This window comes from Ascaphus truei, chromosome 6 (genome assembly GCF_040206685.1).
Source record: "Ascaphus truei isolate aAscTru1 chromosome 6, aAscTru1.hap1, whole genome shotgun sequence".
Classification (NCBI taxonomy): Eukaryota; Metazoa; Chordata; class Amphibia; order Anura; family Ascaphidae; genus Ascaphus; species Ascaphus truei.
The window spans coordinates 41,649,685-41,938,042 of record NC_134488.1 but is presented as its reverse complement, the minus strand read 5'-3'; the positions used below and the strand labels follow the sequence as shown (position 1 = coordinate 41,938,042).

Genomic DNA, 288,358 nt, shown 5'->3' with positions numbered 1-288,358 from the left:
GCTCACCTCTGGTCACAACGCTCTGTCCGGCTCACCTCTGGTCACAACGCTCTGTCCGGCTCACCTCTGGTCACAACGCTCTGTCTGGCTCACCTCTGGTCACAACGCTCTGTCCGGCTCACCTCTGGTCACAACGCTCTGTCCGGCTCACCTCTGGTCACAACACTCTGTCCGGCTCACCTCTGGTCACAACACTCTGTCTGGCTCACCTCTGGTCACAACTCTCTGTCCGGCTCACCTCTGGTCACAACACTCTGTCTGGCTCACCTATGGTCACAACTCTCTGTCTGGCTCACCTCTGGTCACAACGCTCTGTCCGGCTCACCTCTGGTCACAACGCTCTGTCCGTCTCACCTCTGGTCACAACGCTCTGTCTGGCTCACCTCTGGTCACAACGCTCTGTCCGGCTCACCTCTGGTCACAACGCTCTGTCCGGCTCACCTCTGGTCACAACGCTCTGTCCGGCTCACCTCTGGTCACAACGCTCTGTCCGGCTCACCTCTGGTCACAACTCTCTGTCCGACTCACCTCTGGTCACAATGCTTTGTCCGGCTCACCTCTGGTCACAAAGCTCTGTCCGGCTCACCTCTGGTCACAACGCTCTGTCCATGCCGCAGGAAGCAGCCTGTAGCACTGAGAAACATGTTGGGTGGATCGAGCTGAGATTTGGGACCAGAGGAGAAGCCGGACGGAGACATTACAGCTCTGACGCAAGAGCCCAATACGTCCCCAAATGGTCAGAGCTCAGACGAGATGGCGGGGAGACACCAAGCCCCTCCCAGAACTATCTGAGTCTCCCGGTGTCACTTCACATTCTATTAATACTCCCAATCTTTCCTTGTTTGTGACAATCTCCTTTTATTATCTTCTTAGAATAAAGGAACCCCTGACCAAATTAGGGGAAGGGAGCATGACCCTTGACCCATGTGACCAAGCATTGATGCCCTATGGGGAGGAGGGGAAGAAGATTATGGAGGGCTAGGTTATCTAAGTCAGTGACCTTGTAATCTGCCCCTCTCGACCTCTGAATGAGCCACTGATTAAGGATATCCCTGCTTCAGCACAGCTGCCTCAAACGGGACCTGCGGTGGCCCTCGAGGACTGGTGTTGGTCACCCCTGCAACACAACGCCTGATACTTGCGCCCCAAAGCGTCACAGAGCATAGAACTTGTGTACTCCATGCTTTTACATACATGAGAACGCGCTATGCCATTTATTCCTTCTGCGCCTTGCGAGAGTCGCCTTTACTATCTTATGTCACATGGACACCTTTTAAAAAGAGCAGAATCATGTTACTGTGTAGGTTTTCTCACAGCCACATGATCTGCTTTGTATCGGCCGGATGTAACGTGTGTTCGGAGCAGAAAAAGATCTCATTATGATACACCGTGCTTCATCTGGACGAGAAGCTGCTATTTCCACATACTGACGTTTAGCCAATTGAGCACAATGATAAATACAGTTTGCATTGTCCATCTCTCTGACAGGCCTGACCCTGCAACTATATGAATGCTTAAAAATCTCCCAGGGTAATCAAAAGCCAAATAATCAATAATGGGATGCTGGTTTTGTGGTCCCGGCATGTGGTTAATTTATTGGCTAATGATTTTATAGAAAGATATTATTCTTTCGGTTCCTGGTAAGAGGGGAGATCACAGGAATATATTAGGGGGATATGTAGGCGGAAATATCACGTTTGGGTATTTCAGCGGCTGAATAAAAATGCTATCACTTCTGAGAAGTCCTTTGTGAATAGATCATTTGGGAGATGTTTAATGGCTTTACCAGTGGTAGGCCCCAAAGCCTAACTCTGAGAAACACGACGGCTATCACATTCTGCGTCTCTTATGTAATCTGTTCTTTGTGCAGTGATATTACCGCTCCTGCAGACCTCTCCCAGGTTACAGATTATCTGCGTCTCGCCGATTTGGAGTCGATCAAACTGTTTTTTTTTTTTTTTGTTTTGTTTTTTTGTTTGTTTGTTTTTTATCAGCCTCATTAAGAAAAACTGATTAAAATGATATTTTGAGTCAAAATACTCAAATCTCACTGAATTCGGCGGTGAAGATTGATATCTGTCTTCTGTTACCCTGTAGATGAACCCTGTTCTAAAGGAAATATTGCTCTGTGCATATTGACACAAACCTTATTTAGAAGAAGGGAAGATGGTAGACAGGAAATGAGTTGGTTTTGGGCACCCAATTGTAACGGGTTTCCCCCCCCCCAATCGCAGATTATACTGTGGGTGCGGAGAACAATCAGTGTTACCATAGGTGTGGTGCATTACCTGTTGGCTCACAGGAGGGCTGAGCTTCCGCCACGGGAAACTTGGGGCAATATGCTAGCATATACAATTACAATGATACAGCGCCTCCACCTGCGATGGCTTCCACCAGAGGGGGAGTGGTTCCTCGCAGGACAATACCCAATAACCACATACAACTGATTGGATAAGAACGAATACCTTTTACTACTGTGCCTAGAAACATGCAATTACAACAGGTAACAACAGGTGTCCCTCTCTAAAGGCAACCTGACTCAACGTCTCCCTGATGTTAACGCTAACGGACACCACGGAGGGTGTCCGCACTTTATGCGTCACGGCGGACGCTACTGTCCCAACACAATGATCCCACCCCCAAGTCCAGTGAATCCCACCCAGAGTCTCGCACTCCCAACTCATAGACCAGCGTGTGTGTATATGTGTGTGACTGCGCAGCCACTATGTCTGATGATAGGCCTTGTTGGTGCACGTGAGTTGGTGAGTTACCTGCCCGGGCTCCAGCCACGGGTACTGCTATACCACGGGGGAATCGCTGGGGTGTCCTCCGAAGTTGGGGTGAATTCCGGCGTGGATAATATCACCGCTTCTTCCCGCCGTCTGTACCTTGACGAGAACCGGGCTGAGATCCACAGGCCGCAGTTAATCCGTACTGGGCCTCCGCAAAGATAGTCTAGTAGTCTCTTAGAGGCCAAGCTTAAGCCCAAGCCTCGCGGCGGAAAGCACAGCGTCCGCTGGATTCCTAACTAGCGTATAGCTAATGGGGCAGGGTCCCTAACCTAGGGCCTGTCCTTATCACACTCCGCTAGGGTGACTCAGGGCTATCTGGGGCCTAGGGGAGTACTGGCCTAGTGCCGGAAGTCACTGACTCCAGCACCCTACCTCCTTCCCCTAGCTGCTCCTGTCACCAACTGCTAACGTGGTCCCTGCGCGCGAAATGTATCTCTATGTTGCAAACAGAGCTACTCCAGCCCTATTGGCTCCCTGGCGTCATGGGGCCGTTCTAGAGGCTCATGGGACTTGAAGTCCTCTTACAGGGCCCTCCTCTCATAGGCTAGGGCTTCGCGGGCTTCCTGGGCCTTAACGACGGCCCGATCGCGTCCCTGGCAACCGGCCGCAACTCTTAGTAACGCGCGGCTCGCGCACCAGCAGGAGGGGGGTTAATACGGCAAGGGGGCCTGGCTACACAATAATCACCATTTTTTTCATACAAATATGAATACTAAACATTTTTAAAGACGAGAGAAAATATCCCACCTGCTCCCACATCATTTTTATAAAAACTTTTTTCCTCTCCTGCGTTGTGAGAACATCCCCACGCAAAAGGCTAACCAACAACTCTAAAATGAAGTCCGCCATGTTTAAAGTATTCCATGGAAAATGCATACTGCTTACAAGGAGGTGGGTGAATTTTGGGCGGATCGTTCATTTAGTCTGCGAATTTCAGCGGATCAATCTCAAAAAGAACGATTCGCGTTTTGCGGATTTTCTATTAATATTACCCGGACACTCCGCGGATTCCCCAGCCCGGTGGAATGATTTGGAGAATCTAATCCAAGGATTCGGCAATACGCAGGCGGATCCGCAACGGGTTGATGAATCCACGGATTGGATTCTTCAAATCCGCCCACGGGTTGCAGGGTGCATGGGTAATATTAATAAAAAATCCACAAAAACGCTAATCGTTCTTTTTGAGATAGATCCGCTGAAATCCACGGACCACAGGAACCGGCCACTCTGGCGAGGGTCCAAACCAGACCCAAAAAATTCGCGGTTTTTGATGAATACAAGCAGATTGAAACCAACGATCTGATGCCGATTTTTACACCGCAAAATGGGTTTTGTTTGGGGGTGGGGGGGGGGGGACTGCGAAAATCTGGGAGCCGGATTTAGGCTGATCCATCCATCTCTATTTACAGTACAAGTGCAAAGATTCAACAGTCAATCCAGCTTCAAATACACCTTGCAAACCCTTTCTGTTTTTACAACCTCCATTTAGCATAAACCATCCAAAAGTGATATTTAAGGACCTTTGCCAATTGTGTGAAACTAAAGGCTTGCACTCTCAGAACAATCCCAGTACCACTATGTTTATTGCATTTCTGCCCCCAGACAATAGTCTTTGAATATCTGTTTGCATATGAATATTGTACAATAAACACGGCTAAATGCATTGTTAAACCGCCATTGCCGGAGTTCAGCTTTCTCCCTCAAAATCTGACATCAATATTATGGCTGCATTTCTAGATAGCCCTTGAAATACTTCACACAGACATTAATCTCGGCCGCTGCAACCGCACACATGAGAAATCCCCGGGTAAAGCCTCGCCTCAGCACTGCACGGCTTACAGCTTTCATACCACCACACTTGATTCACGGCCCATCCGGCTGACGGATTACCAAGGCGTCAGTTTGATTTACGCTCCCCTTCACGGGCCTCACCTTCTGACAATATTTACAGGGCCTCCTAGCCCGATGCTGCCTAACAGAACCGAGCAACATGAGGCTCCCAGAAGCCGTTAGAGGGGAAACGCGCTGGATTCACGTAGCGCCGTTCGCGGTTTTAACGTAGCATTCGTCAACGGAACGCGTGTGATGATTAACACTGTATTCGCCAAAGCAAGTGATACAGTTTCATTCAGTGCCGATACGGGTTAGTGCCCATCGGGTCACGGGGAGTTAAATGTGAGATCACCCGTACCCATCCCGCCACTTAGCGACTCTGACCCGATAGTGTTAAATGGTTCTTGCTCAGAAAACGGTCGGCGTAGACAGGGGTGCAAATGAGCTTGCTAAGGTCGAAATGATATTCATCCCAGTTTCACGAAGCAGTGCTCTGGTTAATTACAGGGATATAACGCTGTGTTATTGAAAGAGGTGACACTCTTTGGGGGGTTTATTAGGTTTGTAGCATGGGAGCCCCAGAGATGAACCGTGTTGATTTCAGCTCCAGAGACCCCTTGCTTCCTGAGATAATTAAACCCATAGGTGTTGCCAGTAGGGGCCCCCGGATACGTTTACAATATGGCGGTTTAAAAGTGCCACATTGTGCGGGTCGATAGGAAGCCATGATGTAGTAGTATGTCTTTATTTATATAGCGCCATAAATATACATAGCGCTTCACAGTAGTGATACATGTTGTAATCATATAAATAACAAATAATTTAAATAACAGGTCATGGGAATAAGTGTTTCAGACATAAGAGTGACATTAAGGAAGAGGAGTCCCTGCCCCGAGGAGCTTACAATCTAATTGTCATCCCTTGTGTCTTCTTATTGGCTCACGTGACGCGGGAGCTTTAAACTGTTCAGTGATACTGGCAACCCCCTACAGAGGTTGGGAAGCAGGAGGTTACCAGAGCTGAAATCAACACGGTTCAGCTTAAGGGACCCTCTGTTTCAAACCTATTTCAAAAAACACGAAAAAAGCAATTTTTTTTCTGCTTTAAAGCTGCAGACCAAGCAATATCCTACATGAGTGGTATATATATATACACACACACACACACACACACACACACACACACACACACACACACACACACACACACACACACACACACACACATTAGTTCTGTACTATGAGAAATGTTTTAGCTTTTTTAAATTAAACAACTCTGAATTACATTTTTAATATATTATAACAATGTTGTAACAAGCATTTTTTGTTTCTATAGCAACCATTTACAAAGTCACATCCCCTTCCTCTTCTGAAACAGGCTCTGGCACACCCCTTTTTGAGCCACTCTCTCTAGCAGTGCACCAATTGAATCTAGTGGCTGCCTGGCCACATGATCTTCCCCACAGAACTTTGCATCTTTGGTCCTCTTCTGCAGCACCGACAGCCATTTAGTGAACCCCCGAATCTTTCCCGTCCGATCACAGGAGAACGGCAACTTAGCTAATTACTTATCATTGTGTGGATTGTATTGATGCACATATTAAAGAAGAAAATAAATAAATGAAAAGGCAGCTTGGTCTGCTGTTTTAAGTCCTTTGTGAGGTTGGCGTTGCTGAAGAATTTGTACCGATCCTGCAGTTACAGTATTTGGTTCCTGGGGAAATGTCGACTTATTGGAAGTTGGACCATTACATTTACAAAATGATCAATACCGCATCAAAAGCAATTACCCCCGAAGTCAGGCAAATTCTAAATGTTATTCATTATGGCTTAACCTTTTCAGTGCCATATTGACGAACCTGTCATGCCAGGGGGCCTTATGGACAAATGCTCATTTATTATGGGCAGATCAGGCTGACAGTTCTGACTCCAGTCCTCAATGGCCACCAACTGGCCACATTTTCAGGATATTCCAGCTTCAGCACAGGTGGCTCAATCAGTGGCTCAGGATTAGAGTTGCCCACCCCTGGTATAATATGTGGCAACGACCTAAAAAACCACCAAAGGGGAATGGAAAATAAAGTTTGACTTTCTATAAACGTATTTTGTCAGCTTCAGCACAGGTGGCTCAATCAGTCCCTGCTTCAGCACAGGTGGCTCAATCAGTGGCTCGGTCTTCGACAGGGACATCCTGAAAACCTGAGTTGTTGGTGTCCCTATAGGACTGGAGTTGGCCGGCCCTGGCTCTACACTTACAGACCCACCAACAGGAAAAAAAGGTTTTCATTTCTATAAACGTATTTTGTCTGCTGCATTATGCCGCAGATAACATGCCCAATCCGAATCCCACCTGCCCCATTACTGAGGAAATACACATTCAGTGTAACTTACGGGAGCAGGCGCTCTGTCCTCTCCGCGGGGTGGAGCATTCGGTCACTTGGACGTCAATCTCGCAGCCAAACAAAAATGGGATTTTAATAAGCCACGGGTGGGGCGTGGGGCGAGGAGCGCAGAAGTAAGTTGGGTGGGACTTCCCGCCTTTCCACATTTCAAAGGTCCGTTCACTTTCACTCATTATAAATAAACGACCTTTCAGATAAATATTGCACGTAAATATGCCGTTTCAGGCGCAGCAGGAGCGACAAGCAATGGCAGAGCCCTTTATGTACATTATTAGATTACAAGCTCTTTGGGGGAATTGATTGCACCTTTATTCTGTTAAGTAGAGTGGTGACAGTAATTTATAACAGTAAGTAGTAATAATTGTGCATTAGTGTGCATTTAATGCATTAGAGATTTATAAACACCATCTGTCTTTGTATACCGCAAACTCCCCCAACAACACAGCACATGCTGGGGGGGGAAAACAGCCTCCCTATTAATTTGTATTGTGATAGAGCACGGTAGTGTGTGTAGCACTGTATATACTGTAGCAGGGATGCTCAAGTCCCCCCAACAGGTCAGGTTTTTAGGATATCCCAGCTTCAGCACTGGTGGCTCAATCAGATGCTGACTGAGCCTCTGATTGAGCCATCTGTGCTGAAGCTGGGAGTGATTGAGCCATGTGTGCTGAAGCAGGGACTGATTGAGCCACCTGTGCTGAAGCAGGGATATCCTGAAAACCTGACCTGTTGGGGGGGGGTTGAGGGCTGGAGACTGTAGTTGAGCACCCCCGGTATATAACAACTTACACGAGAACCTGTTCAAAAGGTCTATAAATCCAATGTTGTACATATCAGGGAGATAAGGACTTTCTCAGTCACAAGGAGAGGAGACTCAAACCAGGATCAAAGACATTGACAACGTTACCACTAAGATTCTCCTTCTGAATACATGTTATGCTGGGTACGTAGCGGGATGGTATGAACGCTGCCTTTAAAGTGGGTGAACTTCGTTTAATTCCCACTACTGGCGGCTCTCCTTGTGACCTTGAGTCATTTTATGTCCCTGTACCACAAAAAGGAGATTGCAAGACACAGAGTTGTATGTACAGAGCAGTGCTCACTGTCAGCGCTATGTACTGCAAGACACAGAGTTGTATGTGCAGAGCAGTGCTCACTGTCAGCGCTATGTACTGCAAGACACAGAGTTGTATGTGCAGAGCAGTGCTCACTGTCAGCGCTATGTACTGTAAGACACAGAGTTGTATGTACAGAGCCGTGCTCACTGTCAGCGCTATGTACTGTAAGACAGAGATGTATGTACAGAGCCGTGCTCACTGTCAGCGCTATGTACTGTAAGACACAGAGTTGTATGTACAGAGCAGTGCTCACTGTCAGCGCTATGTACTGTAAGACACAGAGTTGTATGTACAGAGCAGTGCTCACTGTCAGCGCTATGTACTGTAAGACACAGAGTTGTATGTACAGAGCAGTGCTCACTGTCAGCGCTAAGTACTGTAAGACAGAGATGTATGTACAGAGCCGTGCTCACTGTCAGCGCTATGTACTGTAAGACACAGAGTTGTATGTGCAGAGCAGTGCTCACTGTCAGCGCTATGTACTGTAAGACACAGAGTTGTATGTGCAGAGCAGTGCTCACTGTCAGCGCTATGTACTGTAAGACACAGAGTTGTATGTGCAGAGCAGTGCTCACTGTCAGCGCTATGTACTGTAAGACACAGAGTTGTATGTACAGAGCCGTGCTCACTGTCAGCGCTATGCACTGTAAGACACAGAGTTGTATGTGCAGAGCAGTGCTCACTGTCAGCGCTATGTACTGTAAGACACAGAGTTGTATGTGCAGAGCAGTGCTCACTGTCAGCGCTATGTACTGTAAGACACAGAGTTTAATGTACAGAGCAGTGCTCACTGTCAGCGCTATGTACTGAAAGACACAGAGTTGTATGTACAGAGCAGTGCTCACTGTCAGCGCTATGTACTGTAAGACACAGAGTTGTATGTACAGAGCAGTGCTCACTGTCAGCGCTATGTACTGTAAGACACAGAGTTGTATGTGCAGAGCAGTGCTCACTGTCAGCGCTATGTACTGTAAGACACAGAGTTGAATGTGCAGAGCAGTGCTCACTGTCAGCGCTATGTACTGTAAGACACAGAGTTGTATGTACAGAGCAGTGCTCACTGTCAGCGCTAATTACTGTAAGACACAGAGTTGTATGTACAGAGCAGTGCTCACTGTCAGCGCTAAGTACTGTAAGACAGAGATGTATGTACAGAGCCGTGCTCACTGTCAGCGCTATGTACTGTAAGACACAGAGTTGTATGTGCAGAGCAGTGCTCACTGTCAGCGCTATGTACTGTAAGACACAGAGTTGTATGTACAGAGCAGTGCTCACTGTCAGCGCTATGTACTGTAAGACACAGAGTTGTATGTACAGAGCCGTGCTCACTGTCAGCGCTATGCACTGTAAGACACAGAGTTGTATGTGCAGAGCAGTGCTGACTGTCAGCGCTATGTACTGTAAGACACAGAGTTGTATGTGCAGAGCAGTGCTCACTGTCAGCGCTATGTACTGTAAGACACAGAGTTGTATGTACAGAGCAGTGCTCACTGTCAGCGCTATGTACTGTAAGACACAGAGTTTAATGTACAGAGCAGTGCTCACTGTCAGCGCTATGTACTGAAAGACACAGAGTTGTATGTACAGAGCAGTGCTCACTGTCAGCGCTATGTACTGTAAGACACAGAGTTGTATGTACAGAGCAGTGCTCACTGTCAGCGCTATGTACTGTAAGACACAGAGTTGTATGTACAGAGCAGTGCTCACTGTCAGCGCTATGTACTGTAAGACACAGAGTTGTATGTACAGAGCAGTGCTCACTGTCAGCGCTAATTACTGTAAGACACAGAGTTGTATGTACAGAGCAGTGCTCACTGTCAGCGCTAAGTACTGTAAGACAGAGATGTATGTACAGAGCCGTGCTCACTGTCAGCGCTATGTACTGTAAGACACAGAGTTGTATGTGCAGAGCAGTGCTCACTGTCAGCGCTATGTACTGTAAGACACAGAGTTGTATGTACAGAGCCGTGCTCACTGTCAGCGCTATGCACTGTAAGACACAGAGTTGTATGTACAGAGCAGTGCTCACTGTCAGCGCTATGTACTGTAAGACACAGAGTTGTATGTACAGAGCCGTGCTCACTGTCAGCGCTATGTACTGTAAGACACAGAGATGTATGTACAGAGCAGTGCTCACTGTCAGCGCTATGTACTGTAAGACACAGAGTTGTATGTGCAGAGCAGTGCTCACTGTCAGCGCTATGTACTGTAAGACACAGAGTTGTATGTGCAGAGCAGTGCTCACTGTCAGCGCTATGTACTGTAAGACACAGAGATGTATGTACAGAGCAGTGCTCACTGTCAGCGCTATGTACTGTAAGACACAGAGTTGTATGTGCAGAGCAGTGCTCACTGTCAGCGCTATGTACTGTAAGACACAGAGTTGTATGTACAGAGCAGTGCTCACTGTCAGCGCTATGTACTGTAAGACACAGAGTTGTATGTACAGAGCAGTGCTCACTGTCAGCGCTATGTACTGTAAGACACAGAGTTGTATGTACAGGGCAGTGCTCACTTTCAGCGCTATGTACTGTAAGACACAGAGTTGTATGTACAGGGCAGTGCTCACTGTCAGCGCTATGTACTGTAAGACAAATATATTGCTTTCGTATATTAAACGATGGGGAAGATTATACATTTACAGGCCATTTCTCTTGTGTATTCTGACATTTATAAGCCACTTTTATGCTGAAGGCAGTTAATTTTAAGTGATATTTTCTCACAATGAGGAGAGGAAGTTGACAGGGAGACACTTAGTGTTAATTAGCAGTAACACACTGTATAACTGTATACACAGCAGCTAATTCTTTCCCTAAGTCCCCTACTACTCAAAATCCACATTGCATAATTTGCTGATGGGAAGTGAATCCATAGAAGATATGTCAACCTTCAAGGTCCAAACCTTTGGGAATTTTGGACCAAAATAAAATAGCTTTTTAATGGAAAAGTGCTGATGCTAAAACAGAGACTCCCAGACAGTAAGTGAGAAGTGTTCAAACAGACAAACTCATCCATAACGCCGTATATTGTACACAGCTACTTATAGAATGTGCTTGAAGACGTGTTGAATTGTTGCAATTTATTGCAGGTGCCTCTGGGACTGAAGGGGTTACAGAAATTTGGGAAATGGCCACGGTAGCAACTGGGGGCCTGTGACTGCAAAATAAGCAAACAAACTATACAGCAAAACATAACATGAAAGGCTGACTGGCCTTGTAAGAAAAGGCAAAACGCGTCAGTCATTTGGGGCGAAGAAACAAGGGAACAGGAAATTGCCAGAAGAAGAGGTGATTACTGAGGATGGGGAGGAATGCACGAGAAAATATGTATGCACAGTATACATATACACTACAGTAAAAGGAAAGTGGATGAAGGGAGCAAAGCCCCAGCAGAGGTGCAGGAAGCAAGTACCATTGGATTATGCTGCGGCCCCGCTGCCTGGCCTGGGCAGGGGGCGCGTGCAGCCGAAATCCCCGGTCTGCAGTGAGCTGCAAGGGAAAGACGGAGGGTGTGACGGGGGCGCGGCCGTGACGTCACCCGGCAGGTTCGCCCTCATTGGCTGAACCACCGGGGGGGCGTAGCCTAACGCACCGTCGCGACTCCTGATCTAAAGAGAAATTGTCGGCGCAGCGCCCCCCCCCTCGCAGCGGGCCCGGCCCCATTGTGGGGTGTCTCTTGTCCCTGCAGCGTCCGCCACAGCGGGCGCTGCAGTAGCCAGCGGAGACCTGGCCTTAGAGTGCTTGGAAATGGAAGAGACAGAAAGAGAGCAGTTTATGAAAACAGCGCCATTATTATTAAAGGAGAGGAGTCCCGCGGGCAGCAACTTGCACTTTGCCTGTGATAAATCGGATGCAATTCTTTTTCACTGGTTTTGCCCCAGTTTTACAGCCGGGAGACTTTAGTGAATATCCCCCAAATGGGGTTCCCATTCAAACCAGTGGGATCTTGTTGTTTCTTTGAAACAATGGCTGCAGTGTTTTTGCCCCTGTTTTGCAGCCAAGAGACCTTAATGAATGACCCCAAAATGAACCATGCGTTCTACATATCCCTGCAAATGTTATACAACTCTGGGGCTAACGCGGATCAGCAGATCCCAAACAAATCGCAAGGATTTTTTCTTTGACGCAAATTTGTTTTTGCCCCAGAAATACACCCCCTTTGCCTTGATATATTGACCCACAGATATACCGTAAGAACGAAGGCTAAAGTTACATAGGGTGTGAGATTTTACAATAACAAGGGGACATTAGAAGTGTGGTCCATCACTTTTACACACTAAAGTGTGATATCTAGCACTTGTTTGTTTTATTGAGGAAGGGGAATGAAAGATTGATAAATGATGACTCTCCCAGCACAGTCATTTTTACATTTTTGATGATGTTTTGTAACTTGCAGTTCTGGCTGCCTCTGTCCCAGAAGGATGCGGAAACTTTTACAGCGAGTACAAATTCACACATGCCAAATAATTCATTCGAACAACCCATAAAATAAGAACCACCGGGGTGTCTTACCCAAGGCCGTGCAAAGTTTAACGCTTGACTTTGTTTGAAGTTGGTGGACTGTGAGGAGAAGGAAAGCTTTTAAAATCACTTTCTGTGAATGTCACTTGGTTTCGGGGACAAACACAGTCTTGTAGATTCTCATACTAGAGCAGAATTGGGCTGTATGTGCAGTGAGTCTTCTTGCTAGAGGCATGCTTGTTGTTTCTGGTGTTACCATTTTATACCAATGTAGATCCAGTAGGATGAGCAGAGATTCCAAACCATGAGACGAATACCATTCCCAATGAGAGATGTATAGGATTTCCAATGAGAGGTGTATATGAGATGTATAGGATTTCCAATGAGAGGTGTATATGAGATGTATAGGATTCCCAAAGAGAGGTGTATATGAGATGTATAGGATTCCCAATGAGAGGTGTATATGAGATGTATAGGATTCCCAAAGAGAGGTGTATATGAGATGTATAGGATTCCCAATGAGAGGTGTATATGAGATGTATAGGATTCCCAATGAGAGGTGTATATGAGATGTATAGGATTCCCAATGAGAGGTGTATATGAGATGTATAGGATTCCCAATGAGAGGTGTATATGAAATGTATAGGATTACCAATGGGAGGTGTATATGAGATGTATAGGATTCCCAATGAGAGGTGTATATGAGATGTATAGGATTCCCAATGAGAGGTGTATATGAAATGTATAGGATTACCAATGAGAGGTGTATATGAGATGTATAGGATTCCCAACGAGAGGTGTATATGAGATGTATATGATTCCCAATGAGAAGTTATTCCATGACACCTTAAAGCACAGCTAAGTAAATATAACCCCTTACGGAGTATTCACTTGCATGGACCCGGAGTATTCACTTGCATGGACCATTCGGTGTAGCACTGCTTAGTAAATATCTCCCGCAATGCATTACAGGCCACTGCCACGTATAATGGGATTGATAGGGAACAAAACGTTCAAGTTGATTACATTCAGTACTAATGCTATGGTTTTGTGGGGCAACAGGTTACTGCCTTTCTGGCATTGATTGACTGAAAATCCATCCTTTCAACACTGCTGATAATTAACTTATGCCATCCCTGCTGCTGGTAACCTGTACGCAGCCTTAACAGTGACACATATCACTATTATACTCCGCGTCAGAAACATAAGCGTATGTCTGTTTCAGTTCTTTCTATTCTTCATCGGACCCGCGTGTATGAAGCATTTGTGCAGCTGTAGAAGGGGCATTTAAAAAATAGCAGTACTGTGTTAATAAGGAGGCACACATTCCTTAGGGAAGTACTGTATTTATCAGCGCAGGAGAGGAGCGGGCAGTACTGTATTTATCAGCGCAGGAAAGGAGCGGGCAGTACTGTATTTATGAGTACAGGAGAGGAGCAGGCAGTACTGTATTTATCAGCGCAGGAGAGGAGCGGGCAGTACTGTATATATCAGCGCAGGAGAGGAGCGGGCAGTACTGTATGTATCAGCGCAGGAGAGGAGCAGGCAGTACTGTATTTATCAGCGTAGGAGAGGAGCGGGCAGTACTGTATTTATCAGCGCAGGAGAGGAGCGGGCAATACTGTATTTATCAGCGCAGGAGAGGAGCGGGCAGTACTGTATTTATCAGCGTAGGAGAGGAGCGGGCAGTACTGTATTTATCAGCGCAGGAGAGGAGCAGGCAGTACTGTATTTATCAGCGTAGGAGAGGAGCGGGCAGTACTGTATTTATCAGCGCAGGAGAGGAGCGGGCAATACTGTATTTATCAGCGCAGGAGAGGAGCGGGCAGTACTGTATTTATCAGCGCAGGAGAGGAGCGGGCAGTACTGTATATATCAGCGCAGGAGAGGAGCGGGCAATACTGTATTTATCAGCGCAGGAGAGGAGCGGGCAGTACTGTATTTATCAGCGCAGGAGAGGAGCGGGCAATACTGTATTTATCAGCGCAGGAGAGGAGCGGGCAGTACTGTATTTATCAGCGCAGGAGAGGAGCGGGCAATACTGTATTTATCAGCGCAAGAGAGGAGCGGGCAGTACTGTATTTATCAGCGCAGGAGAGGAGCGGGCAGTACTGTATTTATCAGCGCAGGAGAGGAGCAGGCAGTACTGTATTTATCAGCGCAGGAGAGGAGCGGGCAGTACTGTATTTATCAGCGCAGGAGAGGAGCGGGCAGTACTGTATTTTCAGCGCAGGAGAGGAGCGGGCAGTACTGTATTTATCAGCGCAGGAGAGGAGCGGGCAGTACTGTATTTATCAGCGCAGGAGAGGAGCGGGCAATACTGTATTTATCAGCGCAAGAGAGGAGCGGGCAGTACTGTATTTATGAGTACAGGAGAGGAGCGGGCAGTACTGTATATATCAGCGCAAGAGAGGAGCGGGCAGTACTGTATTTATGAGTACAGGAGAGGAGCGGGCAGTACTGTATATATCAGCGCAGGAGAGGAGCGGGCAGTACTGTATTTATGAGTACAGGAGAGGAGCGGGCAGTACTGTATATATCAGCGCAAGAGAGGAGCGGGCAGTACTGTATTTATGAGTACAGGAGAGGAGCGGGCAGTACTGTATATATCAGCGCAGGAGAGGAGCAGGCAGTACTGTATTTATCAGCGCAGGAGAGGAGCGGGCAGTACTGTATGTGTAATGGGTATTCCCCCACCCAATCGCAGATATAGTGTGGGTGCGGAGAACATACAGTGTTACCAGGTGTGGTGCTTTACCTATTAGGCTCACAGGAGGGCTGAGCTTCCGCCACGGGGAACCTGGGGCAATTATATTAAGAGTAATCCTGTACTCGGTGCAGCGCCTCCACCTGCGATGGTTCCTAGCAGAGCAGGAATTGTTCCTCGCAGGACACATACAAATACTCACACACCATAGGTATGATAACTAACACCTTTACTTGGAAACATAACACACCATTAACATGCACAGAATGACGGGTGTCCCTCTCTGGAGGAGACACTAGCTACTGCGCCTCGCAGGACGCTTCCCTCAACACCGGGTGATCCCACCCGCGTGTCCAGTGATTCCCCACCCAATGTCCCGCACTCTTGCAGAGAGAGGATATGGGTGACTGCGCAGTCACTAAGGAAACTAATGGGCCCGTTGGTGCACTTGTAGATCTAAAATACCTGCCCGAGCTCGGATCTCCAACTGGCTTCGCAAAGGATCCGGCGACCGAAGAACACCGGAACCACCTCCAAGACGATCCCACCCGGAGGACTGCTGCAGCCGCAACAAAGAACTGTGCCCACTCTTCGGAAGCACATTTTTGATTGAATGTATCACATTTTTATTAACACACAACTATTTCACGTTTGATTCACAATTTTATTTACAACTTAAGGGCACTGCTATGGGGACTTCATTTGCACCATCTTATGCTAATTTGTTTATGGGTTTCTGGGAATCTATTTTTATTTTTAGTGATCATAACCCTTTTAGAGAACACATTATTTTTTACAGGCGTTATATTGACGATCTGTTCTTCATTTGGGATGGTGATTTTCTTTCTTTTGAAGCTTTCTTTAAAACTCTTAATATTAACCAATACAATCTCACATTCACTTATGATTTTGATATTCAACACATTGCATATTTGGACATAATGTTGTATATAGATGTCAACAAAATCATTCAAATGGACGTCCATAGGAAACCCAATTCACGTAATGCGTTTTTGATGGCAAGTAGCAATCATTCTAGGCCTCTTAAGAAGGGGATTTTGAAGGGGCAATTTTTGCGACTTAGAAGACTTTGTTCTACTGAGGAATCCTTTGATATTCAGTCTGAGGATCTGGTTCAAAGATTTCTCAAAAGAGGTTATAATAAAGTTCATATTTTGGAATCTCTTGATGCAGTCAAGACTCTTGAACGTGCTGATCTCTTTATTAGTAGAAAGAATTATAAAAATAAGGGGAATAGAACCACGATGACCAAAAAAATGGAGAAGAGGGCCCCCTTTTTTATAACGCAACAGTGTAAGCAGGCAGACTCCATTAGAGGTATCATTTACAAACATTGGGATACCCTAAAATTGGATAAGGATTTACAAAATGTAGTTAAAGATGGACCAAAATTTGTTTTCAAAAAAGCAAAATCATTGGCAGGTTTTTTGTCACCAAGTTTGTTTCGTTCAAATCATCCACAACATATTTCTAATATACCAAAAGGCTTCTATAAATGTGCTCACTGTGTGGTCTGTCAATATGCCATTCCACTGAAAAGTATCCATACTCTTAAACCTAAAAGAATTATAAAAGTATCTACATTCATTAATTGTAATTCTAGCTTCATTGTGTACATACTAAATTGTGGGTGTGGCAAGCACTACATCGGACACACCATTAAACCTTTGAAAACTAGGATAATGGAGCATGTTAGAGCTATAAAAAAATCGCACTACTACGCATCCGGTGTCACGTCATTTTGCCCATTGTTCGCAGGGGGGTATCCAGAACTTCTCTTTTTCGGCTATTGAGCATGTTCCTCCACCCATCCGGGGTGGTGACAGATTGAACATGCTCAATAGACTCGAGATGTTCTGGATCTTCAGCATGGATTCCCTACACCCAAATGGGATTAATCAAGATTGGGAACTGATACATTTTTTATAAAATTATTTCATTTTCTAATATTAGTCTTTTTTTCACAAATAATGTTTTTTCATTTATATTTATGTTTATTATTATGTACATTAAATATTAGTATTATATACACTTTAATTAATATATCTTTATAGAATTAATATTATATATTTATATACTTTGACTTTAGGTTCGTTTAGATATCCATTAGTTTGATATTGTTGAGCTAATTATGTGGTTTATTATTAGTTTAGAATTATTTTTTATATAAATATACTTTTCAAATTTTCTGTGTAAATATTATAATTATACACAGTGGTTGGCAAATCACCAAAAAATCTACTCGCCACACAAAAAAATCTACTCGCCACCTAGTACCAAACGTGTGCTGCTTGGGCCAATATTTACTCACCCGGGGGTTAAATCCACTCGCCCGGGGCGAGCAAATGTATAGGTTTGTCGAACACTGATTATACATATGTATCTCTTTAACTTTATTGTTATTGCAATTATTCTTACTTTTAGTTTGACATTAGTCTATTTTTTCTTTTTTGACTTAGTTTTATATTTATTTATACCATTATTATCATGTATAGTGATATAAGACATAAAAATATTCTAAAGAGTGATGGGTTTATTGATGGGTATATTTCTTCATGTTCCCATTTATCTATTAAGAGTTCGATTTAGTTATACTAAGTTCTGATTCTATATTTCCTTATATGTATTTTTTCTTTTTTAATATGCTTCTTATTTATCTCTTTATTCAGTATGTTACAGTTCTTTTGTAATTTTTTATATCATATGTTATTTATGTCATATGTTGTTACCAAGGTTTATCAACTTGGCTCTGTACTCAGATTCCTGTACTTCCGCCTTTGCCTACTCGGCACGGAGGTGTTTCTACCCTATGAGGCCACCGTAGTTCTTACGGGGACTCAGCTTCAGTCAGATTTTTTGACTGATTTTTGGCGCGAAATCACTTCCGCGGTGACTGGTATATAAGGCGGATCAGTGGGGACATGGGTCACTCTTTGATAAAGCGCTACTAAAGCGCGAAACGCGTTAGAGGCCCTTTTAATGTAGCTTCTGCTACCATGCATTTCCATTAAAGCATGTTTATTTTTCACTGATCTGCCTCCAGCCCTATTTTTTGCAGTGCTCCACCATCTTTCTACGCATATTCCACTCTTCGGAACGCTGCTCAATATGTTCTGAGTCCGTAACTGACCCTTAGGAACTCCGGTGACACTCGCTGTACTATAGGCCGTCCCTACAGCCCATCAACCTCTGCCTCACTCCTGTCTAACTATTCCCAGCGCCTGCAGCAACGCACTGCAACCTGTTGGGTGCTTGCAGCAAACGTGCTGCACAAACACTGTGCCTTCTTGTCAGACCTCACAGCACTGACAGCCGTGACTCTGACAAGACAGCACACACATGCAACTAAGGGCAGAGTCCCTAACCTGGGGCCGTCCCTTATCACTTACCCACTAGCCTGGTGGGGAGTTGGGGCCTACCTGGGATATGGGGGACCTTACTCGGTGCAGGAGCTTCACTCGCTCCCTGCACCCTTCCTTCCCCGACCTGCTCCCAGCTCCAACTGACGTAAGTGACAGGGTCCCTAACCTGAGGGCTATCCCTGGCAACACTCACTTTACTGGGTGAGTCAGGGCTATCTCGGGCCTTGGGGGTTGCTGGCCTAGTACAGGGAGTCACTGATTCCTGTACCCTACCTCCTTCCCTTGGCTGCTCCTGGCTCTGACTCACTAGCGTGGGCTCAGCGCGTGAAATGTATCCTTTCTGCAGAGAGATCCTAAGCCCTATTGGCTCCCTGGCATCACGTGGGGCGTACAGAGGCTCATGGGACTCGTAGTCCCCTCCTAGAGCCTTCCCTGGTAGGCTAGGGTTTCGCGGGCTCCTTTTTCGCTGTCCTGCGCATGTGCGATCTCTCTGGGGCCGTCGAGACTTCCTCACTGCTTCCCTACTCTGACCCTGTACCCGCGCGACTCGTCTTGGCTCTGGGGAACCTTCTGCGCATGCGCGATCACTGCGCATGCACGAGTATCTGCAATGGCGGCCCCCGCTAACCGGGTGCGCCGCCGAGATTCCCAGCGCTCCCTGCACTAGCCCCCACCCTCGTGCTGTGCCGACGGGTCCGCCACTGCCTTTGGCGGCACCCACAACCACTCGGCACGGGGTGAGGAGGGTCTCAGGGGCATGGAGGGCAGTACTGTATTTATCAGCGCAGGAGAGGAGCGGGAAGTACTGTATTTATCAGCGCAGGAGAGGAGCGGGCAGTACTGTATTTATCAGCGCAGGAGAGGAGCGGGCAGTACTGTATTTATCAGCGCAGGAGAGGAGCGGGCAGTACTGTATTTATCAGCACAGGAGAGGAGCGGGCAGTACTGTATTTATCAGCGCAGGAGAGGAGCGGGCAGTACTGTATGTATCAGCGCAGGAGAGGAGCGGGCAGTACAGTATTTATCAGCGCAGGAGAGGAGCGGGCAGTACAGTATTTATCAGCGCAGGAGAGGAGCGGGCAGTACAGTATTTATGAGTACAGGAGAGGAGCGGGCAGTACTGTATTTATCAGCGCAGGAGGGGAGCGGGCAGTACAGTATTTATCAGCGCAGGAGAGGAGCGGGCAGTACTGTATTTATCAGCGCAGGAGAGGAGCGGGCAGTACTGTATGTATCAGCGCAGGAGAGGAGCGGGCAGTACAGTATTTATCAGCGCAGGAGAGGATTGGGCAGTACTGTATTTATCAGCACAGGAGAGGAGCGAGCAGTACTGTATGTATCAGCACAGGAGAGGAGCGGGCAGTACTGTATGTATCACCGCAGGAGAGGAGCGGGCAGTACTGTATTTATCAGCGCAGAAGAGGAGCGGGCAGTACTGTATTTATCAGCGCAGGAGAGGAGCGGGCAGTACAATATTTATCAGCGCAGGAGAGGAGCGGGCAGTACTGTATTTATCAGCACAGGAGAGGAGCGGGCAGTACTGTATTTATCAGCGCAGGAGAGGAGCGGACAGTACTGTATTTATTAGCACAGGAGAGGAGCGGACAGTACTGTATTAATCAGCGCAGGAGAGGAGCGGGCAGTACTGTATTTATCAGCGCAGAAGAGGAGCGGGCAGTACTGTATTTATCAGCGCAGGAGAGGAGCGGGCAGTACTGTATTTATCAGCGCAGGAGAGGAGCGGGCAGTACTGTATTTATCAGCGCAGAAGAGGAGCGGGCAGTACTGTATTTATCAGCGCAGGAGAGGAGCGGGCAGTACTGTATTTATCAGCGCAGGAGAGGAGCAGGCAGTACTGTATTTATGAGTACAGGAGAGGAGTGGGCAGTACTGTATTTATCAGCGCAGGAGAGAAGCGGGCAGTACTGTATTTATCAGCACAGAAGGGGAGCGGGCAGTACTGTATTTATGAGTACAGGAGAGGAGTGGGCAGTACTGTATTTATCAGCGCAGGAGAGGAGCGGGCAGTACTGTAGTTATCAGCACAGGAGGGGAGCGGGCAGTACTGTATTTATCAGCGCAGGAGAGGAGCAGGCAGTACTGTATATATCAGCGCAGGAGAGGGGCGGGCAGTACTGTATTTATCAGCGCAGGAGAGGAGCGGGCAGTACTGTATTTATCAGTGCAGGAGAGGAGCAGGCAGTACTGTATATATCAGCGCAGGAGAGGGGCGGGCAGTACTGTATTTATCAGCACAGGAGAGGAGTGGGCAGTACTGTATTTATCAGCGCAGGAGAGAAGCGAGCAGTACTGTATTTATCAGCACAGGAGGGGAGCGGGCAGTACTGTATTTATGAGTACAGGAGAGGAGCGGGCAGTACTGTATTTATCAGCGCAGGAGAGGAGCGGGCAGTACTGTATTTATCAGCACAGGAGGGGAGCAGGCAGTACTGTATTTATCAGCGCAGGAGAGGAGCGGGCAGTACTGTATTTATCAGCGCAGGAGAGGAGCGGGCAGTACTGTATTTATTAGCGCAGGAGAGGAGCGGGCAGTACTGTATTTATCAGCGCAGGAGAGGAGCGGGCAGTACTGTATTTATCAGCGCAGGAGAGGAGCGGGCAGTACTGTATTTATCAGCACAGGAGAGGAGCGGGCAGTACTGTATTTATGAGTATAGGAGCGGGCAGTACAGTATTTATCAGCGCAGGAGAGGAGCGGGCAGTACTGTATTTATCAGCGCAGGAGAGGATCGGGCAGTACTGTGTGTATCAGCGCAGGAGAGGAGCGGGCAGTACTGTATTTATCAGCGCAGGAGAGGAGCAGGCAGTACTGTATTTATCAGCGCAGGAGAGGAGCGGGCAGTACTGTATTTATCAGCGCAGGAGAGGAGCAGGCAGTACTGTATTTATCAGCGCAGGAGAGGAGCGGGCAGTACTGTATTTATCAGCGCAGGAGAGGAGCGGGCAGTACTGTATGTATCAGCGCAGGAGAGGAGCGGGCAGTACTGTATGTATCAGCGCAGGAGAGGAGCGGGCAATACTGTATTTATGAGTACAGGAGAGGAGCGGGCAGTACTGTATTTATCAGTACAGGAGAGGATCGGGCAGTACTGTATTTATCAGCGCAGGAGAGGAGCGGGCAGTACTGTATTTATCAGCACAGGAGAGGAGCGGGCAGTACTGTATTTATCAGCGCAGGATAGGAGCGGGCAGTACTGTATTTATCAGCGCAGGAGAGGAGCGGGCAGTACTGTATTTATCAGCGCAGGAGAGGAGCGGGCAGTACTGTATTTATCAGCGCAGGAGAGGAGCGGGCAGTACAGTATTTATCAGCGCAGGAGAGGAGCGGGCAGTACTTTTTTTATCAGCGCAGGAGAGGAGCGGGCAGTACTTTTTTTATCAGCGCAGGAGAGGAGTGGGCAGTATTGTATTTATCAGTACAGGAGAGGAGCGGGCAGTACTGTATTTATCAGCGCAGGAGAGGAGCGGGCAGTACTGTATTTATCAGCGCAGGAGAGGAAAGGGCAGTACAGTATTTATCAGTGCAGGAGAGGAGCGGGCAATACTGTATTTATCAGCGCAGGAGAGGAGCGGGCAGTACTGTATTTATCAGCGCAGGACAGGAACGGGCAGTACTGTATTTATCAGCGCAGGAGAGGAGCGGGCAGTACTGTATATATCAGTGCAGGAGAGGAGCGGGCAGTACTGTATTTATCAGCGCAGGAGAGGAAAGGGCAGTACAGTATTTATCAGTGCAGGAGAGGAGCGGGCAATACTGTATTTATCAGCGCAGGAGAGGAGCGGGCAGTACTGTATTTATCAGCGCAGGAGAGGAGCAGGCAGTACTGTATTTATCAGCGCAGGACAGGAACGGGCAGTACTGTATTTATCAGCGCAGGAGAGGAGCGGGCAGTACTGTATGTATCAGCACAGGAGTGGAGCGGGCAGTACTGTATTTATCAGTGCAGGAGAGGAGCGGGCAATACTGTATATATCAGCGCAGGAGAGGAGCGGGCAGTACTGTATTTATCAGCGCAGGAGAGGATCGGGCAGTACTGTATTTATCAGCGCAGGAGAGGAGCGGGCAGTACTGTATGTATCAGCGCAGGAGAGGAGCGGGCAGTACTGTATTTATCAGCGCAGGAGAGGAGCGGGCAGTACTGTATTTATCAGTACAGGAGAGGATCGGGCAGTACTGTATGTATCAGCGCAGGAGAGGAGCGGGCAGTGACCCAGCCAGAGAGGAGAGACCCAGCCGGAGAGGAGAGGGGTGACCCAGCCGGAGAGCAGAGACCCAGCTGGAGAGGACTGACCCAGCCGGAGAGGGGTGACCCAGCCGAAGAGGGCTGACCCAACCGGAGAGGAGAGGGGTGACCCAGTCGGAGAGGGCTGACCCAGCCAGAAAGGAGAGGGCTGACCCAGCCGGAGAGCAGAGGGGTGACCAAGCCGGAGAGGAGAGGGCTGACCCAGCCGGAGAGCAGAGGGCTGACCCAGCCGGAGAGCAGGGGGCTGACCCAGCCGGAGAGCAGAGGGGTGACCCAGACGGAGAGGGCTGACCCAGCCGGAGAGCAGGGGGCTGACCCAGCCAGAGAGGGGTGACCCAGCCAGAAAGGAGAGGGCTGACCAGCCGGAGAGCAGAGGGCTGACCCAGCGAGATAGGAGAGGGCTGACCCAGTCGGCGAGAAGAGGGCTGACCCAGCCAGAGAGAAGAGGGCTGACCCAACCGGAGAGCAGAGGGCTGACCCAGCCGGAGAGGAGAGGTCTGACCCAGCCGGAGAGAAGAGGGCTGACCCAGCCGGAGAGGAGAGGGCGGACCCAGCCGGAGAGAAGAGGGCTGACCCAGCCGGAGAGCAGAGGGCTGACCCAGCCGGAGAGCAGAGGGCTGACCCAGCCGGAGAGCAGAGGGCTGACCCAGCCGGAGAGAAGAGGGCTGACCCAGCCGGAGAGAAGAGGGCTGGCCCAGCCGGAGAGAAGAGGGCTGACCCAGCCGGAGAGAAGAGGGCTGACCCAGCCGGAGAGCAGAGGGCTGACCCAGCCGGAGAGCAGAGGGCTGACCCAGCCGGAGAGCAGAGGGCTGACCCAGCCGGAGAGAAGAGGGCTGACCCAGCCGGAGAGCAGAGGGCTGACCCAGCCGGAGAGCAGAGGGCTGACCCAGCCGGAGAGCAGAGGGCTGACCCAGCCGGAGAGCAGAGGGCTGACCCAGCCGGAGAGCAGAGGGCTGACCCAGCCGGAGAGAAGAGGGCTTTTAACCCATTAACCCCGTAACCACTTAACAAAAATATACCGGCGCCTAATAACAAAAAGAAATCAAAAAAAGGCCTGACCATAACATAAAAAGTCCAGTCCTGTTTGAACTAGGAGTTCTCTGTAGTCTTGATCGTTGTCTCATATATGTGGAAAGAAAATCAGAGACCAATCATAGTGTATAACTGTAGGGAACTTAGAAGTTCTAAAATGTGTGTGTGTGTGTGTGTGTGTGTGTGTGTATACAGTATATATATATATATATATATATATATATATATATAAAAAGATAGAAACTGCTGATGAACACAAACAAATTGAACAAACCAAAAAACATGAAAACTCTCTTGACACCAGTGTATGTTACATATTTTATTACACAGTGTAGTTTGTTAAATCGGTCACATTTTTTTGATCTATCATTAAGTGTTGTGTCGTCTGAGTTAGTTTAAGATATTTGTTTCATGTTTCATGTTTTTTGGTTTGTTCAATTTGTTTGTGTTCATCAGCAGTTTATATATACACACACACACAAACACACACACACACACACACACACACACACACACACACACACACACACACACACACACACACATTAGAACTTCTAAGCTCCCTACAGTTATACACTATGATTGGTCTCTGATTTTCTTTCCACATATATGAGACAACGATCAAGACTCGACAGAGGACTCCTAGTTCCAACAGGACTGGACTTTTTATGTTTTGGTCAGGCATTTTTTTCACTGATTTCTTTTTGTTATTAGTCGTCGGTATATTTTTGTTATCTGTATATGTGATATGTAACCAGGCAGCCTTGCTGTATTTTTGGCACTTATTTGATATTAGTAGTAGTGTTATAGTTCACTATATAATTGTAAAACATTTTCTTTTTTTGCCCGTTAACCCCCTAACTTTAACTCCTTAAATATTAACCCCTTACCCTTAGCCCCCAACCTTAACCACTTACCCTAAAAACCTTACCCTCGCCCTAAGACCCCTAATGATAAACACTTACCTTAGGGGCAAAACGTCCGTTGGCTGAATGCCAGCGAAAGGTCCCATTCAGGGTCAAAGTGGTGGCAGGACAAACACTATGGTTGGCACCCGCGTGGAAAAACCTTGTGTGTTACATCGGCGTATTGGATCATATTTACTAAGCGCTGATATTTATTCCACACGGTGCTTTCCAATGTCAGAAGACACTGTGTGGCCCGTTTACATGGTGTGGGACGGCAAATGTTGAGGAAATAAGACCCATTGTCATATCTATCTATATATTTCTCAAAGTGTTCTATGTGTCTTTGTCTGTATGTGTCTCCCTGTGTCCCTAGCGGCAATCACATTGGACCTTTGGCCTGTCACTCCGCCTCAGGCCAATGAGATGGCTCCCTTGGCCCGCCCGCCACCGCACACCTCTCATTGGCCTGAGGCGGAGTGACGGGCCAAAGGTCACACACACACACTCACACACTCACACACTCACACACCGGCACTATCACATCCCCACGGCTCTCTTTGCCCCCTGTCCTCCCCCCCCCCCACACACACACAGAGCACGCACTGTGCGGCTCTCCCCTCACATAGGCCGCTCCCTGTCCCCGAGGGCGCTCCTCCGGCTCTCCCCGCGAAAGGCACAGCACCTCCTCACCGGACCGTCTCAGCCTCTCCGCTGAGGAGCCCGAGGTGGAGGAGGAGGGCGGCCGGTACCCGTAGGAAGAGGAGCGCGGCCGTGTGCAAGGTGAGGAAACGCAGGGGAATGGGTTATTTAACGCGTCCAAGACTCACCCTGCCCTTTGCCCCCCCCTACCCCCCCTGCCGTTTGCCCCCCCTACCCCCCCTGCCCTTTGCCCCCTGCCTTCCCTCCCCCTGCCCTTTGCCCCCTGCCCTTTGCCCCCCGCCCTTTGCCCCCTGCCCTCCCTCCCCCTGCCCTTTGCCCCCTGCCCTCCCTCCCCCTGCAATTTTTCCCCTTCCCTCCCTCCCCCTACCATGCCCCCTGCCCTTCCACGCCCGGGCAACGCCGGGTATATCAGCTAGTATGTTATAAACATGTTACATATGTTTTTGCGCTTGACATTCATGTTTTATGTGTAGTTCTACGTGTTCAGGTAACAGAGGTGGGCGGGGTTTTTGGGGGAGCATATATTTGCGACGCTGGAACTGTCCCTGTGTGATATTAAGGGTTCAAAATGAAACCCCGCCATTCTGTGTTGGCTAACGTTGGCCAAGCTCTTAATACAATATGGAAACGCGGAACACTAGCACCCCCAGGTGGCGGTAATATGGTAATCCAATGATTATCAGACAAACGACTGTGTATTTCAGCGTGATTTGTAACAAATCTTCCTGAAGAAGGGACCTTTGTGGTGCTGAAAGCTTGCACTCATTATAACCAAGAGTTGGCTATAAAGGTATCACTTCTACCCTTTCTTTCTTTGTCTACCTTGAGTAGAAATAAAGAAGATAATGAGAGGAGTATGTAAGTTACAATCCTTCTTTTGTGTTCTCTTTTCTGCTATATTTGAATTATTCCTGTCGATTTATTTGCCCATATAAACATTTCACTGATTGTGTAACCTTCTCTTGCATATGGAAACCATTCCTGCAAATGAGGAACTGGAAACTAAACTTACATCCAGTCCCAAGACACGGGGTGGTCACTCTGGTACTTCACACTGTATGACCCTCCATTGCCTTAAAACTAACATGTCTAACACAGAGCTCATCTGACACCGGATGACGTCGGACGCTGTGGAGGGGGGCCGCCCCCCGATTCCACAGGCAGCAGAAAGGTAAGTCCGCCACTGATCACGACCCCACCTAAACCAGGCCAATCTCTCAACTTTCTGTCACAGTCAATAACACCACAATTCATGCAGTCCCCCAAGCACACTGCCCTGGTGTAATATTTGACTCCTGACTCTCCTTGTCGCCTCACATTCACGCACCTGCTACATTTTGCCTCTTACTTTGCCAAAATGCGACTTGCATGAGTCGACTTGCAAAATGCGTGAGTAAAACTCACGCACACCCTCGCCCTCTCCCGTTTTGACTATTACAACCTTCTCCTCTCTGGCCTTCCCAGCTCCACACTCTACGATCTATCCAATATGCTACTGCGACAGTTATCTCATGCTCTTCTAGGTGTGTCCCCTACTCCTGAAATCCCTTCAATTCAGCCCAATAAACTCTAACATTCTACTTCTCTTCTTCAAGGCTCTACATTCTTCCACCCCTCTTCCATCTCCGCTCTCATTTCTGGCGATACCCCTTCTTATCCCTTATGCTCTGTGGTTTTTTTATTTTACAAACATTTTTATTGGTTTTTATGGAGGGTTACAGGCAACATTCCGAAACGTTTGCAGGGGGTATGTTTATAACACATTGTACATACAGTAAGGCAGTCAATCTTTCGAGACATATACAGGGAAGCTTGCATAAAACATACCGGGGCAATAACTCCTTTTATTTGAAATGTGAAGATAGTGAAGGACAGGTAGAGAGAGAAAAAAAAAGGGGGGGGGGGGAAGGAGGGGAGGGGGTGGGAAGGCGCAACAATCTGGTGATTCGGGTGTTTTAATCTTAATTGTAGGGCCATAAATCCCAGACCATGTTGAACCGGTCCAGGCTCTGGTTCAGGAGGGCCGACAAGTACTCCATCAATTTAACCTCATTTGTTCTACGGAGGACTGTAACAGGGGAGTTATCCCTGTTCAGGTAATGTGCCTCTAATCCAGCAGTGTGGTGGTTAACTCCTGGTAGTCAATTATCCAAGACCACCTGCCTGATTAGCTTTTAAGAAAAGCCTGTCTTTTGAGACAGGAAGGGAGATTGTCCTTGACTCTCACAACTTGTGAGACTGACATGGGGACACTTGTCTTAAGCCCTGCCAGAAGAAACAGCAGAGCTGCTTTCAAGACACAGGGGAAACTTCTAAACCTGAATGCTGACAAAACCTGAGGAAAGGTAGCAACGCAGGAACTGAGAAGATTTTCCCTCTAACCACAAAGAATAGATAAGACTTTCATGTATGAGACTTTTTATATCTGCTTATTTCATGATATATGTTTGGGGCTGGGAGACATGCTTATCTAAAGGGAGTTGTGGACTGAATAGTATTTCACTAGAAGTACTCCCAAGTGAATAGAAGCTTTGTTTACCCCTTGTTTGGATGGTTTCCTGATATTAAGGAAACAGGCGCAATAAAAGCCTTATTTAATTTCACCATAACCAGTCTTCCTTGCATACCTCTGTGAGCGTCCGCCTACATATGGTGTGAGAAGTGGGATGAGAGGTGGTCTTTGAAGTTGAAGGTACCAGAGATAGATTGGATATGAATTTTTTTTGTGCTTTTTTCCTACAAACAGCCTAAACAAAAATATCTCATGCAGCAGAGACCAGAGTTAAAGTGATACACACCCATGCAGAAAATTTACACTGATCTGAAACTTACAAAACCACAGATGGACTCTTTTCCCCAATCCCAAGAGGAGAGACTGCTGAAGCAGGATAACCTTATTTGCCTATCACAATAAAGTGTAATATGGTCATTGACATAGGGGGTTTGCCTTCCAGCCATAGTCAGGGTTCAAGAAGTGAGTTAGCCCTTAAAAGGGATAGGCGTTTGTTGTTTTCAAATGTTTAGCTGAAGCAGTGAATACAGATGGTGACCCACATGCGGTACTGATTCTGCAAGAAAAAGCTGCCACACCGCATAGGACTACCAGTTGTGAATGGAGTATATGCAGAAAAATGTGAAAATTGATGCAAGACTGTGCTGAAGCAGGGGAATTTTCAGTCAACAAGTGCTGAGGGTAAAATTGCCTACTAGAAAAAAGGAATTGCTGAGCTGTGTAAAAGGTATCCCAAAGTGTGAAGAGTGAATGTCATAATACCCAAAGTTGAGACTGAACTCAAGCAGAAAATCACATTATTTGGCTGAAGCAGAGAGATTGCACCTAGCAAGTAAATGGTGTAAAGCAAATAGACGTTTTTACCTAGCAACTGCACATCCTGTATACCTGATGAGAGAAAATGCGTGCACAGGACTGCTGATATTGTAAAACTTATCCAAGAAAGAAAAGTCTACAGAGATGCCTGTGAGAGCTACGACCTCTACAAGCAAAATATGCCCACCTGTAGGACTACCACAATTGGGGCTTCTAGCAAATACAGTGGCAACAGCTGCAATAGCACCTCCTGAGGTCAGGAAGAAAATTACACCTGAGAGCCCCAAAATGGAGGACAAGATGCAGCGTTCCTGTAATGAACCCTACCCCACAGAAGAGTGGCCCTTCCAGTCCAATAAAGAGGAAGGAATCTCTTTTACGGGGAACCCGAACCGAGTCACACCCACAAAACACCCCAAGAATGGTGGGGGTGCCTGAACTCGGCACGAACAGAAAAGACCGCTCTCTATGATGACGAATATGGTCGACAAGAGAAAGAGCGGGAGCAGCAGATCAACCAATATTTCTGTCAGCTAAAGCAACTGCAAGAAAAGCCTGGCTTATATAATGAAGCTGCTGAAGTATCAAACAAAGAAGGAGACCCCAGTATTCCTGATGAGACGGAGTCATCCAAAACAAAAAGGCGGATAAAGAAAAGTGGTTCTTCACTTACCGTGGAAGGAACAGACACGTCCGCAGATCCTGTGGAGGAAAAGGGGGACCGAGTTGCCCTGCAGCCTAGAGAAAATGGAGAATTCGTCCCGCGGTTAACTGAATATCCAGAGGGCCCAAGGCAGAAGTCGTGTACCCCAAAGAAGTGTCTGTCCGGTGCCAACAGTGAGGAACCCTCAACCAACCATCCCAGGGAAGTGGAGCCGGAACCAGTGAGTGACGATCCCTTGACCAGCCCTGAAGATGCCCTAAAAAATGCCAGGCATGACTGTGATATGCTCTGTGAACAATTGAAACAAAAGAAAGATGGTTACACAAAGCTACAGAAAAATAACGTGAAGCTACAGGAATATGTGCTCGCAATTTACTCTTTGGCCAGGACAGAATTGGACGATCTCAAGACTGAGCTAGATACTGCAAACGCTACTATTTCCGCCATGGATGAAAAGCAGAGCCAATCTGATAAAATGATGGCTAAACTGAAGCGGAAATATGAGGAGGCACTAAAGCAGATGACAGTCTTTCAGCAAGATGTTCACACTCTTCCCGTAGAGCTGAATGCCTCACAACAGGAGGTCAACAGTGTCCGGACAGAGGTGGACATATCTCAGAAAGAGGTTCAGACACTCCGCAGAGCACTGGATGTCTCACATCATGAGACCAACAGCTGCCGCACAGACCTGGAAGTTTCCAGAAAGGAACTACACAGTCTCACTGAGGAGCTGGACATTTCTAAAGAAACGATTGTCAGTCTTAATACAGATCTCAAAGTCTCTCAGAAGGAGCTTCAGACCCTCAACCTAGAGAAGAAAGTCTCAGCCAGGAGACTGTCATTCTCAAAGCAGATGTGTGTAAATGGAAGGAGGACTGCAAGGAGGCCCTAAATAGTACAGAGACTGAAAAAGGAGAAAATTTAAGATTAAAAAGAGAAAACTTAAAACTGGAAGAAGAAATTTTTCATTTGACAGACGAAGTCAAGGGAAAGAATGAAAAGCTGCACGAGCTTAAGGAAATAAATAGACTTTTGGAAGGTGAGAAGTTTGAAGCAGAGCTCCGACTGCAGAACCAACTGCAAGGTCTGCGTACGCACCTCGAGAAGGCCGAGGAGAAGCAGCGAACTCTGCAGGAGGACAATCTGCAGGCTGTTGAAGAAATTCAAGTGCTTCAGGAATGTCTGATTACCCAGTATGTCCCCGCAAAGCAGCATGAGAAACTGAAGGCTACCCTGAGCGTCACCAAAGCATCGCTAGAGGCCAAGCTTAGAACTCGGGTGACCCGGCACAAAAGGGAGCACAAGAAGGTCCAGAAACTAAAACAAGTAACTGTGGCCCGAGCAAAGAAATTCATAGTGCTTCACAATGCAATAAAAATGTGGAAGCAAGCTCAGAGAAAGCAAAGTGTGCAGATAAAGTCCCTGAGAAGAGACTTGCAAGACGCACTCAAAAAACAGGGATCTCTCGCGGATAAGATGACAGTTCTACAAGGACAATTATTGACCCTGACTAAGCGTCAGTATCCCACAGCCACAAAAACTCATGAAGACAAGGGTACAGTGAGAGCTGGGAATACCGCTCGTCTGAAAGACAAGGTTGCAAAATTTGAACCACCTAAACAAGCACTAGCAAAACCTTCAGCCACCCAACGGGCAATAAAAGAAGGTACACGTGCTGAATCAAAACCAGAAGAATCCGTAGCTGATGAAGCTGAAAAGATGGGACATTCTCTGGAAGTGGGTGTGGAATTGCAACTTAACCGCAAAGAGGCTGAACTAGCAACCCCATTGAGTGGGAAAAGGGCAGAGAGACAGCTTCAAGAGCGGAAAACTCAAAGGGCTGTTTTTAAACGCTCTGCAACTGCTGCCATACAGTATGCCTACAATAAGACAAGCACCCGATGTGAGGGAAATCTCATGACCGCGCACGTAGCAAAAAGACTATACTTAGAAAAAGTCCTCCTCGAGCAACTGAGGAGTGCTGATCTCAAGCACCTTCGGGAGGAGACACGAATAAAATGGAGAAAGGGCTCCAATCCCAGCGGGACAGAGGGTTCTCTTCCTCCAAACCCTCTCATTCAAGTCACAGAAATATCTAGAATGAGAGTGGAAGGATGGGCTTTGGCCGTGGCTAGCCCGAGCTTCCCACAAACAGGAGAGGTATGTAACAGGGGAGTTATCCCTGTTCAGGTAATGTGCCTCTAATCCAGCATTGTGGTGGTTAACTCCTGGTAGTCAATTATCCAACACCACCTGCCTGATTAGCTTTTAAGAAAAGCCTGTCTTTTGAGACAGGAAGGGAAATTGTCCTTGACTCTCACAACTTGTGAGACTGACATGGGAACACTTGTCTTGAGCCCTGCCAGAAGAAACAGCAGAGCTGCTTTCAAGACACAGGGGAAACTTCTAAACCTGAATGCTGACAAAACCTGAGGAAAGGTAGCAACGCAGGAACAGAGAAGATTTTCCCTCTAACCACAAGGAACAGATAAGACTTTCATTTATGAGACTTTTTATATCTGCTTATTTTATGATATATGTTTGGGGCTGGGAGACATGCTTATCTAAAGGGAGTTGTGGACTGAATAGTATTTCACTAGAAGTACTCCCAAGTGAATAGAAGCTTTGTTTACCCCTTGTTTGGGTGGTTTCCTGATATTAAGGAAACAGGCGCAATAAAAGCCTTATTTAATTTCACCATAACCAGTCTCCCTTGCATACCTCTGTGAGCGTCTGCCTACAAGGACCATCTGTTTGGATTTTTTTCCAGTTGGCTGTTAGCGAGCAGGTGTGAGAATAGTTTTCTCGTGGAAGCCGAGACTGAGTCCATTGGTTTCGCTAGAAGGAACACCAGGGGGTCTAGAGGGATCTCTTCTCCTGTTATTTCCTCAGCTATACAGCGGATCATATTTCAGAACCTTATGCTCTTTTAATGACTGTCTCCTCTCTGCTCCATTCGTCTCGCGATGCTTGGCGAGACAAATATTTGGGTATTTGTCGCTCTTGCCCTGGTCACGACCGCGGTTCAGCCAATGAGGGCGAAACGCTCACGTGACATCACCGGCAAGCCCCCCCCCCCGTACCCCCCTATGCATGCAAGTAGCTGGTCAGGAATTGCCCGATCAACATGAGCGCCTGACGTCACAGCGCACGAGCGCCAATGCGCACGCTTCAACCCTGGATGAGGCCTTGCACAGCTGTATCAGAAGAGCCTGGATTAAAGAAGTGCAGTGCCGGTAACCCTACTCACAGACAGCTGTTTCATGAGTGCGAGGATGGTTGTGGACCTTGCATTGTAAATTCGGTTGTGGTTACAAACCAGGTACGCTATTGTTGCGTTTCATCAAAATCCGCCATTGGATACAATCTGGTGATGGATTTCTGGAATCCAACGGTAAAGACTCCGTCCGCGGGCTGCGGAATCCACGGCGTGATTTGGAAATAATAATAAAAAAATCCGCAGAACGCGAATCGCCCTTTTTGAGATTGATCCGCTGCAATCCACGCACCAAAGGAACCGGGTAATCCACGGCGGATCCAAAACTGCCCCCAAAAATATGTGCCCATCTCTATACAGGAGCACAAACCACTAAGTCCAGGCAGCCGGCCACAGCCCAGGAGTGGACACTGGACACGCACAGAGAGAGGGGTCAGTTCAGTCACTCACAGGTTAATGCTTAAACTACAGGTTTCATGAGGTAAATAATGTATACGTGTTAGAGCTATAATACTGCAGCAGGGACAGACACCTACACCCTGCAGTGCCTACAGCACCATAGCTTCCGCCATTGAGATGGAGGAGAGAGAGAGAGAGGAGAGAGGGGGGGAGAGACAGAGAGAGAGAGGAGAGTGGGGGATTGGGCGGAGGGCGGAGGCAAGAGAGAGGGGGCAGGAGAGAGGGGGGAGAGGGTGAGGAGAGTGGTGGGAGGGGAAGCAGGAGAGGAGGGGGAGGGGGAAAGTGGTGGGAGGGGGAGCAGGAGAGGAGGGGAAAGGGGAGAGTGGTGGGAGGGGGAGAGGGTGAGGAGAGAGATAAGAGAAGGGGAGTTAGAGGGGGAGTGTGTGAGGGGGCAAGAGAGAGGGAGGAAGAGAGTGAGGGGGAGAGTGTGGGGGAGGAGAGTAGAGGGGGAGGAGAGTGAGGGAGGGGGAGGAGAGTAGGGTAGGGGGAGGAGTGTGGGGAGGGGGAGGAGGGAGAGGGGGTTGGAGGAGAGAGAGAGGGAGGAGTGGGGGAGGGACAGAGGGCAGACAAGGGGGAGAGAGGAGTGGAACAGGGAAGAGAGAGAAGAGAGGGGATAGAGCAGAGAGGGGAGAGAGAAATAGAGTGGGCAGAGAGGGGGTGAGAGGGGAGGGAGGGAGAAGAGCCTACCTGCTGCCCTGGAGGAGGGAGGGGGCCTGTGGGGAGGGTGCCTGCAGAGCTGCCTGCTGGAAGGTGCCCACGGAGGTGCCTGTTTGGGGAGCCTCCCTTCCACCAGCATGCTGCCTCACACAGGCACCTCCGCAGACACCCTCCAGCAGGCCCCCTCTGGGAATCAGGACTCATGTTAAGTTTGCAGGCAGGGTTCCCGGGGCCCCTATACTCACCGGGCCCCTATACTCACCAGGCCCAGGACCGAGGGCCCCAGCTGTCACACCCTGACAGTGACCGTGGCTTCAGCTTGAGACTGCGCCACTATTTATGCGCCTCCCCCTAATATACTCCTGTTATTTGGATTCAGTTTTCAGATCCTAATTACTAATCCGATTGTCGGATTTTCCGGGCGAGGAAAGAAACCGGCGGAATTTCCGGGCGAGGAAAGAAACCGGCGGATTTTCCGGGCGAGAAAAGAAACCTGCGGGTTTTCCTGGCGAGGAAAAAAACCGGCAGATTTTTCAAGGGGGCGAGGAAAGAAACCGGCGGGTTTTCCGGGGCGAGGAAAGAAACAGGTGGATTTGACTTTTTGGGACTACAAACTTTCCCTCTGCACTCTTGGCAAACTAAAGTCTTACAGGGGCACCAATAACTCCCCACAAACAGAATGATACCGTAGCAATCACGAGAAAAAAGATTATTTAATGAACACATCATAGATCAAAGATATACAATCAATGACGGGGAAAGTACAACACGCCCAGTTTAAGATATAAAGTGCAAATCGGAAAGTGTAATATGACACCAACGCTCAAATTAGCATAATCATATAGTGCGGGGAGGGCGGGGGGCTCAAACCCAGTTCTCAAGTCCCCCCCAACAGGTCAGGTCTTCAGAATATCCCAGCTTCAGTACAGGTTGCTTAATCGTAAGCTCAGTCAAAGACTGAGCCTCTGATTGAACCACCTGTGCTGAAGCAGGGACTGATTGAGCCGCCTGTGCTGAAGCAGGGACTGATTGAGCCACAGGGTAACAATGCCCTTTCCCAAGTGACCCTAACGGTCAGTGGTACTTCCCTGAATTACCCTATACCAGGGATTAGGGTAAGGAACGTCCTGTAGTGCCGCCCTCTCTACAATTCAGCCTCCTGTTGCCGCGCACATCCCTGTAATGACTTTTTGAGACCGATCCGCAGAATTTCACAGCACAAAGGAATTGGACAATCCGCGTAGGAAGTCAAATTCGCAGAACAAATTGCGCCTATCTCTAATGGCGAGTACAAAAATGATCAAACGTCTGTACAGGTATCCTCACTATCCACAGTTTCATTTTACAACGAATGGCATATCCAACGCTTTCAAATGCAACCCTATCGGACGTTTTTCGAGGCTGGAATACATTATCCGACGGCTGAATGCGTTACCCAACGCTCACCGCCACTGATTAACATGGGGCTCACTTTACAACGGTTTCACTATCCAACGCTACTCCCAGAACGGATTCCGTTGGATAACCGAGGACTGCCTGTATAATAAAGGGTGTCATGATCATTTGTTGGCAAATGGTGCCACCTTGTGGACAAATAACATGTTTACATCTATTTCTATTCTCACACTAGGTCAAAAAGATTGTCTGTTTGTTTTGTCCGGCTATACAAATCCACACGCTTAATCCTAGAGCCACCAGACGTGGCATACTAATAGGAAGAAAAGGAAGAGCGTAGGCAGGTTTTGGTATGTTTCGCTCATAACATCGGGTAGCCTCCATACAAATGTTCGTGAAAACTTTAGGGTTTTGACTCGAGCTCCTCAGGGAATTGTTCAATTAACTTCACATTTGGAAAGTGGGTACATATTTGGAGGAAACATAATCGGTTCACAAAGTATCGGTTCAATACTTCCGGTTTCTGTTATAGACCAGTTTTCTTGATTTAAGCTAAATGCCGGACGTTTTGTACTTACGTTCCACTGCGAAAATTGGGAAACAAAAGCATGTGAATAAAGGGATTTTATTTAGAAATGTTAGCTTTAGTGTAATCTTTCTGCGGGTTTTCTTGCCATTCTCAATTTTATTCTTGACTTGATAGTATGCAATTGGTTAGGAAAATCAAATCGTCCCAATGCCGGGAAGCATTCGGGGGCACACACGGGACTCTTGCCCTCAGCTCTTTGCCAGCACTGTGGACCCACATCCGACGCCGGGCGCGGACTTCCCCGCGGCGTCGCTGGAGCGCCCCTAGGTTATCCGATTCACGTCCGGACTGGACATGACGGAGGTTGTCCTTGCCTGGGGTTGTGGCGGTGCGGTGTCTCGTCTGATCTCCTGCATCACCGCCCAGCAGCCAGTCCCGCCTGCGTCAGATTCTATCACACTGCGATTTTATCACGAATGTCTGTGAGCGCATGTTTAAGGTTACCCCAATGTAGTTAATGTATTGAACGGTAATACACTGGGGCATGCGCTTCTGTTGTTTGTCGTTTAGATTGGTTCGTTCCACAGAAGCTGCTCAGACCCCAAGATTCACTCCGACCTCCACCCTATATATCCTTTTCAAAATACTTGGACTTGGGTTGTGTTGATTTACATTTGTGATTGTAAGGAATAAAGGGATATCTGGCGCTTGCTGATACTTAGCCCATGACTAGGATAATCTATGACGAATACCCCTCTAGGAAGTCCAAGTATGACGATAGAAGACGGAGGATGAAGCCTGAAAGTTCTCTTTTTCTGGCACACTTCCTGATGTTTTCTTCGGAAATATAATAAACGGCGCACAATTGCGCAGTACCTCAGGAGAACAGCCTCTTAATAATCACTGTGCAATTCCTACTTACAGGATAGATCTTGTTCTAGTGCAGTTGAGAGAATCTGTACTTTGTCCCCTTCTTTGCTGTTAACACGAATCCCACGTGTAGTTCCTCAATCTCAGGGGGACCGGCTGCTTTCAGATGTTTCAATCACACGTAGCCCCAATGGAGAGAGTGTAAGCAAAAGATTGTGCAGGCAATAGAACAATTTATTAAAACAACTAAAACAGCCAATAGCACACTCACTTTACAGAATGAGTATAAATGTGATCATAGAAAAAAAGAGAACTTTCAGGCTTCATCCTCCGTCTTCTATCATCATACTTGGACTTCCTAGAGGGGTATTCGTAATAGACTATCCTAGTCATGGACTAAGTACCAGCGAGCGCCAGGTATCCCTTTATCACTTACAAGCTGTTTTGTATGCGAGTTGATGGGATAACTTGCATTGTGGGAAACCTAGGCAGCTTCTCTCCTTTTGTCATTACAATTGGTTTTGCATTATATCACTGCGTATATTTTTGTATATTTGTATAATCACATTTATTCACGTTGTGTAAAGTTATAGGTTAAGCGCTGTTTAGTTTAGGGTGTTTTAGTTAGTTTGTTGTGTTTATTATGCTATATATTGCAATATGCAGTGTTCGACAATTATATATATTTACACGCCCGGGGCGGGTAGATTTAACCCCCGGGCGAGTAAATATTGGCCCAAGCAGCACACGTGTGTTTTTTAAATTTCCCCCGCTCGCGCTGCTGTTTTTCCCGCGCTCGCGATGGAGAAAAAAAGGGGCGGGGTTGGGGGCGGTACTAGGTGGCGAGTAGATTTTTTGGTTGGGCGAGTAGATTTTTGGGTGATTTGTCGAACACTGGCTATATGCAATACGGTGGAAGTTTCTTGTTGCCTTTTTCACCCACCATAACTTAAAAAGTGATGGTAAACCCGACAGTCTTAAAAATTGCAAATCCAGCAGTACAAACAACTTCACACTGATGATACCCATTAAGGTTGAAACATGTCTGTGAATGGTTTCTCTGGCTTTGCATCTGATTCCCATGCTGTGCTTTAAAGCTGTGTTAACAGTGAGCATGAGCTTATATGGGCTCCATGTAACAATGGTTTTTCAGGCAAAAGGTGACACGGTGTGCTCATTTGCATGTCATTTCCCAGAATCCCTTGCTGCAGTGGAAACACTATGCTGGGTGATAATGGCAAAAGGCAGGTTTGCAGACATGCCTAAGACATGTGAATGTGCTCACAAGTGATCATTTTATTTTATATATATATATATATATATATATATATATATATATATATATATAAAATAAAATGATGCAAAAACATGCCCTGGCATATGCAACAATGTAACACAGTCTCTACATACAACAATAAAGTCATTTTGTTTATCTGTCAGTCCTTTGGAGTAGACGTCCCTGCTTCAGCCCGGCCTTGTCCTTTCTTCCTAGGGAAACTCAGTCCCATGTTGAGCCCAGAGAAACTCCTATGTAGGTCCTCTGTAAGCAGCTTCCGCAGCTGGGGAGCACTTCTATCTCTCCCCCCCCCCCTTTTCCTCTGGGGAAAACAGTCTCTCAGCATAGCAGCTTTCAGTCTGTCTTTTAAACCACTTCCTTGTTCACCCTGACCAGGCTGATTAACTCCATTAGTTAGCAGCTACTGCTGGCTTCTCTTTGAGGAATTAACTCTCTGTGGACTGGAAAGCACACTTACTGCACTGTTCCAGCCCCTAGAGGACAGTGATGGTATCAATATATATATGTGTGTGTATGTATATATATATATATATATATATATATGTGTGTGTGTGTGTGTGTATAAATATCTATCTATCTACTGTATCTATCTATCTATATCTATCTATCTATATATATATACATACACAGTTAGGTCCAGAAATAATTGGACACTGATACAAGTTTTGTTATTCTGTCTGTGTACCAAAATAAATTCAAGTTACAGTTAAATAATGAATATGGGAGCACGCGCCGGGACTGAGAGCAGTGTAGTCACGGGTCAGTTGAGCTCCGTGAGGAAAGGTAGAAAAATACCCTAAATACCCCCAAAAAACAATACAAACAAACAAAATACAATATACAAATAAACAAACTAGTAAAAGGTCTTACCCGGAACTTCAATTAGAAGATTAGATAATATATATATGTAGCGGTCATGTAAAATGGCTACAGTCATCTCTCCTGCTGACAGTAAGGCCTGGTAAGTTGTGGGCATGCCAGCAGTAATTATGGAGGTTTGCCCTCACACCCTGGTGGGGTGCCCTGTGTATGGGTGGGAGTGGTCACAGGCTCTGACTCCATGGTTAGTGATGTCAGAGGTGTGTCAGCTTCCAGAGTGTACATAAGGCACAGCACTGTTTCTAAAACTAGTTCTAGTACAAGTTCAGCTAAGTGGAGGAGGAGTTCTGGCAGGAGTTCAAGTTCTAGTTCTAGCCTGAGTTACTGAGAGTTCGAGTTATGTTATAGTAACTGAAGAGGAGACTGTGTCAAGGGACCTGGCACAGGGCAGTGATCCCTGCGGGGATAGGGAATCCCTATCTAAGGAGAGATACACTTTTTAAAGGGAGGCACTGACTGGACATGAGTGGCTAGATATCTACTGCGAGGGGCAGCTAGCCCACTCAGACAATAAAGATGTTCTCAATCACAAACCCTCTCGTGTACATGTGTGGAGTGAATGTACAGAGAGGAGCACCACGGAGGAGTTCCTCAACAGGACCATCCCCATGCGGACGCAGGGACCCTGATGAGGTGGAGGCGCTGCACTGGAACTAGGTGAGACTCAGCACACTACCTCAGCTGCCTGTCTGGACGGGTCCTCCCCACACACCATCATGCGGGAGACTCAGGAGTCCTGTTGCCAACAGGTGCACCACCAGACACTACCACACTGTAATGGGGGCCGGTTAGACCACAGGGGCCAATGTGAGATTGGGTGGGTCAGGCCGGTTCAGAAATACCGTTACATTTGGAGGCGAGCTGCTGAGAGCAGATCTGTCATCAGGACAGGCTCTAGCTAGGCACACTGGGAAACAGGGAGAGAGTCTGCTGCCACTCTGTGCTGCGTAGGGACGGACCTAGGGGCGGTCAGGGGGCTGACGGGATATTGTCAGTTCGCAGGGACGACCTAGGGGCCTGAAAGGAGTGAGGGGTCTGGAGCCGGGCTATAGCTGACCGAGTCACTTTGAGGCAGTGCTAGTTGGTAGGACGCCAGAAGGGATAGCCTGTTAACGTGGTCAGGAATCCTGGAGAGGGTCTGCGCTAGGCTGACCAAGAGAGGTAGACGCCCCAAGTACTGCATGGCAGAGCCAGAGTACTCTAGCCCATTCCAGACACTTACCATAGGGAGCACAGACTGGGAGGAAGGAGTCACAGCAGACACTGAGAGAGTGAGCCTAGCCTGAGGTAGTGCAACATGAGTCCAGCCTAGATCAGGTACACATGTGGTGGTGCATATGAGCAATCTTTATTGTACTGGTGTGGAGGCTGCCCCGCAGAGCGGAGCCCCATGTACGATAACTGTTACGAGAGAATGGAGGATCCGCGTGGTGCGGAGAACACAAAATGGCGACCAGAGGCTGATGGGGAGGGCACCCGTGGCGTGCGCCCCACTGAAGAGCAAACTGTCGCCGAGTTATCATTAACTAATCTGCTCTGGAGTGGAGCCAAGGCCGTGGCTGCCCCATTTTTATCCTGTCTGGGACACCGAGGGGCCACCCTTGAAGAGTGTGAGGAAATTGTGATAATTGGGGGAGAACCCCGCGAGGAGAGCAAACAAACTGACTTTTTGGGCTTAAAAGCCAACCAAAATGGCGGTTCCCGCTTGCTAGGGAAACCGCATGGGACAGTCACAGAGAAAATGGCTGATGCAGAACTTGCAAAAAGCTGGCCGGGAATGGCGCGAACAGCAGAGCCCCGCCCTGATGGGGGGCATGGCGCGAAAGCTATGGCTGCGCCTTCATGGACAGTGACTCACTCAGCCCCTGTGCTGAGTCAACCGCTTAGTCTATGGGTCCCTGATTTCCACCAGGTGGAGTGACTTTCAACTATGGCCTGTGGGAATGCACCCACTGGGCCCAGGGACTGATATCCAGACGGCGCCACTACAAAAAGTAGTTCCGGCCGCGGAAATGATTTGCAAGAAAGAGGGATATTTTGCACGCAAAGCCGCTGCAAGGAGAAGGCGGGAACTAGCCGCGGGAAAATAATCCAGCTCTGAGGAGGAAACTGGCGCGAAAACGCAGACCGCGCCCACCAGGACTGAGAGAGGCGCGGCCTTAATTAAGGGGCATGATATTCCCCTGTGGGACCCGCCCATAATTGCAACCCCTGGGGGCGGATTCCAGCTATGTCAGCGGAAGGAGGAGCCGAAGCAGGAAGTGGCTGGCCCAGAAGCTTCTACCGGTCAGTCACGAAGAACCACTGACCTGGAGAGACCCACACTGAAAGTGGTCCCCACAAAGAGAATGGCCTGCCCCTCCGCTGTGGGAACTATGGTCTCCACCCAGCCCTACTCAGTACCCGGCGGGCTACTAGTAGTAAGGGTGGCTAACACCGAGACGGTGGTCGGGCTCTGCCTACAATGCGGGCTGCCCGGAGGCACTGTCAACACAGCGGCACGTTGCCCCCATTGCGGGACATTATATCTGTGGCCCATGCCCACATTTATACCCATTCAACCTGCTGACCCCCCGGGGGATACGGCTAAACGCTCCGCCGAGTCCCCTGGCGCACTGTGGCTCAACCGTGCGAGTCCCGGAGAAAGGGGACTGGAGTCGACCAAGTCGGCTGGGTCAGTATCGACCGAGGCGGTCGGGTCGCTCCCCGACCGCGCAGAGAAAAGACTTTCGCCACGCTCGGTGACCCCGAGATCCGGGAAGGGAGATTACTCAGATGAGGACCTCCGTGAACTAGCGGTGGCGAAATCGGGATCCAAGAGGGACCCAGGACGGACGACACCCCGTGGGGTGAGTGGCAGCTGTCAGAAAGACAGAACGTCCCCCGCAGATCGGCGAGCCGAGAGACGGAGTCCCTCCGCCTCAGAATGTGGCGGCGGCGGACGAGAGACGCCGGCACCCCTGCGGACGGGTAAGAGGAGTCCCTTCACTTACCTTGCCCCAGCAGACGGTGTAGGAGCAGAAGGGCCGTGCCAGGCCCGAGGCGCACGTGGAGAGACGGCATCACTTCCGGTGAAGACGACGGCGGAGCTTCCGGATGTCGTCATCGAAGAAGAGATCCCGAATGGGGGTCCAACCCGCGATGACGGTGTTTCCGGTTCCGGGGAGGACATCACTTCCGGTGGCGACAGCGGAACCGCTGGGAACAGAGCAGCGACGCTTCGGCGATCGGGGGAAGGTCCCCGATCACCTCCAAGGCCCAGAAGTTGGATGGGCGATCCGAGGACTGAGGAGGGTGAGATATCCTCATTGGACCAGTCTACGGACAGCCAGGAACGGGTCGTAACCCCGTGGGGTCCTATCACTCGCCCCTATGCCCCATCTCCTGGCCTAGATAAAGCCCCTGCCCCTGTCACCTGTTCCACGGGATCCCCGCCTAGCCTGGAACTCATGGACATACCTTCGGGGGGGGAGGAGAGACGGACTGGGGAAAGGCAGCGCAGTGGCGCTACGGAGGGCGATTCTCGGGGAGGGGGAGAGTTGAGAGTGGCCGCGGTAGGCCGGTGGTTGCCCCCTGCAGTTCCTGCCACGGTGAAAAAGGACCCGGGATCTTATAAGTGGTCTGTACCGAGATCTGAATGGTCGTCGGGGGTATTTTCCCTGGAAGATGATAGGGAGACAGGGGGGTCACATAAATTTAGAGAGAACCATTGGTGGGCCCCACTATTCGAAGGGTACTCCGCATGGATGACCGCACTCGGTTCCTCATCCGGCGAGAAGATGTAGTGGATTACTTGTGGGCTGTGGGAGAGTTCACACCTGAGCAAAGGGACAGAGAGTTGCAAGAGCGGTGGCTGCAGATTGAGCATAGGGAGATAGAACCCATGGGTCCTAGTATCCTATCAGACCCCGTGGACCCTGATGAGCCCCTATCATGGGTGTTACCTGGGAGGGCAGGTAAGGCTGACCTGACCAGGATAAGTAGGGCCGAGCGGACCATAATGGCTCGGTATAAATCATCCCACGGGTTGGAGTACCCGTATGTCCCTGAGCCTCTTATGGACGAAATAGAGGAAAACAGAGAGAGGTGGCTTAGGGAGGCCATTGAAATGCATTTAGTAGGAAGAGGAAGTGCAGTGGTAGGGAAGAAGGCCGAGGAGCGGATACAGCACTTAGTGCGTGTATGGGGCATTGGCAGAAACATTTACAAACACAGGGTGACATATAGGCCCGAGAGGGGACTGCCTAGGCACTATCACGTCACGGTCCTGGACATGGGCGGTAGAGAGGTCAAGAAACCTGACCCGAGTCACTATTTTTAGGGGGTACTAATACATTACGCGGGTTCGTGGCTGCTGGTCGGGGCGGGCTTGGCGGGATGTACTGTAGACATTTTGTTATGTACCATGGAAATTTGTATGTGAAGTTAACCTAATTATGTGTTGTATTTCAGTGCTTCCTGGAAAAGGGTATACAAATTTAGGTCCCAGCGAGGGATGGGATTCACCAGGGGGAGAATGTAGCGGTCATGTAAAATGGCTACAGTCATCTCTCCTGCTGACAGTAAGGCCTGGTAAGTTGTGGGCATGCCAGCAGTAATTATGGAGGTTTGCCCTCACACCCTGGTGGGGTGCCCTGTGTATGGATGGGAGTAGTCACATGCTCTGACTCCATGGTTAGTGATGTCAGAGGTGTGTCAGCTTCCAGAGTGTACATAAGGCACAGCACTGTTTCTAAAACTAGTTCTAGTACAAGTTCAGCTAAGTGGAGGAGGAGTTCTGGCAGGAGTTCAAGTTCTAGTTCTAGCCTGAGTTACTGAGAGTTCGAGTTATGTTATAGTAACTGAAGAGGAGACTGTGTCCAGGGACCTGGCACAGGGCAGTGATCCCTGCGGGGATAGGGAATCCCTATCTAAGGAGAGATACACCTTTTAAAGGGAGGCACTGACTGGACATGAGTGGCTAGATATCTACTGCGAGGGGCAGCTAGCCCACTCAGACAATAAAGATGTTCTCAATCACAAACCCTCTCGTGTACATGTGTGGAGTGAATGTACAGAGAGGAGCACCACGGAGGAGTTCCTCAACAGGACCATCCCCATGCGGACGCAGGGACCCTGATGAGGTGGAGGCGCTGCACTGGAACTAGGTGAGACTCAGCACACTACCTCAGCTGCCTGTCTGGACGGGTCCTCCCCACACACCATCATGCGGGAGACTCAGGAGTCCTGTTGCCAACAGGTGCACCACCAGACACTATCACACTGTAATGGGGGCCGGTTAGACCACAGGGGCCAATGTGAGATTGGGTGGGTCAGGCCGGTTCAGAAATACCGTTACATATATATATATAATTCAAAACCGTCCTACAGGAAAACACAATCTGGCCTTTGGTCCTGTGAAATCTCCCTGACCTGGACGAGAGCTAGGCATACCAGCTTACCAGAGGTGAGTGAGCCGGACCAGGATCAGGCAACAGAGTTAAGACATTTTTCTCTCACACAAGAGTTCTTCAAGGGGAAGCACTACATTGTGAATGAATGAACTGTGTCAGTCGGGCTCCCAAGATGGCGGCCGGACGAAGCTGAGGGACTTCTCCTGATGATAGAGTTAGCAGGAGAGGAGAAGTGCCCTTAGCAGCAAGCCTTCAAAACAAAAGTGCATTTACCAAAACAAAAGAGCAAAAAAACAATTTGATGATAGAGAAAGTCTGCCACCCGGTGGAGAAAAAAATCTTGCACTTCTTCCTCCCCCTAGCCCAATGCAGAGCTGATAAATCAGACCTACCACAAAGTGTACACAATCAACACTCTGTTATACAAAACAAAATATAAAATACATAAGGAAAAAGTAAAAGGAACCAACAATGACTAGTGTGTAAAAGATGGACTCAGCCGTGGCAGGGACACATAAAACATAACAGCTCTGACCAAAGATAAAATCCAACAAAAATAAAAATTCTTTTTGACTCTCATTACTATGAGACTACCCAAACATGGCCCCAAAACTCAAAAAGATAAAATCAAGCGACCTAGTATCATATCTAGCTAAAGATAGAGGATCCCCTAGACCTCTGTCCTCCAATACACAAGAAGAAACGGAAGGTCGAGACTCAGTGGAGGAGGGCACGAGCCGGCAATCAACACAACAGGACATTATTGACCTATATGAGAGCTTTAAAGCACTGCTTCAAGTAGAAATTCGCGAGGTAAAAAGGGACATAACCTTCTTAGGAGAAAGGACGGTCACTCTAGAAACAAAATTAGATGAGACTATTCGCCATCAACACTCTCTCACCAAAAACACAGAACATTTACAGTCTAGGATGGTTGAATTAGAGGATCGACAAGAAGACTCCGAAAACAGGGAGAGGAGGAAGAATTTAAGATTCAGAGGAATACCAGAATCAATCTTGGAGCCTGATACATTCATACTAAAGTGGCTTTCTGAAACACTCCCCGACCAAGCCGAATCTCTTCTGCTGGACAGATGCCACAGAGCCCTCCGTCCAAAACCCCGCCCTGGGGACCCCCCAAGAGATGTGATTGCCAGATTCCATTACTTCAAGGTGAAAGAGGCTTTTTTTGCGGCAATCAGGGGTACAAATAACCTTTCGTTTGAAAATATCAACCTACAAGTCTTCCAGGACCTTTCTCCCACTCTAGACGCAGAGGCTTGCAACATATCACTTCAGCCCTGAGGGGAAGGGGAATTCAATACCGATGGGGGTTCCCGTTCCGATTGATGGTGGTGAAGGAGGGCACAACGCACTGCCTGAGAAGTCCGGAAGGCAGACCAGCATTCATGAGGGTCCTGGGTTTGATGCACAAACCACCCGAGGAGGCTCAACTAAATCGAAATAGCCAAGAACAGAGAAGGAGCAAAATAGGCACTTCTGGAGTCCGCAGAGACCGGTGGTGCCTTTGGAGGACTTGGCTGAGATCTAGAAATTAATCCTCTAGAATTCCACTCAATGTTTCCCTCCATCGTCCCAAAAGAGAAATAGGCCACATAAAAGTCCCCTGACTGAAGTCTCCTGTTGAGGCAGATACATCTGAAGGATGTAATCGTTGGTTCAAGGTCGTGTCATGGGGGGGCCTCATTGGGGGGTCTAAGGACCAGACGCTTTTGAGAGTATCGTTTTGTTGTATTGTTGTTATTCATAGTGGTTTTAAATAAGGAAAAGGTGTTAAAAGAAAAAGATGGATCAAAATTTTTTTTTTTATATATATATATATATATATATATATATATAAGATAAGTTATTGTTAAAATATTTGGTTATAAGCTGTTAAATTACTTGTTGTGCATTAATTCTGTAGTCCTCTGCCACGGCCGGGTTGTTCCGACCCTCCCAGATATCCGGCCGTGCTCCCCTGAGAGGTTGATGCACCCAAGTGCAAGCTCCTCTATTCAATCCTTGGTATTCCATTCATCCGCTTTATGAAGGGCAATCGAGCTACAGGACACAATTGTCCCTAAAAGCTCTGCATTCCCCCCCCCCGCCCGTTTTTTTTTTCTCCTTCCCACCCCCCCTTTCTTCTATATAATAGGGTACTACCCTATCACATTCAGAACATTCAAAACAGAGTGAATTCCTCTTCACTAATCATCCAATTTACTAATAACCACACTGAGAAATAAGTTAGATTTGCTCTTTCCGTATAAATGGCAATAGTAATTATATCACATAATGTCAAGGGTCTTAACGAACCCTGTAAGAGGAAAATGGCCATGACAGAATATAAGAGATATAAGAGCGATGTAATCCTCCTACAAGAGACGCACTTTAAGAAGAACAATATCCGTTCATTCATTGATAAACAATACAAACAGGTTTTTCCTTCGAAATGCACCAGCAAAAAAAAGAGGAGTTACGATTCTATTTAATAACAAAATTCCTTTTAAAGTTACCCAATCTAAATCAGATGGAGATGGAAGATATCTAATCCTAGCAGGATCTCTATACGGTCAAGACCTGACCTTCGCCAGTGTTTATGCCCCTAATGAAACCAGCGCTAAATTCTTCACTAAATTCTTCTGTACCCTAAAAAATGTAGCTAGAGGTAGGATTGTAATTGGAGGTGATTTTAACTTAACCATGGACCCAAACACTGATAGGACTGGGCCTGTAACCATTCGAAGAAAGGTAGATCGTAGGGCTCTGATCAAAGGTCTGGAGGAACTCCATTTGGCAGATGGATGGAGAGAACTTAACCCAACAAAGAGGGAATTTACTTTCTACTCTCCTCCTCATGGTTCACACTCCCGTATAGACTATATTTTTATTTCCTCTAGAGCAATACCATACTGTGCATATTCAAAAATACGTGCTGTGGCCTGGTCGGATCATGCCCAGGTGGAGATGAGAATCTCACATCTTAACATGCCCCCACACTCAGCCCAATGGAAAATAAATGAGTCCTTACTCAAAATACCTGAGATTAAAAAAATACTGGATGAAGAACTAGAGTTCTTTTTCAAAACCAATACAGGCTCTGTATCATCCCCCTTTGTTCTCTGGGAGGCCCATAAGGTCACCCTTAGAGGAAAGCTAATCAGTATTGCAGGAAATAGAAAGAAAGAAAGGGAAGCCAATATAAAGAGGGCCCAAACAAAAGTGGAAGAATTAACAAAATTACACCAAAGAGGGAATCAACATGTAGATCTAGAAAAAGTAAAGGAGGCCAAAACTGAACTGAATCTCCTTCTCATGGCTAAGGCAGAACAATCCCTCACCTTTAGTAAAGCTAAATTTTTTGAGAAATCAAATAAACCTGATAAAATGCTGGCCGCTAGACTTAGATCAGTTCCAACAAACCGTAATATCCACGCAATCAGACAAAAATCAGGTATTCTCTCAACAAATCCGACACTTATAATTAAGGAATTCCAGGCCTTCTATTCCAAATTATATGATGGTAATAAAACTAAACAAAGCAAACAATTAACAACCAAAATGGAAAACTTCCTAGATTCAGCTAATCTCCCCATAATTACTCCAGACGATAAAGACAAATTAGCCCAAATTTTCACACTCGAAGAAGTTCTCAGGGTTATTAAAGATCTCAAATCAGCTAAGGCTCCGGGGCCCGATGGCTTCTCGAACTTATACTATAAAAAATTCTCTAATATCCTCGCCCCAGTACTATTAAATATGTTAAACTCTATACTAATAGACTCCCTATTTCCCAACAGTATGCTCCAGGCAACCATAACACTAATCCATAAAGATGGAAAAGACCCTACAGACTGTAAGAACTACAGACCAATTTCTTTAATAAACTCAGACTTAAAAATATTCTCCAAAATATTAGCTAATAGGTTAAATAAAGTTCTCCCATCTCTGATTCATCCAGACCAGGTGGGATTTATTCCTGGAAGACAAGCTGCGGACAATACCAGACGCATTATTGAGTTGGTGTCATTAGCTACCAAAAATAAAATACCATCGATGGTCCTGAGCCTTGACGCCGAAAAGGCGTTTGACCGAATCGATTGGAAATACATGTCAAAAACATTGCAGGCATTTGGAGTGGAAGGCCGTTTCCTTAGAGCCATCGAGTCTTTATACACTACACCATCAGCAAAAATATACTCCCAAGGTTTCTCCTCTGAGACCTTTCCTATAAAAAATGGAACCAGACAGGGATGTCCCTTATCTCCACTGCTATTCGCCCTCTGTATGGAGCCACTAGCTGCAAACATAAGAAACAACCCAAATATAGCCGGAGTTCAGGTGAAGAGTCAGATATACAAAATCGCACTTTATGCAGATGATGTGATCCTTACAATAACCAAACCTCAAACTTCACTTCCAAATGTATACTCCACTCTGTCGTCTTTTAAGGATATCTCAGGTTTCAAAATCAATAGTAACAAATCTGAGGCACTAAATATAAATCTGCCTAAAGATCAAATTAAATTGATTGCTTTAAACTTTGATTTTAAATGGCAACCGAATACGATCAAATACCTACGGATATTTATCACAAAAAACTATAGTTCTCTGTATAGGGAGAATTATCCAAAGGTCCTAAGAGCTCTTAAGTCTGATATTGAGAAGTGGTCCGGCCACACTATATCATGGATAGGCAGAGTACACAGTATAAAAATGAACATATTGCCCCGTCTTCTGTATCTTTTCCAAACTCTACCCATTCCATTGGTATTGGAGGAAATTAAAACTCTACAGTCTATAATAAACAAATTTATATGGAAAAATAAAACACCAAGAATTGGTAAGAAAATCTTAAATATACCAAACAAGACAGGAGGGCTGGGACTACCATGCCTTATGTCCTATTACAAAGCAGCCCAAACAAGCCAACTAATACTATGGCACTCTAATCCAGTCCACAGACGCTGGGTATCATTGGAAATAGATTTAGTTGCCCCAGTCGAATTAAGTAATCTTCTATGGTCCCCAGTGAGAAAAAGTCCCGAAATACTCAAATCCAGCCAAATTATAGCCCATTCACTCAAATTATGGAACTTAGTTGCAAATCGACACTTTCTTACAACACGGAATACACTTATGACACCACTATATGATAACCCAGAATTTGGTCCAGGAATAGGCCGTAATAGGTTTGTAGACTGGAAAATAGCAGGTATCACAAGATTAAAAGATGTAGGTTCAGAAGGATTTCCCAGAACATTTGAATATTTCCACAAAGAAAAGGCTATCCCAAACAATCAGTTCCTCCAATACCTTCAATTGAAAGCCTTTTATAACAAAATCCGACCCCCCGAATTGCTAACTAGATTTGAGTCACTTTGTCTAGCAGATAGTAACACACCTGGACTGATATCTAAATTGTATGGATATTTTGTTAGCCCCCCTCCACAAATGAATCAAAAACTGAAATATATGTTACAATGGGAGGATGACCTGGGGGAGGTATTAGACATGGAAGACTGGAATGATATTTTTCAAAAAGTTGCCACATCATCAATGTGTATCACAATCAGAGAAAATGCCTATAAAGTTATGATGAGGTGGTACTTAACCCCCATGAGACTAGCTAAATTAATCCCAGAGTACCCAACTACATGTCCGAAAGGATGTGGAGTACAAGCCACATTTATACATATGTGGTGGGGGTGCCCATTCATAGCAGCTTATTGGCTGGAAATCAAAATGTGGTCACAAAGGTTTTTCTGTTTGTATCTACCAATGGATCCCTGGTTATTTCTTTTAAACAAACCATATTACCCCCTCACAAGACATGAAAATAAATTACTGTGCCATATATCTTCAGCCGCAAGAAGCGAATTAGCGGCAGTATGGAAACAAACAATTATTCCCTCAATTTCCAAAGTTAAAAATAAAGTCTGGCAGATTTGCTACATGGAAAAAATGGTTAGTCTTATTAACGACACCTACACAGATTTTCAGAAGGTGTGGTTACCTTAGATTCTGAGTGAAAATCAACAAGAAATTAATACCCACTTAATTTTGTTGTAACAAAAAAAAAGGGGAAAAAAAAAAGGATATTTATATTAACTGTGTGATAGAATATTTTATGAAATCTTGTTAGGTAAAATTGTAAATGAATGTGAACTTTCTCCCATCTCTATTTTCTGTACCCTTCCCTCCCCTCCCCCCCCCCCATTTTTTATTTTCTTCATTCCTCCCCTCTCCCTAAATTTTTTTTTATAAAAATTAAGTTTAAATAGTGTTAAAAAAATTAATATTGGCTTAAAGTGCAGTCTATCAGCTTTCATTTGAGGGTATTCACATCCAAATTGGAGAAATGGTTTAGGAATTACATCTCTTTAATATGTAGCCCCCTCTTTTTCAAGGGACCAAAAGTAATTGGACAATTGACGCAAAAACTGTTTCATGGACAGGTGTGGGCTATTCCTTTGTTATTTCATCATCAATTTAGCAGGTAAAAGGTCTGGAGTTGATTCCAGTTGTTGCATTCACATTTGGAGGCTGTTGCTGTGAACCCACAACATGCGGTCAAAGGAGCTCTCAATGCAAGTGAAACAGGGCATCCTTAAGCTGCAAAAAAAAAAGAAACCCATCAGAGAGATAGCAGGAACATTAGGAGTGGCCAAATCAACAGTTTGGTACATTGAAAAGAAAAAAAAAGAACGCACTGGTGAGCTCTGCAACACAAAAAGGCCTGGACGTCCACGGAAGACAACAGTGGTGGATGATCGTAGGATCCTTTCCATGGTAAAGAAAAACCCCTTCACAACATCCAGCCAAGTGAAGAACACTCTCCAGGAGGTAGGCATATCATTATCCAAGCCTACCATAAAGAGAAGACTTCACAAGAGCAAATAAAGAGGGTTCACCACAAGATGCAAACCATTCTTAAGCCTCAAGAATAGAAAGGCCAGATTAGACTTTGCCAAACAATATCTAAAAAAGCCAGGCCAGTTCTGGAACAGCATTCTTTGGACAGAGGAAACTAAGATCAACCTGTACCAGAACGATGGGGAGAAAAAAGTATGGAGAAGGCTTGGAACGGCTCATGATCTGAAGCATACCACATCATCTGTAAAACACGGTGGAGGCAGTGTGATGGCATGGGCATGCATGGCTTACAATGGCACTGGGTCACTAGTATTTATTGATGATGTGACAGAAGACAGAAGCAGCCAGATGAATTCTAGTGTATAGGGATATATTGTCTGCTCTGATTCAGCCAAATACAGTGAAGTTGATTGGACGGCGCTTCACTTTACAGATGGACAATGACCCAAAACATACTGCGAAAGCAACCCAGGAGTTTTTTAAGGCAAAGAAGTGGAATATTCTGCAATGGCCGAGTCAAACACCTGATCTCAACCCGATCGAGCAAGCATTTCACTTGCTGAAGACAAAACTTAAGGCAGAAAGACCCACAAACAACCACTGAAGACAGCTGCAGTAAAGGCCTGGCAAAGCATCACAAAGGAGAAAACCCAGCGTTTGGTGATGTCCATGCGTTCCAGACTTCAGGCAATCATTGCCTGCAAAGGATTCGCGACAAAGTATTAAAAATGAACATTTTATTTATGATTGTGTTAATTTGTCCAATTAAATTTGAGCCCTTGAAATAAGGGGACTGTGTATGAAATGGTTGCAATTCCTAAACGTTTCATACAATATTTTTGTTCAACCCCTTGAATTAAAGCTGAAAGTCTGCACTTCTATTGCCTCTCGGTTGTTTCATTTCAAATCCATTGTGGAAGGCGTACAGAGCCAAAATTATGAAAATTGTGTCCGTGTCCAATTATTTCCAGACCTAACTATATATATATATAAATATACACACACACATACACACACACATAATTTGATATAATCCTTGTGATGTTATGTCTGGAATCTCGGCCCAATGAATTTTTCTGAATATTGTATGCAGTATAAAATGAAATAGACGTGTACAAGTCGCTAATTGTGGTGTTCTGATACTAGTTCACACCAACTCCATCACTAAAGTGGTGGGCGTTTCGCTGTATTGTAAGGACAAAAGACTGAGAAAATGAGCTCAAGAACAAATAGCGCAAAGGACGAGAGACGGGTTTTTTTTTGTAACTTTTATTGAACACAAGTATTTTGACAGAATGCAAAGTCAAAGTTCTCAGTTAGTACTCAGTATTTACAGCAGTGAGAATGGGAATAAAGGCGGGAATCAAGGTTTCACTCGGTAAAAAGTTTTGTAACAAGAGAGCAGGGGCCCCCGAAGTAGGGAATGCTGGGTAGGGGTGTGAATGGAGGCAGTCTGAACCAGGATAGATACCTGGCCTCGGGTTAAGGACAGGCCTTATCCAGCGGTCCTATCGAAAAACGGATAACCACAAACCTTTAGCCCGAGGAATGAGCACATCGTGTCACATTAAAAACAAAATAACACTCGACTATCCAAAGGACGCAATGTAGAGATGCTTTCTTTTGCAGATTGATAAATATACAGGTGCCTAAACATTAGAATAATACATATGTACTTATACAGGACGTATATATATATTATCGGACGTAAGGAGGAATTCTTGGTCCCTAAGGAGAGAAAGCATCAGGGAATCTGTTTCAAGTGTTTAACAAAATATGACTGGACACAAGGTCGGGCGACTGAATTTGTTCCGGCCAGAAGAGGTGTTTGACATTGTACAGTATGTGTTGTTCTCTTGGAAAGCAGCGTTGTAAAAGGGAGATGTGAAAATATATCCCTTAAAGCAGGGTTGGGCAACTGCAGTCCTCAAAGGCCACCAAACAGGTCAGGTTTTCAGGACATCCCCGCTTCAGCACAGATGGTTGAATCAAGTCTAAGCTTCAGCACAGGTGGCTCAGTCTTTGACTGAGCCACCTGTGCTGAAGCAGGGATATCCTGAGAACCTGACCTGTTGGTAGCCCTTGAGGACTGGAGTTGAGCAGACCTGGAGCCTGGTGAGCTGCCACACGGGACTACGTCAGACTTTCTTCGTTTTGTTCTTTGTACTCCTGTACACATTTATGTACAACGTTACTGCCTTCAGATCAGGTGATCCCCAAACGTGAACACGCCTGCGCGAATAGATTCCCAGGGGGCGGGGCGAGAGCGGGGCTCGAAGTGTATGTGTAACCGCAGAACCATCGCCAGTCACTAAATACAAACTACGTGTGTTGGACACAAAACCGAGCCCGGACTTCTACAAAGCATGGCCAGTTAAACCCAACAAGAGGAACAGATGCTCTTAAAAAAACAACAACAAAAACCCTCCACCCATTGCCGCATTAAACAAGTAGGCGTTTGAATTCCACCATTTCCCTCCCTAGTAGCGCGAGATAAAACACAAAGGATCGTGGGAAATAAAAACTCCATTCTTTCTTCAGGTTGAATTGATCGAGCAATGTTCACTGTTCAGACAGCATCATTGTAAAACAAGAACAAGCCCCCCACCTTTTTTTAAATGTATTTTAATCACCGGTGACTGCTGCGTGGCAAATCATCGTTAAAGGCAAAGGAAAAACGTGTAGTAGATTTGAAAGCAACGTGTCATTTTCTTGACATTAGCAACCGCCAGGATTTCCTGCGCTATTTCTTCAAGGTTTCTACGCTTTGTTTTAATTTTAACTAGCCAATCCACTTTTTCCACCACCAAACTATATGTTCCTGATGTCTGAAACTATGACAAAAAAAACACATTTCACACTAATATTTACACATGTACTGTGCACAAGCTGACAGCAGAATGGGGGGAAAGGGTTTCTCTTGGTTTTTTTTTACATTTTCATATTTTTTTTTTTTTTTTTAATACAAAGGGCCTTGTACCCTCCCCTTCACGGAAAAGTAACAGAGAAATTGTGTCTATAAAGCAAATATATATAAATCGTTCACCATGTTAACACAGGGGAAAGTGCTTGAAATGGTTTTGTGAATCCAAGAAAGGAGCAATGTGAATTAAAAAACAATAATAATGTTTGGAACTGGGAGGACATGCCATGTTTTCTAAGTGGCGGCAAGCACAGGCTTTGCACGGCTTACCAAACACGGCCAACAAACTTTATTTTTTATTGAATATTTTCGTAAACCCCGAAGCAGAGAACCGTTTCTGCCGACGCGCTTCATGGATTTGGTCACTTAAGGAAATTACCTGGTATTTTAACAGTCTGCGTCGGCATTTTAATCCGCACCTTTCCAGCGAAACATTACTTTTGCACACGAATCTTTAAAGCAGGGGGTCTCAAACTCAGTCCTCAAGGGCCACCAACAGGCAAGGTTTTATGGATATCCCTGCTTCAGCACAGGTGGCTCAATCAGTGGCTCAGTCGAAGCAAATCGTTTTTTCCTTGAAAATTCTTAACGAGGGAATCCAAGCGTTTTTATTTATTTTTATACATAGGATTGAAGCCGGGGGGGGTCTCAGGAGCAGCGGGTCCCATTCATTTCAGCTCTGGGGTCCCCCTGCTTCCGGCAATAGACCTCCGAAGGGGGTGCCGGTAGCCGCACCGGCTGGGTATCTGGGGGTTCACGTTACGGCCGCTTTTTGAAGCTCCCACACCCTGCTGGCCAATAGGAAGCCGCGATATCATCCAGTGCAGGGCTTCCTATTGGCCCACGTGATGCGGGAGATGGCGGCACGCGCTTCAGAGAGGTCTGTACAGTATCTCCGGAAGCAGGGGTTCCCCGAAACTGAAATTACTGGGGTTCAGCTCCGGAGACCCCCTGCTTCAATCCTACATATAAAACAGCGCGGGGATTGCCTCTTTAAGCACATTTTGAGATAAAGAAGCTATGTATGGATTCATTTTTAATAACATTGAGAGCGCCTCTTATTATTCTCCATCTGGGAATGGCCAAATCGTATATGAACTATATTATTTAGGTTTCAAAAGCGTATATATAAAACTACACCTATAAAGAATGGTTACATTAGTCCAATAAAAGGTAACGCTACCTGCAAAATCTGGGTTGAAAAGGAAGGCGAGAGATGAGATACATGTGTATGTAGGGACACGTTTAATGCATTGTGTGTGCGTCTGCGCGGGATCACAGCTGGAATGCAACTTTTATTATTCGCAAAATTAAACTGGAACAAACGACTGTAAACATCCATTTTTCCCCTCAAAACATCTCATAGCAAAGCACGCATGCTAATAATCTAATATATATATATATATTTATATATACCATGTCTATTTAAACAAAAGAAAAAATGCAGTTACGCAAAACCTCCATCCAAAAATAAAATGTTCGAACACCAAAAAAAAAAACCATAAAAAGGAAGAATAAAAGGTTGTAAACACTGCGCGCGAGGGAAATATTACCCCCCCCCCCACCCGAGGGAAATATTACCCCCCCCCCACTCGAGGGAAATATTACCCCCCCCCCCCCCAAAAAGGATTTTAAACAAATGTGCATGTGAATACTGAAATATAAAGAAAAGCTGCAATATACATTTGGCATCCTAAGAAAAGGAAACGTAAAAATCAAAATCCCGAAGCGTCGTCCCCGGCAACCGTCTGATTCATCCACTCCGATTTTTATATATATATATATCTTTTACAGTACTTTAAAGCAGGGGTGCTCAAGCCCACCTCAACAGGTCAGGTTTTCAGGATATTCCAGCTTCAGCACAGGTGGCTCAATCAAAGGCTCTGTGGAAGACTTATTGAGACCCCTGTGCTGAAGCAGGGACTGTTTAAGCCCCCTGTGCTGAAGCCAGAATATCCTGAAAACTGACCTGTTGGAGGGGGGGGGGGGGGGGTTGAGAACAGGAGTTGAGAGATGGGTTACTCACTGAACTGCAATAGTGCTGATCAGGGGCACGTCTCATGGACACCCCCAATGATGTCAATCGGCGTTTCGGTGCTAAAATGCCCCCACTGGCACTATTGCAGTTGATGGAGAGTTGTGTTTAATATATGTGTGCGTGGAAACCAGTTTGCCCAGCAGGTGAGGAGCAGATATACGAAGCCATGAGAGGAAATAAGGGGCACGGAGATCTGGTAATGCTGTACTCGCCAAAGAAGGTAACGCAGGGTTAACGTGTGTTACCGACTCGTTAACAACCTAGCATTATAAAGCATGAACGGTAGGGAAAGTGATATGCGGTTCAGCAGCTGGTATAAAAATCCCCTACTTACAAGGCTCCGGCAACGTTAAATGCCTATTGAAACGCTAACACAGGCCTGTGTGAGAGCAGGAGGTGGGCAACGCCGGCCACCAACAGGTCAGGTTTTCAGGATATCCCTGCTTCAGCACTGGTGGCTCAATCAGGATTCAGCACAGATGGCTGTCTTTGACTGAGCCACTGATTGAGCCACCTGTGCTGAAGCATGGATGTCCTGAAAACCTGACCTGTTGGAGGCCCTTGAGGACTGGCGGTGCCCACCCCCTGGAGTAACTCCAGGTATAACTTTCTGCCCTGCGTCCTTCCCTCTCCCACAAGCGCCCTATTTCTGCGTCTGGCTGCGAGGAACGCCAAGGCTCACATAAAGCCACGTTATGTCCGAGTACGCCATCAAACTCAGGTCGGTTACAGGTCCTTATTTAGGTAACTTTGCCCTGATCTTACAGAGTTTCATGAGTCTGGGCCATGGTGGGATGTAACGTAACAAAGTCTCGCCCTGTATACACACAACTCCAAGATCTGATAGAAATTAACCCCTTTGTTGCTAGACATTTTAATAGTTTTTTTTTTTAGAAAGCACGAGGGGAAAAAATATATATATTTTTAGTTAAGGTTTGCGGGAGTGAAACAGCAAAATGTTAACGACTGCATCTAATTAAAGGTCGGAACCTCATGCTAAGATACAGGATCTCTGCTTAACGAGGAAAGTAGAACCTATTATTTGAACGTATTCCGTTTTACCCATTGTCAATATCATCTTTGCTAACAGATGCCTTCCTTACTATACCTTAATTCAGGGTGCGCAGCCTTTTTCTCCTGCGCTCCCCTGCCTGCTCTCCAAACCCCCCCACCTTTACCTTGTCTCTGGCGTTCTGACATGTTTCCAGAAGCCGCCGAAGACAAGGTAAGGGACCTTAGAAGGGCCTCGCGTGCGATCCTGGGCATTTCAGTTCAAGGCTTTGGGAAAGAAAGTGGGGCCTCTGTAAACTCCGTCCCCCCCTTGAAAATCTCACGCCCCGCACCCCAGTTTGCGCACCCCTGCCTCAATATCCAAAGCGACAAGTTACAATAAGATTGTGAATTACAGTGGGATATATATATATATATATATAAAAAAGATCACAGTGACCATTACTTCCTCCTCCTCTATAGCAAAGTACCCCTCTATAGCACACCCCCTCCTGTATTACGCACAATAGGTAGGTTCCTGCTGCTGGAAGCAGGAGTGGAGGAGCTGCGAGATGAGGCCAGAACAGAGAGAACGAATTTCCGTAAAGAATGAAACTGTGTCAGAGGAACAAGCAATAAGGCCGACAGACTCATTTTCCAACCGTATTAAAAAAAAAAAAAAGACTCAAGACTTTTAGGACAAAACACAACAATAATTTGCATTTCTCTTCATTTGTGTATGTGACAAAGAGCGGACGCATCGTTTTATAAAAATGGGACATTTTAAATACAAGCTTCTTCATTGCCAGAGGGTCCGACAAATCTACGGTTCTCAACTCCGTCCACCAACAGGTCAGGTTTTCAGGCTATCCCTGCTTCAGCACAGGTGGCTCAATCAGTCCCAGCATCAGCACAGGTGGCTCAATCAGTGGTGACGGAGTCTTTGACTGAGCCAGCTGTGCTGAAGCAGGGATTATCCTTAAAATCTGACCTGTTTTTTGGGTGGGGGAGGGGTGGGGGAAAGGGTGGTCTTGAGGACTGGCGTTGAGAACCCCTGCACTACCGGCATCACTGGCGTAAAACCTCGTTGAACGGGACACGCCAATCCCCCGGCTCTTCCAGACCGCGGCCTCCTTCACGATAAATATTCGTTACGAAAATAAACTGGGTCGCGCTCGCCGTTTTCAGGGCTCGAGGCGGGATTTCCAACCTAACGACATCTCCCCCTTTGTGACTTTTGTTCGTAGAAAGCGCGTGCGCGCGAGAGACAAACCCTTTCTATAACTTGCGACAACAACAAAACAAACAAACAGATTTTCTTTTTAAAAGAAAAAACAAAAACAAAAAATGTTTTAAAAAGCAAGAACAACAAAGGCCAAAACTTCATAGGAATGATGAAGTGCGTGTGTGTGTGCGTGTGCGTGTGTGTATGTGTGCGCACCTCACTCGTAAATGGCTAGGGTAAGGCTCTTCTGACATTATTTGTATTATCCACTTCCCCCGTTCCCATATAACGCCCCCTCCCCAGGAGAGATTATGCTTTACTCTCGTCCACGTTTCTTTGCGTGGCTTCGGTGGGAACTGTTTTGACTTCTGCAGGGGAGATCTTGGCGTCTGTTTCCTTGGTCTTAGAGTTCTCTTCTACTGGGGCCTTCCTGCGAAACCAAAAACAAACGGAAGATAACGTCAGCAGAGGCGCGGCCAAGAAGGACAAGGAAATACAGGCTCGCACGCGGGGTCCACTTAATGGATGCTTATAAGACTGAGGACCGTGATTACTAAGCGGAGCTAAGCCATAGGAAGCAACCTTACGTGCAAGTGACTGAGCCGTAAAGTGTTATATGGCATAGCACCATTCAGTCAATATGGGCCTAAACATGCTCATGTTCCCAGGAGAGACCGTTGTTCGCGACATTGGTACACGACGGGCGGCTTTAAAACACAGGGGGAAAATACAATGACAGAATTGCTGCAAAGCGGGAATAAGTAAATGACCAGGGACATACTTCACAAGGAAGATCAGACGTATTTCCTTTTCACATGAAGGCTTTGCTTTTATAGCATTTCTTCTTCTTTTGAATTGACTGACAAAATGCTAAAGAATAAAAAATAAAAAAGATGGCGGCCTTGTGTTGCAAAGGTCACATGGACAGACGCCACGCTGCTATTTAGAGCTAGAGCAGATGGGAATATGGGTTAGTTAGGGGAGCCGGAGCAGGGGCATTTAATGATGTTTCCCCCCTTTCTTCATTTCCAGTCACAGGTGTGTTGGTTCTAAAAAAGACTTTGGTTTTAATTTTGTATTTGTAAAATATTACAGTGGGGACAAATAAAAAAATATCAAAATTCAAAGTGTGGTACCCACCCTAAAATATATGTATATGTGTGTGTGTATATATATACACATATATATATATACATGGAGAGAGAGAGAGAGAGAGAGAGAGAGAGAGAGAGAGAGAGAGAGAGAGAGAGAGAGAGAGAGAGAGAGAGAGAGAGAGAGAGAGAGAGAGAGAGAGAGAGAGAGAGAGAGAGAGAGAGAGATGTGAGTGATACGGGGAGGATTGGTGACATTGGCAGGAAGTGGCTGACGAGGTGGGAGTGGCTGACATGAGGGGGAAGTGGCTGACATGAGGGGGAAGTGGCTGACATGAGGGGGAAATGGCTGACATGAGGGGGAAGTGGCTGACATGAGGGGGGATTGGCTGACATGAGGGGGAATTGGTGACATGAGGGGGAATTGGTGACATGAGGGGGAATTGGTGACATGAGGGGGAATTGGGTGACATGAGGGGAAGTGGGTGACATGAGGGGGAATTGGGTGACATGAGGGGGAATTGGGTGACATGAGGGGGAAGTGGCTGACATGAGTGGGAATTGGGTGACATGAGGGGGAATTGGGTGACATGCAGTGCGGAGTGGATGACTTGGGAGGGAGTGAAATGGGGGGGGGGGGGGGGCTTCCGACCTCCTCCGGTGCAGCTGTATGGTCTGAAGGGGTTAAATACAAATCAGAAGCCTCCTCTCTCTTGCTGGCTCCGCCTCCTCTTATTATGTGGTTCCTATGCCAGAGGGGTGTGGGGGGGGCAGCAACAGTCAGGAAACCCCCAATCTGCAGTTAACCCCCTGTGGACTCCACAGCAGCACGGGACGGGTCAAGAAAAGAGTATCTGGGAGGTACTTTATGAACGGGAGGGTCCCTGCTCTTCTCCTGACCACGTCTTACCTCATACCGCCCCACGCCACAGGTGGCATCAGGTAGTGTGGGGTAGAAGGAGGTAACAGATTCAGGCCCATAGAGCAAAGCTACGTTTGGTTCAACTTGTGAGTTTTACGGGGGCTTGAATTTTGCCCATCACCTCCGAACTGCCCTCCTGAGACACTACCATTCAGGACGTGTTAACTATTAGGGTGGCATCAATTTATATGCTGCCAGATGGGCTTGCTGCTAAACACAGAAAGCTTAAAGACTGTCGATGTAGTGATACATATATATTCTTATTAACTCTGAACCATAGAGCGGTATTGATCCCTGGCTGTTCTGTACTATCCCCTGGAGGAATCTCTGTATTAATCCCCTAACTCAGCAGCTTGGCAGCCTGGGGAGTAGGATCCCAAACTGCGGGCATATGTGAGAAGTGTGTACCTGGGTGCAGGTCTGGGTGTGAGTTGGGGTGTACCTGGGGACAGGTCTGTGAGTGAGTTGGGGTGTGCCTGGGGACAGGTCTGGGTGTGAGTTGGGGTGTGCCTGGGGACAGGTCTGGGTGTGAGTTGGGGTGTACGTGGGGGCAGGTCTGGGTGTGAGTTGGGGTGTGCCTGGGGACAGGTCTGGGTGTGAGTTGGGGTGTACCTGGGGACAGGTCTGGGTGTGAGTTGGGGTGTGCCTGGGGACAGGTCTGTGTGTGAGTTGGGGTGTGCCTGGAGGCAGGTCTGTGTGTAAATTGAGGTGTACCTGGGGGCAGGTCTGGGTGCGAGTTGGGGTGTACTTGGGTGCAGGTCTGGGTGTGAGTTGAGGTGTACCTGGGGGAAGGTCTGGGTGTGAGTTGGGGTGTACCTGGGGGAAGGTCTGGGTGTGAGTTGGGGTGTACCTGGAGGCAGGTCTGGGTGTGAGTTGGGGTGTACTTGGGTGCAGGTCTGGGTGTGAGTTGGGGTGTACTTGGGTGCAGGTCTGGGTGTGAGTTGAGGTGTACCTGGGGGCAGGTCTGGGTGCGAGTTGGGGTGTACTTGGGTGCAGGTCTGGGTGTGAGTTGAGGTGTACCTGGGGGAAGGTCTGGGTGTGAGTTGGGGTGTACCTGGGGGAAGGTCTGGGTGTGAGTTGGGGTGTACCTGGAGGCAGGTCTGGGTGTGAGTTGGGGTGTACCTGGAGGCAGGTCTGGGTGTGAGTTGGGGTGTACCTGGAGGCAGGTCTGGGTGTGAGTTGGGGTGTACGTGGGGGCAGGTCTGGGTGTGAGTTGGGGTTTACCTGGGGGAAGGTCTGGGTGTGAGTTGGGGTGTACCTGGGGGCAGGTCTGGGTGTGAGTTGGGGTGTACCTGGGGGCAGGTCTGGCTGAGTTGGGGTGTACTTGGGGGCAGGTCTGGGTGTGAGTTGGGGTGTACCTGGGGGCAGGTCTGGGTGTGAGTTGGGGTGTACCTGGGGGCAGGTCTGGGTGTGAGTTGGGGTGTTCCTGGGGGCAGGTCTGGGTGTGAGTTGGGGTGTACCTGGGGGCAGGTCTGGGGTGTACCTGGGGGCAGGTCTGGGTGTGAGCTGGGGTGTACCTGGGGACAGGTCTGGGTGTGAGTTGGGGTGTACCTGGGTGAAGGTCTGGGTGTGAGTTGGGGTGTACCTGGGGGCAGGTCTGGGTGTGAGTTGGGGTGTACCTGGGAGCAGGTCTTGGTGTGAGTTTGGGTGTACCTGGGGGCAGGTCTCTGTGTGAGTTGGTGTGGTGTTACTAAGCATCTGGTCTGTGCCTGTCCTAACTATCATGAATAAGAGATTACTGGTTCCCTTAGAGGCGAGACAGCACATTGCTGGAGTGAATACCTTGATATTTTGTAGCAGGACAATTGTTGAAAGAAATGGTTTGGGAACCACTGACCTAAACAGATCTATAAGTATTGTTTATCCTACAGTATGTGCTGCAATAGCAGATGTGGAAAAAGAAGGACAGGTAACATATTATCTACGTTCCCTGCTTTTGTTGAGAACATCAATGACCAGAGCGACATGTTACACACCGTTCCAGCAGCGGAGAGGGTAGTGATCCAGGTTTAAGATGATTTAGAACAGCATCTGTAAAAACGAATGCTAGCGGGGTCTCACAATGTATTTTCCCGAGATAAGCATCGGTTAGTTCAAGGGGGCTCAACACCAGTCCTTAAGCCCCTTCAACAGGTCAGGTTTTCAAGATATCCCACCGAAAGCACAGGAGGCTCAGTCGAACGGCCAAGGCTCTGATTCAGTCACTTGCGCTGAAGCAGGGACTGATTGAACCCCCTGTGCTGAAGCTGGGTTATCCTGAAAACCTGACCTGTTGGGTGGCGTGGGGCACTTGAAGAATGGAGTTGAGCCCCCCAGTTAGTTGACTAAGCCAACGAAGTCTGAAAAGACGACAGTTCACAACACAACACAGCACAGCACCAATGCACAACAACACAAGGCAACCAACAGGGGATTAAGAGAGGCCATACTCTGTCTTTGCTGAAGCAGGCGGTACAGAGGTGTCTGCAGTGGAAGAAGCCACCTCAGGAGCTTGCCCACTAGCCACAGCGGCAGGAGCAGCAGTTCCAAGAGCTGCAAAAACATCCTTTGCAAGGTCAATTTCGGTGGGCTTGAAGGTCCCTCCATCAATTTGAAAGTCCTCACTGTGGGAGGGATTTTTGTTGCTGAGGGAAGTAGCCTCGTTCTTAGTGGCCTCTGTTGGGCTTTTCACTGTGCTGGGCTGTGCCGCTTCCTTTTCTGGGCTTTTGATACCCGGTGCTTCCTGCTTCACCTGCTTCGGCTCAGGAGTAGCCGGGGGGCTAGTGGCATTCGTTGGGACTGCGGCAGGCGGCTTGCTGTTGGCTTTGGAAGCCTCAGCCACATTGGTGGCAGCACTGGGATTAAGGACTCCCCCTTGATTAGGCAGGGTGTTAGGAGATGGATTGTTAGTAGACGGGGTGTCACTGAGATCTACCAGCGGAGCAACCTTTGGAGTGGAGGCGGGAGGAGGCGAGGAGGCAGAAGGAGCCTCGGCTTTGGAAGGAGTTGCCTGAATGGACTGCACGGAGTTTGAGTCAGGAGCAGAAGAGGGTGGTGGGCCAGTGCTGGAAGTGAGAGTGGTGGTCTCACTGGTGGGGCTGTTCTGAGCAGTGGCAAAGGTTTCAGTGATAGTGTCAGAGTTAGTGGTGACGGTGGTGACAGAAGGCAGCATGTCCTCGACAGTAGCTGTGGTGTCAGCTGGGTGCCTGAGAGAAGCACAGGAGCAGAGAGAGAGAGTAGACAATGAAGAAAACGAGTAACAGAAACGCAAGAAAGCAACACACGCATGCATATTACAGAGCAGCACGTTGTGACGGGCACACACTGAAGACAACACTCAAGTGGATTATTGGATTTAGACACAACTGTTAGAGCCATACTGGAAACAGGCAAGCAGGAAAAAGAGGAAGTACATTATTATTTTCGGTTAGTATATATATTTTTGGGGCGAGGGTCAACCACCCCTCTTACATTTCCGTGGACGTTTGGTAAACTAATTGCATAAGGACGAGTTGTCACCCTGCGAGTGAAAATGGTTTGTCTGATTCCAACGTAAGTTGGCTACATCCGAACGTTCATGTCTGGAAAGAGGTTGGGGTTGAAGCTTGTTTCCTTTCCAGGGTTGGAAAAGAATATTTACGAAAAGTCGCGGTTATTACTCTCCCCCTGAGAATTCCTTGCAAGGTCCAACTTCAAAAGTCCCCCTACCCCCCCCCCCCCCCCATTTTCACCAGCTGGAACTGAAGAGGGTCTCTTCCCTTTCCCTGACAACACCGAAAACTGCATAAGTGACCACACTGCTATCCCCTCCCAATCTCTGTATGGAGAGCAGGAGAGGGTGTTATTCCATAGAATCTGGCGGTCATCTACTGTTAAATCTGAGGATCCCTTCAAAATACTTTTGTTAAGGGGTAATTCATATAACGAACGCTGAGGTGAGCTATTAGTGCATTCTAGCATATTTTGGCCCATCTAAAAAAATGCACATTTATTTTATAAGTGATACAAATAATATGCTCTTCTTGGTGGAAAAACAGCAGCATCATAAAATCAACATTGACCTTTAGTAACTAATAAAAGCAGAACAACCATACGTGGCTTAAATACCATAACGCAACCTCTTAAATATGTATCAATGAACACAATGCTTTGTTCTATGTCTTTAGAACAGACTGACACCACGGTTCCCGTGGGACAGAACAAAGTAGCAATTTGATGTTGCCCAGAATAACTTCCGTTCTGGAGGACATTAAATTCTAGTTACAGGAGATCCAGCACCTCTTGGGTGAGACCGTGTGTGATGCCTCGTGTTACTGAAACCAACCTCAGCTTGGACTTCATACGCTTCAAGTGATGTTACCAGTAGCCACTTGCTCACACAAACGTCACAGAGACTACTCAGTACGACTACTAGTAACGTTGCATCTTTTATCTTTAAAATAAACCATTTATATTGTCTCTTTCAGTTGTTAAATCATAAATATAGCATAAACATTTTTTCAAATGGAGTTCAAAGACTTCTGAAATCTTGGTCATACTTCTGCTTCTCAACAAGCAGTCTGACCAAAAAATGTACACACCTTACAGTAGCACCGAGTAAGTATGTATGCCTACCTGCCATTTACATTCCCTTTCTATTAGGACTACAGTGTGTTTCTTTTTCATTTAAGCAACCTCTGTATAAACCATGACAATACCAAGAGGAGTACCACATACTCAGGCTCTGTTAGGGGGGTGGTCTCGTTGGGTTCTGTCTGGTTACTCCCGTCGTGGTTTGGCGTCCTCTCTTCCTCCGTTCGTACTTCCACAATAGGCTCCTTAGACTCATCTTTCCTGCGGAAGAACCCTACACATTAGTAAAGGCCTCTCCCAGCTCAGGGCTTCTCCAGGTCAGGACCACTTGACAATGGTTGGGCGGGTCACCATGTTTATTTAGCTCCATCTGTACATTTTTTTAACTTCCGAATAACGTATATTTTAATACAGACTAGACGTTTTTGTGTAAAATCCAGCTTTTAGTAGTGTTCGAAAATGCCCAGGCTGGAGCAGAGAGCTGAGTTTGTGTGTGTGCTGTGATTGACTAATTTGTCATTTTCATATAAATCGCTGGTGAGGGCTATTTACTAATGTACCGTGTGACATTGTTTCCCCAGAAAAACAGACATATACCGTTATAACTCCGCATATCACAGAGTTTCCATAGGATTCAATGCCAGTGATAATGCCCAATATCCCAACATATGCCATGATAACGCTCCAGAGGGCACACCACTGATACATCTGCTTTCACTCCTTTCTGCTCCAATATGTGGTTGCAAAAGAAGATGGCCTGAAATTATATTTGAAAGGCTTCAGGGGTCCACATTAAGTCTTCGTGGACCACAGGTGGTCATTGTCAGACACCTGTCTGCCCACTTATTTCCCCTTTGTACTTCATAACTGTAGACTTTACACCAAATGTAACACCTTTACCATGGACTTCCTAACCAAGTAACCTGGACCTGCTAACCAAGTGAAGGGCACTTGCACAAACACACCTTAATTCTTTGACTTGTTTTTGCCCAGCCACCTATTAGATGTTATAGGGCTTTGCACCGTGCTCCCAAAACACGCACTGCCATTAAACTGATACCAGGCTGATAATAGGCCTGAGCGTATCTCAGCATCAATGATATACTCTACTCTGATTCTGCTCTACTCACGCCAGCATGAGTGGTTATATGGACCAGTAAGAGGCGTTACCTGGTGCATGCAGGATAATGCCACAAATTAATCACAGGGACCTGGGTTATGTTAAGCATGAATTAGAAACCGTCTAGGAATGGGCTGGCCCTCACCCAGTGTGATTAAGAAATGAATACTATGATATTTAAGAAACCTGTTCTGCCCCATCTTAATGAAACCAAACTCAGCTTGGACTTCGTATGCTTCAAGTGATGTTACCACTAGCTACTTACTCACACATATAGTAACAGAGACTACTCCGTATGACTACTAACTACTTTTTACACACCCACCTACAAAAATACATATTTTGTCCTTAAAATAGACAATTTATATTCTGCCTTTCAGTTGTTAAATCATAAAAAGAGCATTAACATTTTATCAATTGGAGTCCAAAGACTTTTACAATTTTATAGAACAGAGTTGGGCTAACTACTTTTCATACACCCATCTACAATAATACAGCTTTTGCCTTTAAAAGAAAACATGATTTATATTCTCCCTTTCAATTGGTAAAGCATCAATATAGTACAAACATTTCACAATTGAGATCCAAAGCCTTGTGCACACAGTTTGGTTCTCCTGAAATATGGGTCAATACTACTGCTTTTTAATAGCACTGGACAACAGCAGGTCAGCATGTTTCTGCATACAGAGCTTTGTTATTACGGATACCAGATGCTGCGCTGATGAAACCATCAAGCTACAAACATCATGGTGCCTCTTGCGTGGAAAAGTAGGTTCGTTTTAAACTTGTTCTACACTGGAACCCCTTGACAGTCTCCTAGTGAATTCTGAAGAAGGTCATTTCCAAACACTACTTACGAAAAAGCCGCCTTCCCTTCTTCGATGTCTTTGCCCTTGGCGCCCGGCCCGGCCTTCCCGCAGAAGTTGACCGCGATGCACATGAGGAGGCCACACTTGTTCAGGAAGTAGCAGGTGACATCCACGACTACCAGCAGGAGGACAAAGACGATGATGAGGATGGCCACGATGGCTCCGGTCCCCAAGCTGGAGCTGGTACTTGTGGTGGCTTCCGAAAAAGGGGAATGAGATAGGCGGTTAGATCTGAGGGGAGCAGGACACGATGCAAACCCTAGGTACAACTCCCACACATTACTACATCTACTCCCAACCTTCCATTAGTCATGGTACTTGTGCTCTTAGAACTCTCTATCTTGCAACCAATGAGTCAAATCCAGCATTAGAGAGTCTTCTCCAGCTAATTTCACTGCAGTTGCTCAGGCAGCCAGGTGCAAATGTTCCCACTGATACTTCATTTTGTCATTTTGTAAGATGATTTTATGTATGTGTATATATATATATATATATATATATATATATATATATATATAATATTTGCATATTTGCTTTCCTGTGGAGGGTTTTTGTCACTCTTTTTACTCACCATAACTTAACTCAGTATATATATATATATATATATATATATATATATATATATATATATATATATATATATATATATATAGTACAGATGTTGTAAACACTTGCACAATGTTGAAGAATAATCATTTGTAGGTCTTTATCCGTATCTAAAGTAACATTACAATAGTCGTGTGGCCATTTTACCTGTATATTCTGTTTGAACTATTTGAACAGCACTGTATAAGAGTTAACTCAACCAAATATATACAGCCACGTTTAGGGTTAAACCCTTCGTGACTGCTCCTTCACTTTTCCCTTTACACTTCTTCACGAATGTAATCCAACTTGTGGGATTTACGCTTAAGAACTTGGTCCCACGCCTTTCCAAATGGTGGGGACTGTGTAGTGTTGGACACGGGACCATTGCTCCAAACAGGTGGAATGTGCTTCACGTTGACTCTCATTTTGTGTCACTGGATTAAAAGGGCTTTTCTCTCCAGTTTTGCCCCGCTTGCATTATTGAGTTTTAACGAGACATTTACACAATGTACGCCTGTAACTGGTGCAGATTTCCGTTCTCTCTCTGCGTTAATGAATCCCGCCCGGTCAGCGGAACCTCTGCTCCGGAGAGATCCGCCTCATATGGAAGGAACAAGATTAACCAGAAGCAAACGTTTGCTTCGGGTGCAAGTTCATTTCGATGAAAAATGATTGGATCTGAGCTTTGGAGCAAATTGTACCGTGGTGACATATGTCCTGTGCATCAATCAGCAACAGTGCACTGTCCTGTTAAAATGTTTGAGCTATATTGTTGAAACTCACCAGTCCTCATCCCCTGTACCCAAAGTCTACTTACCCTGCCTATAGATTGTAAGCTCTTAAGGCAAGGTCTCTTCTAACACAGGAGTGCTCGGCTCCAGTCCTCGGTCCACCGTCCCCGCCCAACGGGTAAGGTTTTCGTGATGTCCCTGCTTCATCACAGGTGGCTCAATCAGTCCCTGCTTCAGCGCGAATGGCTCAGTCTCTGACTGAGTCTCTGGTTTGAGCCCTCTGTGCTGAGGCTGGGATGTCCTCGGGCCTGGCCTTTTTGGGGGGGGATGGGGAGTTTGGGGACAGGAGTTGAGCACCCCATGTTCTAACGCATTGAAGGTCTTTGCTACATCTTCAAACACAATTTTAATCCTGTCTGTAAATGTTACTTATGCCCATAATCATATCTCTGACAGGCCGTGAAATATCTGCAAACTGAATGTGGATGTGTTCATTTAATGCAACCTTTTATTATTATAACTCTGGCATTTTCTGTAATTGTGTTTAATTTGTAGCTGTTCTCAAACTGACTGCAAAGTATTTTGATGCCTCCTTAAGTGGAGGCATGTATTTACTTAAACGATGATGATGATGATGATGATGATGATGATGATGATGATGATGATGATGATGATGATGATGATGATGATGATGATGATGATGATGATGATGATGATGATGATGATGATGATGATGATGATACTTTGCTTTAGACAAATCCGTAGGGTTCTCGCCGGGAAGAATAACATTTGATTTCAGTGTATTGTTCATGGAAGGTTTTTCCATTACAATCTAAATCATTTTTTAGACGCTCATTATTATAACAAAGTCAGTGATAAATGCAACTGTAGATTTAGGTGTAATTGGTTACTTTCAGTCTGATAAGAACTTTAAAGACTGTATTGATTAACTGATTGGCTGCCACACAGGTTACAGGATATAAATATGGACTTGTGGTGGAAAAACTGAAAGAATCAAAATAAACATTGGCTTAACATACCAGTTGTTTCTCTACACAGACATTTTGCTTGTATTTTGCAGGGTTACAATGTTATGCAATGAGATCTCTTTCAAAAGCAGTGGGTTACAGCCACTCCCAGCCTCACATTGCAAAGCCAATATAACCAGCCTCGTACTGCTGAGACCCAAAAGGATGAAAAAGCTGTCTGTGAGTAGGGTCACTGGCTCTGCACTTCTTTAATCCAGGCTGTGCGACAGGCATACATTTATAGGGGATCCATGTTTAAAAATGGACAACAAGCAAAGAGTAACACTGTGCGCACATTTGCATGTCATTACCCAGAATCCCTGGCTGCAATGGACGCATTGTATGCCAAGAGATAATGGGGGAAGGCAGGGCTGCAGAGCTGCCTGACACGTGCTTACAAGTGATATTTTTATTTGCTGCACAAAAGGAATGGGTGACTTTAAAATATAATCTAATCATCTTCAATAACAGAGTAACGATTCATTATTACAGGCCCCCTCTTATTACAAGTGATTCCTTCTACACAGGTCTCCAACAGGCAAAAACCTGACTGTCTAAAGAGCAGCCTTGTTTATAGTGAATCCCGCACTATACTCACCTGTCAAAACAGCTCTTCAGAATGTTCCATCTGCCCACAACGCGTTGGCAAGTGGCATGTGAAATACTATTTGTAGAGAAGAGTTCTAGAATCCTCATAGGTCCATGGGAAAAACAACATGTTTTTTTACGGTGCTGGTGGTTTTTCAGATCAATATATTAATCGGACATGGAGCTGGTCTGTTGTACACATGGACAGGTCTTGACTTTAAATCCACCTCTTTAATCCAAGTTCTCAAGCAATCGTATTACTAATGCTTCCTACTCTCTTCTAAACGGCATACAGTGACGCTCGTCCTCTGTGCTGCTCGCTAAACACACGCCCAAAACATTGGCATTTTCTGTCGCCCAGTTTCAAGGGCCACGGAATTATTCTCACAAAGACTAAGTGCTGCAAAGGCCGTCTATCTGTATACTGTAATGCACTCACTGGGGCAGGGGCGCCAACGCCACTCCTCAAGGTCCACCAGCATGTCAGGTTTTTAGGCATATCCCTGCTTCAGCACAGGTGGGTCAGTCAAAGACCAAGACTGAGCCACTGATTGAGCCAGCTGTGCTGAAGCAGGGGACGGATTGAGCCACCTGTGCTGAAAACAGGGACTGACTGATCCCCCTGTGCTGAAGCAGGGACCCATTGAACCACCTGTGCTAAAGCTGGGACTGATTGAGCCACCTGTGCTGAAGCTGGGATATCCCTAAGATCTGACCTGCTGGTGGTCTGGAGTTGGTCACTCGTGCACAAGAAAGTCTCCTAAAATGTAAAAAAAAGTAAATGATATAATAGTATTTATTATAGAGCTGGCAGTGTACGCATCGCCGCTGTACACAGAACGTTTCAAGCCTAATAGTTCCCTGCGCCATAGAGCTTACAATCTAATGTTTGGTGCCTGAAACACAGGGACATAAAGTGACTCGCCCACGACCACAAGGACAGTTTTTACCCCCGGGTGTGAAACCGGTTTACCCACTTCCAGTGATTTGTTTTCTGCGAAAAAATGTGGGGATACTGCGGCCCTCCCGCGATGTTTTTGCGATCGCTCGCGCCTGCGCAGACGGCCGCCGTGTTACACACTTACACCGGAGCGGAGACGCAGACTGTCAGCAGCAGGGCCCCAATTATACGGCGACTTCTTAAGACTCTCAATATAGCTTTAATGAAAAAAAAAAAAAAACACCTGTTGCCTGCTGATACATTAAAGAAATGTAGAAGACCTATCTGGAGCTGTTACTTCTTTTGGGGGGGCGGGGGGGGTTACCTTGGTGAATTAGGACCTTCCATGTTCTCGAATGTCATTGGCCCCTTTCCAATATCATATGAAGTCATCTTCTCCTTGCTAGCGCAGATTCTGACCACGGTAAATAGACAAGAGTTGACGTTTTCAGATGGCTTCACATAGGGGACCTCGCGTCTGGACAGCCAAGTCAACCAAACATTGGTCATTGTTCGTGGCCAGACCTTCTGGACTCGCTCCTCCACTCTCAGAAATACTGCACGTCTTGCCTTATCAAACCCTGTAGCTTTGCCTGCCTGCCCCTCACGTTCTTCGTGCGCTATTCCCACCTAGAACAATTGGGATTTATGTGGGGGCGAAAGGATTTTCTCTAGTGTATGTTTGAGGTTTCTCTGGATACATCTAAATAGGGATCTGTGTATATAAAGGTGAAGGCGGTGCAATGTTGGGGCAGTAAAGCCCGTAACACTGTACGTCCCCACGGTGTTTAATATAAAGGACAGATGCAAGCAGTACAGTAAATGGGGATTGACGTTTTTTGGATTTGGGGATTGTACGGATGTTAAGATAAGAGATAGAAGCGCATGTACTGTGCCTTCTAAACTTTGGGCGTGTTACCATGTCCTCAGGCATATAGTTTCGTTCGCTAGTAAACATAATGTAGTTCTGAATAGAGATTGTTTGGGGTTTTTTGCGGGTTTGGATCTGCCTCGGACCGGCCGGTTCCTTTGGGTCGGCGGGTTTCCGTGGATCAGTCTCAAAAAGGAAAATCCGCACTTTCAGATTTTTGTTTTAGAACGCAATCTGAAATCCGCAGCCGGATTGGTAAAAATCCGGGCACGGATTGATCCAGGTGGGTAATCTCTCTCTGTGGATTAATCCGTGTGTGGATTTTTAACAATCTGGTCACCAACTTTGGAATCGATTTGAATTAATCCGCTCGGCATTTTCAGTATCCAATTTGCAGGTGGATTTTGGGGGGGGAGGGGGGCAGTGTTGGGATGGGACTGTTCCGCCCATTTCTAGTCATGAGAACATTCGGTAAGTTCCTCCATGCTACAGTATGGGCCATGGCCATATTTACCAAGCAGTCCTACTCCATCAGCCGCCTTCGGGTAACAACAACCAAGTCCCACCCAACCCATCGTCTCCGAAGACCCAGAGAAACACAGGCCACTGCTTTTATTCATCTTTTTTCTACAATTTTTATTAATAGCAAATCCTCCAGCAGTGGAGCCAGCTGTACAAGACATGGGGGCTTCGGTTTCCCTGACTGTTCTGTACATACATGCACCGTCCATCCCTCTTAGAAAAAAAACCCAACATCACTCACACGTCCTCTAAACAGAGTGCAGAACTGACTCAACAGGGGGAACGGCAGGAGACAAGGAGACACGGGGCAGGGGCAGCAACAGATAAAGGCACCACAACTTGGATAGCCAGCACAAAAAGAAGATTACGTAACAAAATCATTTAAATACGTCTTAACAGTCAGTCCAAAGAGTTGTAACCCACTGTTTAACCAATCAAATCACAGGACCACGGCCAGACAGCCCACATTGTGTGGTAATGAACGGGTTACTATATATAGTGATAAGGGGTATGGCTTATACCAGGGGAGGCCAACTACACAGGTTTTAAAGAGATCCCTGCTTCCGCACAGGTGACATAATGACTGAACCAGGGATTGAACCACCTGCGCTGAAGCAGGGCTATCCTGGAAACCTGACCGGTTGGCGGCCCTTGAGGACTGGAGCCGGCCGCCCCTGGCTTACACACAGACAGCTATACACATTTCTTTTGGTCGAGAAAACTGAGACCCCTAAAAAAAGCATCTTTGGGGGGCTCCGATAATTACAGCAGAGGTTTGGAACGAAGGCAATCGTGTTTTACAAACGGGGCCAAGTAACTGGAATATAGCTGCTCGGACAGAGGCCTGAGCTCCTTTCAGTGCATGCATTTGAATACCTTAATGTGCTTTATAAGGATAATCCTGTATAACTTGACTTGTTTTTAACGTGTTGAAGTGATTCTTCCTTAAAGTGCAATTTCACATAGCCACTCTCCCCCCTCCACCCCCCAAAAAAACCTGTCTCTTGTAAAGCGTTTCAAAGTCTAAATACGTTCCCTTAAAAAAAAAACACACATAACCAAGCTAACAGCAAAGATTTGGCTCCTTTCATTTTGTGGGGCCTTTGAACGGGGGAAAGTGTTCGTCAGACAAGGGTTTTCTTTAGCCTTCCTATTAACAACAAAAGATAAGGCGAGGGGGGGGGGGGCTTTGCGTGTGTAAAATCTTGTTGAACACTCAGGGAAATCAGACAATCAGAGAAAATAATCAAAAGCCCTCCCGCGTCTGAGCTTACATATATACTAACTTCCCACAGTAACACATAATGACAGGTGTAAGCTTTGGGTAATAAGGGTCAATCACTCAGGTGTGACCCTCCCTAAACATGTCACTGCCACTAGTACACTTTGGTCATAGGAGAGGTTGTCCTTCTAAAGCAAGAGTGGGCAAGTCCACTCCTCAAGGGCCACCAACAGGTCAGGTTTTCAGGATATCCCTGCTTCAGCACAGGTGGCTAAATTAATGGCACGGTTGAAGAGCCTGCTTCAGCAGAGGTGGCTCAATCAGTGGCTCAGATTGAGCCACCTGTGCTGAAGCAGGGGTATCCTAAAAACCTGACCTGTTGGTGGCCCTTGAGGACTAGACTTGCCCACCACTGTTGTAAAGCCACGAATGTCATTTCTGATTAGGCCCCGTCTATAATGTCTGCACTGGCTCCGGTCAGTGGCCGGAAGGGATTTAAAAAGTAATATCAGGAAGGAGGAGGGGACAGGATTTCCAAAATAAGTACTATTTGCCTTCGCAAGGAAGTGGAATTGTAACTAGTAATACTCTAGGTGTGAAAATAAAACGGTACTTCTTTCCACCCCCCTCCTCCCCCCATCAGTACCATCACACTTGACCCAATGGGTTCTGAATCTTCTGAACCGGACCTTCCATGTGTTTTTTTTATTGTTTTTTTTAGTTCCGACACAAAACATTGAAGACTCAATCTGCTTAGCGCACGAGGACGCTGTGCTGGGTTTCTCCGCACACCCCTTCCCTGCTGTGCCGCTTCATCAAGTTGCGTCGTGTCAATTCTGCCCCCTGCGGGGCGTCGGTAACGAGTCACAGAGCAGCTGCACAATACGCCGGTCACAATGGGATGTCGTGAGTCGCCTTTGGTCAGTCATTAACCCCCGAGGGTCCTTTAGCCTTTCCTGATAAGTCTTATCTTCTCCAGCATGAGGAAGAAACCCTAAAGGTCATCCTAGGACTAAAGTGAATGCATGGCAGTGGCAGTTTAACGGTTAAATATAGATGATGGACATATTTTTTTTCTTTCTAAATCAGACAAGAATTTTAAAAACATTTAATGTTTCCATAGTGATCAAAAGTCTTTGGGGTGTTTTCACAATCTGTGTCTAATCTCTTTGTGATAAGACTGTATGTACTAGTAAACGGTTGATCCAGGCTCCTCTTCTTTTAGCGGTTATGCTTAAGCTAGGTGATCCTTAGCCAAAGAGATAAATGGGAAGAACAGCAATGGCCAGATAAGATCAGAATTACACAGACCTGTACAGAATAGAAACAGAGGACGCATACATGGGGAACATTTTACTTTATGGGTAATTGAATCTCTCTGAAGAAGCCGATTACTTTGATGAATCATTAAACTTTTCGGGGGACAGTTCCTTCAAAACGTCAGAGTGCTGGAATTAACCTGAGCAGCGTCTCTAAGGGCTCCCCCTGGGTGCACTGCTAAAAACACTGGAGTTATATGTCAGGGCAAATTGCGACATTTTCATCTTGCGTCTGTTTGCATCAATGTATCAAACTCTTTGCCCCAAATTTTGCTCTGTGTTGTAGGGCAGGGGTGATAAACTCCAGTCCACAAGCCCCCCTCCCCCCCCCCCCCCTCCTAACAGGTCAGGTTTTCAGGATATCCCAGCTTCAGCACAGGTGGCTCAATCAGAGGCTCAGATTGAGCCACCTGTGCTGAAGCAGGGACTAATTGAGCCACCTGTGCTGAAACACTGACCGATTGAGGCGCTGGGAAGATACATGATCACAGATGTATCAGATTTCTGCGGTTCCTTCTGTGCGTGACGATTCTGTTACGTTGTAGCTGCGTCAAAACAATTTGCCAAGTCTGAGCTTGTGTCAACTTCTCCGCCCAACAAGTTACATCAGATGTAGGAAGCAGTCGTACATGAGAGGCAAACAAAGGCCGAAAACAGAGCAATGCATCACAGCAAGCTTTTTTTTGTTGATACATCTCCCCCTGTTTTTTTTGGGAGGGGGGTTAGGAGAGGGAAAAGCGCAAAAAATGAAAGCACTGTTAAAAATATTCCACATTCTTTTATTTGAGCCTCCTGTTAAACACAACAAATGAAGCATTTAGAGGTGCTGTGAGACGTTGAAGTAGAAGAGGAATGACATATTCCACATTAAAAAAAAATCGAGGAGTCCTATTGAGAATACAATTGAGTAGTAAATAAGAGGCTGAGGGGGATTTACATGCCAAATTCCCTAAGCTCTTAAATTGTTTGAAATGAATAGGCAGAAGGGTACAGAAGTATAAGAGGTTTATTAAAGTGACTAGGCAGGGTTGTCCACAGCCAAGGACCCAAAACAAGTGAGATTCGGTTGTTCTGGACCATTACATGGCATGTTTAATGCAAAAGTTCTGACTTTTATCAGTAAGACTCCATTAAAAACGCAGGCGTTGGTGTTTGAAATCAGTGGGAGTGAAACAGCTGGACTCACAGACAACCAGCGGAGAGCTGACAGGTCCAACCTATAATCATATCTATCAGGTTACCACCTTCATCAGGACAGATGTAGGACGTATTCCTCCGATGAAGACTTCACAGTGTCAAAACGTGGGCTATCTAATAAATATGATCCAGTAGCTAGTGATTAATTCCTATCGTTCGGCTTCTATCATTAATAGGGTGGCCACCATTTTTAATTTTGAAAAAAAAAAAAAGACATAAATATCCAGACAACAATCTGATATATAAAAAAAAAAAAAGATATAAATCACTGAAAAACACAAATAAAAAGGCTGCTTTAATGGGTGAAACCCACAAAAAAATGGTTCAGTTCCTTTTGAGTAACGGGGAAGCCTGTAATAATCAATTGTTTGAAGGCTTTTTCCATTAATCTACAGCACGGGCAGCCAACTCCAGTCCTCAAGGGCCACCAACAGGTCAGGTGTTCAAGCTATCTCTGCTTCAGCACAGGGGGCTCAATCAGTGGCTTAGTCAACGACTCACTCAATCAGTGGCTCAGTCAACGACTAAGCCACTGATTGAGTCCCCTGTGCTGAAGCAGGGATATCCTTAACATCTAAACCTGTTGGTGGTCGTTGAGGACTGGAGTCAGCCACCTCGGATCTAAAAAGGTACCTTTCGTGATGCAGTGGGCTGTATGTAAATGTTAATAGGGGTTTCATCTTCCCTCCCTTCCCTCCCCCCCCCCCCGAAACTTAGAAAAGAAATCAGACACATTACATGGCGTTGCTTTGACACAAGCTCCCCTCTGACAGAAAGGGTAACACTTGCAGGGGCAGAAAGGCATTCTAACAGAGGAGAAGAACAGTCACTAAAGACAGAAGCAATGACACAGCGGTGTATGACACAGAACAACTCCCCAAGGTGGTTCCTGATGCAATGAGTCCAGGGAGAGGATTTGGTGCATGTACAGTAGCAGAATGGATGTCCGGGTGCAATTGGCGTGACACATATCACAGACAAGGGAGAGGTGAGGGACAAGAGGAAGGAGGTGGGAGAGATCGAAGGAAAGAGAGGGAGGGAGGGAGAAAGGGAGGGGGAGAGAGAGGAGAGAAAGGAGAGAAAGGAGAGAAAAACAGATAAGAAAATAAATAGGTCACAAGTGCAGAAAACACATGTAGCAAAAAGGTCAACTAAGCATAGCCAAACCAAAAAAAATGTCGGCGGTTAGAGAAGCGGTTACTGCGTAGTTACTGATGGAAACTAAAAAGGCGAGTTCAGCAGCAGAGCGTTTGCCATTAGCAGCAGAGCCAGGGTTAAAGGTCAAAGGTTAGGCAAGCACATGACATAATTCAAAGACGATGGGTAAAAAGGATGCTGGAGTTAAAAATAAGAATAATGAGAATGGTTAGAATCCATCTTATTAAAGGACAAAACTGGTCAACGGCCAGAGAAAGTCTCAACGCCCGCAGAGAGACGGTGCACCGCTTCTGGACCGCTGATCACAAAGAGAGGCCAGGGTCGCTGTTCACGGAGGATGGAGATCGGCATTTGCTTATCTCCTGGCAGGCTCGGACTGGTGTAGTGGGTACCGGGGGAGATCCCCGACGGGTCCTAACATCAGGTGGGGCCTCTATGACTTGTACATTCACAAAATCTCAGGTAGACACAAGAACCTGGAGGAATCTGCCTTGTCAGCCTGTGTGTGTGAGTGTGACTGCAGGGAGAGTCACTCTGTGTGTATCAGTGTGTGTGTCAGTGTGTGTGTGTGAGTGTGAGTGTGTGAGTGTGTGTGTGTGTGACTGCAGGGAGAGTCAGTCTGTGTGTATCAGTGTGTGTGTGTGTGTGAGTGTGACTGCAGGGAGAGTCCGTCTGTGTGTATCAGTGTGTGTGTGTGAGTGTGACAGTAGGGAGAGTCACTGTGTGTATCAGCCTGTGTGTGAGTGTGACTGCAGGGAGAGTCACTGTGTGTGTGTGTGTGTGTGTGTGTGTGTGTGTGTGTGTGTGTGTGTGTGTGTGTGTCTGCAGGGAGAGTCAGTCTGTGTGCATCAGTGAGTGTGTGTGAGTGTGACTGCAGGGAGAGTCAGTCTGTGTGTATCAGTGTGTGTGTGTGTGTGTGTGTGTGAGTGTGACTGCAGGGAGAGTCCGTCTGTGTGTATCAGTGTGTGTGTGAGAGTGACAGTAGGGAGAGTCACTGTGTGTATCAGCCTATGTGTGAGTGTGACTGCAGGGAGAGTCACTCTGTGTGTGTGTGTGTATGTGTGTGTGTGTGACTGCAGGGAGAGTCAGTCTGTGTGCATCAGTGAGTGTGTGTGAGTGTGACTGCAGGGAGAGTCACTCTGTGTGTATCAGTGTGTGTGTGTGTGTGTGTGTGTGTGTGTGTGTGTGTGTGTGTGTGTGTGTGTGTGTGTGTGTGTGTGTGTGTCTCTGCAGGGAGAGTCAGTCTGTGTGTATCAGTGTATGTGTGTATCAGTGTGTATCAGTGTGTGTGTGTGTGTATTTCAGCCTTGCTCAGCCATACTTCGCTTTGAATCTCCAAACATGGAGTGTAACATCTGTTGAGCCGGTGTGCTCTTTGTCACCACAGCCTGATTGGTCTCCAGGTGCGAGGCATACAGTATGTGATCCTAAATTAGGGGTCCCCGTTGAGGCTGCACACCCTTCATTATGTGTCCTACAAGGACACCGTTACGGATTAGCTCGCTTGCAACAAACTGCCCAGCAACCACTATCGGGTCACAAGCTCTCCCCTTAAATAACACCATTGCGGTAATCGGGGGGGCCTCCTTGTGTAGGGCAGTGCCGGTCTTAGGACTGCTAACCCCTGGCTTGGACCAGTTCTCCTGCTGCCGTAGTATATGTTGCAGGAAACTTTGCAGATGAGATCTTCTGAACAAGTCATCGGCAAACACAACAGTGAGGGCAGCGGCCCGGCACGATGGGGAGAGCCTCAACAACGCTGCTTTACAATGACCTAGCCCTGGTGTTCCTACTGGAGGGATGTGCCGCTATACGCCGACAGCCACAGGAAGCTTAACCATAATCACTGCCAAATGTGTCCTTTGGGTTTTGTATATGGTGCACCCTTATGCTCTTAATAGTATTAACTAGTATGGGCTGCTTGCACCCATGGACGTTACAATCTGCAGCAGGGGCCGGCGACTCCAGTCCTCAAGGGCCAGCAACAGGTCAGGTTTTCTGGATATCCCTGCTTCAGCACAGGTGGCTCAATCAGTGGCTCAGTAAAAAAAACGGAGCCACCTGTGCTGAAGCAGGGATATCCTGAAAACCTGACCTGTTGGTGGCCCTCGAGGACTGGAGTTGCACACACAGTTTACAGGGACCTACAAATACATTGAAGATCAATCAGATTCGGGGTGTCTGGTTATTACCAATATTCATGGTCTTTAAATGGATGTGTTAAATCATGAACAAACACTTTTACCACGTTACCCGTGCGGCGCCACGTTACACGTGCGACGCCACGTTACCCGTGCCACGCCACATTACCCGTGCCGCGCCACGTTACCCGTGCGGCGCCACGTTACCCGTGCCACGCCACATTACCCGTGCCACGCCACGTTACCCGTGCCGCGCCACGTTACCCGTGCTGTATCAGAACTCCTTGTATCCCAATGTCTGTTGTACAACATATTGAATATGTAGTTCCCACTACATAAATAAGTATATATACATGCTTACTATATACTCATAAGGCTCCCCATTCAATGTGCTGTGAAGCTGTCTTCACCCTGCTTGGGAAGATGTAAGCTCCATTCAAGTGAACTCTTCCTGAGCACCATATTAAAGATGGGGCTTAAGTCCTTCATGATGAATGAGAAATGAGCATTTACACCAACACTAAAGAGTGAGCAAAGTTGTCCTTCAAGTACGAGATAGTTAGAAATATCAGTAATATTTGGATATATTTAATTAACGTATTTAGTGCTACTAAGTGCATTATACCGAGACTTCACCTTGCTCTCTCATGCCAGGAACGTGTTACTATATCATTCCGTTCTCACTGCACACCAGTCAAATCCAATGTATATTTCCATGCAAGGTACACAGCTATATCCTGCATACCCAATCTAATGTCTCTAAATCCACTGATCTCTGCCCCCAGGAGCCGATTTTGTCCCGTGTCTGATGCAATGTGTGTGGGTGGGGAGACCGTTTGGAAGTTATAGCCCGTAGACTTATGAAGAATCACGTGGCCTATGTAGCAGACCACTCAACTCAAGGAGATTTGACGGAAATCAACTTTGGTGCAGGAGCTATCAATGGGAATGATGACATATCAAGAGCGGGAAGGCAGAAGGGAAGAGTATATCAGAAGGGAGGCACCTAATAATACAGAAGTTTGCTTGCATTGTGCACCTATACTGAGGCATCAGCCGCACCCAGACACAACTTACTCCTCAGTAGTAAGGTGGTCGTAGGGTACATTCCTATCTCAGATCATATGTATTTCTCATGTGACTATTATCCTTGTGGAGATATGTAGCTCCATGTAGGGACATTGCAATATACATGATGTATAAACCCAGCATTGGTACGCAGAAGAGTTTTCCACCCTCTGCTCGGGGAAAGCTGTTCACACCACATGCTAAAAGTGACCAAGGTAATAGGAAACGTGAGCATGTGCTTAGATTACAGGTTGGGCCATCTCCAAAATGAGGCCTGACCGGGGTTTTCCCAAAGTGAGAGTTGACAACCACTGCCCAAGCCAAGCTGGAGTCTATAATGTACAGAATTAGGCAGTACCCAGAAACACAAGGCGTATATAACGGGCTGGAAAAACTTACCTGCAGGAGGTCACATATGGACCACATAGTCACAAAGCAGTAAAGACTGTGGCTACGGAAGACTTGGGCAGAGCGTTCAATCATTGCTTTGTTGCACCCCATTGCAAGCCATTGTGGGGAATGTCTTCAGCAAGCAGGTCGGTGATTGACAGCCCTGCCTCCTACACGGGTCTTCTGCAGTCACAGTCTTTTAATCCCCACTGGTCCCGAAACTAGTGGATTTTCCGAGCCCTGCTTCTATATGTAGTGGTCACAGTGCCACCCTATTCATAATACATCTCACACTCTGCATCATTACATGGTCCCGGCACAACCCAAGCTGTGCATGCGTGACCTGTCATGGTGATGGGCAGTAAGCAAGCAGCTTGTCAGGGGTACGTTCAAGCACGTTAGGAGGGAAGCAGCGCTGTTGCATTAACGGTTAAGCATGGGGGGAAGGGGTGGTAAGCGGTACCTGGAATGGCTGTGGGCTGGGCCATGGTCCGGAACGAGTAACGGGCGGCTTTGGACTTCCCCTGTTGGTTTTCAGCCACCACAGAAACCTCGTACTCCACGTTCCACTCCAGGGACTTGAGCATCACGTGGCCACTGCTGGATGGTATCCTGAATTCGGGTTTCCATTCCTGGACGTTTTTCTGGGGGGGGGGGGGGGGGGGCGGGGGAGGGGAAATCATGAGATGCTTCCTAATCCTTGGTGGTGGAGGCACAAAAGGGCAAGCTCTGCAGATTTGAACTCATGACGTGCGGTGAATCCTTATTACCCCAATCCTTGGTGGGATTGTTTAATCACGAGGAAGGTGGACACAATGGGCCATATTTACTAAGTGATGCAAAGCCAGAAGGAATAGCACAACCCATTCACTGAAGGCAAAGAATCTTGGCTGTCAGCTCCTTGGGTACGTCAAATGGACCATAATACCAAGCAGTCTTTTGCCATAAGTCACCTTCTGGGGCCCCTAAAGACACCATTGACTTGAATAGGGTGTAAGGGGTCTTCCATCCTCATATGGCAGAAGATTGCGCAGTAAATGTGAGCTATAATATTTCTACAGCTCTAGCACCATAAATTAGATTGAGCCACCATATGCTACAGTATTCAGCACTGCACAACACCGTGATATTCAAGGATGATGTTGTGACACACTAGTGTAGCCAACGATCAAATTCATTCTCTATGCTCTCAAATATAATTGCAATATGATTACTTGTTTATTACATAACAGTCCGTCAACGTTTCAACCCTGTGTGGGTCTTCCTCAGGGCAGGATAATGTGACTATTGAAGTCAATAGATTATAAAATATATCACTTCATTGGCAATTTAGAGTTCAAGGGAACGAAAAATAATATATACGCCCAATATAAAAAGCATTTTTTGTGCAGTACCTGATTCAGGGGTTCTGACCTCCAAAGACCCCAATACTCAAGATATTACGTGCAGTAGCCACGTGGTCAATAGTCCTTGTCGGTTGGACACAATATGTGATTTTACCCTTTTTACCAGGGGGTCCCAGAGGGGTAGGCCACTGTGGATTAGCCTCAGGGGTCTAGGAGATTGCTGCAATGCTGCATTATCCCAACAATGAATGCAGGAAAGATCTTTATGAGGTCAGCCCACTGAAAAGTAGCGAGTATGGATTGAATCTGTGGGTCAAACACTCTACAGTTCTCAATGTGTTGCAGGCAAAGAAGCCCTCTGCTTCCAACCTGAATAAAAGAGAAGCTGCGCGTTATACAGACTTACAGCTTTGTAGCTGACCAGGTAGTGTCGGATTGGGGAGCCTCCGTCATCTTGCTTGATCAGGTTCACTTTCATGGAGTTGCCGTCATTTCCCAAGGAGCCTTCCAGCTTTGGAGCACTGGGTTCCCCTGAAAGGCATCGAGTTGACAGTCAAGTGAAGCTTTACATCACACTTGACCACAATCAGAACTCAATGGTGACCAACAAGCCAGGTGTTCAGGATAACCCATACGTAAAGCACAGTGGTCAACGTGTGTTGGCACTAGGACTAGGGTGCAGAGATCAACTACTTTTTTTGTATTTGCTAATACAGTGTATGGATGTAGCCCATTTCGGGTTAAATAGAATTCTGTCAAATGTGGACCCATATGCTAACCAAGGCAACCTCTTATGCGGATTCAATCAGCAAGGTAAACATTACGGGGCATATGCATTAAGCGATGTCAGAAAGCACCTTATGGCCATTCACTTACAGTATGCTTGTGTGGTTGAAACAAATCTAATGCTAAAAAGGTTTGTCGGGGCGTTAGTTAGTAACTACACAGCAAATCCAGTGTACCGTATGCAGCTATATGGGACACAGTCACTTTGTATATGTAACAAATATACTTCAACCAAAAAAATATATATATGTTTCCATACTCCCTATAATAACAGTTACAAATAAATAAGTGTTGGTGCTACAGGTTACTGAAAAGCCCAACCTTAGTTTACAGTGAGCACGTATTCATAGCCAGTGCTGTCTTCCCTTGGGGGTGGGGGGGGAGTGCTGTGCATTATACAGTGTAGACTGTTTGCCTTTGTGTTTTATCGCAGAGATGTTGTATAAATCTTTCCAAAACCAGATCCCAAGAATTGCCCATATCTTAAATAGGTTTTCCAATTGCCCAATCAGACACAGAATCACTACTTTTAAAGCCCCCCCACCCCCGCTGTTCAAGCAACCTGCCCTAGTGACAAATAGAGCTGTGTTACCTGCATTTTGAAACCACTCTACCCTACAGTATGTCAGATACGTTTTGTTTGTACCTGAATTGCAATTTTGACTCGTAATATCCTAGTCTACAGTATGGCAGGATGGCCAACTTCAGTCCTCAAGGGCCAACAACAAGTCAGACTTTAAGGATATCCAGGTGGCTCAATCAGTGGTTCAGTCTGCTGTGCTAAAGCAGGGATATCCTTGAAACTTGACCTGCTGCTGGTGGCCCTGGAAGACTGGAGTTGGCCACTCCGGCACTATGGCACAGGAGAGCGGCCTACGCACGTTTAATCTCTGCCAGGCAAAAGGGTCAGAGATAATCACAAGGTTCTATTTAAATATTGCAGAAGCCACACACCCCTCCAGCATCAACTCTGAACGTGACCCCATCAGCCCAATGTTGGATTAACCCTTTGAGTGCCGGAGGGGCAGCGGAGCCAGAGTGCAACGGTCCCCTCCGATCACGTGCTCCATCACTGATGACGGAAGGGAAGGAGTTACCCCCCCTTCCGTGACTGAGTGACTGATCAGGGCACGATCGCGTCCTAGCGAAAGGAGCTGTATTTTTGGATGTGGCTACTACGTGACTGGGCCCCTACCTAAGTCCTGGGGGCCCTCAAAGGGTTACAGTGGGAACTGCCCCTTCCCACTAAATTATTTAACACTGATGAGCAAAGCTCATCATATGAAGGAGAGGCCAATTGCTCTCCCAGCCCAACATTACTCCCATTCCCCCCCTACCCCCCAAATCTCAACATCTAATCAACTATAGAGTTATAAGAATTGGCTGCTGTACCGGGACACACTGTCATTTCCTGTCCCAGAATCCCCAGCGTTTCTCACGCGTTTATATTTGCTTCTACCAACCCAAGTGAGGTGGAAGGTAAATAATATAGGCCATATTTACTATGCCACGTTATTCCATAAGGCGCCTACGGTCCCGCTCTCCTGTGCTTTTTGTTGTTTAAAGATAATCAAAGGGTAAAACTTTTGTTGACGGTGTTGGCGTGGGTCTGTGCTATCCAATGTATGTTTGCTAAGTGGGAGGTCACTGTATATTTAACCAAAAAGATACATTTTCCACAATACCCAAAACAAAGCATAGTTGCATTAAGATTTTATTTCTTTTTTTTTTTTAACAGCAATTTGTTCAGCGGGAAATATTTATTTGTTGAAATATACGTACACACAAATTCTATTTACTGCTACATCCCAAACCCTACGGAATCTCAGTTCTACACGTATTATTTCATTCTGCCTTTTCCGTGTATTCTTTATTTTCTTTACTACACACATGGCCACTGGGCAGCTGTTCCATGCGTCCACTACTCACTAATATTCCCCCTACATCTACCCACCAGTGGCATTATAGTGTAAGCCTGACTAACAACATGTAGGAAACTCCTTATCTGCATGCTTGAGAAATGTAACCGTTTCTATCATAACCCCTCTCCCCCTCTTTCGGCTTGTACGCGCAAAGTCTTTCCTTGGAAGGGTTGGTACAGTATACTCCAACCCTTTAAAAATTTTTTTAAATATGCTGCACTGTATACTGACACTGAGTATCTCCAATTACTTCCAACCTTCATCTCCTTTTAACAAGATACAGACTGGAAGGCCTTCACCGAAATATGTCTATCTTTCCTCAAATCTACTGTACCCGGCACACAAAACGTATTTCTTTTCTTTATACCACTGGGAAGCCCGTTCACTGCTCTCTTTAAAAATGCAGCCCTTTGTTTGTGGTGTAATACCTTCCTGGGGGATCTCTGTTGCTGAACTTTGCCTGCCAGGGGAGTTAAAATGGCCGCTGAGATAAACACACACACAGGCTGCTGCAGTGACAGGTGGTGTCAGAATATAGTAATCAGGTGAAAACTCAGCAACAAGAACCCTACAACTAAAAGCTAAACATGCAGTATATTCCTGTCAGTTTATATTATACCTAGATATATTATAACTAGGTTATAGATAGAATTCGTAGTATTATAACTAGATTATTCATAGATAAAATGTTCAGTTTATATTATATTATACCTGGATATATTATAACTAGATTATAAACAGATATAATTTTTTGTTTATATTATACCTGGATATATTATAACTAGATTATAAATAGATAAGAGTTTGTGGGAAATTGTTGCTGTAAAGCAGGTGCATATACTGTATCAGTAAACCAGTTGGCAGGCGTTAAAGCGCTCAATTGATATTTCACGAGTGTCTCTTATAAAAAGGAGAACAGAAGTGTAAAATAATACTCAGTGCTACTCTACGTTGCAGAACGCTTAATCTCATGTGTGGGAAATTAGCTCAGGAGTTTATATCATCGATAAATCTGTTTGTAATTCCCAGACGTACAAGACTTTGCTCAATGGATTCTGCTTTGCATTACCCTCGTCGAGTATATACCTACTAAAGTGCAATAGCAGTTGAATGGCCATGGATCAGCGCTTTAGTTAATCGTCCTCCGTTTCTACGCAGATTAAACCACATTACTTTTATAAGCTCCCATTTGCAGAAAACACCCGCCAACTCCCTAGTGATCGGGCCCCCGAGCTTCTGACATTTCGTCAGTGTGGGAGTAACGGTTTTGGTTGATGAATACTATATCTACATGGAGATCACTCAACAAACAGGTCCTGCCGTCTACAAAACAATAAAGTCAATGGCCGGGTCTGAAAACGCAAACGGAAATCAAAACGCAGGAGTTAGTGATGATTCAAGCTAAGAAGAAAGAGGTTTAGTGTGGAAAGAGTGGAAGATTAGTTGAGTAAGAACACGTCTGCCAAAGTCTCTGAGGAAAAGAAAATCGTTAGAGAAAAAACTGTTAAGTGAAGGTGACGGATGGAAAAGCGGTTATGAGGTCATGCTGACATTAGATCAGGCTGCAAAACGGGGTCAAAAACTATGCACCCTCCTTTTGCAGCCGAGAGCTCTATAGCACTGCAAATTAAGAGTCATGCATGCATGCATCGTGCAGCATGCACAGGCAAAGTATAGAATATATACTGGTACATATATGTATATCCCTTTTTAATAGCCAGGGGAAAACTAGGATAGGTTTTTAAAGCAACAACCTGCAGTACGCTTCCCTAAAAAATATTTAGGGTTCTATGTATCAAGGCAATTTTGGAGCAAAACCCTGCACCAATGTACCAAAGCATTTTGCTCCCATTTTGCCCCCTCTGCCCCAGCTTGCACCTTGTGGAGTCAGTAGGAGTTGGGGGAGGAGTTACATGGGGCACAGATTATAATGAGATGAATCACATTCTGCGTCTCTGACCCAGCTTGCACCGTGGGGAGAGTCAGTAGGAGGAGTTGGGGGAGTTACATGGTGCACAGATTATAATGAGATGTATCACAGTCTGCGTCTCTGCCCCAGCTCGCACCTTGTGGAGTCAGTAGGAGTTGGGGGGGAGTTACATGGTGCACAGATTATAATGAGATGTATCGCATTCTGCATCTCTGCCCCAGATTGCACCTTGGGGAGAGTCAGTAGGAGGAGTTGGGGGGGGGGGAGTTACATGGGGCACACATTATAATGAGATGTATCACATTCTGCGTCTCTGCCCCAGCTTGCACCTTGGGGAGAGTCAGTAGTAGGAGTTGGGGAGGAATTACATGGTGCACAGATTATAATGAGATGTATCACATTCTGCGTCTCTGCCCGAACTTGCACCTTGGAGTCAGTAGGAGTTGGGGAGGAGTTACATGGTGCACAGATTATAATGAGATGCGTCTCTGCCCCAGCTTGCACCTTGGGGAGAGTCAGTAGGAGGAGTTGGGGGAGTTACATGGTGCACAGATTATAATGAGATGTATCACATTCTGCGTCTCTGCCCCAGCTTGCCCCTTGGGGGGAGTCAGTAGGAGGAGTTGGGGGGAGTTACATGGTGCACAGATTATAATGAGATGTATCACATTCTGCGTCTCTGCCCCAGCTTGTACCTTGGGGGGAGTCAGTAGGAGGAGTTGGGGGAGGAGTTACATGGTGCACAGATTATAATGAGATGTATCGCATTCTGCGTCTCTGCCCCAGCTTGCACCTTGGGGAGAGTCAGTAGGAGGAGTTGGGGGAGGAGTTACATGGTGTATAGATTATAATGAGATGTATCACATTCTGTGTCTCTGCCCCAGCTTGCACCTTGGGGAGAGTCAATAGGAGGAGTTGGGGGGAGTTACATGGGGCACAGATTATAATGAGATGTATCACATTCTGCGTCTCTGCCCCAGCTCGCACCTTGGGGAGAGTCAGTAGGAGGAGTTGGGGGGGAGTTACATGGGGCACAGATTATAATGAGATGTATCACATTCTGCGTCTCTGCCCCAGCTTGCACCTTGGGGAGAGTCAGTAGGAGGAGTTGGGGGAGGAGTTACATGGTGTATAGATTATAATGAGATGTATCACATTCTGTGTCTCTGCCCCAGCTTGCACCTTGGGGAGAGTCAATAGGAGGAGTTGGGGGGAGTTACATGGGGCACAGATTATAATGAGATGTATCACATTCTGCGTCTCTGCCCCAGCTCGCACCTTGGGGAGAGTCAGTAGGAGGAGTTGGGAGGAGTTACATGGTGCACAGATTATAATGAGATGTATCACATTCTGTGTAACTCTGCACCATCCTTTTTGCTTTTTTATTTGCCCCCCAAAAACACTGCACACCTGAAGTGGTTTAAGTCTAAAATACGTCATCAGGTGTAAGAAACTGTTCCAAAAAACTGACCAGGGCGTCTAAATACACTTTTCTCTACTTTTGAAAACAAGACCCCGCAATATACCCCAACCACAATAATCGATCTATAACATGGCTGTTATTTCAACTTCCTGGAAATAAGGATCCTTTCTCCCTCTCTCGCATGTATTGCTGCTTTATAAAGGGGGTACAGACATGCCCCGGCTCCCTGACTTGGGGTCTGTCTCACTGGAGTCTCAGGTACAAGTCACCACGTTCCCACTATACTGCCATTTTTGTGGTCCACAACCCCAAACCTCGCTGCGTTACGTCCTTGAGGGGTGACCTCTGCGGATATTTAGAAAGACTGGGAGTAATTTAACCCCTTCACTGCCGGTGGGGAGCCCGCCATTAATTGCCCAGTACTATGAAGCCAGCCCCTCTGGCCCCAAAGGGGTTAATTAAATGAGAACGGCTTTTTTTATTTTAATTTTTTATCTATTTTATCTATAAAGCGGCACCTGCGTTATATTTAAATGGAGAGAGGTGAATATGGCGGTTCACAGCTGTCCGCAGGGTATATTTAAATGGACTTCCCCCTCCCCCCCCCCCTCCTCCCATTATTGAAACCAAACTCGGAGCAAACTAGGACAATTTAAACAAAAGGCAATGAAAGAGACCCCAGTTCTTGCCACAGAACAGCCCACGAAAGGGAGCCACGAGACACAAGACAACCATGCTTCTTTGTTCTCACAGTTAGGGGGGGGTGTGGGGGACCCCGCATGCATGTATTAGTGCTGATAGGTTATTGGTGTTAGTGATGCAACCACAGCTCCAAATCTACCCTGTGCCACATGCCCCACGCTCCGCCCTGCTGGGAACCTTCTGCTCCACGGAGGGTCTCCGGGTGTTCCACTGGGTTTGCTATAACTTGGTGCAGGGTGGGGCGCGAGCTAAGCCAGTCTAAGGGCTGTAGCCCTATCGACAAAGCCCCCATTCCCAACGTCTTCCCCTGTCTAAGAAGGGATCCAACAACTTTTATTTCAATACTGATAATAATTAGAAGGTCTTGCCATTTATTGAGTGTCTGATTTTTGTTATATGGGTGAACCTTTGCTAACACGATACTCCCATTTCCTGCTAATCTGGCCAGGATACAGTATAAAGAACAGGTTTTTTTATTATTATTATTTATCATCATGGGGCTTATTCATTAAACTGACATCGTGGCACTAAACGCACATTGGCTTCAATGCACAATCGCCGTTTAATGACTAACCCCTGCGTATCTACGCTGTATATCACTAACATACCCTACTTAATGGTTTCCTGTATGCCAGGCAAGTGTATAAACTCTCCATCTGTGAGGTGGCTGCACGTAACATTTGATTGCTGTTGAAATCTATGGAGGTGCTTTCTAAACACTTTAAGACCCCCGAAGTGGCGGGCAATAGCTCACGTGGACCTTCTCTGCCACATTTCACCTCTTGAACGTGTCTGGAAGACCCTAGAATGGCCATCAAGACCCTAAATAATTATTACTCGTCATTCTAAATACGGAGCTCTTGACATCCACGTGCTTGAGCCCACGTATGGCACTGTTTATAGTGTGGAGTAGGGACACTTTACTGAAGCATACGTGGCCCAATGTTGGGGGATGTGACGACATTAGACTCCACTTTCAACGTATCCATTAATCGGCCAGGTCGAAGCAAACATTTACTCTGAGTCTACGTCATGGGGTGGGCAACAGGTCAGCTTTTAATTATCTCTCTGCTTCAGCAAAGGTGGCTCAATCAGTGGCTCAGTCAAAGACTGAGCCACCCGTGCTGAAGCAGGGATATCCTTCAAATCTGACCTGTTGGTGGCCCTTGAGGGCTGGAGTTTCTCACCAACAGGTCTACGGACATCTGATGAAGCCAACAATGGTACCTCATTTCAGAAAGGTAATTCTAGCTGATGTGATGCATCGCCTTCTGCTGGGGAAAAGTGTTCAGTAAGCAAATAAGTGTGGGGTCCCTAGAGATGCATTTTATATAGAAAGTCAACCAATTTGCAACGCTCCCAGGTGGAAGCTGGTTTTTATTTTTTTTTCCTCCCAACTTGCCCCACAAACCAATCAGAACAAAGAATTTTTACCTTCTGTTCATCAGCGAAGACGCCATCGGCAGCACCATGCAAGCCACATGACACAGTCACATGATACGCACGCACATGATTGGTTGAAAGGAAAGTGGAGGGAGGTCACATGGAAAATACAAAAAAAAGAATGTACACGATGAGAAAAAAAAAAGGAAGAAAAAAAAAATACAACATTTGCAGGCGAAATAAAAAATAAAAAAAAAAAAGAACAGGAACGGAACAAAATCAAAATAAATACGTATTAAGTGACGGAGCTGGAAGTAAACACCTGGAAGGGCAAAGATGTTCATTACTTTTTATCTGGCAGAAAATGTAAAACCGGGCCCAAAAGAAATAATAAATAAATAATAAAGCATTATTTGGTTAATTACAAGCACAGGACACGGGAAACGTGGATTATTCCAATGACACGTTAAATATTGCTCACGGATAAAAAAAAGTCCACGGAAAGAGCTGAAAAATAAAACACATTAAATTGGGCACGGGGGGAGAAACGGACACTTCGTGACAGACAGAGCGGGGTTAAAAATCACCTGAAGAGCCAATTATGTCCTGTAAAACGGAATCGGTGTCATTTGGTCACTTCGATTGCAAGCTCTTTGCATCAGTGATTCATTGCTGGTTGTGGCTGAAATATCCCGCGGCTATAGCACGGTGTCTCCCAGTGTTAAGTGCCTGTCGTATATTCACAGTATACTTTACTAAGATCAGCCCATCACAATAGATTTGACATATTAATATAGCATCTGAATTTGAAGATGATATATATGCACCAGGGTTTCATTCTATACTAGAAATTTATATGTACGTATATTGATTAAGAGCAACATTTGTCAATTATGTTCCACAAGGTTAAAAAAAAAAAAAAAAAAAAAGACAAATTAAACCATGGTCCCCTAGTTAAAAAATCACTGGATCATGTATCTGTTTTAAATGGTTCAATATATAAATAGTTGCATAGCATTTGTAAGATGCACACTCTTTCCTTAAACATGTCCGATGGATCTGCCATCACCCTCGTCAAGGTTAGAAAATAATGATTCATTATTCGTTTACAAATGATATTGTTCGGGGATTTTTTCCCCGAGCTCAGCGATACCGTGAGTTGATGATATTTCGGGGTAAATGGAGAAAAGTCACACGCCGCCTGCACTGCTAAGGGGACCTGCAATAATTGGCTCATATGCAGGAATAAGGAATCGAGCTCATTTTGCTAACAGCCATGTTTCATTTTAACACAACAGGCGTGTTTTCAGCACGGTTAATGATGTGCAAAGCACCACGCAGAAATGTGTAATAATGGCAGAACATGGGCTTAAATGAAATGAGGTATGAGTTTAAATTGAGCATGTTTGATGAAGGGTTGAAATGGGTTGTGAACACTCCCCCAGAACTTAATATCCCACAATAATAGTACAGGAGATGTTTGCAGTATAGCCACGCGTGGAATAGGTTCAGTGTAATCTAAAATACTCACTAAAGGGTTTTTTATGGTGGTTTTTTTTTTGTTACTTTGTTACTCACTATACTGTAACTTACTTTGCGTACCTGGGTTTGTAGCCACTACCAGCTTACCATGCAGGGCCAGTAGCCAACCTCACACTGATAACACCAAAAGGTCGAAACAGCTGTCTGTGAGTAGGGTTACTGGCTGTGCACTTCTTTAACCCAGGCTGTGCTGTTAGGCTGTGTAACACGGCAGCCATAAGCTTATAGGGATCCCATGTTAAAATGGATAAGAAGCTAAGCATGACACTGTGTGCTCATTTGCATGTCATTTCCCAGAATCCCTAGCTGCAGTGGAAGCAATGTATGCTGAAAGATAATGGGGAAGGGCAGGATTCCAGACCTGTCTGAGAGATATGACTGTGCTCACAAGTGGGGTTTTTTTTTTTAAGGTTAACTTTCCTGCATTCCCGGCGGTATTACCGGGGCGCGTTAAGACATGAGCCGCTGTCGTTTGTGGTGTATTCAGAACATACTAGGGCATCGTGTTTATTTCAGGGGAATCGGCTTGCACGTTACACGCTCAGGGTGACTGTTTATAAACCTGCGGTGTAGCCTGGTATTTTGCTGTGAAATCTGGGTTTTCAGATATTTTGACGTGGACCCGAAAAATGCTAAATGTGTTGCTATTGTGGTTACGGTACCTTTTTATCTATGAACCTGGATTATCACTACTATTCTACATACTAACCCAGAGTACCCCAACCGTTCTTATTTACAAACCCTAGGGTACCACTACTTTTTATTTACCAAGCATAGTACCACTGCTTTTCTATTTACAAAGCCAGAGTACTGCTGTGCTGTGTTTACAAGACCTGTAATATCACTATCTACCTAGTAACTATTTCTTTTTATTGGCAAAACCGGAGCACCTCTCCCTTTATTATCATATATCCTTACTTGTTAATCATCAAACTTACAAGTCCAGTTTGTTTGGAAAGAAAATTGATTCATTTTAGAAACCCTCTCTTCCCTATATAAGAGGAGGGCTCAACTCCAGTCCAGAAGATCCCCCAACAGGTCAGGTGTTAAGGATGTCCCTGCTTCAGCACAGATGGCTTAATCAGTCTCAGCTTTAGAACAGGTGGCTCAATCAGTCCCTGCTTCAGCACAGGTGGCTCAAGGAGAACCAAGTGAGTGCATTTCTCACTGTTTGTTCATTGCATTTTTTGCCATAGCCGTATTAAGCTATTTATTTATTTTTCTCCTCCGGTGAATTCCGGATCCGTGCACCCAGAGTCGTTCTTTTCTACACGGGAACAATAAGGGTTGGATACCATTCTGGCAGCGAGAGCCAGAGTTCCTCCGGATACTCTTAATAGAACTGGACTCTGGGGCTTTTTCCGCCATAAGCACGGTATGTATTAACATACACGCACATCTGTCTGCTTATTGCACACGCGCATCAGTTTGTGTATTACACTGTAATTGTTAAGACTATTTTTCTTTTATATCACAGGTTTTAAGGATACCCCTGCTTCAGCCCAGGTGGCTCAACCAGTGGAAAGAAAGGTGATCAGTGCGCAACTAGAACATAGTCCCACATCAAACAAGTGCTGACAATGACACAACATGGAGTGATTAAACCTTGTAATGGAGGTCACTATGATGCGTCTGCAGCCTTCATGAAGGGGTGGCTCGACTCCCCTGCTACCAGAGAAACAATACAAGAACAAGGCGCACAACGCACACAGTGAAGTAAAGTAAAAGTATATTTACAACGCTCCGGTTGATTCGCCGTGTGGTAACCCCACTAACCTATTGCTTGTTTTATTCTCAACTGATGTACGCAGAACCTTTAACTGTTTAGTACATGAATATATCTTTACTTTACCGCACTATGTGCGCTGTGCGCCTTGTTTTTGTATCGGCTCAACCAGTGGTTCAGTCGAAGACAGAGCCACTGAGTGAGCCACCTCTGGTGGAGCTGGGACTGATTAAGCCACCTGCGCTGAAGCAGGGATATCCTTAAAACCTGACCAGTTGGGAGGTCTTGAGGACCGGAGTTGATCGCCCCTGCCATATATAATAATGTGGAGAGACTTCTAAAGATCATAGGTCTTATCCTCAATGTTTAGATATTTTTGTTTAAAGCACTTCTTTCTTTTTCAGCACAAGGAATCCATATTTCTGAGTTGCCGTATTTCGATGGCCTCCTGTTTTCCGGGGCAGTAAATGCGTGGTTATTTCACATGGTTATGTGGAACGTCACTTCAATCTCACTCTGCGAAGAGTAATCCCAATGCGCATGCGTTGTCTGCAGGCGCCAGTCTCCCTGAATAACGGATTACAGCTTCGAGCCAAGGCTTCGGAACGCACTCCATGCAAAGCAATCATGAAGAGATCTCCCCAGAGATCGGATCCATGCAAAGCAATCATGAAGAGATCTCCCCAGAGATCGGATCCAATATGCTCTGAAATCCAACGCCCAGCAATAAAATGAATGCATGTGTTTCACTGGGGACACAGCGCAAAGCGTTGGGCTTTATTTTGCCATCAGGAGCTGCCTGGTAATATATACCGCGCTACAAACTCCTGGCAGGGCGCTAATTCTCTGCAGTATGCAAGGTTTCTGGGGAGAACGCTTTATGTCAGCCATGACATGCACACCGCGGCACAGAGAGAGACATCACGGCACACTGCAACACAAAGACACACCGCAGCACAGAGAGACATCACGGCACACTGCAACACAAAGACACACCGCGGCACAGAGAGAGACATCACGGCACACTGCAACACAAAGACACACCGCGGCACAGAGAGAGACATCACGGCACACTGCAACACAAAGACACACCACGTCACAGAGAGAGACATCACGGCACACTGCAACACAAAGACACACCGCGGCACAGAGAGACATCACGGCACACTGCAACACAAAGACACACCGCGGCACAGAGAGAGACATCACGGCACACTGCAACACAAAGACACACCGCGGCACAGAGAGAGACATCACGGCACACTGCAACACAAAGACACACCACGTCACAGAGAGAGACATCACGGCACACTGCAACACAAAGACACACCAGGGCACAGAGAGACATCACGGCACACTGCAACACAAAGACACACCGCGGCACAAAGAGAGACATCACGGCACACTGCAACACAAAGACACACCACGGCACAAAGAGAGACATCACGGCACACTGCAACACAAAGACACACCACGTCACAAAGAGAGACATCACGGCACACTGCAACACAAAGACACACCACGTCACAGAGAGAGACATCACGGCACACTGCAACACAAAGACACACCGCGGCACAAAGAGAGACATCACGGCACACTGCAACACAAAGACACACCGCGGCACAAAGAGAGACATCACGGCACACTGCAACACAAAGACACACCGCGGCACAAAGAGAGACATCACGGCACACTGCAACACAAAGACACACCGCAGCACAAAGAGAGACATCACGGCACACTGCAACACAAAGACACACCGCAGCACACCTTAAAGAGGCACACAGCGGTACACTGCAACACAAAGACACACCGCGGCACAAAGGGAAACATCACGGCACACTGCAACACAAAGACACACCACGGCACAGAGAGACACACCGCAACACACCACAAAGAGGCACACTGCAACACAAAGACACACCGCGGCAGAAAGGGACACCACGGTAGAAAGAGACACATCACAGCAGAAAGAGACACATCACAGCAGAAAGAGACACACCACGGCCCAAAGAAACACACCACGGCCCAAAAAAACACACCACGGCCCAAAGAAACACACCACGGCCCAAAGAAACACACCACGGCCCAAAGAAACACACCGCGGCACAAAGGGACACACCGCTGCACAAAAAGACACGCTGCAGCAGAGACACACCGTGGCAGAAAGAGACACACTGCGGCACAGAGACACACTGCGGCACAGAGAGGCACACCGCAACACAGAGAGGCACACCGCAACACAAAGAGGCACACCGCAACACAAAGAGGCACATCGCGGCACAAAAGAGGCACACCGCGGCACAAAGAGGCCCACCGCGGCACAAAGAGGCACACTGCGGCACAAAGAGGCACACCGCGGCACAAAGAGGCACACCGCGGCACAAAGAGGCACACCGCGGCACAAAGAGGCACAGCGCGGCACAAAGAGGCACACCGCGGCACAAAAAGGCACACCGCGGCACAAAGAGGCACACCGCGGCACAAAGAGGCACACCGTGGCACAAAAAGGCACACCGCGGCACAAAGAGGCACACCGCGGCACAAAAAGGCACACCGCGGCACAAAGAGGCACACCACGGCACAAAAAGGCACACCGCAGCAGAAAGAGACACACCGCGGCACAAGAAGGCACACCACGGCACAAAGAGATACACCGCGGCACAAGGAGACATCGCTATACAATGCGGGACAGTGGCACACAGCAACACACCGCAGCACAATGCAACACACTGCAGCAGACGACCACACACCACAACACAGAGGCACACCGCCACACAGCACTCCCAAAACTCTGCTACTCACTAGGAAATTCTGTGGTGTCCATAGGGGGCTGTGTTGCTATAAAGACACAAACGCCACAGACAATATGATACTAGGACAATACATTTCCTTGCAGTGGGACAGAGGCCAGCACTGAATCATAAAACAATAACCCTTCCTCCACTGTACACTGTATTTACCGTGTGACGCCTAACAATAAGTAATAACAAATAGAGACTGGGAGAGGACGTTGGTGTGAGGAGTGTAACCCGAACTTCCATAACCTAAACTTCGTTTAATCCCTTGTTTCAAGTAGCTTTATCTTCAGGCCAGAAATATAGATTGTTAGCTCTATGGGTCTGACAAATTCTACGTGCAGCTCCATATAATTCTCATTCTTGTTCAAATATATACTGTACAGTATAGACTAATATTTAATATTTCTGCAACCATTTCCATTCACTATACGGAGATTCCCGCAGACTGGGAATGATCTCCGTGACTTGCTTACTATCCTTAGTAACAATTGGGGGGACAGCTCCGTCCCCTGTATGTGGTGTCTCATCTCCTGCATGGTTCCTGGATTGTCCTTTTACATAAAGAACCTACAATAGCGCCCCACTGCCGCTCCCATACGTCCCCCGAGTCTGCAAACACTGGGAAACAGACCCAGCGCTAAAGCCCTCCTATCGTGACCCTAACACCTCCTATAATGACCGCCCCTTGCAGGAAGAAGTGTCTGTTTCCTCCTAGCACATGGAAGGAATTGCATCAGCGCCCGGGCCGTACGAACCTCCGGTACCAGTCAGCCTGTCTCACACGGCGCTGCCTGGCAATGGCTAATAACACGACTTCTTCTAGTCTCTCCTGCGACTGTGTAACAGTTACACGCATCACTGCAATCAAGTAACGCACAGTCCTAGTGTAATGACGGGAAACAGCACAGCCTTGTCTGTGTGTAAGTGTGTGTTTTTGTTGCATAAGTATGCATACATATTTGGCAAAACGCAAAAGCCATATGTGTGTGTGTGTGTGTGTGTGTGTGTGTGTGTGTGTGTGTGTGTGTGTGTGTGTGTGTGTGTGTGTGTGTGTGTGTGTGTGTGTGTGTGTGTGTGTGTCAAACAGGAGTATATATATATATATATATATATTCTTTAAGCCCTGGAGTGCATGCTTTGATCTTTTCTGTATTCCAGTCCCCAGCGGTTTACACATGCACACACAGTATATGTATGTATAGTATGTGGATATGTGTGTGCACTATTTTACACTTATATGAAAAACTGTGTGTGTGTGTGTATGTGTGTGTATGTGTGTGTGTGTGTGTGGTGTGTGTGGTGTGTGTAGTGCAGCGCACTATACATGTCTCTCTAATATATATATTATATATATATATATATATATATACACACATACATACACACACACACAGATATGAATGAACTATATATATATATGTAGAAATATATGTGTGTACAAGCTACCCTGCCATAGCGATGTATCAATAGCCCTTCTACATGCAACACATAATGGTATTTGCAAGACATGGCCCCCTATTCTTACACTGCATGGCTGTTTTCCGCACACCAATCCCCCTGTGTGCGCGGGTAACACTGGGTGGGGGGGAGGGGATATGCGGGCTGCGTGCAGGGACAGTCTAGCGCGCTGTGTTTAATGGACGTCACGGAGAGAGAGAGCGATGGCAAAGAGGCACTTACGTGGATGTGAGATATCTGCGGTATCCCCGTGGGTGGCAAGACGGGTGAAAAGGAGATAAGGCCGAAATAAAACAAAAAAGCAGATGTGAGATGAGGCAGGGGTGACAGAAAAGAAGGATGGAAACAAAATAAAAGTGAAAACAGCCATTTACACAACGGAAACCAATGATACCCTCCATGACTGCCAGGTCCCCCCTAGCAGTGCAAGCCCTACAATAAACCTTATAATAAACCTTACATCCAGGACGCTCTTGGCTGTAATAAACCCTTCGCCCACTAATGCTTCTGCAGTGTTGCTGGACAGTAAAGTGTTGCTGTTTTACAGTATACTTAAAGGAGCAAGCCACGCAAGTGATTTGTTTTACCGTAGGACTGAAGCAGGGGGTCTCCGGAGCTGAACCCCGTTAATTTCAGCTCCGGGGACCCCCTGCTTACGGAGCTACTTACCTCCGAAGGGGGCGCCGGTATCTCTCTGCTGTTACAAGCCCCCGCCTCATGTGAGCCAATAGGAAGCAGCGCCGGGTGACGTCACGGCTTCCTATTGGCCAGCAGGGGCGCGGGAGCTTTGAAAAGCGGCCATTACGTGATCCCTGCTAGCCGAGCAGAGCGGTTACCGGCACCTATTGCGGCGGTAACTATCTCCGGAAGCAGGGGGTCCCCGGAGTTGAAATGAATGGGATTCAGCACCGGAAGCCCCCTGCTTCTATCCTACGGTAAAATAAAATAATTGCCGGCTTTCGTTGCCGCTTTAAATAGCAATACACCGATGAAGCCAGCGTCATTGCAACCCGCGGCTCGCTGTGGCTGGACATACACAACACCCCAGCGGGAGGAGAGGCCGTGGCTTTGAATCCGCTGCGTGTGAAAAGGGGAGGGGCTCTCGCGCTAATTAACCACCGCGGGTTACCATAACGATGGCTACTTCAGTAATCTGCCAGTCCTGTCTGGGAGCCGTGTGGATCAATACTGCCGGCCGCCTTACTCCCACAAACACTTCTACTTGGAAAACTGAGTCGCACAAACACAGTTATCCTCCTTAGTGCTAGCGGAGCCTGCGACGGTAACAAGCGGTATTAAGCATCAAAATAAAACGGACTTTTGGTCGGTGTGCATATACGTAACAGATACGTTATAGTTATACAAACAGCTTTGGCATCGTGGATTGGACGTGTGCGGTTTTTTTTCCTTCTAGGTTTATTTATTAAACGTTTTAAGAAGGATATGACCCCAAAAAGTACACTGCGGTATAATATGAAGTTATGGGGTTTTCTCCACACGGGTTCAGTCATGTTTTTCCTCCGATTTGTACATTTGAGCTATAACAGTCCGGTCAGGGGGCCCGAGACCCATTTTCACTGTCAGAGACACCACCTTATTCTGTAACTTATGCTCACAATGTGTTTTCTCCCCTCTCCTTTGGAAAAAAAGATTAGAAATTCGGGGCGTAGTTTTGACACCGTAGACTCTGAGGAATGGGCCGGCCAACTCCAGTCCTCCAAGGCCACCAACAGGTCAGGCTTTCAGGATATCCCTGCTTCAGCACAGGTAGCTCAGTCGAAGACTGAGCCACTGATTGAGCCACCTGTGCTGAAGCAGGGATATCTTTAAAACCTGAGCTGCTGGTGGCCCTTGAGGACTGAAGTTGATCATCCCCGGCCTAGAGATACTCCCTATCATTATACATTGCACCATGCTCCTGTTGAAGGCATAGATTGATGCAGACGTCATCACACAACATTGTTGAATGCTCATTTTCCGTCGAGAGGGCCCCTCCCCCCCAAACACTAGCTGCAGCTATAAACCCCCACGCGTTCAACTTCTGGATACACAAAAAAACAGTGCCCCCCCCCTAGGGTGGTCCTCCCGGATTCAGATGAAGCACCACCATCACTCTACTGCTCAGACATGCGCGGGAAGAGCGCCGTGACGCGCGACTGGGGGGGACAAGGGGGCGCGCCCCCGGCCGAGCAGCGCTCCCGTTTACTTACGGACTGGCTGCGTCTTGAAGTCGGACGCTGGCGTGTATTCTCCGAGGCCCTTGCCGTTGATAGCCGACAACCTGACGGTGTAGGGCGTCTCCGGTCTCAGGCCCGTGATGGTGATGATACTCTCCACGCTCGCTGCCAAAGAAGAAAAGCAGGCGGAGTCGGTAAAACGCCCACTGGAAATCACAGCGCCGGCCGCTACAAATATGGCGGATTCCAGCAGCCGGAGGGGTTGTGCCTTCAAACAAATACCTGGCACTGTTTTATTCCAGTGCAGAAAGGACCTCGGCACCTCTTGTGACAGAATATAGGTGCCTGACCTCGTAGCGGGCCTAAAAATAACCTACTTTTTATAAAGAGTTAAACAGTCAAAATGGCTTCCCAAAAAATGATAACCGTGCTAACTGCAAAGAACTCGCTGCTTTCATTCTGCTGCTTTTTAATGGCTCTTTAACTCAAAGAGGGCCTGAAAAGTGTGGCTTTGGCAGCACATGGGTTAAAGGGGCCTTCTCCCAGGCCGCTTTGTAATATATGACTTGATCTAACATCACTATGCTAATTACGGCCTCGTTCCCAGAGGGGGCTGACACACTCTGCTGAATTAGGACATTCTGGTCCCAGTGGTACCTGATATATTACTGGCATGTGAAACTATAGCATCCCGTGCAGTATCAGCGTGGCCTAATTAGCACTGTGCTCTATCCCGAGCCAGAAAGCGCTTGGCATGAATTCCCTCTTAGCAGGAGTTGGCTGCAGACGCCATCAAACAGCCTTCCAGCGGCGTCTGCAAAGTAACCCTCCAAAACACTGACAGGGTCCCCAAAAAAACAGAGGGTGACATTCCGCCAATCCAATGTTTGCCTGTTTCTTTATTTTCTGAAAGATTTCTTCCCCAAACGGAAAATTTCTATTTTCATCTCTCTAGTTCAAGGGGGGGGTGGGGGGGGGGGTGGTAATCCAGTACTCGAGAGCCACCAACAGGTCAGGTTTTCAGGATATCCCTACTTCAGAACAGGTGGCTCAAAGACTGATTGAGCCACCTGTGCTGAAGCTGGGACTGATTGAGCCACCTGTGCTGAAGCTAGGAATCATTGAGCCACTTGTGCTGAAGCTGGGACTGATTGAGCCACCTGTGCTGAAGCTAGGAATCATTGAGCCACCTGTGCTGAAGCAGGGACTGATTGAGCCACCTGTGCTGAAGCAGGGATATCCTTAAAACCTGACCTGTTTGGTGACTAGTGTTGGCTACACCTGCTCTATTCTCTGCTCACTGTGTATTTTATTCTTAAACAATGAGCCCCCAAAATTAAAGGAATATGGCCCAGCTCCTAGCACCTGCTGACACTGGCAGACCTCGAAAGCACTTTATCTAAGGAGATTAAGAAAATAAATATTTTGTAATCATAACACACTTTGTAGTCTCCATGGGAAACAGCTCTGTGCTGCCTGGTGGAGTGAATAAAGGGATAATAACCAGCAGGAGTTGCCATGTAAACACTACTGCAGGCTTTGTATTGAATACAATAAAAAAAACAACGAGGAATAAAATCTAACATTAACGTTGGTTAATCTGCTTTAAAGCAACAGTTCAAGCTTCCGTTGCCCCCCCTTTCCGTTGCCCTCCCTCCTACATTTTATTCCCCCCACCTTTATTATGTGTATCAATACAATCCCCACAATGATAAGCAATTAGCTAAGTTGCCGATAGAGCCGTTCTCCTGTGATCGATCGGCGAAGATTCAGCTTGGGGGTTCACTAAATGGCTGTTAGTGCAGCAGAAGAGGGCCAGAGATTCAAAGTTCTGTGGGGAAGATCATGTGACCAGGCAGCCACTAGATACAATTGGTGCACTGCTAGAGAGGGCAGTGCTCAAAAAGGGGTGTGCCAGAGCCTGTTCCAGAAAAGGAAGGGGGCGTGACTTTGTAAATGGTTGCTATAGGAAATGCTTGTTACATTATAATTAAATTAAAAGTTGTTTTTTAAAAATGCTACAAGTATTTTCTCACAGTACAGAACTGATTTACCAAAAAACACACATGTAGGATAATGCGTGGGCTGCCGCTCTAAGCGCATCTGGTGTAACTCACTTTCACAATGGGGCGCGATGGGGGAACTGCACCTTTAAAAGTGAAATCCCAGTCCGTTTTAAATAGATATTTTGCACAGAACTTAATGGCTTTGTCTCCCGTAAATATAATGTCTTCCAGCAAACCGGAATTAATTACCTGAGCCGTGCATTGCTCGCCCCTCTGGCAATGAATGGGGTTAAGAATGCAGACGTAACAAGTGTTACAATAAAGAGGCAGCAAATAAAAATGCCCCATGTGAGCACGTTCCCACGTCTCACACAGGTCTGCCACCCTGCCCTTCCCCATTATCTCTTAGGCCTCGGCCATGTTTAGCGCTTGCTGGCGGAAGCGTGCTGACGCGCGCTCCCGCTCAGCACTAAGCCCCTACAGCCGCTATTAGAGCGGCTTTAGTAGGGGCTCACCTGCGCTTCCGCGCGCTTGCGGAAGCGCAGGTCTTAGGGGAATTTAAAATTCCCCCGCTTGCCGGCGCGACAGGCCGGTCACATGAGCGGTTCGCCCAATGAGGGCGAACCAGCTCCGTGACGTCACTGGCCCGCCCCCGGCCCGCCCCCTGACAGCGCGTGCGGTAAGCAACCGCAAGGCCAGGGAAAGCACCCGCTTTCCCTGCGCCTCAGCGCACCTCAGCACGCCAGCAGGGAGCATGCACGAGGCCTTAGCATGCAACGCTTCCACTGCAGCCAGGGATTCTGGGTAATGACATGCAAATGAGCACAGTGCATTACTCTTTGCTTCTTATCCATTGTAACATGGATCCCTGTAAGCTTCTCCCTGCAGCATTACACAGCTTTTCAACACAGCCTGGGTTAAAGAAGTGTAAAGCCAGTAACCTACTCACAGACAGCTATTTCACCTATTGGGTCTTAGGATTGTGAGGTTGGTACTGGCATTTCAACAAAGAGCCAGATATTGAGTGTATTAGTGGCAGAATATATATATTAGCCAAAAACCCTGTAACCCGCCGGGAAGCGCTGCAGTGCGCACTCACCTTTCTTAGCATCGTACAGCTTCGAGCTCCACCTCTCCTCTCCCACGGTCCTCCACTCGGCCTTGTATCGGAGGATGGGCACCCCGCCCGTGGCATCGGGCTCGTCAAACTCAATCTTGGCAGTGCTCGAGTAGGGCTCCACCTTGTGTATGGACGGTGAGGAGGGGGTATCTGCAGAGAGGGGGGGGGGGGGGGAGAGAGAGCACAAGAGATGGGAGGGGTCCGACCATGAGGGAGGGATACTCACAACTGAACCAAGACGGATTGTTACACAGACCAATCAGAATCTTTTATACCTGTGATCTGGCCACTTTTTTTTTTTTTGTAATATAACCTTGCTAAAAGCAAAGATTCAAACTCATTTCTCTCTAAAAAATGCATTTATTCCCCTGAATAGGTAAGTGTTTGTCAATCAAAGTGTTTTCTTCAGCCTTATCCTACCATGTCCTTATCAGAGGGCCATTTCAAATAAGGGGAGGATTTGGGCTTGCTATTATGAGATATATCAACCCTTGACCCTAAAACTGGCGTGTTCCCTCTCTGCGTTAATGGATTCTGCGTGGTTCAGGCGGCGTTGACCTCTGACCCTGAGAGATCTGTGCTACGCTGCACGTGAGAAACTAGATTAACAAGCGTCCAACCCAACACAAAGGGAGATACTCATGCAAGTGCGCTACTCCCGATCGGCCAGATGCAAGATACTCCCATTGACGTAAATGGGAGATCCCGCTTGGCACTACCCAAGCAGAATTTAAAAGGTCCCGCGCTCTGCATTCTTCTCCTCCAACTTTCATGGTGACCTCCTGTCCAGACCATAAAGGAAACCCTGCACTGTTTTGGGTAGTTGTCCTTTGGGAATGAGCTAGGAGGGAAGAATAGCGCTGGATGCCAACACAACCCAAATCCAATGTAGTGTCCCATCATTCAAACACGCAGATCCGATGTCCATCAGCATCAAACCTCCACGGGATGGCCATAAATGTTCATTGTTATTAGGGGGGAGTGGGAGGTTCCTGTAATAACCAACAGAGGGTAGAAGGTTTCCATTTGTTGTACCCCTATTTTGCTTCACAAAATGTGTCTTTGCTGTAAATCAGGGGTGGCCTACTCCAGTCCTCAAGGGCCACCAACAGGTCAGGTTTTCAGGATATCCTTGCTTCAGCACAGGTGGCTCACTGATTGAGCCACCTGTGCTGAAACAGGGACTGATTGAGCCACCTGTGCTGAAACAGGGACTGATTGAGCCACCTGTGCTGAAACAGGGACTGATTGAGCCACCTGTGCTGAAACAGAGCTATGCTGAAAACCTGGCCTGTTGGTGGCCCTTGAGGACTGGAGTTGGCCACCCCCTTCTCCAAACACACTGGACAACCGGCTCAACATTAAGAGGTTCAGGTTGTCCCGATCCACAGCGGAAGACCTTGCACCGCGGAAACCCTACAGGACGGGAAGTTACGGGCGTGGTAACTCACCTGCTTGCACCAGGATGAACTCAGAGGACTCCTGGCCAATGCGGTTCACCGCGGTGCAGTTGTAGTTCCCGAAATCGTTTTCCGAGTCGGGGTTTACCTGCGGGCGTGATTATAGTCAGCTTTTACTGTAATTATGTGCACAGAACTGTTTGCCATTGAGAGGCTATTGTTATTATTAATATTTATTTAATACACTCAGTGCAATTCGGGGTCTGCAGGCAGGAGCGGTAACATAACATTAACATACTCCTACAGTCGCTAAGGAGCTCTGAATAGCTTACAATCTAAAAGAATAGAAACATTCAAAACTACTGTGGAAATAATACACACATAAGCCTCATGTAGGCTTTTATATAATATATTGTATGTATGTATGGTGATATATATTGTATGTATATTTTGTGATAGTGACTATCTCTATGTGCTGGAGTTGTGCAGCTAGTGTGCTTTCCAGTCTACAGACAGTTAAACTCCTCTGGTAAGCTAGCAGCATCTGCAGCTAAATCAGGCTGGTCTCCTGAATGAACAGGAGTTTAAAAGGCAGGCAGAGGGCTGCCACTGATTGAGATTGTTTTCCCCAGAGAGGAGGAGAGACTTTTCCCCCAGCCAGGAGGAAGCTGGTTGGTACAGTTCCCCAGGCCTACTGGGACTGGTGTGGGTGCAGGGCTGTCCTGTCAAAGATGCTGAATCCAAAGAGGGATTTCCTGGACTCTCGTGGGACAGAGTACCCAACAACAGATAAGGACTTCATAATGTATATTTCTATGCCTAAAAACTTTTGATATTGTCGCATAGGCTATAACCCTAAACAGGATGGTGTTTTGGGCTGGTAACCAGTTTAGCTGGCCAGCCAAGTAGAGAAGGACCTGCTGTATAGACAGTCTCCTAAATAGGAGTAGGTCTTTATTTTATGATTTGTTTTCTTAAAGGGACAGTAGGCTATTGTTGTTTTGTTTATCCCCTGTAAATAAAACCCTGTTTGGCGAACTCTAGAGTTTTTGGCCTTGAATATGGATCAAAAGATCCCGCAACGTGACTGAGGCATCAAATTATGTATTTCTAGCTTTATTTATATAGGGCCAACCATGTACACATCGCTTCACAGTAGTAATACACGTGACATAATAATATAACACTTAGTGGGAATAAGCGCTTGAGACATAAAAGTAACATTAGGAAAAGGAGTCCCTGCCCCGAAGAGCTTACAATTTAAGTGGTATGTATGAAGGAGGTACAGAGATAGTAGGAGGGCATACTGGTAAGTACGTCTGCAAGGGGCCACAGTCGGTGTATGAGGTGTAAAGTATCAGCCACGGAGTTACTCATATGCTTTAAAAAAGAGGTGTGTTTTAAGATAGGCCTTAAAGGTGGATAGAGAGGGTGCCAGTCGGATATTGAGGGGAAGGGCATTCCAGACGTGTGGGGCAGTGCTTACTGAATGTCTGTATATACTGTAGGACATAACTGAACACGGGATATTTATCCCAGGTCATCTTTTCTGGTCAAATACTGAATACTGCACTAAGATAAGCTAAACCAGGGGTGGGCAACTCCAGTCCTCGAGGGCACCAGCTGGTCAGTTGTTAAGAATATCCCTGTTTCAGCATAGGTGGCTCAATCAGTGACTCAGTCGAAGACTGCACCACCTGTGCTCAAGAAGAGATAAAAACTGACCTGCTGGTGCCCTCAAGGACTGGAGTTGCCCACCCCTGGGCTACACCATTCTATGTGCACGAGTACTCGAGTACCCGAGTAGTGGTATGACAGCTGGTCATACCTCAAGGTAACTGGCGGCGTGGGTGCTAAAGATCTTGATGTTGCTGAAGTTGGAGCTTGGCAGGAGCTGCCCGTCCCGGAACCAGGACACAGCGGCGCTGGGATACGCCAGAACCTCGCAGGTGATGTTAACTGCGTTCCCTTCCCAGGTATAAACCACCACCGGCCCCTGGATTTTGGGAGCATCTGGAGAGAGACGAAAAAAAGACGCACTTGTTACCATCATACTTCCCCCGCTCATTATGTGGTGAACTCACTTCCCAGCCCTGGAGAAGACTTCAGCTCTATTCAAACAGGTGGGACTGAAATCTTCTCCAGTATGGGGAAAGGGGGTTGTCAGCCCAAGTTTTCTATGTAAACAGTATTTGCGCTTTGCAACACACCAAACATATTCTGTGCACAAGACAGTATACAATAAGGGCTGCATGGAAACAACAAAGCCTTTGGCGTGGGCGTCAGCCCTTTAAGTCCACGGTAAGTCCCCTTATCTACGTATAATTAGACTACGTTCTTCAAGGCCCTCGTTACGCCCGCTAAATTCTGTGCACAGCGCTTCATACTGTCAGGACTATAAAAAATATTATAATTACTAAAAGAATAAAAGCGAAGTCCGTTTCTACAGCGCAAAACCCTTTTGGGACAATGTGCAGACGGACGCAGGGGCCGTTCTGCGCAGGATACTGGGGGTTTTGCGCGGGATAAATCCGCTTAGCTTTTTTTCTTTGCTTTACACTTGCCGCCTAAGTTACGCAATGATCACTGCTCAGGCGCAATTCGCAATTATACTCTCCGGGACTATAAGTAGCAACATATATTTATTTATCCTACGCACATTTCGCAATGTACGACTCTAAATAGGGACTCGTGCGGCTTCTCGCCTCCGCAGAGGTGCGCACCGCGTCCAAACGCAAGTCACGGGAAAAGTTATGGACGTTGTAGAACTTTTGTGGCATGTTTAAAACAAGGATAAAGGGCCCTATTTACTAAGCAGCTTGTGCCATAAGACTGCTACTGGCGCTGAGAAACACAGTGCCGCTCATTTGGGTAAGTAAGACTGTCGCACTATAAGTGTGAATACATCTATAAGTGGCACTGGAGTTTTACGTGGCTGAAGCGCACAGGACAGAAAGAACACAGCTCTTACACTGCACTTCGAAGTACATGGCTTGTGTGTCTTGGCCGATGGTGTTGCTGGCAATGCAGAAATACTCCCCGGCGTCGGTGTGCTGGATGTCCTTCAGGGTGAGAGAGGACATCCGGATGTGGCCATGTACCACGATGCGTCCGTCCAAAGTCTGGAGGCGGGAGAAGACCAGCGTTAGAACACGGGAGACCTCAATACAGAACGCAATGTGCTGTGGACAAATCTTACGGCGGCGGTTCCACGGCTGATCCGTTACGGAAACAGACTATGTAAGTAGCCCCATAAGGAGGCCACAGACGAGTCCACGAAGCAGCGGCGGCTCTCAAAACCCCGGGTGAAGGCCGCAGCTCTGCCCACGGAGAGGTCAAAGAGCCACTGCCATCATGTGTTGTGTTATTGTGCTATGGGAAAAGCTGGCACGTAGGAAGCAAACTGACCATGCCCACGGAGCCACGTATTCAAGGGTTGAGTGAGATTAACCCTTGCTGTCAGAACCTTTAGGGCATGCTGCCTGCTTGAGTGTCCACCGACGTCAGGGGTGGCCAACTCCAGTCCTCAAGGTCAGGTTTTAAGGCTATCCCTGCTTCAGCACAGGTGGCTCAACCAGTGTATTCGACTGAGCCACTGATTGAGCCACCTGTTCTGAAGCAGGGATATCCTTAAACCCTGACCTGTTGGTGGCCCTTGAGGACTGGAGTTGGCCACCCTTGGTCTAAGTCAAAATTGGATACCACGGACTAAAAATAAAACCCAGCTGCTGTTCCAAAGGGTTCTGCCAGCTCAGCTTCAAGCCCCCATTTCCTAAGCAGCGCTAAGATATTAGGCCCCATGCATGGGCTGTAAGGATGTCCCACGGCTTAGCACTGCTTATAAAACATGCCCTCTCCCCAAGCATGGGCAAATATTTTGGCAGCAAACGTTCACCGAGCTCCGAGGTTCTGGAGATTGAGGACGTGACACTAAAGGAAGTTTGGGGTGGACTCCAGGGATCCACGTGCACGTGGTCACGTAATAAGGAGCTAAAATGTGGTTCACCACTACAAAAAAAGACGTCAGATACTTTGTGCTACATACTTGATTTTCAGACTCGTTAATGACTCCCTGTCTGCTCTTTTACACCTCTTTCCTGCATTAACCTCCCCTGGGAGTCCGTGCCCTGCATCCACTTCCCTTTCAAATCGTCCTCGACAACCCCACCGCGGTGGGGAACTCATTTTTTCCCCTCTTCCTTTTATCTAATACACAGGGAATTTGTTATAAAAGAACCAGCACGCGACAGCACTAATTGGCAGCATGTAATGAGGTGCCTTCATAGCAGTGTGAAGGGAGAATATTAACGAGCACCTAACGGCTAATTAATCCCCTTATCTGGTGCGCGACGCGCGGTTCAATCCCCCCCCCCCCGCCCCCCGGGGCTGATGGAGCCAGTTCTGCGCCTCGCATGAAAGATTAAGCTACATTTAACTAGATTATAGCTCGGTGCAAAGCGTGTCGCATCTCAAACTGCTGCAATCTCAGGCCACGCTTCCCAAACACACACAGGGGCCTACAAAGACAAAGCACTTAGCAAAATAACGGCTTCCCTAGCGTTACAAACTTTAGTTTGCTAGCTCTGGGACAAGAACGCATGTTGCCTGATAACTCATCGGTAGACGGCTGCATACATGGTCAGTGTTATTTACCTGTACATATATTATTATTATTATTGCTTCTAATTATTAACCCTTTTCAGAATTTAAAGTCGCAGTCCCATCTACTCGTTTTGGGGTTTTCTTGCCTCTGATTATTACAGCATTGAATCCCTCCCCCCCCCCCCAACATCTGAACCACGCTATTAACATATCAACGGATCCACACGGTCCTGGGATAATTACCAGTGAAGTTACTGGGTTTAAATCGCCATCCTGGGGAAACAAAATGGCTGCCAAATCTCAGGCCAATGGGAAGTTGCTACATGATCGGTCGTGGCTTCATGTGGGGCGGCCATTTTAAATCTCCTTTAAAAAACAGGAAGTGAGGCCCGATAATTTCACCAGTGAGTATCTCATGGGCTGCCAATAGTGCTGTTCAGCTCCGAATTACCCCCCTGCTCCCAGTCTTGTGAAAAAACAGGCTTGGTTAGATGCGACTGCGGCTTTAAGATGCGTTTAATTGCATCGCAAATGTAGGTATTAACTGCAAATAAGAGGTGAATAACTATCAGAAAATATATACTACATCTATTGCTTCCATTATATATCAGTTCGGGATCCAGAAATAACTGAACGGAAGTTGAAAAGGCGGAGAGGAAAACGCATTTTTAAAGTAGAAAACGGCCCTTAAAAAAGCGGTTAGCTTATCTACCAATAGGTCAAGTTTTAAGGATATCCCTGCTTCAGCACAGGTGGCTCAATCAGTGGCTCAGTCGAAGCAGGGATATCCTGAAAATCTTGCCTGTTGGTGGCCCTTGAGGACTGGAGTTGACCAGTCATTGACTGTGCCACTGATTCAACAACCTGTGCTGAAGCAAGGATATCCCCAACACCTGGCCTGTTGGTGGCCCTTGAGGACTGCAGTTGACCAGTCATTGACTGTGCCACTGATTCAGCAACCTGTGCTGAAGCAAGGATATCCCCAACACCTGGCCTGTTGGTGGCCCTTGAGGACTGCAGTTGGCCGCCCCTATGAAAATGATGGATCACTGGATTTTATTGAGACTAACAGGGCTTTAACGGGCCATATTAAAGGACCGATCCACCCCAAATAACCTTTGTTTTGTTTTTCTCAGAAGTGGAGCTGAGCCGCACTATTCTCTGCTCCCTGGAAACCCGAGGATCCCGAGCTACTCGCCGGTGAAGTTACCGGCATCACTTACTGGTTTTTAAAGGGGATTTAAAATGGCCGTCCAATAGGAAGCCACTGCCGATGATTGGCAGCCATTTTGTTTCCCCTCAGGGAGACGTAAACCCGGTTACTTCACAGGTAAGTATCTCGTGAACCACGGGGGGGGAGGGGGGTCCTCGGAGCTGAAAATAATGGTGTTTGGCTCAGGGGGGGACCCCCCAGTTTCAAAACAAGGAGGAACTGCTATGTAGTAGAGGGGAACAAACAACGCGTCAGTGTGACAGGCTTTTGTAGGAAGATTTAAGCCGCTTAATGTAACCGTTTGTCTCAATGCTTCACCTTTCTCCGGGAACACTGGATTCACACCGGTCAGACCCTTCTGTTGATCTGTTTAACCAATGATGGCAACATGCTAATTTGCAAAGGAAAAACGGCAAAACCGGACACATTTACCTAGGGCATTGAGGACTGACAAACAGTCTTATCACCAAAAAAACATCCAATAAAGATTGTGGGGGAGAAAAAAACGCTTTTTTTTGCCATGGAATTATTTTGTTTAAAAAAAATACTTGTGAGATTGTTTTAAAGATGTCAGCCGTCTTTACATCCCGTTAAGCATATCACTGCCATTTGGAAAAGGGCACGTATATTTTTTACTTTGGATCCATGTCGTTCTCATATGATCTCATAATTATGTTCTTCCCCTTTATCGATCACGTACATTTCCCCTCCTGTCCGCACCACCCCCATTACTTCTCTTAGGGGGTTATTCATTAAACTAGGAAGTCAATGAAAGTTTCTGTGCTATAGTGTCCCGATCTTTAAGACTGTTAAGTGAATATGGCCCTAAATCGTCCTGAAAATGGGGAAGACGGTTTCACATTATTTCGAAATGCAAAGCTTCCATAAATACATATGCTACACGCTTCTCGGGGTCAGGCCACCCCGCCACGTCACCGAGCCTGTCATTCCCGCCGCGTCACCGAGCCTGTCACTCCCGCCGCGTCACCGAGCCTGTCATTCCCGCCGCGTCACCGAGCCTGTCCCTCTCGCCGCGTCACCGAGCCTGTCCATCCCGCCGCGTCACCGAGCCTGTCACTGCCGCCGCGTCACCGAGCCTGTCACTCCGGCCGCGTCACTGAGCCTGTCACTCCCGCCGCGTCACCGAGCCTGTCACTCCCGCCGCGTCACTGAGCCTGTCACTCCCGCCGCGTCACTGAGCCTGTCACTCCCGCCGCGTCACCGAGCCTGTCACTCCGGCCGCGTCACTGAGCCTGTCACTCCCGCCGCGTCACCGAGCCTGTCCCTCCCGCCGCGTCACCGAGCCTGTCCCTCCCGCCGCGTCACCGAGCCTGTCCCTCCCGCCGCGTCACCGAGCCTGGCCCTCCCGCCGCGTCACCGATCCTGGCCCTCCCGCCGTGTCACCGTGTCGGCCCTCACGCCACAATACTGAGCCTGTCCCTCCCGCCGTGTCACGGAGTTAGGCCATCCCGCCGCGTCACCGAGCCTGTCCCTCCCGCCGCGTCACCGAGCCTGGCCTTCCCGCCGCATCACCGAGCCTGTCCCTCCCGCCGCGTCACCGAGCCTGTCCCTCCCGCCGCGTCACCGAGCCTGTCCCTCCCGCCGCGTCACCGAGCCTGTCCCTCCCGCCGCGTCACCGAGCCTGGCCCTCCCGCCGCGTCACCGATCCTGGCCCTCCCGCCGTGTCACCGTGTCGGCCCTCACGCCACAATACTGAGCCTGTCCCTCCCGCCGCATCACCGAGCCTGTCCCTCCCGCCGCGTCACCGAGCCTGTCCCTCCCGCCGCGTCACCGAGCCTGGCCTTCCCGCCGCATCACCGAGCCTGGCCTTCCCGCCGCATCACCGAGCCTGTCCCTCCCGCCGCGTCACCGAGCCTGGCCTTCCCGCCGCATCACCGAGCCTGTCCCTCCCGCCGCGTCACCGAGCCTGTCCCTCCCGCCGCGTCACCGAGCCTGGCCTTCCCGCCGCATCACCGAGCCTGTCCCTCTTGCCGCGTCACCGAGCCTGTCCCTCCCGCCGCGTCACCGAGCCTGGCCTTCCCGCCGCATCACCGAGCCTGTCCCTCCCGCCGCGTCACAGAGCCTGTCCCTCCCGCCGCGTCACTGAGCCTGGCCTTCCCGCCGCATCACCGAGCCTGTCCCTCCCGCCGCGTCACCGAGCCTGTCACTCCCGCCGCGTCACAGAGCCTGGCCTTCCTGCCACGTCACCGAGCCTGGCCCTCCCGCTGCGTCACCGAGTCCTTCACTTACGTTCCCCTCACCCGTGATGTCACATGATCAAGCAGAGCTGTGGTTACCACAGCCGGTGCAGAGAGCGTTTTGTGGTGATTTACTAAGCGCCGACGCGATTCGTTGTTGACAACTCAAATATCTGTTAATGCCAAACCCAGCTGCCATACTTCGCATGGGCGCTCCTCACCCACGCGTTTCTGCGCCGGTTTCACTATAAGCGGATTCCTGATTTCCGGCACGTTGAAACCAATGTCCCACCCCGAGCCACAAAGTGGTACCTTCGCCCGGCCAAGAAAATGGGAAGTGCCGCACTGTTGCATATCAAAATAAAATCGCCAACGCTGCGAATTTCTACCAGAACATTGGGGGACAGACCGCACGAGAACGCGGCGCGTTTAGATGAAATGAGATGTAAATCATTCTGCAAGAAAAAGGTTATTCGCTAAAATCAGAGGAAACAAGCTGGGTTGGTGCTTCGTGCAGGGACGGCCAACTCAAGTCCTCAAGGGCCACCAACAGGTCAGGTTTTCAGGATATCCCTGCTTCAGCACAGGTGGCTCAATCAGTGGCCACTGATTGAGTCACCCGTGCTGAAGCAGGGATCAACTGAGCCACCTGCGCGGAAGCTGGGACTGATTGAGCCACCTGCGCTGAAGCATGGATATCCTGAAAACCTGACATGTTGGTGGCCCTTGAGGACTGGAGTTGCCCACCCCTGACTTAGTATATGAGTAAGTTTTACAGGTCTCTCTCTTACCAAGACTTAGTAAACCCTTAAGGGCGTGGTTTTCACCGTTCCTGCGTGGAACACTCGGGATTCCGTGGAATGTTACCAGGAGAAAAATGAACGTGGCATTTTATTATTATTTTGTTGCTATATGTTTTTGTTTATTAATTCAAATGTCACTGTGTAGTGTTTATATATATATATATATATATATATATACACACACACGGTACGAGCCCTACTGCAGTAATACTATGTTTATCTGCATAGAGCATGTGGCCTGTGGCTTTCGTGAAGAAACGATACATTTTTAAAGGGTTCCGCCGTTCTTTAAAGGTTGAAAACCACGGTCTTAAGGGAATGGAAAGTAATACTTTGCTTCGCAAGTGCCTGAAAAAGGCTTCCAGCTGTAGAAAATACATAGCATATTCAAGGTCTCACTAATGCCACATCGCCCCATTTAATACATAAATGAATATTTTGGTCCATATACCAATGGAGTTCTAGGTGCCACTCATTGGACTTGAACCAATGGGATGGTGGGAGGGACAAGAGAACCTATTGCTACTTCGGATATGATCGTAAGGACGTTTTTTCCATCAATTACGCCGTGGGATTGACATCACTGAGGATCCCGCCATGTAAGTGGTCCTGGCAGGGATTGAACTACAGACAAGCCCATGGTCTCATCGCCAGTCTCCTCCAGCACTACTCCATTAACAGGTCTCTGGGATCATGGTGTGGACATTTAGCTGTTTGGAAATCAGGCTGAGCAAGTCACAGTTGGAAGCAAAGCATCAACCACTTAAGTCAACACATGCCAATGAATTAGGAGGCGGTGGGTGTCTTGGGGACTGGAGTTGAGCCCCCCTGCGTTAAGAACGTACATCTTGTGTCGTGGAATTTATCAAACCAACCCAGCTTGTTTGGGTGTTAAAATATACACACTAAGGATGATCTACATCTATCCTACATCTTCTATCCACACGGGTTAAATTAAAGCATTTCGGTTCCGACAAACAACTACTGTTAGGACCTTGTGTCTGTCATTACGTCATTTCCCCCCCACTAGTGATTTTATACCTCTTGTTTCTGTGGCCGGGTCCACGAAGCCTGCAGGAAACAGATATAAAACACAACAAACACAGAAAGCAATAAAACATTTTTTTTTTAATCGTTAGGAATATACGCCGAGTTGCCCGGCGTTGCGCGGCCAGTGCGTAGCATGCAGTTAGGTGAATGACCAATGGTGACGGCTAAAATCTGGCATTATTATTATTATTAATAATCCTAATCGCTGACATAACAATGCATGGAATGAATTACTTGGTTGGGTGGCGTGGATGGCTAAAAAGCAGCAGTACCGGGCAACGTCTCCATCGCTCTTCCACCCCAGGGTTCAATGGAAATCATATTACAAAGAAAGATCCGTTTCTTTTTTGTTTGCGGCCCATTTCTCGCGCTCTGCGGTTTCTCTTAAATATACACCATATCGTAGCGGTTCAATAATTAAGGGAATCTAATGCCGTTTAATTCACAATCCCGCTTAATTCCATTCATGGACCAAAACCCACGCTATTGGATTCATTACTAATTGTCCAATCTTTCTTTAGAATAATTTGCAGTGGGAGAGCTGCATAGGCCTCCAAGAGTTGCAACATTATAACGTGAAACAATCTGTTCATTTTAATAGCAGGTTAAGCGATTCGTTTTTTAATCTCTCAATAAGGATCTTATGTGTTTGTAGCACTAAGAAATGTTTAACCCCAATTGCAAAGCTATTTTTTTTTTTTTTTAAAGAAATCCACAGTAATTGACATTTTCTAAGAAGCCCCGCAGAAATGCTTAGCAAATCAATAAATACTGCAGGACTTCAGGATAAAATGAGTGCTCGGAGGGGCGTGAGTATAGGTCATTATACCATAAAAATTTTAAAAATACATTTACGTTGGACTAGACCAGGGGGTGCTCAACTCCAGTTCTCAAGACCCCCGCAACAAGTCAGGTTTTCAGGATATCCCTGCTTCAGCACAGGTCTTCTGATTGAGCCACCTGTGCTGAAGCGGAGATATCCAGAAAACCTGACCTGTTGGCTGGAGGACTGGAGTTAGCACCTGTGGACTAGAGGTTAATTGTATATGAGATTACAGCCACGCAGTATTACTGCAATTGGCCTCCCAGACTTCCCTACAGGATACAGGGCTCTTGCAAAGACGTTATAATGGTCTTGCACCTCTCTTTCTCTCTCTCGCGCTTTTCAGGTATTCACGATTTCTTTCCTGCTTGCTTTTATGTTCTCTTGCGGCTGAGCTGCACATTGGCGGTGACCGCAGACTGAACGTTAAGGGGCAGGGAGCTATCTACTTGGGAGACGCATCTCACGCGGATTCACAGCAGAGAAATCTTTATGTAACAAGAGAAGCAAAGAAGGGCGGGGGGCTGTGTGTCCCCTTTCTGCCATGTAGTAACAAAGGAGGGAGCGGGAGTAGGGGGGTATGGGTTACCCGATGAAGGACCCTGAGAGGTTGGGAAGCGAGTAACATCTCAACTACTTGTTGGTCTGATAAAAGGGATCCTACCCCCCCTACTCCCTCTCCCTCCATGGTTACTATATAACAAAATGGGAGATATGGGAAAAACATCACATTTCCAAAATGGACGTCCGGGTTACAATAAGTGGAGGTTTCCTTGTTGGTAGTGCTGCTGCTTTAAGCGCTTTTTTTGCTTTAACCCTTAGCTGCCTGGAGGGGGGTGGGGTAGGAGGGGGGTGGGGTAGGAGGGGGGGGGGGGGGTTGCCACGCCATGCAGGCATTCTACGTCCCTCTGGCAGGGACAGGGTTAAGAGACTGGATACTGCAGGGGTCGCCAACTCCAGTCCTCAAGGGCCACCATCAGGTCAGTGAACGCCAGGTATTAGGGATATCCCTGCTTCAGCACAGGTGGCGCAATCAGTGGCTCCGTCGCAGATTGAGCCACCTGTGCTGAAGCAGGGATATCCTTACAACGTGACCTGTTGGTGGCCCTGGAGGACTGGAGCTGGCCGCCCGTGTGATCCCGCATTGTGAATCTCTGCGGATATAACGGGTTATTGGGTTGGGTTCTAACTTGACGTGGCTTATGACATGCACACGAGTAGTTACTTATTGCATGCACACCATACGCCGAAATGGTTCCACGATAACGCCGTTCCACATTACATGCACGAAAGCTTCAGCACGACTGTTATCACTGAGCTCCTCTTCCTTTAACTTCCACCTACGGGGCCAAGACTGTAAGTGTCGGTGGCCTACAGGAATCTTTCTGCGTGTAACCCTGTAATATACCGCAGATTAGACTGGCGCTGGCATGTGAATTACTGGACAGTTCCCATGTTATTTATCCAGCAGAGACGTCTCCCGCGTGCGCGCCTCCTTTGTAATGAGTAGGCTCCAGTACAGGGGAACAGCGTCACAGCGTAATAAACGGGGAGGTAAGAGGCAGGGCAGAAACTCGGCTCAGTTTAGCAATTTTAATTATTTGCCATCCCAAAATGCCAGTGGCACGTCTCTAAAAACCCAGCGGTGCCCTCCCCGTTTTCGGTTTAAATGCAGTAATGTGGAAGACGGATGGAAGAAAATGGCGGTGAACGGTTTGTGCCGTGACCCACGCCAAAGGAGACTTGCAGAAACCCGGCAGAAATAGATGAACCGGCCCTACAACTGGCATTGCTACAGGGTTAGTATGAATGCGTTCCCGCCTCCTCGTGTAATTAAACAGGGGTTCCCCTGGCTTTGAACACAAGTGACCCCAAATCATGGATACAGTCTGCCCTCCAAACCTACAGGATGGTCACATGTAATATAGAGCACTCACCACTCTTAATATTACCCTACTGCTTCCATAGAAGATAATACTCTTTGTTGCAATTTGCTCGTTTCCCTCTCAGCCCCTGCCACGCCTATCTTACCAAAATGGTAACAGTGGTCTTGTGCCCTTCAATGTTTCACGTGTGCCAATGTCTTCGATTGGTCATTGCACGGCTGTGCAAATTGGGCGTCTTATCATTGAAAGCGGATTGTAGTAGGACTTGTATCATATAACTGAGAGGCTTCTGTGTAGGCTTGTAATCGTTTTCCCCAACTTTCCGATGGCCAAGGTCACGCCACAAGAAATGCAAGGTCAGCTCTCCTTGAATTCAGACCAACGGTTAGTAAGGATGACTCTCATTGGGAATCGGTGATCAGACGTGACTGATCCCTAACCTCTTCCGAAAGCTGAATCAGATTCCTGTACTGAATAAGAAGGGGAGGTCTTGGTTGCCAACTGTCTTTTTGGGTCATATGTCTTCTGTAATTGTGTTACTAACTTTTATTCCCGGGGTGGGCAACTCCAGTCCTCAAGGGCCACCAACAGGTCAGGTTTTAAGGACATCACTGCTTCAGCACAGGTGGCTCAATCAGTGGCTCAGTCAACGACTGGCCAACTCCAGTCCTCAAGGGCCACCAACAGGCAAGAGTTTCAGGATATCCCTGCTTCAGCCCAGGTGGCTCAATCAGTGGCGCAGTCTTCGACTGAGTCCACCTGGGCTGAAGCAGGGATATCCTTAAAACCAGACCTGTTGGTGGCCCTTCAGGACTGGAGTTGCCCGCCCCTGTCCTATTCCCATCAACGCCTTTTTTTAAACTGGGACGAATAGAGCAAACTTAACATACGTCCCCTTGTTAAAACCCGCTGATGTACAAGACATCCCTATGCTGTTAATGTCATTGAGAAAAGTGTACTGAGGGAAAGAGATTATATACATGTTTCTTTAAGTAATAAAACATTCAATATCTAGTACATTTTGGGGTGAATGCATTGCCCTCTTATTAAGAAACCATTCTCTAGAAGTAGGAGAACCACCACAATGTCAACTCCTTGCGACCACTTTGTCTCAATGTGCTCCGTGGAAGAACCCTTAGCAAGCGTTTTCAGATATGAATTCAGTAAGCACACAATAAATAATTCACAAGAAGAAGCATGGATCTCTCCTCTGATCCCCAGTTTGGTCTTCCATCCTTACTAACCTGATGGTTTGACTTCCCAAAGATAGCTGAAAAAGTGTCATGAAATAAAGAGGTTAAGAGGTGAATTCTGCGTCCTTATGGTCATCTTCCTTTGGTGACTCCAGCTGGCCACTGCCTCTTAAGTGAGGCAACCAACTGGGCAACAAGATGAAGGAAAAGCCTACAGTAGGTAAGTACATCATAACACGTGCGTTACATGTGGACAGGTTTGATGGAACAGGCACCCGGAAAACACATTACACAACAAGACAAAGCAAACATGGGTGTTGTAGGGAGTAAAACAGAACAGTCTATAGAGGCTGACTTCTGACCTAACGCATGAAGCCAAAGTACACATCTTCCAGGGGCGGAATCTCAACTGTCTGTGCAAAGCATTCTAACTCAGGTGACAAAGATGAACCACTCACATATCAATGTCTTGCTTATGTACACACACACACACACACACACACACACACACACACACACACACACACACACACACACACACACACACACACACACACTACTAACATACCACTTCATACCTAATATTTAAACGCCTATTATTCTCATAATCCACTACCAAAGGCTTTGCTGCATTTTATTAACCCTTCCATACCCGAAATCTTGCCCCATCGTTCCTAAATCTGATCCTTATCTACATTATGCTAACGCTTGGAAAATGCCACTCCCTTAAAGCCTGCAACCCTGGCAGTACATGGTTAAAAATAATAATGTGTCCTAATGTATTCATCCAACGGAATGTCCTTCTGGAGGAGAAACGCATGCCCTCGCAGAACTAATAAGTACACGTACTAGTTACAGATTGTATATTAATAAGAAAGAATGGTTTCGGAACGACATTCTCCACAATGAATGCACTTAGTATAAGTAAATCGTCTACGGGTCTATAATTTATGTCAATTGTGTTGGAAACACTTAGACGAGTCACTATCATTTGTTCCTTTTAATCGCAGATCTCCATGTTCTTAAGAACCTTTGAACCATCCGGCTTATTGCAATTACACTGGAAAGAAACCCAGAGGGGACAGGCCAAGTAAGAATACTCAGACACAATGCACAGAAGAGTATGATGCTGGCACGAGATCTTGTTGCGTCACTATATATGTCAATCTGCTATTGGCCATAACACAGCAATTCAATGGAAACCATTTAGTCATGTGGCTACTTGTTTCTAAAGCTATAGTAAAGCCAACATTTGGCCCAAAATGGACAATATTGTTGTTAAATTTGGTACCTATAAATATGGTGGCTTATTCTACATGAGGTGAAGGGAATATTTATTGAGTAGTTTTCAATGCCACGCGGCGAACCCCTCGGCTGAGAATATCATACATTCGGAACAAAGAATGCTGCACCAGACCTTAGAAAGGACACAGCTTCCCGAAAAGGGACAAGGCTGGACTCGGCGGTTCTCATCACTGTCCAGTGGGCTCCATTGGTTCCTCAAAGATCAGAACCCATGCCAAGGAGCAGCACACGTCACGGTCATTAGGTTCCGCTCACTCTGTGGCAGATTCATTTCTTCCCAGAAAGCCAAACCTGATGTATAGGCGATCAACTATGGTAATATTAGGCATTCATCTTGGGCAGGAGTGGCCAACTCCAGTCCTCAAGGGCCACTCACGGGTCAGGTTCTAAGGATATCTCAGCTTCAGCACAGGTGGATCAATCAGTGGCTCAGTCAAAGACTGAGCCACCTGTGATGACACAGGGATATCCTTAAAACCTGACCTGTGGGTGGCCCTTGAGGACTGGAGTTGGCCATCCATGGTCTAGGGGTTGAGTAAGCACTATGGAAGCTCGACTTACCTACTGTACCAGTCAGTGTATGTTAAATGCTTTAATTTGACGGTTGTTGTTAACCCAACACTATTGTACTCCGTTGTGGAACATGGAGTGCTAAAAATTAATAATGATAGCAATAATACTTGTGTATGGACATCCACGCTGATCTCTCAACTAAAGAGAAACATCTATTGTTCAACGTTGGACAGTAAAGTACTGAAGCACCTCCACAATAAAACAACATCCCACAGAAGGCCGTTTCTACCGTTCGCACATCACCACCACATATTCAAAGTATCCAATTTCTCCCAATACTGTTCCCCATATGGAATTTGGAGGGATTTTAATCATCACAAGCTAAGATAGCAAGCCATAGAGAAGTGTGTAGCGGCCCATATATTTTCATTACAGTACAGCAGGAGTTCTCAACTACATCCCTCAAGACCCCCCCAGACAGGTCAGGTTTTCACGGTATCCCAGCTTCCGCACAGGTGGCTCAATCAGTCCCTGCTTCAGCACAGGTGGCTCAATCAGTCCCTGATTCAGCACAGGTGGCTCAATCAGTCCCTGATTCAGCACAGGTGGTGCAGTCTTTCACCAAGCCACTGATTGAGCCACCTGTGCTGAAGCTGGATATCCTTAAAACCTGACCCGACGGTGACCTTTGAGGACCGGACGTTGAGAACCCCTGCAGTACAGAATAAGTTTATTGGCATGGGACATTCCCGCTGACGTAGGCTGAATAGATTTGAATGATCGGATTAGAAATGTGCGTTACAGCATCACTAAGTGCACAATATGCACATTTCCACGTGTGTGACATATGTTACTGATGCATTATATAATATTTGGGGGTCTACAGAACATGCAAATCATTTTCACCTACCCATTTTTATGACCAATGACTAACTACTGCATATCCTCCATAACATTTATCAACTCACATTCTACATCATGCACAGGATAGTGGCAGGTCTTTCCTTTGTCCATACGTATGTGTATATAGTCCCTTTTTGCTTTGTATACTGGATACTGTATGTATATCAAATGCCTTGTATTTTTAAATCATCTGTATGCTCCCTCTGCACAGTGCTGAGTACATACAGTACACTGCAAAGATATATATGAGAAAACAGGACAGGCACGCCAAGATCCAAAAGGTGACATTTATTTCTCGAGAACTTTTGGATCTTGGAGTGCCGGTCCTGTGTTCTTATAATCAGATGTGCTGCCTTGCTGACACCTGGACGTTCTGCATCCTATATACCACCTTTATCTGCACATATGGGAGTGCCGGTTCTCTGGACTGATGGATATATATATATACAGTGGTCGACAAATCAGCAAAAAATCTACTCGCCGAACAAAAAAATCTACTCGCCACCTAGTACTGTACAAAACGTGTGCTGCTTGGGCCAATAGGAGCTCGCCACGATGTCAAATCCACTCGCCCGGGGCGTGCAAATGTATAGGTTTGTCGAACACTGTATATTATATATATTATATGTATATATATATGTTTATCTATCTTTATCTGTCTATCTTTGTCTATACTGTATTTATCTATCTTTATCTGTCTGTCTGTCTATCTTTATCTGTCTATCAATAGATATATAAACATACAAATCTGTACAAGTGTACCGTGATGCTCTATTAAATAGGCCCAGAGTAGTCTGGTACAAAGCCGGAACGTGATTAATGTATAAATGGAGAAGACCCTAGTATTTCTTATTCAGACTCCAAATGATAAAAATAAAGAAAAACACAAGAGACTGTAAAGATCGAAGACCAAGGACAGTAACTTAAAGCAGAACACAGAGCCACAAGCACTGTATAATTCTGCCTGGGACAGGCGCTGGCCCAACAAGTACACCTGAACCACACAGTTAGGTCAGGTCAACAATGCCAGACAGGAGAGGTGAGAGTTTCAAAAATAGTCAGCAGTTTTGCAGATTTGTGGGAAATCTGATGACCCTTCCGGCAGGAGGAAAATAACGGGGGGATTTCAGTCACTTCCATTATCTTAGTGTGGCCCGAGCAGCGTCTCAGTAATGGACAGTAGGTCTCTGAGTTAGGATGGGGAGGAAGATGCTCCTAGGCTGTGTAGTAGCAGAGCACGCAACACAGAGATACACAGATTCAAAATGGCGGCCCTGATGCGTCTCACTCAACTGATTGCTCTTAGCCTAGAGAAGTGTGAACTTGTGCTTTAATTAGTGTTTCATCCAATAAAGGGCTGGAATACATTTGCCTAATGAATTGTGTCTATTGACCACTAATATTTAAATGCAGTGCCCTGAAGACTACTCTGGCAGCAAAGAGGTTTGCTATAAGTTTAAATACTATAGTGGAATATCCCTCTTATGTGATAATAGGGTGTTATATAGAAGTGGGAACGGTAAAATGCAATTGCTAGACACACTGTGAACTGAACTCCCCTGTGAGGTTTGTATGAATGGGATATATTCCAGATCAATGTATCTATGACAGCAGCCTGAGCCAATCAGAGTGCTCCGTTTATGAAAGCCCTGTTCACGTGACATCTCGATTGGTGAATTAATACTGTATGTGATTCTTTGCTGGAAGGACGTTTCTGATTGGCCGATATCACAGCCCTGATTTAAATTGCAGAATAACGTGTGGGACAGTAGCACAAGATCCTCTATTTGCTGCACTAAAATATCTTGTGTCTACTATCGTAACTCAGAGAGCGATAACTTTACTGAAGATGGGGGGGAGTGTAGATAACTTTGACATTGCCTGTGATTTGAATAAGCCCAGGATAAATCTGAAGACCCGTTCTTGGTATTCGGGAATGAATACTTGGAAGGGGTGGATTTTCTATCCTGTTAGATATTGATGACAAATACTTCTCAAGTGTCTAGCGGAAACATCTAAAATGGGACTACAATGCATGTATTAAATAAGGGGCTGTGTATTAATGAAGTTTTAGAGCATATCAGTGCTGCATCATTTTCTGCTGCAGAATTGCATGAAACGGAACCGCTTCTTAAATCTGGTGCAAATTCTAAGACGCCTATGAGTTGCGGCACCTTAAACTTTTACACACAGATTTAAAAATGGGGGAGCTGGAAGTGGGTGGGAGGAGAGAGGAGGGGAGAGGAGGGGAGAGGAGTGATGTCTTATTATAATGAGGGCATCATGCAACGTCTATCCATCTCCTCCCTATTACACTCCCCAAATATGAAGCTGACACATTGGAGCAAAGAGACGCAAGATGAAAACGACGCTCTTTGCGTTAATTCTGCTCCGAAATGACCGCAATGCACGGACACCCTACTGTCAACTACCTCGGATCTGCAGTCGGGGCAGAGAAAAATACCCCCGTTTGTGTCGGGCAGGGGTGGTCGTCAAAACTGCTGATTATTTTTGCCTTTGTCACAGCGACAATTCATCCGCACACAGTTTCCGGGGTGCTTTGGTGCATACTTACATGAGTACGTGCAGCTATGGGATCCAGAGGGATAGCAGGTTCTTATCGGTCTGTTTTGAATCCTGCAGGCACCAGCTCCCCCTGTATAACGCCCCGTGATGATGTCACTGAACGCTTGATTTCTTGCCATTGTCTGGGCCTAACTTAAATCCCATGAGTGCAAGGCTTTGCAATGAGTTAACACCTCTGGGGTTAATTCAGTGGGCAAATTGAATGTATGTTTTTTTGGGGGGGGGGGAGGGGGGCGTAATTCAATGAGCCCATACTTTAGGAGTGGCCAACTCCAGTCCTCAAGGGCCACTAAGAGTTTGCTTCAGCACAGGTGGCTCAATCAGTGGCTCAGTCCTTGACTGAGCCACTGATTGAGCCACCTGTGCTGAAGCAGGGATATCCTTAACACCTGACCTGTTGGTGGCCCTTGAGGACTGGAGTTGGCCATCCCTGCTCAACTCACTTCAAGGCTCAGCGGCCTGCAAAGAAACACAGCACCGTGACCACACTTACTAAGCCATCAGCAAACGGGCCGCAAGACATTTTACGGAAGTGCAGAGCCACAAATCCAAACAATTTGTCCACGACACGCCGCCGGTGTTTAAAGCCGATCGGCGGCCTTTCCAGCCACTCTGGCCACGAAAGAGTTAACCGAGCAGTGGCTTGATACGGGAAGATGAGCAAGGAATTACAAAACAAATGAACGTCTGTGTGTGTCCGGCTAACCCTCCGCTCCCAGGTGCGTCGTTCAGTGACATCACCAGCCTGCGCCCCCTCTCGCCAGGAGCCCCTCCCGGCCACGTTTACCTTTTCCTCGTTGCTGATGTTGCGGGTCGCCGTCCTCCAGGTGATGCTGGGCAGGGGGTCGCCGGACGCCTCGCAGGTCAGGGTGATCTGCTCCTCCAGTTCCACGGCGGTTTTGTTCTCCACGTAGGTGATTTTAGGTTTTGCTGAAGGCGACGGGGGGAAAAAAACAAAGAAACACACAAAAGGATAGAACGTCAAAGAACGTGGCGGGGGTTCGACTGGAGATCTGCCGAACAGAGGGGCCTGGTGTACACGGCATGTCTCGCAGGCCTTCAGGATGGAAGACACGTGTCCTATAGTACAGTATTGAGTGGCCCTGCTCATTTTACTGCTGTTACTCAGGCAGATAAGTGCGCACTGAAACTCAATCTTAAACTTGGTTAATATAAATATAGATGGTACAGATGTTATAAAGCAGAGGTGGTCAATACCAGTCCTCACGGGACACCAATAGGTTAGGTGTTAAGGATATCGCTGCTTCAGCACAGGTGGCTCAATCAGTCCCAGCTTCAGCACAGGTGGCTCAATCAGTAGCAGCTTCAGCACAGGTAGTTCAATCAGTCTTCAGCCCAGGCGGCTCAATCAGTAGCAGCTTCAGCACAGGTGGCTCAAACAGTACCAGCATCCGGCCAGGTGGCTCAATCAGTGGCTCAGTCAAGCCACCTGTGCTGAAGCAGGGAGATCCTGAAAACATAACCTGTTGCTTTCCCTTGAGGACTGGAGTTGACCGCTCCTGTTCTAGATGCTTGCCAATTTTAAGTATAAATGTTAAGTATTCTTAAATGTATCTTAATATACATTGCAACACGCGTGTAGCCCTGCAACTCGTAACACTCGACAAACGTGGCTCCTTTAGAAAATGAGTTGACGAGCCCTGCTATGGGTTATGCGCTGGGCGGAAGGAGCGGCTCAATGATGCGCTGACTCTACAGACAAAGACAGTGAGTGTGAGTCAGGGGAGCCTGGTTCAAATCCCGGTGTCGGCTCCTGGTGACCTTGGGCAAGTCACTTTATCTCCCTGTGCCTCAGGCACCAAAAACATAGATTGTAAGCTCCACAGGGCAGGGACTCAGGCTGGCAAAAATTCAATGTACAGCACAGTGTATACTGTCAGCTCAATACAAGGGAAACAAATATGTGCTGCTCTGCGCCTGTCACTTCCTTTGACTATAGAAAAATATCTCCACCAGTTTCTATGTTTCTCTCTGTTGTGAAACCTCAGATCCTCCACGTTCACTAATAATCCTCGGGTCTGTCCCAAGCAGAGGGCCTTAGGGTGACAGAGGAACATGGAGATGAAGCGGGCGGCAGTGTTCCCTCTCGGTGAAATATGTTGTGTTATCCTGCACAAACACTGCCATATGAATCCTATGAAATATCTGGGATAGCCCGTGTTATAACGGGGTATGTTGTGTTATCTGGGGGAACGTCACACACCAGTACACACGGGGAGATACCGGGAGAGAGAGAGACAGGAGGAGAGAGAGTCACAGAGGCAGGAGAAGAGAGAAAGAGAGAGAGACACAGAGACAGGAGGAGAGAGAGAGAGACACAGAGACAGGAGAGGAGGAGAGAGAGAGAGACAGAGACAGGAGGAGAGAGAGAGAGCGTCACAGTGACAGGAGGAGAGAGAAAATCACAGAGGCAGGAGAAGAGAGAGTCACAGAGACAGGAGGAGAGAGAAAATCACAGAGGCAGGAGAAGAGAGAGTCACAGAGACAAGAGGAGAGAGAGAGAGAATCACAGAGGCAAGAGAAGAGAGAGAGAGTCACGGAGACAGGAGGAGAAGAAAGGAGGAAGAAAAGAGTTTCCCAACATCAACAAGCCAATTAATATATTCCACTCAGTGTAATTCCTACATATTTAAAAGGATGTCTTGGGAGCCCAAATCTTAATTATGTTTCTATGTATACAAACACAGAATGGGGGTCCCAAATAATACTTTGGGTGGGAGGGAGGGGGGGGGGGCACTTTAATGATTGGGAATCGCTGTTGCACTCAGTAGGAAGCTGTTATTACCATAGACTTTGAGTAAGATGATGGCTTCGTTCTCTCCGGCCTTGTTCTCGGCGATGCACGAGTACTCGGCCTCGTCATCCTTCTCCACCCGGTAAATTGTCATTTCCGAATTGTCCTCGTTGAAGCTGAATTTCTCATCACCCTCTTCAATCAGCTCTCCCTTCCTGCAGTAGACAAGGGCAGTTGCAGTGTAGGGTACATGGGTTGCGTCAATTAATGGTGTAACTTTGGTCTACAACGGATTTCTTTTAAAGACAGGCTACACCCTTATAATTTATAAGTACTTTACTTACCCCATTTGGGGCGCCAGGTCCTAAACATGGGTCAGATATATCCAGGACAATCTCAATACATCTACACCACAAGGGGCCTTTAGTTACATTGCAGGGAAATTGAATAACAGCTCAAGTGCACAGAACTGGGAAGTACAACGCTAGTTCCTTTTCAACTGGGGCTGTGTGGATCTGGTAATTGTATTCTAAGTACTGTATGTCTGCACTAGCTTGTGCTATACATCTCGAAAAGGGAATCAGAGGAACTGTTAAGAGAGACTGCTATTAACAGTCTCAATAGTCCAAGAAATTACAGCCCACAAACCTCCCATTGAAAGATGCTCCAGCTACAAAACACTGAACTGGACCCCTTGTGTTCTGCATGCAGTTTTTGTAGCTGGATTCATGGACCTTTTCAGTGCCTTGACAGCTCTTACTTTGTCCAACTGATCTCAGGCTCGGGGAAGCCATCAGCATCACAGCTCAAGAGAACAGACTCTTCCAAATTCGCGGTGGCGTTGACGGTGATCTGCCTGGCGCGTACCGTTGGAGGAACTGCAGAGAGAAGGAGAGAAGGAGAGATTAAGGGAGAGGGAAGACCGAGAGTTGGAGGCCACAAGAACAGGCTCACTGGTGGTCCATGTGACGTTCAATGAATGTCCTGGGCTTTTTTTTTTTTTTTGCATTTACCGGTCACCAGGAGGGATGAACGTGATCTAAACAGAAGCGGAGGGCTTCCTGTCCCGTTCATAACGTTAGAGGCTACGTCCTGACACCAGGATTTCTTTACCAGCGATCAGGAGGTCATCATCCCGGGTGACATTGTAAGAGTTGGGAAGGACAAATGATTATGTGTGTGTAAGATGGGAAAGAGGAGACAGAGGGAGGGTGAAAGTAAAGTTGTAAAGAACACGCAGAGAATGCACTACTGTGAGTACTGGCTCTTGTGCGAGTTAATGTCATTGAGTGCGTTTGTCCCGTGTACTCCATTGCACGCGGTTTCCTGTGTTTTGCTGGCAGGGTTTTCCATGCAGTGGTATCTCACCGTTCACTACAACTTGGATATCTTTGAAGTTGATCTCGCCGCGTGCCAGGATCCGTCCCTCGCAGCGGAAAGTCCCCTCGTCCGTTTTCTTGATGCCCCTGATCTGCAGGTAGTTGTTGGTCAGGACGACAAATCGGACTGCAGAGAGAGAGAGGGGGGGGGGGGAGTGAGAGGGAGGGTAGGAAGGAGAGAGGGGAAAAGAATAGACAGAGAAAGGGGGAAAGAGAGAGAAAGAAAGAGAGAGAGAGAGAGAGAGAGAGAGAGAGAGAGAGAGAGAGAGAGAGAGAGAGAGAGAGAGAGAGTTTATGAGTGTTAATAAAAGCCGTTAGAGAGAAGATATAGGGATCAGTTATAGGGGCAAGTATGGGAGGAGTTATAGGGATCATTATAGGGGCAGGTATGGGAGGAGATATAGGGATCAGTTATAGGGGCAATAAGGGAGGAGTTAAAGGGATCTGTTATAGGGGCAGTTATGGGAGGAATTATAAGGAGCATTTACAGGATCAGTTTTAGGGAGCGTAATGAATATAGCAGAAGATATTAAGTATTGTAATCAGTTTGGCATACGCAGGGTTAACGTGGGTTACAGATTGTCTGAAAAATACAAGAATTGTTTTTATAGCAGGTCAAGACCCTTCCTGTTTCTGTGTTGATCTAAAAAGGGAGCTTAACCTGAGGTTATCACTGGTGGCCCCACTAACAGTGAAATGTGTACAAATTCGAATCCAGAGAATTTGGATGCTTTAACAGTGACAGCACAGGACGGGGGTACTCCAGACATGTGAGTAACAGTCTTTACATTATTGTTTGCGTGGTTCAGTTACATCCAGGAATCATCCCAATGAGGTGTGGAGTGGTGGGACAATTCCCTTTACTCTGCCCCTTCAGGGACTATTGGTCCCCATGAAGATTTCAGATCACTGAAGTACTATACTTATTATATTCACACGTACCAGTGCGTGGATTTATGTGGAAGATTATTGCCAGTTATATACGGTGGATCCGACACTAGAGTGTTTATATCACTGAACATTCTTTGCACGTGGAATATGTACAGTTTAGAAGTCTGTAGACGGTACCCAGAGCATGGGCTGTCAGCCTCAAAGAAACCCTTGCATTCCTAAAATATTCCCTGTGCATCAGAGAGAGGTGACAAACAGGTCACCATTTATTTTGAGGACTTTATTAAATATGCAGATATCACTGGCCTGACAGCAATTTGCAAGAAGACCAAATAGATATTCGTAACAGTTGCGATTGGATGAATCAAATTATGCTAAACATTTCATGATTAAGAGGTGCCAAAGACAGATATCTGTTTCTCAGGCAAAAATAGAGGTTATGTGGTCATACTTGTATGTTGAAACGTGAATATTAAGTACACAGACGCAATAATGAAGATGGCGTTTGGCTAAGTATTATAGAAACAAAGTTATGAAGCGTTTTATATATTGAGGCAGACTTAAAAGTCCAAAGAAGGTTTTTTTTCTTCTTCTTTTAAGTCGTAAATGTCAACCAGAGCAGATTGACGACAGGGATGAGCTTATGTTGTTTTCAATGAGAGAAGAATAGTATATAAGTCTTGACTTTTTAAGTATGAGTTAGAATTCAGCAAGAGGTGTGTTTTGGGATCAAACACGTGAATTCTCATCTTTTCTACACCAGTGACCTCTCCGGGAAGAGCCTGTGATGTGGTAAAGTATAGGCATTACTGCTTATGTTTATCCTGTTATTTTAACAAACTGTTCTGCATTTATTGTAATTGTATGTTCTTGTAATAATCTTTTTCTGTAACTTAAGCACTGTATTTTTTTTTTAATATAAAAGCTGAACTTTAATAAGTAATTCCTTGGGCTCTGATTGAACTGTTGCTCGCTTTGTAGAGAGTATTTACATTTTCGGACACATTTGCTACAACAGATTTTTGTGCGTCAAGTCAATAATTTTTCTTAATATACGGGGACAAAAAGGCACTGCAAATAATTTTATGTCCCCGGTCTCATGCGGTGCGCGTGCTCGTGCGCAGGAACGGACGCTCACCCATGCTTGGCGCTTGCGTTAACAAAAATACCCAACTTTGAAAAGTGCTCAGCTTGCCTGCACTGACACCCCTATGCACGCTTGCGAAATAACGCGGACACCCCGCTCATGCTTGGAGAGTTGGTGACGTCACCGCTCTCCAAGCATGAGCACGGACAGCGACACAGGAGACTCAGCCTTAGCCATGTGCTCACAAACGTGCTATCCGTGACAGATGGTATATTGGGACAGATTGAGGAGAAATATTATTCATTTGAGGGTCCACGCGTGGAGAAAAGTGGATCAGTTAGATAACTGTGAACCCTTGTCCGATACACAGGCCCCGTGCTCACAGGTGTACTGTATGGGAAAGTGAGTAGAAGAGATCTAAAGAGGCAATACTGTCTGTACTCAAACAATAAGTTACATACACTGTGCTACGTTACTGCTCCACCTCGCATGCATATCCCCCTCAAAGGCCATATAACCCCAATGGTGCCTCCTGATGGTGCACTGTGCGGTCGGCACACAGAAAGCATGACTCCCTTACCGTCTTTCTTGAAAGTGACGTCTCTGCCTTTGTGCTTCCAGATGATGATTGGGGGCAGGGAGCTCATCACGTCACAAATGATAACTGCGTCGTCCCCCTCTCTGTACTCCTGGGGGGTGGGCGCGTTCTTAAATGTCATTTTCTCTGAAACACAGGGGAATGACGGAAAGAGAAGGAGTTACAGCCCTACGCCGCACGGCACATAGAATTGATCGTGCACAATCCGTCCCTGGCCCAAGGAGCTTACAATCTAATCTTAATCCTGGTGGTGGAGGCACAGGGAGATAAAGTGACTTCTCCAAACTCATAAGGAGAACAGGCACTGGAATTCAAAGCATGTTCACCCACTACAAAGGCCAGGTTCTTACCACTATGTTATTCCTTATTATTTCATATACAGTTGTAAATTCGCTTATAAAGTTGCATACAATGTAGTGCTACATTATTCCGGGAATAAAAAATGGCGGGGGGAGGGGAACGAAACACGGTTCTAAATGAACTTGTTAGCCCCACCGCCCTTTTCTTTAATGGGAAGACATAAGGGAACTTACGGTAAATCTTTAGGCTGACGGTGGCCTCCACGTCTTCCTCCGACACGCTGGAAGCCACGCATTTGTAGATCCCGGCGTCATCGATGCTGACGTTGTAGATGGTGAGGGTGGTCGAGTACTCGTCGTTTCTCACCACGGAGATCTGCTGCTGGTTGATCAGTTTCTCGCCGTTGGGAGAAAACCAGGAGATCTCGTTGGCTTCCCCGATTACTAGGGGCGCGGGGAAACGAGGAGAGATTAGAGAAGCTTAAAGGCAGGCAAACGTCTCGGGGAGGTGGGGGGGGGGGAAACTATCATCTGGATGTCTTCACGCAAGGTAACAACGGTGTGTTTAATATATCAAGCAAGGCCTAAATATCGCATTAAACCATCCCATGTGATGGACTTCACGGTTTCCCTCTGTGTGCCGCCATGTTCAGTGTGCTGCGTCTCTTTGCTGTCCGGCTCTCACGCCCTGTGACGCCTGCGACGTGGACCGTTTGATAACCACGGTAAGGGGTGTGATGTATCCCCAGTGTTAGGAGTGTCTATTCTGCTAGAGTATTTAGTTACATTGTACTGTATCCTCCCGCCACCGGAAGAGAACGGAAATATAAGCCAAATTACATTGATGTCTAGAACTTCCTGTAATATAATTGATGTCACCAAAGTAAAACAAAATAAATAAATAATAATAAACAATTAGTGTGTGAACGTTTTTTTTTGGGGTGTCATCTGCCTACTTGCTTTATATATCCTTCTCGAGGTGTACGGAGTTTGTCCTGAGCATTATCTGACCATCTTGCGGAAGCGGCGCCCCAAAAACGGAGCCGTCCAACTACCCTAGAAAAACATGAACACTTACCTTGGCATAAGAAGAATTTGGATTCTCCCACGCTGATCTCCCCTTGGCCCGGCACAATGTCCACTTGTAGAGCAGCTGCAAGGCAAAAAACAAACAGGAACAAATGTTAAAAAAAAGAACCCGAAACGACACAAAGTACTCGCTCCGAAAATACCATGAACCAAGCACAGAGGCTGAACTAATCCTTGATGTGGTTTATTCCATTGGAAATGCAATCCTAAACCACGGGCCTGGTGGGGTAGAGCAGGGGCGTGCAACCTTTTTCCCCTGCGCCCCACTGCCGGCTCTCTCCCCCCCACCCCTCCTCACCTTGTCTCCGGCGTTCTTTCGACACCACGCCCTGGCAACACGGCACCACGTGACCCCCACTGCGTTGCCAGGGTGACGCGTCAACAGAAGCCGTCTGAGCCAAGGTAAGTGAAGTTACAGAGGCCTTCGCCCGCTCCCCCCGGTATTTAATTAAATGCCTTTGAGAAGTGCGCGGGGGCCTCTGTAACCGCCCCCCTCCCCCCCCCCTGCAGAGAATCTTGCGCCCCCCCCCCCCCAGTTTGCGCACCCTTGGAGTAGAACAATCTAGAATAACCAGCAGAGGTTGTCACGTGGATTAACTACGGCAGAATTTTGGGCCTTCCTAAATAATAATGGACATCCAAGCTAACGCCAAGCATCACATGGAACTCACTTTCCAAATAGGTCGTATGGGGTAAGGGGGCGGGGGGGGGGGGGGGTAATTGCACCATTTAAAAAGTTGAACTTTTGATTAAACAATTATTTTAAAGGCTTAAATAAGAAGTCAAGCTAGTGGGGACGGCACAATGACCTGCACTCATTACAGGATAATAAACGTTTAAACTCCCGAGCGCTGTCCTGCCTGATAAACGGTCCCTCTCCTCCTGCCAGCGGTCAGACTGACCACCGTGTGGCTAAATGAGGAGATCAGGAAACCATTTAAAGATGAGAGCAAAGTAAGGGGGGAGAGAAAATGGGTCACTTGAAAGGATTTGAACCAATCGCTGACGGTCACTTTGTAGAAAAGGCTCTCGGTCACCCTTTTTGTGGGTCATTTCTAACGTTGCTTATGGTGCAAGAGAAAGTCTACTTCTTAAACTCCTCTTAGAAGAATATTATGTAATGGTGTTAGGGGGCACGGAATAGTACTTTTTTTTAGAGTAACATTACTTTTATGCACAATTACAAATATTCCTGCTTTATTTTCTAGAAAAGGACCATTTATTATATATAGTATTTAAAAAAAAAATTGTTACGACATACAGTAGATCTAAAATAAGACCCCAAAAACTATATTTCTATTATTTAAAAGGTTCAGAATTTCTTGATAAAAGGCAAAATACAAATATTGTGTTACGCCACTTTAATCGCTGCTGCTGCTGCTGCGTGCAGATTGGACACGAGTTCGACGTCTCCGACACCTTACATTGGGTGCTGCTCGCTTCACTTATTTAGTGTAGGATGGTTCGCCAAAAGTCGGAAGCGTCAACCCACACTTCCGTCCTATTACACCTCCTGTGAGCATACTGGGCCATGTGTACTACACGGCGCTAAGTCACAAAACAACCTCTAAAGCTGGGAGGTGTCACGCGGGCCATGCAAGTGAATGGGACAGTGTCTTATTGCCCCATACGTCAGTCACTTACAGCCTACAGAAGGAGTGGACAACAATAGTCCTCAAGGGCCACTAAAAGGTCAGGTTCTCAGGATATCCCTGCTTCAGCACAGGTGGCTCAATCAGTGGCTCCGTCTTCAACTGTGTCTGTGCTGAAGTAGGCTCTTTGACTGAGCCACCTGTGCTGAAGCAGGGATATCGTGTCACCCGGCGGATTCATCTCCCAAACAGGCCGGGCGAATCCGTGTCACCCGGCGGATTCATCCCCCAAACAGGCCGGGCGAATCCGTGTCACCCGGCGGATTCATCTCCCAAACAGGCCGGGCGAATCCGTGTCACCCAGCGGATTCATCTCCCAAACAGGCCGGGAGAATCCGTGGCACCCAGCGGATTCATCTCCCAAACAGGCCGGGCGAATCCGTGTCACCCAGCGGATTCATCCCCCAAACAGGCCGGGCGAATCCGTGTCACCCAGCGGATTCATCTCCCAAACAGGCCGGGCGAATCCGTGTCACCCAGCGGATTCATCTCCCAAACAGGCGAGGCGAATCCGTGTCACCCAGCGGATTCATCTCCCAAACAGGCCGGGCGAATCCGTGTCACCCAGCGGATTCATCCCCCAAACAGGCCGGGCGAATCCGTGTCACCCGGCGGATTCATCTCCCAAACAGGCCGGGCGAATCCGTGTCACCCAGCGGATTCATCCCCCAAACAGGCGAGGCGAATCCGTGTCACCCAGCGGATTCATCCCCCAAACAGGCGAGGCGAATCCGTGTCACCCAGCGGATTCATCCCCCAAACAGGCCGGGCGAATCCGTGTCACCCGGCGGATTCATCTCCCAAACAGGCCGGGCGAATCCGTGTCACCCAGCGGATTCATCCCCCAAACAGGCGAGGCGAATCCGTGTCACCCGGCGGATTCATCCCCCAAACAGGCCGGGCGAATCCGTGTCACCCGGCGGATTCATCTCCCAAACAGGCGAGGCGAATCCGTGTCACCCAGCGGATTCATCTCCCAAACAGGCCGGGCGAATCCGTGTCACCCGGCGGATTCATCTCCCAAACAGGCCGGGCGAATCCGTGTCACCCAGCGGATTCATCTCCCAAACAGGCCGGGCGAATCCGTGTCACCCAGCGGATTCATCTCCCAAACAGGCCGGGCGAATCCGTGTCACCCAGCGGATTCATCTCCCAAACAGGCCGGGCGAATCCGTGTCACCCGGCGGATTCATCTCCCAAACAGGCGAGATTTCTATAGGGCGACCTCTCCGTGGGACGTGACTCGGGTGGGAAAGGGTTGAGCAGAGCAGGGCTGGCCGCGTCCGCTGCTAAGGTTCCCCCTTAGGCCTGAGTAATGGGGATTACCATGGCGACGGGACTTGGAGAGGATAGAGGTGCTCGGATCTCATGTATAGCGGGGCTGCCGCTGAGAGCATGTAATTATGTCCCTGCCCTGTGGGGCACCGGGAAATGGCAGTATCACACATACAGTAATATGCTCCCGGGCTCACCGCTCAGCACACGGCAGGTATATACATTATAGGTGACTACACATCATATTATTTTCCTTTCTGTACGCTATGCAAGCCTGTGTTTCTACAACCACACAAAGAGGGTCAGTGATACATGGAATCATGGGATGTGTATGAAGAGGTTTGCTCCATAATATTTTATTTATATATATATATATATTATTTTTTTTTAGCATGTTCTTGTATAGCGCTGCTAGTTTTACGCAGCGCTTTACAGAGACATTTTGCAGGCACAGGTCCCTGCCCCGTGGAGCTTACAATCTATGTTTTTGTCTGTAAGCCTGTTTATCTATCTAGCTCTATGTCCTTTCTATCTACCTATCTGCTGCAGGAGTGCAATAACATATGTATGTAAAATACAGTGTGTGTGTATATGTATATATATGTGTATATATATATATATATATCAATTATTCTTTACAGTCACAATCATTTGTCTGACAGCAGCCTAAGAGGATCTGCAGGTAGAATGCCAGCAGAACATGCATTATCCCCGCAGGAGTGCGTAACCTGCAGAGTGCACCTTCACAATCCAGTCTAGTAATATCGAGGGGACATTGTCTAAAAACTGCCCCTGACGAGCCGGAGTAACATGCGTGTGGGAAAACCAGAACACAAAGCGTTAGACACGCAGCATTACCGGAGGAGTATGTATTAGGGCTGGTATATACTGTACAGCAGGCGGCCGTGCGTTCCTATGCGAACGCGCGTGCACGTGCAGCATACTTTTCCTGTATATAGTGCCGGGAGCTGCATGGAATGTATATGTGTGTGTGTGTGTGTGTGTGTGTGTATATGTGTGTGTGTGTGTGTGTGTGTGTGTGTGTGTGTGTGTGTGTGTGTGTGTGTGTGTGTGTGTGTGTGTGTGTGTGTGTGTATATGTGTGTGTGTGTGTGTGTGTGTGTGTATGTGTGTGTATATGTGTGTGTGTGTGTGTGTGTGTGTGTGTGTGTGTGTGTGTGTGTGTGTGTGTGTGTGTGTGTGTGTGTGTGTGTGTGTGTGTGTATGTGTGTGTGTGTATATGTGTGTGTGTGTGTATATGTGTGTGTGTGTGTGTGTGTGTGTGTGTGTGTATATATGTGTGTGTATATGTGTGTGTGTGTGTGTGTGTGTGTGTGTGTGTGTGTGTGTGTGTGTGTGTGTATATGTGTGTGTGTGTGTGTGTGTGTGTGTGTGTGTGTGTGTGTGTGTGTGTGTGTGTGTGTGTGTGTGTGTGTGTGTGTGTGTGTGTGTGTGTGTCTGTGTGTGTATGTGTGAGTATATGTGTGTGCATGGGTTGTGTGAGTGAAAGGAAGTGCTAGATAAGATTTTGTAAAGAAAAAAAAACTTTAATAATGTTTTATTTTTTACTTCTGCAATCACACACACACACACACACACACACACACACACACACACACACACACACACACACACACACACACACACACACACACACACACACACACACACACACACACACACACACACATATACACACACATATATACACACACACACACACACACACACACACACACACACACACACACTTGAGCGCAGACAGCGGCGCGAAAAGATGAATTTCCTCATCTTCGCCGCTGCCTGTCGGCTCCCCTCTCCCTGCCCTGCGCGCCCGGCCCTTCTATAGACCGTAGTGCAGGGAACGCAGAGATATAATAGGGTGTCAGAGTGAATAAATATATCGCTTAACACACAGAAAAGGAGAGAAGTTGCTGCTAATGCGTTAGATTAAAGACTCAACTGCAGGCACCAGTCTGGAAAATGACTTTGTTGTAACCAAGTTGTTACAAACCTAAAAAACACGGAATTCTTCCATTTTAATGTATGTTGCTTAAATCCTCCAAGTTCACTATTAGCAGAACTGTTGCACAGAACAGACTCAATTAAAAGCCTCATACAGAAAATGGATTTACAAACGAACGGTTCATAGGTCATAGTTTAATGAGGCAATCCCTTCAAAATGTCCATTTTTGTTTTTTTTTTACATTATTGGAACCAGGACCCTCAAGTTCCTTAAATATTTACTGACGAAGGCGTTGGAGAATTCAATATGACCGCCGGCATCGTCCAATAGAACGTATGGCTTCCAATTGGCCTGCACATCCCACAAGATTTGGCGGCCATATTGCTTCCTCAGAAGGGAAATGCAAACCCGAAACATTCGCCGCTTTGCAGCGTAGGAACCAGGGAAACCCCCCCAGAGCTCACCTCTCGTCCTCTCATCTGGGGACCATCCTGTTCCTGAGCCGCAAGACTTTAAACATGTTGGTTGTTGTTCCACATGGTACAAAACATGGCTGCCAGGGTCCCCAATTCCAGTCATTTTGTGATATTTTTGCTGAGTGCCTGACCGCAGGGACCGGGAGTGGGCAGGTATCAGGGGGCTCGCAGAGAATCTTAACCAAATAACACTGAACAAATACCACAGACTAATCATCTTGATCACTGGTTGCTCAGTCCTCAAGTGCCATGGACAGGCCAGGTATTAAAGACATCAGCAGACTGCTCCAAGACTGAGCCACCTGTGCTGAAGCAGGGATATCCTGAAAACTTGGCCTGTTGGTGGCTCTTGAGGACTGGAGTTGGCTACCTCATGTCAGGTAGCTCAATCAGTGGCTCAGCCATTTTGAAGGAGTGATTTCCTTAATACCTGAGAATGCCCTGATGATAAACCAATAAACACTGGGTATGAATTTATCTGTTCCCACAACTGAGCTCCGCCTCTTGTAACAGCCCAGCCACTGACATGAGAACACGAGGGGAGTATGGAAACGCGCCCTCATTTTTCTCTGCTCTGAACTCAAACACTGATTTAAAAAACAAAAGATAAAACCGAGAAACCGAATCCCTCATTATAATTGAAGTCAGCGCCTGCCCGTCGCACTGTCCCTTTCTGACCGGTCTTACCCATACGTGTCCAACCCCAAGCAGAATTAATTCAGCATGCAGCGCCCGCGTGCTCCGAACTCGCGTCTTGCTGATTTATGGGTTGAGGTGGCGAGGATTTGTGTGTGTGCAAGCAGCCTGAAAATGAGATCATTACCAGGGTGACCTCTTGGTTCCAGGACCTTCACGTGCGATATTACAGGCGGCGGGAAGCTATAAAGTGCAGTAAAATGCTGAGGGATTTCAATAAGAAGCGTGAAATGAAAACAGCAAGCAGCAGGCGAAGGGTTATCCTACTTTCAGTTTGATTCCTTTGCAGGTTGTGGTATGCTTTAGCTATATTATAATACAGGGGTGCGCAAACTTTTCCCCGTGTGCATCCCCGCCTGCTCTTCTCGGCGCCTCGTGGCCCCCCACCCTTGCTCGACTCCGGCGTCAAATAACGTGCGGGGTCATGTGATGTCACGTCGCCATGGTAACGTGATGTCTCGTGACCCCGCGGCGTCATTTCACGGCAGGTTACCAGGACTAAGCGTCGCTGGAAGGGAAGTATATTATAGAGCCCCTGCACGGTCCCCCGGCATTTAATTTAAATGCCTGGGGGGAGAGCGCGGGACCTCTATAACTGCTGCACCCCCCCCCCAGAAAATCTAGCGCCCCCTAAACCCCCCGGTTTGTGCACGTTATAATATATACAGCACAGGTGGTCCTCGCTAACTGTCCTTTCGCCTTACGACAAACAGATTATCCGACGCATCACAATGCAATCCGCGAGATTATCCGATGAAGGAACGGATTATCCCACGCTCGCTGCCGCCCATTAACATACCGTAGGATTCACTTTACAACGCTTTCAACACCAGACGTTCGTTTCTGGATCAGATTCCGTCGGATAACCGAGGACCGTCCGTATATATCTAAGTCAGAGCTCCTCAACTAGTTCTCGAAAGGGGCCAGGTCAGAGAACATTTGGGAGCAGAAGGGCCACACACGCTTATTGCAATGCCATTTGAAACCCATTTAAAGACTTACAATGTATTATATTACAACATCTGCCAGCATTTACAGCATCTGGAACGTATATATTTGACATCGTCGTAAGTTACAAGTGAGTTTCAGTTTAAAACTGCACTCTAGTCGCCTAAGCAACCAGTCGACAATTAGCAGGAGCAGAGAGTCCAAGAGCCACATAAAGGCTCGTCACGGACCGCATGTGCCCCCTAGGGTCGCCGAGCTGAAGAGCCCTGACCTACGATGTATGTAGGGTGCCTTATTGAGCTAGGAGTATATGGATCTATAGTGTTTTATTGGCATGTGGCAGCGAGAGAGTTTAAAATAAACTCGTCAGTGTGGGAATTTTAACGTACTGTTTGTTTCCGTACCCCCTAATACCATCACACACCCCCTCCTCCAGGATCGTTGCATCTACAGCAGGGCTGAAGGACCAGCTCAGTGCTAAGAACACAGCTGGTTGGCAACCCAGCAACAGCTGGAGCAAGTGACTAACTCCCTGCGACACGGACACCTAAATTAGAGAGTAAGCTCTTTAAGACGGTAAATAATTATACAGTATGTACAGTGCTGTGTACATTGTAGGGCTGTGTATGAAAAAAGAACATGATTATATTATTACTACACGACAGTGGTCTGGATGTGACTGTGCTACCTGATTTTGACCACTAGAGTGCACCATTGAGACATCAATGTGATTTTTCTCTCCGGCTAACATGCTTTTCGTCTTCAGAGGTGACATTTTAGATCCCCGACATTACTGGCTACTTAATAACTAAATGATTCTTCATGGATCAAAAATATACAAGCTATCTGTGCGTGTGTATCTAACCCTCACCTATTGAGCAGTAAGATAATGGGGAAAGTACTGCAGCCATTCAGTGACTACTTGTCTATCAGCGAAAGCACTTCGTACAGATTACAGGCAATGCAAACTCTTGCCCACGCAGCTTACAATCGATTGATGACTGCAGCACAAGGAGCCGGCAACAATGTTACAATGAAAACAGGTCTTCAACACGGTTCTTCCACCTCAAAGCCAGTGTGTTTACACATTGGTCTCTTGTTGTAAATGATATCCGGTGGGGATCTTGGTTTCTGAGACTTTAGTGCACAGTTTCAGTAGCAGCGTTGCCGTGTTAGGCCTCGGCCATGTTTAGCGCTTGCTGGCGGAAGCGTGCTGACGCGCGCTCCCGCTCAGCACTGAGCCCCTACAGCCGCAATTAGAGCGGCTTTAGTAGGGGCTCACCTGCGCTTCCGCGCGCTTGCGGAAGCGCAGGTCTTAGGGGAATTTTAAATTCCCCCGCTTGCCGGCGAGACAGGCCGGTCACGTGAGCGGTTCGCCCAATGAGGGCGAACCAGCTCCGTGACGTCACTGGCCCGCCCCCTGACAGCGCGTGCGGTAAGCAACCGCAAGGCCAGGAAAAGCCCCCGCTTTCCCTGCGCCTCAGCACGTCAGCAGGGACCATGGACTCGGGCTTAGGCTGCGTCCAGGGTCAGCGCTTACCCGCTGAGCCGCGCTCTCGCTTACCAGTGAGCCCCTGCAGTCGCAATGAGAGCAGCTTTAGCAGGGGCTCACGCACGCGTTTCCGCAAATGTGCGGAAGCGTGTGTCTTAGAAAAATTTTAGTTTCAAGCACTCACGGGAGTGCAGGGCCAGTCACGTGAGCGGTTCGCCTAATGAGGGCGAACCAGCTCCGTGACGTCACTGGCCCGCCCCCCGACGGCGCGTGACCCAAGGCCACGGAAAGCACCCGCTTTCCCTCAGCGCGCCTCCGCACGGCTGCTGTAACCCTGGACGCAGCCTTAGACGTGAAGACCAATAAAAGGTATTACAACCCGCTTAAATCAGGAGAACTGGATTTGAGAGTGCACAGAAAACCAGAAAATGTCAGCTTGTCAGAACCACGGGACCAGTTTCATCTGCCCAGTCCATATATATATATATACTAGCTGAGAGACCCGGCGTTGCCCGGGATGTAAATGCGTAATAGGTAGTATTATTTATAAATCGTGGAACAATAGGTGAGTATTTGTTGTAAAGGTTTGGGGGGGGGGGAGAAAGGGGAGTGGGGGGGGGAGAAAGGGGAGCGGGGCGGGGGGGGAGAAAGGGGAGCGGGGGGGGGAGAAAGGGGAGTGGGGGGGGGGAGAAAGGGGAGCGGGGGGGGGGAGAAAGGGGAGCGGGGGGGGAGAAAGGAGAGCGGGGGGGAGAAAGGGGAGCAGGGGGGAGAAAGGCGAGCGGGGAGGGGGGGGAGAAAGGGGAGCGGGGGGGAGAAAGGGGAGCGGGGGGGGAAAGGGGAGCTAGGCGGGAGAAAGGGGAGGGGGGGGAAAAGGGGAGGGGGGGGAAAAGGGGAGCGGGGGGGAGAAAGGGGAGCGGGGGGGGAAAGGGGAGCGGGGGGGGAAAGGGGAGGGGGGGGGGGAAAGGGGAGCGGGGGGGGGAAAGGGGAGCGGGGGGGGGAAAGGGGAGCGGGGGGGGGGGGGGAAGGGGAGCGGGGGACGGGGGAAAGGGGAGCGGGGGACGGGGGAAAGGGGAGCGGGGGACGGGGGAAAGGGGAGCGGGGGACGGGGGAAAGGGGAGCGGGGGACGGGGGAAAGGGGAGCGGGGGACGGGGGAAAGGGAAGCGGGGGACAGGGGAAAGGGGAGTGGGGGGGGGAAAGGGGAGTGGGGGGGGGGAAGGGGAGTGGGGGGGGGGAAGGGGAGTGGGGGGGGAAGGGGAGTGGGGGGGGAAGGGGAGTGGGGGGGGTGGAGAGCAGTGGGCATATGTATTGTCATAATTTATGTATGGGCATTTCCCCCCCCTCCTCCGTGCGTCCGTCCCCCTGCTGGTTCGGCTGGTTGCCCCCCCCCGTTCCCCGTGACTCCCCCCCGTGACTCCCCCCCCCGTTCCCCGTGACTTGCGCTCCCCCCCCCCCGGCGCCCGCTTGGTCCCCCGATGTGCCGTCCTGCTGAGTGAGGCGTGCAGGCGGCGGCAGGAAGCGCCCTGTGTGGGCCTGAGACTCGCGCTCCCCCCCCCCCCAGCGCCCGCTCGATGTGGCGTCCGGCTGAGCGGCGGTAGGAAGCGCCCTGTGTGGGCCTGAGGCTGAGGCGGCATGCGCAGTGGGCCTGAGGCTGAGGCGGGACGCGTAGTGGGCCTGAGGCTGAGGCGGGACGCGCAGTGGGCCTGAGGCTGAGGCGGGACGCGTAGTGGGCCTGAGGCTGAGGCGGGACGCGCAGTGGGCCTGAGGCTGAGGCGGGACGCACAGTGACTTACCTGAGCGGGTGGTAGCGCCGGGGAGGTAAGGGAGCGGCTGGGGTAGGAGGGCCGCGCTTCCCGTCCGGAGCCAGTGCAGGGCGGCGCACGTGATGGGGGGGGGGGGGGGGCGGACAGAGGGGGTGTGTGTGTGTGTATAGAGCTGCTGTGTTGTGTGTGTGTGTGTGTGTGTGTGTATAGAGCTGCTGTGTTGTGTGTGTGTGTGTGTATAGAGCTGCTGTGTTGTGTTGTGTGTGTGTGTATAGAGCTGCTGTGTTGTGTGTGTGTGTGTATAGAGCTGCTGTGGTGTGTGTGTGTGTGTGTGTGTGTGTGTGTGTGTGTGTGTGTGTGTGTGTGTGTGTGTGTGTGTGTGTGTGTGTGTGTGTGTGTGTGTGTGTGTGTGTCCCGTCACTCCGCCTCAGGCCAATGAGAGGTGTGCGGGGGCGGGCGGCCCAAGGGACCAATGAGATTTCCCCTAGGGACACCGGACATCCAGGCAGGCAAACATACAGTGCTTTCACTAATATAGTATAAGATATATATATATATATATATATATATATATATATATATATATATATATATATATACACACATATATATGATAAAAAATCACTGGCACTCCAATAGAAATTCAATAATGAATAGGTGCATGTCCCATATAAATAATAAAAGTGTACATTACCGCATAGCAGCAAAAAGGAGACAGCACTCAGGTGAATGAAAATTAATGTATTAAATACAGCACATAACACCAATGTTTCGATCCCACAGGGATATATATATATATATATATATATTTTTTTTATTATTTTTTTTTTTAAAGGTCAACATTACCATTCTCACGTCCGGTAAAGGAAGACTGCACTCAGATCAGTAAAGGCAAAAAAAAAAGTCTGTATTAGGCATCAATACAAAATGAACAGGCCGTCCAATCCGACGTTTCGGTTCCGGAGTGGAACCTTTCTCAAGGGAACCGAAACGTCGGATTGGGCGGCCTGTTCATTTTGTACTGATGCCTAATACAGACTTTTTTTTGCCTTTACTAATACAGTCTTCCTTTACCGGACCTGAGAATGGAAATGTTGTTCTATTATTATTATTACAGACTGGCACCTGTTGATGGTTTTGAGTACATTGAGTGCGAGCTGAAATTTGTTTCTTTATATATATAAAAACATATAAACATAAAAAATAATACATATATACACACACACACACACACACACACACACACACACACACAGATATAAATATAAATCAAGACACGCTAAGAAATATCAACAAACACACACACACACACAAACATACATACACACACACACACACAGATATAAATATAAATCAAGACACGCTAAGAAATATCAACAAACACACACACACACACACAAAAACACACACACACACACACACAAACACACACACACACACACACAAACACACACACACAAACACACACACACACAAACATACACACACACACACACACACACAAACATACACACACACAAACATACACACACACTTAATAATACAATGCTACTCCATCTGGAAACCAAGGCTGCGTTTATAGTACTGGCTACAGCGACTACAACGTTGCACAGCGCCGTAGAAAGTACATGCAGTCCGTTGCGGGTGCCCATAGTGGGCGCGACGGCTGACGTCACGCGGTCGCGATCGCTGGAAGTCAAAGGATTTTGACTTCTTCAGTGATCGCAGCGTGACGTCAGGGGCACGTGAGCGGCTCAGCCAATGAGGGCGAACCGCTCACGCCCACACCTCCAACATGCCCCCTGTACAGACTCCTGCACTATAACCAGGAATCGCTATTACAACGGCGACAGCTGACGTCACGCGGCCGCGTCGCCGTAACTATAAACGCAGCCTAAGGGTTAAAGTACGATTAGAGACCTGCATGTTAGGGCTGAGTGGGAGCTGAGGCGTGCTAAGGCTTTGCACCCTTGTGTAGATCTGACCCTTAGTCCTAACACATTCAGCCCAGGAAGTGAAACATTCCTGGTGCCGCTGTGATGAGCAGAGCTGTGAAAGTCTCTCTCCTGCATCCTCCCCCCACACATCTCCAATTCTCCCGGTTTCACCTGTCGCTGGAACGCCCTCTCCGTGATCCTTGCACGTTCACTTACAATCCCCTCTATTACCCAGAATGCCGCTCTGCTTCAACCGGATGACTGGGGTGGGCTAAAAGGTATGTTCTATAAAATGTTACACCTTGTCATTCCCACGCGCTGCGTTACAAAGAGGACATGTTAGACTGGTTAACCCCTTCAGTGGCACCCTGAGGGCGGGTTAGGATATTTGGCTGTGGCCATTTCGCCGCAAGCGATTTGGCCGCAGGGATCCTCCAGCGCCGGCCGCTTTGCCGCTCAGGTAAGTCACTAACCTTAGTCCTTACCCTAAAACCCACTTATCTTAACTCCTAATACTAACGCTACCCCCTACACTAAAAACCTTAACCCCTTACCCTAAAACCCCAAATGTTAACCCCTAACCACTATAACCCTGAAAGTTAACCCCCTAAAAACTAAAACCCCGAAAGTTAACCCCCTACCCACTATAACCCCTAAAGGTAACCCCTAACTGCTAACTCCCCCTCTAAAGTTAACCCCCTACCCTAAAACTTACCATACAGTAGAAGCAGCCAGCAGCAGAGGGTCCAGTGGCGCAGCGGCTGGGGCAGCGGGTCCCCTGCGTCAAACGCCAGCGGGCACTTGCTTGCGGCGAGACGGCCGCGACCAAAAGGTCCCATTCTGCCCTCAGGGTCCTTATGACATACGCTGCACGCCATTGGCTGTTACTCCACTTCAAGGGGGGCGTACGCAATCATTCACAGGAGCGCCGAACGCGTGCTAAAAAGAAGGAAGGGCCCTGCCCTTCCATTTACGTCACCGAAAGGAGAAAGCGAAACGCGTGAGGGCTCAGAGGGGCAATGACCACAGAGGTGGCAGAACCTCCGGAACCGAAGAGGTCAAATGGATCTGCTTATGGTGTTGGCAGTGTACACAGCGCCATACACAGAATTTTGCCGGCACTCTACGTCCCTGGAACAAAGAGCTTGCAATCTAATGTCGGTGCCTGAGGCAGGGAGATACAGTCTCATGTCCAAGATCACAGGGAGACATGACACTGGGATTCAAAGGCCGTGACATTACCACTATTGTTGGTATAAATCAGGGGTGGCCAACTCCAGTTCTCAAGGGCCACCAACAGGTCAGGTTTTAAGGATATCCCTGCTTCAGCACAGGTGGCGCAATCTACGACTGCTCCACCTGTGCTATAGTAGGGATATCCTTAAAACCTGACCTGTTGGTGGCCCTTGAAAACTGGAGTTGGCCACGCCTGGTGTAAATGGTGTTAAAAGAATAGAGTTATTTACAAACTTGTCACCTACTGTACAATATATAAATGATAAACTGTGAGACTCGCTACTACTGGAGGCTGCGACAGTAAATATCTTTAATAATTTTCAAACAGGACTAGATTTATCCATGGAAACAAGGTCCATAAAAGGACTCTCTCAGCATGGACACAGGGGCGGGGGGAGGCGATACTCAATGTTGTGATTCCCGTACTTATCACTGTGGGAGACGGGATACTTGGCTTCATGGGAAATTTGGTCTGACCCAGTACTGACGGTTCTTATGTTCCCATGCCCTATAACTCCAGCGCAATGGCTTCTAGTGACGCTACCCAAATCCCCAAATAACGTACACCGGGCGAAGTTACCTACACTGGGGGTGATGTGTCAGAGAAGTAAGACTGTGGTAACCGGTGCACGCTTAGTTCAGGCCCTACTATTTCTAATGGTGGTGTTGGCTGGGTCTTTGTAGCGATCCTATTACCTCCGAAGTCTGGGAAGTCGCAATATGATCCCTCCCACTATAACGTTATGGGCTTGAGCTATTTAGGCCTCAATTATACCAAAAACTGCAGCGCTGCAGAGCGATCCGGTGACATCGCGCGCGTGAAAAACAAATGAAACAAAACCATGAAGAGTGCACATAGCAAGCGCGACGTAAGCGGCGCTACGTGCTGCAGAGCGCTTGTCTCGAGGAGATTTGAGATTGTGTTGTTTTCACACTACGGCCGTATCACGTGATTTGCACGGCCAATCCCAGCGCATTTTTTTATAATTATCTGTTAAAAAGAAGGTTAGATGAACTTTTAACACTTATTTCTATGACGTTGTGGTTATGTTTGAAGATGAGTTGCTTTCAGCTAAAACCGCAAATAATTAATGTGCTAGCAAGATATGTACTCATGTACTCGTATGAGGAAATGTGATAACCGCAGAAGTAAAATAACACAGCACATGTAATAGTTGCAGAAAGTGTAATTACTAATTGGGAGCTGTAATTGTATTGTATGTCTTTATTTAATTGATTATAGGTAGTTGTAATTGCAATATGCAACTACAGTAATAAATATTACTGCTGTAGTAATTGGCATAGTATCAATGGAAGCTACTGACCCTATATAAAGCATATGTAGGAGTGACATGCTGTATTAGAATCAGAGGACAGAGAGAGAAAATGATTGATATGTGACACTTTATATATGCAAGCATTTTTATTGTAATTATACTCTGCTTAGAAATATTGGATTTATCTAATATTACTTGTATCTTTTATACTATATAATAAATATTACTATTCTGACAGTCTCAACCCCTTTCTTAATTGTGCTCACTATACTGTATATGTTATGAGTGTGAGCCCATTCTACATATACAACACTATGGTTTGGTGCCCTTATACTTGGAGTAGAGAATAACCATTCCTTAGGACATGATATGGGGGGAAAGGTGGAACCGTCACAATAAAATTTGAGTTTTATTTAAAGCTCAGTATTCTGTTTGTTTATTCAGCAGAAGAATACAATAGCACAACGTTTCAGGGGCTACGGCCCTTCGTCAGGTGGAGAATAATATATGGTGATATCTGAATCTGGCCTGACGAAGGGACGGAGGCATCAAAAACGTTGTGCTATTGTATTCTTCTGCTGAATAAACAAAACAGAATGCTGAACGTAGAAGTCAAACTCCAGTATTATTGAGCGGCAGGTCTTATTGCAACTTGATTGCCGTTTTAAATCAATTTTGGAGCAAAGCAACAAAATGAATCACTTTCATAACAAATTAACTTGATACATTGACGATAAGAGTATCGTCAATGTATCGAGTTACTTTGTTCCAAAAGTACTTCGACTTGGGGACTTTGACTTGGGTATTGGGGGGACTGTCAATAGGAGGAGGTAGGGAGGCATTACATGATGCACAGATAATAAGACGTATTAAATTGTGCGGATTGTTTATTCCCCTTTTGCTAACGCCCCGAAAATGTCGCCCAGAGGATGCAATATTTCTGCCTTCAATCTGCATCAAATGTAGGAAACTTTCTCACATTTCAGGCAAACACAGGCAGAAGATTGTGTAGTACCCTATTTCCTCGATTCTAAGACGCCATCGATTCTAAGACGCACCCTTGATTTAATAAAAAAAAATGAGGAAAAAAACCCCACTATATTAAATGTGCAGAATTTTTTTCGGGAGAGAGAGAGGGAGAGAGGGGGGGGGGGAAGAGAGAGAGAGGGAGAGTTGGGGAAGAGAGAGAGAGGGAACAGAGGGGGGAAGAGAGAGAAAGAGGGGGGGAAGAGAGAGAGAGGGGGAAGAGAGAGAGAGGGGGGAGAGAGAGAGAGAGGGGGGGGGAGAAGAGATAGAGAGAGGGGGGGAGAGTGGGGGAAGAGAGAGAGAGTGGGGGGGAAGAGAGAGATAGGGGGGGAAGAGAGAGAGAAAGGGGGGAGAGAGAGAGAGAGGGAAGAGAGAGAGGAGGGGAAGAGAGAGAGGGGAGGGGGGAGAGAGAGAGAGAGGGGGGAAGAGAGAGAGAGCGGGAAGAGAGAGAGAGGGAGAGTTGGAGGGAAGAGAGAGGAAAGAGAGAGAGGGGAAGAGAGAGAGAGAGGGGGTGGGAGGGAGAGTTGGGGGAAGAGAGAGAGAGGGGGGAAGAGAGAGAGGGGGGGAGAGAGAGAGGGGGGGAGAGAGAGAGGGGGGAAGCGAGAGAGAGGGGGGGTGAAGAGAGAGAGGGGGAGAGAGAGGGACAGAGTGGGAAGAGAGAAAGAGAGACAGAGGGGGGAAGAGAGCGAGCGAGGGGGAGGGGGGGCGAGCGAGGGGGGAAGAGAGAGAGAGAGAGGGGGGTGGGAGGGAGAGTTGGGGGGAAGAGAGAGAGGACGGGGGAAGAGAGAGAGGGGGGAGAGAGAGGGGGGGGTGAAGAGAGAGAGAGGGGGGTGAAGAGAGAGAGGGGGGTGAAGAGAGAGGGACAGGGGGAAAGAGAGAAAGAGAGACAGAAGGGGGAAGAGAGAGAGAGAGGGGGGGAAGAGAGAGAGAGGGGGGGAAGAGAGAGAGGGGTGGGAGAGAGAGAGGGGGGGAAGAGAGAGAGAGGGGGGGGGAGAGAGAGAGAGGGGGGAAGAGAGAGAGGGGGGAAGAGAGAGGGGGGATAGAGGAGAGAGAGAGGGGGGAGAAGAGAGAGGGGGGAGAGGAGAGAGAGGGGGGGAGAGGAGAGAGAGGGGGGAGATGAGAGAGAGAGAGAGAGGAGGGAGAGAGGAGAGAGAGGGGGGGGGCAGAAAGGAGAGAGAAAGAAGGGAAAGAGGAGAGAGAGGGGGGAAAAGAGGAGAGGGGGGAGAGAGGAAAGAGAAAAGGGGGAGGGAGGGAGAGGGGAGTGGGGGAATGGGGGAGAGAAGGGGGAGGGGAGAGAAAGGAGAGAAGTGGGAGAGAGATTGGAGGGAAGGGGAGAGAATGAAAGGACATTCTGTTTGTTTATTCAGCAGAAGAATACAATAGCACAACGTTTCAGGGGCTACGGCCCTTCGTCAGGTGGAGAATAATATATGGTGATATCTGAATCTGGCCTGACGAAGGGACGGAGGCATCAAAAACGTTGTGCTATTGTATTCTTCTGCTGAATAAACAAAACAGAATGCTGAACGTAGAAGTCAAACTCCAGTATTATTGAGCGGCAGGTCTTATTGCAACTTGATTGCCGTTTTAAATCAATTTTGGAGCAATAGCAACAAATATGAAATCACTTTCATAACAAATTAACTTGATACATTGACGATACACACAGACAGAGAGACAGATACATACACACACAGAGAGACACATACACACACAGAGAGACACATACACACACAGAGAGACACATACACACACAGAGAGACACACACATACACTGAAAGAGAAAAACACAGAGAGAGACAGATACATACACACACAGAGAGACACACACATACACTGAAAGAGAAAAACACAGAGAGACAGAGACAGACACGGGGTGGGGGTGGCTTGTGGTGCCGGCAGCACAGCTGTGAGTAGCAGAGGCAGACAGAGGGAACGTGGGGCATGCAGCAGCCACACACTGCCGAATGAATCTCTCCTGTGTGGGGGCGGCACTTCCAACGAGCAGAGCGGGGGAGGAGGGGGGCTTGTGGTGCATGCAGCCGAACATACATTGCTCCTTTGGGGACCAGCACTTGGAGCAGGGGGGGGGGGGGGGGGCTTGTGAGTAGCAGAGGCAGACAGAGGGCTTTTGGGGCATGCAGCCACACACTGCAGAATCAGTCTCTCCTGTGTGGGGGCGGTAATTCCAGCAAGGGGGGGAGCGCGGGGCATGCAGCCGAACATACACTGCTCCTTTGGGGACCAGCACTTGGAGCAGGGGGGGGGGGGGGGGCTTGTGAGTAGCAGAGGCAGACAGAGGGCTTTTGGGGCATGCAGCCACACACTGCAGAATCAGTCTCTCCTGTGTGGGGGCGGTAATTCCAGCAAGGGGGGGAGCGCGGGGCATGCAGCCGAACATACACTGCTCCTTTGGGGACCGGCACTTGGAGCAAGCTAGGGGGGAGCGCTGGACATGCAGCCGATCATACACTGCTCCTTTGGGGACCGGCACGTGGAGGGAGGGGGGGGGTTGGTGGCAGAGTCGCGGGGCATGCAGCGGGACACACTGCTCCTCTGTGTGGGGGGCGGGGTGGCAGAAACGCAGGGCAAACGCTGAAAGCTGCTGTGGCTTCTGCAGCGCCCCCTGGCTGTTTTTTTTGTCAGTTTTTTTGAGTACATCGATTCTAGGACGCAGTCCCTATTTCAGACACGTGAAAAAGGGAAAAAAAGTGCGTCTTAGAATCAAGGAAATACGGTATATCAAAACACAGACATATTACTAGGAAACACTTGAAATGAGTGTCAATTAAATTCTAAAATTATTGCTCTATGTACCACATAAAATACTTATTTAAGGATCGATTCCTTGCTATGTAACTGTAAAACTCTCTTCTTTAATTACATCTATTTCCTTTCTAATCAATTGTGGAAGACTGTACATATTACCTCGCGCCTCCCTTTAGGAGTTTGCTGCTGGTAAAAGGATCGGCCTTACATATATGAAAAGCAAAAGAACAATTCCTGCGCTCCTATTTGAGCTCAAATATACTGGTGACATGTTCACATTTAGAACCCAAGTCTGTAACAAAGGAGTCATTTGGTTGCATCTTTTGATCAAAATATGATACAAGCCTCCAGCCTCGTCAAGGTAACCTCCGGTTCGGACTGAGTCATCTGTGCTGAAGCAGGGACTGATTGAGCCACCCGTGCTGACTGCACTAACTGATAACGAGAATATAGAGATAAGAACATCTGTTTAGCCAGAGGTGGGATTGAAATATGGCTTCCCTGACACTAGAATAAACACGACCCTTTTAAATACACCTTGAACGCATTCTTGGAAGGGTCCTACAAAGTGCCAGGGGGCCGTGGCTAAGAAGGACTTCCAAGAAGAGTAACTGTATTAAATATGCAGATATCATGGGCCTGACAGCAATTTGCAAGAATAACGGATAGATATTCGTAACCGTTGCAATGAGACGGATGTAATAAGGCCAAAGCCTTCATGTTTAGGAGGTGGCAATGGGACAGGTATCCATTTGTCGCTCAAACAGGAGCAAGCCAGGAAAAATTGATATGAATCACGTTAGTCCAAGTACTATAGGAAAAGTTATGACGTCTTTTACATTTTGAGGCAAAGTTTATTAAAAGGTTTTTTTCTTTGTTTCGAGTTGTAAATGTCAGCCATTGCTGATTGACGAAAGGGGTGGGCTTATGTTACTCTCAATAAAAAGGAGTTAGGCTGCACTTATAGTGCCGGCGATGGCGACAGTGACGTCAGCTGTGGTCGCTGGAAAATGCAAATTGACGACTTCCAGCGATCGCGACCAAGCCGTCGCTCCGTCACGTCGCTTATACTATAAGCGCACACGACGGCGGCAATACATTTATTTTGCCTATTAATGGGGTTAAGAGTATGAATACACTTGCATTTAATACCAGCATTATTCCTCTCTCTTATCAGCTTCATAAATGGCGTATCTGTATACCAGACCCTTTCCAGATATCTGATTCAATTAAACTCAGTTATCTGAATTAATTGGTGATCCAGAGTGCCTCCAGCACGCAACATGAAATCAGTGGTGTGTGTCCGTTGTTTGTCTTATTTTAACTACCAATATTTTAATTATTTTTGAGCATTAAAGATTTTAATTTTAACTAATTAACTAAACATTCAGCCTATGGGGTTTGAGTGCTATCAGTGGTGTTTGAGTGCTATCAGTGGTGTTTGAGTGCTATCAGTGGGGTTTGAGTGCTACCTGTTGGGTTTGAGTGCTATCAGTTGGGTTTCTTTCTCTCCGTGCCTTTCTTATCCAATGAATACACAGAAGCAAAACTGACCCTGGCAGCTTACAGCTCTATCCTTTGTAGACACGGCAGCTGGGCTTTAAATGCTCCTACCCCTTCACTGGTCAGTAGGGTTGCCAGGCAGCCTCTCCAACAATACTAGACACAATGGTGGAAGACGCGACATGCTCGAGAGACACACACCCCTCTCGGAGCGGGCCACAGGAAATTAGCGCCCTGGCGTTAAACGGTGACCGCAAAAACGTCGAAATCACGTGTTTCTACTGCAGTAAAATGCCATCGAGCCGAAAGAGTTAAGAGCCTTTAATTATGGCGGAGTAGCAAGAACATCAGCATAAAATATTCAGCTGCAACGCTCCGTTCATAACCGACTCATCTTAACATGGGAGGATTAATCAATTATTTACTTAGGGAAGACCATTACTCTGTCATATAAATCACGTTTAATACCAATCCATTATCCTCCATTATGCGAGCGCAGTTATGCCTCCGTGATTTGCTTATGACAAGCTCAGGCATTAACAGAAATTTGTAACAAAAACTAAAATACCTCATGCCCCCATCCCCCCCCCCATACCGCCTTTTCCCTTCCTCTCGTCCTCTCTCTTCCTCCTCCTCTCCCCCCTTCTCCCTCTTCTCTCCCCCTCCCTCTTCTCTCCTCCATCCCTCCTCCCTCGTCTCTCCCCGATCCCTCCTCCCCTTCTCTCGCCCATCCCTCCTCCCCTCGTCTCTTTCCCCCCCCCCCCCTCCCTCGTCTCCCCCCCACCATCTCCCTCATTATATGGTGAGAAATTAGAATTCTTTGTTGTCAGCCACCTCACAGATATAAACGTGTGCATACTGTACATGTATGTAAATTAATATAGCGCCAGCCATGTACACGGCGCGTCGCTGCAGTAACACACGTCACATAATAAAATAACGCAGAGTGGGAACAAGCGCTGCAGACATAAAAGTAACAATAGGACCAGGCGTCCCTGCCCCGAAGAGCTTGCAATCCAACGGCTTAACGCCGCTCATTGCCAGCGCATCGCTGGCCAAATACAATGTGTCGTCCGTAATGGTGTGCCATGGCGTGCAGGAACGCGCTTACTGAGACGCCACACGGGCGCACTAAAGAGAAAGCTTTTTGATTCCTATTTTTAAACTCACAGTTTGGTAATTGACACAAATTGATGTGTTACCGACACAAATTGTTGTGTTACCTGTGTCCGGGAAAGGGACGCCGCTTACAATCTGCGCAGCCTCGAATGCTGGCGGCGCGAGAATGAGGAAATAATGCAGGTAGGGCTGGTGTCCCAGCGTTACTGGGGTTAGCCCAAGCCCTAACCTAACGCCACGTTAATCCCTTAAAGTTTAAACCAGGGCTGCACAACACGCAGCCCGCGGGCCGCATGCGGCCCGCCTGGCCTCTCTGTGCGGCCCTCGATGAGATTTAAAAAAAAAAAAAAAAAAATTTGAAAAAAAAAAAAAACTTTAAAAAAAATTTTTTTTTGGAAAAAAAAAACTTTGAAAAAAAAACATGGCGGCGATTCCCCGCGGTCCCGGCCTGCTCCCGCTCCTCCATCCCCCCCCCACCCCGCTCGCAACGTGGGACGGAGGGGGAAGTCACAGCCAGCTGAGCTCTTCTGCGGCCGCTCCCCCCCCTGATCCGAACGTGGATATGTGCAGGGGGGTGAGGTGCATTGAGGTGAGGTGCAGGGGGGTGAGGTGCAGTGGGTGAGGTGCAGGGGTGATTGGAGGTGCAGGGGTGATTGGAGGTGCAGGGGTGATTGGAGGTGCAGGGGGGTGATTGGAGGTGCAGGGGGGTAATTGGAGGTGGAGGGGGGTGAGGTGCAGGAGGGGGGGGGGTGATGTGAGGTGCAGGGGTGATGTGAGGTGCAGGGGGTGATGTGAGGTGCAGGGGGGTGATTGGAGGTGTAGGGGGGTGAGGTGCAGGGGATGTAATGTGCACGAGGGGGGTGGGTGATGTGCAGGAGGGGTGATGTGAGGTGCAGGGGGTGAGGTGCAGGGGTGATTGGAGGTGCAGGGGTGATTGGAGGTGCAGGGGTGATTGGGGGTGCAGGGGGGTGATTGGAGGTGCAGGGGGTGATTGGAGGTGCAGGGGGGTGAGGTGCAGGGGATGTGATGTGCAGGAGGGGGGTGGGTGATGTGCAGGAGGGGGGTGGGTGATGTGCAGGAGGGGTGATTGGAGGTGCAGGTGGGTGATTGGAGGTGCAGGGGGGTGATTGGAGGTGCAGGGGGGTGAGGTTCAGGAGGGGGGGTGATATGCAGGAGGGGTGATGTGAGGTGCAGGGGTGATTGGAGGTGCAGGGGGGTGATTGGAGGTGCAGGGGGGTGATTGGAGGTGAAGGGGGGTGAGGTGCAGGGGATGTGATGTGCAGGAGGGGGGTGGGTGATGTGCAGGAGGGGTGATTGGAGGTGCAGGGGTGATTGGAGGTGCAGGGGTGATTGGAGGTGCAGGGATGATTGGAGGTGCAGGGATGATTGGAGGTGCAGGGGGTGATTGGAGGTGCAGGGGGGTGATTGGAGGTGCAGGGGGGTGATTGGAGGTGCAGGAAGGGGGGAAGGGATGTGCAGGAGGGGTGATGTGAGGTGCAGGGGTGATTGGAGGTGCAGGGGGTGATTGGAGGTGCAGGGGGTGATTGGAGGTGCAGGGGGTGATTGGAGGTGCGGAGGGGTGATGTGAGGTGCAGGGGTGATTGGAGGTGCAGGGGGTGATTGGAGGTGCAGGGGGTGATTGGAGGTGCAGGGGGGTGATTGGAGGTGCAGGGGGGTGAGGTGCAGGGGATGTGATGTGCAGGAGGGGGGTGGGTGATGTGCAGGAGGGGTGATGTGAGGTGCAGGGGTGATTGGAGGTGCAGGGGTGATTGGAGGTGCAGGGGTGATTGGAGGTGCAGGGGTGATTGGAGGTGCAGGGGGGTGATTGGAGGTGTAGGGGGGTAATTGGAGGTGCAGGGGATGTGATGTGCAGGGGATGTGATGTGCAGGAGGGGGGAGGTGATGTGCAGGAGGGGTGATGTGAGGTGCAGGGGGTGATTGGAGGTGCAGGGGGGTGATTGGACGTGCAGGGGGGGTGATTGGACGTGCAGGGGATGTGATGTGCAGGAGGGGGGTGGGTGATGTGCAGGAGAGGTGATGTGAGGTGCAGGGGGTGAGGTGCAGGGGTGATTGGAGGTGCAGGGGGGTGATTGGAGGTGCAGGGGGTGATTGGAGGTGCAGGGGGGTGAGGTGCAGGAGGGCGGGGTGATGTGCAGGAGGGGTGATGTGAGGTGCAGGGGTGATTGGAGGTGCAGGGGGGTGATTGGAGGTGCAGGGGGGTAATTGGAGGTGCAGGGGGTGAGGTGCAGGGGATGTGATGTGCAGGAGGGGGGAGGTGATGTGCAGGAGGGGTGATGTGAGGTGCAGGGGGTGAGGTGCAGGGGTGATTGGAGGTGCAGGAGAGAGTGATGTGAGGTGCAGGGGGGGGAGAGTGATGTGAGGTGCAGAGGGGGAGAGTGATGTGAGGTGCAAGGGGAGAGAGTGATGTGAGGTGCAGGGGGAGAGAGTGGTGTGAGGTGCAGGGGGAGAGAGTGGTGTGAGGTGCAGGTGGGGAGAGTGGTGTGAGGTGCAGGGGGGGAGAGTGGTGTGAGGTGCAGGGGGGGAGTGGTGTGAGGTGCAGGGGGGGAGAGTGGTGTGAGGTGCAGGGGGGGGAGAGTGGTGTGAGGTGCAGGGGGGGGAGAGTGGTGTGAGGTGCAGGGGGGGGAGAGTGGTGTGAGGTGCAGGGGGGGGAGAGTGGTGTGAGGTGCAGGGGGGGAGAGTGGTGTGAGGTGCAGGGGGGGAGAGTGGTGTGAGGTGCAGGGGGGGAGTGGTGTGAGGTGCAGGGGGAGAGTGGTGTGAGGTGCAGGGGGGGAGAGTGGTGTGAGGTGCAGGGGGGGAGAGTGGTGTGAGGTGCAGGGGGGGAGAGTGGTGTGAGGTGCAGGGGGGGGGGAGAGTGGTGTGAGGTGCAGGGGGGGGAGAGTGGTGTGAGGTGCAGGGGGGGAGAGTGGTGTGAGGTGCAGGGGGGGGAGAGTGGTGTGAGGTGCAGGGGGGGAGAGTGGTGTGAGGTGCAGGGGGGGAGAGTGGTGTGAGGTGCAGGGGGGGAGAGTGGTGTGAGGTGCAGGGGGGAAAGTGGTGTGAGGTGCAGGGGGGGAGAAGGATGTGAGGTGCAGGGGGTGGGATGTGTGTGGTGTGCAGGGGGGTATTGTGTGTTTGATGTGGAGAGGGAGTATTATGTGAGTGGGTGAGGGGGAGATGGGGGTATGAGAGATAGATGGGGAGTATCGCAAAGGTTGATAGTGGGGGTTCTGGGGGAGATATGAGGATGATGATGAGGGGTGCTGGAGGAGAGATGATGATGATGATGATGATTTTACCCGTGCGGCCCAATTTTTTTTTCCCTGGAGCAGTTCGGCCCTTCTCGCTTTACGAGTTGTGCAGGCCTGGTTTAAACTATCATCCTCTATAGGGACTCCGCGAGTACCCGCTTACCCGAGCAGAAGTTGTGCAACAATTTGGGTAAAAATAGCATGAAATTGCAAAGAGAGTATAACCAGCATCACAATGAGACCCAAAAGGCCGAAGCAGCTGTCTGTGAGTAGGGTTACTGCCTGTGCACTTCTTTAACCCAGGCTGTGCTGGAAAGCTGTATAAAATGGCAGGCGAATGCTTATAGGGCTCCATGTTTAAAAGGATTAAACAAAAGGTGACACTGTATGCATGTCATTACCCAGAATCCCTAGCTGCAGAGAAGCACTCTATGCTAAGATATACAGTAATGGGAAATAGAAGGATAGATGTGATTGTGCTCACAAGTGGTATTTTTCGTTTCGGCTGGACTGTTCTGGCGTGATATGTGCGTAACACGCGATACATCACCCAGAACTGCGCCAATTAAAGGAACCATCTTTTCTGTCTGTATAGGAGCTGGGTGTCTTACAGCTTAGCATTGCTTAGTAAATACGACCCTTAGTTTTTTTTTTTATACCAATACAGTGATTTACAAAAATGTACACTTTCAGACACCACACACACACACACACACACACACACACACACACACACACACACACACACACACACACACACACACACACACACACACACACAATAAAAGTTGCAATTATACATGAGATTCTTTTAAATTATACAGAGATAATCCCATTTTACAATGCACTATTTGTTCCCACATAGAAATCCCAGAAGTAGATAGGGAGTGGGGATAGAATAAAATGGCCACCAGCTAATTACAGGAGCCTAGGGCCTAGGTTGGCCCGCTTGTTGAACCGCCCTACTCCTTACAGTACTTCTTCTTGGGAAGTAACGTTTCATGCCTCCAGCTTTAAGCAAACAGCCAACAGCACTGAGAGATTGGCAAGTACCGAGAATGACATCAAACCTTTTCACCTTATAACATCGTTCGCGCTGAAAGTTTTCACTTTCCGGGTGTTCATTATGTTTGAAAAACATCATTTATTCTTGGATGTTATCAAATACACTGGTGGGTTGCTTTAAAGAGATGTTGCTCTGATAAGGGGCCGTAACTGTAATTGTGCCTCGGTACTCCCAGGGGGAAAAAACATCGAAGAAAAGGCAAGCTTGCACATTGTCCAAACAGCAGCTGTGAGTATCCGCGCCGGTGTTTCAGGAAATTTAAAACCCGCATTAAGCTGGCAGGCGTCCGTGAGCACATATGGCAGCGATTTAACGAGAAGCAAAATCCTATTCTTTATATAGCGTTAGTTTCCATGGATTTCTGGCTTTTTCTCATCCCCAAGCCTACCTATTAAACCATGGGTGTAAACCACCTCCCCCCCCCTGCATGGCTCTGTACCTGCAAAATGTAGAGCTTACGAAGACAGGGGTGCTCAACTCTAGCCCTCAAGACACCACCTCCCAACAGGTCAGGTTTTCAGGATAGCCCTGCTGCAGCACAGGTGGCTCAATCAGCCCCTGCTCCAGCACAGGTGGCTCAATTAGTCCCTGCTTCAGCACAGGTGGCTCAATCAGTTCCTGCTGCAGCACAGTTGGCTCAATCAGTCCCTGCTTCGGGACAGGTGGCTCAATCAGAGGCTCTGACTAAGCCACCTGTGCTGAAGCAGGGATATCCTGAAAACCTGACCTGTTGGGGGGCGAGGTCTTGAGGGCTAGGGTGGCTTGAGGACTGGAATTGAGCCCCCCTCCTGTACAAAGGCTTATTTAACAACGGGAAGAAATATGCGCCTGCAATTATTGTATACGCGTGTCATTTCTCACTTTCTTGTGCTATAAATGACACGCACAGAAATCCATTAGCACCCGGTCGTCTGTGTTTACGTTTCTCTGCATTTCAGACGTGCTTGTTTTAATTACCAGCGATTGTAGTTTATCTCCGTTGTCACTTTTCCTTGTTTTTGGCTACGTGTTTTTTTTGGGGGGGGGGAGGGTGTAAGGGGGGGCTTATTTGTAAAAATGAACAAGATTAAAAAAAAAAATGTTAAACTAAAAATAAAAAAAGAATGGCAGAAGTCTAATCAAGTGATGTGTACAATAAACTAATCTTATGTGATCTGGATACATGGCAACATTGAGGTTTTCTAGACTGCCCCGTTGTTAATATGCAGTGAAGCTTCTTCACAGCTCTGCAGAAGGGACTAAAACCTTCCCCAGCGTAGGGAAGCCAGCGCAAGGTATACCCGAGCTCTAAAATCAGACTCTTCTCTGCCAGATTATCCTCTACATCAGGATGCCGCGTGTTTAGATTCTGCTCCGCAATGATTGTTTTGCACAGTACAGAACATCCCTCGGGTCTTCATATAAAAAACATAAGCCAGCGAATGTGTCTGGACTCGCCGAGTCCTGACTTAAAGGTCAGGCTGCAATCCAAACCGCTCACTTCTGTCCGCTGATTGGCTACCTTGGGAACTGATTCACTCGTGATGAAGCCCGGAGACCCCCTTACCGAGCGCTGCTGAGAATCCCAGAGACGGAGACACGGGAACGAAGGATGTACGGACGTTTTGTCTTCCTGCATGCACAGTATTTGTTATTCTGTGCTACTATGCGTATCGCCGCCGCTCTGAACCGAGGGGTGACTGCACCCTGTAAAAATGAGCCTGGGTCTGTTTATGGGATGGTCAGAGCTGGACCATTAAAGCAGCAAAACGTGAAAAATTCTATATGTTGTTTTTTTTTTATCAGTTCTGTAGTATTAGATAATACTGGCTGCATTTTTTTTACTAATGCTATTTGTATGATGTTTTTAGTGTACTGATCATCCTTTGGTTGGTACAACAACCATTTAGAAAGTCATATCCACTTCCTCTTTTGAAATAGGCTCCGACACACACCTTTTTGAGCTCTGCCCTTTGGTGACAAAGTATCACAAACAGGTGTGTCTGTGTTTCAAACAGCCGACTGCCTATTACTCTGAGAGCTATAACAACAATAATGTGTCCCACTTAGTAATAAATGCACGCACTGAGGCCGCAGCCTTACCGAGGAACACTCATGCACTGTTTATTTAATGTTTTCTCAGCATTCTGAGCAGTGCCACATCTGCCCTTACAACCACAGTGATTATATTGCACGGCTATGTTTCACGGTTTAACCATCCGCGCCTTCAAATCAGAGAGGCGTGAAAAGGTTACGTTCATCGGGATGATAAACCCTGTCGTGGTGAGAAGTGCCTATCAGTATGAAGGGCGTGCTTGCGGGTTTTGCCTCTGTTCCAATAGCTGTGTGTACAGATGTGCGATCTCTTCGCCAGAGGTTGCAAAGACGGCGAAATTTGCTGTTGACGGAATTAAGAAAGAAAAAAATTGGCAATTTGGCCATAAAACTATATTGTGGCATTCCTTCACTTTACACAACCGGGTGAACATTGATGAAAACATTTAGAAAAAACAGTGATTGAGCCACTTGTGCTGAAGCAGGGATATCCTGAAAACCTGGCCTGTTGGTGGCCCTTGAGGAACAGAGTTGCACACCCCTGGTATTTGGGATATAGAAGCATTGAGTTAAGGTGTTTACTTTGTCCTCTAACTCCACGAGAAACGGCACACACATACATGGTGGAGAATCCCTGGCCCGAGGGCTGCTCTCTGTGTATATATCACTGCTTTGGTTCTTCAATTGACCTGGATCAACTGAGCTGAGTGATGTCTCCAGCCAGGAAATTCTTCAAGGGCTTTCAATCTGGGACTGGACGTGGCATGGGTCCTGCCAGTAATGAATCCGGGACGCAGACTGACACTGACAGATCCAGTTGAGTGGTGAAGGCGATTTAATGGAGGCAACATTTTTTTTTTTTTACTTGTGGCGGACAATTTATGGCAGACATCAGTACGGCTGGAATGGAATCGCAGGGCCCGAAAATAACACTCCAAGTACAGAGCGATAGCTGGAAAGGACGGGAGTCTGGAGAAGCCGGTGGTGAGGCTGTGAGAGAGGGGGGGAGGATCTCACGCAGGCTCTCCCAGCAGTGCAGTCTGGACAAACCGGGGATGAAGTCCCTGCGGGGGTGAGGCCGGAGTCTGGTTGGTCACAGAGACGCTGTGAGGCGTGTGATCTGCCAACACTCGCTACGGCCTCTTCTGCCAGCAGCGACGTCACTTCCAGGACTGCACTTCTGTCTCCACAAAGGCAATTTACTCCCAGGGAAAATGTTCATTTGGTTGGTGCCAGCATAGAACTTTCACTTCAAAAATTAAATATGTGCATCAGTACAATCCACACAATGATAAGTAATTAGCCAAGTTGCCAATCGAATCCGTTCTCCTGTGATTGATCGGCAAAGATTCGGATTGGGGGTTCACTAAATGGCTGCCAGTGCAGCAGAAGAGAAGCCAAGATGCAAAGTTCTGTGGGGAAGACCATGTGAACGAACAGGCAGTCACTAGATGGCGCACTGCTAGAGAGAGGGAATGGCTCAAAAAGGTGTGTGCCAGAGCCTGTTCCAGAAGAGGAAGGGGATGTGACTTTGTAAATGGTTGCTATAGAAACAAAAAATGCTTGTTACATTATAAAACATGTGAAATGCCATTTCAGAGTTGTTAAAAAAAAAAAAAAGAAATACTACAAGTTCTCACAGTACAGAACTCATTTGTTAAATAAAACACACATGTAGGATTTTGCTTGGTCTGCAGCTTTAAATTGTTAGTCTCTGAATAAAAAATGTCTGAGCTAATACTGAAGTACTCAGTTATTAAAAGCAAACTTCAAGTTCCCCAAGGACGCAATGCGGAAAATAAATAATGACCTGCCGAGATACCACTGTGACTGGTGGAGTTAGGGTCTGCTTAATAAAGTCTCCAGGGCCATTGGACAGCACCAGAATTACCAGCTTATAGGAACCCCACTGAGAATAACAAGGTGTTATAATCTAACGGCACAATACTGATGTCATTCTGCGCATTCATATTACAAGGGTTCAAAGTCAGAAAGTGCAAATCGGAAACTCCTACTGGTTTGTTATTCTCTAATGTGACAAATTCAGGCTCTAAGGCCGCCATTCCCCCAGAGTCCTGTATGACTGTAACTCATATACTGTAATGTTAGTATCTAATCTTTTTTAGTGATAAAAATTATAATTTGCTTAATCGCTAGCTTCTGAAGGTTATTATGGACTGGGGGGCTCCATTGTAATCTCCTGGACACACATTTCCCCCTTCCCATCTTATAAAAAAAAGATGGGCTAGTTATGGGAAATTGCTGCTGTAAAATATGATGTAGCTTTTTTTATTTATTTTTTTTTGCAAGAGTTTCATGCTCATCTTTGTACTGAAAACTGGTGGGCTTTGGCCACTTTTAAAATGGCTGCCGCTTGTCATAGAAGTATAAAAATGGCTAAATGATTAATTTTATTTGTAAAATGGATTGACCATTAACCCCTTCAGTGCCAGAGTGTCCTACCACCTCCGTGGCCACAGACCCTTCCGGCACTAACGGGTCGCTTCCAGAAGTGAAGGTTTCCGAACCCTCCAGCGCAGTTCGCGATCAACGCTTGGACAAGCCCCTAACAACCGAGCAAAATGCCACAACGTACATCCTAAGGGCCCTACAGAGGCATTTTTTTTTTTTAAGCGTACGCTGTATGTCAACAGGGCACTGAATGGGATAATAGGCACGCAATATACATATATACATATACATACTGTATATATATATATTTTTTTTTCAATGTCTTTTTATTTATATTTCGATTGTAATTATATGGTTACATGAAAAGGCAAATCCCTTTTTAAGCATAGTTATACAACAAATTAAATCATTCAATTAAATAAATGGAATACAACCAACAAGAAACGAAACAGCAAACAATTGACACAACCCGCATTTATATATCTATTATATGTAATGGGTTAATGTTTGTCACTCGCAATGGAATTTGGGCAGTTACAAAAGACTACGCTTCCACGCCAATAAAACGCCGGGCTTTTATTTATAGGGGTTTTTTAGGACCTGCCATTTTCTTTTCTTTTTTGTCTTCTTTTTTTTTTTTTTAAAAGCCAGATTTCACTTTGTGTGGATGGAATTAGCATCTGAAGAGGGGTTTGGGTCTCACAGATGCAAAGTGCGCTGCGTGGCACAGACAATAAACACCTTGTGTGTGTGTCTTGCGGACAAATCAACAGATTTTAGCTTTGTTCTACCCCCTCCGACCCAACCATTGTTATTCTGTTAATCACTAGGTATCTGCTGCTCTCCCCGGAGGATGCTCGTGTTGCCATAGCAACGATCCTGCATCCTCCCACCACCGCATCGTCAAAGCAGCAGGGGGAGAGGCCTGTGCATGCAGAGCAGGGGGAGAGGCCTGTGCATGCAGAGCAGGGGGAGAGGCCTGTGCATGCAGAGCAGGGGGAGAGGCCTGTGCATGCAGAGCAGGGGGAGAGGCCTGTGCATGCAGAGCAGGGGGAGAGGCCTGTGCATGCAGAGCAGGGGGAGAGGCCTGTGCATGCAGAGCAGGGGGAGAGGCCTGTGCATGCAGAGCAGGGGGAGAGGCCTGTGCATGCAGAGCAGGGGGAGAGGCCTGTGCATGCAGAGCAGGGGGAGAGGCCTGTGCATGCAGAGCAGGGGGAGAGGCCTGTGCATGCAGAGCAGGGGGAGAGGCCTGTGCATGCAGAGCAGGGGGAGAGGCCTGTGCATGCAGAGCAGGGGGAGAGGCCTGTGCATGCAGAGCAGGGGGAGAGGCCTGTGCATGCAGAGCAGGGGGAGAGGCCTGTGCATGCAGAGCAGGGGGAGAGGCCTGTGCATGCAGAGCAGGGGGAGAGGCCTGTGCATGCAGAGCAGGGGGAGAGGCCTGTGCATGCAGAGCAGGGGGAGAGGCCTGTGCATGCAGAGCAGGGGGAGAGGCCTGTGCATGCAGAGCAGGGGGAGAGGCCTGTGCATGCAGAGCAGGGGGAGAGGCCTGTGCATGCAGAGCAGGGGGAGAGGCCTGTGCATGCGTTGATGACTAGGATACAGGAGAGCGATGCTCTTAAAGGACTTGGGTTTTCGCTGCATGATTTTAATGGGCTGGTTATTACTGCCGCACGGTTTTAAACTCCTTCCAGTGGGTGCAGGAAATAATGTGTAATGATGTGAGTGCACCCACCCCCAGGGGAAAGGTGCCTACTTAAAGTCCTTTGAAGTGCTCAATAAATATACCCTACAAAAAAAAAGGGCTAATGCATAAATAAATAATGCACAAAAGTGATTTTTTTTGTGTACGGCTGTTTAAAATGGCTGCCTCAACAACGGTTTACTTCTTTCCACCATCAACAGGCTTTCCACTATTTGTGACCTGAAAATAAGTCATGCACGCACACAACCCCCAGGTGATAATTATAAGATGATGTCATCAATCTCCCAGACGCTCAGTAGCTGAGGGAGACCCCCCTGGATTTTAATGAACGGCTGGGCCCACGGCGGTGGGAGACCCGTGTGCCCCGCGGTACGTTTATTTTTAAGTTGAAACGGGTTTTTTTTCTAGACCACTAGGTCACGTGATCCTGCCGCGTCATTTGCCGCGCGTTGTCATGACGACGTGGCACGTCATTGGACGCCGCGTTGTCATGGCGACGTGCGCAGAAGCCGGCTGAATCCCGGTAAGTACAAGTTGCAGAGGTCTCGTGCGGTCCCCCGGCATTTAATTTAAATGCCACGGGGAAGAGTGCGGGGGCTCCGCAACCACCCGTTCCCCCCCCCCAGAAAAAACCTGCGCCCCCCAGTTTGCGCACCGCTGCTCTCGGTTTACATTCACTACAGATGGTAGCGCGTTGTCTGGCCCGGCGGTCAGCGGCCGGGGTGGATTGTGGTACCGCAGTCAGGCCGTCAGAAGGGCCGCGCCAGGCAAATCTTGAAATAAGTTACAAACAGATGCACCCCCCCCCCCCCCCCCCCCCCACGGCACGGCGGCTCAGTCGGCAGACCGCCCTATGGGCGAGACCATCACCTTCCTTTTGTTATCGTTTATTCATTTATTGCCAGTTTTACGTGTTAATATGTTACATTTCAACGGTTGTGCACAGTATATGACGTTTTATTTCAATTCTATTTTATATCCGTTACAACAAAAAGTGGATTTTCCTGTCCCAGCGCGGGTCTGTGACCAGATGGGCCCAAATCCTATTTAATTGATTCATTGTGGTATGGTGCGGAGGCTAATCCCAGTGTAACCCAGCCTCCTTTATTTGATATAAAAGGTAACATCTTTATTGTGCGGCCTGCAGCGAGCGGCATGGATATCCAGGCTCATTGTATATACTTTAGATATGAGCCGTCTGGGGTTATGTTTTTTTCTGTCATTTATTACATGCCGTGGGCTGTGGCCGCACCCCACTAAATTAAAGAAAATGGTGCGATGTGTATTTATTGATTTTTGTTGTATTTGCCACGGGCAGCCACGCTTCTGAGCACCATCCACGGGCAGAAGTAACTGCAGTATAATAGGTGCAGCCAATCAATGCAATGGTACCAGGGCCTCACGGACCTGGAGTGCCAGAACCTCTTCCTCTACCATTCACACCCCAAAACACTCGGTTTTTTTATTGACTTCCATTAAACTGATTTTAGGAAGCCTGACTCTCTAAGCATTAATATTGTAACCAAATCATTTGAAGTGATTTCAATGAGTGGGAACAGCTGGGTTTTAATAAATGCAGGACTTAAACAACACATATAGTAACTGATAAATAGCAGCAGTAACAGTGTGTGTGTGTGTTAAAATAGCGCCTCATTTAAACCAGCAAAATGTGACAAATCCTAGAAGGTTTCTTTTAATAAATCAGTTCTGTAAAATTAGATATATTTTTTATGATTTTTTTGTACTGATCATGTTGTTTAGTATAGTAACCATTTACCAAGTCATATCCACTTTCTCTTTTGAAACAGGCTCTGCCACACCTTTTTGAGCTCTGCCCTTTGGCAACAAAGTATCACAAAACAGATCTGTTGCCGTGTTTCAAACAGCAGTGTCTATTACTATGAAAGCTGTAACAATAATGTGTTACACTTAGTAATATAATGTTACATATCAGCTGCAGCATTTCACAGACTGCAGCACAAAGTCAGAAGGCGGCCATTTCGTTAGGCACACAATCAGGATTTTGACAGATGTATAACAGGAACACCAATGGATTGCCAGTTTAGGTGAGAATGTAGGATTATACATTGTCACATCTTTCAAAGAGAGAGGAAAAAAAAGGGGGGGGGGGGTAAGTATTGTAAGGTCATGCTTAAAAACAAGAGGTAACTCTCAATGTAGAATTTACTGGTAAAACATGTGCATATTATAATGACGTATTCAATAATTAACGCTCGAGGCGTTACTGTCATGCAAAAGAACGCATCACAGAGCATTATTCCTTGCAAAGAGTTATGTCAACTTTGTGTATAGCAGGGGTGAGCAACTCCGGTCCTCAAGGGCCACCAACAGGTCACGGTATCAGGATAATTCCTGCTTCAGCACAGGTGGCCCAACCAGTCCCAGCTTCAGCACAGGTGGCTCAATCAGTCGCTGCTTCAGCACAAGTGGGTCAACCTTCGACAGAGCCTTTGATTGAGCCACCTATGCTGAAGCAGGGATATCCTGAAAGCCGGAACTGTTGGTCGCCCTTGAGGACTGGAGTTGCCCACCCCCTGAGTAAAGGGTTGGTGAGGGTTTCTGTGCTGAAGCGTGCTATGGAGTGCAGTGAGATGGTTAAGGGGCCCAGGGCAGCGTTAGCCGTGTGAAACCCAGCAGCTGCGTGTGTTTGCAGGCAGCCCCAACTTCTGAAGTTTTGTTTATTAATAACCGCCACCTAAAATCTCTTATCCTCACGCCAACCACTGGGGGGAGCGGGTTTGCTGAAGGTGGATTTAGACGGGAAATTGAAAAGACCAACCACGTGAGCCAGTACATGGCGCGGCTGTCCCTGCATAAGTATTTGTTATTTTCTAAAGATTTCTCCCCCCATGCTGTACCGCAGGGGGGCTCAACTCCAGTCCTCAATCCCACCCAACAGGTCAGAGTTTCAGGATATCACCGCTTCAGCACAGGTGGCTCAAACCGTCCAAGCTTCAGCACAGGTGGTTCAATCAGTCCCTGCTTCAGTACCTGTGCTGAAGCAGCCCCAGCTTCAGCACAGGTAGCGCAATCAGAGGCTCAGTCTGTTTGAACCCCCTGTGCTGAAGCTGGGAGATCCTGAAAAGAAAAATCTAAAACAGAGCAGCATTTCTGCAGAAAACTGATCAGATTGGGATAAAGCAGCATTGTATATGACAGAGACATTCTTTGCACCCCCTCACCCCCATAAAAATGAATGTGCTGTATTCTATGATGCAGAGTATCCCTATATACTTCCAAGATGAAATCTCAATACTCATGTAACTCTAATGTACTCCGTACATAGTGCAATAACAGATACATGCATAATCCGCCATGTCATTTCAATATAACAAATTATTAGTCTTTAGTCGAGTTAACAGTATTATTTCGATGTAATCCCGTCTTCTTTTTATTTAAAGAGAGTGTTACTTCATTTTACAGCAAACACCACCCCTTATGGGCACAGTTACGTCTCCGACGGGCCCATATCCCTGTCTATCCCCCCATTATCTCTTAATATACAGGTAAATGAGCGTCAGCGTATCACTCATTGCTTCTTAACATGTCCATTGTAACACGGATCCCTATAAGCCTCTGCCTGCCGTATTACACAGCGCTTCAGCACAGCCCGGGTTAAAGTGCATACCTAGAAACCCTGCTCACAGGGTCCCATCGGTGTGAAGCCGTAATGGGTAACAGCCAGGGGTTGCCACCCTCTGCTGAAGGCCAATCCGAAGACATTTTCCAATTCAATTTCATTCTTCTCGTTTATTTATACATTTACATCTCTTATCTTCTCCGGCGGTGGCAGCGGCATCTCCCCCCTGCGCAGCCCCGTCAAATGGTGTCCCATGACAACGTGACGCTGCACGGCATGTGACGCCCCGTTACCATGGCAACGCAACGCCATTTGACATCGCGAAGCCACGTTGGCGGAACAATGCAGGGGGGCGATGCCGCCGCCGGAGAAGGTAAGGGCTGAGGTCTCGCAAACCCGGAGATTTCAGCGGTAAACCCCGTAGCCCGGAGACACTTGATCTAAACCCGTAGTTTCCGGGTCAAACCCAGGGGGGTGGCAACTCTGGTACAAACAAGGCACAGAGTACGTTACGGCGGGGATTGGCTGCATTTTAAAAACAAACAAATAATATGAAATCCCCTTTCGTGTCCCAGGGGTCAGCAACACCTTCCAAAACCGTCTCGCCCACCCTCTTTCCTCTTCTTATGGGGTCAATGGCCCCCCTTCTATATGCTGCACCGCCGCAACAAAACCCCCTCGTTAGTGAAGCATCGAGCCCCGCACATTGAAAAGGCAGCAAATAGTAGCTCCGCAGCACAGTCAAGAAGCAATATTTGAAGGCAATGAAAACTTGACTTCATTTAGCAGATTTTGCTCGCAGATGTGTCACATGAAAGTGACGTGTTAATCAATGTTCTCATCTGTGAGTCCGATTGTTAGAAAGCGATTATGCTCTGTATTACACAAATATACAAGGGACCCCAAAGACCCCCTGTTCTTCTTACCATTCTGCCAAGTCCCATATACTGTATGAGGAGTTTTGCTAGTTATTCTAAGTGGGAATAAAGAGTCGGTCCTTCCTAGGAACAAAGTGCACTGGTGACAGTGACATGTTTAAGGGCTCACAGCTGCTGATCAATGCCTTTTTACCAAGTTATTACACCTATGAATATTGATTTTTTTTTAATCATTTTTTTATTGGTAGTTTGTAAATTTTACAAGGGGTTTGATTTCCCCTTTTGTAGGATATCATTATCTATGTTCCGCAAGAGTTTGCACATGCAAAGCTCCCCCATATCCCTCCCCCCCACCCTCCCCGACCTTTGCTGGTTCCCTGATAAGGTCCGGGTGGGTTTCTGCAGAGATTCCTATGATGCTGGGATGTATTACACTGGGAGACTTTCCGTTCAGAACATGCACTGGCCCACGGACTTAGCAACACAATGCCAAACATGTCCCTCCCAGGGCCACAGGGGACCTATTCCAGTGACATGTTTACGGGCTCTCACCTGGGTAACGGATATGTTTTTGTTACCCAAATCTGACACGTACAAGTATTTTTTATTTATTTCTTAAAGTGAGAGGGGTTTGATTTCCTCTAGCTTGCTCCTTTTTGTGTGATGTCACTGCGTGATGTCACTGCGTGATGTCACAGTGTGATCAGCAAGTTCTTGTACAGCTAGTCCCCCTTCCCCACATCCCTTTATCTTTACTGGCTCTCTGATAAGGACAGGGCGGGATCCGGGTAAAAACAATGCGCCCCAGTCAGAGGACTCTAAGAAATGTACTTTAAAAATCACTTGCAAAGAAATGGAAGCTGCAAAATGTTTGTTTTTAGCACAGACTACTGTCCCATTTGGGCGGCCAGTGACCTATATTATTTCCCCCTTTGTGCTCAGAGATAATTAAATTGTGCACAGCAAAAAGATCCATCACTTCTTGTACCCTGTGCACAGCGTGATACTCACCTGCAGGCGCTCTGCAGTTACTGTGCAGTGTCCTGACATCTTACCCCTTCTGATCTGAAAACTTAAAAGCATCCAACCCCGACCAAAGGGAAAAAGAGAAATGATCATTTATTCCCAATCATGTCAGGAAAGATTTAATCACTTTTCAGGTCAAACTTATGAAAACAGAACAAGTGAAATGCCAGGGATGAAGAAGTAAAAATCACACAAACACACACACCCTATGGTGGGGTAACATATATTGTTATATTTTGCACAAACACTACCATTGAATGTGATACTCTTCATTATAATGGGATACGTTAACTATGGGGAATAATGTCACGTTACGTGTATATATATATAAACACTAAACACACTATCAGAAACAGAGATATATTAATGATATACATTGTATAAACACACACTTGTATATTTGTATAATACAGAGCATAAACACACACTTGTATATTTGTGTAATACAGAGCATAATCAGGCAGCAAGAAGAAACTGCCACTGATGTACTATGCATCTTGCAGAAGTAGACAAGGCAATACAATGGATAAAGAATGTCAAAGCCCCCAGGAGAGATGTAATAACTACATTTAGAAGGAAGCAGGGGAAGAAGTTAAGAAAATCCTGGTAGAGCTTACTATATGTGGGCTTGAAGAACTGGAAGATCCCAGAACAGTGGAACAATGTCACAGTGATCCTCATCCATAAAATTGGAGACCAGGAAAACATCAAGAACTACAGACCAATCAGTGTCCTTCCAATCACTATCACAATTTGTACACAATATTCACTAATCAGCCTTAACAGAACCTGGACGTCGCCCAGCCTAGACACCAAGCAGGACGTCGCCCAGCCTAGACACCAAGCAGGACGTCGCCCAGCCTAGACACCAAGCAGGACGTCGCCCAGCCCAGAGACCAAGTAGGACGTCGCCCAGCCTAGACACCAAGCAGGACGTCGCCCAGCCCAGAGACCAAGTAGGACGTCGCCCAGCCTAAAGACCAAGCAGGACGTCGCCCAGCCTAGAGACCAAGCAGGATGTCGCCCAGCCTAGACATCAAGCAGGACGTCGCCCAGCCCAGAGACCAAGTAGGACGTCGCCCAGCCTAGAGACCAAGAAGGACGTCGCCCAGCCTAGAGACCAAGCAGGACGTCGCCCAGCCTAGAGACCAAGCAGGACGTCACCCAGCCTAGAGACCAACGAGGACGTCGCCCAGCCCAGAGACAAAGCAGGACGTCGCCCTGCCCAGAGACCAAGCAGGACGTCGCCCAGCCCAGAGACCAAGCAGGACGTCGCCCAGCCCAGAGACCAAGCAGGACGTCGCCCAGCCTAGAGACCAAGCAGGACGTCACCCAGCCCAGAGACCAAGCAGGAGTTTGCAGTAGCTATAACACAATGGACCAACTTGTATACAGTAAATGTTCAAACAATATTCCAGGCTAATATTTACCCTTTTTGTGCTTGGACCCGGCTAGAATTCGAACACAGGCTACTATTTAAGCCCCTGCTAAAATTCAATAAAAATATTGTTCAAAAAAGTATAAAATAATGTTTAATATAAAAAAAATGAAGAACAATAAAACGTTAACTATAAAAGATTTCAGCAGTATGGGTTATAATGCAATTTGAATGCAATACTACCGTAATTTAGGTCGGTAAATAAAAGAAAACAAAATCTGTTTCTATTAATATTAGGATTATTATTTTTTTTTTAAACTGGTATGTTATAATCGTTTTGTTAAATACTGGCACCCTCAAATGATCAGACACTAGCTCTAGACCACTTGCACTTGCAAGCTGTTCATTTAAATCCAGTTGGTCGACGTCTTCCTCCTCTGCTGATGGTGCCGTTATTCCAGCCATACTCTCCCAAGCAGCCTTCAGTAGATCTCTCCCACCTGCACACGGTTGATCTTTGTGGAAGCCGTGTATCAAGTCACCTTCGGTGCCGTCGGGTTTGATCGTAAACTTGCGCGGAACTTGGAGGAACGTTTTATGATCTCAGTATCCATCTCTTCCCGCGCCTTCTTTACCCAGGAGACAATTAGCTGGCGTGATGGCGGCCTCGAATGCCAACCCTTAGTGTATGCCATAGTGTCTTCATCAGCCACCCACATATTATACAGGCAGTCCTCGGTTATCCGACACAATGCGTTACTCAAAATGGCGTTGTAAAGCGAAACGTTGTAAAGCGAAACCCGTTTTCCCATAGGAACACTGTTTAAATGAAACGTTCCGTTCCTGAAGGCATTTTTAATGCTAAAATACACAAAATATTTTACTCAAACAATAAGATTATGCTGCACACACATACATTATGATGTAAAGATTCTATTTATTGAAACCAGAACTGTATAATAAAACTGTTAGACATGTTTAAAGGCATAAATATACCACAAAACCTTCACACAGACTGATCTGGATGATTTCCCTGACTGCAGCCTTCTGATTGACATAATGTTGCAACTTTGCAAAGCGTCGTAAGAGCGTCGGATAAGCCATTTTGGCGTCGTAAAACCGGCCATAGGGATGCATTGGACAGCGTCGGATAAGCCATTCGTCGTAAAGCGAAGCGTCGTAAAACGAGGACTTACTGTACATATCTCTTAGCTTGTATTTCCCGCATCCTCCTGGGATCACTGCCATGTCAGTGTTTAACCTCTTTTAATCTCAGTCTTTGTTGCAAGGCTTATGTGACATCGTCACGCATCCCAAACTAGGGGGCTAGGAAGGAAACGGAACTGTCCTAGAGCACGTCTTAACCAATCCACTGTCATGCGTTCATCATCCATCCATTACTGATGAGGCGACTATTACGCCATATAAGTTCTGCATCACCTGAACCTCCCTCTTTGCTCCATGGAATACATTGTATGGTTTCAATTTAGCGCCGTTTCCCCTAGCTACCAGCACGACCGTAACGTGGCATTTATCATGCCGGGTACTTTTCACCGACATGGACACCGGTAACAGTAGTATTACTAACCATATCGAACCAAACGGATGTTTCATGCATAGCTATTCTGTTAGATTCCTGTATTTTCTTTTCTCCTGCTTTATGATTGACGTACGTAACAAAGGACCCTAGTTTACCAATCAACTGTTCCTGGTCTTTTTGTGCCACTGTAATTTTCCTTCTCAGTGATAATTGCTTCCTTTTCATAAAGCCGCCTCGCCACCCTGTACTTGCAATAACACCTTCTTCTTCCATGTCATGTGCAGCATCAAACAACTCGACAGACTTTCCTCCAATCCTTCTTCTTGACACACTAAGCCGACGTTCCCAATGTGCCGCTATCCAATCCATCAGTTGTTCGTCCACGTCCTCTCTTACTGACTTTCTGCACCCTCCAAACATTGTCTTTCTTGCGCCGTTCGCGCATACGGTTAGGATCAACTTCTAATATACGAGCTGCAGTCTCCCCGCTGTTTTCCTCTGTGGATTTAACTGCTTTGAGTTTAAATTCTATTGAAAAATGATGTTTAGTAGCCATAATTATAACCAACAACTTTAATAACCAGCACTTCTAAAACGCACAGCGACAGCACTAGTAAACCAGTTTACCGTATTCCTCTTTGATTTTGACATGTGCCGTAGTATCAGGCAATATTAGAGACAAGCTCTGCATCTATGCTCAGAGAAAATGCATGTATCACTTAGCCCTGTAATAAATCCAATCATTCCTATCACTTTCCTCATCAACACAGGCAATAATCCAATAATGACTTGCTAGCAGATGCAGTCAAATAATACTCCTATAATGGGGAGGTATAGGGAAATACAACATAGGTTGGCCACACTGCTCAAAATAAATGAACAGTGGGACCCCAGCTAGTAATCCCAAACATGATAACACTCCCCTGGAGCTAGACTGGATAACATCCATGGAAGAAAAATAATAAAGCGTACTCACACTTGGCAATGTTGCCAGAAGTCCTGTGTTTAGCGTGCAGCTGCAAGACAGATACTGAAGGGTGTATCCCTGGAGGGGACGTGCCGGCTGACGTGACGGTGGCTGGATCAGGTGCAATAAAAATAAGCTTCTTTATTGAGGAACAAGACAAACAGGGTTCACATGACGCTGTAGAGGTTCTCTAACATGTTTCGGGCTACCAGCCCTTTGTGAAAGAGCTGGGAGCCCCGAACCTCTACAGCGTCATGTGAACCCTGTTTGTCTTGTTCAATGTGTCGTAACATGCTGGCTGGCCCGGGCACTATTTGAGACCGGCTACTATTTACAATTTCTGGCTACAATTCGAGCACAGGCTACTATTTAAGCCCCAGTGTTTAATCGATTATTTACAATAAGAAGTCATTGGTAGGAGTAGAGAATGTGATCTTCCGCTCATATTAGGATGCGTAGATTACAAAAAAGTCCCAAGATTCTGTCTACACCTCAGCAGTTTTAAATGCATGAAGAAGATTGCACAAAGGTACAAGTACGATAAGGATCAGCCACGGTGCGGAACAGGGAGACGCCGTGTCACCACGGATTTTCACCGCAACGCCTGCAGAAGGGATCAGGTCATTGAATTGGGGGAAAAAAGGAATCAGAAGCAATGGTAAATACTTGTCACCTACGATTTGCAGACGACCCGTAGACCTTCGGCAACGAATCAGAGAACTCGAAGAAGCCAGGAAGAAGGTAGGCCTCCATATGGGTCTCAGCGAGTCAACAAACGTGACACCTCTACAAAGAACGACATCAATGGAATGGCACTGGCAGAACACGAAAACCATGTCTACAAGTATCACTAGATGGCAACCTTGTGAATGAAATCAAAATGTCTGTGACATCATCACCGGGGCGAAGAAATTAAAATAGTAGGGGACCGGTCACACCACAAGTCAAAATGACCATCGTGGGACAAAGATGGTACTCGACTTAACTCCTGGGGTTATCAACAGACAAAGATGGGAAGATGAAAATCAGAAAAGACGTGTTGGAGCAACATGGAGAAGGGAGGCTTGCAACCACGGTACCTGGGAGATCATTAGGGAGGCCTTCACGCAGCATGGGTCAACAAGGGCAGCAGATGATGCTCATGGTGATAATGATAATGATGTCTTACATGGTGGAGAGCTTCCGAGCTCCAGTATTTGTTGCCAAGTAGGAATCTGCCTTTCTAAGATGGCTCAGAATATATGTGCATTGTTTCTTAGCAATGCCACAGTTGTGAGAGGTGCAATTTAGAGCCAGAAGAAATGTATTGATCCTTCCAACATTTTGAAAAGATGTAAGTCCGCGTTTCACAGACTCAGGGCCATTACAGCTCACGGGGTTTTCAATCACCTTTTTTTCCTCTTCTTTTGTTGGTCACATCAATACACTTCAATAGCAAAAATTCCCAAAAGCTATTTCTGCTACCAGACCTTCCGCAGCAAATTAACCCCTCCTCTGCCACGCAATAATCTGCAAACCCCAACAGCCATCAGCAGGACACGGGTTAGAGCAGGGGTTGCTCATTCAGGGGTGGCTCACTCCAGTCCTCAAGGGCTACCAACAGGTCAGCGTTTCAGGATATCCCTGCGTCAGCATAGGTGGCTCAATCAGTGGACTGAACCAGCTGTGCTGAAGCAGGGATATCCTGAAAACCTGACTTGTTGGTAGCTCTTAAGGACTGGAGTGAGCCACCCCTGAATGAGGAACCCCTGGCCACCCCTGGGTTAGATTCACACGTTGGGGATTATTTATAGAATACCCTAGCGGCAAAAGTGAATGGACAAAAAACCGCCCCATATTAAGTTACGGAAGTTATCCTATTGAAAACAATCGGTCTTCGGTAAATGGTGCAATACTTTAGTTTTTCTCTTGATTTGCAGCTGGGATACTTTAAATAAGAATAGACCTTAAGCGCATTAGCGGGTTTCACCTTGTAAATACGGCTCCTTCCCTACAGAAGGGTCACCCTGTGCCAAGCACAGGGTGTATGTTACAGGGCGACCCTCCGAAAATAAGGGGTTATCGCGTTTTCCTCGAGTCGCAGTGAATCAAGTAGATCATTCCGCTGCGATCCCACAAAATAAATGGGGATACCCTGCTATAATCTACCCGAGACCCTCCTCTTTCACACCAAAGCACCGGCCCATGAAGTAAATTCTGCTGCATATTACAAGTGTCAAACTACAAATATAACCACGAAGGCAAAATATTAGTGCGGTTTGCGCTCAAATCTCCCCCCCACCCCCACCCCACTAGTAAAATACAATCTGCAAACGCTGTTATAGAACAGGGGTGCTCAACTCCAGTCCTTCAGCCTCCCCCTCGCCCCCTCAACAGGTCAGGTTTTCACGATACCCCAGCTTCAGGTGGCTCAATCAGAGGGCTCAGTCGAAGTCGCACTGGTAGTCAAGGGGTTAAAGATTGCAGGGGAAGAAATCCACATCTGTTCCCCAATTTCCACCTTCCCTGGGTGACAATTAATTTCCACCTTCCCTGGGTGACAATTAAGTCTCGCAGTGTGCTTATTGTTTCATTTCAAAGTTGTCGCAATCTCCGTGCAAACATCAAGGGCTTAAAAACATCAGACGTTGATTTCATTCCTATTAATTCCCCCCGTAGTTAGAACTCACCACCTCCTTGGTGGGTGGCGTCAGCCAATTATAAAGAAAAAGAAAAGAAAGACACAAATAAATATGGGGGCATAAGTAATGTAACATAAATAGCTTGCTTTAAAGTCCTTTCTGTTCTTCCGTTTGTAAATAAGGATGTTAATTATATACTGTGCTTGGATGGGTTTCAGCTGTCGACTTCAAAGTCTGCAGAGAAATGCTCCTACATGGATCAGTGTGTAGAAGAGGAAGCTTTTCCAGGTATTGTTTCATAGCGGTGTTTTGGAAAAGTGGTGCTCATGGAGGTAACACCACTGCCTGTAGCGTGGTGGACTTGCTAAGGAGTGCTGTGTTTAAAATGGCACAAGGGATCTTTTGACCGTTGGTGACATCCGAACGTGTTTTTTCTAGGTGTCAATATATCAATGTCATTCTCTCCTGCCCCTTGAGTACAAGACACGCCAGAAATAAAGCGCATACATGTGCTACTTTTCCCCCAGTTTGTGTGTGGCGCCAGCCTGACTTGGCGCCAACCCCTATGAATCACCACCATCACGGCACCTGCCAAAGGGGATGTGACACCCCCAAACTTTGTATTTTTTCTGAAAAAATAAGAGACGTTTGTGAAATGTTCTTGTGACCGTGTCTAATTTTTTAGTGCTATCAACTTATCTAAATTGGGACGGTGAAGGACTCATCTTGCTGAATTGCATGTAAAAGCAAGATGCCATTCTGTGTTATATAACACCCTGTGAGACCCACTACTTGTGTGTGTGTGCGTGCGTGCGTGCGTGCGTGCGTGTGTGTGTATGCATATACACACACACACACACACACACACACACATACACATATATGATCCTGCTGATAAGACGTTACCTAGGCACCGAGCATAAACCAATGAGTTCAGGAGGTAGACGGTGGAGCTCTACCTGCTATATTAACAACTAGCTGAGAGACCCGGCGTTGCCCGTGAGTTACATTTCCCGCTAGGAGGGGGGGGGGGGGGGGAGACAGAAAGAATCAGATTCACCGCAGATAGCACTAACCTTTCGATTTTATATATTAAGATGGCCAGAAGAGGAGAAGCAGTTAGAACGGATGTACACGAACCCGAAATGGGTGCGGTATCCATGCTGCTGACTACTTTCCAGGGGCCCAGGACTTCAATCTTGACCTGGGCCCCCTGGTTTGTTAAGGGGGTGGGGGAGGAGGTGCTGATTGATTATTGAGAAGAAGGAGGTTTGGCAGCCAGGGGATAGGGATTTCTATACCTGTCAGTGAGATGGATGCCCGTCCGAGGCAATGCAAGTTGGGTAGGCCATTCCCCCTCCCCCTTGCTGCCAGGCCCAGGACAGTTGCCCAAGCAATCCCATCCCTGTCGGCAGCCCTGGCTGTGGCTGCTATACAGATACAACTGGAAGATACCAGCAAGCAACTGCGTCTCCCACATGTACCACCCAACAGCTTTTAAATACAACCACTGCATTTCTTGGGCATGACTGACGGGACAGATGGGCTTGTGGCTAAGGCTGGTATGCATTCATTAGCCCGCAGCTGTATGGATGTGGGATTGGCGTGATAGCAAACCCATGAACACATCTCCCTTCCTGACACCACCAACTGTTCTCCCGAGTAGAAGTGGCAGAGTTTGGGAGTGCTCTGCTGCATTCCCAGCCGACCCGTGAGACTCATTCCCATTCCTTTATCTCAGGGGGGGGAACCTTCTAAGCCTACGTGGGACAAGAGATGTCATCTTCAAATAAGACAACTGGGGATCTTCCATTTCTTTCTGGAGGGCGTCGGGGAGAAAATACTGCACATACTCGTACCTTGTTATCTTGAAGTTGAGAACTTCCCACTAGTTTCTTGTGTGCGTCTTTATATCTTATATCTGCTGCACACGTGCAATTTTCTATTTAGTGTGTATGCTAATAGTTAATGGGGCTGATTCAATAAATAGCACTACTGCACAGAAGGCCTATTGAGGTCGCTTTCCGTGCAGTAGCACTGAATCTTTATTGAATAACCACCTGTGTGTGTCAGTGACTTTGTTTGTATTTGTGAGTCGCTGTGAGTGTATCAGTATTTTAATGTATGTGCACCAGTGTTTCTGTATGTTTATCAGTGTGTTACTGTGTAATATGTGTATCAGTGTGTCTACATGTGTATCAGTGTCTTACTGTGTGTGCATGGTGAGTATCTATATGTGTATCAGTGTTAGTGTGTGTATTGTGTTTGCATCAGTCTGTCTGTGTGTGCATCAATCTGTCTGTATGTGTATCAGTGTGTGACTGTGTTTTGTGTGTGTATCAGTGTGAATGTATGTGCATTAGTGTGCAAGTGCGTGTATCAGTGTGTCTGTATGTAAATCAGTATGCGTATTAGTGTGCCTATGTGTGTATCAGTGTACTTGTGTGCGTGTGCGTGTGTCATGTGCTCTGTTGCTCGACTGCTAAAACTCTGACTCAGGCCCACATTCTCTCCCGTCTTGATTACTGTAACCTCCTGCTGTCCGGCCTTCCTGCCTCTCACCTGTCTCCCCTACAACCTATCCTAAACGCTGCTGCCAGAATCACTCTACTCTTTCCTAGATCTGTCTCAGCATCTCCCCTCATGAAATCCCTCTCCTGGCTTCCGATCAAATCCCGCATCTCACACTCCATTCTTCTCCTCACTTTTAAAGCTTTACACTCTTCTGCTCCTCCTTACATCTCAGCCCTAATTTCTCGCTATGCACCATCCCGACTCTTGCGTTCTGCTCAAGGATGTCTTCTTTCTACCCCCTTTGTATCTAAAGCCCTCTCCCGCCTTAAACCTTTCTCACTTTCTGCCCCACACCTCTGGAATGCCCTTCCCCTCAGTACCCGACTAGCACCCTCTCTATCCACCTTTAAGACCCACCTTAAGACACACTTGCTTAAAGAAGCATATGAATAGCACTGTGGATATTCTGAACACATGATACATAAAGCTTGGCCCCCTGCAGATGCACTTACCAGAACTCCCTCCTACTGTCTCTGTACGTTCTACCTACCTACCAATTAGACTGTAAGCTCCTCGGGGCAGGGACTCCTCTTCCTTAATGTTATGTTTATGTCTAAAGCACTTATTCCCATGATCTGTTATTTATATTATCTGTTATTTATTTGATTACCACATGTATTACTACTGTGAAGCGCTATGTACATTAATGGCGCTATATAAAGACATACAATACAATACAATGTGTCAGTGGGTCTGTGTGTGTATCAGTGCATATTCCTGGCGTAATATGTAATAAGGACGAGGAATGCAAAGAAAAGGCAATTTACAAAAGAAAAACAAAGTGTTTTTAAACCATCGCAGACAGCGGCTTTCTCCAGTAAATCTGGACTTTTTAGAGCAGGTGTTGACTCTGAATTCTCGCGGCTGAGTGTAGTTGCTAAGTGACAGCGCTGCCCTCAGGCCGGACTCCGGGCACGGGTAACAGATGAGATTGTCAGGACAGTAAGGTCTCAATTGTCCTTTTTGTTCCCCTTGTGCAGCCCCTTTTTAAAAAAAAAATGCAATAAGCCATGTTTCTCCGGGACTAACAAAGCTATCCAGGGGACCTCTTGGAAATTGATGCTCTGGTGCACGACGTCCCAATCCCTCCCCAAACACAACGTATGAGGACGTCACCTTCCCCACGAGAAAGATGGCGGGTGGGGATAGCTTCCGTAACTCTTACCTTCTGTGCTATCAGGACAGACAATGTCAAATACAAAAACAGGAGATTCCCACAAAGAATCACAGTAACACACCACCCTGATGAAGGTGCATGCGCACCCAAACGTGGATACGTCCCACAAAGAATCACAGTAACACAGCACCCTGATGAAGGTGCATGCGCACCCAAACGTGGATACTTCCCACAAAGAATCACAGTAACACAGCACCCTGATGAAGGTGCATGCGCACTCAAACGTGGATACGTCCCACAAAGAATCACAGTAACACAGCACCCTGATGAAGGTGCATGCGCACTCAAACGTGGATATGTCCCACAAAGAATCACAGTAACAAAGCACCCTGATGAAGGTGCATGCGCACTCAAACGTGGATACGTCCCACAAAGAATCACAGTAACACAGCACCCTGATGAAGGTGCATGCGCACCCAAACGTGGATACGTCCCACAAAGAATCACAGTAACACACCACCCTGATGAAGGTGCATGCGCACCCAAACGTGGATACGTCCCACAAAGAATCACCACACCACCCTGATGAAGGTGCATGCGCACCCAAACGTGGATACGTCCCACAAAGAATCACAGTAACACAGCACCCTGATGAAGGTGCATGCGCACCCAAACGTGGATACGTCCCACAAAGAATCACAGTAACACAGCACCATGATGAAGGTCCAAACGTGGATACTTCCCACAAAGAATCACAGTAACACAGCACCCTGATGAAGGTGCATGCGCACCCAAACGTGGATACTTCCCACAAAGAATCACAGTAACACAGCACCCTGATGAAGGTGCATGCGCACCCAAACGTGGATACTTTGACTTTTTAGTCATTAAATGATTTTGTTTGGTGTGCTTGGCTCCTTTTTTTGCTACGCTGCTCCCTGACCAGGATTTGTGCCTTTAGCTCCCGTTATTCCGTTATTTCTTACTCAGTCCCAAGTGGCTTTTTCCTGATCCCTTTTTTTGCTTCGCGTTACTGTAATGAAATGTATTAAATTCTTTGCATCAGTAGCACCAAGTTTCCCCTTTCTATCGTACCAAAACTACTCATGTAATCAGCGTTCCTTGAGAAAATTTAATTCAATGAACAATCAAGTCTTTTTTTTGTTGTTCTATTACCAGGAGGTCCCCTGGTACTGCAGCATTCCATGTGGCTGAGGTATTCCATGTTTTACTTTTGGCTGCCGGGGTCACCCAATTAGAATTGCAGAATTAAATCCCTCAGGAAGCGAGTGTCCCATGTAGCTTGGACTTCTGAGGTTCGTCTCCAATGGACCGCTTGTTCGATAAACAGGCCAGGCGTGCAGGAATTTCTGGAGCAGAACTGCAAGGTATTAGGGCAGGGGTGGGCAGCTCCAGGCCTGAAAGGTCACCAACAGGTCAGGGTATAAAGGATATCCCTGCTTCAGCACAAGTGGCTCAATCAGTCCCTGAATCAGCACAGTTGGCTCAGGTCTTCGACTAGGCCTCTGATTGAGCCACCTGTGCTGAAGCTGGGATATCATGAAAACCTGACCTGTTGGGGGGGGGGGGGGGTCAGGTTAAGGACTGGAGTTGAGCCTCCCTGTGCTAAAGGACCTGCATGTGGGAGAGAGACTAAACTTCTGATTAGAGCTTACACTTTAAGTCTTTGCTTTAACAGGGGTGGGAAACTTTAGTCCTCAAGGGCCACCAACAGGTCAGGTTTCAAGGATATCCCTGCTTCAGCACAGGTGGCTCAATCAGCTGATTGAGCCGCCTGTGCTGAAGCTGGGACTGAGGACTGGAGTTGCCCACCCCCTGCGTTAGCAGGAGTCCCCTTCCGCACACGCGCTGTATTAGATTCTGCGTCTCCGTTACATCACACGTTCCCTTTCCCCCGGCCGCTCGGAAATGGCGGGCCTCCCCAGGTACTCATCAGGGAACAAACACGCAGCATGGTGCCACAGCGCACTTTGGGGGTCATTCACAACGCCTTGACACGGGTTCCTGCAAAGCGACCTCGCAGCAAAACCAGTGGGCTTTGCGACCGCCGGCGTCAGACCTTTAGCGAATCACCGCGTTTGTTTACACAAATGTCTCCCAAAAGCCGGTCCCTTGAATAATTGCACTTTAACCCATCGAGCCCCCCAAGGGGGAGGACGTCGGACGTCGGGCACTCCGGGGTCCGGTGACGTAGTCAACTACTTCATCCTCAAAGGCCCCGTCGTTTCCAGGTTCGCTCGCGTCCCGCGTTCCCCGTGGAGCGCCGGACGCAATCTGCCCCGCGGGGGAAACAGAGGACTCCTCCTCTTTCCGTTTCCCTGAAAATGGCCACCTCCATCATGTGACCGCGCTGTGCCGGACGCGGTCTTGGCACTCTGGCATCGCCGCCCCCTCTGGCACCCCAGGGGTTAACAATCGACAGGTTCGGGAAAAATGGACCCTTTCCCTTTCCAGGCTTGAGACTCTCACAGCCGCCACTAGTCTAAAAGTGCTTTCAAAACTAAAGCACTTTAATCCAGGGGTGTGTAAACTAGGGGAGTGTGAGATTTTCCGGGAGGGTGGGGGGGCGCGGCGTCTCCCCCAAGGTATTCAAATTAAATGACGGGGGACTGCGTAAGGCCCCTGTAACTTGTCCTACCTGGTCTTCAGCGACGTGTCGCCACGGTAATCCGGTGTCCAATGACGCTGCGGTGTCACGTGACGTTGCATTACCATGGCAACGTGACGTCACATGACCTTGCCGCGCCATTTGGCGCCGGAGCCGAACAGGGGAGGAGAGCAGGCGGGGGGGGGGGGGGGGGCACAGGGAGAAAACTTTGAGCACCCTGATTTAGTCTGTAACTGTTACATACGCCTACAACATATATTATCTCTAACTGTGCATGCAACGTCTTGTATATAATGTATACCCTGCTCACTTAATGTGACTATGTATTTGTAACCATGTATTATTTTCATCATAACCGTCCAGGACATATATGAAAACGAGAGATAACTCTCAATGTATTACTTCCTGGTACAAAATTGTATAAATAAATAAATTAACCCTGTTAACACCGCAACTTCCAAGTAACTATTTTGCAAAAAAAAAAATATATATAAATGTTTCAAACGAGGAAAGAAAAGGTCACATCCCAAAGTGGTAACGAGTGGAAAAGATTCCCAAGGCTCAGCGTGAGCGACTATCCAATACAATGAGGCTGCTGTTACAGAATCAGCGGTTTATCTTACAGAAGAAAGCACAAGTGTTCAAGGTCGGGGAAGGTTACAGAAAAACACTCCTATAAAAGATCACTTCGTCAACATACTCCCATGCATGTTCCACCGCCTGAGTGCTCCTAACAGCCAAACTGCTTTGGTTTTTCTCAGTGCTTTGTGCCGCGGTGCAAGATTTCCCATGAGAAAACGACCTGCGTTTAACAACCTCGCTTCCGCCCAAGAAAACATATTATGGTGAAAGCTCTCGACTAATCAGCTGTATTGAAATTTTAAGCTAGGGGTGCTCAACCCTAGTCCTTATGACCCTCCTCCCCCAACAGGTCGGGTTTTCAGGATATCCCAGCTTCAGCACAGGTGGCTCAATCAGAGGCTCAAAGACCTGTGCCGAAGCAGGGACTATGAGCCACCTGTGCTGAAGCAGGGACTGATTGAGCCACCTGTGCTGTAGCTGGGATACCCTGAAAACCAGACCTGTTGGAGGGGGGAGGGCTTGAGGAGTGGAGTCGAGCACCCCAGATTTAACCTATACCTCAAGACGTTTGCTAAATCAGGCTGAGAAAGTGTTACTGTGCTAACTGATGACGAGGAAGACACAATACAATCATTTCGCTTTCCAAACAAAGCAGATGCAGCAATGATCCCAAACTGGCAGTGTCCAAGGAAAGCCGCTTCCGGAGCTGATCGTTTAAACCTGAGCCCCAATAAGAAAAGCTGTGCCACATGTAAAATTAGCTAAGTAATAACATCACGTTTTACACTTTCTGGCAGCACAATTCTTCCTTTGCGATTCAAGAACTGCAGCAGTTTATTTACATTGTACATTGCAATGCTTTAAACATTTCATTTCACCGAGTATTCTCATTTAGAAATGTATAATGATGTCCATACGACAGAAATATTACTTTAGCTGCAAGCCGGGATTCTGGGACTGTTAAAAACCCCTGTTCTGGGATAATGCAAGGGCGGCATTCGGACAGATTTAGCACCAAATGATATCAATGTTTCTATGATGTGATGATTTCACAATAAAGAATAGGAACACAAGTTAAATCGAAACGAAACGCGATTGTGGCAGAACAATAAATAGATGTTTGGCCCTCGCTAGCACTAGAGATAATTGTAACTTTGCACTGATTGTTGGGGGAGTTATCACTCCACGAGACGCTGCATCTGCAGAGAGTTACAGAATACACATCTGCTTTAAATCCATAGAAAGTTCTCAATACAACAAACGTTATTCACCACACATCCCCCAGTCCCAGCTTCAGCACGGGTGGCTCAATCAGCCCCTGCTTCAGCATAGGTGGCTGAATCAGTCCCTGCTTCAGCACAGGTGGCTCAATCAGTGGCTCAGTCTTTTGACATCACCTGTGCTGAAGCTGGGAAATCCTCAAATCTCATTAAAGGGATGGGACAAAAACTCCACGTTAACTTTTGTACCACCACTTTTTTTTTGGCCGACGATTTACCAATCTAGTCTGTTTCCTTAAACAAAACTAACGGCGCTAAAATCAAAAACTGCCTGCTTATGTCCTTGTCAAAACATATATTCTATTTCTCAGGTTCGAGTGTCCAAGAGCGAAGAGTAAGCGGTAATAGCCAAGAATGACCTATTGGGTGCTGGAGAATGGGGGGGGGGGGGGTAGGGAGGGGGTGCTTGAGTACTGGAGTTGAGCATCACTGTCTTAAGGGAACAGCGAAGAACACACATTGTTGGTGTCCTACATTACAGGAATTCTGCATCCAATTTCCCAGCTATAGCTTTCCTTTTGTACATCATCTCTCCATCACAACAACGGAAGGACAATGGTGTTTCTGTCCCACCATACGTAGGACACTGCACCAAACATCATTCTGCTGAAGTCGGGCGGCAAGATGGATATTAATGCCAATCCGGGAGGAGACACCGCCTAAGCAAAAAAAGCAGTGTGGCTGCTGCTGGATCTCTGCTGAATATCTTCTGTTCTTTCTACGCTCCTCCTGCCTTTAAGGGAGAAGGCACCAGTGTCACCAGTGCCGTGTTCCGGCAATTACCGGATTTCCCGAACAATGAAGTCAGCTGCTCTAAGAGGGAGGGGGCCGCGCTCCCGTGTCACGCCGCCGTGAGATGTCACTGAACGGTCGCCCAAATTCCCTTCGAAAAGAGCAGATTTGACCCTGGGGACACTTCTTTTTTTGTCCTATTTTGCCAAAGTACAATGTCCTATTGTGCTACTTTGTAACGATTCATTGGAGACGAAGTGTGCGGTGAGCAATACAAAGAGCTGCATCACACACCGACACAGCAGCACATAACAAAGCACATGCATACATACAAATAATATATATCGGTGTGTGTGTATATGTATATATATATAGTGCAGAATAAATGAGTTCTTCAGTATTAGGTGATACCTTTTTTGTTGGACTAACAATGTACTGTATGTCATAGGACAAGCTTTCGAGAGTTATCCTCTCTTCTTCAGGTCGAGCAATACTGATATACAAAGGGTTCAATGGCTAAAACAGTGTGGAGAGAGGGAAAAAAAAAAAAACCAACAGATCTTTACTGTAGATAAGGTAGGGTGCTAAGTGTTTGAAGCCAGGGGACAGTGTCAAAGAAAGGTGGGGAGGGGGAGGGATAGTGGGGGGGAGTGAACGTGTGGATAAGAATGGAGGCAAGCAGGATAATTACAAACAATTTTGATAGGGTGTGAGAAAACCCATGTCCGCATTAAGTCCTTTGGTTTTGGTGTCAAAGAGTCTTATCATTCAAATGTTTTCCGTTCTTGGGTGCGTTTAAACATTCCATTGAGGATTTTGATTTTTAGATAATTTATGGAATGATCTGGTTGTGAGAAGTGGTGTCCCACAGGTGAGCAGTATCTTCCTTCTTCGTGATGGAGTATGTATATATATATATATATATATATATATATATATATATATATATATATATATATATATATATATATATATATATACACACACACACATACATACACTCACACACAGTGTCATTTCCCAGAATCCCTTGCTGCAGTGGAAGTGCTGTGTGCTGGGTGATAATGGTGAAAGGCGGGGTTGCAGACCTGCCTAAGACATGCAGATGAGCATACAGGAATATTTCCATTTGCTATATGCTTTGCTGTGAAGGGTTTTTGTCACTTTTTACCCACCATAACTTAACTAAGTGTGGTGAAACCCATCCTCATTGCTTCATTTTGACAAAACCAGTATAACCAACCCCACACTGATGAGACCTATTACAGCACAGCCTGAGTTAAAGAAGTGCAGAGCCGTTAACCCTACTCCGGGCCAGCCTTACCTCTGGCGGGGCCCAAGGCAGCGTGCTGGCAGCGGGGGCCCCCTCCTCCTACGGCGTCTCAGGCGTCATGCGATATCGCGTTGGCATGGCAATGCGGCACCATGTGTATCGTCACGTCGCTATGACAACGTAACGCTGCAGAAGGAAGGCCGCTCCGCATAGGGTACGACCTCCCCCCCCCCTGCTGGTGCAAACACGCACCTCCCCTCACTACCTCTTACCGCCCCCCTGCTATCTCTTAACACTCAACACACTTGCACACTCACACCCTCCCACGTCCCTGTCTTGGGGTGAGCAGCGTTGCGGTCCTGCGTTAGTTTGGGGACTCCCCAGCTCCCCTCTCCTGTCGGGCACAATTTGGATCCCGGCACCAACAGGAAGACGGGGTTGCAGGGCCCCCCCGTAGGTGCAGGGCCCCAGGTACCCACCTTGTTCGCCTTGCCCTAATGCCAGCCATGTCCACAGACAGCTGATTGGACCTTGTTCGTGAGGATGGTTATACCGGCTTTGCCATGTAATAAAAATGATTTCAAAAATTCTTAGTCATCATTACACAGACGTCTAAACGTACATTGAACCTAATAAAAGTAACGCCGAGAATAAGAACGGGCGCGTTCATGCAGCTTCTCTAGTATTCTGCGCGGCACGGTTGAGATTTAGGCACTTTTGCCGGGTTTGATCCTGGTTCTGCACAGCTTGCCCCTGCAGAGAATCAATCGGAGCAGGAACACTGCACTGCTACCACGAGGATGGAGGAGGGTTTTCGGGAGGAGACACTGCTTCGGGGAAGGTAAAATGCTGCGTAGTATGATCTCCGCTATCTGCGCTGAGAAAATGCCGTTTGCCGTTGACCTACATCCCCCCCCCCCACCCCCCCTCAAGCTGTCAATCATGGGACAGCAGGGACAAGCTGGGGGAAGAGCTTTATAACAAGGGACTTTCGGGTCACTGCAGAAGGGGACTGTGCCCCTTGTCACAGGACAATTGAATGATATGACAAAAGCTGTAACCCAGGGGGTGGGCAACTGCAGTCCTCAAGGGCCACCGACAGGTCAGGTTTTAGGGATATCTCTGCTTCAGCACACAGATGACTCAATCTGTGGCTCAATCTTTGACTGAACCACTGATTGAGTCACCTGTGCTGAAGCAGGGATATCCCTAAAACCTGACCTGTTGGTGGCCCCTGCATATAGATCATTAAGACCTCACCTCGGAGGGGGGGGGGGGGGGGGGCGGAGAACGTTTAATCCCATTAAAGGGATGGGACAAAAACTCCACATTAACTTTTGTACCACCACTTTTTTTTTGGCAGACGATTTAACAATCCAGTCTGTTTCCTTAACCAAAACAGTTTCCTTAAACAAAACTAACGGCGCTAAAAGCAAAAACTAACGGCGCTAAAAGCAAAAACTGCCTGCTTATGTTCTTGTCAAAACATGCTATTTCTCAGGTTCGAGTGTCCAAGAGCGAAGAGTAAGCGGTAATAGAATGAATCCCACGCGAACTTGTATGTTGACAGCCAACACGCTTCCTCCCTGAGAACACACCCACCCACATGTATGTAGCACACGTGTGTTTAGTAACCATTTAAAAAATACTACATAGTCCCGGGAAAACCTCCATAAATCCGATATTCCACGCTTTATTGGGCCACGATGAAGAGCTCTTATCTGCTGCAGATATATTGTTCCTGACCCCATTACAATGGGTCAGTAATGGAATAAGTAATAATCTATACGCTGCGGCGATGATACTGGGTATGTTAAGTGAATTATTCTGCCAATAACAGATGCAATGCATCTTCCCGTTCTGTTAAGCGCGGGACTGGGAGGCCAACGGATTACGCATTGATTGTATTGTGAGGGCGGTCTTAACTGTTTCACTGCCAGGCGCCAGCTCACAGCCTCATTTCAGGGATATCCTGAAAACCTGCCGTGTGGGGGGGAAAGGGGGGAGAGAGTTGAGCCCCCTGCCGTAAACAAAACATCCATTTGTTGTTCTCAGCGGTACGTTGTGTTCCCCTGGTTTGCAGAACCGGAGGAGGAAAGGATATGTCACGATATATATCCCGGGGATACGGTAAATAGTGTGCCGGGCCGGCTTTCTGCCGCCTGCGCTGACAGTGCCAGGATTTATCGATGCATTTCTTGGAACGTCCGGGTTTCATGCAAAATTCATGAAGTCCCAATGTCATTAGCAATGTAAATGCGCGCCCTGCACAGATTCATTTCCCCTGTGGTCAGAGAACCGTCTCCGAACAGACATCCGGAAGGGGCAGACGCAATAAAAGGTCACTGAGGTCACTGGCAGCCTGCCGGTAAATGGTATCCCTTAACGCGGAAATATGAAGGATGTGCTGCTTTTGGTTTCCACCCCCCCCCCCCATGTTGTCTGGACCTGAAGGCCTCTCACTATTGAACCCTATCTCTCGAAGAAATCCTGTTTAGAAGATATCCCCCTCAGAAATACTGCCACGTTTGGGAATCTAAAATGGCCACCAACCAGACGTGCACAAACCTCTCCCCAAACAGGTCAGGTTATCAGGATATCCCTGCTTCAGCACAGGTGGTGAGTCTTCGACTTAGCCTCTGATTGACCACCTGTGCTGAAGCAGGGATATCCTTAAAACCTGACCTGTTGGGGGGGGGGAGGGTCTCCAGGACTGGAGCTGACCGCTCCTGGTATAGCATGCCTGCCCATTTTAGCTTCTACACCCCGTGTTCTGGCGGGCTTGTTTTCTTATGGGAGATCCCGTCCGATCTGGGCGGATGGTGGACGGCAGGGGGGGGTTAACCCCTTCCGTCACCAGGGTCCGCGGGCCCCTCTCAGGCACTCGAAGGGTTACGTGATCACATCTGGGTGATTAATCCCCTTTGGACCCAAATCTGACACCGATAAGTAAATCATTTTGTTTGTTAGTGAAGACGGTGAGCTGAGACAGGGGTGATTCCCTCCAGCTGCCCCGCTGTGTCTGATATCACTGTGTGTTCAACAAGAGTTTGCGCCGGCAAAGCCCCCTCCCCTCTAATCTTTATTGGCTCCCTGATAATGATGGGGTGGGGGGGGCACGGGTAAAGAAAACACTGGATTGGCAAACATGTCACTATTCAGAGGCCAACTCAGAAATTCAATTTGTAATCCCTCCCCCCAGCCCCAAAAAATATGGAAGCATTCAGAGATTTGCTATTAGCATGGTTACATTTAGGGAAGCAAATGAAACAGTAAAATTATTTACAAGAAGGTTATTTTCTGGACGGTTAGATGGGAGTCGCACAGTACCTCCGCAGTTAGTTTTGATAGTTTGGCAGGTTTTGGCAAATTAACAGCCTTAAATAAGAGGTTTGTGAAGCAGAGACACACAGATTGTGGGCCTTTAGTCAGAGGCCATTAATTGCTGCTGGGAACGTTAATTATTCTCACATAAAACCCCGGTGAAGTTGCTGCGGTGGTTATTGGTTATGTGTGGTCCGGATGTCCGTTACGTGACTATTTCATCAGACAGAGACTTTAATAGTCTGGAAAAAAAGGGGGGCTCAACTCCAGTTCTCAAGGTCCCCACCCCCCCCCCCCAACAGGTCAGGTTTGAAGGATATCCCTGCTTCAGCACAGGTGGCTCAGTCTCTGCTTCAGCACAGGTGGCTCGATCCGTCCCAGCTTCAGCGCAGGTAGCTCAATCAGATTGAGCCACCTGCGCTGAAGCAAGAGAGATCCTGAAAACCTGACCTGTTGGGGGCCCTTGAGGACTGACGTTGGCCACTCCTGGTCTGATGAATTCTGCTTTTATTTGGAATTTCTCAGCCAGTAACTAGATACCTGGAACACAAAGAAATATGAGCAAACGTGGCCTGATTTATGCGTATTTTATGATTTCCAAAATATATATTAGAAAAGAGAAAAAAAAAGCGTTTAAATCAATGTAAGAGCTCTTTGATTTTCTGTCTTCAAAAGAATTCCTTTTTCCTTTCTTTGGTTACGGGGGAATGACTGCTGCATTTTCTAATCTAAACAGCTGTGGGTCTGTGAGAGGGAGATGCGATGATAAGAGATTGGATGCGGGCAGTGTCCCGCCTCTGGGAAACAGAATAGCACAGGCTGATGTGTATGCAAATCCTCACCCTTCTGAGAAACAGGAGACTGGCTTCTGGGTCACTAAAGCGCGCTGGAGCCAAGCTAGCCGCGAGGAGCCTTTCCTGTACCCGCCATCACGTAGAAGGCTGAATTTATCCGGGCTAACATAAAGGACGCCCCTTCTGTGTTAACCCTTTGAGTGCCCTGTCCCAAAAACGCCCGTGGTGACGCGGTCACGTGTCCCCTTTGGCACTCGAAGGGTTAAGGTGACACTCACCGTTTTCGTTTTTCTATCACAGGTTTGGAGCCGGGAGTCTGTGGAGCAGAACCCCCCCCCCCCCCCCCCCTGTTGGTTTTAGTTTCGGGGACCCCCCTGCTTCCGGACATACTTCCGTAGGGGGTGCCGGTAGCAGCTCCGGCTGAGCTGGCTGGGGTTTAACGGTGAAAGAAAGCTCCCGCGTCCCGCGGGCCAATAGGGAGCTTTGGAAACGCCGCCATAACGTGAACCCTGCTAGCCGGCACCCCCTACGGAGGTAAGTATCTCCGGGGGACTCCGGAGCTGAGATTAATGGGGTTCAGCATGGATTGCCGCATTAAGGACTTCATGTAAATATCTGAAACCTCCACCCATACGTACAAAGGAATGAATGTTTTACCAGGCACACGATAGAAACGGTATTGCCATTTGTAGGGCTTTTAGAAGAAGGACCGGGTGTGGTTATCCCATGTCCTTTATTTGCTTAAGGGGCCCTGCTAAATGGAATTGGTGGCTCTTTATTTACGGGGACCGCACCTCCTGGAACCGTGGGTACTAATAACAGTTATTTCCCCTTAGATTGTCAGCTTCCCGGGGCAGGGATTTCCTTTCCTGTCTAATTTTGTTCTGTTTGCGCTTATTGCATTATGCTTCCCTGCACTGGATTGTCTCTGTTGTAAAGTGCCGAGTACACTGTTTGCCCTACATAGAAAAATGATGCATGCATACCCTATCTTTATATCAAGATTTAAATCCAAAAAAGTTACATATGAGAGGATGGGGGGAGAATGCAGGAAGGTGGCAATTGTGACTCAAAATCACATGAACACGTTTCTTCAATCACTACACAAAATCACCTACACTGCATCCTATCCCAGGGGTGGCCAACTCCATTCCTCAAGGGCCACCAACAGGTCAAGTTTTCAGGATATCCCTGCTTCAGCACAGGTGGCTCGCCACCTGTGCTGAAGCAGGGATATCCTGAAAACATGAAACTGTCGGTGGCCCTTGAGGACTGCTCTATCCTGTTATTGGCTGGCTGTAGTCAACCCCAGATGCAATTTTGAAGACGACTGACAGAGCCATTATTTAAACTTACACGTTAATTACCAGTTAGTAAAAGCACAGCGTTTGTCACAAAAGTCAAGCGGGTGAAGGTTTTTATTATTTTTTTTCCCACCAAAACGGTGTTGATGTTTTAAACAGAGTCGTTTCCTCATTGTTATTCTGACTCAGAATGAGGTCACCTCAGCCGTTTCCAATCTCAGGAACGTATTACACTAGATACCATTCTGCAAAGGGGCACTTTTTACTCCCTGTATATGGAAGAAACTTTACAAGCCTAAAAATATAAATTTGCTGTTGAGCATTGGCCAAACAATTAGCGCCGGTCCCTCACGTCTGTACAAATGTCTAACCTCTGACAAAGATAACACAGACTTATCAAGAAAATAATATACCAATAAAATATAAATGGTCAGATATGTTATACACTAGTTATAAATGAAAATGCCGGGACTAATACGTCTATGTATAGAAGTCAGAAAAAAAGAAGACTGCATCCGGGGTAAGTCTTCCCCAGATGAAACGCGTAGGGTGAGGGTCTCTTGCAAGCTCTCTCTAAATTAGTCAATTTCACAGACTTTTTATTGCTTATCAATTCTCTGCAAAGCCTTATTCAAGGCTACTGAGACAGTGTGTTCATCCATACGAACTGACGGAGCAATCTGCGCTACTTCCGGGTAGTGACGTCATGGAGCAAAGATCGCGAGGTCTGGATGTGAATGGTGGTCAGCGTCATCGACGGGAATCCAACTACACTGTGTATCGCGGAGAGCGGATCTACGGACTGCCAGACCCTCTTATTGCAGTTAAAGATAGGATTTTATCCTGACATGCCCGATTATTTCTGCTACGTTGTAGGTAGCCATTTTTCTTGCGCTTTTATCTGAATATAAAACGTACTTCACTATATTGGCATCCTTCTCATTTATAGGTCATACACTTATGGACTTTCGTCGTTTCTATATCCTTACAGGTGTAATTTAATCATTCACCTGTTGTCACCGATTTGCGCCTTTTGTATTTTGTTTTCTTTTATAATATATATAATTACATCTTTTGTGTGTTGCTGACAATGTACGCAGCACTGTATGTAGACGTTTACACGCATAATCAGCCTCTTACCCGAAGGGCTTACAATCACATTTTTGCTGCCTACGGCCCAATTAGAGATTAAGGGCCATATTTACTACGTGGTGCAAAGCCATAAGTCACGGTACGTCCCATTAAAATAAATGTTCCTTAAGATGTAGCACTGCTTTGTGAATATGGCCCAAAGTGACTTGCTCACAGTCACACGGATATCTGACCAAACGATAAATAATATTTTGGGGGGAGTTACCCTGTCAGGATCATTTTGTTCCTGTCCTGTAGGGGCTGTGCTCCGTTCCACGCGGATAGCGTTTGGACGCCTTTTTCACCGGATTCCGCACGCTATTAGGATGTGCCAGATCCACCGAGAGGGATCATACAAAGGTAACAGGCGATTGTTACCCCCCTCATACATATTCCCTTAAGATTTGCAGGGGTGAGAGTCATATATTGCGCCATATACTGTGGTGGGCACCACTAGGCCTGAATCCTCCCCGGCATGTAATACCCGGGCTGTTTATGTGGATCACTGTAGGCATTTCTGGACATTACTGATTTACTACTGGGAATATTCCATAGGGTACATAGACTGACTGACCACCATTTCAACCCTGGACTGTACCACAAGGATAGCTGACCCTGGGATCCGAATCCAGTCCGATACAGTGACCCGCATCAAAGGCAGCGCTCTTACTACATAGCTCGGGAGGGGGCCAACTCCAGTCCTCAAGGGCCACCAACAGGTCGAGTCTTATGACTACCCCTGCTTCAGCACAGGTGGGGCAGTCTGACTGAGCCACCTGTGCTGAAGCAGGGATATCCTGAACTTGACTTGTTGGTGGCACTCAATGGAGCTGCCCACCCCTAATTTATCTACCTTTTTTTTTTTAGCATGGGGCTTGTAAACATTTCTGCAATGCATGTCATCATTTCCTATTTCAACAGTGAAAAGGCATTAAAAATAACCCCCCCCACCCCCTGGTAATGAAAGACTTCATAAAAACGGTACGTTACATGTGCAAGTAGTAGGCAGCGGTGCACAAGAGACTGCAGGTGGACACGGGTGTAAGGGCACGTAGCCACTGGGACCGGGCATGGGCAGAATTAAAGGTGACAGGATAACCTCCCACCCCCCACCCCCCACTTCTCCTATCTGCCAGCTGAAATACTGGCATGTACAATTAGATCCAGCACACATGTTAGTGTGACTACAAATTAAAACCCACAGCCTTGTTACAGATCCCACACTGATTCCCTCGCACACGCATCCGCTGCACTCTCTTCCTGCGTTCTGCACCAGTGAGGCAGTGTTTGGCAGGAACTGAAGGGGATTTAGGTAATTGAATCCTAATGATGTATTTGTGCTGAACTGCAGGACCTGTTCTGCGTTCTCATTCACTTTGAGCCTTTTCTTTATCGCGCTGTTAATTGCACATTGCACCAGTTAAAAACCGCCAACGTGCAAGTCGGAAGAAAAAAATAAATAAATAAAAGAATCGCTCTCTTACCTTTTTTACAGTGATGTAAACCAGAAGCGGACCCCCAAAAAGATAGGCATCAAAATCCAGCCACGCGGGACGGTTGCAAAGATGGGTGGGCCGGGGAGGGGGAGGAATAAGAAAAAGAAGGAAAAACAGAGAGAAATGATCAGTCTTTTGTTTGCACTTTGGAACGTACAATAATAACCAAATTAGGTGCTTTGAAGCAATGCCAAGGTATTTGTAATCTATAAGAGGCAATCCATGCAACCTTAAAGAAAATGAAAACATTTCATATTTTTGTTTGAATATATAGCCGCTTTTGATTACCTTTAATGAAAACTCATTACCTAAGCTGCCGATTCGTTCTCCCGTGATCGATCGGCAAAGATCCTGCTTCCCGGGGTTTACTAAATGGCTACCTTTCAGTTACACATCAATCCTTCAGTCAGTGTAACTCAGCAGCTACAATGTATTCTAATATTACTAAAGCAGCATTATCTATAGTTACAGTTTGCGGCTCAAACTGCTGGGAACATTGGCAACAAATTATCACATACAGGAAAGCGTTGCAAAGCTCTTGCACTGCTGGGGAGGTGTGCTAAAGCCGGCTATAGAAATCAAAGGATGCTCGTTATAATAAAACTTATTAACAATGGCATTGAGTTGAATTTAAAAAAAAAAGTAGTATGATCTAAAACTACAAAACTGATTGATTATAAAAACACGCACGTAGGAAAATGCATGGATTGCTTCTCTAAAGTGATACATCAGCAAAATCAGATTTTTCTTGACCTATATACATCATAACGTCTAATACGAGATTATTTCTACTTCGGCATTTCCTTAGCCAGAAAAATGCCAATTTCTCAAAGATATATTGCTGTTGAAGCCACGACGCTTGTGCGAGGCGTAATAACTTGCTATTCTGCAAAATACAAGCAAACTATTTGGTTACCCTGCCAAATAAAGTATACTTTGTTACTGCTCCCAGCTTGCAGAAGAGAGCTGCTTAGAGCCACTTAACCCAGATTTCTGGTCTCCGAGTGACCTCATTAATCTGTTTCCACGGTGTCTGAGAATAGTTACAGTAATAAGCATGTTCCCCGTGCCTTCGCTCCGATCCCCGCTCCCCCCTCCCCCCCCCCCAAACTCATTTCTTCCGCAGAGAGAATGGGGGGTTTGTGAGCGGGAAGCCGTGGGCTGAGGAAGAAACGCGGATACGAGGGGTCAGCCAGTGGCCAGACACGTCTCCCCTTTGTATCCCGCACTCACTAACGTCATGTTAATGACCTGCGCAAGGGGAACTAGATCTGCCAAATACAACAGGGGGGTGTGAGGTTTGTTTCACCAACAGTTGAACGCACCCCCTAATGTTTCCACAGGAAACACAGCTGCACTTCCGCTCACGTTACCGCTATTCACTACGGTGGCCGGGAGCAAACCACGTATAGTGTCTTAGTGACAAACATTCAAGTGTAGAAGCGCATCTTTGCGCATAGTTCCTTATGTACACCTGCGCTAACCATTTGGGAGACCCAGAGTGGCCCCCACGTCACGTGACCGCTCTAACCGCGGCGTCTCAAACCCGCGCACAGCCTCCTCCTACATCTCTCGCCGGTGCAGATCGCATCCTGCGCTAAAAACGGACCAAGGTCGCGATCTCACACACTGACCTCAGCACACAAGTATACACACACTGACCTCAGCACACACGTATACACACAATGACCTCAGCACACAAGTATACACACACTGACCTCAGCACACAAGTATACACACACTGACCTCAGCACACAAGTATACACACACTGACCTCAGCACACACGTATACACACAATGACCTCAGCACACAAGTATACACACACTGACCTCAGCACACAAGTATACACACACTGACCTCAGCACACACGTATACACACACTGACCTCAGCACATAAGTATACACAGTGACCTCAGCACACAAGTATACACACACTGACCTCGGCACACAAGTATACACACACTGACCTCAGCACATAAGTATACACAGTGACCTCAGCACACAAGTATACACACACTGACCTCGGCACACAAGTATACACACACTGACCTCAGCACATAAGTATACACAGTGACCTCAGCACACAAGTATACACACACTGACCTCAGCACACAAGTATACACACACTGACCTCAGCACACAAGTATACACACACTGACCTCAGCACACAAGTATACACACACTGACCTCAGCACACAAGTATACACACACTGACCTCAGCACACAAGTATACACACACTGACCTCAGCACACAAGTATACACACACTGACCTCAGCACACACGTATACACACACTGACCTCAGCACACAAGTATACACACACTGACCTCAGCACACAAGTATATACACACTGACCTCAGCACACAAGTATACACACACTGACCTCAGCACACAAGTATACACACACTGACCTCAGCACACAAGTATACACACACTGACCTCAGCACACAAGTATACACACACTGACCTCAGCACACAAGTATACACACACTGACCTCAGCACATAAGTATACACACACTGACCTCAGCACACAAGTATACACACACTGACCTCAGCACACAAGTATACACACACTGACCTCAGCACACAAGTATACACCCTCTGACCTCAGCACACAAGTATACAGACACTGACCTCAGCACACAAGTATACACACACTGACCTCAGAACACAAGTATACACACACTGACCTCAGCACACAAGTATACACACACTGACCTCAGCACATAAGTATACACACACTGACCTCAGCACACAAGTATACATACACTGACCTCAGCACACAAGTATACACACACTGACCTCAGCACACAAGTATACACACACTGACCTCAGCACACAAGTATACACACACTGACCTCAGCACACAAGTATACACACACTGACCTCAGCACACAAGTATATACACACACACTGACCTCAGCACACAAGTATACACACACTGACCTCAGCACACAAGTATACACACACTGACCTCAGAACACAAGTATACACACACCCCAGCACACAAGTATACACAGACTGACCTCAGACACAAGTATACACACACTGACCTCAGCACACACGTATACACACACTGACCTCAGCACACAAGTATATACACACACACTGACCTCAGCACACAAGTATATACACACTGACCTCAGCACACAAGTATACACACACTGACCTCAGCACACAAGTATACACACACTGACCTCAGCACACACGTATACACACACTGACCTCAGCACACAAGTATATACACACACACTGACCTCAGCACACAAGTATATACACACTGACCTCAGCACACAAGTATACACACACTGACCTCAGCACACAAGTATACACACACTGACCTCAGCACACAAGTATACACACACTGACCTCAGCACACAAGTATATACACACTGACCTCAGCACACAAGTATCTCCTCCCCTAACTGCTCCTATAACTCCTCCCCTAACTGCTCCCTATAACCCCTCCCCTAACTGCTCCTATAACCCCTCCCCTAACTGCTCCCTATAACCCCTCCCCTAACTGCTCCTATAACCCCTCCCCTAACTGCTCCTATAACCGCTCCCTCCCCTAACTGCTCCTATAACCGCTCCTTATAACTCCTCCCCTACCTGCTCCTATAACCGCTCCCTATAACTGCTCCTATAACCGCTCCCTATAACTGCTCCTATAACCGCTCCTTATAACTCCTCCCCTAACTGCTCCTATAACCGCTCCTTATAACTCCTCCCCTAACTGCTCCTATAACCGCTCCTTATAACTCCTCCCCTAACTGCTCCTATACTCGCTCCCTATAACTCCTCCCCTAACTGCTCCTATAACCGCTCCCTATAACTCCTCCCCTAACTGCTCCCTATAACCCCTCCCCTAACTGCTCCTATAACCCCTCCCCTAACTGCTCCCTATAACCCCTCCCCTAACTGCTCCTATAACCGCTCCCTCCCCTAACTGCTCCTATAACCGCTCCCTCCCCTAACTGCTCCTATAACCGCTCCTTATAACTCCTCCCCTACCTGCTCCTATAACCGCTCCCTATAACTGCTCCTATAACCGCTCCCTATAACTGCTCCTATAACCGCTCCTTATAACTCCTCCCCTAACTGCTCCTATAACCGCTCCTTATAACTCCTCCCCTAACTGCTCCTATAACCGCTCCTTATAACTCCTCCCCTAACTGCTCCTATACTCGCTCCCTATAACTCCTCCCCTAACTGCTCCTATAACCGCTCCCTATAACTCCTCCCCTAACTGCACCTTTATGATGGGGACGGGAAAATGACATTGGAGGCTGCCATATTTAAAGTGACAAATATCACAGCGGTGCGGTGCTTTGCTCCTGTGTGGCAGCGTTTATTCTCTAACCCTATTGCTGCCTTACTGATATACTCCATTTCCAGAGCCCCGCTAAGGGGTTAACAAACTCTGCGTTAAACTTCTACAAAGTCACAAACATGTGTATATGTTTGAAACAATGTATCTCCTGCAGCAGGTAATTCTCCTTTAAGAGACTGAGCAGATGCTCTGCTCCTGTATCCCTGCAGTGGTCCCCTATTGCTAATTCTAACTTAAAGACCAATCGCCCGCTTCTGAATTGCAAACAATTTTCCCGTGAAGACGCACATTGGGTTTTCAATTATTGTCCAATCAGACGTCCCAGAGAGGCCATTTCACACCTACAATACCGGTCTGAGTATTCGGCAAAACATAAAACATTACGTTTGATTGCTTAGCTCTATTATTAAAAATGTTATGTTAATGGCAAAATCATGCACTGGGAATCCATTAATTCCACTGCAAAGAGTCACCTCTACCAAATGCAGGTTTGTGGGAGGCACGGAAATGTGAAAAGGTTGCCAGGGAGTGGGTGTGGGGGAAACGCAAAATCCGTCTCGTGGAATCTCCACTCAAAATCGGTTCTGCGGTGTAAAATCCGCTGGCGGATTGTTCCAGTTTTAATCCGTGGGGATTAATCCAAAACCGCCATTGGATACAATTCGCTGGTGGATTTTACCAATGTAATCCGCGGTTTGGTAAAATCCACCAGCGGAAGTCAGAATTACGCGGATTCGATGGTCGTGGGGAAAATAACTTCCGGAAAAAGCGGATCGCCCTTTTTGAGACTGATTCGTGGAGACAGAGAGAGACACAGAGACAGAGCGAGGCACGAGGCACGGAGACAGAGAGACACAGAGACACAGAGACAGAGAGAGGCACATAGACAGAGAGAGGCACATAGACAGAGAGAGGCACATAGACAGAAAGAGGCACAGAGACAGAGCGAGGCACGGAGACAGAGAGAGGCACGGAGACAGAGAGAGGCACAGAGACAGAGAGAGGCACAGAGACAGAGAGAGGGAGAGAGACATGGAGACAGAGAGACACAGAGACAGAGAGAGGCACAGAGATAGAGAGAGGCACAGAGACAGAGAGAGGCACAGAGACAGAGAGAGGCACAGAGACAGAGAGAGGCACAGAGACAGAGAGAGGGAGAGAGACATGGAGACAGAGAGACACAGAGACAGAGAGAGGCACGAGGCACGGAGACAGAGAGACACAGAGGCAGAGAGAGGCACATAGACAGAGAGAGGCACGGAGACAGAGAGAGGCACAGAGACAGAGAGAGGCACAGAGACAGAGAGAGGCCCAGAGACAGAGCGAGGCCCAGAGACAGAGAGAGGCACAGAGACAGAGAGAGGCACAGAGACAGAGTGAGGCCCAGAGACAGAGAGAGGCACAGAGACAGAGTGAGGCCCAGAGACAGAGCGAGGCCCGGAGACAGAGCGAGGCACGGAGACAGAGAGAGGCTCAGAGACAGAGCGAGGCACGGAGACAGAGAGAGGCCCGGAGACAGAGCGAGGCCCAGAGACAGAGAGAGGCACAGAGACAGAGAGAGGCACAGAGACAGAGAGAGGCACAGAGACAGAGAGGCACGGAGACAGAGCGAGGCCCAGAGACACAGAGAGGCTCAGAGACAGAGAGAGGCACAGAGACAGAGAGAGGCACAGAAACAGAGAGGCACGGAGACAGAGCAAGGCACGGAGACAGAGAGGCACAGAGACAGAGCGAGGCACAGAGACAGAGCGAGGCACAGAGACAGAGAGGCCCGGAGACAGAGCGAGGCCCAGAGACAGAGAGAGGCACAGAGACAGAGAGAGGCACAGAGACAGAGAGAGGCACAGAAACAGAGAGGCACGGAGACAGAGCAAGGCACGGAGACAGAGAGGCACAGAGACAGAGCGAGGCACAGAGACAGAGCGAGGCACAGAGACAGAGAGGCCCGGAGACAGAGCGAGGCCCAGAGACAGAGCGAGGCACGGAGACAGAGCGAGGCACGGAGACAGAGAGAGGCCCGGAGACAGAGAGAGGCACCGAGACAGAGCGAGGCACGGAGACAGAGAGAGCCCCGGAGACAGGGAGAGGCACAGAGACAGAGAGAGGCCCGGAGACAGAGAGAGGCTCGGAGACAGAGAGGCACAGAGACAGAGAGGCACAGAGACAGAGCGAGGCAGAGAGACATGGAGACAGAGAGAGGCCCAGAGAAAGAGAGACACAGAGACAGAGAGAGGCCCAGAGACAGAGAGGCACAGAGGCAGAGAGACATGGAGACAGAGAGAGGCCCAGAGAAAGAGAGACACAGAGACAGAGAGAGGCGCAGAGACAGGCCCAGAGACAGAGAGAGGCCCAGAGACAGAGACACCACACAGAGACAGAGAGACAGACAGAGACACAGAGACGCAGAGACAGAGAGTGGCCCAGAGACAGAGAGAGGCCCAGAGACACAGAGACAGAGAGAGGCACAGAGACAGAGAGAGGCCCATAGACAGAGAGATTCACGGAGACAGAGAGAGGCCCAGAGACAGAGAGAAGCCCACAGACAGAGAGAGGCCCAGAGACAGAGAGACGCCCAGAGACAGAAAGACACACAGAGACAGAGAGAGACAGAGAGAGACAGAGACTGAGAGAGGCACATAGACAGAGACAGAGAGAGACACAGTGACTGTGTGTGGGTGTACAGGGCCGCCGACAGGGCTGCGGGGGGCTCAACAACCGGACAAGCAGTTGGACTTCGTTGCCCGGCTGCCGGTCCTCTCGTTGCCGCCGGGTCCCAGCTGTCCCCAGCTGTGGGGCCTCCCCCACTGACTGTCCCACGCCGAGCTTCAGATGCTGGCGCATGCCAGGGCTCTCTGACATCGGCGCACACCGGAAATAAGCTGGGCTACGCTTCCGGCACCCATCGCCGAGAGCCTTGACGTGGGACAGTCAGTGAGGGAGGCACCGCAGCTGGGGAGAGCCGGAGTCCGGCGGCACAGAGAGGACCGGCAGCTGGCCAAAGAAGTTGGGCCCGGCCTGAGGCCTTTGACCATCCCCAAGGTAGGTACGTTTGTATTTGGTGTTTTTTTTAAATATGTATGGGGAGGGGGAAGGTTTTTTGTATTTGGGGGGTGTTTTTTTTGGGATGAATTTTGTGGGGGGGGGGGGAGATTATGTGTGTCAGGGGAGGGAGGGAATGTGTGAGGAGGGGAGATTGAGTGAGAGTGGGGCAATTGCTGGAGGGGGGCGAAAGTGAGAGGAGAGAGGGGGTGAGGGAGGGCGTGAGGAAAAGAGGGAGTAAGAGTCAGATGGAGGGGAGAGAAACACATGTGAGGCGGGGGGAAGGGATGGAGTGAGAGTGGGGTAATAGATGGAGGGGGACTGAGAGAGAGGTGAGAGGGGGTGAGTGAGGAAGAGGAAGTGAGACGGAGCGAAGAGTAATACATGGGAAGAGGGGGGAGGAATAAATTGGGCTCATAAGGTGTGAAATGAGGGATCGTAAGATAGAATTTTAGCAGGGGGTCTCCAGAGCTGGACCCCATTAATTTCAACTCCGGGGACCCCCTTCTTCCAGATATACTTACATCCGGTGGTGGTGCCAGTAGTCGCTCCGGCTCACTAGCTGGGGTTCGTGGCGGCGTTTCAAAACTCCCGCTTCCTGCGGGCCAATAGGCAGCCGTGACATCATCAGGTTCGGCTTAAACCTGGCTCGCGTGACCGGGGGGCTTTAAACTCCACCGAGGTACCGCCCCGCCCTCCCACCCCCACGGAGTAAAGTATCTTGGGAAACAGAGGGTCCCCGAAGCTGAAATGAATGGGGTTCAGCTCTGGAGACCCCCTAGCTTCAGTCCTGCGTTGGGCAAAAAAAAGGCCCCTTGGATTTCTCCACTAAGGGCATTGTAAATGTTAAAGAATCTGGGCCTACCCTGAGGTTTCACTGCTGGCAGAGTTACAAGGGATCTCCGCTGCTCGGTGATGAGAGACAGAGGGGGGGGGGGGGGGGGGGGGGCGATGTTTTTCACTGTAAGAGTGTTTTCGACTGGATATGATGATTACAATAAAGTACATTGAGCTGCCAGGGAACCTTCTGGCTGAGGCCACTTCTGGAAGAGCTACGTGGGAAGGTTTATGAATAGAGCGCTTGACAAGTGCTGGCGTTCAAACTGCTTCCGCTTTCTCCCTGCCGCTCGGATTTTGCTCGTGCTAGAAAACGCTGACCTCTGTGTGTTGAAGCCTCTCGTCGGCAAAACGGGGGCGAAAACCCGAGCAAAGCAATTGCATCAAAAAGCAATCGGAGATTTTCCTTTCATACATTGGGTGCCCTTCATAGCCCAGGACAATTCATGGGGGTGCGCAAACGTTTCCGCCTGCGCCCCCATGCCAGCTCTTTCCCGCTGCCCTCCCTCCCACCCCCCTTACCCTGTTTCTGAAGTCACAATGTCATGTAACGTCGTGTTGCCAGAAGCCGCCGGAGATCAGTTTAAGGGACCTACAGAGGCCTCGCATGCACACCCCTCCCCCCCCCCTCCGCCCGGCATTTAATTTAAATGCTTTGGGGAAGAGCGTGGGACCTCTGTAAGCGTCGCCCCCCCCCCCCCCCCGACCACCAGTTTGCGCACCCGTGTTGTAAATAACCCTGAAGTGGAGGTCACGCATCAAAGTGTCCAGGCTGCAAAGTCCGAGAACGCAAACTGCACCCGATTTATAAGCCCCAAATCCCTCTGCTTTCAAACGGGGGGTGTTTTTGTTCCCCCTTTGATAATTTTGGTGCACTGTTTTGCCCCCATTTGTGCTGCCCGGAAACCCAACAACAGCAAGAATTCTCACTGAATTTAGTAAGCCAGTAATAGTAAGGCTGTGGTCACGCGCGCCGCAGCGTCTGGCACCCGTTTCAGCCGCGACCGGAGTGGGGAGTAGGAGATCCGACGGTGTGGGGCAAAGACAAAAATCGTGCATCTCCCGCACGCACGCTGACTGGGGCAACCACTGGGGACCTGGCCTAAGTGAGGAGTGACACGCTGTGTGCCCATTTGTATGTCATTACCCAGAATCCCTCGCTGCAATATTTGCTAAGCCAGGGGTGCTCAACTCCAGTCCTAAAGAACCCCCAACAGGTCGGGTTTAAAGAATATCCCTGCTTCAGCACAGGTGGCTCAATCAGTCCCAGCTCCAGCGCGGGTGGCTCAATCAAAGGCCCCGTCCTTGACAATCTAAGCAATTTCCCAGAGGCTGATCGGCATTTATAAAGCGTGCTCTGATGAGTTTTCTTCCCTGTTTGCCTGTGTTGCCGGAGCTAAGGCAAATTGAAATATTAGTCGGTTCAATTGAAAAAAATGTGTTTTTGGGGAGTATTCCCTATTTTTCCCGGCCGCAGCGATTACAGGTGCAGAGTTATAAATCCTTAGCTATTTTATACCGTTTCACACTTTTATTTCATCCTTTTTTGTGTCTCCGGTTTCACTTTTCTCATAGTCAGAGGAGCAGCTTCGTTCTCCTGTAATCGATCGCCGAATCGGGGGTTATTTAATTCACTGTTAGGGCTGCACAACAGTACCCAGGATGCAAAGTTCTGTGGGGCAGATCATGTGACCAGGCAGTCACTAGATACAATTGGTGCACGGCTAGAAAGAGGGCAGGGCTCAAGAGCCAGAGCCTGTTTCAGAGATTAAGGGGATGTGACTTTGTAAATGGTTGCTATAGAAACATAAATGCTTGTTACATTATAATACATAAAAAATGTCTGTAAAAATAATATACAGGCATACCCCGCATTAACGTACGCAATGGGACGCATGTATGTAAAGTGAAAATGTACTTAAAGTGAAGCACTATCTTTTTTCCACTTATCGATGCATGTACTGTACTGCAAACTTAATATACGTGCATAACTGATGTAAATAACGCACTTGTAACAGGTTCTATAGTCTCCCCGCTTGCGCACAGCTTCGGTACAGGTAGGCAGCCGGTATTGCTGTTCAGGACATGCTGACAGGCGCATGCGTGAGCTGCTGTTTGCCTATTGGGCGATATGTCCTTACTCGCGAGTGTACTTAAAGTGAGTGTCCTTAAACCGGGGTATGCCTGTATACTGTATATATATATATATTTTTTTTTTTAATGATACAAGTATTTTCTCATAGGTCCCACGGACCTGGCCCGACAGTGTAAAAGATCTATAGATACATTGGCTCAAAAGGTTATGACAAACCAGCATGGACAAGAAAAAGAGTACATATTATGGACATGTAACAGACATTAAGAAAGTGTCCCAACATTTCAATCCTCGCAGGGACCTTCCTCAGGATCCTAGTGATAAACTGTGGGAGAGATGCAGAGCTCCGTTACATCTGGGATAGTAACGCGACTTTATCTAAACAGATAATGTCTGTGAGCTGCCCTGAGCATAACCGGCATCTCAAAGCTAAATACATGCAAAAACAATGGCCGCTTACCGCCAGGTGAAGTTAGCACTGACTGGCGTTAGCGTCACATAACATGGAGTTATGGAGAGTGCGGGGCAGAGCTGGAGAGTGCGGGGCAGAGCTGGAGAGTGCGGGGCAGAGCTGGAGAGTGCGGAGCAGTGCTGGAGAGTGCGGGGCAGTGCTGGAGAGTGCGGGGCAGAGCTGGAGAGTGCGGAGCAGTGCTGGAGAGTGCGGAGCAGAGCTGGAGAGTGCGGGGCAGAGCTGGAGAGTGCGGAGCAGTGCTGGAGAGTGCGGAGCAGAGCTGGAGAGTGCGGGGCAGAGCTGGAGAGTGCGGGGCAGAGCTGGAGAGTGCGGGGCAGAGCTGGAGAGTGCGGAGCAGTGCTGGAGAGTGCGGGGCAGAGCTGGAGAGTGCGGAGCAGTGCTGGAGAGTGCGGGGCAGTGCTGGAGAGTGCGGGGCAGAGCTGGAGAGTGCGGAGCAGTGCTGGAGAGTGCGGAGCAGAGCTGGAGAGTGCGGGGCAGAGCTGGAGAGTGCGGGGCAGTGCTGGAGAGTGCGGGGCAGAGCTGGAGAGTGCGGACCAGTGCTGGAGAGTGCGGGGCAGAGCTGGAGAGTGCGGAGCAGTGCTGGAGAGTGCGGGGCAGAGCTGGAGTATGCTGGGGAGTGGGTGACAGTGCTGTAGAGTGCTGGAGAGTGCAGGGGAGTGCTGCAGAGTGCAAGGGAATGCTGGAGAGTTTTGGGCATTGCTGGAGAGTGCTGGGGATAGCTGGAGAGTGCAGGGGAGTGCTGGAGAGTGCGGGGCAGAGCTGGAGAGTGCGGACAAGTGCTGGAGAGTGCGGGGCAGAGCTGGAGTATGCTGGGGAGTGGGTGGCAGTGCTGTAGAGTGCTGGAGAGTGCAGGGGAGTGCTGCAGAGTGCAAGGGAATGCTGGAGAGTTTTGGGCAGTGCTGGAGAGTGCTGGGGATAGCTGGAGAGTGCAGGGGAGTGCTGCAGAGTGCAAGGGAATGCTGGAGAATTTTGGGCAGTGCTGGGGATAGCTGGAGAGTGCGGGGCAGTACTGCAGAGTGCAAGGGAATGCTGGAAGGTTTTGGCCAGTGCAGGAGAGTGCTGGGGATAGCTGGAGAGTGCGGGGCAGAGCTGGAGTGTGCTGGGGAGTGGGGGGCAGTGCTGTAGAGTGCTGGAGAGTGCGGGGCAGTACTGCAGAGTGCAAGGGAATGCTGGAGGGTTTTGGACAGTGCTGGAGAGTGCGGGGCAGTGCTGGAGAGTGCGGGGCAGTGCTGGAGAGTGCGGGGCAGTGCTGGAGAGTGCAGGGGAGTGCTGGAGAGTGCGGGGCAGTGCTGGGGAGTGTACTCATCCATCAAGCATTAAAAACAAATACATATGAGCCAAATGTTCTGTACAATCCCACTCAGTGAAAAATAAATGAGAAGAAAAACAAATGTTACCACGCCCCAGAACCCGGGTACAAAGAGAGCGCGAGGGATAAGCTAATTTGCACAAGCAAGACCAATTTAAATGAGCTTATTTCCCGGGTATCTCAGGTGCGGTCACAGGCACCTCTCCCCGTGTTGTATAAATGTGTATAGCCGGCAATGGGTACTAAATACTAAACATTCGGCAAGTCCATACACTTATAGATCCAACATTTATGGGAAGTAGGTAAAACGATGGTGACAGAGGGGCAGCAGCAGACCCACAAGTTGGATATATGCCCATTGTACAGCACAAGTCCATCGTACATGGTATGCAGTTCTTCGCACGATGGGAATGTCCAATATTTGCCAAGTTGGCAGATCTGCTGGAATCAGCCTCACATTTTACTGGTTTCCTTAAACTCAAAGATACATTGCTTGTTCTACTTTTGCTGCCAGACGGCCTGCACCATTAAATGATACTGAGCATCTCTATACAAATGTCACCCCTGAGAACATAGCTTGAAGCAACAACCCTCTTAACAAACAGGTGTCCCCTGCAGCTGAACCTGCGGTACTCAAGCCTTTGGGTCGAGATATTCCATGTTTTGTTTTGTACCTTTGACAGTCTTTGCAAGGAAAAACGAAGATGGCTGTGGGGCTTATCCAATCAGAGGCTGCAATGTCATCTCACAATGATGTCACTGCTTTCCATTGGCTGCCAGACTGAGACAGACCCCACTGGCCATTTTGTTTCTCCCGAAGGATAATTCGTGTAAGAGAATCACACAATGAGATATCTCAGGAACGCAGGATTTCCCTGTAGCTTACAGAGCCTGCGGTTCTGGGGGCCTTGTTTCAAATAAGGTGGGAAAATAACAATAATTATATATATATATGTTCTGCAGCGCATATATGCATTTTCTGACCCTTCTCAAATCTCTGTCCAAAATAGGATAACCAGGAGAGAAAATAAATCCGCCACTTGTTTCTGCATCAATAAATATACATACAGTGTATATATATATATATATATATATATATACAGTGGTCGACAAATCACCAAAAAATCTACTCGCCACACAAAAAAATCTACTCGCCACCTAGTACCAAACGTGTGCTGCTTGGGCCAATAGGAGCTCGCCACGATGTTAAATCCACTCGCCCGGGGCGAGCAAATGTATAGGTTTGTCGAACACTGTATATATATATATATATATATATATATATATATATATACATATATATATATATACCCACTCCAGCTTCTTCACTGTTCCTCCTTGAGCAGCTAAAGAGTTAAATTTATAGGGCTCAAAACCGCATGTGGAGAATTTGCAATATAACCTGAAGGAGCGCGGATATTTAACGCCTTTTTTTAAGCATGTGCTTAATGAGATAGGATGCATGAAACAGCTGCTGAACTGGTTTGGGGACCTGAGGGAGACATGCAAAGACCCTCACGGGAGGGCGGAATGGGACCTTTGGCCGAGGCTGGTCACCGGGATACACATTAGGCTAAATCCTGAACATGACAGAAAGTACAGGATCACACAGGGTCCGAGGGTTTACAGGAGATAGGAAAATGGGCCGACACAGGAGGGCCGCGTGGATCTTATTCCCTGTCCAATTCCTATGTTTCTATAGTTATACCAGTGTCTTGTTTGCAACCACTACCAGTTGCACGGTGCAGAATCTGCGACCAAGCACAACCTCACAACGCCAGCAAGAATGAAACAGCTGTCTCTGAGTGGGCCCTGCAGTTCTATTCTTCCTCAAACCTAGGTTGAAGGGATAGGAGGCGTGGGCTGGTTTCGCGGTTGCCAGGGGTAATATGAGAGATAATAAACAAGCCCCTGGAGACCAGGTTTGCAGACTAGCTGTCTCAATGCTCTTACTAACTGTCTCCCGAGTGGGACACGCTTGGCACTAGTGCCAGCTGCTCTGGGTGAAGTGCTCTCAAACCTCCGCTAATAAATCCCTTGGCCTTTCCACTGACAAAAATAACTATATAACCAGGAATATTAATGAGAACAACACAGATTCAACCGGCTGCCCATCAGATTCGCCACAAAGTGTCCACGGATTAAGCCCTATTTCGCTTTTTTATCCCTGTTTTCAAATATTATCAAATATTTCAGTTACACTGCAAAAAAATGGAGAATAAAAAAAACCATACATAAATAACAGCACTGGTCGTGCCGCGACGTGGCTGCATACTGGTCGTGCCGCGACGTGGCTGCATACTGGTCGTGCCGCGACGTGGCTGCATACTGGTCGTGCCGCGACGTGGCTGCATACTGGTCGTGCCGTGACGTGGCTGCATACTGGTCGTGCCGTGACGTGGCTGCATACTGGTCGTGCCGTGACGTGGCTGCATACTGGTCGTGCCGTGACGTGGCTGCATACTGGTCGTGCCGTGACGTGGCTGCATACTGGTCGTGCCGTGACGTGGCTGCACACTGGTCATGCCGTGACGTGGCTGCATACTGGTCATGCCGTGACGTGGCTGCATACTGGTCGTGCCGTGACGTGGCTGCATACTGGTCGTGCCGTGACGTGGCTGCATACTGGTCGTGACGTGGCTGCACACTGGTCATGCCGTGACGTGGCTGCATACTGGTCATGCCGTGACGTGGCTGCATACTGGTCGTGCTGTGACGTGGCTGTATACTGGTCATGCCGTGACGTGGCTGCATACTGGTCGTGCTGTGACGTGGCTGCATACTGGTCATGCCGTGACGTGGCTGCATACTGGTCATGCCGTGACGTGGCTGCATACTGGTCATGCCGTGACGTGGCTGCATACTGGTCATGCCGTGACGTGGCTGCATACTGGTCGTGCTGTGACGTGGCTGCAGGCTTATAACGCTTTGGCCAAAGGATTTAACTAAACAACCCTTATTCATGAGAATACGAACATTGTAGCATTGGCTATCTTTGTCTTTTGCTGTATACATTTGGCCACGCTCAGTAGCACTCCTTTTAATACAAATATAGCTGTATGCTCATCTGCATGTCTTAGGCAGGTCTGCAACCCCGCCTTTCCCCATTATCACCCAGCATACAGCACTTCCACTGCAGCACGGGATTCTGGGAAATGACATGCAAATGAGCACACAGTGTCACTTTTTGCCTCAATAACCATTTTTAACATGGTTCCCTATAGGCTTAAGCTTGCTGCATGGTCACAGCTTTGAGCACAGCCAGGGTTAAGGTGCATACCCAGAAAACCACCCACAGACAGCTGTTTCGACCTTGATGGGTCTCATCAGTGTGGGGTTGATTTTACTGGGAATGCAAGAAAGGCTATGGGATAGGCTAAACCATAATACTGAGTTAAGTTATGGTGAGTAAAAAAAGTGACAAAAACCCTCCACAGGAAAGCAAATATGCAAATATAGCTGTATGCTCATCTGAATGTCTTAGGCAGGTCTGCAACCCCGCCTTTCCCCATTATCACCCAGCATACAGCACTTCCACTGCAGCAAGGGATTCTGGGAAATGACATGCAAATGAGCACACAGTGTCACTTTTTGCCTCAATAACCATTTTTAACATGGTTCCCTATAGGCTTAAGCTTGCTGCATGGTCACAGCTTTGAGCACAGCCAGGGTTAAGGTGCATACCCAGAAAACCACCCACAGACAGCTGTTTCGACCTTGATGGGTCTCATCAGTGTGGGGTTGATTTTAACTGGATATGCATAAGAGGCTATGGGATAGGCTAAACCATAATACTGAGTTAAGTTATGGTGAGTAAAAAAAGTGACAAAAACCCTCCACAGGAAAGCAAAAATGCAAATATAGCTGTATGCTCATCTGCATGTCTTAGGCAGGTCTGCAACCCCTATATATATATATATATATATATATATATATATATATATATATATATATATATATATATATATATATATATATATATATATATATATATATATATATATATATATATATATATATATATATATATATATATATATATATATATATATATATATATATATATATATATATATATATATATATATATATATATATATATATATATATATATATATATATATATATATATATATATATATATATATATATATATATATATACAGTGTTCGACAAACCTATACATTTGCTCGCCCCGGGCGAGTGGATTTAACCCCCGGGCGAGTAAATATTGGCCCAAGCAGCACACGTTTGGTACTAGATGGTGAGTAGATTTTTTTTGTGTGGCGAGTAGATTTTTTGGTGATTTGTCAACCACTATATATATATATAATAATCAAAAAATAAATAGATGATACTTTTCTGTGGCTAACGAAATGCTTTTATTTGTGCGAGCTTTCGAGATACACTGATCTCTTCTTCCGGCGATGTTACAATGAAGAAGGAAGAAGAGATCAGTGTATCTCGAAAGCTCGCACAAATAAAAGCATTTCGTTAGCCACAGAACGGTATCATCTATTTATTTTTTGACTATTGAAGCTCGGCTAACACGGTACTGATACCTCTACATGTATATATATATATGATTGATGGGTTCTGGGGTTAGAAATTGCTGGGATTGAGTGTATATTAATTGTACTTTCCCCTGGTATCAGTTGTTTGGAGGTTAGTGGCCCCTCCTCGCAGGGTTTAAGCTCACCACATTTATTAAGCAGCGGTTTTTCCATGTCCCTGTGCAGGACAGGTCTATTAAGACCCTTCTCCCTCCAGCAGAGGTAAATGAGAATTCTCTCAGGTAGTGTTAGGACCTGCATATACTGGTCATGCCGTGACGTGGCTGCAGGCTTATAATGCTTTGGCCAAAGTGTTTAACTAAATGACCCTTACTTGAAGTATTTAACTATGTATTTTGTCACATTGGATATTTTTTTGTCTTTTGTTGTATAAATAACAGCCCAGCTTAACCCTTCATGTGCCGAAGACACCCACAGTGCTGTGCAATGTATGTCTTTATTTATATAGTGCCCGCAGTGTGCTCAGCGCCTCACACAGACTGCAGACACTCGTACTTGCAGGAACCAGAAGAGAGAACCGTGTGGCTAATAACAGCGATACGATAATTGCTGCTCTCTGGTTGTCTCAGTACTCAGTACTGCTACTCTTTGGAGGCTTCAGCAGTTGTCTAAGACATTTGGTCGTGTACGTTTCGCTGCGACCAAATGTCTGACGGCGCTTCGCCCCGACTCACCTCGCCGCTGGAAGCTGCCGCTGCCGGCCACTTCTAAATCCCTAAAAAAAACTACCCTAAGCCGTTCCCTAAAACCCCTACCCTACACCCTTACTTACCCTAACAACCCCTACCCTACGCCCTTACTTACCCTAAAAAACCCTACCCAAGCCCTTGCCCTAAAACCCCTTACCCAAGCCCCATAAATTATCTCTGTACCCTAACCACTAAAATCCTTTAAATTTACCCCCTACCCTAAACAGTAATAAAATATACCTTAAAACGGCCGGCAGCGAGAATTCCAGCGGTGGGTTGGCGGAGGAGTGAGTCGCGGCGAAGTGGCAAGTGGAACTGCACCTCTAGGTTTTCACTTTATTTGGGCATGAATTAACCGCTCCCAGCCTGAGCAATGTCACATTATACAGTGTCTATTTCTCATCACTCTCCACTTGTCGCATAATAAAATAACACAGTGAGAATAAGGGCTTTAGACATGAAAGTAACAACAGGAGAGTCCCTGGCCCCAGGAGCTTACAATCTAAGTCCTGCTATTTTTAAGATACCGGCGGCAATTCCCCCTGCAAGGTCCCGTCAACATGGCTCCGTGATGTCAAATGGCGTTGTGTTGCCATGACAACGGGGCGTTACATGACGCATGGCCCAGTGACATCACAGTGTCACGGCAACGCGCGCCGTTTGACGTCGTGGACCCATGTTGACGGGACCTTGCAGGGGGACGACGCTGCCGCCGGAGAAGGTGAGAGAAGTAAATCTATTAATATATAAATTTAAAAAATACATTTTAAAAAAAAATTGAATTTAATTGCAAAAAGTCTCCGGGTTAGCTTTCAACAGAAGGGAGCAACCCTGACTGTGTCCCAATGCCGCGAACATGATATAGTAAGGCTACGCCATAGTGCACGCGACTAAAATGCAGCACCTCTATCAGGCCGGACATAGTGCGCGCGAGGAAGCGGCAGCATTTTGAAGAGACAAATAATTTCGTTTTTTTTTTCGCGTGACGGCCGCATCAGACGAGTGGTTCAGCCAATCAAGGAGAACTAGCATGGTGACGTCACGGCCACGCCCCCCCAGCAGAGTCCACGGATCGCTCGGGGGCGACAAGATTTAGAAAGCGGGGGGCTCGTGTCTAAAAAAAATACATGAAAGCTGTAAACAAAAAAAGTATTATAAGAAAAGTCGTATGGTGGCCATCTTTAAAAGTCCCCTCACCCGAATAAAATGTTATTAAGACGCCATGAGCACTGATTGTCTTAAATGAAAGTAGGATACAGTTATGGTTCATCTCTGATAGAAGCCTCTTTACGATTATAAATAGGATTATCTTTCATTTATATAGCACCAACATTCTGCGGCGCAGTACAAGGTGGGGGGGGGGGGGGGTTAAGGACAAGAACTTAACTTAAAACCTAATGAAACAACGGGTAACGAGGTCCCTGCTCCGAGGCTCTTACAATTTGCTGGAGCTGATATCAGATGAACGTGATAACGAGCCCAGGAAAGGTTTAACAAGCCAATCACCGGGGGGGGGGGGGGGGGGGGGGGGGGGGTTAAAGGGCAGGAAGGTGTTATTATTAGCAGCTCTGGCCACTCACTTGGTTAAGCTCATTACTGTGACGTTCCCTAGTTAGAGACCCTGTGTATGGTCGGTTTTGCTTAATTGACACAGGCGACCTTGGAAACTTTTCACAGATCTGTACCGAGATAACGAGTAAAGACCTTAAATCCCTTTCCCCCGTCTTGTAAAGAGAGAATATAGCACATTTTGTAGGCATTACAGAGTAGCACATTCCTTATCTTCGGGGGAAGAAAACACATCGGTAACATTATTTCACACTTACATCATTGCAGATCTCCACATATATACATTGCAGAACTACAACATATGTATGTATGTATACACACACACACACACGCACGCGCACACACACACGCACACACACACACACACGCACGCACCACAATAAGTTACGATGAATAATAAAGTGACAAACCACTTCATCGTACAGTGTACAGAAAAATAATTATATTGTAAGCTCCTTTTTCTAATGTTACTTGCATGTTTGAAGCGCTTATTCCCACTCCGTGTTATATTATCATGTCACGTGTATTACTGCTGGGACGCAGGAGGGTGCAATATATATATATATATAAAGATATACATACATCCAAATAAAAATACTTACCTTTCCCCATTATCTCTTAGCATATAATGCTCCCAGAATCCCTTGCTGCTGTGGAAGCACAGTATGCTAAGGCCATACGGCTGTGACGTCACCCGCGCGAAGCGGGTGCGTTTTCCGGCCCTGGTGGACACGCCGTGGGGGGCGTGCCTAGGGGTGTCACGGAGCTGGTTTGCCCTCATTGAGAGAACCGCTCACGTGACCTGCCTGTCGCGCCAAGAAATCAGTTTGAACGCATGCCCCCTCCTGCTGCTGCCCGCGCGGTCTATGGGCACGATAAATGCCTTTAGGCAATGTGATAGCGCCCTGCGCGGACGCCTCGGCACTGTCTGCGGCAGTATTGACCTGACCTAAGAGATAGCAGGGTAAGATCTGTCTGAGAGACGCATGTGCTCACACGTGGTAATTACATTTGATTTTATATAATAGCTTTATTGCATACAGCGCTTTTCTCGCAAAGGGACTCGCTGCGCGTCACGATTACCGTAAAGTGCGCGGTACGTCGCACACAGGAATTTTTAGACACAGCCCCTGGCCAGATGAGCTTGCAATCTATAATTTTGGTGTCGCACATTTTTGAACACATAGACCTGCGGTGAAAATGCGAATGTACGCGCTCTGGTTATGAGTTTCTTGGTGAGTAGCGCATGAAATAAATAACTACGCCCTAACAGCAACCCCGCCACCCCACCCACCAACAATTCCTTTATCGCATCGCAGCAAGACACAGAGATACCTGAAAATGGCGCAACTGGCATTAATACGCAGACGCGGCCTGGCGCAGGTATATTTCAGCTGCGACAGAACGATGACTTTACACTGAGCTCTACGAACAGTGGCGGATTTCACTACTCGCCGCTAGTAGGCCTGGGGGGACGGCCCTCCTCCTCAGCGCATGACGTCACGACATGACACCCGTCACGCGGCATGTGATGCCGCGTTGTCATGAGGAAGCGACGCTACAGGAGAGGGCCTGCTACGGAAAAGGTAGGGGACATACACAAACAAATTGCCTCCCTCAAAATTGCCGCGCCCCCCAAAAAATTGTCGCTCTAGGCTATAGCCTACTTAGCCTACTGGGAAATCGCCCATCGCTGCATCGTCAACTACTGTTCCCGTAGTCCGAGCGGTTCTAGACGCCCGTAACATAACCTTAGGGTTTACATCAAGCCCCAGACACAAAAACGTGGAGAATGGAGAACTCGCACACGTCCTCCAGTAGGGATATATTTTAGCAGTGCTTGTAAATGAATCTCAATTTGTCCCGGCACTCGGGAAGCTGAGGTCTTGCCCGTCCCCAGCAGACGTGGCACATGGCCCAGCTGTCTGACAGCATTCCTCTCCCGGGAGATTCGGGAGGCCCCAGACTAAATCCTATTAGCTGGAGATGACAACATGATGTATAACATAACACTCTCACTCTAAAGAAGAGCTCCATAATGAATTAGACGTATGGGACCCATTTCGCCTTGAAGTAGGGAACGGGGTCCTGCTCTACGGTGGCGTGGGAGGGAGAGAAAGAGAGAGGTGGGGAGAGAGAGACGGGGGAGAGAGGGACGGAGGGAGAGGTGGGGGGTGAAGAGAGGAAATAAAGAGATAGGAACTGAGACTGTAAGAGAGGTAGGTATAAAAAAAGGAAGAGAGGGCTTAGAACCGGGTGGGCGACTCCAGTCCTCAAGGACCACCAACAGGTCCGGCTTTCAGGATAAGATACACCCTTGGTTCACCCACAGAATATAAGTGAAAATATACTGACAGCATTTCCTCTCAATATGTACAATACTCCTGAAAAGACCGACCGTACCCAAGTATATTACAGTGCCACTGGGACATGCTGCTCTCTGCAGTTATCAGAATAGGTACAGTATAATATAACCTCACGTTTCCCACTTCCCGGGAAATATACCACTAGTGTGCATTATTCCAAATACCAGGGTCACATGTCAATTAAGAGGCAGCTTGCATGCTACACCTATATTTAAACAGTACATTTGTATGTATGCATTTTATGTATATAATGTATGTTTATGTATTGTATCTGTGTCAGGTTGGTGACGGTATTTCATTTTTAATTATATGGGTGATCCGTGTTTAAATGGGCAAGTATCAATAAGAGACGCACTGCGAGTGCTCATTTGCATGTCATTACCCAGAATCCCTGGCTGCAGTGGAAGCATTGTATGCTACGGTAGAGGTTCTCAATTGCAGTCCTCACAACCACTCAACAGGTCAGATTTTCAGGATATCCCTGCTTCAGCACAGATGGCTCAATCAGTCCCTGCTTCAGCACAGCTGGCTCAATCAGTCTCGGCTTCAGCACAGCTGGCTCAATCAGTCTCTGCTTCAGTACAGATGGCTCAATCAGTTCCTGCTTCAGCACAGGTAGCTTAATCTCTGTGAGCCACGTGTGCTGAAGCAGAGATGTCCTGAAAACCTGACCTGGTTTTTTTTGTGTTTGTTTGTTTTTTACAGTTCAGGGTCTTAAAAGGTTGGAAATAATTTTTTGCCTGTGCTCCATGTCCCCCAACCTCCGTGTTTCTATTCCAGCACATCGTTAGCCGGGTCCTGACCCCGAGCAGGTGTGCCGGCGATTGGAAAAATAAAGGGTGAAAAGAATACGCGGATACTAACGAGGGAGGTGGACCCGTGGTAACCTCCACAGATACACATCTGGTTTTGCTCTGCGTTTCGTATATATCTTTGTCTAGCTGCTACACTTCCTATTGAGGTAAACGTCTTATTTTTCATGTTCCTAAATAAGGCAATCATTATATGCACAGACATTATCATTAATAAGGGTGCCCTGAACCAGGGGTGCTCAACTCTTGTCCTCAAGCCCACCCTTAACCCCCCCCCCAACAGGTCAGGTTTTTCAGGATATCAAAACTTCAGCACACATGGCTCAATCAGTCCCAGCTTCACACAAATGGCTCAATCAGTCCCAGCTTCAGCACAGGTGGTTCAATCAGTCCCTGCTTCAGCACAGGTGGCTCAATCAGTCCCAGCTTCAGCACAGGTGGTTCAATCAGAGCTATATATGCTGAACCTTGGATATCCCGAGACTCTGACCTGTTGGAGGTGGGTGGGGGGCTTGAGGACTGGAGTTGAGCACCCCTGGACTAGACTAACCTTCAGGGTTCTCCATTGGAAGACCAGTGAAATAACCTGCCCATACGACCTTCCCGGTACATCAAGGGGGCACTGGTGCCATTCCAGCTATCAAAGCATGTTTTTCAGAGTCGGCCCATGTTCAACGGTGATCGCCATTGGAACAGGCGGATCCCCTCTCTCTTACCGTACAGGTCTTTGGGGGAGGGGGCGGTCGCAACTATGTAATGGCTACCAGGGCGACCCCGGGATTCCACCATCGTAAAGGTTCACTAATATTTCCAGGGAGCATAAAATGTCAGCCCGGCGTGCAAAACAGTGCAGTGAAACGTGACGAGACCAGCTCCTGGACGGAATCAGACACCTTCCAGATAACCACCAAACACGTGGACAAATAACGTGTTCTTTTTCTGCAATAAACTCTTCTTTACCACTAAAAGGTCTGACTACAACCATATGCAACCTGTCACCCCGCTTGGATGCCTCAGGCAGTGACTCAACAAGCCGCAAAATAACGCAGTGAGGCAACAACAACAAAATCACACTTTAACAACCGATTTGAAGGTGTGATGTGTGCCGTGCCTGATGAATGAGGATGTTTGCTTTGCTGTTGAAATAATCACGCTAGGAAATGATGCCCGGTAATGTGACTACTGCACGTGTATTTCATGAGTGTCACACGGCCGGTATTAATTCACGCTGCACGATGTTACTAACCCTATATATATACCTGAGTAATAGTGCCTCATAATTCAATGCAATTACATTTATCAACAGTGAGCGCGTCTCGAGGTTTGCAATCCACACTCATCTCGGAAGATGAATTTGTATTAAGTGCTTCTGTCACCTTGATTAATGGCGTTCATTAATAGAAGTCAGCGCTCTTAACCCTTTCCACTGCAAGACGGGCAGTGGACACCCTGCTTCTGCATGCACAGCTGACCCGTCATCCATGGAATGGGATACAGCAGCAGTGGCCAAACCTTAGACAATGCTCCCCAAACATCTCCTTCGGGGATCGATAAGGAGGGTTGTCTGTTTTTTTTGTAAGAGTCACCCGCTTAAGGGGGAGGGGGTTGGTTATTCCAGATGATAGGACATCTGTGACATTACAATTGCTTAATTCAGGGGTTCTAAACTCCAGTCCTCAAGACCCGCCCAGCAGGTCAGTTTTTGAGGATATCCCAGCTCCAGCACAGGGGGCTCAGTGGCTCAGTCGAACATTGAGCCAACTGTGCTGTAGGTTAGATATCCTTAAAACCTGTCCTGTTGGGAGGGGTTGGGGAGGGTCGTGAGCCCTGGAGTTGAGAACCCCTGGAATCGGTTAGTAGGCGTTTGTAAATGTGTTTGCGTTTCTGTATTTCAGGCGTGTCTTGTTACGTTTGCATTCGCTCTTGTATTTTTCGGTGCCTTGAGGATTGGGGAGGTAATTTCAAGGTCTAAGACTCTTGGTGGTTATTTTTGGATTGCCGATACTGGCGCCGTTTATTAGATGGTTAAAAACGGATAAGGAAGATGGTTTAATCGTTGGCCGACCACTTTGGTCTGTCCTGTTGTCTTTGCTGGTAAGTGTTTGCAGGTATGTCCAGATACAGTACTTCTTTGTTCATCCATGAAGCTAGTAGTCATTTAACTATGTTTCAATTTGCTTAAATGTTTAAGATGTGTTTGTTTTTTTTAGGATCCATCCAACACCCTCAATTAGAATCAGAGCAGCCACAGAGGTCTTTAGGTTGTGGTTGTTAAGAAGGGGACTCATTTTGAGAAAAAACATTGTATGGTGCTCAATAAAAAACAGCAGAACTTAAAACATGATAAATTCTTGAAAAGAATTGAAAAGTCTCTTTGCCGCTCCTCCCGCTGGCGCTCCAGGGCTGTGATTCACACGTGGGTGTGACGCGTCCTAAAGTGATGACGCGTGATGTCTCCTTCACGTGACGCACACGGAAGTGTTGGCGATTGGCGTGTGTGGGTCTGTATTACATATAAATAACACTCCTTATGGGTTAGTAGTTATTCACCTTGAGAAAGGACTTGTGATAGTCCGAAACGCGTTGGTGTGGTTTTCTGTTCTTTATCCATTAAAATAAGCTTTAATTTTTATTATGGGAACGCATCCTTGTACTTTATTCTGCCTTTGCCAGTTTTGGATCTAGTGCTCCGTTTTTCTTCCTCGTTTTGACTCATTTTGAGAACTGGAAAACCAACAAGAGTTTGTTGTCTTAGACCAGGGGTGGCCAACACCCGCCCTAAAGGGCCACCAACAGGTCACGCTTTCAGGATATCCCTGCTTCAGCACAGATGGCTCAATCGAAGACTGATTGGGATGATAGGGGGACCCCTGCTGCAGCCACAATGGTATGGTGTGATGGTGAACGGTGCTTAGGGTGTAGTACAGTAGTGAACAGGGAGAAAGAGAACCCTCTATAGCACTCGGGTTCACGCTCTGATGATGAGTGGGTGATTTAAAACATATTCTTTATTAGTGGCATATATAAAATAGTAGATGTTGGAACAACGTACTGGAGGTAGGTTGATCCTGGATATTAGTAGCCGTGTTGGCTCCGGATCAGTTAGTAGCTAATATACCAGATATAACTATATTGGAACACTGGTAACAGAACAGCACAGAGATCCTGATGTGGACCTGTGTGATGGGGGTGTGCTGCTGGGTGTGCTAAAATAGGTACTGAATAGACATATCACATTGTAGCAGGGTCTGCGTAAGTCCTTTAATAAGGTGGTAGGTGTGATATGTATATGCTGATAGACACTGGGAACATATATATAGTGGTTATCAGTGGTCGTATGTGCTGTCAGCTAAGTTGCCACTCTGTATATAGGTGTGGATCTAGCTAAGTGTCAGAATGACCTGAGGTAACCTTGAAATGCTGTACTGCAGGGGTAAGTGTCCTGCATTAACCTCTAGGGCTGTATGTAGCAGGTAGATAGTGTAAGCAGAAGGTAAGTTTAAAGTAGTCTTTAACAGGAGGGCACTATAGCTAGATGGTATGTGGTCATATCCTAAATCAGAGGGTGAGCTGGAAGTAAGCACAGTTAGTGACCCTATGTGCTGCTGTCTAGAGTATCCCCAACAGCAGCGCAGCTAGGGTGTTACTGCGGGTGACCAAAATTCAATAATCTATGTAGGTTTAGCACTCTCTAAACAGACACCACACAATCGAGGCTTAAAATGACCATCGGGGCACTTTTAGCCTGTATATCCTGCACGAGCAGGCTGCCGCATGAACTCGCGGTTAGAGACACATAATGCGGAGGCAGTCACTGGTCTGCGCGTGCACGTGGGAGAAGGCACCCTTCTCCCACGTGCACGCGCAGACCAGTGACTGCCTCCGCATTATGTGTCTCTAACCGCGAGTTCATGCGGCAGCCTGCTCGTGCAGGATATACAGGCTAAAAGTGCCCCGATGGTCATTTTAAGCCTCGATTGTGTGGTGTCTGTTTAGAGAGTGCTAAATCTACATAGATTATTGAATTTTGGTCACCCGCAGTAACACCCTAGCTGCGCTGCTGTTGGGGATACTCTAGACAGCAGCACATAGGGTCACTAACTGTGCTTACTTCCAGCTCACCCTCTGATTTAGGATATGACCACATACCATCTAGCTATAGTGCCCTCCTGTTAAAGACTACTTTAAACTTACCTTCTGCTTACACTATCTACCTGCTACATACAGCCCTAGAGGTTAATGCAGGACACTTACCCCTGCAGTACAGCATTTCAAGGTTACCTCAGGTCATTCTGACACTTAGCTAGATACACACCTATATACAGAGTGGCAACTTAGCTGACAGCACATACGACCACTGATAACCACTATATATATGTTCCCAGTGTCTATCAGCATATACATATCACACCTACCACCTTATTAAAGGACTTACGCAGACCCTGCTACAATGTGATATGTCTATTCAGTACCTATTTTAGCACACCCAGCAGCACACCCCCATCACACAGGTCCACATCAGGATCTCTGTGCTGTTCTGTTACCAGTGTTCCAATATAGTTATATCTGGTATATTAGCTACTAACTGATCCGGAGCCAACACGGCTACTAATATCCAGGATCAACCTACCTCCAGTACGTTGTTCCAACATCTACTATTTTATATATGCCACTAATAAAGAATATGTTTTAAATCACCCACTCATCATCAGAGCATGAACCCGAGTGCTATAGAGGGTTCTCTTTCTCCCTGTTCAATCGAAGACTGACCCACTTATTGAGCCACCTGTGCTGAAGCCGAGACTTGATTCAACCACCTGTGCTGAAGCAAGAATATCCTGAAAAACCTTGCCTGCTGGTGGCCCTTAAAGACTGGAGTTAGCCGACCCCTGATTTAGGGAGTGTCCCGTCTCTAGCACTGCGTTTCGTGACGAGGTGAGACCACATGCACGGTGACCTCCACTTCTAATCATGCACTTTTTACTTCTGTGTCTGCAAAACTCCCAACATAAGATGTAGATTGTACGCTCTATTGGGGCACGGTCTCCTTTAGCCTTATGTTGTTACCTATGGTACTTATTCCCAGTGTTTCTATTGTACATTATTTACCCCCTATTGAAATATTGTACAGCGCTGAGTACAAGGCTGCTGCTATATAAATACAATTATGCATGCATACAGCAGTGCGCCGCTCATACAGCGGGTTCCGTTCCAGGCCGCTGCTGTAAAGCGGAAATCGCCGTAAAGCGGGGCCCTACTGTACTGTATTGTACCTTTCAAAACAGAGATGCAGAGCTGTAACCCGACTGTTTCGCTGACAAATGGCATCTGACTAGGAGTTGCGCACGCGCTAAAACTGTTGTTTAGTGACAGCCGGATACTCCGCTGCTGTGCACATCATGCCGAAAATCCCCGGAAAAACAGAACAAGCGCAGAACCTACTGAATATGGGTATACATTGGGAAATGCCGTATGAGCGGAACGCCATAAAGCGGAGCGCTGTAAAGCAGGGCCCTACTGTACTTATTGACAACCACTGTTGAAACATCAAAACACCTACATACAGTCACATGGAAGAACAAAGCTTTCTAAGGTCACAATACAAGATAGCTCATGCTGTTTTACTAAAGGGAGGTTTCACCCCTATTACTATATATACACTATATGCCAATGCAATATTACAACAGATACACATGGAAGGGAATTCAGGGACCCTGATTAGACTCATGAGACCACTAATTAACACTATGCAGCTGTGGCTTTCCCTGTGGCTTATGCCAAACTGTCTCTTCCATTGACTACAGCCAGAGACGGTCCTTAGTAAAGCATCTCCGCAGCGTAAACAAGGCTGACGCAATACACCGGGATCTCATAACTCATAGAGACTTCATGTTATAGTATATAGCAGCATTTCATGATAAATACTCCCGTTTCCCCCAGGAAATAAACATACCGCAATATCATGCAATACTAAACATGACAACGCCCATTTATCAATCCCAAACTTCTGCTCCGTATAGAATATCCCAAGACACATTGTAGTCCTGCAACTAATTACAGACTATCGTTAATTCCTATGTATCCTCTCCAAACAAAGAGAAGTAATTGTTGTGGGAAAGGATGCCCCTGGGATGCATAGATTTTAGGAACGCGGATACACAAAGCCAACGTGAAAAAGGGTGTCACGGTGAGGTGTATAGGAAAAGTTGCCCTTTACTTAACAAAAGTAGCAAAAAAAATGACATTATTCTTTTAAGACCTGGCGTTTTAGAGTAATGATTATCAACCAGTGTTTGGCAAACAACTATGGATATTTAAGGCGTGTCCCAGAGATTCACCCAAACAATAGTGGATTCCAGGCGGTATAAGATGGTTTTTGAGTCCGCGGGAGGGCTGCGTGCTTAGTAAGGCCCAAAACCGCACTTCAACAAGGGTGGTATAGCTGTCACTTACCACGTGAGCTTCCAAAGTCGCATCCCACAATGCCTTGCATGCGCCGCTGCAAGGCATTATGGGGAGAGACTTTGGAAGCTCCTGCAGAGATGGACAAATAAACCCCCACTTTGTGCAGTTTGGGACCTTACTAAGCAAACAGCCCTCCCCATGGGCGAGGGGACACTATGCTGCCTGGGATCGGTCAGACGTAGTTTTTTTTTTATTTAGCAGGCGTCTGTGGAGTACGAAATAAGATTTATTCATCCGGGGTTCTTTGGATGAGCTCCTATAATGTACATTATGTACCTGTATGTTTCACTGTACTGTGCTATGGAATATTGTTTGTATCTTATAGATAAATAAAAATAACACCATGAAAAATCATTTACAGCGCTTTTCGTGGTAAGAAGGAATCTTTTCAACAAAACCCAGAATCACCACACAATGAGGAAATAAAATGTTATTTATTTTGCTATTCCTCTCAAGTCTTGCACTAAAATGTTGGCTACTGTAGCAGAAAAGGCCATTTGTTTTAGAAGACACACAGTCTGCACAGCATCAATAAGGAAACTGTAACCGGATCTTTGCATAGGTCACATCTCCCAGATGAAAGACTCAGACACACTTGTTCTTTAAGGGTTTGGATGAGCATATTGTTACCCATATGTTCCATAAGAATTTGAATGTATCAAATTGGTTTTCCAGCTCTTGTTCTCAAAGCACAGGCCTCTCACATCTGTCACTTCTCCCACTGCCACTTGTGACTGAATGTCTTGCTGGAATAACATTAGCTACCAGAATATCTCTCTGGGGGACCATTTATATTTGCATTGTGTCCAGGTGGCTACAGTTTGGCCTCTGCCAGCACAGAATTCCCAGCCATGGCTAACCAACAACATCCTTCCAGGTAGTGTTAGACCAGTGGTGGCCAACACCAGTCCGCACCGGCCACCAACAGGTCAGATTTTCAGGCAATCCCTGCTTCAGCAAAAAGGTGGCTGTGCTGAAGCAGGGATATCCTGAAAACGTTGCTAGTTGGTGGCCTTTGAGGACTGGAGTTGGCCACCTCTGTCTTAGACACACACATCATCACTGCAATTTGACCACTGTCTCCGCTACGTTCAACGGTGATGACCCCAAATAATTTGTCTTCAATAGAGTAAACAAAAAAAATTACCTCCCCCCAAAACCCAAACAACATTAACCCCAGAAAATACAATAACATTCTGATAACAGCAATGTCGGCTGTCAGAACGCGGTTTAATATTACTCGTCAAGCATACAACGCTTGCACTGTCAACAGCATGTCCCCCTGGGAATAAAAATAAAAGCATGATTTCCATTGTTTTGACGTTTGAATATTTAATCCCATTAGCAGGCTCACTCATGCTTGGATAATGTCTCTAGTCAGCCGGGCAGAGCCACACTACAGAAGATTACAGAAGATTTCAACAACAAATGGAGAAAGAACCGGAATTTACAAGGAAATTGTACACTGATGTAAAAGTGTTAACGTTTCATTCCCTAGCACCCTCGCTCTCTCTAGCACGGGTTCCCAACTCCAGTCCTCAATCCCCCCCTCTCCCCCCCCCCCCAACAGGTCAGGTTTTCAGGATATCCCTGCTTCTGCACAGGTGGCTCAATCAGTCCCGTGGCTCAATCAGTCCCAGCTTCCGCACAGGTGGCTCAATTAGTGCCAGCTTCAGCACAACTGGCTCAATCAGTCCCGGCTTCAGCACCGGTGGCTAGATCAGTCCCAGCTTCAGTACAGGTGCTCAATCAGTCCCTGCTTCAGCACCGGTGGCTAGATTAGTCCCAGCTTCAGTACAGGTGGCTCAATCAGTCCCAGCTTCAGTACAGGTCGCTCAATCAGTCCCTGCTTCAGCACCGGTGGCTAGATTAGTCCCAGCTTCCACTGAGCCACGTGCTAAAGTTGGGATATCCTTAAAACCTGACCTGTTGGGGGGGTCTTGAGGGCTGGAGTTGATAATCCCTGTTCTAAGGCCATTATAAATGTAAAATGGACACAACAAAACTGCAACAACTGGCTCCAATCAGACAAATAAACCGCATTCCTGATGCTATATTGAATCCTGAGACTTTTAGCATCAAAACCTTCTGGTATGCTAATATGTCAACCATACCCCAGTATTTCTTCACTATACATGTAGTAATATAAAGTACTCCAGGTAACCGTTACACATGCCTGCCAGAGAATTCAATCCCACTGACCGTATTCATTGTATTGTATTGTATGCCTTTATTTATATAGCGCCATTAATGTACATAGCGTATCACAGCAGTAATACACGTGACAATCATATAAATAACAAATAATAGAAATAACACATAATGGGAATAAGTGTTTCAGACATAAACGTAACGTTAGGAAAAGGAGTCCCTGCTCCGAAGAGCTTACAGTCTAATTGGTAGGTAGAACGTACAGAGACAGTAGGAGGGCGTTCTGGTAAGTGCGTCTGCAGGGGGCCAAGGTTAATGTATGAGGTGTTAATTATCAGCCACGGAGCTACTCGTATGCATCTTTAAGCAGGTGTGTTTTGAGGTTGGTCTTAAAGGTGGATAGAGAGGGTGCTAGTCGGGTATTGAGGGGAAGGGCATTCCAGAGGTGTGGGGCAGTCAGTGAAAAAGGTTTAAGGTGGGAGAGGGCTTTAGATACAAAGGGGGTAGAGAGAAGGCATCCTTGAGAAGAACGCAAGAGTCTGAATGGTGCATAGCGAGAAATTAGGGTTGAAATGTAAGGAGGAGCAGAAGAATGTAAAGCTTTAAAAGTGAGGAGGAGAATTGAGTACGAGATGCGGGATTTGATTGGAAGCCAGGAGAGGGATTTCAGCAGGGGAGACGCTGAGACAGATTTAGGAAAGAGTAAAGTGATTCTGGCAGCAGCGTTTAGGTTAGATTGAAGGGGAGACAGGTGAGAGGTGGGGAGACAGGTGAGAGGCAGGGAGGCCAGACAGCAGGAGGTTACAGTAGTCGAGACGGGAGAGAATGAGGCCTGAGTCAGAGTTTTTGCAGTTGAGCAACAGAGAAAAGGGCGTATCTTGGTAAGATTGTGGAGGACAAAATGGCAGTTTTTTTGCTAACTTTTGAATGTGAGAGGAAAATATGAGAGAGGAGTAGAGTGTGACCCCTAGGCAGCATGCTTGGGCTACTGGGTGAATGATGGCAATTCCAACAGTAATGTGGAAGGAGGTAGTAGGGCCAGGTTTGGGAGGAAGTATGAGGAGCTCTGTTTTTGACATGTTAAGTTTAAGTCGGCGTAGGGCCATCCAGGAAGATGTAGCAGAGAGACATTCAGAAACTTTAGTCTGTACAGCAAGTGTAAGGTCAGGGGTAGAAAAGTAAATGTGTGTGTCGTCAGCATAGAGGTGATAGTAGAACCCAAGAGATGTGATTAGGTCACCCAGAGAGAGTGTGAAGAGAGAAGGGGTCTCAGGACATAGCCCTGAGGTACCCCCACAGAGATCGATAGAGGAGGAGAAGGTGTTGGCAAAAGAGACACTGAAAGTACGATGGGAAAGGTAAGAGATCCAGGATAGACCATTGTTACGAATACCAAGAGTATGGAGAATGTGAAGGAGAAGAGGGTGGTCCACAGTATCAAATGCTGCAGAAAGGTTGAGTAATATAAGCAGAGTGTAATGACATCAGCATGTAGGTCAATAGCTATTTCAGTGAAGTGGGAGTGTGGAAGCCAGATTGTAGCGGTTCTAGGAGAGAATAGATGTTGAGAAAATGGAGCAAGCGAGAGAATACAAGACGTTCAAGGAGTTTAGAGGTAAAAGGCAGGAGGGAGACAGGTCGATAGTTAGAAAGACAGGTAGGGTCAAGCTTGCTGTTTTTGAGTAATGGTATGACTGTTGCATGCTTGAAGGAAGAGGGGAAAGTACCAGAGTAGAGGGAGGAGTTAAAAATGTGTGTGAGCATAGGGATTATTTAGGAGTAAGAAGTTTAAGGAGATGGGAGGGAATGGGAGGGAATGGGGTCAAGAGGGCAGATGGTACACGGAGAAGAGGAGATCAGCAACGACACATCCTCCTCTGTGAGCATGTATAAAGAGTCAAGGAATGCAGGAGAAGAGTTAGGAAGAGGTGAAGAGGTGTAGGGGATGTCCTGACGTATGGATTCCACCTTTTCCTTGAAATAGTCGGCAAAGTCCTGAAGTGAGATGGAGGAAGAAGAGGCAGCTGAGGGTGGTTTGAGTAGAGAGTTAAAGACAGAGAAGATTCAGCGTGGGTTAGACTCGTGTTTGTGTTGAGTAGTGAAGAAAAGAAGGTTTTTAGCCTGAGAAAGGGCAGAGTTGCAGGAATGTAGCATGCCCGTGTGGGATTTTAGCCAGGGTCTGGGGTTAGAAGGGTGAGAGTGGCAGAGAGAAAGTGGGGTACGTAGATCAAGAGAGGAGGATAGGGCACAGTTGTAGTTCCTGACCAGGTTGTCAGGGTCTGGGGCAGAACTGAGAGAGGGAGGAGCGTAAAGTGGACTCAAATGCTGGTAGGTTAATAGAGCGCAGAGACAAGGGTAGATGGAGGTGGAGAAGGGGAGAAACGAGAGAGAGAAAATGAGGTGATGAGATGGTCAGAGAGAGGAAAGAGGGAAATGGAGAAATCAGAAAGAGAAAAGTTTTTTGTGAAAACTAGGTCTAGGTAGTGGCCATCCTTGTGGGTGCTGGCTGTAGTCCACTGTTGAAGGCCAAAGGAAGAGGTTAGAGAGAGAAAGAGAGAAGCCCAAAGGCGAGAGGGGTCATCAATGTGACAGTTGAAGTCCCCAAGGAGAAGAACAGTGGAGTCTGAGGAGAGAAAGGAAGAGAGCCATGATTCAAAGTGAGAGAGAAAGGTAGAAGAGGGGATGAAAGAGGTAAGTGGGCGATAGATGACCGCCACATGGACAGGAAGAGGAGAGAAGATCTGGACAGTGTGAGCCTCAAAAGAGGGAAAAGCAAGAGAGGGAGGAATAGGAAGGGTATGGTAACGGCAGAGAGAGGAGAGGAGGAGTCCCACGCCTCCACCCCTGCCATCAGGGCGTGGAGTGTGGGAGAAAGAAAAGCCACCATAGAAGAGGGCAGCTTCCAGAGCAGAGTCAGACTGAGTGAGCCAGGTCTCAGTTATAGCAAATAGGAGCAGAGAGTGAGTGAGAAAAAAGTCATGCACAGAGAGGAACTTGTTAGAAAGGGAGCGAGCATTCCAAAGGGCACAGGAGAGAGGAGGGAGGGTGGCAGGGGATGGGTATGAGGTTAGAGGGGTTGACAACACAAGGAGTAGAAGTTGTATGTGGGAGGCGAGGACGAGAGCATACAGAAATAAGACAGGGACCAGGATTGGGAGAGATATCCCCAGAAGCAAGGAGGAGAAGCATGGATAGAAAGAGAATATATGAGGATGATTTGTAGGGGTGTGATTTAGTGCAGGGGGTATAGCTGTGTGGTGTCAGAGGGCGCAGGTAAGAAAGGAGTTCATATGAACAGAGAAGTGGGGAAGGAAGGAGAGATGGAGATATTGAATAGAGTTAGAGACATGATGAGGCTGGTAGAAATTAGTGCGTATTTGGAAAAGAAGTAAGGTCAAAGCAAATAAAAACAGTAGTGGTGGCATGGCAGCAAAATTTTATGCTGACATGTGCATTCTGGGATAGATAATGTCCTCCTTTCCAGCGTAGTTCAACATCCAGGATTTAAGTTTTGTCCACTTGTTTCACTCCTGTTGAATTCCACACTGAATTCTACTTAAAAAATGCTACTTTAACTGTACGCTGCGGCATTGCTGCTCCCCCACGGTGTGTCTCTAGCTATAAAGGTCTTACAAGTCACCTGACTGAATTAAGGTCAGCCCAACCAGCTCAATAAGCACATGTGAGGCACATTCATCACACACCTTTTGTAACAATGTCCATTATCTTATCACTGGGCTGTCTCCTTCCTCTTAAAACCTTATTTTCATAATCTCATCGTAACCAAAAACTAAGGAAAACTAGACTTAAATATGATTTTTTTTAAACACTTGTATTTATCTAGTTAAAAAAATGTTTTAAAGGAGCAATCCATGCAATATCCTACATTAAATGAGTATTGTAATATTAGTTAATACTTACTACTCTTTTTTAAAATTCAACTATTACTGCCATTTTTAATGAGTTTGTATATACGGAGTATCCTTTGTTTTATATAGCAGGTTCAACCCACCTTTTCAGCAGTGCAAGATCTTTGCAACACTTTCAATTTTGTGATCATTTGTTGCCAATGTTCCCAGCAGTTTGAGCTGCAAACTGTAACCATACATAATGTTACCTTAGTGATATAAGAATACACTGTAGCTGCTGAGTTACACTGACTGAAGGATTGATTGAAACGGAAAGGCAGCCATTTAGTGAACCCTGGGAAGCAGGATCTTTGCCGATCGATTACGGGAGAACGAATCGATCGGCAGCTTAGGCGATTTGTTTTCAATAAAGGCAATCAAAGGCGGCATATATTTAAAAAAAAAAAGATTATTTATTTATTTTTAAAGTGCCACGTGGACTGACTCTCTAAGCCACTTGAACACATCATCGCCATTACTTCTCCCTGGTACTGAACAGGACTGCAGTGTACACAAAGCTGTTACCTCTTTGTGAACCCAAAGATACGGCCATACCAATGTGACTGAGGAATTTGTTCCGGCCTCGGAAAGCCTCACGCCACAAATACAGATGCTACGGTTATCGTGTGTAACCGATGTATATCAGCAGCCCCATGCTTTCTGCGCGCGCTGACTCACAGGCGTCTCTTTGCACGCCGAGACTCTGCTTCCCACGCTTAGCATCAAAACAGAAGCCTTTTTCTGGAATGCTCCCCGTGTTCGCATGTCTTCCGTGGCTGTGCTCATCGCAGAGAAGGACGCAGATGGTCAGTGCGTGCGTTCACTTTTGTGTTATTTTTTTTTTTTTAATTCCCCGGTAAACAGCACTGCACGCACTAGAATAAATTAGTGCCATCTAGTGGAGTCAGAGGCATTTAATCAGTGCCGGCCCTGAAATAACACTGCGCAGAGAGATAGAATTTCTTTTCTGCGTCCTGGAAGACGGAATGGGATATTGGAACGCGGCCAAGTCTCGAGCTGCGGTTCGGCCGCAGAAGCTCCCGCAGCCGCTGGACTCTCAGTTGCCAGTTGCTTTGCCAAGATAAATTCATTTCAGGGTTAATTTAAAGGTTAGGGGTTTAGGGTAAGGAGTTACGTAGGGGTTTAGGGTAAGGGATTAAGGTTTTTAGGTATGGTGTAGCGTTAGTATTAGGGCAGCGTTTCCCAAATGGTGGGTCGCGACCCGGCACCGGCCACGGCACCAAAATTGCCGGGTCGCAGCCAGGCTGGCCGCGCGGTGTCTGCCGTCCGCCCCCCTCGAGTTAAAAAAAATGGCAGCGATCCCCCCCGCGGTCCCGCGCGCATGCGCAGGGCAAGCAGGGCCCGCTCCCTTCCTCCCCCCCGCTCCCTTCCTCCCCCCCGCTCCCTTCCTCCCCCCCGCTCCCTTCCTCCCCCCCCGCTCCCTTCCTCCCCCCCGCTCCCTTCCTCCCCCCCCCTCCCTTCCTCCCCCCCCCCTCCCTTCCTCCCCCCCCTCCCTTCCTCCCCCCCCCCCTCCCTTCCTCCCCCCCCCCCCTCCCTTCCTCCCCCCCCCCCCGCTCCCAACGTGGGACGGAGGAGGAAGTCCTCTGCGGCCCGCTTCCTCCCGCGACCCGCTTCCAGAGCTCACCTCCCGCGACCCGCTTCCCGAGCCCACCTCCCGTGCCACCCCCTCCCGAGCTCACCTCCCGTGCCACCAACTCCCGAGCTCACCTCCCGTGCCACCCCCTCCCGAGCTCACCTCCCGTGGCACCCCCTCCCGAACTCACCTCCCGTGGCACCCCCTCCCGAGCTCACCTCCCGTGGTACCCCCTCCCGAGCTCACCTCCCGTGGCACCCCCTTCCGAGCTCACCTCCCGTGGCACCCCCTCCCGAGCCCACCTCCCATGCCCCCAAGCCCACCTCCCGTCCCGGGCAGCAGGGGATATCGGGGGCAGCAGGGGATATCGGGGGCAGCAGGGGAAAGCGTCCGGCGGCAAGGTAAGTCACCCCACCCAGTCACTGTCAAAGTCACTGTCAAGTGTCACTGTCACCCACCCAGTCACTGTCACCCACCCAGTCACTGTCACCCACCCAGTCACTGTCACCCACCCAGTCACTGTCAACCCCCAGTTACTGTCACCCAAAGTCACTGTCACCCAGTCACTGTCACCCACCCACCCAGTCACTGTCACCCACCCAGTCACTGTCACCCACCCAGTCACTGTCACTCACCCACCCACCCAGTCACTGTCACCCACCCAGTCATTGTCACCCACCCAGTCACTGTCACCCACCCACCCACCCAGTCACTGTCAAGTCACTGTCACCCACCCACCCAGTCACTGTCAAACCCAGTCACTGTCACCCACCCAGTCACTGTCACCCACCCAGTCACTGTCACCCACCCAGTCACTGTCACCCACCCACCCAGTCACTGTCAAAGTCACTGTCACCCACCCAGTCACTGTCACCCACCCACCCTGTCTCCCACCCACCCAGTCACTCACCCACCGTCTCCCACACACCCACCCAGTCACTGCCTCCCACCCAAGTGTCCCAGTCCCCCCTCCCAGTCCCCCCAGTCCCCCCTCCCCCCACCCATGCAGTCCCAGTCCCCCCTCCCCCCACCCACCCAGTCCCAGTCCCCCTCCCACCCACCCAGTCCCCCCTCCTACCCCCACCCACCCAGTCCCCCCCCCCAGTCCCAGTCCCCCCACCCACCCAGTCCTCCACCCCAGTCCCAGTCCCCCTCCCCCCCAGTCCCAGTCCCCCCTCCCCCCCAGTCCCAGTCCCCCCTCCCCCACCCACCCAGTCCCCCCCTCCCCCACCCACCCAGTCCCCCCCTCCCCCACCCACCCAGTCCCCCTCCTCCCCCACCCACCCAGTCCCCCCCCTCCCACCCACCCAGTCCCCCTCCCCCACCCACCAGTCCCCCCCTCCCACCCACCCAGTCCCCCCTCCTCCCACCCACCCAGTTCCCCCTCCTCCCACCCACCCAGTTCCCCCCTCCTCCCACCCACCCAGTCCCCCCCTCCTCCCACCCACCCAGTCCCTGGCCCCCCCTCCAGTCACTCACATCCGTCATTGCCTGTAATTCACTGTTTGTGTCTGTGTGCGTATAGGGGAGAGCGAGTGTGTGTGTGTGTGTGTGTGTGTGTGTATCTGTATCAGTGTCTGTGTGTGTTTGTGTGTGTGTGTGTGTATATATCAGTGTGTGTGTATCAGTATCAGTGTGTGTGTGTGTGTGTGTATTAGTGTCTGTGTATCAGTGTCTGTATGTATCAGTGTCTGTGTGTGTGTGTATCAGTGTCTTTGTGTGTGTGTGTGTATCAGTGTCTGTGTGTGTGTGTAGCAGTGTCTCTGTGTGTGTATCAGTGTGTGTGTAGCCGTGTCTCTGTGTGGCTGCGTGTGTGTGTGTGTCATTGGCTGCGTGTGTGTGTATCAGTGGCTGTGTGTGTATCAGTGTGTGTGTCAGTGGCTGCGTGTGTCAGTGGCTGTGTGTGTGTGTGTGTATCAGTGGCTGTGTGTGTGTGTATCAGTGGCTGTGTGTGTGTCTGTGCAGGCCCTATAGGCCAGTATAGGCGATAAAAAATTTAGTGGGTCACGAAGGAGAAGTTCAAAAATAACCGGGTCACGGAAAAAAAAGTTTGGGAAACCCTGTATTAGGGGGTTAAGATTACGGGTTTTTAGGGTAGGGGGTTAGGGTAGGGGTTTAGGATAGTGGGTTAGGGTAAGAGTTAGGTTTTTATGGGTTGGGGTTTATAGTAAGGGGTTTAGGGTTGGGGTTAGGGTAAGAGTTAGGTTTTTATGGGTTGGGGTTTATAGTAAGGGGTTTAGGGTTGGGGGTTAGGGTAAGAGTTAGGTTTTTATGGGTTGGGGTTTATAGTAAGGGGTTTAGGGTAAGGGATTAAGGTTTTTGGTGTATGGTGTAGCATTGGTATTAGGGGGTTAAGATTAGGGTTTTTTAGGGTAAGGTTAGGGGCTTACCTTGGCGGCGAAGTGGCTTGTGGCGAGAGGTCCCACCGGCGAGGTAAGTGGCGGTTAAACGCCGGCCGAGATCTAGTCGTGGCAAAACGAGCCGTGACTAAATGTCCTGGACGCTGGAAAAAGCTACAGTATATTGCAGGTGGCAGATGGGAAGAGCAGCTACTGGTACCCACCCGTAAGGAATAGCATGTAAGCCCCATCCTTACACAGAACATTTAGGGATATGATGCATGTTATCACACCTCCGATGTTCTAATCTATTTATTCATTCAATGAAAAATGAATTTAGTGTTTAAAGAAAGATAGGCTCACACGGTTACTTGAAAAGAAATCCTTAGTCGGCACTTATAAATAGGACATAGAAGTGTAATAAGTGATCCTCAATTTGAAATACGTTGGCTAACAATTTCTGGAATATACCCTTTAACTAACTGTGATATGCTGTCTGCAGTGATCCTTACCTTTCTTTTTGTATTTATAAAGATTCAGATATAGCTCGTTGCATTGGTTCCCCAGAAAACACAACATATCCCCTAATACCGTGGAATATCCCTGAGTTTCAATTCAGTGGTGGTGAGTAATATCACAACCAATCCACCATAGATCCCAGGAGAAGACAGGGATGCCTGTGTGATTGGAAACAATGGATGGGATAACCCAATAATGAAACAAATATTACAGAAATCCAAAGGAGAAATAAAAGGGGGAAAAACATACATACAATTTCTAATGTCTTGTTACTCCCTCAAAAAGTAGCATGTACTCAAAACGCTACTTACAATGTCAATAAGGCTGCCATCGTATGAATCAGTTGCCCACGTTTTCCATAAAGAATTAATGCCTGTGTTGTTTTAAGCCAGTGGATACCCAATTTGTTGAGTTCATTGGTGAAGCAGTTCTCCCAAGTCCCATGGGTATGAGGTTAGTCTCACTTCCAACATCAATATCCCCGTCTGCTTAACTTGCCTCTTACTCACTCAGGCCAGGATTATTCCATTAAAGTCAAAAGATACTATATCCACGCACATCCTTTTAAGTCTCTCTCTCTCTCTTATCTTTACGATGCTGGATACAGGCCCGCAGCCCATTCTGACCAACCATTTCTTACTTATCCATCCTATCCAAGCTAATATCACCAACTGTTTCATAGTTCTCTGTTGAAAGAGGAGTTTGTATTTTGGCCAAAAAGCTGCCTGCCACATAAACTCATATCCTAGCGCACAATGCCAGCTCACATACAATGACTTGAAATCTTGTCTCAACGGATGAACTCTCCCCCCCGCTTCCTCTGCTTCAGCGTTGTAGGGCGCTGGCTTTGAGATTCGCAGAACCCCCTAAACGTGGGGTGGCCAACTCCAGTCTTCAAAGGCCACCAAAAGGTCAAGTTTTCAGGGTATCCCTGCTTCAGCACAGGTGGCTCAATCAGGGGCTCAGTCAACCACCTGTGCGGAAGCAGGGATATCCTGAACACCTGACCTGTTGATGGCCCATGAGGACTGGAGTGGGCCACCCTGTGCCTTAACCATTTATTATGCGTGTGTGGCACCCCCGCGAAAGTGCCTAAATATACTACTGCATTACTAAATTGTCATATTTTACCATAAACAGATATCTCATATATACATATATTCATTTGTTCAAATACACGTTTCATTTGTTATAACAAACAATATGGGGTCCATAAAAAGTTTCCCATGGGGTAGAAAACGATTGTTTCAGAGAAGAACTCTCAGATTTCTTTATATTTTAAAAGCATTTTTAAGGCTAAGTAAATTGGTAAATCAGTTGTAGGAAGCATATGTTAAAACTCTATACTATATATCACTTGTCTCATATACACTGTACATCTACATCAAGATCACGCTTTTTAGGTTTCGCTATATTTAGCCTTTCAAAATACTCCAGCTAACCCAATGTAGTGCGGATTATATATCATTATACAGTGCGGTGGATGAGATAATGTGGGATCCAGTTACGTACTGGACGTTTCAGTGGCGCAGAACAAATTATGATGGGGGGTTCCATGCTGAATATTTTCCTTTTAGTCGCCAAGAACACTACAACACAGGCCCTACCAGTGACAATCAGCCCTCAGATACAAATACATGAATATGCAATACTGGAGTTAGTGGTATTTATACAGCACGTTCCAGTTACCAAGAATGTTCCATCAAAGGCTTTCATGTGGCCAAGTTAGAGGAGGAAATGTTGGGCTCCACATTCTTTGGCGTTTGGTCTAGAAGGCTCTTATTGAGAGAGTACAGTAACGTAGCATTGTTGCTGCCCAATTAACAATTGTGGGTCCTGCATAATTTAGGGAGGGTTTCTGCAGAGATTCCTATGATGCTGGGATGTATTACACTGGGAGACTTTCCGTTCAGAACATGCACTGGCCCACGGACTTAGCAACACAATGCCAAACATGTCCCTCCCAGGACCACAGGGAACCCATTCCAGTGACATGTTTACGGGCTCTCACCTGGGTAACCGATACCTTTTAATTAGACTTGGGAGGGGTTTGATTTCCTCTGGCTGCTCCCTTCTACGTGATGTCACAGCGTGATGTCACTGCGTGATCAGCGGGGGCTTGTACAGCCAGAGTCCCCCCTCCCCTTATCTTGACCGGTTCCCTGATAAGGACAAGATGATAAGGGGAAAGAAAACACTTGATTGACAAACACTTCCACATTCAGAGGCCCCTAAGAAATTCCACTGGCCGCCCATGTGGGACTGCACCTTTCCCCTCTTTGCTGACAGTGAGAGGCTATAATGCCAACTTGCTGTCCTTGTAATGACAAAGCTGTAGCATTTCTTATGCTTTGTACTTTATATTATTATTATAATGTGGCCTTCTTAGATATACAAGCTCATTTGATAAGGAACAATTATTAATGCAGAATGACAGATTGGCCAGAGCAGGCTCTGGGCCAGCACAAGTGGGTATTCATCTGGAACATCAAAAAGTACAACTGCTTTGTTACAATATCATCTCAAGGGACCAATATAAACTCAAGGTTAATAATCAATGAAACAGCCACGGCCCTGATCTAAGCATATTGACGGACTTCTCAGCGGGAGCTAAAATATAGACAAGCTACACTCCCGCCTGCTCCTTGAGCATATTCAGGGCCTTTTATAAAGATTTCAGATTATCTGATAATACACAAAGGCTGCAGATTACACAGAGCTGTCTCACGTCAAAGGCTGTCGGGGAAAATACTGCTGTCGGCCTTTAAAAATGCTGGTATTCATGAGTGAAATGCAAGGTTAAGGTGTGAGATTTTACTGCCAAATGTAGTGATCTTCAGAAGATATCAATGTCACTCTAGCTGCATAGAACGACATAACCCAAAAACATGATGAGAGCCCCTACATTCAATACTGCCAATTGCCCTTTTCATGAACCGTGAACTCTACCCCCTTAATACACAGCAGAAGAACAACAAACGCATTGTACGATCCTGTTTTCTATTACAGTGGTTTGTAGGAAACAATTCAAAACTTAATGCGGAAGACATGGCAATTGGACCAGATATATTCTGCATCTCTAGTTTGAAGAGCGAGAACGCAAATGAAACACCAACAGTTTTGAAAACATCTTCCTTAAATATAAAGTTGCAATTCCGCTTGGGGGGGAGGGGGGAGAAATAGTGCCGTACCTTCATATTCTTAGTGGGGATCCCACGGACTCCCCAGATAAACGCTGCTGGTGGGAAACAATATGGCTTCCAAATCATGCGGGATCCATGGGTCAATGGGAAGGTGCAATGTCATTGTTTGCGGTTTCCTATTGGTCGAGAGCGGCGACCGTGTTGGATCTTCCATGATGAGCTCCAGCACATAAGACATTAATTATCTCAGGAACCGAGAAGGGGGATGGGGTGGGGAGGGATGTAGTCCCCAGAAATAAAAATAGCAAGGACCCAATGATGTAAAAAAAAAAATTTGGGGGGGGATTTGTACCTTTGGTCGTTTTGGTTTCTGTTGGAAATTATGACGTTTTCCTGCATCGGGGGGCTTAGAATGGGAACAGTGAACCAATCGTGTCTCAATTCCTAACCTTGTTAGAGGGCCAACAGAGATAGGGAAAGACAAGAGGAAGATTGTGAACTGTGATGCAATGTTTCAGCTTATCGTGTTTCTAATTTTAGTAAAAGTGCCAGTCACCCAGATATAACTAGTTAAACATGTTGCTATCATTTTTTTCGGGTCTCGCTTTTTAGTCAGAAGACAAAATGCTTTTTTTTTTTTTTAAATTTTTCAAAGAAACAAGAAAATATTTCGTTTCAGCTCCAATAATTCATCCAAGAAAGCCAATTCCTGCACGTCAACTTCTTTATAATTATATTTGCGGGGCTTTACAAGATTGCTCCATTCCTCAACTCGGATGGTGCCGCCGGTAAGCAGGTAATGCTTCCAAAATGTCTGTTCTCCCGCCTGCCGATAAGGGAAAGCAGTGTCCTGGCATTAAATAATATTTCATTCCAGGAGTGTAGGCCTTTACCTAATGACATTTCAGGATGCTTCACGACCAGGAGCAGCCAGGGGAAGCTATTTTTAGTTGTAATCCATTTAAAGGGCTGCATTCCAACAGACGCAATGTTTCAATCGACGCGTAAACTCTGTGCGTTCACTCCAAGTCTCCAAAAAGCAGGGTGGATAAGATAAAGCCTTCATTTCAGATAAGAAAACATTCTTGTTCCACATGTCTTTGCGTGCTACTGCTGGCTTGCATCCCAATTATATAATAAATAGCAGATGGGTTTTAGGCACAAGGACATTTCGTAGATAAGTTAGCATTACAGGAGCTGGGGGGGGAGGAACGGCACAGATAACTCATTCCAGGGTGCATATTTATTCCTGGTTACAGATGTCAAGTCGTCGCGTTCGCCCGCTGAGCACAAATGCATTTTATGCTGAAAATGTTTACAGGACTAGGGTAATTGCCAGTGACTATTAGCAATACACCGGTGGGTCATCTGGTGGGGAATTATTTCACAATGCATTAATTAACGGGGTATTACATGCATCACTTTTCTGGCCGACTCCAATGCGGCAGATGCCTGGAAAAAAAATTGGCGCCAACAGAAACTGAGACAAATGTTCTACTCTTGTCAGAAATCTCATATTTTATCCCGGAGCTGCTGTCACTATACCAGGCAATGGGGTCTTCTTACTAAAGTCCCCCCCCCCCGGCTGCAAAAATGGTGGGAAAACGGTGAAAAAAATAGCTATATTCAAAGAAAAGGCATTCCGTTGAAAACAACGGGCGTTATTCCTCCGATAAATCTGGTGCAATACTTTTAATAATAATAATAATAATAATAATAATAATAATACTATTTTCTTATATAGCGCTGTACACAGAATGTACATAGAATGCCTGCCGCATTACACAGCTGTATCAGCACAGCCTGGGCTAAAGAAGTGCAGTGCCAGTAACCCTACTCACAGAGAGCGCTTTCACCTTTTGGATCAGTATTCCTAGAGTCTAGTTTAAAATTCAGTGGGAACACAAATATTTGGAGTCCCTGCCCTTTACTGATGGTAGTTTAGAGCAGGGGGTCCCCTAAGACTTTTCCTGCAGACACCATTGCACCCGCCAAATCTTTTGTGGGTACACGTGGCCGCAGTGCCGCCAACAGCAGCAGCGTGCCGGTCCGTGCCAGACGTCGGGCGCGCCCGGAATTAGTTTTGTGAGTGCACACATTGGCTAGTGCCCGCCACTCCCTCCTGAACGCTCAACCCAAAAGGTTGAGGGCCCCTGCGTCAGAGAGTAGGGTGTGTACAGTGATATACAGTATATATATATATATATATGTCAGATAAGGCAGTTGGCACCCCAATAGGTGCTGGTAAGCCATAGGTGCACGTGCCATATAGAGAATGTAGTTATACGTTACCGTTCCAAGGATTGGTAAACAAGAGACAGCACTCAATGTTGACAATCAAAGTGTATTAGTGATATCAAAAATACATCCAGAAACCCGGTAACGTATAACTATATATATATATATATATATATATATATATATATATATATATATATATATATATATAGGGTTTAACTAAATAACCAAGTAATTACTATTATTATTCAAGTATTTAAACTTTATACTCATTACCATATATGTTTTGTCAATTTGATGTAGCATTGGGCACCCGTGTCTTCTGTAGTACGTATACATTTGCCACGCTCAGTAGCACTCATTTTGGCATAAATATATATTCCTGATGTGGTGGATGTAGGAGTTTGAGCTATCTGGGAATGTGTGTTAATATATATATATACATATACATATATATATATATATATATATGGGTTGCCACATTTATTTTTCTATCATACGGGACTCCGTAATCCAGTATGAAAGTGTGACGTCATAATGAGGGATGAATGATCTGCAGATGCTTGGAGCTGAACGGTATCACGCGCTTGACCGGTATATTCTTTGGGTTTTATCGTCTCTGCGCTTGGCGGGCGGGGAAAGACACGCGCTGACCTAACACGCAGTGGTGGGAGAACAAGTAATGCCTATAGGGGCGGGGGTCACGGTATTATGAGATGACCAGGCAGTGTCCTAACTTTATTACTTTAATAATTTAGTAAGTGGACATCTATCGGGAAAGGGAACTATTACACTCACATAGAAATCTGTTACGTTTTTAGGACTGATTTCATGACAATCATTTTAAATTCAGGCATTTCACGTCAAGGCACTAAAATACGGGACAATTATGCGTCCCGGCAGACCTTTCCGGGAGAAGCGGACACGTCAATGAAATTAGGGACAATCGTGTATATACGGGACATCTGGAAACCCTAATTATATATGTATATATATATATATATATAGTGTTCGACAAACCTATACATTTGCACGGCCCCGGCGAGTGGATTTAACATCGTGGCGAGCTCCTATTGGCCCAAGCAGCACACGTGTGGTACTAGGTGGCGAGTAGATTTTTTTGTGTGGCGAGTAGATTTTTTTGGTGATTTGTCGACCACTGTGTATATATATATATATATATATATATATATATATATATATATATATATATATATATATAGTGGTTGACAAATCACCAAAAAATCTACTCGCCACACAAAAAAATCTACTCGCCACCTAGTACCACACGTGTGCTGCTTGGGCCAATATTTACTCGCCCGGGGGTTAAATCCACTCGCCCGGGGCGAGCAAATGTATAGGTTTGTCGAACACTGTTTATATATATATATACATATATATATATATACATACATACGTACATACACACACACACATCAATTATATTGTAAGCTCTTCCTAAACGTTACTTTTATGTCTGAAGAACTTATTCCCATGATTTGTTATTTATATGATTGCCACGTGTATTACTGCTGTGAAGCCCTATGTACATTATTGACGCTATATAAATAAAGACATACATACATACATATGTAGCCCCCTGTAAACAGCACAGGCTATACCTATCTTCCTTCTACTGTGATAAGCCCTGTTAAGATCAGGCGCCAGTAATCATCATGGGTTTTCCCCCTTCATAGCCCTATCCTGAGTGGTAGACGCAGGCCTGGACTCTGCTGCAGGCATGAGCAAGAGGGGAGGTTCTGCTGACACCATGAGGGGAGGGGCTAGCTCTATATTTAGCAGCCAACTCCGGTGAGTGGCAGGTTCTTCTTCTTGTTCTTCTTTGTTTGCTGGTTTTTCGTTCGAGAGAGTAGTTTAGGAAGAGTTCGAGTGAACAGTATATCGAGCGTCTAGAGTTGCTGGTTATTATGCCATGAGCCACGAATCCTGCGGAACGGTCCGAGGAGTATCAGGAGGCTGCGGGCTCCCCGGAGCAGAGTGCCGGAAGAGAGAGAGAGGAACTGAAACGATCAGCGTCTATAGGTAGATCTGATAGAGTTATAGACTGGTGGACCAATGCCCTCACCCTACTGCCAGGGGTGATGGGGGGAGAATTCAAGACGCACCTCGAGGCTAACCTCGGGGGTGGGCCACGGGGTATTGAAGCCCTAGCTCAGACCATCCTGTCGGAAGAGTGACTTGGAGGGAAGGAGAGGAGGAAGTATTTGGGCGGAGGTGAGCGGTGTGTACCTCGTGCTAGTGATTGTGTTGCGGCTGCTGGAAGCCTTATCGTTGGGATAGTGTTGCTTTGTCAAATAAAGAGACTGTTCTGTACCCGTAAAGACTGTGTGTGACTTGGAGAGTATAACCCTGGGACCCGAGGGGTTCTTCTATACCGGTCCTGTCCCATTACCCTGGGAGTATAGAAGATGGAGGCGCTGCACCACTAGGAGATCATGGAGGCTACCACCCCAGAAGCCCGGTCCTTGCTCCCCCACAACACCGCGGGAAGCTCAGGCCCTCCTGTTCCTAACAGGTACGCACCACACCGCATGTAATCTGCCCGCATGTACCTTAGACATCACTGTAGAGTCTGGGGGGGGGGGGGGGGTTGGGGGGAGGAAGCAGGGTTACACATATATATACAAAAATGAATAGACGATACCATTCTGTGGCTAACGAAATGCTTTTATTTGTGCGAGCTTTCGAGATCGCTAACATGGTACCGATACCTCATGATACATATATACACACATACATACACACATACATACATACATATATATATACACACAGTATATAAACTCTCTGCTGTGCAGTCCCATCACACTAATATTAGCTAAGCGCATGAATTGCTGCTTCTGAATTTTCAGGAGGTTCCCCAGTGACGGTCAAAGAGCAAATTCTTTCCAGTTAGCGGAATGTGTTCCGGTAATTCTCAGCAGGGAGAGGTTTGGAGAGAATTTACAGATGTGAATGGAACAAACATGACATACAGGGTTAACAATCAGCTCCTACAGTATGTGTAGTGAGCAAAACCGACAATAATGCGAGGTACAGACAGTCCTCGGCTATCCATCGGAATCCGTTCTGGGAGTAGCGTTGGATAGTGAAACCGTTGTAAAGTGAGTCCCATGTTAATCAGTGGCGGTGAGCGTCCTGCATCGAAAAACGGCCCATAGAGTTGCATTTTAAAGCGTTGAATATGCCATTCATTGTAAAGTGAAACGTTGGATAGCGAGGATACCTGTACGTTTATTTTAACTGGAGAATGGGATGCAAAGATACAAAACAGATACATACGTAGGGGGTTATTCTTTAAACAGTTCGTTTTTTTTTTTTCATGTAGTAGCGTCCCGATCGGCACTGTCACAGTTTAATTAATGAACCTCATAGTGCAGTCATTATATTCTTTGCCACCTATCCAGAATTGGGGCTATAACAACAAGCAGCCGATATCTCCGGGCATGAGAAGGGCAGCTATCAACTAGCAAATATGACGGTAGATCGCCAACTCCAGTCCTCAAAGGCCATCAACAGGTCAGGTTTTCAGGATATCCCTACTTCAGCACAGGTGGCTCAATCAGTGGCTCAGCTGAAGAAGCCCAGATAAAGGTAAGTGGGTCAAGAATTGATGGCAATGTATGTTTGCCCAATATGTGTGAATGGCAGCTGCCATTTTAAGTTCCCATGTTTTTTTATACTCCAGTATATGAATGATTATCTCCAGAGTACGACGACAGAGTTTAAAATGGTTAACTTCACTGGAAACAGACTCCACAATTGTAAAGAAAACACTTTTTTTTTTCAGGAAGCAACGTCGCACTGCTGCAACGGATTGTCATGTCACTCCTTGGAAGTAGGGTGACCCCCAATGTCGGCTGAAGAGGGTTAGCCGGGTTTGAGTCCCAGTTTTGGACTTTGGACCCTGTGCTTCAGATGCTAAAAATGAGATCATAAAAATCATATAAACTCTACAGTGCAGGGACCCACTTTACCTGCAAAATTCACTGTACAGCGCTGCGTTCACTGCCTGTCATGCAAAAAAATCTAATACATTATTTCCTGATTTCTTTCAAAACTTCCGGCTTCTTTTTCCCCTTCTTCATGGAAAATATTTTCCAAGAAAAGATGTATAAAGGCGCACAATTATATTTCCATCTGGGACCGACCGGGAACACCAGAGATAAGCCTAGAAAGCTAGAGTCGGACAGCAGATAAGAACCATTTGGGCCCATGGCGCCTGCCCACTTTCCCACGACCTGCGGCAGTTCAACGTTCCCTGTAACCGTATTGATCCTGGAGAAATTGCGATACCTTTTTCACGGGCCCACATTACAGCTCTTCGTACATGAAATGGAGGAGGGCCGAGGTTTCGAAAACCTCATATGATTCTTCTCCAAGTGCACTGGCACCATTAGTGTTAGTGGAACCCCAAACCCGATTTGATTCACGGCCACCTGTGCTAAAGCAGAGACCGATTGAGCCACCTGTGCTGGAGCAGGGACTGATTGAGCCCCTGTGCTGAAGCAAGGAAATCCAAAAAAACAAACCTGTTGGTGGGGCTTGAGCACCCCTGTGTTGCTGTACAGTCTAATGTCGAAAAGAAGAGTGCCTCTGTATACCTTTGCATTACTCTTACCCCCTGTAGGTACCTCATGTACCCCTCTGTTGGGAAGCTATTCCGGGAATCCACCACCCCTTCAGTGAGGAAGTACTTCCTCGCATTTTTCCCGTTAGAATACAAGGATACAATAGAATAATAATAATAATATATATATATATACACTGTGTTCGACAAACCTATACATTTGCAAGCCCCGGGCGAGTGGATTTAACATTGTGGCGAGCGCCTATTGGCCCAAGCAGCACACGTTTTTTTTTGTTCGGCGAGTAGATTTTTTGGTGATTTCTCGACCGCTGTTAATTATATATACACATACACACGCACACAATACAGGATTAAATGCACCAAAGGTAAAAACATTAGTAATATATTAAACCCTGCGCCAGAGCTAAAATAGCTGTGTTTGGAGAAGGTTTCAGAGAGTGCGATAAAGCAGAGAGTTGAAGATGCCCTGACAGGGATGAATAATTACAGGGAATTAGCACGAAGGCTCGTTTCAGAGAGGGTGAAAATTATCATTCCCATTGCATTCTGGGCTTTTGTCAAAAAATCTTTTATTATTGAGTGCATCTTCAGCAAGTTTCTTGGCTGACAATGGAGACAGATTTCTTCAGACCCTGGCTGCAGTTCAAGGCACTTTGTAAAGTTTTACACAGGTTTGGACAAAAAAAAAGTCGATTTTATTGGCTGCTATAAAAAAAACACTCCAATTTTAGACAATGACCATAAATAATTTCCTATTGGATGTACCAATGCCTTAACTTATTATTTGCAAACAGAACAAGCTTCCAACGCAAGGGGGGAAATCCCTATAATTAGACGAGTAAATTGCTGGCAAAGAGGAAAAGGTAAAGTAAGAAGTTTATCAAAACCGTGAACACGGGCGTGTAAGTTAGCGGGTGTGTAAGGTACACGGACGGGCGTGTAACGAGCCCGGGCGTGTAAGTTACCCGGTTCAAAAAATGAAATGTTTTCCCAAACGAGAGAGAAAAATTAACTGAAAATGCACTCATTAATTAGTTACACCATTAATTGCTGACAAATGTAAAAAGGGAAACATGAACCGAGAACAACAAATGAAGCCTGAAAATATAAATAAGGGCAACTGTTTGCAGAAGAATATTTATCCAAGAAGAAATGGCCATCGTTGGACAAAGATGGAGCTCGACTGGATTCCAAGAGAGGTTAACAGACCAAGACACCGCCCAAAAGTAAGATGGGAGAATGGAATCAGAAAATGTGTTGCAGCGACGTGGAGAAGAGAGGCTGGAACCGGAGTGCACAGGAAATTCTGTGCTGATGGATCGGCTCAGTGAGAATTCAGGGGAGCCTGGTTCAATTCCCACTGTCAGCTTGTGACCTTGGGCAAGTCACTTTATTCTCCCTGTGCCTCAGGCACCAAAAATTAGATTGTAAGCTGTACGGTTCAGGGACTGTATTTGCAAAAACTCTATGTACAGCGCTATTGCAAAAAAAAAAAAAATAAAGCACTGGTCAGCGCTATACAAAAAGAAGAAAAAAACTATAATCGGAGAGGCCTTCATCCAGAAAAAAACAAAAACCCTCCACAGTAAAGTATATAGCAAATGGAAATATTACTGTTTGCTAATTTGCATGTCTTAGACAGGTCTGCAACCCCGCCTTTCACCATTATCACCCAGCACACAGCACTTCCACTGCAGCAAGGGATTCTGGGATATATATATATTCACATAGACAGATATCATTCCTATGGCCCATTCAGGTGCTTAGGTAACATGGGCTTTGATGTCAGAGCTACACGCACTCGTACAGGGTGAGGCCCCCAAGATTCTTATGCAAGTCACATCCCCTCTGTATCACGGGTCCCAAAACAGTCGCCTCTCAGGGAGGGGAATTCATTGCACTAATAACAAAACTCTTAAAATAACCTTTGCTTTTAGTAAAATGTCTTTATAAAGAATGTAGGATTTGGTTTACCAATGTATTGCAACCACTGTGCAGCAATTAATTGTCATCAATTAAAATGTTTTACACCCCCCTTTGCACTCAAGAGATACAGTATCTGCTTGGCAAATGTTACGTTCTGGGAGATATATTAAGATGGCTATACAGTACCATGCGCTCCGTTCATAGCAATTAGGGTTGCCCTGTATTTGGACACTCTGTCCAGTAAAGAATTAGAGGTAATACTGGACCTGTAAATGTCTGGACACTCTGGACATAGTGACCTGAATGGCTTGGCGGGATTTCCCCGAGCCGGGCTGTTAGGGGGCTGGGTAGCTTCCTCCATCCTGATTGGCTGCATTACCCAGCAGCTGCCAATCCGGAGGCGGTTGTCAGGAGCCTGGGGGTGGGGCCAGAAAGAGGAGGAAACAGCATGGAGCGGAGAGGTGAGAGGGGTGTGTGTGTGTGTATGACTCGAGCGTGTCAGAGTTTTACCGTTTTGGTTACCGATGTTTTCCTCCCCTTTAGGGAAATCAGACACGGCCGCCGAATCACCCAGGTCCCGCGGCTTCCCGAGCTTCCTTTTGGCCGACTATTTAAATGTCCAGGAAGTAACACCGGCGGCAATTAAGACAGTACCTATCTTGGGAACGTGCGGGTCCCCCCGGCGTTAAAAATAACGCGGTTTCGCTACAGAGCGCCCCCAGATTCGAGTTCTATTTAAAAAAATGAACACTGACATTCGGCAGGAGGGCTGCTTAAAAGCTGCAGATCTGTGTTTCTTTAAATAAATCAGTTGTGTACTATGAGAAAATACTTGTAGAATTAACAACTCTGAATGACATTTTTAATGTATTATAATGTAACAAGCCTTTTTTGTTTCTATAGCAACCATTCCCAAAGTCACATCCCCTTCCTCTTCCGAAACAGGCTCTGGCACACCCCTTTTTGAGCCCTGCCCTCTCTCTAGCAGTGCACCAATTGAATCTAGTGACTGCCTGGTCACATGATCTTCCCCACAGAACTTTGCATCGTTGGTCCTGTAGCACTAACGGCCATTTAGTGAACCTGAGCCGAATATTCGCCGATCGAACACAGGGAACGGATCGATCGGCAACTTCACTAATTACTTATCATTGTGTGGATGGCAATGATGCACATATTAAAGGGGGGGGGAAATAAAATGTAAAAAAAAAAACACAAAACAGCAGCTTGGACTGCAGCTTTAAAAGCAAACTTTGATAAATCAGGAGGCTAGAGATGTACAGATTACATCATACAAAAAAAGAGTCATACTTCCTCCCCCAAACCCTGCCCCCACTGATCAGATTGGAAACAGCTCTTATCTCCATGAGATGATGCAGTGACCACATGGGATTTTTCCTCTCTGCACAGAGACTGCACTAATTCTCTGGCATTCAGCTTTTCCACTTGAATGGAATAATAAAAAAAAAACCTTTTCAGAACAATTACAATTCCCCCTTTTTTTTGCACTATAGGGCCTGTTCAGTGCATGCACAATGCAAAAGTGGAAGCCTTCCTTTCACACATTGATTAATATGCAGGGGACAGCCTGCGTTCCCCCTTTCTTTATAACCCACAGCTGAAGAACCATCACACAGTATTTTTTTTTTAAAGGGTTTAGGTCTTGATCGTCATCCCAAATATTTACTTTTAAACACCAGAATCAAACCGTCAGAACAACAAACACATTTTTAAAATGACCTTTTTTTTTATTTTTTATTTGCTTTGCTGTCTAAACAGATGTACTTGTTATCAGATGGCAGCCTGGTCTGATTTGCACTCCAGCTAAAAAGGAATTTGTCCTCCTGTGTCTTTGCAGACGATGTGAGTAAAATAATGCAATCTGGAAATTCAAACGCTTTGCATTTTCTGAGAGGGATTTCACTTTCTGGTGGTCTGTGTGTGTATCCTTTTGAAGCAAATATTGTGCTAAATGTTCCCAGCACGTGTCTGTATGCACGTACGACGAGTTCTAATGCATGGGTGCGCAATGTTTTTCCCCTGCACCCCCCTGCCGGCTGTCCCCCCTCCTCATGCTCCCCCCCCCCCCCCCCACTCACCTTGGTTGTGGCATCATTTGATGTCGCGTTACCTTGGCAACGCCAGTTAAGTGGAGTTAGCGAGGCTTCGGAACGCGTCCCGAGGCCTCTGTAAACCCTGCGCCCCCCGCAGAGAATCTCACGCCCCCTAGTTTGCGCATCCCCTGCTCCAATGCATAGTTTTTGCCATTCTACTATATAACGAGCGTTTCTGGAAGACTCGTAATGACAGGTTTATAGGACTCAATAATACGGGGTCGGCCAACTCCAGTCTTCAAGGGCCACCAACAGGTCAGGTTTTATTTATATCCCTGCTTCAGCACAGGTGGCTCAATCAGTGGTATCTGGTCTGCTTGTTGGTGGCCCTGGAGGACTGGGGTTGGCCACCCTGCACTATATTGATGACAGAGCAGGAGTTGGCTGTATTTCTCAAATGTCTTCAGGTTGCAAAACTGGAGCAAAAAAACAGCTCCACATTTCCCCGTCATTCCAGCAGCCGGACACGGAAGCTTCCCTTGAATCGGGTTTGACTGCGTTTGCACTTTGCCCGCGTTTCGCCCGGGTTGCAAAAACCGTTTCTTTGCACTGACGCATCCCTGGCAGGTTTCACTGCCAAGGCAGAAGTGCGGCAATTCCTGGAGCAGAATAGCAGCATCATACGGTGCGTGTCCCAGAAAGGAAGTCCCGGTGGAAGGCAGCTGTTTTATTTTATCTTTGGTACTGGTAGGGGGGTTATTCATTAGACTGCAATAGTGCCCGTCCGTCTCCCCACCCCCTAAAAGGACTTCTAACACCACCCAATTACAGAAAATGCACCTAGCATTGATTTGAAAAGAAACATACTAATTGTGCTTTTTTTCTACTTTGGTTATTTACAGTTTAGGCGTTAATAGTAATCAATAACTAGATTTATTAAAGCTTCAATTAACACTGTAAAGCTGATTTGATTGAAACAAAAGATACTTATTTTTTTGTTCGTTTTGTTTCTTAGAAATATCAAAGGAGCAATCCAAGCGGCCATTTGTTTAATGAATATATATATATATATATATATAAATAAATAACGGAAATAGCCGTGTTAGTCCAGTTGCGATAGTGCAGAATAAATGAGTACAGTATTTCAGTATTAGGTGATACCTTTTTTATTTAGACTAACAATTTATGTCATAGGAGAGCGGTGCGCAAAGTTCGGGGCGCTGGATTTCTCTGGGGGGGCGTGGGCTGTTGCAGCGGTTCGGCCCTCCTCCCCAGCATTTAAATTAAATGCCGGCGGATCGAGTGAGGCCTCTACAACTCTAAATTTACCTTGACTCTGCTGGCGTCACTCATGTCCATGTGATGTGACATCACACATGTCAAATTTGGCGCTGTATCAAGGTAAGGGGGAGGGGGGCGCCAGAGGAGGAAAGGCAGGGGGGTGCAGTAGCAAAAGTTTGCGCTCCCCTGTCATAGGACAAGCTTTCGAGAGTTCTCTCTTCCTCAGGTCGGTAATACTGATTAGCAAAGCACCCACAGTGTATACAAATGTATATTTACACACATACACACACACACATATACACACTCTTATATCACTAACATGCAGGTACCATTTAACACCTTACAGTAGTAACTCATAAATCGCATACTGCACAGGGGGGAGGGATAGGCTTCAATCACAGATACATTCCAATATGCACTGTTTTTAAGTAAAAACCTCTCTTGCTTTAATTGTAACATCGCCGGAAGAGGAGATCAGTGTATCTCGAAAGCTCGCACAAATAAAAGCATTTTGTTAGCCACAGAACGATATTGTCGTCTATTCATTTTAGAGAGATATATATCTATCTATATATATATATATATACTGTATATATATCTATATATATATATATATCTATATATATATATAGTATATATAGTATATATATATAGTATATATATATATATCTCATAGGTTTGAAGCAGAGGGTCTCGGAGCTGAACCTCATTAATTTCAGCTTCCCGAGATAGACCTTCGTAGGGGGTTCCTGTATCTCAGCAAAGTTTAAAGCTCTGGCATCAAGCCGAACCGGTCGACGTCACGGCTCCCTTTTGGTCCCAGGAGCTTTGAAACGCCACCATTACGTGAACCCCAGTTTGAAAGGCCGGAGCAGCTACCGGCACCCCCTGCGGAGGTAAGTATCTCCGGAAGCCGAAATGAATGCGGTTCAGCTCCCGAGACCCCCAGCTTCAAACCAATGTACAATAAGAAACCAACGTGAGCGCAGAACGGCCGCTGGGATTGCGGCTATAATTAAAGACAAGAAAAGAACACAGAAATAAAACAAAACATCAGAGATGCAAAGGTACCTATTCATAAAGGCGCCGGATTGTATGCAGTGTCCAATTCAATTCTCCTACCAAAGGCACTGACCCTGCAGAATGATCTCTCACCTTTACGAGACGACCAATAAGGCTTTGCATGTACAATAAGGGCCTCACACTGCGGTTTAAATAAGTTAGGCTGTGAGACCCCACTGCAGTGTTTTGTACACGTATTTTACATTGCAATAAAAAAAAAACAAGTGCATTTAGAAAAAAATATATACGTTAAAAAAAAAAAGGTCACCTATGTAACACGCCTTGCAGAACCATTTTAAGGCTTGGTTCGTCGTTTTGGATGAATTTCATCGCTTTGCAAATGCCCGTACTTATTTGTGAAAGGATCGAAAATAAATATGATGATGTCATAGCGCGGGGGTGGGCAACTCCAGTCCCCAAAGGGCTACCAACAGGTCAATCTTTCAGTATAGCACTGCTTCAGCACAGGTGGCTCAATCAGAGGCTCAGTCAAACTGGCTATTTATAAGTCCAGAAAGCAGCGTTTTACCTGCTGGCCTTATTCAGGGTGCTGGTGCGCTCCCATATCCGAGCAGAGAACACCCACGCTGTGGATTCTCCTTTAGTGCGCTTTGTTTTCAGGTACAGGTGCACTTAAATACTGGTTTATGTTATCTATTTGTTTTGAAACTTTTCTTTTCTGGTTGGTTCTAAACGACCAACTAGATTCTGCATTCGCTGATTGGCTTCGCCAGCCAATCAGTTATAAGTTTTCAAAATATACATCTACTTTCAGAAAAATGTACTTGTGTTTTTTTTTTTTGCTTATTCTAAGGAATTAACAATACCCGAGACTCAACGGAACAAAACAGTCTAGGACATTTCGCCGCGTCTCTCGCCGTCGCCGGGAGCTGCCGCTGATGACCACTTTGCCGCTGGCCGCTTAGTTAAGTAAACTCCCTAAATGAATGCCCCTTACCCTAAAATCCTTTATCCTAAGTCCTTGTCCTGAAAAAACGCCTTATCCCAAGCCCTTACCCTAAACCCCTACTCTAAGCCCTTACCCTAAACCCCCTACCCTAAGCGCTTACCCTAAACTCCTACTCTAAGCCCTTACCCTAAACCCCTACTCTAACCCCTTACCCTAAACCCCCTACCCTAAGCCCTTACCCTAAACCCCCTACCCTAAGCGCTTACCCTAAACTCCTACCCTAAGCGCTTACCCTAAACTCCTACCCTAAGCGCTTACCCTAAACTCCTACTCTAAGCCCTTACCCTAAACCCCCTACCCTAAGCGCTTACCTTAAACTCCTACCCTAAGCCCTTACCCTAAACCCCTACCCGAACCTCTTACCCTAAACCCCTACCCTAAACCTTACCCTAAACCCTTAACTTTACCCTAAAAACCCCTACCCTAACCCCTTACCTTAAACCCCCCTACCCTAAAAACCCCTGTCACGGGAGACCAGTACTTTTACACCAAAACCACCGGGGTCACTAGCACCAGACAGGACAAAGCTGTTGAATAAAATGAGGTTTATTCTGGCACGCCAGCAGACAAAACAAAGATGCACAAAACAAGATACAATACCAACTGGGGGCCTGGGGAATAGACTCTAGCCTCGCTAGGTGCAGGGCCTGCTTCAAGAAGGCTTGCCCTCTCCGCTTCTGGTTCAGGATATCAGAGTGCTGGTCATGCAGCAGCCCCTCTGAGATATCTCTCCAGCTGGTCACTGTAAAGATCCAAACTCCTTCTCAGAATGTCTCTTAGTCTCTCTCAGATGCTCTCTGGTGCTCTCCACACTCCTTCCCAGAGTGTCTCTCAGTCTCTCAGATGGTCCTCTGAGGGAATCTCCACACTCCTTCCCAGAGTGTCTCTCAGTCTCTCAGATGCTCTCTGAAGGTAGATCTGCTTCTCTGATCAGCAGCACCCCTTATATAGCCCTCTGTGGCTATCCGTTGCATGGGAGGGGGCTGCTGGACAATCAGAGCATGGGTTAGGTTGGTGCCACAACAGCCAGAGGGCATGGTAAGAACCCATCTCCATCACTGATTGTTCACTATTTCTCACTCACCAAATGTCTAACACCTCCACGCTCCCAACCATTGTCTCAATACACATTTATCTGCAGGAAACTCAGTTGATTAAATCAGAGTCCCCTCCATACAAATGTACACATAATCCAATTAACACTTTACAGGGCTGACTCCCAAATCACATCACAGTGCTTACACATACTGTAGATCACAAACACTTTACCTCCTATTGCTTGCTCAACTAAACTTGGGGATTGCATTTGGAATAAATTCTTACAGACATAGTGCATTATACATTCCCTGTTCTCCCTCAGAGATTAAATACATTTGGCTGAAATAAGCCTTACATAGATGGCCAAGTTACATAGATTTAGGGGTAGCTAGCTGGGCTTCATCCCAGTTTTGTGATGCCAGCTATCCCTACCGTCACACCCCCTACCCTAAGTCCTTACCATAAAACCACCTACCCCAAGTCCTTACCATAAAACCACCTACCCTAAGTCCTTACCCGAAAAAAACCCCTACCCTAAAACCCTTAAATTACCCCTTACTTTCGAAGCGGCCGGCGGCGGCAGAGATTCCAGCTGCGAATCGGCTGCGGTAGAGGCTTAACGATGTGCACTTAGATTGTAAGCTCTATGGGGAAGGGACTCTTTTCCCTAATGTCTGATTTTGATATACTATGAAGCGCTTATTCCTATTATGTCCCGTGTATTACTGCTGTAAAGCGCTATGTACATGGATGGTGCTATATAAAGAAAGATATACACACTTTACATTCAGAAGGGCGGGTCCTTCCTCAACATAACCCCTCATTTCTTCTATGGGGAGCAGGTGAGAGAGGAGGAATACAAATGGGAAAAAAAAGTAATTGTACTCTGAACCAATTCAATTCTGTATTCCGTCACCTGTCTGTCCGCTCCTCCGCCATCCGCTGCTTTCGGATGTTGAAATAATTCCAGATTTCTCCTTCTATACAGTTCCAAACACCGGCAGAGAGCCATGTGGGTGCCCTTCTCAAAAGCATGACCACACCTCAAGGACCCGTTTATTAAAAGCCCCTGTGAAGATGCCATCACTGAGGAATAATGCTCCACACACATTTGAGGGTCCTGAGCTACGAAGGAAGGCACACAACTATTTCTGAGGGGTTCAGCTGTCTTATCCCGCAAAGCAAGAAACTCCAGCTGTGTCCTTGTGAGGGTCAGGCCTGACCTTGAACTGGAGATCAACAATGTGAGAACCCATAAATGCACAAAGGACACGGAGCACTAGGAAACAGATTGCTGATGTATTTGTCCGGGGAAAAATACGGAGTCAACATTTTTTTTTGAGATTTGACTGGGAATGAGAAATGCTCTTGTTTACATATAGAGAAGTAGCTATGAAATGTCTCTGCCGCCCTGCCAAAGCTTACAGCACTAATTATTTATATTTAGGCAATCTTCTAAAGCAGTCAAATTCACTTTGACAATGTATTTGACTTCATAGGATTGATTTTATGTTTTATCTGTAATGTAACCACGTATAATTCTTTTTTTTTTGGGGGGGGGGGAACAAACAAAAATAAACGTACGCCCAAGAAAAAGAAGAAAAACAAGGAATTTTCCTCTTATATCATTTAGCGTGAATTCATCATCTCTTCTTGTGATTTGGGAAGGGTTAATAGAAGGGTTTAGATCATTGCCCCCAAACCCTGGCGCCCGCCAAGCGTGGGTGCCCGTGACCACAGTGGCTGCGTGCTGGTCTGCGCCGAAGTCGGGCTCAGCTTCCGCATCTGTGAGCGGGATCGGTCCTCCCCCCAAGGTAAGTGTATTGTCCATGCATTCGGGCATTGGTTGGTGCCCACCACTCTCTCCTGAACACTCAAGTGTGTACTTGGGCACAAAAAGGTTGGGGACCCCTGGTTTAGATTATTCAAATGATGAGAAATTATACTCATAGGTCTGTGATATATTTCTCCCTTTCTTAGCACCAGCAGATCTGACCCGCCATAGATCTCTCCGGCCAAAGGTCCTCGTGAAAGGTTAAGATACTTGGGTAACAAGCTTATGTTTGACACAGAAAAAGACAGGGACCTTCACCATTACAGCATTGTGTTTCCATTCCATAACCCAGCCGGAAATTGGATAACGTTCACGGGGAACGGAATTCTTACTCGCCTGCGGTGGCCAGTAAGTGTGAAGGTTCGCGACTGGTTCTCGGGTGGGAGCGAGAGAAGGATGTTAAGAGGAAAAGACACGGAAGGCGTAGAGAGAGCAGAAGCAAGAAAAACGGAAAACAACATATTTGGAGAGTGGAGGTAAAATCAAGATAAAGGCTTTGGGGAGAAAGAAGAATGAATTAGTAACTTCGCAGGGGGACAGAACAGGGGAGGCCAACTCCAGTCCTCAAGGGCCACCAACAGGTAACGTTTTCAGGCTATCCCTGCTTCAGTCTTTGACTGTGCCACTGATTAAGTCACCTGTGCTGAAGCAGGGATACCCTGAAATCTGACCTGTTGGTGGCCCTTGGGATAGGTGACTAAAGTTGGCCACCCCTGGGATAGAAGGTGAAACCTGGGGGAGGGAGGGGGGGATTTGTTTCCTTAACCAAGACAATGGTTGGCCGTCCCCAGAGAGCGGTTGACTGCAAAAACCAATGGTTTTAATTTGGCAAGTACAATTTCATTTTGGCTAGTGCAAGAGGGCTTGACATTTTATGTCCCAGTCATACACCTGTGCAAGGCCGCATTGTTTGATCTGGACAAGAGAAGAACGGGCGCTTGAGTGGAGAATTCATCGGGGTTCAATACTGGCTATCCTTGTCTTAGTGACAGGATCATGGTATAGAATGCAGAGCTGCACACAGGTATGGTCTACATTATCAATGGCTGCTAATAACACATCTTATTTGGGCACACAGGGTGACCCCTTTCTCTGGGTCTCTCTCTTCCTCTATCTCATTTCTCTTTCTCCCCACGTGTCACTTCTCTCCCCCTCATGTCCCCGTCTCGCTCTCCGTAGGTGCCCCCTATTCTTTGTGCACGAATATTAGAGGTGGGTTGCAATCTTCACACAGTTACTTCTGTTCTGTTGCTTCTCCCCACATAAACCAGCCACAGGAGACCTCGTTATGCTAAAATCAGTGGTTGCCAGTCCTCATGAAACCCCAACAGGCCATGTATTCAGAATGTCCCTCCTACTGCACAGGTGGTTCAGTCCAAATAACTCAGCCACCGGTGCAGAAGCCGGGATATTATTAGTACCTGGCCTGTTGGGGGTTCGCGAGGTCTGGAGCTTGGAAACCACAGATGTAGATGAATGACCACCGTTTCAATAACGGGAGTGGAGATTTCTCAACCTTGCCCCTTGTACCAACTCTCTCCTTCTGAGTTCTTGGAGTCTGCTCAATAATAGGGGGACGGAAAAGATTAGCCAGGGTTTTAGGGAAGCTAGTGGGACACAGAAACAAGGAATATCTCCGCCTTGGCAAGTGTGTCTTGAGGCATTGAAAAAGAGATCTAATTAAATAAATATCAAAGGGGTCACAGGGATATAGTAATACTTAGGGAATACGTAACGCATGGGAGCGCAAACTTTTTAAGCTGCGCCCCCCTGCCAAGCCTTCCCCTGGTCTCGCGTCCCCTCTCCTACCTTCCACTTGCGCCAAATGACGCTCCGGGGTCGTGTCACGTCACATGACCCTGCGGCCCATGGAGACGCGTCTGAAACAAGGTAAGTTTCCTTGTTGCCGAGGCCTCGCGCGATCCCCCGGCAATGCCTGGAAGAAGATCACGGGGCCTCTGGAACGGTCCGCGCCCCCCAGTTTGCGCATTGCTGACGTAAGCTCCTAAAATTAACTGCTGATTTCAAATCTGAGTATAAACTTAATGGTAGGGGGTAAAAAATTACATTTTAATCCAATTCTGTACTGGGCCAGATCTAATTAGATTGTAAGCTCTTCGGAGCAGAGACTCCTCTTCCAAAATGTTACTTTTATGTCTGAAGCGCTTATTCCCATGATCTGTTATTTGTATTATTTGTTATTTATATGATGGTCACGTGTATTACTACTGTGAAGCGCTATGTACATTAATAGCGCTATATAAATAAAGAAACACATATTGTGAATAACTTGTTAATTTAAATATGAGAACAAATGCAACGGGTGAAGTCTTTTTTTTTTTGTTTGTTTGTTGCAGTGGAAGACTTTTAGAAATTAAAGATATAAAATGCAGCAAAGTAACAATTTAAACAAAATGCATGCAATCTGCAAAGGCTTGCGAGTGCAGGGAGGCTTCAGTGTTACAATGAAATAAAGCTTCAAGAAAGGGCCACTGACCTCCATTTACATGACAAACACACAAGAACCTATTAACATTATTTTTCTCCTTCTTGCATCACAAAAGAGCTCCTCACTGCTTAAAGGCTTTTGTAAGGTTGTGCAGGGGTAGTGGGTACTCTTTGCTGGGCTCCCATTTCATTGCAGTTCAAGCTACTGTTTTTGTTTTTTTTAAATATATATTTTTTTCCCATTCAATATGTGCATCAATACAATCTGCGCACTGACAAGTGATTAGCGAAGCTGCAGATCGATCCGTTCTCCTGTAATCGATCACTTGCTCCGGGTTATTTAATTCAGTTCTTGCAAAGCATTCTGGGCAATGTAGTTCCTGGAATATGATTGACTAGGCAGTTAGTAGATACAATTGGTTCACTGCTAGAGAGAGGGCGGGGCTCAAGAGCCAGAGCCTGTCTGAAGGGGAAGGTGCTGTCACTTTGGAAATGCTTCCTACATTAGAAACATTAAAAATGTCTTTAAAACATATATTTTAAAAAAAATGTAAATGCTACATGTATTTTCTCATAGTACAGAACTGATTTATTAAAAAACACACATGTAGGATATTGCTTGAACTGCAGCTTTAAACAAATGTGGTGTTCAAAAGGTGCTGGAACAAATTGCAGCAATTCTAACCCAATTTCCGTTTGTTCTGCCCAAATGAGGAGTTACCGTTTGTGTTACACGTGACCTATATTTGATCATCACTCAGTTGCAATACCCCGGTGACTTTCTTTAGGGTGGTATTATATCTCTGCCCCGGGCCGAAGAGCATTGTTTAAATCAGGATTTATTTATGTATTCATTTTGGAAACGTGGAATGTGACATTCGGGTCACAGTGGTCTCCTCGCCACGACTCACCCCGGCGCCGCCACAGCCGATACGCCGCTGTAATCCCCACCGCCGGACGCTTCTAAGGTAAGTTTTATTACTGTTTAGGGTAGGGGTTTCATTTAAGGGGGTTTAGTGCTTAGGGTAGGGGGTGTTTTAGGGTAAGGCCTTAGGGTAGGGCGGTTTAGGGTAAGGCCTTAGGGTAGGGGGATTTAGGGTAAAGGCTTAGGGTAGGAGGGTTTAGGGTAATAGCTTAGGGTAGGAGTTTTAGGGTAAGGGTTTTAGGGTAAGGGCTTAGGGTAGGAGGTTTAGGGTAAGGGCTAAGGGCTTAGGGTAGGGGATGTTAGGCTTAGGGTAAGGGCTTGGGGTAAGGGTTTTAGGGTAAGGGCTTATGGTAGGGTAGGGGGTATAGGGTAAGGGCTTAGGGTAGGGGGCGTTAGAGTAAGGGCTTAGGGTAGGAGATTTTAGGTAAGAGTTTAAGTTAGGTTGTGTTAGGGTAAAGGCTGAGGGTAGGGGGTTTTAGGGTTAGGCACTTACCTTAGCGGCAGCAGCTTCCGGCGGCGGTGTGAGTCGCCGTGAAGCACTAGCAGCCATGTGGTTGCGACGAAACAGCCAGGAACAAATGTCCCAGGCGGCCAAACATGAGTCACTGTGACAGTACATTAGAAATGGTACAGGGCGAGCAGCGGGACTGGGGTTGAATAAGTCCTGATGTCATTTTGGCCTCTTTTGTATAAAGATGTTAAAATAAAAACGTCAGCCAGCCTGGAACATCTTTGATCGTTTAAAGACCTGAAAGTAGCTGGAACTGGTTGTATAAAATCTATATTTGTACCCAAGGCTGTATATGGCTAAGAGTTGCTACTCTTAGATTGTAAGCTCTTCGGGGCAAGGATTTCCTTTCCTATTGTCTGATTTTGCTGTGCTTATTGTAGTATTATAATTCCCTGTACTGTATTCTTTGTGAAGCGCTGAGTACACTTTTGCGCTATATAAATAAAGATATACAATACAATACTATATGCCATAAGGCACCATATCCCCTTATACCCCATTGCACAGGCCCAGTACCCCCTCAAACCCCCCTCCCCAGGCCCAGTACCCCCTTATGTACACCCTGCAAAGGCCCAGTACCCCTTTATATCCCCTGCACAGGCCCAGTACACCCTCAAACCCCCTTCCGCAGGCCCAGTACCCTTTATATCCCCCCTGCACAGGCCCAATACCCCTTAAACCCCCTTCACCAGGCCCAATAACCCCTTACCTTCCCCCTCCCAGGGCCAAATACCCCCTTACCTACGCCCCAGGACCTCCTTATACCCTCCCCCCCAGGTTCATTACCTCCTCATATCCCCCTTCCCCCCTGCTGCTCATACCTGGGGGGGCGTGAGGGGGTTCTCCATAATTTCTTTGTCCTGGGCCAACGATTTCTGTTGGCGTCCCTGGTCGGTATTATCGTGAATTTAACGGACCCCTGAGGATCTACCCCACCGTTTCTTCTTGTGTCTATGCCACGCATTCTTGGACTATTTGAGCTATATTTGCCCCCACCACTTCTGCCAGAGAGTCTGTTCCAGGCATCTACTACTTCCAGTAAAAAAAAAACACACTTCCTAATATTTGTTCTGAATGTAAGTAAATCAGAGCGTGATCGGGGGGGGGAAATGCCCACCCCCTCTATAACAGCCGGGCGGCCAACTCCAGTCCTCAAAATCCCCCAACAGGTCAGGTGTTCAGGATATCCCTGCTTCTGCACAGGTGGCTCAATTTTGTGCTGAAGCAGGGAGATCTTGAAAACCTGACCTGTTGGTGGCCCTTGAGGACTGGAGTTGTCCGCCCCCCACATTCCCATCTGTCTGTCCAAGATGGAACTTCTTAAACATATCTTAGCGGCGGGTCCATTTTAGTCCTAGGAGGCCCTGTAGTAACTCCAGCCGATCACTGCCCAGCAGGGCCGCTGACTGGCGGGAGGAGAGCTGCTCCCTGTCCTGGTGGCTGTGTGGGGCCCGGAAGGTCGGCGTTGGAAGTTGGGCCCGGGCCTGTCTCTCCCTCACTCTGTCCGACACCCCCGGTGCTCGCCGGGTCCCTCTCTGACATCGGTGCGCGCCAGGAGACTGGGCCCAGCTTCCGGCGCACTAGTGATGGACCGGGAAATTACCCTGTACCCAGCCATATTTAAACTACCCGGAAATTACCCGGGACCGGCCCAGGGCGCTGGAACCCAGTGCCGGGTATTTCCATCCTGCTTTGCTCCCTCGATCCTCCCGGTGGAGAATGGCGGGGAGAAGAGGACGACGACGTCCCGCAGCTGGTGCCGGTGGGAGCAGAGGACTATGTGAGCGGAGCAGGAGCGGCACTGTAGGACAGCCGGGGAGGAGCTGCGTTGTCGCGCCGGCAGAAACCAGAAGTCGGAAGAGAGCTGGGGGTGGGCTCCTCCCCGGCTGTCCTGTAGTGCCGCTCCTGCTACGCTCACATGGTCCTCTGCTTTGTCTGGTCACCAGGCCCTAGCTCTTCCCAGCTGCGGGCCTCCCTCACTGTCCCCCCTCACTGCCCCACCTCCCTGTCCCCCCTCCCTGTCCCCCCTCACTGTCCCCCCTCACTGTCCCCCTTCACTGTCCCCCCTTACTGTCCCCCCTCACTGTCCCACGCAAGACAGCGAGAGAGAGAGAGGCCCGGGACAGTGAGGGAGAGAGAGAGGCCCGAGACAGTGAGGGAGAGAGAGAGGCCCGAGACAGTGAGGGAGAGAGAGAGGCCCAGGACAGTGAGGGAGAGAGGCCCGGGACAGTTAGGGAGAGAGGCCCGGGACAGTTAGGGAGAGAGGCCCGGGACAGTTAGGGAGAGAGGCCCGGCCCGAGACAGTGAGGGAGAGAGAGAGGCCCGACCCGGGACAGTTAGGGAGAGAGGCCTGGGACAGTGAGTGAGAGAGAGAGGCCCGGGACAGGGAGGGAGAGAGGCCCGGGACAGTTAGGGAGAGAGGCCTGGGACAGTGAGTGAGAGAGAGAGGCCCGGGACAGGGAGGGAGAGAGGCCCGGGACAGTTAAGGAGAGAGGCTTGGGACAGTGAGTGAGAGAGAGAGGCCCGGGACAGGGAGGGAGAGAGGCCCGGGACAGTTAGGGAGAGAGGCCTGGGACAGTGAGTGAGAGAGAGGCCCGGCCCGGGACAGGGAGGGAGAGAGGCCCGGGACAGTGAGGGAGAGAGGCCCGGGACAGGGAGGGAGAGAGGTCCGGCCCGGGACAGTTAGGGAGAGAGGCCCGGGACAGTTAGGGAGAGAGGCCCGGGACAGTTAGGGAGAGAGGCCCGGCCCGGGACAGTTAGGGAGAGAGGCCCGGCCCGGGACAGTTAGGGAGAGAGGCCCGGGATAGTTAGGGAGAGAGGCCCGGCCCGGGACAGTTAGGGAGAGAGAGAGGCCCAGGACAGTTAGGGAGAGAGGCCCGGGATAGTTATGGAGAGAGGCCCGGCCCAGGACAGTTAGGGAGAGATTCCCGGGACAGTTAGGGAGAGAGGCCCGGCCTGGGACAGTTAGGGAGAGAGAGAGGCCCGAGACAGTCAGGGAGAGAGAGAGGCCCGAGACAGTCAGGGAGAGAGAGAGGCCCGGGGCCGTGAGGGAGAGAGGGAGGCCCGGGACAGTGAGGGAGAGAGGCCCGGGACAGTTAGGGACAGAGGCCCGGCCCGGGACAGTGAGGGAGAGAGGCCCGGCCCGGGACAGTGAGGGAGAGAGGCCCGGCCCGGGACAGTGAGGGAGAGAGGCCCGGCCCGGGACAGTGAGGGAGAGAGGCCCGGGACAGTGAGGGAGAGAGGCCCGGCCCGGGACAGTGAGGGAGAGAGGCCCGGCCCGGGACAGTGAGGGAGAGAGGCTCGGCTGGAGGCCCACAGCACCGGGGAGAGCCGCAGCACCAGAAGCCTGAGACTATCCCCGTGGTGTGTTCTGTATGTATTTGGTGGGATTTGGGGGGAGGGGGGGAAGCGTTGTATGGGGGGGGGGGTTTGTGAGCGGGGGTTAAGGGTTTTTGTATTTTGTGGAGGGGGTAATTATTGTGGGGGTGGGGATTGTGTCTGTGTGTGGCTGGGGGGGATGTGTGAGTAAGGACCATTGAGGGAGCGGGAATGAGTGACAGGGGGGTAATTGATGGGGGGGGGAGAGAAGAGAGGGGCATAAGGAAGAGAAAGGTTTAAGGGGAAGAGAAAGTGAGTGAGGAGGAGAGGGTAAGAGTGAGATGGGGGGAGAGAAATAGATAGGAAGAGGGAGGGAAATAGAGGAGGGGGCTCGCAAGAACGCCGACACGGGGTGGGGGGACTCTAGTCCTGGGCCCGGGAAATCTGTCGGCCCAGCCCAAAAAAGCTATTTATTCCTGCTCTGGAACGTTGCATATTTGGTTAACCATCATAATGATCTATTGTTCCAGCCCACAGGAAGGGCACTCGCCAGCTTTGCCACACACTGTCATTATGTATTCACAACCACAGACCCTCTCCAAGAATGGCCATAAATTCTTTATCTCCGCTCCGCTATTACTGAAATCATCGGTGACATGTTTATTTTGCTTGTTACCATGTGAAATCCACAAAAAGCCACTTAATGATGATTTCGGTAGTCTTACAGCAAATAAAAATATCACTTGTGAGCACAGTCACGTCTCAGGTCTGTAATTCTGCCCTTCCCCATTATCTCTTAGCACACCCTGGTTCCACTGCAGCAAGGGATTCTGGGAAATGATATGCAAATATACAGTGTCACCTTTTCGCTTCATGTCCATTTTAACATGTGATCCCTATAGGTTTATGCCTGCCGTATTACACAGCTTTCCAGCACAGCCTGGGTTAAAGAAGTGCAGAGCCAGTAACCCTACTCACAGACATCTATTTCATCCTTTTGGGTCTTAATCAGTGTGAGGCTGGTTATACTGGCTTTGTAGTCTTACACTAACTGGACTACGCCATTTTCCGGCTTGGAAATTAAATGAAGATACACTGATTTGTGACCCAACATCTTAATATATAAAATCAAAGGTTGGTACTAGCTGCGGTGAATGTGATTGGTCCGTGGCCACCCCGACTGTCATTGCCCAAGAGGTACGCCCCACTGTGACACACACCGCCCACACGACTGTCATTGGCCAAAACTTACACTGACATCACTGACACACACCTACTTCACTGTCACACACTTGCACTGACAGCATACCCCCAAAGAAGCCCTGCAGAGTCCTTGCTAAGTTCATCTCACACTCTCACCCCTGTGTACACACACACACACACACACACACACACACCTCCCTCCCGGCGGGGGGACAGGCAGTGGCCAGCCAGCCTCCGGAAGGACCCTCTTCCTCCTGCAGCTGCTCCCACCAGATGTCGCTCTCTCTTTCCTCAGGCTATGGCGTCGTTGCCAATACTGAGGCGGTCTGTTCCCGCCCGGCTCCTGTCAGGTGCGTGTTTTCCCGCCCAAAGACCCGCCACTGTCCGCGCGCTCACCCCCTCTGCTGGGCACTCGCGTAAGGTCACACAAGATGGCGGCGTTGCCAATACTGAGGCGGTCTGTTCCCGCCCAGCTCCTGTCAGGTGCGTGTTTTCCCGCCCAAAGACCCGTCACTGTCCGGGCGCTCACCCCCTGCCCCCCTCCCCCCTCCCGCCCTTGGCGCGTGACGGTTGCTCCCTCTATCAGAGAGGCTACAGGATTTACCCGCGCTGCGGGGTCAGTCAGAATCCAGACATAGCCAGTCGGTGTGTCAATGTCAGACAGAGTGGGCGGACATGCTTTGTGTGGGGTGAGGGCCACCCTCTGTCTATAATAAACATTCATGGCTACCAGCCCCTTATAACCTCACTCCCCAGCGCTCACTCACCTCACCTCCCACTGTCCCCCCCCCTCCTGTCTTCTGTCCCCCCCCCCCTCCTGTCCACTGTCCCCCCCCCCCTCATGTCCACTGCCCCCCCCTCCCTCCTGTCCCCCCTCCCTCCTGTCCACTGTCCCCCCCCCCCTCCTGTCCACTGTCCCTCCTTCCCTCTGGGGGGTGGGAGAGGGGGAGCACACAAATAGGGGGGAGAGGAGGGAGCAGGAAATTTAACTCACGGGCAACGCCGGGTCTCTCAGCTAGTATATATATATATATATATACACATATACATATATATACACATATACATATACATTTATGTGTATGATATTACCAGATTGAAGCCCAGTAAACGTTTCGGTCTGCAGAGAGCGACCTTCCTCAAGGCTGTATATATATTATATTATATATCTACTATATATTTGTACTATATATTTGTGAAAGCACTGTATGTTTGTCTGCATGGCCTGTGTCCCTAGGGGAAATCTCATTGGTCCCTTGGGCCGCCCGCCCCCGCACACCTCTCATTGGCCTGAGGCAGAGTGACGGCCCAAAACAAACACACACACCACCCCCCCTCGCTCTCTGCGGCTCTCCCCTCACATAGACCGCTCCCCCAACTGACCATCCCCGAGAGCGCTCCCCACGGCTCTCACCACCCATAGGCCACTCTCATATATATAAAGGCCACACACACATTATATATATATATATATATATACACACACACACACACATATATATATATATGCAAATACAACTGTATGCTCATATGCATGTCTTAGGCAGGTCTGCAATCCCGCCTTTCCCCATTATCACCCAGCATACAGCACTTCCACTGCAGCAAGGGATTCTGGGAAATGACATGCAAATGAGCACACAGTGTCACTTTTTGCCTCAAAAACCATTTTGACATGGTTCCCTATAGGCAACCATGCAGATGCATGGTTATAGGCAAGACATGCAGATGAGCATACAGTTGTATTTGCATATTTGCTTTCCTGTGGAGGGTTTTTGTCACTTTTTTTACTCACCATAACTTAACTCAGTATTATGGTTTAGCCTATCCCATAGCCTCTTATGCATATCCAGTTAAAATCAACCCCACACTGATGAGACCCATCAAGGTCGAAACAGCTGTCTGTGGGTGGTTTTCTGGGTATGCACCTTAACCCTGGCTGTGCTCAAAGCTGTGACCATGCAGCAAGCTTAAGCCTATAGGGAACCGTGTCAAAATGGTTTTTGAGGCAAAAAGTGACACTGTGTGCTCATTTGCATGTCATTTCCCAGAATCCCTTGCTGCAGCGGAAGTGCTGTATGCTGGGTGATAATGGGGAAAGGTGGGGTTGCAGACCTGCCTAAGACATGCAGATGAGCATACAGTTGTATTTGCATATTTGCTTTCCTGTGGAGGGTTTTTGTCACTTTTTTTACTCACCATAACTTAACTCAGTATTATGGTATATATATATATATATATATATATATATATATATATATATATATATATATATATATATATATATATATATATATATATATATATATATATATATATCTGTTGCTTAAAGAGGCAATCCAAGCCAAGTTTTGGGGCATATTTGTTTTTAACATAGAGTTGAAGCAGGGGGTCTCCGAAGCTGAACCCCATTAATTTCAGCTCCGGGGTCCCCCTGCTTTCCGAGATACTTTCCTCCATAGGGGGCGCCAGTAGCCACTCCGCTCGACTAGCAGAGATCACGGAATGGCCAATAGGAAGCCGTGACATCATCACGCCCGGCTTCCCTGTTGGTCCGCGTGACCAAGATATTTAAACTTCACTACCGGCACCCCCTTCGGATGTATCACCAGAAGTAGGGGGGTCTCCGCAGCTGAAAGTAATGGCGTTCAGCGCAGGGACCCTCTGCTCCTGTGTTCAAAAATAATAAAAAAAAAAAAAACGCTTGGATTGCCCCTTTAAACCAGTCCTGTTCTGTATTTAATATGGGCCCAATCCCATGAAAAGGCGCAAATGGTCTTTTTTAAATCAACACTTAGAGAGGCATTTTAAACACGCAATCAATGTAGCAAAGTAATGCCCCCTCCCCCTCGCACAGCAGCTGGTACTTTGAGCAGCGGTTATAGGTGAAGTCTCAGAAAACTAGGCATAAAGTTTCTAACCTATGGCCCGCATTAAATATAAGACATTAAGGAAGTTTTGTGAATACTGGGGAAGGGTAGAGAACGAGAGGGGGGAAGGGTAGAGAACGAGAGGGGGGAAGGGTAGACAACGAGAGGGGGGAATGGTAGAGAACAAGAGGGGGGAAGGGTAGAGAACAAGAGGGGGGAAGGGTAGAGAATAAGAGGGGGGAAGGGTAGAGAACGAGAGGGGGAAGGGTAGAGAACGAGAGGGGGAAGGGTAGAGAACGAGATGGGGAAGGGTAGAGAACGAGAGGGGGAAGGGTAGAGAACGAGAGGAGGAAGGGCAGAGAACGAGAGGGGGAAGGGTAGAGAACGAGAGGGGGAAGGGTAGAGAACGAGAGGGGGAAGGGTAGAGAACGAGAGGGGGAAGGGTAGAGAACGAGAGGGGGGAATGAATGAAATAAACCAGAGAGAGGAAAAAAAGTCTCAGCTCCAAAAATAAAAAGTGCAATTTAAGTAAGGAAAATAGCTGAAAACGCTCTTTTCTTTACATTGGCTACCTGTTTTTTTCAACAGGGCTCTATAATGTTATTAAGAATAATTTCCATCAATAGTAATTCAAATTTAATGTTTAGCACGGACTTGTAAACACAAAAATGACTGTTTATATACGTTGTTCTTTCGCCTCTTACTTGCCGCTGACTTTTTGTCATTTCTTGCAACCAAATATTTATACTAAATGTAAATAAAATGATTTAAACAAAACAAAAAAAACAATAACATCGCTTTATTACTGACATTGTTACAGTCACAGCCTGGCTTTGTGCCTGCCCCCCTCTGCACAGCAGCACCTGCTTTATGGTAACGTGTGACCTGGTGCAATAACAGCGCGTCTGTCACATGACATCCCCGCCGCCGTAAAGCAAAATGCTGTTGGAATAAAAAAAATATTCCCCCATTTATTTCCGTGTTGCTTTTACACATAAAACCGCGACCAAAGTTACATTTTACAACACACATTTTACACACAAAAAAACCCTTTTTGGTGTATTTTCCTTTCCCTTAAAGCAGCAAACCAAGCGGCTGTTTTCATTTCCATTTTTACACAGGACTGAAGCAGGGGGTCTCCAGGGCTGAACCCCACTAACCTCAGCTCCGGGGACCCCCTGCTCCCAGAGATACTTACCTCCCGTAGGGGGCGCCGGTAGCCGCTCCGGCTGGCTGGAACAGCACTGTGTGTTTCTCTGCCTTCAGGCTGCCAGCGCTCCCCAGCCTGGCTGCTGTGGCTGCTGCTGCTGTGGCTGCTGCTGCTGCTGCAACAATGTTGCTGATCCCTTGCGGGTTTATTGGCTTCAGCCAGTTGCCTTGGCAACCCCCCCCCCTGCCTTTTTACCAGGATGGACTGCGCCCCCTCCCCTTGCCAGGGGGTATTGTCCCCGTTAATTTCCCATCAGCCCAGACCAGCATGCTGTCTCTTAGTACCAGCCGCCATCCTGGTTAAGTTACTGGTTTTTACCTATCCTTATATCCTGCATTTATCCCACTTCCCTCAGAGCTCCCCTTCCCCTCCATTTGCTCTCATGTTCCCTCAGTACTTCCCCCCCCCCTTTTATTTGTATGTTTTTGCCCCATATAAACACTTCAGCAAGTAAGAAGGGTCCGTGCTTGGTATATGGGATTGAGTTAACCCAGCACTGCGCAAACTGAGGGGCGGCGCAAGACTTTTCTGGGAGGGCGCGGTGTTTACAGAGGTCCCACGCTTAAAGCGCTAGGCCTCTGTAAACGTACTTACCTGGCTCCAGTCACGCGTCTCTATGACAACGCGGTGTCAAATGACTGAGCCACTGATTGAGCCCCCTGTGCTGAAGCAGGGATATCCATAAAACCTGGCCTGTTGGAGGCCCTTGAGGACTGAGTTTGAGACCCCCCGGTGTAAAGCGAGGAGACATCTAACTCCACAGCCTCTCTACCACCATGAATGTATTGTATTCTGAGAGTCACCCGTGCAAAAGGACAATTCCAGCACACCGTAATAAGGGAACAGTTCAAGCCGCCATTTGGCTCTCCGGCTGACATCAAAAGGCAATTTTGCTAATGAACAGCTGCAGCAAAGGAGGCAGTATGGTAGCACAGCACTGAAAAGGCAGATAGGCACTAATGCTAAACCCTTTTTTATCTGCCATCCATAAAACAGCAGGACGCAGTTGTGCAGAATTTGACACTCGCCCCCAAGTGAGTTTACTGCGCCCTCCGCTGTACACACTGCTCCCCGCCCTGATTTATTTGCCGCGCAAAATCCAATCGGTTTGCACAGTACACCAGACCTCTCCCACGTCAACAAAAGAAAATGCAGCATTTCTTCCTTTCCTTGGTGTTCAAAGCCAGGCTCATATGGGGGGGGGGGGGGGGGCTGTGCAAGAGAGCAAGCCAAGGGAAAAGTCATCGGTTCTGACCAGGAAGAAGAGGGGCAACTGGGCGGATGTTCTGGTCATTTCAAAGCTATTCTACCAACAGGTTCCATGTGTCAGCACGGTTAATGTAAAGGGTGGAGGAGCATCTCGTCCTCAAGGGCTACCAACAGGTCAGGTTTTCAGGATATGCCAGCTTCAGCACAGGTAGCTCAATCAATCGCAGCTTCAGCACAGGTGGCTCAATCAGTCCCAGCTTCAGCACAGGTGGCTCACTCAGTGGCTCAGTCGAAGCAGGGATATCCTGAAAACCTGACCTGTTGGTAGCCCTTGAGGACTGGAGTTGGCCTCCCCTGATGTAAAGCAATCGCCCTCTCAGAAAGCATTAGGCCGCGCCTATAGTGACGGCGACACGACGGGTGACGTCACCCGTCGCCACAGGCAAAAGTTATATTGCGGCGGCGCGGGTTTCCTGACATTTGATTGGTTCAAGGGCTGTCACATGAGTGAGTCGGCAGCCCTTGAAAAATCAAATTTTGCCGGCTACCAGTTTTCGCGACTGCGACGTCGCTCCGTCGCATTGTCGCCGCACGCACTATAAGCACACGCGGCGGCGGCAATGCATGTTTTTGGGCGACGTCGCGTCGCCGGCACTATAAGCACACGCGGCGGCGGCAATGCATGTTTTTGGGCGACGTCGCGTCAATGCATGTTTGTGGGCGCGGCCTGAGGTTAATATTAATATTTTCACACCGAAGCACAAGCTATCAGGAACCACGTTCTCGTGTTGAATCTGTCTCTCAGATATTGTCTTGACAAAAGATCGAATTTTCCTATTATTATCTTTGCAATAAACTGGGCAAACTTTGGGGTTCGTGACCGGGAAGCTCGCTAACTTGTGCACAAAAGATTTAAAAACAAAAAAAACACACATTTTGTGTTTATTTACCGATCCAAAACTACAGTAATGAAGTTCCAGCAGAAGAACTTTTTGGGGGGTGGGGGGGCGGGGAAAAGGGTGTTAAACCCCAGTGAAAGTGCCAACCCCCAATAATAATATTAGCAAACAGCCAGGAGGAAGGCAAAATCAAGTTCCAAAAGGTTTTGTTTATGCAAATTGATAAATGTATTTCCTTGAAAGGTAAAACCTCCGACAGAAACATACCACCAAGAGAATTTTTTTGACAAATGATGGAGAAGTTAAAATCATAAGCGCAAAACAAAGCGACATGATCAAAACATACACAGTGAGATAAAAATGCTGTGATTGTGGATTAAAACAAAGGCTTGTTTTTCTTTTTTTAAAGAAACCCCCCAGGGAGACCGGCTAGGTCAGTGTGATGTGTTTTTTTTAACAGCTTTCTGCAGACAGGCGAGAGCAGGTGCTGTGGGGACTTCCCATCCCCCTCCCAAATCAATGGCTTCTGCTTCTCCCGTTAGCCAAGGCAAAATCCTTTGGCTTCTCTTGCACTGCCAGTGAACGCTCGGGGCATCTGCAAAATCTGGAAAACAAGGCCATATTCCCGGCAAATAACACACGCAGGGAACAAGGAATGGCCGAGAGATTGTTGCCAATTGGATCCTGCTCATTAGGGAGCCAAAAATAGTTTGTACGCCCTTCAACGCAATGCATTGAAAAATGCATGCAACAACAGTGCTATACTGCAAAATGTTCTGCAATATATGGATTATTTAAAAAAAAAACAATAGGTACTTATTGAATGCAGCCTCATAATATACACTTTGCACATGTCTCTGCATGTCGTTTATTTCAAGCAAAACAATAACAGTCTGGACTGTGGGGGTCAGATTTAGTATGTCCAGATGGCCTATTTAAGGTTGCATAATGCAGGTCACTGGGTTTTTTGGGGGGGAGGATGAGTCGGTTTGAAATGCAGGAGCAAGAGGAGAGAAAGAGAAGCCATCTGCCAAGTCAATAAATCAGCCCTGAAAGATTGTGTGAATGTAAGGGTAAATTAAGGTTCTATTATGGAAGGACGAGTCCTTGTAAGGCCCAACTATTATAATAGACAATACATGAAATCCTTTGTGCTCAGGCCATTGGCTTGCTCCTTTTTATTGTTTTTTTGTTGTTGTTAATTTTGCCTTGTTTCGTTTGAGGTGGGATTTTAATGCAATACAGCGAGGTCTCAGCTGCTTCTCTGTGCTGACTAGTAACAGTGTAATTTGGCTTATTCCTTATCTAGCTGTTGTGGCATTGCAATTCTAAAAGATTTTCTTTTGGAAGCCCTGCGTATATTTATTGGTTATTTTTACTTCTAAGATGACTTAATTCCTTGTGTAAAGGTTATTCAGTGTGGCATATACAAATTACATATATAATAAACAGAGTATATAATATGGTGTCTAAAAACACACACACACCTATCTAAATAGCCCCCCCACACACACACACAACAAATTAATATAAGATTAAACAACTATATAAATGTCATAGAGTTTAATTGGTTTTGTATTTCAACACACACAAAAAAAACAATTCTCTTCATCATATCAACAAAGATATGTCTCTATATAATGCCATAAAATTAAGAATAATCAATAGTATATTTTCTACTTAGTGCATATCATCACTTAAACTTATTGTTTTTATATTATAACAGTTTTTTCCCCCCATTATTTTTAGAATTGCAAATAGTGTGAAACCGACATTATTCTGAGGATACATTAAGTGTATCCCCTACTCCGTGTGTGTCGGGGTGGGGGGCAATCCAGCAGTATGAGGGGTTGTCACTTAGGCTTCATCATGTAATACTAATATATATACTAATAATATTCCTCATTATTATGAGGAGGCGGCAGCAGGGAGATGTGACAGGGCTGAGTCACTATGTGAGAGGGTGGAGAGGGTAGGGGGTGGGGGGCGTTTGGATGGAACGCTGCCCTGGGAATAAAAAAGTCTCCAACGGTTTCCCGCCCGTGGAGCTCGCTCTTGATTGGCCGGAGCTCTTGGGACCTTGCGCGCGCTCCGCCTCCGCCCTCGGGGAGCGCGCGACCAGCTGCACTGCCAGCTCGCACTCTTCATTGCAAAAACAATACACCAGCGAAAGACCGAGGGCTCCTGTATCCACCCCCCACCCCCCTCCGCTATGGATTTATTCCCCAGCCTCATTGTACAAAAGCCACGCAGGGGGCCACTTCATAGATGGTTTCCAATGTTAAACCCGGAGTTTAAGAGTATTTAATGAGAATATATTTACTAATACCATTAGAGACATGCTGCAAATTGCATCTGTTCAGCAAAGTCCTTTGTTGAGCCGCCTTGCAACTGCAGGCACGCGTTTTAACTTGTGTTGCTGCAATTCGTCCCCTTCCTTGCTCCAAAGCCGAGGCTCATAGTGATAGAAATAAGAAGCAGGCGTAACCCAGCCCCCACTGCACTGAAATGCAACAGTGCCAGAGCACCCCGCCTGCACTGCATCCTACTAACCACAGCACTGCACTGTAACAAATCCACACAACACAAACACATCTCCATCTCATGCAAAACAAACACGTTCTCCAAGGAGGACACATGCAGCCGTTCCTGCAATTTCACATCCGAGGGGCAGATCTTGCCACTGGGGGGATATTTAAAAAAAAAAAATTGCAACATTATGCAGAATCAATGACATACTTTCCATGGGGTGCACATATAATGCAGTCAGGGTATGTCACAATATATATATATATCACCATGTTATATTCATAAGGGTCAACGACATAGGTCACATGGGCATCTTGCAAGGAACAAGGTAGATGTGATGCTCTAAAATTGTGACCAGTCCTGTAAGTTGAATATCCAAATGTATAAATCCACAATGGGTTAATCCAAAACACGATGGAGTGCCCCTAATAATATTCATTAGGAACTGGTGGGAAAAACTGTACTAGTGGAGTCGGCTTGACACACACAACTATGACACATAATAGCACCCAACCAGCTCTGCAATGTTGCAATATATCCTCCTTTACCCTATATACATATGCATTGTATTTCCATGCAAGAGCGAAAACAAACAAGTGCATGAAACCCTCCATTGCTGCTTGTGCCCTAGCCCTAGCTGACACAACACTGCACTGTTGCAATGTGGTTAGAAAATAAAGTCAGTTCACTTTGCTCAATGCTGCATTGTACAGTATTACAAATACACATCTATTTCATTCAAAAGATGTAATGTTTATTGATGCATCACTGCAATGATCTGTTGCAAAAATAAAAAATAAATACTCATAATACTGATCTGAACCTTAAACAGTCGGGTGATTATTATTTAAAATAAGCAACTTTTCTGTTATTTGCATAGCAGCTGATACAGGTTTTAATCGTTAAAAAAAAAAACATCCTACTTAAATATATTCTGCCATTGCTCTGTTGCAATAGGGTCTTCATACCCTGTAGTTACGAAAATGACCATTAGATTGCAAACAAACAAGACCTGCTATAATTTTCTCAGTGCCTTGCTATCTACCAGACATGCAATGACAATAAAATACATGCTGCAACAATCATTTGCTTGCAAACAAATATCTGTTGATGTATTAGATGGGGGGAGGGGGAGATAGAACCCATTTCCAAGCAGATCACCTTCCTCTGTGCAAGCACTTCTTGTCTGGGTACCATTGCAAGCTCAGAACCACAAACTTCATATTGCTGAATGCAATAAAAAAAAAACACATCAAAGATAAAACCCAACTGAATTTAAGTCAACCAAGCCACAGACTACATCCCATGTTCTATTTATTGCAGCCTGATCTCCCATCTTTAATTTGAAACCCACATCACAGCAGGGAGAGCTCTGATTTCGCAGAATGGAACTAAAGGGGACCAAGATTTAAAAGCCACCCTTAAAAAAAAAAAGGAAGAAAACAGCAAATTCCCAAAATAAGACACAAACCAAAAAGAAGCAAAGCCCCCATCATCAACAAAGCTAATGGATTTAATCATTCCTAAGATTTCAAATCAGCCCCTTTGCACAAAAGGATTTAAATGCAAAATAAATACACCTCCCATCCAGTTTTTTTTTTTTTAAATATCTACATATTTTAATGATTAATTTAACATGCATATTAGGGGAAATCCCATTCCAACAGCAAACAAAATTACTTGGATTTAAAAATAAGTAAATAAAAAATGAATGAACCCCACATGTATAATATTCCAAAATCCAACGGAGGTGAAAAGCATTGGTTATAGAGATGAAATTAAGCAGCTATGTTAAATCATCATACAAATGCCATCCCCATCCAGAGAAAAAGCTTTGGCTTCATGGGTGTTGGGAGAGAGATCTCAGTGCTAAAACAAAAGGCACAATGCAGTCTAATCCCCTGTCTGCCCCAGATAACATTACTGAGGGGGGAACAAAAAATAGAAATGGCAAAAAAAAAAAAGACAAATAGGTCTTATTTCCAACAGCATCACTTATCAAACCCCCAAATGCAGAGCAATGCACATATTCACTGGGAGACATCAAAGCAAAGCACATAGAACAAAGCACCAGTTCCTTGCAGAATCTGCACATCCCTCATTGCAAAGAGGAGGAAGAAGCAGCAAAATGCCAAAAAGCACAGACAAAAAATAAATATGAAATGAAATACCTGCTGCTCCCAGCAAACACAAAGTCCACACGAGATCCTTAGTTTGCAGCATTGCCAGTCTGCAGATGAAGGAATTTCTCCTGCTGCTCCTATTTGTTACAATGTGTCCAGAGATGATCACAGGGGCTTATTTGTCTTATTCTTTATTCTTTCCCTTCTTGCTTTTGGAAGGGTGTCCCCAAGCTCTGTGCAGGGCTGGATCTGGGCTCTTGATGCAGATGGTGAGTATTGTTATTATTATTAATATTATTATTTTGTTGCAGGGAATTTATTCTTAATATGGGGTGGATTGCAGCTGTTGAGAGCTGTGTGTGCAGCCAGTGATCAGAGAATGAGTGACAGCCTGAGCCTCACCCCCAGCAAGCAGACCAGATCAATGCGCCCCAGCCACTCACTCCACACTGCTTGTCTGGGTGCAAGAGAAGGGAGGAGTACCAGTATCCCTCCGCTGCTCCTGTACAGCTATGAGAGCATCAGCCCAATCTCAGGGAGAAAGGGGATATAGTGCATGGGCTGGCACAGATCAGACAGCAAGATGCAGCTGCTTGGAAAAGGTGGAATGGATTCTGCACCAATAAAAAATATTACAATGTAAAATTTAGTAGGATTGCAATTTTTGTTTTCTTGCTGGGTAGATACTCCAGCCTGATTTTGCCAGAATGCTGTAATCTCATGAATAAAATAAATGATTATATGCTGCAGGAAACCATGCTTGTTGTAGTCCTGGATCCAGGGAAGCCATGCTTTTGCAATGCACAGTTACTGTACCTCCCAATTTATTCTAACAAGCCTAGTATTCCTCCACAGAGCACCTGGATTATTTTTGCATGATGTAGCACTCCATGTAAGCCTGTTTATATTTGTAGGATTTCAGCCAGATCCCAGCATGGGGTGGTGCTTTGCTATGTGACAGGCCTTCCTATTTCTAACAGTGCTCTTTATGTTGTGACATGGGGTGAAAATCCATTCACAGAAATACAGTACAGTAGCTGGACAACGGAATGCATTGCAATAATTACAGACGTGTAAAGAAGGGATGGCCAAGTCTAGTCCTCCAGGGCCACCAACAGGTCAGGTTTTCAGGATATCCTTGCTTCAGCACAGGTGCAGTCCTGTAAACCTGACCTGTTGGGGGCCCTTGAGAACTGGAGTTGGCCGCCCCTGGTATAATGGTGCTGAGTATCTTTGTCTTCATCCTGGACTTTTAAAGCTTCTTTTACTTAGGGGGGAACAATACTTCTCTATATGGGTTTTCTATTGTTGTGTGGGGGGAGTTAAGGAGCATTAGGGAGCGAGCAACCATGGGAATTAACACTGAATTCTATTTTTTTTTTTTTTTGCAATAGTGGAAGGTCCCAAAAGCAAGTTATGAACTTTTATGATCAATATGTATTGATCAAAGCCACACAGGTACCCAGTGATAATAATAACATGTTCTTGTATAGCGATAGTAGTTTTACATAGCGCTTTACAGAGACATTTTGCAGTCAAAGGTCCCTGCCCCGTGGAGGTTACAATCTATGTTTTTGGTGCCTGAGGCACAGGGAGATAAAGTGACTGGCCAAGGTCACAAGGAGCTGACACCGGGAATTGAACCAGGTTCCCCTGCTTCAAAGTCAGTGCCAGTCAGTGTCGTTACTCACTGAGCCACTTGTGATCCATGTGCCGCGGTGTGAAAGAGTTTGAGCAACAGTACCACTGGTTTTATTTTTAATTTTTATATCACTATTTTTTTATTGAGAACAACATACATCTAAATGATAACGACAATGTCATAGGCACATGACATGACTTTTCAACTGAGTTAAACAACATGTTGTCGCAAAAATGGGTATTTTTCAGTTGGGGGGGGGGGAAGGTCTAAGGGGGGAGGGAGGGGGGAAGACATACTGGGGGGGGGTATGGGGGAAGGATGGGGGAACTCTGTTTTCTTCCTCCCTTTCCATCAGTACGAGGACGGCCTAATGCTGGCCTCGTCCTAGCGGGCCGCTCCAGGGGTCCCAGGTATTCCGAAACTGTGGCATTTTTTTATTGAGCATTGCTGTAAGTTTATCCATGGCCATGACCTCGTCTATTCTTCTCAACACCGTGTTTCTCGCCGGGGCTTTGGTGTGTTTCCACGCCGCTGCTATTGAGCATCTGGCTGCGGTTAGGATAGCTGATACTAGTCTACTCAGGGGGGGGTAGGTCGTCTATAGGTTTGCTCAGCACGAAGGTCAAGGGTTAATTTTTATTTTTAAACAGTACCAATTACTTATGCATTTCAATTTAACTTAGAATATTAGTTCCTCAAACACATTTTATGAGTTAAGAGAAATGAACAGTTTTTTTTATTTAAAGCAGTGATCTAGGATTGAATCCCTCACTAAACAATAGTTTCAAGTAGACTAGTAACTCAGTAATAACTCAGTTGCTGTGCATTGTATTGGTGTTAATTAATTATTGGTGACTGAGTATCTCAATTGCGTAATTTCAACTCTGAAACTCTTAATACCAGATTAGAGTGTGCGCTCTTTAGACGAGAGATGCAATGTGTTTCTCTGGTTCATGCTCTTTGCACTTCAAATATAAATGACATATAACGTGGTAAACGCTTTGTATCTCACTGTTCTCGTTGTGTAAATGTTATGGTCCCACGACTTGTATTTATATATAAGAAAATCAATTTGTTTTCATCACAGCTGGCTTGGTCTAGTCAAGTTCATCTCCAAAAGGTACAAATGTAACATCCCGGACTCAATCACGGCACGTTTCCTGAACATTTCACTGGTAAACAAGTCAGCAGAACATGGCAGATATGGTGCCAGACGTTTCATATTTTTAAACTCCAAAAGTTTAAAACTTCCAATCTGCAATGGGGTTTTTTTTGGGGGGGGGATTAGATAACCAAACTCATGTGTAAACATGGAAAGCTAGAACAGTCCCTGTTAATGAACAATTACTGAGGGAAAGATGTGGGAGTCATACGTGTCCTAAAGACTTGTAGCAATGTCGTAGGGTAGCACTTGGCTAGGTGAGAGACGAAACCGGCGAGGCGTCCTCCAGCGCCGTTGCTTCCACGGGTATCTCAGCCGGAGCAACTTCCGTACCTCGTTCCTCTTTGGGGGATATCTTTGGGTCCCATCCTCCCTGGTTGTGAACATTCGGCGTCGGGTCCTGCCTTTCCACGCTCTTCCACGGGCGCAGCTCGCCAACAGTACGGAGGAGGCAATTTTATATCAGCTCTGGGCAAACGGGAGGAGTCCACAAGACCTCCCCCCCCCCCCAACAGGTCAGGTTTTGAGGATATCCCTGCTTCAGCACAGGGGGCAAAGACTGAGCCACTGATTGAGCCCCCTGACCTGAAGCAGGGATAGCCTCAAAACCAGACTTGTTGGGGGCTCTTGAGGACTGGAGTTGACAAGACCTGCCGTAGGGAAATCACAAAGGGATCTCATTATGCGAGGACTCAGCCAGAGACATAGTCAACTGCATAGCTCCAATAGTAAGCACAAAGTTCAGCTCAGTGCACTGCACCAGCGCGTGCTTTTCTACTCGTGACAAAGGCCCACCCCCCTTTCAAGACTATTAGGGGGAGGTCTAACCCTTTTCCTTGACTCTCATCAGACAGTGCGGAACAGGTGGGCCATACTTTCGCTCCATATGGCGGAAGTTTACATACGTTCGCTCCATATCCATAGGCACCATATTAGTTGCCCCCTTTTTGCATAACTGACGGCAAAAAAACCCAGCAGAAAACGTTTCTAGGCGGGAAACTTTTGTCCAGCTGTCTCGATCACTTCTGCAAACTCTTTTAGCAGGAAAATTGGACACACTGTCTACTGCAAAACTCTCTTTGCAGGACACGTGTGCAACGCAAGCCTCAATCCTGGGACATTGCAAACTTTAACTCTGGGTGCACAATACTTGCATTGCACAACTTAACTACGCAGGCGGGAAACAGCGATCCCATTTACTTTGGCGGAGCTTTGGGCCCACTGTTATTCAGCAAAACTATTTTTAGCACAATACTTTAGAAATAGTCCTTAGTGCACATAATGTCCCACTGGCGAGGGAGTACTCAACACTTCTCTTCCACACATCAGCTTCTAATACATAGAGGCTAAAAGGTTCCTCTGATCAAACTCGCAATCCTTGCTTATTCCATGTAAACGTGCAAAAATGAGTTCTCTTTAGCGAGAGAACGGGTGAATCGCAGTCTTTGGCAACTTTCATTTGCAAACATAATCTTCACACTATAGCAGCAGCAAAACAGTTTGCACGGCAGGAAACAGAAACTTTGGTGAAAAAAATCTCAAAAACTTTTCTTTGGCTTGCCCCGACCCACATTGGGCGCCAAATGTAATCCCCCTTGCCCGGCTGTAAAGGAGTTGATATGGATATATATATATATATATATATATATATATATATATATATATAAATGTCTGTATTGCGTATCTCATACCTGTTCAGGGTATTGGGTCCGTTCAGGCTGGCCGTGGTCAGCAAGCGCTCTTTGCGCATGCACAGAAGGCGATTGCTGGGACCAATTTGGATTGGTCACCCCAGAGAGCGGGCCCCCAAGAGTGTGGGCCCCTGTGTTTAGCCCGGGCTGCCTGGGCTATAGCTGCGCCCCTGATGGGAATACACTCTGTCCTTGGGGATCAGTATCCAGTCACTCTGTATACTGTTTACCTCGTCCATGCATATTGGATCGGGAGTTTACTTAGGACATTCCAGTGTGGTTGATCTGCTTATGCTCCGGAGCTACTACTCAGAGAACTCCAATTAAGCACATGCTCACTCCTGAATGAGAACAATCGTGGGCTATTACTATAGGCGCTAACTATAGAGGGCATGTTTCCTAACTATTTCCAGGACTCACAGTGAGGCTTAAGTCTGAATTCCGGGGAACCTGTTTCTAGAACATAGCGAGGATCTACATATCCCCTTCTATCTCCCTACATTGACATCAATGGTCACAAGACATACAAAAGAGGGGCTACCCCCTTCTGCATAGTAATCCTGCATCAAATGAGGCAGAGTGGGGTAACCTGAGTGATTCCATACAGTTAACCCATTAAGGCTTTTAACCCCTTATACTAACTAGTAGTCCCAAAAAGGGAGGGAGTGAAGGGGTACACTTGTAATAAGTGAATTGTCGATAGTGATTCTTTCCTTTTTTTTCTTTATGGTTTAGAACTCCAGAAACATCTACTTCTTGTATCTTTGTATTTTATGACATTTTCAAAAACCGTAAAGATGGAAGCTGCTTTTTTTTTTTTTTTTACATTTTTGTTTAAAAAAAAATTTAACATTTTTTTTTTACCGGAAACCATTGTTGTCAAGTTTATTCATCTAAATGAGTATTATGTTTCTTAGTATTAAATGCGTATTGTATGATTATTATTTATTTTTAAAGCCAAAGAAAACCGTGAAGAATACAGAAAATCAAAGTGCCATTAAAATGTTCATATTCAAAATATGTGGCATCTGTATTTTACCACAAATTACCCCAGTTACTCAATAAAGCATTAAGTGGAATAAAATCTGCCATAAAGAAAGTGGGGGGGAGCCTTTTTTTAAGGTGTTAACAGATTTATGGTGCCCCATAACCCCACAAAATGTGGTTTCCAGAGTACAAGAATTAATTATTAACACACTTTTTAAGGCGAAATTAAATGAGTTAATGGTTTTAATTAAGTGAACCCCTCCCCCCAGCATAGAAACCAAAATCGTGCAGCTGGCGGACAAAACGCTGCTACCCACTTAACTTGGGAGGCAGTAAAAATGCTCAGCAACCGCATGAAGAAGTCAGCACCTGTTGTGGGCGACTTGTCACGTTTTATGACCACTGGATTCATGGTCACAGGTGACCTCTGACCTGCTAAATGGACCAGCGACACATTCAAAGGGGATATATTCATTTCATCGTGGGCAGGAGGACCACCATATACTGTAAGGAAAACAGGGGTAAAGCGACAATGAGCGTGATCTGGTACCTGGAAGTATCCTGTACCATGTGTCCATTCGTGGAAGTGGCAGAGAAAAATGTTGGTTATATATGAAAGTAGCAGCCCACCTCCTGGACGGGTTTTTTAAATGCCATTAGGACAGGGAGGGTGTATACCGCTATATTTATAGCTCTGGGGACCCACTATTTCCCATGATACTTACCAGGGTACTCAGTCCCTTACGGAAATTCAAAATGGGCACAGATCTCGCTGGTCCCACATAACGTTGCCAGGTGGCTTCTCCAAACATACTGGACACAATGGTGAAAGGTGCAACACGCTCGAGACACACACACACACCTCTCTCCACTCCATGCTGTTTCCTCTTCTCCTTGACCCCACCACCAGGCTCCTGATAGACCTCATGATTGGCGGCTGCTTGGTAATGCAGCCAATCAGGATGGAGGAAGCTGCCCAGCCCCCTAGCAACAGCGCTGCTCTCTCCCTGCTTGGGGAAATCTCGCGGGCCCCCCTAGCCGGTCAGGTCACTATACCCAGAGAGGTAATACCAGACACATACACGCCCAGAGAGGTAATACCGGTATACACATTCACGCCCAGAGAGGTAATACCGGTATACACATACACGCCCAGAGAGGTAATACCGGTATACACATACACACCCAGAGAGGTAATACCGGTATACACATACATGTCCAGAGAGGTAATACCGGTATACACATACACGCCCAGAGAGGTAATACCGGTATACACATACATGTCCAGAGAGGTAATACCGGTATACACATACACACCCAGAGAGGTAATACCGGTATACACATACACGCCCAGAGAGGTAATACCGGTATACACATACACGCCCAGAGAGGTAATACCGGTATACAGATACACACTCAGAGAGGTAATACCAGTATACACATACACGCCCAGAGAGGTAATACCACTATACACATACACACCCAGAGAGGTAATACCGGTATACACATACACGCCCAGAGAGGTAATACCGGTATACACATACACACCCAGAGAGGTAATACCGGTATACACATACACTCCCAGAGAGGTAATACCGGTATACACATACACACTCAGAGAGGTAATACCGGTATACACATACACTCCCAGAGAGGTAATACCGGTATACACATACACACCCAGAGAGGTAATACCGGTATACACATACACACCCAGAGAGGTAATACCGGTATACACATACACGCCCAGTATTACCTCTCATCTTTAACTGGACAGTGGGTCCAAATACAGGACAGTCTGGTTCAATACTGCACACCTGGCACCCCTAGTCCCACAGGATAATAGGACACCGGGGAACTCTCACTATTCAGTATCAGTAAGGTGTCCTTGTAGCTATGTGCTGATTGCCCTATCAGGCGTTTAGCCTTGCCCCAGGGGATCGATGCTGCAGGTGTGCCCCCGGGCGTGCTGTGGGGCGGTGCTGCGCAATGCATTGCGGTTACAGAGACCCCGCGCTCTTCCCCACAACCATTAAACCGATTGCCGGGGGGGAGAGCGCAGGGGCTTCTGTAGGACTTACTTTTTCCAGAGCGGCATCGTGTGATTCTGCGCTGTCATGGCGACGTGTTGCCATGACAACGTCCAATCACGTGACGCGGCGATGTCATAACGTCGCGGAGGAGGGCCCACATTTCACCTCAAATCCGCTGGCAGCCTGGCTGAAACAAGTGATATTTATTCTAATTTCTCCCAGAAAAAGGATCCCGCCACCCAATGCAACAGAAAGAAAAATGTATAAACCCCTAATTCTTCCGCATATCCGCTCCATAACGTTGGCCAGCACGGCTGCTGCTGCACAGGAAAAGAAATACAAGTATTGCCATAGGAGGCATAAAAAAAAAGACGAGTTTTTAGGAGCTTACATCAGCTTAAAAGAATGTCTATTCAAATGGATTGTTGCTTTAAGAAAAGTTTGAACCTGAATGATAAATCTCCCACACACCCGGCCGGCTAAATCTTTCCAGTTTGTAATGTAAATTCCTTTTTTTTTTGTTTTTTTTTACAGCTTCCCCATCACACGACGACAAGTCATCTCTGCTTTTTTACTCTATTAATACGAACACCTCCTGTCATGGGCAGATCGGAGGGGAGGGGGGTGGGGGGGTTTCTCTTGCCCCACGCGCTCTGTTTTTTAGAAAAAAGTTATTAAATATCTCATGTTACCAGTCTGTAAATTGGTAACTTTGTATGAAGGGACACAATGAAACTTTAGAGGTAATATTCGTGCGGAGAGATGTATATTAAAGCTGCAGACCAAGCAATATCCTACATGTGTGTTATTTTTAATAAATCCGTTCTGTCCTATGAGAAAATACTTGTAGCATGTTTTTTAAACAACTCTGAATTACATTTTTAAAGTACTATAATGTAACAAGCATTTTTTGTTTCTATTGAAACTATTAAAAAAGTCACATCACCTTCCTCTTCTGAAACAGGCTCTAACACACCCCTTTTTGAGCCCTGCCCTCTTTCTGACTGCACTTGTCAACACATGATCTTCCCCACAGAACTTTGCATCTTTGGCCCTCTTCTGCTGCACTAGACAACCATTTAGCGAAACCCTAAGCCGACTCTTTGCCGATCGATCATAGGAGATCGGATCGATCAGCAACTTAGCTAATTATTTATCATTGTGTGGATTGTACTGATGCACATATTAAAAGGGAAAAACAATTAAACGTAAAAAATAAAAAAAACCTGCAGCTTTAAACCTGCATCCCTTTCAATGTAACATTAATCTCGTCAATGTAACATCTCTGTTCCCCTGCATGAGTCGCCTTGGTATATAAGAGAGCTGTAGTGTTGACCATATAATAATATAAGATGTGCACATGTAATAATGAGAGATACAGTATACAATTCTGCATCTGCATACATCATTGGTATGTGTATCAACATTCTCCACCAAGTTTAACTTGGTCTAAAAACTCCGGTGTAAAATGGCACAACTTACCGTACAAAAAACATTCATCAAGTATACGCATTTATATAAAATATCACGTGTAAATCAGCAGTCCGCGTTGTTATTTTTATTTTATTTCCCGAACTGGAGGGCCCCCTGTAGTTGGTCCATGGTACCCCAACCGCTGGGGAACCCCCCCGAAGTCTGGCACCAGGTACAAATATCTGCCCACCAGGCACAATGGCTGACGGGGTCAGCCTTACTCCGACTGCCAATAGAAAGCCTCGATGTCATCAGGTGACCCTGGCTGCCATGTTTGTACATTTTTTAAGAAAACTGCAAAACATTCAAATTCATTTTCACCGTGTCCCCGGATGTCGGGGGCCTATGGAAGAGCTCCAGAGGACTTCCGGGTTCCGACAAGCTTTAAAAAAACAGTGCGGGTGACATTGTTGGCTTAGACCATGGGTGTTTGGTGAATGTGAGCTGTGCCAGTGCATTAATGAATGGGTTCAAAGAAAACAAAAGTCTGTGACATCATCACACGGGGAAGAAATTAAAATGGCGGCGAGCCTGACATATCGCAGGAAGAAATGATCAACGTTGGACAAAGATGGCACTCGACTGGATTCCAAGAGAGATTAAAAGGACGAAGACGCCGCCCAAAAGTAAGATGGGAGGATGACATCAGAAAATGTGTTGGAGTAACATGGAGAAGAGAGGCTGCAATCGGATATCCTTCGGGAGGCTTCATCCAGCAGTAGGGAGACAAGGCATGATGATGATGATGATGATGATAAAGGCTATGGTGTATTTCAAATATAATGCACGTATAATACAATATACAATAAAAGTACAAAAGGTGCTTTTTTTATTATCATACTTACTTAAATTAACATAAACACCTATTAAAACATCATACAAAGCATCATATGAATGAATAATTAGGCTTCGCTCATAAGTTGTTTTTAAATCATTTCCATGGTATTAAAACAGCAATCCCCACTTCTTTTTTGCAAATTACAAATATGGCCGTGAGGTCACCTACAGAAAGCCGTGATGTCATCTCCCAATGACATTGCAGCTTCCCATTGGCTGCCGGAAAAAGGCTGGCCTCGGCTGCCATTTTGTGCCCACTGTGCAAGTATTCTTGCCTGTTCTGTGGAGAAACTGTTGTTATCGGGGGCTCCAGGGGAGGGGTCCCTCAGTGAGGGGTCCCCAGAAATCAGTGTACTGCAGATTAACTACGCGTGACCCCTAGTTCAGTTAATATAAAAAGAAATACCCCTCAAATAAAAGAAAGAGCAGCGCAGACTGCTTCAATGCAGCAATGAAGAGCGGCGATGAAGAGCGACCACGCAGCAGAATTTTGAGCCAACAACAATTTCGTTTTGTCGCGTGATGGCCACATCACGGCCGTGTCATGTGAGCGGTTCAGCCAATGAGGGCAAACCAGCCTGGTGACGTCACGGCCGTGCCTCCCCCATCGGAGTGCAGGGATCGCTCGAGCAACAGACGCGCCCGACTCCTTGCGCTCCATCGCGCACACGTGCGCCTGCACTATAAACGAAGCCTTAGGCTGCGTCCATAGATGGACAAGCAGCGCTGAGGCGTGCGGACGCTCAGCGCTGAGCCCCTGCATCCTCAATGAGGATGCCTTGAGAGGGGGCTCACGCGAGCGTCCGCAGGTGTGCTCAGGCTTTGGAGTTTTCAGCCGAGCGCCAAGCTGTTTTTCAGCGCGCTGTCGGCTGAAAACATCCAATCAGCCTTCAGCAGCGTCAACGTCACGGCGCCGTGACATTGACGTCAGTGCGTCGCGGGCGATTGGCCCAGCGACGTCACTGCCCCGCCTCCAACCACCTCCCCCCCGGCTCCCGTCGCGCACGCTGGCTCGCCTGCAAGTCCGTGCAATCGCGCTGACTGAAGCAGGCGAGCCTCAGCGTTAGCGCGCCTCCGCTCTCCCCACCCCTCTATGGCCCGGGCCTTAGAGACGTAGTTCTTCCAAGCCAGCATCAACAAGCAGCAGGAGTGCACCTTCCAGACGCGGAGTAAATATGGCGGTAGCAAGAAGACTTTTTGTTACCAGGAGATGGAGTAAATCTCCCCCTCAATCCTCTGAGCCGGGACAGTACAAATAATAATGTTATGCATACTATAGGCCCCTGTTTACCAAGTAGTGTTAAGCTGTGAGACACCTAACTCCGGTTCTCAATGGCCACCAACAGGTCAGGTTTTAAGGATATCCCTGCTTCAGCAGTTGTGGCTCAATGACTGAGCCACTGATTGAGCCACCTGTGCTGAAGCAGTGATATCCCTAATACCTGACCTATTGCGGACCCTTGAGGACTGGATTTTCGCCACCCCTGCCTTAGCCCACTCACCATTGTGGCCCCATAAGGTGTCTTACGGAAATGCTCTGCTTAGTAAATATGGCTCCTAATTATACCTGTATCTTATGCTCTCTGCCCAATATTCACTAATCACCCATCATTTGTTTAACGATCAATATCCATGTACATCGTAAATCGTATACGTTAATGCCATTGTCGTAATCAATTCCTCCGCGATCATTTTTTCGATGTGTATATATATATATATATTGCCCCGTAAATGAGCATTTATCACAATATTAAGCTTTCACCAGGTCTCCACTATGCTCCAATTACCTCTGGCAATTAATTCGTTTGAAGATATCATGTTCTTTTTTTATTGCATACTTCAGACTGGCGTTATCACCTTGTTAGCCGAGAGAAAGGAGTTCTTTAGGGTGACACGACGATAGCCAAAGGTGGCCATGTTCCAAGCTGAACGCCAGAGTGTTCCTCCACAGAACAGAACAAACCTGATAAGGATGTCACAGTTAATGCAAATAAAAGTGACCTTTTAGATTAGTTGCATATATAATTCCTAATGAATTCAGTGGTAAATCAATTAAAAAAAAAACATTGTTAGGGTTTTGCAGTTAATTAATAGGGGCCTTTGTTTGAAACTTCCAAAACATTTATGACCATTTGTACCAAATGCAGAAAGAAGGATAAAAAAACACATCTTGAGTTCTTATTAATCTTTATTTATATAGCTTCTTCCAGGTACATAGCGCGTCACAGCAGAAATACACGGGACATAATAATATAACACGTAGTGGGAAGAAGCGCTTCAGGCATAAAAGTAACATTAGGAAAAGGAGTCCCTCCCCCGAAGAGCTTACACTCTAAGTGACGTCTTCCCAATGTCCTGCAAACCTGCCTCGTTCGCCCCCTTATCACGTCGCATCGTAGGTACGGCGGCAATCAGCTGTACTCGCCCTTAAATAAGAAATGTCTCCCTGTCTTTTCGCCGCTGCAGTTAGTGATCGCAGCCTGTTTTAAATCCTGCACTTGGATTGTGGAGATTTGCCTTCCCGGGGAGGTTAAAATGGCCCCCTGACAATCGCACTCCATCAAACAGCCACAACGTTTGTTCTGATAATAACAGCCGACGCCAGTGGAATAACAAACACTGAAAACTCAGCGAAAGAAAAATGTGAAGCTTTTGAAAGGGGGGGGGGGGGGAAAGGAAAAGTCCGAAATAGACGAAGCACAATATGGAAGCATGAAGTTTGTGTTATTACTGTGTTTGTTTTTAGGCAGGATTGCTTTGGGTAGCGTACTTTCTTTCAGCCTTCCATCCCCACTGGAACGCTGCTTTCTGTTATACCTGCAAGAACAATGTACCCCATGTGTCAGCTCCTAGGGGACTCTTTAGCAGAACAATGCACTGAATCTGAGTGCTTGACAGAAGTCAGAATCTGCGGTCTGGCTTTCACTCCCAGGCAGCCTTGCTAAATAAGCACAAAATCCTTGATGCCGTCATCAATTCACAAGTCAGTGAGCACAATATTACCCACTTATATTTTTTTTTATAGGGAAGGGTTTCAAATCTGAAGACATATTTCAGGATTTTTTTTTTTTTTTTTTTTTTACACGATGTCTGGATGCTATAAAAACTTACTTGGCCTTGTTCGAAATGTAACATTTTTAGCTCGACAGGCAACTTGCAACAGTTTCAAGCCATATGAAGGCCAGATGCGCTTAGTTAAGTAAATGTGGTATTTTCCGAAAGATTTATGTAAAAAATAACAACTCCATCTAAATACAAGGACTTAACCACAAAAATAAACCTTTTATTTCTCATGCGTGTTGTCTGGTTGCATGAGTACCATGTAAAAATCTGTGTGTATTACATTATATATTATACTGCCTTAGTCTTAAATGTCTATAGAAAACACTTCTGCTTACATTTCCCTTGAAATCACTGTTGTTTAACTTTAAAGCAGCAGTGCAAGCTGCCATTTTTTTTCATTTGATTTTTCCCCCTCTTTAATATGTGCATCAATACAATGCACACAATGATTAAAGTAATTAGATAAGTTGCCGATTGATCCGTTCTCCTGTGATCGATCGGCGAAGATTCGGGGGTTCACTAAATGGCCGTCAGTGCAGAAGAAGAGGACCAAAGATGCAAAGTTCTGTGGGAACGATCATGTGACCAGGAAGTCACTAGATACAATTGGTGCACTGCTAGAGAGAGGGCAGGGCTCAAAAAGGGGTGTGCCAGAGCCTGTTTCAGAAGAGGAAGGGGATGCGACTTTGTAAATGGTTGCTATAAAAGCAAAAAAAATGCTTGTTACATTATAATACAGGCAGTCCTCAGTTATCCGACACAATGCGTTACTTAAAATGGCGTTGGATAGCGAAACACGTTTTCCCATAGGAACACTGTTTAAATGAAAGGTTCCGTTCCTGAAGGCATTTTTAATGCTAAAATACACAAAATATTTTACGCAGACAATAAGATATGCAGCACACACATAAATGATATAGTGCATATACTGTATTATATATATAACTAGCTGAGAGACCCGGCGTTGCCCGGGATGTAATTTTGGGGGGGCGGACGACAGGGTTGGGCTTCCCCCGGGTGACTGGGTGACTGACTGAATGGGTGGGTGACTGGGTGACTGACTGAATGGGTGGGTGACTGAATGGGTGGGTGACTGGGTGACTGACTGAATGGGTGGGTGACTGGGTGACTGACTGAATGGGTGGGTGACTGGGTGGGTAACTGGGTGGGTGACTGAGTGGGTGACTGAGTGGGTGGGTGACTGAGTGAGTGGGTGGGTGACTGAGTGAGTGAGTGGGTGACTGAGTGAGTGGGTGGGTGACTGAGTAAGTGGGTGGGTGACTGAGTGAGTGGGTGGGTGACTGAGTGAGTGGGTGGGTGACTGAGTAAGTGGGTGGGTGACTGAGTGAGTGGGTGACTGGGTGAAAGTGGGTGACTGGGTGAAAGTGACTGGGTGACTGGGTGGGTGTGTGGGTGGGTGTGTGGGTGTGTGGGTGACTGGGTGGGTGGGTGTGTGGGTGACTGAGTGGATGGGTGACTGAGTGAGTGGGTGGGTGACTAAGTGAGTGGGTGGGTGACTAAGTGAGTGGGTGGGTGACTAAGTGAGTGGGTGGGTGACTGGGTGGGCGACTGAGTTGACTGAGTGGGTGGGTGAGTGAGTGGGTGACTGGGTGAAAGTGGGTGACTGGGTGAAAGTGACTGGGTGACTGGGTGGGTGTGTGGGTGACTGGGTGGGTGTGTGGGTGACTGGGTGACAGTGTGTGGGTGGGAGATGGTGGGTGACTTACCTTGACCCCGTGGCATCTGGCTGGGGCAGGAGGTGAGTTCGGGAAGCTGGCGGGGGGGGGGGCAAGAGTGGCAGGAGGCCCGCGCCGCGCTTACCCTCCGTCTGGGAGCCGGTACACGTGAGGAGGAGGCCCGCGCCGCGCTTCCCCTCCGTCCGGGAGCCAGCGCACGTGAGGGGGAGTGCAGGAGGGCCGGGACGCGCCGCGCTTCCCCTCCGTTCCTCGTTGTGAGCGAGGGGGGAGGAGCCTGGAGTTTGCTGCTGAGCAGGAGGGCCGCGCTTCCCCTCTCCGGGAGCGGCGCATGGTGAGGGTGATGGTGCGGCTGGGGATGTTGCGGAGCGTGGGGATTTGGGTGAGGTGGGGAGGGGGGAGAGAGTGAGGGGCACTGGGAGAGGAGGGGCACCGGGAGAGGAGGGTGGGGGGTGTGGAAGGTGAGCTGCGGTCCAACTGACGGGGGAGAGTGAGGCCAAGCAACAGAGTGTGTGTGTGTGTGTGTGTGTGTGTTTGTGTGTGTCGGCACTCCGCCTCAGGCCAATGAGAGGTGTGGGGGCGGGTGGCCCAAGGGACCAATGAGATTTCCCCTAGGGACACAGGAAGATGCAGACAGGCATACAGTGCTTTCACAAATATATAATAAGATATAACATAATATATCATATAATATAAAAATATAATATATTATATAGTATAATATAGTATAATATATATATTATATACACATAAACAACTTTGCAAAGCGTCATAAGAGCGTTGGATAAGCCGTTTTGGCGTTGTAAGAATGAACATAGGTATGCATTGCAGAGCGTTGGATACGCCATTCGTTGTAAAACGAGGACTGCCTGTACATTAAAAATGTCATTCAGGGTTGTTTAAAAAAAAATGCTACAAGAATTTTCTCATAGTACAGAACTGATTTTCTAACAAAAACACATGAAGGATATTGCTTGGTCAGCAGCTTTAAAGCAGCAGCAGCAGCAACCTTACACATTTCATACATATGTATCCAAAACGTGTTATTTTGTAACCGTTGGTCATACAAATGCAATGTACGGCCCTCCAATAATGCCCCAGATAAACACTGACAGTACTCGCCGCTGTACCAGGAGTTTCACTTTCAAAAATGTCCACGGTTTGATTTGGCGACCCGGCTGAATCTCTGTTTATTGCGTCTCGTGACCCGTTTCAAAACAACGTACTTTAGAACTGATAAATGAATACGCAACTGTGTGAGTCCAGTTAGACGTGTTCACCATGTGTGGCCCGAACCTTTCCTGGCAATATTATCTCGATCGTTCCTTTCATTTCGTTTGAGGTTCACTTTTTTTTAGTTTTAAACTCCCAAGTTTTTATAATAATAATAATAATAATAAGTATTATTATTTATTCTTGTAATGCATTTATCACTGACTGAAGAATATGTTGCAAGGTTAGTAGACGAGACATGTGTAGAAACAAAGGCAGTAAGTATATTGGATCTGGGCGGTTATTCTCCTGATGCTGCAAACATTCTTTGCTACAGTAAGGCTGCGCTCATAGTGCCGGCGACGTCACGCTGCGGGCGCTGGAAAAATCACATTTACTTGATCGCGACCAAGCCGTTGCGCCGCTTCTACTATAAGCGCACGTGACGGCGGCAATACGTTTGTTTTGCCGCGACGTCGGCACTATAAGCGCAGCCTAAGATTCCTCTCTAGTCTCTTCTATTATGTCTGTTACTTCACAGTGGCCTCACACAGTATTCATTTCCAGTGGACTATTAATACTACTAATACTACTCCTTGAAGAGCAATGTCAGGTTTAATTTTATGCGAATTACCCAGATCTGCTGAAGTGAAATAAATGTCATGCTTCACTCTGCCTCTGCTGTCTTTTCCTATGCAGAAGCTGTACATACTTGGCTACGATTCCCTTGGGTCTCC

The 288,358-nt window shown here is 47.3% G+C and overlaps 1 protein-coding gene across 7 annotated transcripts; it reads right to left on the bottom strand.

Moving 5' to 3' along the window:
• Positions 1-56,899: 56,899 nt before the first annotated feature.
• NCAM1 (neural cell adhesion molecule 1) lies at positions 56,900-272,263 on the bottom strand. 7 transcript variants are annotated; one of them, XM_075604028.1, is made up of 20 exons: positions 271,876-272,263; positions 131,503-131,577; positions 130,659-130,868; positions 130,108-130,251; positions 127,539-127,676; positions 126,931-127,048; positions 126,222-126,385; positions 124,203-124,345; positions 114,198-114,227; positions 107,312-107,462; positions 106,169-106,353; positions 104,392-104,488; positions 102,920-103,090; positions 99,848-99,979; positions 82,371-82,495; positions 81,082-81,262; positions 66,844-67,051; positions 65,011-65,127; positions 62,745-63,500; positions 56,900-58,732 (listed from the first exon to the last, which is right to left on the bottom strand). In XM_075604028.1, the coding sequence occupies exons 1-20, from the start codon at positions 271,925-271,927 to the stop codon at positions 58,612-58,614; spliced, it is 3,318 nt and encodes a 1,105-aa protein (XP_075460143.1). In that variant the 5' UTR covers positions 271,928-272,263; the 3' UTR covers positions 56,900-58,611. The 7 variants fall into 7 exon arrangements, with proteins under 7 accessions (XP_075460143.1, XP_075460144.1, XP_075460145.1 ...); XM_075604029.1 differs by lacking the exon at positions 114,198-114,227 and having other exon boundaries at positions 271,876-272,261; XM_075604030.1 differs by lacking the exon at positions 62,745-63,500 and having other exon boundaries at positions 271,876-272,253.
• Between the last annotated feature and the right edge of the window lie 16,095 nt (positions 272,264-288,358).

What these genes read in the sequence shown, in the direction of transcription:
- NCAM1 (XM_075604028.1), bottom strand. Translation starts at nt 271,927, where the DNA reads ATGCTGCAAACTAAGGATCTCGTGTGGACTTTGTGTTTGCTGGGAGCA. An exon ending in CGTCACTTTCAAGAAAGACG is followed by an intron (nt 127,677 to 130,107) that starts GTAAGGGAGTCA and finishes CTCTCTCTGCAG; the next exon opens with TCCGATTTGTCGTCCTGACC. An exon ending in ACATCAGCAACGAGGAAAAG is followed by an intron (nt 114,228 to 124,202) that starts GTAAACGTGGCC and finishes TGTTTCCTGCAG; the next exon opens with GCTTCGTGGACCCGGCCACA.